The 288,358-nt window shown below is 40.5% G+C and overlaps 4 protein-coding genes and 1 long non-coding RNA gene across 8 annotated transcripts; 3 read left to right on the top strand and 2 right to left on the bottom strand.

Moving 5' to 3' along the window:
• The first annotated feature begins 20,566 nt into the window (after positions 1 to 20,566).
• On the top strand, positions 20,567 to 30,197 carry LOC117391432 (class I histocompatibility antigen, F10 alpha chain-like). The gene is made up of 6 exons (XM_055231502.1): positions 20,567 to 20,887; positions 21,287 to 21,542; positions 21,850 to 22,149; positions 22,872 to 22,992; positions 25,352 to 25,460; positions 30,150 to 30,197. The coding sequence occupies exons 1-6, from the start codon at positions 20,567 to 20,569 to the stop codon at positions 30,195 to 30,197; spliced, it is 1,155 nt and encodes a 384-aa protein (XP_055087477.1).
• LOC117391431 (regulator of G-protein signaling 9-binding protein-like) lies at positions 25,392 to 47,488 on the top strand. 2 transcript variants are annotated; one of them, XM_055231804.1, is made up of 8 exons: positions 25,392 to 25,494; positions 25,574 to 25,591; positions 25,921 to 25,963; positions 40,432 to 40,531; positions 42,885 to 43,246; positions 45,975 to 46,244; positions 46,408 to 46,550; positions 47,073 to 47,488. In XM_055231804.1, the coding sequence occupies exons 5-8, from the start codon at positions 43,039 to 43,041 to the stop codon at positions 47,226 to 47,228; spliced, it is 777 nt and encodes a 258-aa protein (XP_055087779.1). In that variant the 5' UTR covers positions 25,392 to 25,494; positions 25,574 to 25,591; positions 25,921 to 25,963; positions 40,432 to 40,531; positions 42,885 to 43,038; the 3' UTR covers positions 47,229 to 47,488. The 2 variants fall into 2 exon arrangements, with proteins under 2 accessions (XP_055087779.1, XP_033845138.1); XM_033989247.2 differs by lacking the exon at positions 25,392 to 25,494 and adding an exon at positions 41,190 to 41,225 and having other exon boundaries at positions 25,576 to 25,591; positions 47,073 to 47,269.
• Positions 47,489 to 63,250: 15,762 nt separating this feature from the next.
• Positions 63,251 to 64,267, top strand: LOC117392189 (C-C motif chemokine 21-like). The gene is made up of 3 exons (XM_033990216.2): positions 63,251 to 63,578; positions 63,787 to 63,901; positions 64,041 to 64,267. The coding sequence occupies exons 1-3, from the start codon at positions 63,524 to 63,526 to the stop codon at positions 64,150 to 64,152; spliced, it is 282 nt and encodes a 93-aa protein (XP_033846107.1). The 5' UTR covers positions 63,251 to 63,523; the 3' UTR covers positions 64,153 to 64,267.
• Positions 64,268 to 93,061: 28,794 nt separating this feature from the next.
• On the bottom strand, positions 93,062 to 265,296 carry wnk1b (WNK lysine deficient protein kinase 1b). 3 transcript variants are annotated; one of them, XM_055231800.1, is made up of 35 exons: positions 264,790 to 265,296; positions 255,694 to 257,062; positions 192,065 to 192,237; positions 184,606 to 184,826; positions 181,008 to 181,165; positions 174,808 to 174,896; positions 172,464 to 172,603; positions 167,150 to 167,229; positions 166,131 to 166,325; positions 165,369 to 165,438; positions 164,169 to 164,341; positions 159,404 to 160,741; positions 151,889 to 151,951; positions 144,582 to 144,644; positions 143,104 to 143,162; positions 140,659 to 140,806; positions 138,394 to 138,510; positions 137,833 to 137,962; positions 137,588 to 137,722; positions 134,672 to 135,811; positions 133,016 to 133,077; positions 132,753 to 132,803; positions 127,073 to 127,156; positions 126,962 to 126,992; positions 126,790 to 126,881; positions 118,777 to 119,082; positions 117,340 to 117,632; positions 109,777 to 109,852; positions 109,558 to 109,687; positions 106,136 to 106,333; positions 104,306 to 104,398; positions 101,713 to 101,754; positions 99,032 to 99,195; positions 97,804 to 97,860; positions 93,062 to 96,983 (listed from the first exon to the last, which is right to left on the bottom strand). In XM_055231800.1, exons 2-35 carry the CDS (start codon positions 256,597 to 256,599, stop codon positions 96,552 to 96,554), a joined length of 7,509 nt encoding a protein of 2,502 aa, XP_055087775.1. In that variant the 5' UTR covers positions 256,600 to 257,062; positions 264,790 to 265,296; the 3' UTR covers positions 93,062 to 96,551. The 3 variants fall into 3 exon arrangements, with proteins under 3 accessions (XP_055087775.1, XP_055087776.1, XP_055087777.1); XM_055231801.1 differs by lacking the exon at positions 101,713 to 101,754 and having other exon boundaries at positions 104,327 to 104,398; XM_055231802.1 differs by lacking the exons at positions 101,713 to 101,754; positions 104,306 to 104,398.
• Positions 221,008 to 224,797, bottom strand: LOC129457384 (uncharacterized). Its single transcript, XR_008649219.1, has 3 exons — positions 224,656 to 224,797; positions 224,238 to 224,341; positions 221,008 to 224,071 (listed from the first exon to the last, which is right to left on the bottom strand). It is a non-coding gene; the product is annotated as an uncharacterized LOC129457384 (long non-coding RNA).
• Positions 265,297 to 288,358: the final 23,062 nt, after the last annotated feature.

Raw genomic sequence — 288,358 nt, 5'->3', positions numbered from 1 at the left:
TCTGACCCTACGATTCAAGTGACTTGTGTGGGTGCTCCTACTATAAAGCCCTATTCCATCTTGAAGACCCCGGTCCATCTTGAAGCCCCCCCTTGACCTGAGAAACTGTTTTGACCTAATTCTGACCCTACGATTCAAGTGACTTGTGTGGGTGCTCCTACTATAAAGCCCTATTCCATCTTGAAGACCCCGGTCCATCTTGAAGCCCCCCCTTCACCTGACCTGAGTGAGAACCTGCCTGACCCTGTTGCACTAATGTTACTGACTGATACTACTAGTTTTTCTCCTATTACTACCACTACCATTACAAATGCTACTGCTATTGGTACTATTATTCCTAGTCCTTCCCTTTAACCTGACAATTGAACCTCTCTCTCCCCACCTTTAACCCTACTATACAAGTGAGTCGTGATTGTGCGTGTACATGTTTAGACAGCTAGCAGACAAAAACAAAAACAAATCACACACTGTAAACATTGAAATATGGTTAATCATTATACGAGTTGAATTTTACCTCAAAGAAACAGAAGGTAGGCAGGGCTGTCTCCTCCATGTTCTTAGCTGTCGTCCATCTTAGACCCTTGTCCATCTTGATAGTTGATCTGTAAGCCTCTCTGACCCTACTTCATACCCTAAGAAAATACTACTCCTAATGCCATGGCTGCTTACTACTACTCCTACCAAACAACCCTAATCCATCTTGAAGACCCCGGTCCATCTTGTAGCCCCCCCTTCACCTGAACTGTGAAACTGTTTTGACCTACTTCTGACCCTACGATTCAAGTGACTTGTGTGGGTGCTCCTACTATAAAGCCCTATTCCATCTTGAAGACCCCGGTCCATCTTGAAGCCCCCCCTTGACCTGACCTGAAACTGTTTTGACCTAATTCTGACCCTACGATACAAGTGAGTTGTGTAGGTGCTCCTACTATAAAGCCCTAGTTCCATCTTGAAGACCCCGGTCCATCTTGAAGCCCCCCCTTCTACCTGACCTGAGTGAGAACCTGCCTGACCCTGTTGCACTAATGTTACTGACTGATACTACTAGTTCTTCTCCTATTACTACCACTACCATTACAAATGCTACTGCTATTGGTACTATTATTCCTAGTCCTTCCCTTTAACCTGACAATTGAACCTCTCTCTCCCCACCTTTAACCCTACTATACAAGTGAGTCGTGATTGTGCGTGTACATGTTTAGACAGCTAGCAGACAAAACAAAACAAATCACACACTGTAAACATTGAAATATGGTTAATCATTATACGAGTTGAATTTTACCTCAAATAGAAACAGAAGGTAGGCAGGGCTGTCTCCTCCATGTTCTTGGCTGTCGTCCATCTTAGACCCTTGTCCATCTTGATAGTTGATCTGTAAGCCTCTCTGACCCTACGTCATACCCTAAGAAAATACTACTCCTAATGCCATGGCTGCTACTACTACTCCTACCAAACAACCCTAATCCATCTTGAAGACCCCGGTCCATCTTGTAGCCCCCCCTTGACCTGAACTGTGAAACTGTTTTGACCTACTTCTGACCCTACGATTCAAGTGACTTGTGTGGGTGCTCCTACTATAAAGCCCTATTCCATCTTGAAGACCCCGGTCCATCTTGAAGCCCCCCCTTCACCTGACCTGAGTGAGAACCTGCCTGACCCTCTTGCACTAATGTTACTGACTGATACTACTAGTGTTTCTCCTATTACTACCACTACCATTACAAATGCTACTGCTATTGGTACTATTATTCCTAGTCCTTCCCTTTAACCTGACAATTGAACCTATCTCTCCCCACCTTTAACCCTACTATACAAGTGAGTCGTGATTGTGCGTGTACATGTTTAGACAGCTAGCAGACAAAAACAAAAACAAATCACACACTGTAAACATTGAAATATGGTTAATCACTATACGAGTTGAATTTTACCTCAAATAGAAACAGAAGGTAGGCAGGGCTGTCTCCTCCATGTTCTTGGCTGTCGTCCATCTTAGACCCTTGTCCATCTTGATAGTTGATCTGTAAGCCTCTCTGACCCGACGTCATACCCTAAGAAAAATACTACTCCTAATGCCATGGCTGCTACTATTACTCCTACCAAACAACCCTAATCCATCTTGAAGACCCCGGTCCATCTTGTAGCCCCCCCTTCACCTGAACTGTGAAACTGTTTTGACCTACTTCTGACCCTACGATTCAAGTGACTTGTGTGGGTGCTCCTACTATAAAGCCCTATTCCATCTTGAAGACCCCGGTCCATCTTGAAGCCCCCCCTTGACCTGAGAAACTGTTTTGACCTAATTCTGACCCTACGATTCAAGTGACTTGTGTGGGTGCTCCTACTATAAAGCCCTATTCCATCTTGAAGACCCCGGTCCATCTTGAAGCCCCCCCTTGACCTGACCTGAGTGAGAACCTGCCTGACCCTGTTGCACTAATGTTACTGACTGATACTACTACTTTTTCTCCTATTACTACCACTACCATTACAAATGCTACTGCTATTGGTACTATTATTCCTAGTCCTTCCCTTTAACCTGACAATTGAACCTATCTCTCCCCACCTTTAACCCTACTATACAAGTGAGTCGTGATTGTGCGTGTACATGTTTAGACAGCTAGCAGACAAAAACAAAAACAAATCACACACTGTAAACATTGAAATATGGTTAATCATTATACGAGTTGAATTTTACCTCAAACAGAAGGTAGGCAGAGATGTCTCCTCCATGTTCTTGGCTGTCGTCCATCTTAGACCCTTGTCCATCTTGATAGTTGATCTGTAAGCCTCTCTGACCCTACGTCATACCCTAAGAAAATACTACTCCTAATGCCATGGCTGCTACTACTACTCCTACCAAACAACCCTAATCCATCTTGAAGACCCCGGTCCATCTTGAAGCCCCCCCTTGACCTGAACTGTGAAACTGTTTTGACCTACTTCTGACCCTACGATTCAAGTGACTTGTGTGGGTGCTCCTACTATAAAGCCCTATTCCATCTTGAAGACCCCGGTCCATCTTGAAGCCCCCCCTTGACCTGAGAAACTGTTTTGACCTAATTCTGACCCTACGATACAAGTGAGTTGTGTAGGTGCTCATACTATAAAGCCCTGTTCCATCTTGAAGACCCCGGTCCATCTTGAAGCCCCCCCTTGACCTGACCTGAGTGAGAACCTGCCTGACCCTGTTGCACTAATGTTACTGACTGATACTACTAGTTTTTCTCCTATTATTACCACTACCATTACAAATGCTACTGCTATTGGTACTAGTATTCCTAGTCCTTCCCTTTAACCTGACAATTGAACCTCTCTCTCCCCACCTTTAACCCTACTATACAAGTGAGTCGTGATTGTGCGTGTACATGTTTAGACAGCTAGCAGACAAAAACAAAAACAAATCACACACTGTAAACATTGAAATATGGTTAATCACTATACGAGTTGAATTTTACCTCAAATAGAAACAGAAGGTAGGCAGGGCTGTCTCCTCCATGTTCTTGGCTGTCGTCCATCTTAGACCCTTGTCCATCTTGATAGTTGATCTGTAAGCCTCTCTGACCCTACGTCATACCCTAAGAAAATACTACTCCTAATGCCATGGCTGCTACTACTACTCCTACCAAACAACCCTAATCCATCTTGAAGACCCCGGTCCATCTTGAAGCCCCCCCTTCACCTGAACTGTGAAACTGTTTTGACCTAATTCTGACCCTACGATTCAAGTGACTTGTGTGGGTGCTCCTACTATAAAGCCCTATTCCATCTTGAAGACCCCGGTCCATCTTGAAGCCCCCCCTTGACCTGAGCTGTGAAACTGTTTTGACCTAATTCTGACCCTACGATACAAGTGAGTTGTGTAGGTGCTCCTACTATAAAGCCCTGTTCCATCTTGAAGACCCCGGTCCATCTTGAAGCCCCCCCTTCACCTGACCTGAGTGAGAACCTGCCTGACCCTGTTGCACTAATGTTACTGACTGATACTACTAGTTTTTCTCCTATTACTACCACTACCATTACAAATGCTACTGGTACTATTATTCCTAGTCTTTCCCTTTAACCTGACAATTGAACCTCTCTCTCCCCACCTTTAACCCTACTATACAAGTGAGTCGTGATTGTGCGTGTACATGTTTAGACAGCTAGCAGACAAAAACAAAAACAAATCACACACTGTAAACATTGAAATATGGTTAATCATTATACGAGTTGAATTTTACCTCAAATAGAAACAGAAGGTAGGAAGGGCTGTCTCCTCCATGTTCTTGGCTGTCGTCCATCTTAGACCCTTGTCCATCTTGATAGTTGATCTGTAAGCCTCTCTGACCCTACGTCATACCCTAAGAAAATACTACTCCTAATGCCATGGCTGCTTCTATTACTCCTACCAAACAACCCTAATCCATCTTGAAGACCCCGGTCCATCTTGTAGCCCCCCCTTCACCTGAACTGTGAAACTGTTTTGACCTACTTCTGACCCTACGATTCAAGTGACTTGTGTGGGTGCTCCTACTATAAAGCCCTATTCCATCTTGAAGACCCCGGTCCATCTTGAAGCCCCCCCTTGACCTGAGAAACTGTTTTGACCTAATTCTGACCCTACGATACAAGTGAGTTGTGTAGGTGCTCCTACTATAAAGCCCTGTTCCATCTTGAAGACCCCGGTCCATCTTGAAGCCCCCCCTTCTCCTGACCTGAGTGAGAACCTGCCTGACCCTGTTGCACTAATGTTACTGACTGATACTACTAGTTTTTCTCCTATTACTACCACTACCATTACAAATGCTACTGCTATTGGTACTATTATTCCTAGTCCTTCCCTTTAACCTGACAATTGAACCTATCTCTCCCCACCTTTAACCCTACTATACAAGTGAGTCGTGATTGTGCGTGTACATGTTTAGACAGCTAGCAGACAAAAACAAAAACAAATCACACACTGTAAACATTGAAATATGGTTAATCATTATACAAGTTGAATTTTACCTCAAACAGAAGGTAGGCAGAGATGTCTCCTCCATGTTCTTGGCTGTCGTCCATCTTAGACCCTTGTCCATCTTGATAGTTGATCTGTAAGCCTCTCTGACCCTACGTCATACCCTAAGAAAATACTACTCCTAAAGCCATGGCTGCTACTACTACTCCTATCAAACAACCCTAATCCATCTTGAAGACCCCGGTCCATCTTGTAGCCCCCCCCTTCACCTGAACTGTGAAACTGTTTTGACCTAATTCTGACCCTACGATTCAAGTGACTTGTGTGGGTGCTCCTACTATAAAGCCCTGTTCCATCTTGAAGACCCCGGTCCATCTTGAAGCCCCCCCTTGACCTGACCTGAGTGAGAACCTGCCTGACCCTGTTGCACTAAAGTTACTGACTGATACTACTAGTTCTTCTCCTATTACTACCACTACCATTACAAATGCTACTGCTATTGGTACTATTATTCCTAGTCCTTTCCTTTAACCTGACAATTGAACCTATCTCTCCCCACCTTTAACCCTACTATACAAGTGAGTCGTGATTGTGCGTGTACATGTTTAGACAGCTAGCAGACAAAAACAAAAACAAATCACACACTGTAAACATTGAAATATGGTTAATCATTATACGAGTTGAATTTTACCTCAAATAGAAACAGAAGGTAGGAAGGGCTGTATCCTCCATGTTCTTGGCTGTCGTCCATCTTAGACCCTTGTCCATCTTGATAGTTGATCTGTAAGCCTCTCTGACCCTACGTCATACCCTAAGAAAATACTACTCCTAATGCCATGGCTGCTACTACTACTCCTACCAAACAACCCTAATCCATCTTGAAGACCCCGGTCCATCTTGTAGCCCCCCCTTGACCTGAACTGTGAAACTGTTTTGACCTACTTCTGACCCTACGATTCAAGTGACTTGTGTGGGTGCTCCTACTATAAAGCCCTATTCCATCTTGAAGACCCCGGTCCATCTTGAAGCCCCCCCTTGACCTGAGAAACTGTTTTGACCTAATTCTGACCCTACGATACAAGTGAGTTGTGTAGGTGCTCCTACTATAAAGCCCTGTTCCATCTTGAAGACCCCGGTCCATCTTGAAGCCCCCCCTTCACCTGACCTGAGTGAGAACCTGCCTGACCCTGTTGCACTAATGTTACTGACTGATACTACTAGTTTTTCTCCTATTATTACCACTACCATTACAAATGCTACTGCTATTGGTACTAGTATTCCTAGTCCTTCCCTTTAACCTGACAATTGAACCCCTCTCTCCCCACCTTTAACCCTACTATACAAGTGAGTCGTGATTGTGCGTGTACATGTTTAGACAGCTAGCAGACAAAAACAAAAACAAATCACACACTGTAAACATTGAAATATGGTTAATCACTATACGAGTTGAATTTTACCTCAAATAGAAACAGAAGGTAGGCAGGGCTGTATCCTCCATGTTCTTGGCTGTCGTCCATCTTAGACCCTTGTCCATCTTGATAGTTGATCTGTAAGCCTCTCTGACCCTACGTCATACCCTAAGAAAATACTACTCCTAATGCCATGGCTGCTACTACTACTCCTACCAAACAACCCTAATCCATCTTGAAGACCCCGGTCCATCTTGTAGCCCCCCCTTGACCTGAACTGTGAAACTGTTTTGACCTACTTCTGACCCTACGATTCAAGTGACTTGTGTGGGTGCTCCTACTATAAAGCCCTATTCCATCTTGAAGACCCCGGTCCATCTTGAAGCCCCCCCTTGACCTGAGAAACTTTTTTGACCTAATTCTGACCCTACAATTCAAGTGAGTTGTGTAGGTGCTCCTACTATAAAGCCCTATTCCATCTTGAAGACCCCGGTCCATCTTGAAGCCCCCCCTTGACCTGAGCTGTGAAACTGTTTTGACCTAATTCTGACCCTACGATACAAGTGAGTTGTGTAGGTGCTCCTACTATAAAGCCCTGGTCCATCTTGAAGACCCCGGTCCATCTTGAAGCCCCCCCCCTTCACCTGACCTGAGTGAGAACCTGCCTGACCCTGTTGCACTAATGTTACTGACTGATACTACTAGTTTTTCTCCTATTACTACCACTACCATTACAAATGCTACTGCTATTGGTACTATTATTCCTAGTCCTTCCCTTTAACCTGACAATTGAACCTCTCTCTCCCCACCTTTAACCCTACTATACAAGTGAGTCGTGATTGTGCGTGTACATGTTTAGACAGCTAGCAGACAAAAACAAAAACAAATCACACACTGTAAACATTGAAGTATAGTTAATCATTATACGAGTTGAATTTTACCTCAAATAGAAACAGAAGGTAGGCAGGGCTGTCTCCTCCATGTTCTTGGCTGTCGTCCATCTTAGACCCTTGTCCATCTTGATAGTTGATCTGTAAACCTCTCTGACCCTACGTCATACCCTAAGAAAATACTACTCCTAATGCCATGGCTGCTAATACTACTCCTGTGTTTATGTTTAAGTGGAACAGGCTGGATAAAGATGAACCAGATGAGAGAGCGCTACCAGAGGAACCATCTGCACCAGGAGCAGGGTCACCCGCAGCCACAGGACACCAGCCCAGGGCCCAGAGAAGAGATGAGGTCAAGACCAAACCTCTAGGGCCCACAGCCAACCACAGCTCCCGGTGCAGTGGGCTCCTCAGAGGAAACACTGGCAAATCTAAAATGATTAAAAATAATAAAATAAGTCAAAACTAAACAAGTAAATAAAACATAAGTAAAACATAAACACACTAGCCAGCCTAAATAAGACTAAATAAATAGAGGAGTAAACTAAAATGATAAATACTAATCAAAAGCTATGCTAAAAAGATGGGTCTTGAGGTTGCTTTTAAAAACCTGAATGTTCTCTGCGGCCCTGAGGTCCTCCGGCAGGCTGTTCCATAGACGGGGGCCATAAAACTTGAAAGAGGCCTCTCCATGCGTGTGTGTCCTGACTTTGGGAATAACTAGGAGCCTGCTGCCGGAGGAGCGCAGGGGCCGCGAGGGTTCATAGGATAAAAGCAGTTCTGTAAGATAAGAAGGCCCAAGACCATTAAGACATTTAAAAACCAGTAAAAGAACTTTAAAACCGATCCTGAAACACACAGGGAGCCAATGCAGGGATTCTAAAACCGGTGTAATGTGGTCCCGCCCCCTGGTCTTAGTCAGGACACGTGCTGCTGAATTTTGTAATAATTGTAGACCTGAAATCGCCTTTTTGGGAAGACCAGAGAGCAGGGCATTACAGTAATCTATACGACTGGTGATAAAAGCATGCATCAGCGTCTCTGTGTTGGCCCGAGAGAGACCCTACCCTATTATTCCTACTCCTACCACATAACCCTAATACATCTTGAAGGCCTCCCTTTAACCTGACAATTGAACCTCTCTCTCCCCACCTTTTACCATATTATACAAGTGAGTCGTGATTGTGCATGTACAACATGTTTAACCATGTTTCAATGTTTACTGTGTGTGATTTGTTTTTGTCTGCTAGCTGTCTAATCATTATACAAGTTGAATTTTACCTCAAACAGGAACAGATGGTTGGCAGGGCTGTCTCACTGAAAAAGTACTGCGGGGATTTTCTGAGTCATTTATTCGATGCGTAAAAGAAAAAATACGGATGAAAGTGTAAAATAGAAGTAGATGTGTAAAAAAAATGCAGTAAATTCTGATACTTTCTTTAATATGATTTTTATGGCTAACAAAAATATAAAAGTCAAGGTGACCTATACTGGCCCATAGTGTGCTCAGTCAGGGTTAAGATTGGGGCAGTGTCCGTGTAGAACATGTTTAGACAGCTAGCAGACAAAAACACATCACAACCTGTAAACATTGAAACATGGTTAATCATTATACAAGTTGAATTTTACCTCAAACAGGAACAGATGGTTGGCAGGGCTGTCTCACTGAAAAAGTATAAGTCATTGTAAGTGTTGCATTTTTCCCCAAATACGAAGCAAAGGTCAGGTGAAGGCATCTTCAAAGCCATTGTCTATTTTGTTACCCAGCCAACCGATCCATTCTACCATGTCAGACCATAACAACCATAAGCCTACCAGATCAAAATTCCAAATCAACCAATCCAATGTTGCACCACAAACACCAAACCAATACACCAAAAACCACAACAATTCACTGACAAAATCAACAACAAATCACATGCAACAGCCACCACTACACAAACTTAACTAGTTACCAATCCACTGACGTCACCATAGATCCACAACAACACCACAACCATGTTACAAAAACAAACAGAACAACAGACTAAACAACGGGAAAGGTTGGCGGGTTTAACCTTAAGTGTCTCCGTAGATTGGGGCAGTGTCCGTGTTTACTCATAGCAGCAGAATTCGTATCACTAATACAATTGTTTGTTGCAGCCACGCTGGCAGCTCCCTGAAGAGGAGCTTCCCGCCAAATCGCAGGCAGGAAACACGTAGGCAGGAAACACGTGGGCAGGAAACACGTGGGCAGGAAATACGTAAGCAGGAAATACGTAAGCAGGAAATACGTAACGGATGTGACGTCCTCTACCCCGCCTCCCCCCATGTGATCTGACTGCACCGTAGTCCGCGTTGCTTCTAGTCCCTTTACGTTACAACTTTACAGCAATGTACGTGTATTTCTGCGTCACCTACACAAACAACCTACACATCAAATGAAAGCTACGGCATTCATCTTTCTGAATATGCAAACCGTTTACACCTCTAATCACCACAGTGCTGACAGGAAAGCCGTTTTAACAGAGAAGTCAGAAATGTGGATTTTGACTTCACTTACCATTGAGCGCTCTGGTTCTGTCAAACATCAACATATTCACACAAAGTTGGTCTCATTCGTTCCGTAAAGGTCCAGAGAATATAATCCAATCAAGAAATTATGTCGACAAAGGAAGTTAGAGCCTCCATGTCCAATCTGCTGCAGGAAAGTGAAATCTGTTCCGTCACTTCTCTGCATTTCTTTTGTCAGTTTCAGGCATAATAAACTTCTGACAGCGCCAACTTTGTTCCTCAGTGCAAAACAAACTTGTTAGCTTGTGATTGACACCAAAGTTGGCCAATAAGGTGGGGGCTGTGGGTTACTGGAGCCGCGGACAGTGAATGAGAGCTACAGATGACTGGAAGAGTACGCCCCACTCTCCCGCTTGTAGAATCAAGCTGTTACATTACACACGTTAAGTGATGTTTTCCTCTTAAAGCCCATGAACTGCGGAACACGCTGATGCGTGACATGCAGTGGTTTACTGCAAACAGACGGAGTTTGCTGCGTGCGTAACAAGCCGAGGCTGGATATAAAGATCCGCGCGTAAAATTTTAAACATGACGAAACGGACAAAACAAAGGAAGTGCGCGACCGAGGACACTGTGGATGTTTGTACAAGTTAAACTAGAGGCATCTCGGACCCGGAGCGGTTCGTGGAACCGAGTGAAGGTCTCATGGTGGAGTCAGGAGTAGAGGACCTTATGATTTGATGGACTGGATGCTGTTCCTGATCGGTAAGCGTGGTTTATTCTGCTATTGATTTAATTGTGGGTCAAATGTGTATCATGTGTAATCATTAGCATTAGCTAATGCCAATGCGCCCCCCGACCACCACCAATCATCACGCACACACTTAGGTGAAGTGTCTTGCCTAAGGACACAATGACAGAAATTGGTCGGAGTGGGACTCGATCCTCCAACCTTCGGGTTGAAGGACCAAAGCTCTAACCACTGAGCCACTGTTGCAGAATGACTGTCGCTGTACATGTACAATATAGTGTGTGGTTTGTAAATATATATTTATTTTGACCCATATCACTTGTTTTGACTGTATTTTATATACAAATATACATTTTATATTGTGTTTTGATATGATATATAAATGTACAGTAATAGAGCAGCTGGGTGTGCAGATACAGATTCCTCTCAGTGTGAGTTTTCAGTAGAGCCCTCACTGATGTCTGTGGGTTGAAACATTCAAAAGTTATTGCACTTTTTCCAAATGTTCTCCTAATGCAGTGGTTCTTAACCTTGTTGGCGGTACTGAACCCCACCGGTTTCATATGCACATTCACCGAACCCTTGTTTATTGAAAAAAAAATAAATAAAAAAAAAAAAATATATATATATATATATATATATATATATATATATATATATATATATATATATATATATATATATATATATATATATTTTTTTTTTTTTTTTTTTTTTTTTTTTTTTTATTCAAGACACATGTATGTTTTACTGGTGCACAAAATGAACCGTGCATTAACATCACTGTGCTCAAAGAATAAAACCAGTACAATGCATGAACTCACAACAAATTACACAAAGACATGACCTTTTTCAATACTACCACACTGAAATTATTACAATTTTTAACCTTATGCATTTCAATAATGAACTTATTGTATTTATTTATTATTTTTAACATTTTAACACACACCCATCACCTAATTTCCATCACGCTACAGGGGTCGGCCTTTAACACGCAAAGAGCCATTTGGACCCAGTTTTCACGGAAAATAAAACACTGGGAGCCGCAAATACTTTTTGACATCTAAAATGAAGATAACATAGTATATAATTATAATAATATTGTAACGGAATAATATAGATTTTATTTTCTACACGTGGCAGATAAATATGGCAAAAATAAGTTAAGTGCATAAAAAATACAACTCACCAAACCGCTGCATCAGTGGGAGCCCTGCACTTGTGTCTTTGCGATGAGGTGGACCCATCGAGGAGTGATGAGAGACAATGACACCTGCAGTGTGATTATGTCTAGTCTGCTCCACAGTTTCTTTCAAAAAACTCTAAAGGCGTATCTTTTAATCCCAGGTACTTAGTCTCCATGTGCCAAAGCAGTTTTGAAGGTTTCATTGCCTCATTTGCTTTTCCCGCATGTTATGCAGAGCGGACTCTGTGCGTGAGAGTCACCTGTGGCGACAAACCCATATTTAAGTAGGACTCCTGGTGTTATCTGTTAAATTTAGCTTCCTTTTTCTTGGAGGCTCCTCTTCTGGCTCCTCAGTTTTCCTTTTTTCCTTTGTTAAAAAGCTCTCCACAGACTTTTGTTTTGGCTCATTTTCACTCGCTTGTGACTCTACTTTTGTGCGTCGTGTCTGATGTGTTATACGTGATACGTCATCGCGGAGACAAGAGCAGATCTATCACAGATATAATAAACTCGTCACTACATCAAATAGATTTATGTGGCGATTTCCTCTCAGGATGTTCATTATACATCTACGGACGAGCTTATTAGCGCGTCAGGAGGGACGGGCGACAGTTACATCCTCCTGCTCCTGACCCCTGTGCGCACAGCATCTGAGCGGGGTTCTTTTTAACATTTTTCCGCGAGTGTGACGCTTATTTTTTGATCAACGAAAAATAAGAAAATATATTGTATTTTAATATTTCAAGATCACAATAATCTTCCAATTTAAACTACAATAAAAAAGAACTAACACAAATAAAATACACTTCAATTAAATACTTGAAATTTATTTTCCCATGCCACGCAGAGCCGCATGCGGCTCCAGAGCCGCGAGTTGCCGACCTCTGCGCTAATTAATATTTACTGCAAATCAGTGTGACTTCTGCTGTTGCCTTTGAGAGACCAGGTCAGAAACGCGTGGCTTCACCTTGGCAAGTGCCACTCTCATGTCATTTTCACAGCAAAGTCTGTTCCTTTTCTTCATTTTTATGTCGTTTTTTGTTTTTATGCCATTTAAATGGCTCGTTTAAGTTGGGCAGGTACTTCGATAGACACATCAAAGGGTGCATTTGTTGAATTGGGCCAACCTCTGAAGACGCTCGCAGTCCGCTATGAGTCGGGTGCGTGTCTTGACCTCCGCCGAACCCCTGAGACTGACTCACCGAACCCCGAGGGTTCGATCGAACCCAGGTTAAGAACCACTGTCCTAATGTCTTCATTCAGATATGTTTGGAGAGGCCTGGACTTACTCATGATAAAATGATTGTAAAACTCTCATTTTTATAGGTATTGACCTCAAATTTGAAATGTAAGTGGTCAACAATCTTGTCAGTTGAGGTATTGTGTATTTTTGGCCCCAGCTACCTACTGCAGCTTTCTACACCTTCATTTTCACATTTTTTTTTTGGCGAGGATGAGAATTTTTTTTTTTTTAATGTGTGTTCCAAAGTGTATAAATGCTCAGCAGACAAACTTACAGTGATTCTGATGCCTGTGGGTAAAACTATAGGGTGTTACCTTTACAAAGACCCCAAACTTGTGCATTTACTACTAAGGGTTCAATAATGGTGATTATTTTAATTTGGAGAGGTCAGAACAAAGGCAATTTCACCAAAATCACTCGGAATGCTAAGCCGTCAACACATTTTTTGGAGTTTTAATATTTGCCACAGCAGACAGCAGATGTATAAATGTAGTTTTAAACACTCAACAATAAAAGTATGTCGGTGTCGTTTCGCTTCTCTCTCGCTCAATAATGTGCGTCTGTCTGTCACAGCTTCAGACTCCACGTGTGTCTTAACCTTAACACAGGGGTCACCAACCCTGTGCCCGCGGGCGCCATGTCGCCCCCAAGCCCCACATGAGTTGCCCGCAGACCGGTTCTAAAAATAGCACAACTCACTAATGAGCTGCATCTAAAATTTAATTTGATTCTGTTGCTATTTTTTTTATCACCCTTGCATTTATATAGATATAAAGTGACAATATCTTAAACATATGTTTATTGTGCGCGTGACAAAACCAGTGCTCCGCTCGCGAGCGCTGTGAGGATGCGCTTAATGCAGTTTCTTACTCCAAAACATGGTAGAAAATTAAGAGATCACTTTCACTACGATTTAAGACTGTAAAAGAAACCTGCACGTATCTCATCTGCGGAGCGACTGTGGTGACGGCAAAGCGGCACAATGTGGAGGGACACGTCACTACGTCTCACAAAACTCCACACTAACTCCCCACGGGGACGCGCACTCCCCACAGGGACGCGCACTCCCCACGGGGGCGCACACTATGGGCAGAACAAGCCCAGAGCTAAACGCAGCTTTGGGTAAACAACAGGCTTTTTTCACGACACGGGTGAAAAAGTCACACAACGCAACCGAGATTTATTTAAAAATATGTAAGCTTATTTTTCTTTAACATTACATAATTGATAACTTTATGAAACATGGTGCAATGTGTATTATTTATGTTTTGTTAAAAAGGTTTGTCAATGGATAGTGAAACTGGGACACTTTTCCTATGAAATGTAGTGATGTAAGTGTCATCTGGAAATGTAACTATTACTAAGGTCAGTAAAGTTAAACTGCTAAATACTGATATCTGTTTCCCTCCTTGCTCATTGTTGATAATTATTTTGAGAAATCATTAATGTGATCAGTGTCTTGCAACATGATCAGTGTGTTCACATAGGTGATCATCATTTATCATTATTAATAATATATAACTAAAGGCAAACTGAGAAAATGTGTTATTTCAGAAGAGCGTCTCAAACTGGTAGCCCTTCGTATGACTCAGTGCCCATAAAGTAGCTCTCAGGTTAAAAAAGTTTGCTGACCCCTGCCTTAACAGCATATGCCGCCAAATCAAACACAGAAGGAACAGTTTAGAGTCCATAAAGATGTTCTACACAAGCTATTAGCCATGTTTTTATTTTTGGACAATCCGCCTCTTATTCAACAGCTGATGCAATAATATGTATGTAGATTAAATAGCGCAAGCATATGGTGGCGCATTTCTAGGAAAAAATCAGTTGAATTCTCATAAAAAACAACATAACATTTAAGTCTAGGAGCGTGGACAAAAGCGGACTGTGACTTTCATAACCGCGGGAAGCAGGGGTGCTGGGGGTGCAAGAGTAGCCTGTGCTAGATTCCCAGGGGACAAAACTATATCTATTCCTAACAGAGGTAAGATTACAATTAAACTAATACTCATTTAAGTGGTTTTCACACATGCTGGTGTGAAACCCTCACTCTGTGGAGCAACCCCAGTGCACACTAGATTTATTTTGGTTATTTTACTTTTTGATCGGCCTTATTAACTTGCACCCATCATTCATCCCTAACACGCAGCTTGAGCCAAGTTGAGCTGATCCCTGAACTTTTTTTTTTTTTTTTTTTATGACAAAGCGCTTCAAGCAGACGGAGCCTCGTGAATACAGGCGTACACGCTCGCTTCCTCTGCAGGAGGTTGTCTTTTCTTTCTCCTGTGGCTAAATACACCGTGGAGACTGTCCGCTCCAAAGTACGAGTGGAGCTGCTCTGAGACCTCTTCTTTTAGCGCTCTCGGACCGGCCTACAGTGCAACTGCTGGGCTCTTTTACGTCGACCCGTCTAATGACAGTGTGAAAAATTGAAATGAAAATTATAGCTTTTGAAAGAAACCTACCCTATTTTGTGCCATTTTACATGGGTGGTGGAGCGCTGTCCAATCTCCGATCTGCTGGTCAGGGCCAAAGACAAAGATGACCTTGGCAGAAGTGGTCAAAGTACTGCATTTCATTACTTGAGTTTTAGTATAGTTGCTCTGGTCAAATATTACTCCAATACAACAAAAGGACCTCAGTCAAATTACTACTTTAGTTAAAGTACTCAAGTATTATCCATAGAAATAATTTGAACATACAGACATTTTTGCAAATCATTTTAAATCAGTATTGTCTATAATGGCTTGACAAGATGCACATTTCAATTTGTCTAATTCTTATACAGTTCCAGAAAAAAAGATTAGAAAGAACTGACCCTAATGACCCTAAAATAGATTAAAACTTTGTCACCACAAATGTAATGGAGTCAAAAGTATATTAAGTACCCAAGTACAAGTCAATTAATATAGATACTGTGAAGTTAACTTAAACGCATGTTATGTCTTCACATTAAAGTCAGTGTGGCTACAAACTTAGCCACACTGGTTGTCTATTCCGTTTATTCCAAGCACTGCATGTAGGTTAACTAAAGTCACATCCTTCCTGTTTCACCCTCCAGCTTTTATATAATTTTTATATATTTGCCACCTGCTCTTGACTAACGCCAGAGGCCGTGTCCCAATTCGCCAAAATGCCCTTAAATGCACCCTTCGAAGTGTGCGTCGAAGGGCATTACGTAACTTCCGGCGCTGTCCCATTTCAGCTCACCCGACGAATGCGGACACAAATGTGCCCAGTGTTTCCATGGAGATCGACCATAACCGAAGACCATGTCCCATTTCGCCAAATACATACCCTTCGAAGTACCAAAAAGATATATTCCTCAGTGTAGCCGCCATCTTGCTTAAATGGGACAGGCCTACACCACGGACCGTACTTCCACTGCTGTCTTTGCGCGTATGTTACGCACGTTATTTTTAATTATTTATAATAATTTATTATTTAATAAAAAAAGAGTCAAGGTGTCATCCTTGCATCTGTTTATTTCTGTTTAGACTGAATGAACTAAGGAATTGATGTTTCCGTTTGAATATAAATAGGTAAATATAACATTCAAAGTTATTTTTTCCCAATTGTAGTTTCTACATAACGTTAACAAAATATACCTTGTTAAAACGTAATAACAGAGACAATATCATTTTTACATTCATAGTCTATAAACCAGAAAACACTGATTAGCAACGCAACGATTCAGTATTTGGGCAGGTTTAATTTGATCTATGGCTAAGCCACTTTTTACGCCATGAGATTAATATTTAATCAATAATATTAATAAGATTAATACGTTTGTGGAGCCAATCTCCAGCATAATGAGAAGGTTCTACACATGTCGATGATAAGTTTATGGGAGATTCACCGTTTTTGAAACAAATCTCCAGAGTTGCATAATAAATGGTTTAAGGCACAAGATGTTGCCATTCTGCTGCAAGGGTTGGCAGTGGACCATTGTTCCCCATCAACACAAAGCCCACTGAAGTTACTCCACACAGACATGCCACCTGATACAAGTGGGCAGGTAAATACCAAGCTCTGTGTCAGGGACAGAGCAGAGCTGAGTCCCATTCAGCCAAAACCACCTCAAACATCTCAGCCAGTTTTTATATTCCACTAATGCCACCTCAGACCACAGCACCAGGCAAAATGACGCCAATGTTCTCTTCATCTCCACACCACAATCTGAGAGCACTCCTACTGATCCTGCCCAAACACAAGACAAACCACAAAACCGCAAGCACACAAGGACAATCACCTCCCAACAGATGCACCAAGTGCGGAAAACTCCCCACCACATACAGCTATAGCCAGTTTAAAGGCAGAATTTACTACCCCAACTGGGAGACACTCAATAAGGAGCAGTGGAGCAGCGATTATTATTATTATTTTTATTATATTTGTATTATGCGGGCGCTTTGAGAATAAAATCGTAACATTTTAACATTAAAGTCATAGTTTTATGAGAATTAATTCACAATTTTATGAGAATAAAGTTGTAATTTTACAAGAATAAAGTCGCAGTCAGCGCAAAGATGTAATTTTATCGAGATTTAGGAGACGGCGTAATTCACCACCACGACCAGAATGCAAAAGAATGGCCTTTATTTGAGTTAAAAGATTACATTAAAACCTACGTACGATAGTAGATCTTTATATTGCTGGCCGTTTAAACATTAACAACTGTTGAATCATTTACCCAGACATGACACCCATGAGCCTCTGCGCATAGCTGAGCGCTCCTGGGCAGGACACCGACAGGTGTAGGAGTCTGTGCCTGAGGTGTACCTGGAACATCCACAGATACAGGGTGTGCGCAGTGCTCCAGACCCTGTACTGGGGAACGGAAAACAGTGTGCAATGTCGATCCCGCATAAAGAATTCGGGATCAGGGACTGAAACAAGCTGTCTATAAAATTTGTCTATAAAATAGCTCTAAGTACTAGATAACAACAAAACAAAAAGAAAGAAAAACATTATATAGATATAGATAATATAAATATAAATAAATATAGATACATTTACAACAAAACATTACTTTAATAACATTGTTTTTTAATCTGTAACAGAAATTATGTAAAATGCATCAGTTTCCCTGAAATTCATAAAAAAAATGTTGCTGCACGTAATCCAGCATGACAGAGACCATGCCTAATGCTGCAGGAAGTATCAACTCCTCTGCTATTGTGTTTCTTTTCGTTTCTTTTTTTTTCTTTTTTTCTTTTTTTCTTTTTGCACTGAGCAATTTGGTACATCACCTTATATGATGCTAACAGTGCTCGCCGGTTTACTGAAGTAACATTCACAAAGCGGGATTATTGTTGGCACGTTTTTGCTGAAAAAAATCAAGCGGTTTATAAACGTGATTTATATTTGTATTTACTGTATTTGAGAAGGACTGCACTAAACTGTGACCATCTGCACACAGAAACAGGACAGCACAGTGGACATAGAGATTGGGCTACTTCGGTGCGTAAAGCCGGGGCTGCCCAGTGCACACGGCTCCACAGGCCCGGAGGGACTGAAGTTATCTACAAGGAGCACATCTTTGAACGGTGAGTGTGCGCAAAGTGCCCATGTTTACAACAGTAGAGAAGCGAAGGTAAACGAAGCGGAGTATGGGACTGCACTGAGACTCCTCCACCTGTATAGTGAAGAGTGGGTTTGCGCTGAGACTCCTCCGCCTGTTAGTGAAGAGTGGGTTTGCGCTGAGACTCCTCCGCCTGTTAGTGAAGAGTGAGTTTGCGCTGAGACTCCTCCGCCTGTTAGTGAAGAGTGGGTTTGCGCTGAGACTCCTCCGCCTGTTAGTGAAGAGTGGGTCTGCGCTGAGACTCCTCCGCCTGTTTAGTGGAGTGTGGGTCTGCGCTGAGACTCCTCCGCCTGTTTAGTGGAGTGTGGGTCTGCGCTGAGACTCCTCCGCCTGTTTAGTGGAGTGTGGGTCTGCGCTGAGACTCCTCCGCCTGTTTAGTGGAGTGTGGGTCTGCGCTGGGACTCCTCCGCCTGTTTAGTGGAGTGTGGGTCTGCGCTGGGACTCCTCCGCCTGTTTAGTGGAGTGTGGGTCTGCGCTGGGACTCCTCCGCCTGTTTAGTGGAGTGTGGGTCTGCGCTGAGACTCCTCTGCCTGTTTAGTGGAGTGTAGGTCTGCGCTGAGACTCCTCCACCTGTCTGCGTCTCAGAGCACAGCCTGTGCTCTGTACAGTGAGCTCCAGGGGGCGCCAGTCTCTGCAGCTTTTTCCAGGAGAAGTCCAGTCACTCCACAGGGTCAAAATGTGGCCTACTTCATTCAACAGTTTGTGGCTGATTAAAGGCAGCGTACAGCAAAATTGGAAGCAGAGTCAAAAGCAGAGTCAAAAGCAGAGTCAAAAGCAGAGTCAAAAGCAGAGTCAAAAGCAGAGTCAAAAGCAGAGTCAAAAGCAGAGTCAAAAGCAGAGTCTAACGAAGAGTCTAACGAAGAGTCTAACGAAGAGTCTAACGAAGAGTCTAACGAAGAGTCTAACAAATTGAGATTACACCACTGTTTTAAATCCTCTCTTAGAGGGAGTCATGCACTCCTGTATGAAAGAGACCACAGAATAAATGCGGCCTTGGCCAAAGTGATAGAAAAGTAGCCGCTATATCTCAGTTTCCTGTGATTACAAGAATATACTGTTATACTGTTGCATGGGAAACAGAGCGTTTTGTACCTTTGTGAGAAAGCAAGTAATCAAGTAATTATATTTGTATATTGTTCATTAAATGTCAATGTTTTTCGCTACAGTTTTATCCTCATAAAATTCTGACTTTATTCTTATGAAATTATTAGTTTATTCTCACAAAATTATGACTTTTTCTGGCTTCGACTTTATTCTCATTACGACTTTAATGCCGTCGTAGTTTCGTAGTTAAAAATACTACCACTTTCCATTTTGAGACGCAAATGAAAATCAGTTTAAATTTAAGGGAAAATTAAATATATTTGTTTATTAAACATTAATTAAAACAAACTTGGTCATAAAAAGGATATTTACCTGTTAATCTTGTTCACACTTTAGTTACAGTTAAATGTTTTGGCCCCATCTTAATCCTGCACCAGTCACTTACTACACTAATATCAGATAGAACTGAATATCCCTAAGCTCATTCTTTAACGTAGTAGTGTTTTCATTTTTTATAATTTAAAGCTCAGCAATATGATAAAATCTATTATGATAAATATTTTTACTTTTATATTTTTGGATTCAGTTGTATTTTGTCGTATTAAAACAAATGAAAATGTCTTTCTTAATTTCATGAACATAAACAACATAGACTTTTAATCAGTTTCATTTCACACAAAAGCCATATTTCCTTCATCCAGAGTCTTGCGTCTGCTCCAAACCTGTTGTTTTTCCTGACAGAGGACTGGCTGTAGACTTCTCCGTTCAAAAGACCCAATCTGATTATTGACCACTAGAAATGACTGAATCTCTGTTTGATTCATTGCACAGCCCTTTTTGTAATGGCTGCTCCAGTTTGTTGTTGGAGTAAATGGCAGAAAATCACAGGGGGTGGATTTTCTATATTATTGGTAAACTGCTTTGTATATTCATCTCAAGACTTTGCAGCGTTCATTCAAATTAAAGTCATTCATAAAAATCACTAATAACACAAGAGCCTTAACTGTTATTTATACTGAGATCTGAAATGGTTCTTGTTGTTTCCACAGCAGTTCACACTTTGAGATATTTTTACACTTCATCATTTCAAGTTCCAAACTTCCCAAAGTATATTTCTGTTGGATATGTGAACGACTTTCAGATCATTCATTACGACAGTGACACAAAGAAATTGGTCCCCAAACAAGAGTGGATGAACAAACTCACAGAGGAGGACCCTAGGTACTGGGAGAGAAACACTCAGAGGTGTTTGGAGAATGAGCAGGCGGGAAAAGGAAACATAGAAACTGTGAAACACCGCCTTAATGTGACCGGAGGTTTGTGTTGTCTGCACTTTTCAGATTATCATGTATCAACTTTTTATAAATGAAACACATTTAGTCTGAAATATTTATGGACAGTTTCTTTTTTTAGTTTTTAGTGAAAGTAGGAAAAATGTAGTTTTGATGTAAATCTTTTTGTTTGTTTGCAGCACTGGAGTTTTGTTGGTCAGGGATCAGGGCTGTGGTACATTTACTTGTTTTTCATATTCTATTCAGTCAATTTTTGTATATAACCCAAAATCACATCAGCAGTTTCCTCACAGAGCTTCACAAAGTTGTAGATTTAACAGAAACAATAATGAAACATTGACCAACTGAAGCTGTAAAATGTGAGGAATTTAACCATTGCAAATGTAACTTGTGATTTATAAAAATGAAATAAATGTCCCTGAAGAAGTTTGAATCCTTTAAAGGATTATCTGAAGCTCTATGGCTGTGAATGGGACAATGAGACTAGTGAAATCAGAGGATATGAGCAACACTCTTTTGATGGAGAAGATTTTATTTCATTGGATTTTGACCCTGAAACTTTTGTTGCTCCAAAACAACAGGCTTTTATCACCAAACTGATATGGGAGAGGGATGGAGAGGCTGTCAGAGTGAAACACTACATCATTCATGAATGTGCTGAGTATCTGAAGAAATATGTGCACCACGGAGAGAGCGCTCTGAACAGGATAGGTAAGAGACATGTAGTTTTAAAACTCTATAACAGATAATGACAAAAACTGTCTTTATTATGTGTAGCCTATAATTCACGCTGGAGGGAAACAGACAATAATGACTATGGACTATAATGATTATCTGCTCCCATTTCAGCTAAACACTACAGGGGAGGGCATCTGACACACATGGGTACAGGAGGATGGAAGGGCACCTGACACACAGGGATACAGGAGGATGGGAGGGCATCTGACACATAGGAGGCTGGGAGGGCATCTGTAAACATGTCAGTAGTTGTGTAATGCACTGTTGTGGTGCTGTGTAGAGCTCCCCCTGGTGTCCCTGCTGCAGAAGTCCTCCTCAGCCCCAGTCACGTGTCACGCCACAGGCTTCTACCCCGACAGAGCCATGCTGTTCTGGACCAAAGACGGAGATGAGCTGCTGGAGGACGTGGAACTTGGAGAGATCCTGCCCGACAGAGATGGGACCTTCCAGACTAGTGTGTCCCTGGACCTGTCCTCTGTACCCCCTGAGGACTGGGACAGGTACCACTGTGCGTTCCAGTTGTCCGGGGACAAAAATAAGTATCTGACCAGACTGGACCGTTGCATGATCAGGAACAATGGTGAGTTTTTGATCAAAAGGATGTCACAATATCACATTCTAGTCTGACGATTATTGTGAGAAGAATTATCACGGCTTAAAGATTCTGTAGTTTTTGACCTCTGACCAAACAAGAGTTACATCCTTAATTGAGTTTGTTGTGGTTAATAGCAGACACTTGACCCACCCTGCCTAGTATGAATGTGGTGTGTGAGTGTTGGTGGTCAGAGGGGTTGATGGGGCAGATTGAGGGCAGAGTGAACGGATAATGCACCAAATTGTAAAGTGACTGAGCGTCTGGAAAAGTGCTGTATAAGATGATCATGCATTATTCCTTAGAGGATGCTTACACTCACCCAATCAGACCCAAGCATAGATAGCCCCTAAAGCGCGGTACGTTTGTCCAGTGTGAGTGGACTTTGGCCTGGTTGGAGGAAAGTTCATTTGAAAGTTCATTTGAACCCCCCGAACAGCCAACTTAACGTGATGGACGCGTTTGAGCAGCTGAATGATCCTGAGAGCTATGTTGTCGGGAGCTATGTCATCAGGAGCTTCATGCCCCTGGTAGGGTCACCCATGGCAAACAGGTCAAGGGGGATTGGGTCAGACTACAAGTGGTTCAGAAGCCCGTTATGACGAGTGAAAAAGCAAGGTCAGCTACGTTGCCCAGACCGCCGTCACTGGGGCCCCACCCTGGAGCCAGGCTTGGGGTGAGTGCCTGACAGCGAGCGCCTGGCCACGAAGACCACAAGGACCGGTTGGGCACAGCCCAAGGGAACGACGTGGGGCTGTCCTCCTGTGGACCCACTGCCTGCAGGTTGATCCACGAGAGGCTGGTGCAGAGAGATCTGGGCAGCAGGCGAAGGCATGGGGCTTGACAACCGGATCTCCGGACATGGAGACTGGTTCTGGGGACATGGACTGTCACCTCGCTGGGGGAAAAGAAGCCTGAGCTTGTTCGAGAGATTGAGCGTTACCAACTAGATATACTTGGCCTCACCTCCATGCACAGCTTGGGCTCTGGAACCCAACTTCTTGAGAGTGACAGACATTTCCATTTATTGGGCGTTGCCCCCAGGGAGAGACTGTGAGCTTGTGTGGGCTTGCTTATTCCCCACAGCTCACCTGCCTCGTGTTGGAGTTCACCTCAGTGAATGAGAGGGTTGCGTCCCTGCACCTTTGGGTTTAGGACAGGTCTCTGCATCGCTGTTTGGCCCGTAGGCCGACATGGTGAGAGTCCCTGGGAGGGGTACTAGACAGCGCACTGACCAAGGACTCTGTTGTTCTACGACTTCAACGCCCAGGTAACGACAGTGACACCTGGAGGGGGGTGATTGGGAAGAACGGCCTCCCTGATCTGAACCTGAGTGGGGTTCTGTTGTTGGACTTCTGTGCTAGTCACAATTTGTCCATAACAAACACCATGTTCGAGCACAAGATACCAGGACACCCTAGGTCGGCCTTGAAGAGATTCTGGTAAACTGTCCAGCGCCCCAAGAGGCAAAAGCAGTGCTCCACCAACACTGTTTACAATGCAGCCGGAGAGCTGCTGACCTTAACAGAGGAAGGAATACTTTGAGGATCTCCTCAATCCCACTGTCAAGTCTTCCGAGGAGGAAGCAGAGACTGGGTACCCGGAGGCGGACTCATCTATCTCCCTGGCTGAAGTCACTGAGATGGTTGGCAAGCTCCTCGGTGACAAGGCTCCAGGGGTGGATGAGATCCATCCTGAGTACATGTTTCAGGTGGTTTGCGATTGTATGTTTCAGGTGGTTTGCGGTTGTATATTTCAGGTGGTTTGCGGTTGTATGTTTCAGGTGGTTTGAGGTTGAAAGAGGAATTAATTAATGTACTGGTCTAATATATCATATTCTTCCCAGATTCTAGGAAGTTAACTCAAACGTATGTCATGTCTTCAATGCTCAATGTGTAGTCTGCTCTGTTCTGAGTGTGGGCTCTTCACAATAGTTGTGACCACTTGTAATGTCACACTAGCCTTATTAGCAGGAAAAAGCAAGAGAAAAATCTGGTAGCGTAAGGCGCTAACTAATGGTAACATCTCGCTTTCCGAAAAATGTGTTAAAGTTTGGCTACAAAAGTGTTATCTACGCAATTTACCTTGGTATATAACTTATTAAAAAGGTTAATAATGCACATCATAATATCAAATAAAGGTGACATACTAACCCCTCCACGCTCCCTGCTGTCTTCAGGTTCAAATCAGCCGTTGTGCTTACAAATAGTTTTGCGCAACAAATGTCTTGAAACTCTTGAAAAGCATAATTTTCAAATTGATACTTGTAACATAAAAAATGTGTAAGTCTAAAATAAGAATTGTAAGTGAAAAAGGAAATTTGTAATTGTAAAAAAAAAATTATATATATATATATATATATATATATATATATATATATATATATATATATATATATATATATATATATATATATCTTATTTATCAGTGTACAAATCAACATTTACACATTTAAACTTTTTGGCACAATTGTACCTTCATACCTGACTTCATACTGAGTGTGAGCCATAGAACTCTACACGATCGTGCTTGAGCACGGCACGGTTCAAAAGTCCTAGTGTGAGTTTGACCTACACACATTGTTCATTACATCACCATTGCTCTAGTCTGACCAAACAAACTTTCTGAAAGATAAAGTCAATTTAATGTGACATAAACACACATTAAAAATTCATTTTAGTTTATTTGTTTAGAGCAGGGGTGTCCAAACTATGTTCCGAGGGCCAAATTCGGCCAATTTTTATTGGTCCTCAGGTCTTCAGTTGAACTGGCCCAATTGATCATAATCAGTACTTTTTACAGCAAATTTGAGCAATCCTACCAGTATAACCTAAATAACATCACATTGCATTGTCATACAGACCTAATATTAATATTTCAAGCCTTATTTAAAGTATAGAGTCAAAACTATGTTAAACGCACCCATCTGAATTATCCACTGTATTGACCACTGGCCCTCCGTGTCGAATATTTTTCAAGATATGGCCCTCGTTGAATATTTTTCAAGATATGTGTCGAATATTTTTCAAGATATGGCCCTCGTTGAAAAGAGTTTGGGCACCCCTTATTTAGAGTATGAATTCACTTAAAGTAACTAAACTAGACATTTAGGATGCAGACAACGCACATCAGTACCTGTGTCTGTGATGTTAACGTGACTCACCTGTTGTACTTGTGTCTGTGGTGTTAGCGTGACTCACCTGTGCTGTCCCCTGTCTGTCTCAAAGAAGAACTGCACAGCTCTCATCTCTCCTGTGTTGGCTGCTCTCGCTGTTGTTCTCACTGCTGCTGTCCTTGCTGTGGTCACCTTCGTCTTGTACAGGAGATGTAAAGGTAACACAACATTTAGTCATGTGTTTCTCCTTTTGTCCAAACTTCAAACATTAAACTAACTTTTTTGTTTTTGTTTCAGCCAAACAGCCCACGCCTCGTAAGTAACACTTTTATTTACTATTTACTTTATTTTTACTTTTATTAATACTGCTACTATTACGGTACTGTGACGACAAGTTAGGAATGTGCAAATCGATTTTAAGTATCGATACTTTCGATACCAGCTGTTCTAATTTATTGTATCGATAAAGTTCTAGAAGAATCAATACTTGTATGAAATTTCATATAAGCCTTTGTGACTCATCATAACACAGTGTTAATGTGATTTCCAAAGTAGATTTGTGTTTTAAACTGTTGTTCAAAGAGTAATCTAGAGGCAGAAGCAGTGCTTCACTGTGTGTAATAAACTGTACTTTTGTGTTGTAGCTCCGAGTGAGCCAGAAGTGCAGGAGTTGAACCTTCAGCCACCGTGAGTCTAACACTTTACTCTGTGTTTATCATCTGCTCCAAACCTGCTCCTTTAAGGGTGAGCTCATACTCGCCCAATCCAACCGTGTCCAGTCAGAAGCCCCTAAGCCAGACAGGTCAGACTCAGGCCTGTGGGCCAAATTTGTCCCTTGATACAATTATATTTGACACTCGAGATCATATCAAATATGTATTAAAGCTGGCCCGCCGGCCGCCGCGTCAGTATTGCGCATGCACCTCTAATAATACGAATCCCAGAATGCTTTGCAAATGTATTGGCGCTGGCCCCCACCACTTTTGTTGACACTCAGTAGCATCTGCTACCTGTCGCTTCACTCAAATTTAATCCACCCCTTCTGAAAAACATGCAGATCTTGTTGAAATTTTTCAATAAATATTAAATTTGGCCCACGACTTAGTCGTGACATCCCTGTCCTAAGGGATTCACACCATTCTGAGGCTTCATGAGTTTTCACAGTTTAATATTAAATTCAAACTTTCTCTTGCTTGAATCTTATCAAATATGACATTATTGTGTGGCAGAGTAGTTAGCAGCGCTCTTGGCTCATATCTAGAATGTGTTTGTGACTCCAGATCAGGATCCTGGCTCAGACCTGGTCCACTGCTCTCAACGGCTTTAACCCAGAGACACTGAAGGAGAGGGCAGTGCAGAGGACACATTTCTTTGATTTTTACTGGAGCGGTTGTTTAAAGCCGTCATTCTGTTTGAAATCTAAACCTGGGTTATAGGGCGCAGCCGTGTCGGTCATGATAAATCTGTTGCTCTGGGGGTGATAGGAAATTTGGAATAGATTTGGAAAATAGAATTTGATTGCATCAAACTTCTTCCACTTAGGCCCAGAGCATCTTATACACTGACTGTGGAAGATCTTACTGTATATCTATAACATAAAGAGCGTAAGACAAGTTTCACAGTTAAAGGTGCCGTACCTGATTTTTACTGTTTTAAAAATGTAAAAAACAGAACTAGTTCATTTTAAATGTTTGCAGTGGTCCAAAGTTATTCCTCACTTACCTTATGCATTCAGAGCATCCTAATTATTCACCATGATGAGTTTATAAGCACAACTCTCACCGACCAGAGTGGAGTTTTGTCATTGTAATTATCTGGACCATACAGACTCTAAAACACATATGAAAAGACCTTTTTATACCAAAGACAGAGGTCTTATTAAATCAAAATGTCCAAAAAGAACATTATCCTCACATATTTTGTATTTAGAAGCTTTCAATCTCCATATTTCAGCCTTTATTTGGCTCATAATATGTTTAAAGTCTCCAATAGAAATGTTTGACTAGTTGACTGCTAAACTAATCGTTAGCTGCAGTCATAGTTTATACCGTTAATGTAAATCTTCTCTTTAATATTGTCATCAAATTGTAGTCCCTGCTCTACTGGAGCACCTGTAGGAGACCAAGGACAGATTTATGATTTAACTTTGTTTTTTAAGGCACTAAAGACGTTTATTGATACTTTGCAACTGATGTTATCAACATTCCCTGGGTGTGTGATGCTAACTGTTGGCACTGCTCTGTCTGAAGATCTGTTATTCAAGTTAGACTTAAATCTGAGCTTTGTTTTAACACAATCTGACCAAAAAGAGCTGACTTATTAGAACTGCAACAGGCGAGGTGATGTGTGCTGTTAAACAACTCCCTTTAAATTTATATTACAAGGTAGATAGCCTTAGCCAACAGTTTTTTAGTTAGTCTCTCACCTTTTTGTTGAAAATCAAACTCCTAAACAGGACCATGAACGCTCCTGAAAAGGTGTTTAAAGTTTAAATCCATTTTGTATTTTTCTTGAGTTTTCAGACCATTTAAAAACTTACTTTGCAGTGTTTGCTAACTGTTTACTGAACATTCTTCCATAGACATACATGCAGTACACTTCCAGCGTGATGTCACTGTATCTATTGTCAATGCTGTTTTTTTCCGTTGTGAAAAAGTATTGATTTTGTTTGTTTATTTAAATATCTGCTGGATCAGTTTATTCTATTTCATTATGGTTTATTATTGTGTGATTTGTATAAACTTTTGTGAAGGCTCAGTTTCTTATTAACTGTAGATGCACAGTTTGAACTCATCTGCACATTTTTGCTTTTCAATAAAATCTAATTGGATGAAAAATATTGTTTCCAAATATCCGTGATAAACTTTGGACAGAACGAGACAGGAGCGCCGACTAGTGGTATACATGTCACTTTATAGTATAGGGCAGGGGTGCTCAGACTTTTTCAGTATGTGAGCTACTTTTGAAATGATCGTGTCTGTAAGATCTACCACCTAATACAAAAATGTTAAACATATATTTATTTGTAAATGTATTATGAATTCTTACATGTACAGTGCATTTTCATGTACCTTGCACAACGTCATGAGATAATACTGCACAACACAACTGAACTTCCTACATGTTCATAATTACTTGAATGATGATTACTGCTCTGATGACTTGCACTGAATAAAATCAGTGAGGGATGCATAGTTCGGGCAGTAGCTTCTGACAGCCAGGAGTAAAATTGCATTTTTTGTTTGAAATCGATAACAGAGCTAATCATGTTGATTACGGTTTTGTCTTTTTTTTATAGCCATAAAAATCACGTTAAACGAAGTATCAGAATTTACTGCATTTTTTAACACAACTACTTCTATTTTACACATCCATCCGCATTTTTTCTTTTACACATTGAATAAATGAGTGTGAAAATTCCCGCAGCACCCGCACTCTCATTCGTCACCTTCGAGGGACAACAGAGGCAGATTACTGTAATGATGGTAAAATATTTAGATAGCCCCATGTCTCCGCTTTGAGACGCCGTTTGAATTTACATGAGAGCACGACTGGGCACGGAGTTACGCTGCTGGAAAGTCCGCAAACGCACTCTATCGGCGACGATAGGATCCGACGCTATAGGGTTAAACTAACTCGCACTTGTTTATCAGATCGGCATGGCGGTTTGGCTTGTGCTTGTTTTCTGCATATGTTGTGTATTCTGCCCAACAAACACTAAAGGGGGGTGTTTTTAAATCGCATTTCTATAGCATAGTAGCCCCCTGAAAGAGAGCACCTAGTAGCTGACTGAAAGAGAGCACCTGGTCCTTGTCCAGGTGGTCTGAAAATATGTTTTCGGACACCTTCTATCATCTGTTGCCTCTGGGTGTCACCACTTATGCGTGTGCAGCGCCCATGATGTGACCTAGGGTCAGGTGTAATCTGACTGTTGTCCTGTATATTAGTCATGTGACTGGATGGATGACGGGACGTGATCTACCCAAAATGCCTTCGTGATCGATGTAATGAACACCCCTGGTATAGGGATTTATGCACATACTCGCCCAGTGTTATCAACTATTTTTCATGTTTCATAGTACAGCATTTACCGTTTACTGGGCTCAGTTGGTAGAGTTTGTTCACTGATCCGAACGTTGGTGGTTTGAATCCCGCTCTCGAAATAAACCATCATTGGTCATCATTGGTCAAACATCAAATCATTGATTCACCGGTCAGATCCACTGAGCCACAGGTTGGCAGTGTGATTCCAGCTCCCACAGATAAATGCTGTTGTTGTGTCCTTGGGCAAGACACTTTACCCACCTCATCCCCAGTATCTGGTGTATGAATGTGTGTGAATGTCTGTGTGATGGGTGAGTGGTTCCTTGATGTAAAGTATCGAAACTAGATACTCACTGAGGCAAAAATATCACATAACTGAATCAGACTGGACCTTTCCTGAACAGGTTCACTTTTATCAGAACTAGTGTCAGACACATGGTAGAATATACAAATACTATTATTTTGTGTTAAAAATGACAATATTGTCTAAAAAAGAGCTTTTAAAATGATCATTTGGGGATCAAGATTGGCATCGACTCTATTCTGTAGTTTTGAAATCAAGTTTGAAGTGTGGAGAGGCGAGTCCACTCACAATGTGAATATGGTTTTCAAGATTATTTTGAGCCATAAAAACCTCTGTAATTAATGACATCCTATATAGATTAATTTAATGCCTGACCCTGGAATATTCTAGGCAAAGTATTTTTACTCTATGGAGGCAAGCAGAAAAGTTCCATAGTGCTTAACCCTCATGTGTTCTTCCCAGTAGAGTTACATTGAAGTTGTACTGGGGTCAATTTGATGCCAGTTTGTTCCTCTTATTACTCAGGCATTGTACTGGCGTCGTAGAACCCCGTTTCTACTATCCAGGAGTTAAACACCTCCACACAATAAGTCACTGACGCCAGGATGGGTGTAGACTGTCTTTATATGGCAGGTGTGAAACTGTAACAGCATAATACACAGTACATTAGCGACTTAACACGGGAAACGGCAAATAGCAACATGCTAATACACCAAATTCAGGCCAGCAACGCAACATAAATAGCATGTAAATTAGCCTGTGAATTGTTCTTTTTTTGTACCTTTTTAATTACTTAAACAAATTTTATTATGAATATCTTTAACTTTTAGACTTGTATACTTACAGGAAATGCCTTCATGAACTACAGCGTGACTAACACATGTCAGCCGAACAAGACCTTTCTCTTACACTTATGTCTGTTACACACGCATTACCGCACGTGGCCTGTAGGGACAACGTCCTGATTTTCTTAAAGGGCCAGCGCACTTGGCCAAACTAACACAGAAAATAGTCAAAATAGACAGGTCAGAACACTCCCCGCCTGGTATCTTAGGGATACCACAACTATGAACTTAAACATCACTAGATAATAAGAAAACCATCTCAGAAAGGGGTCTATAATAAGTTTTAACAGTCCCTTGGGAACTAACTCTAACTTCAGCCTTTCTTATGATACCATCTTCACTCGGAACTGTCTTTATGATCACACCCATTGGCCACTCGTTTCTTCTTGTTTGTTTATCCTTAAGGAGCACAACATCCCCTTGCTTGACGTCGATTTTCTTATGAAGCCACTTTTGACGAAGTTGAAGGCTATTGAGATACTCCTTGCGCCATCTGCTCCAGAAATTGTCCGCAAGGAACTGGACTCGCTTCCAGTGGCTTTTGAGCATATCTCTGGGGTTCACATTCTCACAGATGGAGGACATAACATGTGTTTTTTGCGTTAGCAACATAGCAGGTGAGAGAATGTGAGGATGCTCAGAGTCTGATGATACAGGTAACAATGGGCGTGCATTTATTATAGCCACGACTTCTGCAAGGAATGTGGTTAAGATTTCGTGGGTGAGTTGAACACGACCAGCTTGCAGCATCATGTTATCAAGAATCCGGCGTGCCAATCCAATCATTCGTTCCCATACTCCCCCCATATGAGAAGAATGGGGTGGGTTGAAGATCCAGGTACACTTCTGATCCAGCAAAAAGTGTTGTATTTTGTCCTTTTCTGGTGTGTTTGCAATCATTTCCTTGTGGGCACCAATGAAGTTAGTGCCACAATCTGAGCGCAGTTGTTTTGCAGGACCTCGCAAGGCAAAGAAACGCCTCAGCGCATTAATAAAACTTGACGAGCTCATCTCCTCCACTACTTCAATGTGGACAGCTCTTGTGCATAAACATGTGAATAGTACTGCCCACCGCTTACTGTTGGCCTGTCCCCCTCTTGTTCGCCTTGTGGTTACCTCCCATGGGCCAAACATGTCCATACCCACGTAAGAAAACGGGGGCTCTATTTGAAGTCTGTCTACAGGCAAGTCGCTCATCAATTGCTCCTCAAATTTCCCTCTCAGTTTTTTACACGTCACACATTTGCTTATGACCTTTCCAATGCATCTCTTTGCTCCTACAATCCACAGGCCACTCTCTCGGACAGCACCCTCGGTAAAATGCCTGCCTTGATGATTAACTTTTTCATGGTGGTGGCGCACAAGGAGGGTAGTGATGTGGTGGCTGCCTGGTAAGATTATAGGGTTAGTTTCTTTCACACCCAGCCCAGAGCGGCTAATACGGCCACCGACTCTCAACAACTTGTCCTCTCCAATGAAGGGGCTGAGCTTTATGATTGAGCTGTTTCTAGGAAGGTTCTGCTTTTCTGTGATGCATTTTATTTCTTCTGTATATGTTTCAGACTGCACCTCTCTAATGATTAATGTCTCTGCTTGCTCTAACAGTTCAGGAGTGATGGCTGCTTTACAGATGTGCCATCCTGTGCAGTTCAGGTCAGTTTTAGTTTGAGAGAAGCATTGTGCAATGTGCATCAAGTTTGACATAGTCCTGTTTAATGAGCGCCATGTGGAGAAACGCTCCCAACGTCCTGAGCCCATAATGCCTTTTGAGATGTCAATGCAAAATGTCTTTACCTCTGGGTGTACCTCTGGGCGTACCTCTGCATCGTTGTCTGGGTCCAGCAGCTCAAATCCAGGTGGCACTGGCTGGATGTCTGAAGAGCGCTGAAGGAAGGCTGGACCTGTAAACCACATTGTGTTCTGCAACTCGGCAGCTGGAACAGATCGTGAGCCGTGGTCAGCAGGGTTCTGATCCGTAGTAACAAAATGCCACTGCTCTGGAGTAGTTGACTCTCTAATACGACACACACGATTGTTTACATACACATAAAAGCGCCTGGACTGGTTGTGGATATAACCTAGAACCACCTTGCTATCAGTGTAGAAACTAGTTTTGTTTATGGGGTGGTCAATCTCTTCACTTATGACCTCTGCCATTTCGACTGCCATTACTGCGGCACAGAGTTCGAGCCTAGGAACTGTAAGCTCTGGCTGTGGAGCAAGACGTGCCTTACCTAGGACGAACCCAACCTCTGTTGTGCCATCATGAGCAGTGACCTTGAGGTATGAGACTGCACATATCGCCTTCATAGATGCGTCTGAAAAGATACAAAGTTCTACACATTTAGACTGAGACAATGACATTTTAGTGTATGTGCGGGGAACATGGACTTCGCTGAGGCATTGAAGAGACAGTTTCCATTCTATCCACCGTCCTTTTAGGTCCTCTGGAAGAGGTGAGTCCCACTCTGTTGTCTGTAATGATAGTTCTCTGAGGAGCAGTCGTCCTTGAATAACGACTGGGGACAGAAACCCTAGCGGGTCAAACACACTGTTCACAATTGAAAGGACTCCCCTTCGGGTGTAAGGCCTTTCAGTGTGAGGAATGTAAAAAGTGAAATAGTCCTTCATTATATTCCACTTTACTCCGAGGCTGCGCTGATCTGGGAGGTCGTCTTTGAACAGGTCCAGATCCTGGAGGTCTTTGGCTCGGTCCTGAACTGGGAATGCGTCCATCACCTCAACTTCGTTTGATGCTATTTTGAGGAGGCGGAGGTTTGAGTTTGCCAGCATCTCTTGTGTGCGTTTCAGAAGGTCGATGGCGTCGTGCTTGGTGGGGACAGACTTTAAGGCGTCATCCACGTAAAAGTCACGTTTGATGAAGTGGCGCACATCTTTGCCGTATTTGGCCTCTCCTTGCTGTGCTGCTCTCCTCAGCCCATATGTGGCTACAGCAGGTGAGGGGCTGTTGCCAAACACGTGTACACGCATCCTATAGTCAATAAGCTCTTTCTGTGGGTCGTTGTCCTTGTGCCAGACAAACCTGAGTACATCTCTGCAGTCCTCACGCACCAGGAAGCAATAGAACATCTGTTGGATGTCTGCGGTGACTGCGACTGCATGTTTCCTGAACCTGACAAGCACACCTAATAAACTATTGTTTAAATTAGGTCCTGAGAGCAGAGCAGCGTTGAGTGATGTACCTTCGAACTGCGCGCTGGAATCAAATACCACTCGTATCTGTGATGGCTTTTGTGGGTGGTATACTCCAAAATAGGGCAAGTACCAGTACTCTTTGCCTTCTTGTACTGGGGGTGCAAGCTCTGCATGCCTATTGTCTAACATTTTCTGCATAAAGTCTATCAGGTGAGCCTTCATTTCAGGGTTTTTGTTTAGAGTTCGTTCAAGTGACTTGAGGCGGCTAATCGCATACTGGCGATTGTTTGGCAGCAGTGCCCTTGGCTGACGAAATGGTAGCGGAGCTACCCAGCTTTGCGACTCGTCCTGGAAACACTCATTGTCCATCATTTTGAGGAACAGCAGATCTTCCATTGAAGGCGCAAGCTTGTTGTCATCTTTGGTCTGGCAGAACACATTATTTCCCATACTATCATTTTGTGTGTTGCCTTTAATGCTTGAGTCGCTGAGCCTTATTTGTCTGTTTGAGAGACTGGTGTGTGGCTTGACAGTGAAGTGATTTTCACATGGGGGAAAATGGGTGGGCCTCCCATTTGTCAGAATGTGAGTCTTAAGAGTGGTGACATGTGAAGGCTTATGAGTGCTGCCTAAGCATACATCTCCAACTATCACCCAGCCTAAGTCTAGTCTCTGTGCATATGGTGCGTCATGCGGGCCATTGATCTGACTGCGCACTTTATGGACTCTCAGAATGTCCCTTCCAAGCAATAGCAAAATGTCAGCACCATTGTCCAAAGGTGGTATTTTGTGTGCTATGCTCTCAAGGTGGCGATGTGCCTGAGCGGCAGATGGAGTAGGAATTTCCTCTCTTTTATTGGGAATCATGTTGCACTCGATCAACATGGGCAGGGGTATAACAAGAGAGCTGTCTATAGCCTCTATCACGTAACCATAGGCTCTTCTACCAGAAGTGAGGCCTATACCACTGCATGTCTGGAGGGTGTATGGCGCTGCATTACCATTGACTTTGAACATATCAAAAAACTCAGAGCGTGCCAGCGATACATTACTCTGGTCATCCAGCATGGCGTACATCCTCTGGCGCTTGCTGGAGTCATCGGCAGGGTAGACATTAACTAGACATATTTTTGAACATGACTTCCCAGAGAAACCCTCCCCACAGACCTCAGTGCAACTCGAAATGACTGCTGCCTCCTGTTGTTCTTGTCTCTCCCCGCCGTGCTCAGCTGGAGGTTGGGGGGATTTGGAGAAGCGAGGAGCATCTTGATGCATGGCTGTTGGGTGCTTATCACTGTCACATTCAGAACATTGAACGTTTGCTTCACAGTCACGAGCCACATGCTTGTTAGATGCACAACACTTGAAGCAGATTTTGTGTTGCTTTAATATTGTCTTTCGTTCCTGTAATGTTTTTCCTCTGAAGCCTCTGCATTGTTGTAAGGCATGTGGTTTGTTATGCACAGGACATTGTTTATCTGGTCCTTCAGTGGGTGGTGCTGTGACATTAGTTTTGTGAACTGAAACAGTTCTGCGATTATTGTTGTTGCTCTCTCCATACCTGTCCTTTTTGACTCCTGAGGTGGATGGTGTCAGCAGATTGAAGCTCGGGTCATTACGTGCCTTTGCTTGTGTCTGTATGAACTGTAGAAAAAAGGTGAATGGAGGAAAGGTCACATGATATCGCTGCTTGTAGTGGGAGCCTTCCATCATCCACTTGTCCTGTAGCCCAAATGGCAGCTTGTCCACAATAGGAGCGATCCCCCTTGCAGTATCGAGATAAGAGAGTCCTTGCAGGTACCCTTCTTGTTTTGCCGCGTCAATCTCCTGTAGTAAATCACTGAGTTCTCTTAACTTTTGATTGTCTCTGGGCCCTAATTTAGGGAATTGATCCAGTTTGGCAAAAAGAGCGCCCTCTATGGCTTCTGGTGACCCATATATCTCCTCTAGTCTCTCCCAGATAAGCTCTAATGCTGCACCTGGTTTGTTTATATTTACAGCTTTTATGCGATGTGCATGTTTGGTGGACTGTGGACCAAGTGATTTTATCAGGAGGTCAATTTCTTCTGCTGGCCTAAGTTCAAGTGTCTCGATAGCACTGATGAAGGATGATTTCCAAGATAGATAGTTTTCGGGCATGTCATCAAATCTGGTGAGCTCTGATGTTAACAACTGACTCTTCACTAAATATTTGGCAAGCTCATTAGTGTCACTGGAATGGTTTGGCGTAGGAGAGTAATACCGAAAACGCCCAGCAGAGGGAGGCATATACCTAGGAGACTCATGGCCTTTGTATAGCTGATCGTTTACAGGGTGTGGCTGTTCTTTCTGTCTTTCAGGTGAACAATGTCTTTGATCTGGGGGTCTAGGTGACTTGTAGTCTTTTGCTGTGAGCAGCTCATTTTGTGATTTCTGTATCGCATTCATATTTTTTTCAATTTGAATGTCCTTTGAATGACCAGAATCACTGTGTGCCTGGTGCCTCTTTACATATTCTGCAGTTCGCTTGAAGGAACTTTCTGCCTGTTGTGGCAACATCAGGTGTTCATCACTTGTGTCCAAACCCGCAGCAGCAGACTCCAAAACTGCTGCTTCAGCGGCTGCAGCTTCAGCTTCACTTTCTTTTGCTAAAACATCAAGTTTTGCATCTAATTTAGCTTTTTCCACTTTAATTTCAACTTCTTTCTTAGCATATTCCGCTCTCTTTTGGGCAGCCTGTGCTTTGGCCCGTGCAGCAGCAGCTGCTAAAATAACACTTGCGGCAGAGGAGTGGCTTGATTTCTTTGACACTGAAGATCTAGCTTCATACTGGTCTCTTTCCATCTTTGTGCTCATGTGAAGTGCCTTTACGCTGTCTTGGTGGCACTGCGTCCGGTCGTGCTAGCGTGGATGTAGCGTGTAACGGTGCAGCGGGTCAGGAGTTCGTTGTAGGGTGTTCCTTTTCACTGTACTGGCGTCGTAGAACCCCGTTTCTACTATCCAGGAGTTAAACACCTCCACACAATAAGTCACTGACGCCAGGATGGGTGTAGACTGTCTTTATATGGCAGGTGTGAAACTGTAACAGCATAATACACAGTACATTAGCGACTTAACACGGGAAACGGCAAATAGCAACATGCTAATACACCAAATTCAGGCCAGCAACGCAACATAAATAGCATGTAAATTAGCCTGTGAATTGTTCTTTTTTTGTACCTTTTTAATTACTTAAACAAATTTTATTATGAATATCTTTAACTTTTAGACTTGTATACTTACAGGAAATGCCTTCATGAACTACAGCGTGACTAACACATGTCAGCCGAACAAGACCTTTCTCTTACACTTATGTCTGTTACACACGCATTACCGCACGTGGCCTGTAGGGACAACGTCCTGATTTTCTTAAAGGGCCAGCGCACTTGGCCAAACTAACACAGAAAATAGTCAAAATAGACAGGTCAGAACAGGCATAAATTAACTTTTTTTTTTTTTTTTAAATACATTTTGGCTCTATTTTTAGCCTGACTTCAGACAAATCCACTGATAGCACATTTGCCTTACATTTATATATTTAGAGCCAGTAGGCCTTGATTATGTGAAAAGAGTGCATTTTCGACATTTTAAATTCCTATAACTCTGAATTTACATGACTGCACTTGGCAAAGTTTTTGAAAAATGTCAGATTTTTGAATGAACAATGTAAGTCTATGGACAGTGGAACTATTCAATTCATTTTCAATTCATTTTATTTTTGTAACGCCCAAAATCACAACAACAGTTGTCTCGAAGGGCGTTCATGTTTTGGTTGATGGGGGAAACCAGAGTACCCGGAGGAAACCCATCCAGACACAGGGAGAAACATGAAAAACTCCGCACAGAAAGGCCTGGGCGACCCGGGGATCCAACCAAACCTTCTTGCTGTGAGGCATGAGTGTTGCCACTCAGCCACCGTGCTGCCTAAACACAAAAACAAAACAACAGGAAAAATCAGACAAAACAAAAAAAATCGGCCAGGCGAGTAGGAGGGAGGGGTCGGAGGAGGGCCAGGCGAGGAAGAGGAAGACGAGGCGAGGAGGAGGAGAGCCGGGCGAGGAGGATGAGAGCCAGGTGAGGAGGAGGGCCAGGCGGGGAGGAGGAGAGGGTCCAGCTGTCATCGGGGCATCTGAAAGAGTTACACTCCACAGGGGGAGTGGGACAGGGGACAACATGTGAATAGCATTGCTGATGAGAAAATAGGACAAAGCAGAGGATAGTGCTCAGGTTGCCATACTTCCCCCAGCTACTTATCTCCTACTGCAGCCTATCTTATCCCGGGTTTTAATGTCCCTAACTCCCTCACTATGTAACCTGGTCATACGCTATACCGAAGAGGAAGGTTTTAAGCCTGGTCTTAAATACAGAGACTGTGGGGGCCTGTTTAACATCAGCAGGGAGTTGGTTCCATAGCACAGGAGCTTGGCAACTGAATGCTCTCCCTCCCACTGTACTTTTGGACACTCTAGGAACCACTAATAGTCCTGCATTCTGAGAGCGGAGTGCTCTGTTTGGCTGGTATGGGACAATAGCATCTTGCAGATAGGATGGGGCCATACCGTTTAGGGTTTTGTATGTCAGGAGGAGGACTTTGAATTTGATTCTAAGCTCAACAGGAAGCCAGTGCAGATATTTTAGTACAGGACTGATGTGGTCTCTTCTAGGCTAGGCTTAACTAGGCCTTGTCTAAAGCAGGATGAGGTCGACCACTACAGTATCACTCTAAATATGTGACTGGAACTTTAAAACAACTAAAAACACAATTCAAAGAGAGTCAGAGCCTCCTACATAAGACATGTCCTACAGAGAACTGCACCTCCATAAGACCTGTCCTACAGAGACCTGTCCCTCCATAAAACATCTCCTCTGATAGACAGAGCCCAGGATCTATGCTGCTGAGTGAAGAACGCTGACATCTGTGCAGCCAGTGACCCCCAAAAATGCTTAAGGGGGCATTTTCTTTATGTAATAAGAAATAAAATATAAATATATAATATGAAAATGAACATTTCTACAATTGACTCCTCAGGTTGAAAACAAAAGGCCCAAGTTACACTAATAATGGACTGTCATTCTCACTCACTAAAGTCTAGTCAAATGCGAAACTGTTTTGAAAAGGCTGTTTTTTATATAAATCTTTCAATAATTCTTCAAAACAGATTTTAGCATCAGAATTTATCTTGAAATGAAATGACTGACTGTTCAGAGCCATTTGACTCTGCAGGTAACAGCAGCTCGTGTTTGGGGCCATGTAAGTCTGTGGACAGTGAAACTAGGCTTTGTTGGAGCTGTCAGCCAGAGGAAGCTCTCTGTCCATGGGTTTGAATTGAGTGTTTTACTTATTGTAAAGATCCAGTCACAGATTTACAGATGAGATTAGATTACTGTGTTAGTCCTGATCCTGTTTTAGACTAAGCCTAGTTCCACTGTCCTTACATGGACTAGACCAGGAATAGACCAGAGCTAGACCAGGATTAGACTAGGACTAGACCAGAACTAGACCAGGACTAGACCAGGCCTTGTTCTGTGCTTCTGCACTTTCACTCTTTAGGTCAAACTGGTTGAATCTGCAGAAACCAGCAACTGCAGCGTGAAGGGCAGAGGCCAACTGCTTTCACACCTGCAGCTCAGAGTCATCTAGGTTTAATGCTGGATTTCAGATGACATCACACCATTCTATAGGCCAGTCACAGTTAATATAGATGGGACAGCAGTTAAAACTGATACTGTTCATTTAGAACATTTTTGTTCTAATTCAGTCAGTTTTTTTAATCTAGTCAACAGTGTTGTCACGATATTTCAAACTCGATTTTGATATTAAGGAATAGACTTGATACTAGATACAGATTCTGATACCACTATAATAATAAAAGCCCTTTTTCTTTAGACAATAGAATGTGATTTTCCACAGTAAATGATGGTACTTTCTTTTCTATTCCCATGTGTCCTTATATCTGTGTAATTCCTCAGTGGTCCAAGTAGTTTCCATAGTGGTCCATGTGGTGTGGTGTATACTAGGCTATGTGTCTTATATTTGTTCTGGTACAGCTCAAGATCATTCTAAAGATGTTCAGGAAAGGTTTATTTCTGTCCTGTGAAGGGGACTTTTTTAGTATCAATACCTGCTAAAATGAGTATCTAATTTTGATACTAGTTTTAGCATCGATTAATATTTGATTTGGATACTTTTGACGACCTGACTCCAACTTTGATCCCCAGTTATTTTAATATCTTATCTTTACATGTTAAAACATGTGGCAAAGGAGCTGTGGCAGCAAATGATGGCAGAATGTGAGGCAGAGGGGCTGCCTCACATCTTGAACAAAATGTGTTTGTCATAAATCATTGAAATTTGGTACACATTCTACACATCATAATGAACAAGAAAGCAAATGAAGACATGCCTGTATCTCCAACCCTGCAGGTGGGACGTTGTTAGAAAATGTCTCATTGGAACGAATGGAGTAGTAACATATAAAAACTGATTTTGGTGGGAGGGGTGATGTAAGTGGGAAAAAGAGGCAACATCTTCATGGTGATGTATACCCTGTGGTTGCATGGAGTGGCAAAGGCCTTTATCACCCCGTGCAGCTTTATCATCATTGTAACAGATATGGTGTTTAGGGCATTTTGAGAGACCCCACCTTATGTTTAAATCGGAGATACATTGTCTTCCTCTCAGACGCCTTGTCCCTGTTATAACCCTGTGTGTGGCCTCAGGCGTGTCTCTAATGAGCTCTGGGACCTGTCCTAACTTTTTTTTTTTTTTTATTATGGCCCAATCCCAGAGGAGAAAGAAAGAGAGAGACAGCAAGAGAGAGAGTCCACAAAGCTCCTGTCGTCTCACCTGTCTTTTTTGCTCCTGGACGCAGCATCTCAATAAAACAGGTATGATTCATAGATTTACACTTACAGTTTGACAAGATTTGTCAGGGATTAAATGTTGTTGTTGTTGTTGCTGTTAATATTGTAACAAATATAATACATGTGTAACATGTACATGTTCTATCTATGTGTTTAGTTTGATTTAACTCACAGGGACAATACAAATAAAAACATGCAGCTAACTAGAAGAGGGGTTATACTGAAGTCCTTTGATAGGCTGATATAAATATTATCGATAGAGTACTTACTTGTTTGGTTAATGGACAGACATGATACAATATGAATGTAAACACACCAGATTATAGCCAAAGGTTCATGTCCATCTGTTGCCCAAAGAGCTGGGGTCACAAAGGGCTGGGCACACAAAAGGGTCAAACAATAAAATAAATACATTTCATATATACAAGAACATGCACAATTCACTCTTCTTTTTTCTATAATTTCACAGTCAATTTGGCCACACATTCAATGACATCTACATCGTGTACCCACCCCCTTCATATTCAGCCCATGCATGCAAATATGTCTCCAAAGAAAATCTATTAAAATCACAGTGCCACTATAAATGGGTGCATGTTTGGTTTGACCATAAACAGTTTTTCATTTAAGTGTACATAAGACATCTTCTCAGTGTTAACTATCATAACTATCTATTCCATAGATTCCACCTTGGACAGATACTACCTTCCGACCTAAGGTCTGTGGGGTATACACAGGGTATACACAGGTCACCTCTGGTGGGGTGTTGCATGGTCCTTTCTGAATTGTCTTTATATTTAATGCACTCCTTTAATGGTGGTGCAAGGGAGTAAAGACCTTGTAAATCAGACATGCTCTTTTACCATGTTGTTAAATCCAGTAGTTTACAAGTAAATTAATCCAATCACTTGTCCACTCCCCCATCCACATACAATTATCGTGCTATTGTCATACTATTATCACACATTTGCATATGTTTGACACATATTTACACGCATTTACATATAATTTACATATATTCACAAACAGGTGTTGCATTCATACAGGGCGGTTTAATGTGTCAATGATATTGTATGTAATACAACGAGTTCTTGGTCTTGTCACTAATAAAAATGATCAGGTTCAGCATTTTTGAATTTACCTTTTGGGTATTTCATTGTCAAGTGCAATGTAAACAATAGGAAAATGTGACCCCATCTGGGAATATGACATCATCATATTCTAGGACCTGACACAGCCAATGAGAGAATCAGATCAGATATGGTCTAATAAATCAATAGTAGGAACTGACCATGATGATATGATTTTTATTGAGTAGAAAGTTGAACTTAATATAAAAATAGAAATATAAAATATAAATATGAATAGCCAAAAAAAAAAAAAAAAAAGAGTCTTGTCACTGTCTGACCATTAAGAACTGACTTAGCTGGAATTACAACAGGTGAGCTGATTTGGGTTGTTAAACAAGTCCTTCTCAAATAACATTAGCCAACAGTTTTTTTCAGTCACTCTCATCTTTTGGTTGAAAATCAAACTCCTAAACAGGACCATGAACACTCAGATTGGTCACAAGCTCCTAAAAATGTGTTCTTTAAATCAATTTTGTATTTTTTACTGAGTTTTCAGAAAAAAAAAAAAAAAATCTAAAAACTTATTTCACAGTGTCACCATGGTAACATTCATCTATAGAGATGTGTGTGAGACAGGATTGTATGTGAGGGTTAGGGTTGTGCATGAAAATTTGGGTTGAATGTGAAAGTCAGGGTTGTGTGTCTGTAAGTTAGGGTTGTGTGAGGGTTAGGGTTGTGTATGTGAGTTAGGGTTGTGTGTGTGGGTTAGGGTTGGGTGTGTGGGTTAGGGATGTGAGTGTGAGTTAGGGTTGTGTGTGAGAGTTGGGGTTGGGTATGAGGGCTAAGGTTGGGTGAGAGGTTTAGGGTTGTATGGGTTTGGGTTGGGTGTGAGGGCTAGAGTTGGATGTGTGGGTTAGGGTTGTGTGTGAAGGTTAGGGTTGGGTGTGTGGGTTAGTGTTGTGTGTGAGGGTTAGGGTTGGGTGTGAGGCTAGGGTTGTGTGGGTTAGGGTTGGGTGTGTGGGTTTGGGGTCGGTGTGTGGGCTAGGATTGTGTATGGGTGTGGGTTGGGGCTGGGTGGGTTGGGTGTGTGAGTTTGGGTTGTGTGTGAAGGTTTGGGTTGGGTGTGTGGGTTGGGGTTGGGTGTGTGGATTAGGGTTGTGTGAGGGCTAGGGTTGTGTATGTGAGTAAGGGTTCTCTGGAGGATGTTAAACCGCAATAAACAGCTGTAATCCTGCTTTTACACCGCTAGGGTTATTTATTAATTCATTTGAAAATAATTTCATTTAAATCCTTCTGTTGTCCCTTAGGTCTTCTCATCATTTAGTTTCCTGCCTTCTCTTTCCTCTCCCTCCTTTTTTTCTTGTCTCCTTTCTCCTCATCTCCTACTTACTCTTCTCCACTCTCCTTGTCTCTTCCCTCCTCATCTTGTCTCCTCGTCTTCTCCTACCTTCTTTCCTTATCATGGCGGTGTCTTTGTGGCGGCGCTCACTGGAGGAAGTGTCTCTACAGCGACGGCAGCAGGCAGAGTGTGAGCGTGCTCAGGAAGCACTGTCCCGTGTTACTTCCTGTTTCCAGCAGCTGGCCTCGTCATTGGGGAGCTCAGCTGATGACAGCTTCCTGCGAGAAGAGCTGCACAAGACGCGCTCTCTCGCCCACCGCATCAGCCAAGGTCCAAACCCTCACTGCATCAGTCAACACTACCCCTAAACCCTAACAGCATGAACCCTAAACAATAAATGCTAAATCCTAACACACACCTAACCCTAAATACTAGCACCCTAAAACACTAAAATCATGAACCCTAAACCAGGGTTCTCAGACTCGCAGCCCGTGGGCCAAATGCGGCCCTCAAAGTGCCGTTCGAAGTACCCAACTGACGAAGGGGACTCTTCCGTGTAGCCGCCCTTGTGCTGAAATGGGCGATAGTGGCTCAATGGTTAGAGTGTTTGTGGTCGGAGGGGCCGATGGTGCAGATTGGCAGCCTCGCTTCCGTCAGTCTACCCCAGGGCAGCTGTGGCTACAATAGTAGCTTACCATCATCAAGTGTGGAAATGAATGAATGATGACTATAGTGTAGTGCTTTGAGAGGCTTTGACAAGCCTGTAAAGTGCATTACAAGTGTAAGCCATTATTGTTATTATGGGACAACACTTGTCGTGCCAGCAGTTACGCAAGCCTTCAAATGCACCGTACGAACAGCACTTTGAACGGTTCATTTTTTCTAACAAAGCTTTTCTTGTGGAAAACCTAATGTGGCCCAGCCTCACCCATACTCTGCCTCCAGCGGCCGCCAGGTAAACTGAGTTTACCTGGGAGACCCCTGCCCTAAACCCTGAATCCTAACACCCTTAACCCTAACCGTGAACTCTAAACACTGACTCACTAACACCCTAAACTGTAACACCTTAAACCCTAACATCCTAAACCCTAAGCATTGAACCCTAAACCCTACAACTTAATACACAGATGATAGACAATGTTTGAGGCCCCTATTCCTGTTCAAGGAAGGATTATCTTTCCAAACAAAAATTGCTTCTTTAACTCCCCTCTCAAACCATTTATTTTCTCTGGCTAAGATCTGTACCTTTCTATCTTCAAAGGAGAGCCTTGAGATGGAGATGTACGGTGGACTATGTTGGTACATTCTCTTATGGAGTAGCTGTTTAGTTTCTCCAGTGTAACCTCACTGGACTCTTCACTACACTGAATGGAGTAGACCATATTTCTTCTTTATGGTTTTGTCCATTGGGTGAACCAATTTCTATCTTAAAATTTGTAGGTTTGAAACAGACCGTAATTTCATACTGTGAAAATTCTCTGAAGCTTTTCAGACACACCACCTCTGTACGGAATAGTTACACTCCTTCTAGGTTCAGATTCCCTGTTGTCCTGTTTTTTTGGCAGATCTATTGAAAGCCCACTTTGTTTATCAACAAGTCAAGAGGCCTTTCTCCACGTGTTGTTCCTACTTCACTTTCCCTCTGTGTTTGTGGCTACCACTTAAGCTCTGTGTTGTAGAGTACAGATAACTCTGAGTTTGTGCTGCAGTGGATGGTGTGAATCAAACAGCAGGTATTGACCAGTGTGTGTGGGCTTCCTGAAAATTTCTACGTGGAGACACCAGACCTCTCCTATAGTTACTAAACAATCTAAGAAGGCCAGTTTGTTCTCCTTTGCCTCTTCCGATGTGAACTTGATGTTTGAATCCACAGCATGAATATGTGCCATAAAGGGTTCCAGATCTTGATTTTAATCCAGTTGTCATCCATGCATCAATACCAATGCGTGGGTGGAATGCCTGGAAATGAGGCCAGTGCAACCTGTTCAAATTGTTCCATATATAAGTTAGCCATACTGGGAGAGACCAGTGAGCCCATGGCACAGCTGTCGATTTGCCTATAGCAGTTTCCTCTAAATTGGAAATATGTAGTATTTAAACAAATTTCCAGCAGTTTGCAGATTTGGTCAGGTGACAGTTTAGTTCTCTCTTTTATCTTAATATCCTGCAGTAGCCTCCTCTTTGCTGCCTCTACCACTACTGATATGGGGATACAAGTGAAAAGAGAGGTCACATCAAATGAAACCATTGTCTCATCTGAATCAAACTGGAGATGCTTGACTTTGTTCATAAATTATGCTGTGTTCTCAATATGGTGCTCCGTGTTGCCAACTAGAGGAAACAGGATGGTCTTCAGATGGTCAGATTGTATGTGATGAGTCTGTGAACAGGAATGGGGGCCTTAGACATTATCCCCCATCTATAACTCCATCATCAGACCCAAAGCAAACAAACATAACAAAGAGAACAACAGAGCAAGCCATTAGGGCCATTATAGGTTGAATGTGGGCCATTAAGGCTGAAACTGTAAACAATAGCTGTTTATATATTAACTCTAAACACTAAACCCCAAACCGTAAACCCTAAACCCCAAACACTAAACCCTCTAACCTAAAACTCCTAAACCTTCTAATGTTAAACCCTAAACCCCTAAATCTTCTAACCCTAAACACTAAACCCTAAACCTTCTAACCCTAAGCCACAAATCACCCCTAAAACCCTAAAACCCTCTAACCTTAAACCTCTAAACCCCTGAACCCTTTAACCTTAAATACCTAAACACTAAACCCTCTAACCCTAAACACTAAACCCCAAACCTTTCTAACCCTAAACCTCTAAAACCCTCTAACTTAAACACCTATACCCTCTAACGTCAAACCCCAAACCTCTATACACTAAACACTAATCCCTCAAACCCTCTAATCTTAAACCCCTAATGAAAACACTAAGACCTTAACCTTTCAAAATATTTACACTCAGGACCAGGCCTGAGCAGGACCAGGCCTGAGCAGGACCAGCCAAAGTTCCAGCTCTGACCCTAAAATCTCCTCTGTTGCAGGTTTGGCTCGTCGCCTGATTCGTCTGTTGTCTGCCTCTGACTCCGCCCCTCTGCATGACCCTGTGACCTCCAATGACCCCACCCGTTCCTCTGACCCCGCGCCCTCCAGTGAGCCCGCCCCCTCCTCTGACGGACAGGTGAGCGAGCGGCTGTGGGTGAACTTCCTGTCTGCAATGGAGTGCTTCCTGTCTGACCTTCGGAAAGTGAGCGATCTGATTGACCAGTTCCCTCTGACACAGCGCTCGGACCGCTGCTCTCTGATTAACAGCGGTAACTGCAGCCTTTGTCCTCACAGTTTGTGGCCTTGTTTCTTGTGGTTATTTATCTATTAAAGTCAAACTTTTGATATAAAGTGCTTTTCATACAAATGTAACACAAAGTACTTTACAGTCATTAAAAAAATCCCGAATGTTAATTGTTTGTTTGTTCACAGGGTGTATGGATGGCGTACTGGGGCTAGCAGCTGGTGTGGCAGCGGTTCAGGCTCCTTGGATCAGTTTGGACGAAGATCCTACTCCAGACCTTCAGAACCACATCCGCACTTTAGACCATGATCTCCAACATCTGCAACAGCGGGTGAGACCGTGGAGGAGCGGGGGGAGAGAGGTGCAGGAGGGGTTAGGGGGCTGAGGGGGTGAAGGAAGATTTAGAGGGGGTGAAGCCTTCACTTCAAAACATGAGTATAAGTTGTTAAGTTGTTCAGTGACAGGGCGTGAGCAGTGTCTGGAGCTTTGTGCTTGCAGCTGGTTTGTTGCCTCAGCCCTCTCCAGACAGTGGCAGCGTTGTTAGCAGAGAACTTTTGCTCGAGCCGCTTAACATATTGTTCTGAAGAATGGTTTCAACTTTCTATATCCATGAAATCACGTAGGTGATGTGCCACGGTGAGAAAACTACATACTGTACCTTTGATTTATACTTCAAAAATTAAATAAATGAAATACAGTTTAATGAGGATTGGCTTCATCATTCATTTGTATGTAAGAAAATTTACATCGCACTGAAGCAGAGAGGTGTCTCTGTTGCTTCACTTAAACAGTGAACTCATCTGACCCATAGTTAGTCACACCTGACACCTGTTCTGACCCTGCTTTGTTCCAGGTGCCTGTGGCCTTCTGGGGCGTGGAGCCCTCTAAGCCGCTCTGGTTCCAGTTGGATTTGTCTCGGGCTGAGGTGGATTCAGAGCAGAGTCTGGAGGAGCTGATGACGGTCAACACTAACAACGATGCCACAATCTGCTGCCACTGCTGTGTTTGAAAGAGAGAGAAGGGGCAAAAGAGGGGGCGGAGTGAGAGAGGAGGGGCACAAGATGGGGTAGGGAGAGAGGAGGGGCAATGGGAGGGGCAATAGGAGGGGCGTGCATTAGTCGCCTGTTACATTTGTTACTGTATGCTTTTTAACTATTACTAAAGATTTGTGTTTATTATTTAGTAGTGTCTAGTTTCATAGCTTCATTGCAATGTCAACCCTTTAAAATGTTTTGGTGCTGTCATATTATAAATAAAAAATGTCTGACTGAAAGAATACGATGATGACTGCTGCTTTAGGGTAATGAGGCTATCGAGCAATAAAACATGTGCAATAAACACAATAAGAGTAGTTTATCCGTAATCACATGAGCAGCAGCCAAGGGGATGACATCATCATCAAGAGGGGGTAAAAAAAGAGAGGAGGGGCAAAATAGGGGACAGAGAGAGAGAGGAGGGGCAAAAGAGGGGACAGAGATAGAGGAGGGGCAAAAGAAGGGACAGAGAGAGAGAGGAAGGGCAAAAGGGGACAGAGAGAGAGGAGGGGCAAAAGAGGAGACAGAGAAAGAGGAGGGGCAAAAGAGAGGACAGAGATATAGGAGAGGCAAAAAAGGGGACAGAGAGAGAGGAGGGGCAAAAGAGGGAGCAGAGAGAAAGCAAAGGGGCAGAAAGAGAGGGGGGCAGAGGGAGGGGCATGCTCATATTCACTGCAACGGGTCTGTCAGTACTGCAGGGGGCGCAACGGAGAGCAGGGTCAGGGTCACAGTGTGTCTCATGTCTGATGACAAAAATGACTCTTTGAGGCAAACACATTCATGGCTCTTGTTGGGGACCTGGCAGCGGGCAGGGAGTTGTAAAATGGTCTAATTCTCAACAATAATCATACCTTGCAAACTCACATCTAACTTGCTTTTTAAGGCACGGACAACAATAATGGCAAATGTCAATAAAAAAGGGTCAACACACATTACAGCAAAACGTACACAGAAAAGGAAACTCTCATGGAACCAAAGGCTAACAAATTGTGACCGTGCAAGTTAATAATATTTTGTTACTACAAAACATCCCCAATTGGAGGAGCCCCGTTGCCACTTCCAACCCCCCAGGGTTCAGCCTATAAATGTGTCTGCATGACTGCTCCCTAGGTCGGGTCCTAGCCTTTTTTTTGTCAGTTAAAAAGACTAAGGTGACTAAAGATTGAGGTAACCAAGGTGGTTTTTGCTATCTGCCTCTCTTTATACACCATCCCTGTTGTCGATAACAGTGTTATTTGTTCGTTGTGTACTTCTGCTTTACGTGTGTATAGTCTGTGTCCTCTGTTTGTCCTCTGTTTTTGACAGTTCCTCCTGTGGCATTAAATCTTTGCATGATAAGCCAATAAATTCATAACACCTATTTTATTTAACAGCAGCACAGGTGCCCATGTGATTGCTCCCTGTAAAAATTTTTAGCCCTAACATGATTTATCTGTGTCCCAACAAAGTGCAGTGTGTGTCCTCACTAGTAAAACCACAGACTCTATGGACATAGCTAACTAATCTATGGACATAGCTAACGCACTAGCCGACATGTTCCAAATAGGACGTAAGCATGGGCATGATTTGGCTCCCTAGGAGTAGTACCTTCAACAGCCTTGCTCCTGATTGGCTCTTTGGTTGCTATGATACTTGTGGTCGGAATTCCAAATATGGAATTCTGCTCCATATTTGCCCCTTTAACTACTAGCCACGATGAGCTTCATTTGGAGCTGAATGCTGTGGGTAATATCACACTCCCTCATTCCACTTCTCCCTGTACACCAACTGCTGCACCTCCAGCCATCACTCCATCAAACTGGTTAAGTTTGCGGATGACACCACCCTCATTGGGCTCATCTCAGATGGCAATGAGTCTGCCTACTGGAGGGAGGTGGACTGGTGTCCTGGTGAAGCAGCAACAACCTGGAGTTTAACACCCAGAAGACAGTGGAGATGATTGTGGACTTCAGGAAAGTCACAAGTTCACTGTGGACTCTTTCTGCTTCCTGGGCACCTGCATCACTGAGGACCTCAAGTGGGAGCCAACCATCAGCTCCCTCAAGCCAAGCTGCCGGTCCAGATGATGGTGCAGTTCTACACGGCCATCGAGTCCATCCTCACCTTCTCTATCATTGTGTGGTTCGCTGGGGCCACTGCCAGGGACAGACAGAGACTGCAGCGCATTGTGCCTCTGCTGAGAAGGTGATTGGCTGCAGCCTTCCATGTCTCCAGGACCTGTACATCTCCAGGACTCAGGGGCGAGCAGGCCATATAGCAGCTGACACTTCTCACCCTGGACATGGACTATTTGAGCCACTTCCCTCTGGCAGGAGGTTACGGTCCTACAGTTTCTTCCCCTCTGCCGTTTGTCTCATGAACACGTTATAATATCTGCACTAAACTGGACACTTTATAATACTGGTCACTTTAACAAGCCATGTTTGCACTGTTGTTCTGATGCTTCTATTGTTCTACCTCTATGTATTTTATATTTAAGCATATCTTTTAATTTAACTTTTAACTTTGTGCATGCCCTTATTTGCATTTATTCAGTGTGCTTTTATGTTCCACTTTATCACTGCAGTAAGTTCCTAGTTTATGAGCTATGTTCACTGACGATGGCAATAAAAGTCTTCTGATTATGACTCTGATCCACAGCCGTTCCACAGCACCGCCTCTGATATAAAGTGGTTTCTTCTGTTTTTTTTGTGTTTTTTATTCCTGAACACAAGCATCGCCACTGTAGGTCATAACCCACGCCAAAACAAGAGCAAAACAACAGCAGTCTCAATTCACCAGAGCCAGTCTCCAAAAAGAGACCAGTACCTGACAAATAAAAAATTCCCATCAACGTGTCGGCATAGCAACCAAGTGTCACATACAAATGCAGTTATGTAAACAACAACAACAACAACAACAAAAGAGGTCAACTCTGAACTAAACACAAAATATCTGATGATTACAATAATATCTGAAATAACTGAATCATATTTTCAGATGGTAAGCAGACTGTTTGTCGGTCTGTAACCTGACTAGCTGAGTGGTGAATGGAGGAAATGTTTTTGGGTTTTTTTTTTTTCAGAATGATTCGAGGAATGCCTGCTGTGGAGCTGACTGTTTTTTTTTATTGGAGCCTGAGGTGTAAATAAAACAAAAAAGACCAGCATTACAATTTTAAACCAGTAATGTAGTGATCCATCCATCCATCCATTTTCTTCCGCTTATCCGGGGCCGGGTCGCGGGGGCAGCAGTCTAAGCAGGGACTCCCAGACTTCCCTCACACCGGACACGTCCTCCAGCTCCTCCGGTGGGACCCCAAGGCGTTCCCAGGCCAGCCGAGAGACATAGTCCCTCCAGCGTGTCCTGGGTCTTCCCCGGGGCCTCCTCCCGGTGGGACATGCCCAGAACACCTCCCTAGGGAGGCGTCCAGGAGGCATCCTGAGCAGATGCCCGAGCCACCTCAGCTGGTTCCTCTCAACGTGTAGGAGCAGCGGCTCTACTCCGAGCTCCTCCCGTGTGACCGAGCTCCTCACCCTATCCCTAAGGGTGCGCCCGGCCACTCTGCGGAGGAAGCCCATTTCAGCCGCTTGTATCCGCGATCTTGTCCTTTCGGTCATTACCCAAAGCTCATGACCATAGGTGAGGGTAGGAACGTAGATTGACCTTCTTTACCACAACGGACTGATACAGCGACCGCATCACTGCAGACGCTGCACCGATCCGCCTGTCAATCTCCCGCTCCATCCTTCCCTCACTCGTGAACAAGACCCCGAGATACTTGAACTCCTCCACTTGGGGCAGAGACTCACCACCCACCCGGAGAGAGCAAACCACCTTTTTCCGGTCAAGAACCATGGCCTCGGATTTGGAGGAGCTGATTCTCATCCCAGCCGCTTCACACTCGGCTGCAAACCGCCCCAGTGCCTGCTGCAGGTCCTGGCTCGAAGAAGCCATCAGGACAACATCATCTGCAAACAGCAGAGATGAAATCCTGTGGTTCCCAAACCAGGCCCCCTCCGGCCCCTTGGTGCGCCTAGAAATTCTGTCCATAAATATAATGAACAGAACCGGTGACAAAGGGCAGCCCTGGCGGAGTCCAACATGCACCGGGAACAGGTCTGACTTACTGCCGGCAATGCGAACACAGCTCCTGCTCCGGTCATACAGGGACCGGACAGCCCTTAGCAAAGAGCCCTGGACCCCATACTCCCAGAGCACCCCCCAAAGGACCCCACGAGGGACACGGTCGAATGCCTTCTCCAGATCCACAAAACACATGTGGACTGGTTGGGCATACTCCCATGAGCCCTCGAGGACCCGATGGAGAGTATAGAGCTGGTCCAGTGTTCCACGACCAGGACGAAAACCACACTGCTCCTCCTGAATCCGAGGTTCGACTATCGGTCGGATTCTCCTCTCCAGTACCCTGGAATAGACCTTACCGGGAAGGCTGAGGAGTGTGATTCCCCTGTAATTGGAACACACCCTCCGGTCCCCCTTCTTATACAGAGGGACCACCACCCCGGTCTGCCATTCCACAGGTACTGTCCCCGACCGCCACGCGATGTTGCAGAGACGTGTCAGCCAAGACAGTCCCACAACATCCAGAGACTTGAGGTACTCAGGACGGATCTCGTCCACCCCCGGAGCCTTGCCACCGAGGAGCTTGCCAACCACCTCAGTGACTTCAGCCAGGGTGATGGACGAATTCGCCTCTGGGTCCCCAGTTTCTGCTTCCTCCTCGGAAGACGTGACAGTGGGATTGAGGAGATCCTCAAAGTATTCCTTCCACCGCCCGACAACATCCCCAGTCGAAGTCAGCAGCTCTCCACCCACACTGTAAACAGTGTTGGTGAAGCACTGCTTTCCCCTCCTGAGGCGTCGGACGGTTTGCCAGAATCTCTTTGAGGCCGTCCGATAGTCCTCCTCCATGGCCTCCCCGAACTCCTCCCAACCCCGAGTTTTTGCCTCTGTGACTGCCCGAGCCGCGGCACGCTTGGCCCGCCGGTACTCATCAGCTGCCTCAGGAGTCCCACGAGCCAACAAGGCTCGATAGGACTCCTTCTTCAGCTTGACGGCATCCCTTACTTCCGGTGTCCACCACCGGGTTCGGGGATTGCCGCCACGACAAGCACCACAGACCTTACGACCACAGCTACGAGCAGCCGCATCGACAATAGAGGTGGAGAACATGGCCCACTCGGAGTCCATGTCTCCAACCTCCCCCGGGATCAGGGAGAAGCTCTCCCGGAGGTGGGAGTTGAAGACCCCCCTGACAGAGGGCTCCGCCAGACGTTCCCAGCAGACCCTCACAATGCGCTTGGGCCTGCCAGGTCTGTCCGGCTTCCTCCTCCGCCAGCGGATCCAACTCACCACCAGATGGTGATCAGTTGACAGCTCAGCCCCTCTCTTCACCCGAGTGTCCAAGACACGCGGTCGGAGGTCAGATGACACGACAACAAAGTCGATCATCGACCTCCGACCTAGAGTGTCCTGGTGCCACGTGCACCGATGGACACCCTTGTGCTCGAACATGGTGTTTGTTATGGACAAACTGTGACTAGAACAGAAGTCCAATAACAAAACACCGCTCGGGTTCAGATCGGGGAGGCCGTTCCTCCCAATCACGCCCCTCCAAGTGTCACTGTCGTTACCCACATGGGCGTTGAAGTCCCCCAGGAGAACAACGGAGTCCCCGGTTGGTGCACTGTCTAGTACCCCTCCCAGGGACTCCAAGAAGGCCGGGTACTCTGCACTGCTGTTTGGCCCGTAGGCCGACACAACAGTGAGAGACCTGTCCCCGACCCGAAGGCGCAGGGACGTGACCCTCTCGTTCACCGGAGTGAACCCCAACACGCAGCGGCTGAGCTGTGGGGCAATGAGCAAGCCCACACCAGCTCGCCGCCGCTCCCCGCGGGCAACGCCAGAGAAATGGAGAGTCCAACCCCTCTCAAGAAGTTGGGTTCCAGAGCCCAAGCTGTGCGTGGAGGTGAGGCCGACTATATCTAGCCGGTAACGCTCAACCTCCCGCACAAGCTCAGGCTCCTTCCCCCCCAGCGAGGTGACATTCCATGTCCCCAGAGCTAGTCTCCATGTCCGGAGATCCGGTCGTCGAGGTCCCCGCCTTCGACTGCTGCCCGGATCTCTCCGCACCCGCCCCTCATGGCTCCTCCCGCAGGTGGTGGGTCCACGGGAGAACGGCCCCACGTCGTTTCTTCGGGCTGGGCCCGACTGGGCCCCGTGGGGAAAGGCCCGGCCACCAGGCGCTCGCTGCCGAGCACCCACCCCAGGCCTGGCTCCAGGGTGGGGCCCCGGTAACGCCAGTCCGGGCGACGTAACTAATGTAATGTAGTGATATTAAATTAAAACAAAAATAAACAAGAGAAACAGTAATAGACAGTGAGAAGTGTCTGTATTGTTGGTAGATGCAAAAGTTCATGTTCCCCAAGTTCAGTTCTTAGTAGCAAAAGCTCTTGGATGAAATTGCAGTTGTCCAAGTTTAAATCCAAGGTTCAAAAAAAAAAATATATATATATATATATATATATAAAATATATATATATATATATATATATATATATATATATATATATATATATATATATATATATATATATATATATATATATATATATATATATATATTACTCATCCTCCTTCAACAATAAACATGGCACTTTTAAATGTCCGCTCTCTGCTGAACAAAGCTTTTATTGTCAATGACTTAATTTTAGACCACAAACTTGACTGTCTCTTTTTAACGGAAACTTGGTTGGGTGGAGATGGACCGGTTGTTCTCAATGAGGCCTCCCCCTCTGATTTTAACTATGCCTTTTCAATTAGGGGTAGTAAAAGGGAAGGTGGCACTGCTTCTATATGTTCAAGTACTCTGGCCACCAAACCTATTTTATTTAATCATTTTACAAGTTTAGAATACCACGCAGTTGTTTTTAATAACCCACAAATTTTAGCAGTAACAATTTACAGCCCACCAAAAAAGTGCAGTATTTTTATCAATTAATTTTCCGAATTCTTATCAATTTTGCATAATTCTTACAATATGATTATTTTAACCGGTGATTTTAATTTACATGTCGATATTTTAGACCCTGTTGCAAGGGAATTTTTAAATGTTCTTAATTACATGGATTTTACCCAGCATGTGACACAGCCAACTCACAACAGAGGACACACTCTGGACCTGGTCATCACTCATGGCCTGTCTGTGAGTGTGTCCTCTGTTGTTGACCTGGCTGTGTCAGATCATTTCTGTGTGTTTTTTAATATCACTGGTTTTATTCAGCGGGAGACCTCTGTGAGAACTGTGAGGAAGCGTCATCTTACCCCTGAAGTGGCTCCAAATTTTATTCAAATTTTAGAGAACACTCCTCCAATTGTTTTACCTGTCTCCTGTGATTTTATTGTTGATGATTTTAACAGCAAACTTAAATCAACTTTAGATACAGTTGCTCCTCTTAAATTAAGCAAGGCCCCCTCCAAACCTGTGGCACCATGGAAAACTGAATCAATAAAACAACTTAAACGAAATTGCAGAAGGGCAGAAAGAAAATGGAGGAAAAACAAAATCACAATTAACTTTCAAATGTATAACCAACATCTAAAAACATATAATAACGCCATCAGAAACAATAGAAACTCATATTTCTCCAAACTAATCACAAACAATAAAAACAACCCCAAAATTCTTTTCTCCACTATCGACCATCTTACTAACACTAATTTTAACAATTCCAAACTCCCTCCCCCTGACTCCCTTTGTGAGCAGTTTGCAGATCACTTCATGGGAAAGATAAACAAAATCAGATGTGACATTTTATCTAACCAAACCACTGTTTTTAACACATCTGATTGTTTGTCTTTACCAGAGGAAACACTGGACAGTTTTGTCCTGGTTAATGCTGAGAGGCTTGATGAAGTTTTCTCCTCAGTGAGACCCACCACATGTCTTTTTGACCCCATTCCAACACGGTTCTTCAAGTCATTTTATGAATCTTTTAGAGAAGAGCTTTTAAACATGATGAACTACTCTCTTCAGACAGGGGTCTTTCCCACTGCTTTTAAAGCTGCAGTGGTGAGGCCCCTGCTGAAGAAGAGCAATTTAGATTTTAATGATTTTAACAATTACAGACCAGTGTCTAACTTACCATTTTTAAGCAAAATTTTAGAATAACTTGTTTTTACACAGCTTAATTATTTTTTAAACACACAGAACATTCTTCAAGAATGTCAGTCTGGTTTTAGAATAAACCACAGTACAGAGACAGCCTTGACAAAGATTTTAAATTATTTTAGACAAAATTATGATTCTAAACAGGTGACAGTGTTGGTTCTATTGGATCTAAGCGCTGCCTTTGATACAGTAGACCACACTATTCTTTTAAACAGACTCAAACACCTGGTCGGCCTCTCTGGTACTGTACACAAATGGTTTACTTCCTACCTCACAGACAGAACATTTATGGTAAGTTTAGACACCTACTCCTCTCAGGTTCATAAAATCACATGTGGAGTTCCATTTTAGGTCCTATACTTTTTAACCTGTACATGCTCCCTCTTGGTGATGTCATCAGGAGACACAGAAATCAGCTTCCACAGCTATGCAGATGATACACAGCTTTACATCTCCATGTCTCCTGATGACACCAGCCCAATGGATGCTCTTTTTAACTGTATTTTAGACATCACATCCTGGATGGTAGAAAACGTCCTCCAGCTTAACCAGGACAAAACTGAGGTTTTAATCATCGGTCCTGAGGCCCAGAGAGAGAAACTTTTACCCAAATTACAGTCACAGTCTTTTAGTCCATCATCACAAGTAAGAAACCTGGGCGTCATTTTTGACTCTGAGCTGACTTTTATTCCACACATTAAAAACATCACAAAAATTGTTTTTTACCATTTGAAAAACATAGCCAGAGTCCATCCCATTCTCTCTCGGGCCAACACAGACGCTGATGCATGCTTTTATCACCAGTCGTATAGACTACTGTAATGCCCTGCTCTCTGGTCTTCCCAAAAAGGCGATTTCAGGTCTACAATTATTACAAAATGCAGCAGCACGTGTCCTGACTAAGACCAGGGGGCGGGACCACATTACACTGGTTTTAGAATCCCTGCATTGGCTCCCTGTGTGTTTCAGGATCGATTTTAAAGTTCTTTTACTGGTTTTTAAATGTCTTAATGGTCTTGGGCCTTCTTATCTTACAGAACTGCTTTTATTCTCTGGGCCCTGGGCTGGTGTCCTGTGGCTGCGGGTGACCCTGCTCCTGGTGCAGATCGTTCCTCTGGTGGCACTCTCTCATCTGGTTCATCTTTATCCAGCCTATGGCATTTAAACTTATTTTAATGAAACCAAAGGTATTTTAACATGTGTTGGGGTGGGGGGTAGGAGTGTGCGTTGGGGTGGGGGGTTCTCTGGTTGTGTTTATTAATGTGTTGAGGTTGGGTTGTTTGGCTGTGGGGTGGTTGGGTGGGGTTGGTGGGTGGGACTGATTTTAATGCACTGTAAAGCACTTTGTGTTACATTTTTCTTGTATGAAAAGCGCTTTATAAATAAAGTTTGTTGTTGTTGTTATTATTTATCTTTATTTATACAGGGGAGCCCAATGAGAGCTTTTGGGCTCTCTTTTTCATGGGTACCCTGTTTAAAATACAATATAAGTCCATATAAAACATTAAAGACAGGAGCAGGCGTGTCTATAAAAGTTTGTCATCAGATTATTAAAAAGCGATTGTGTCACCAACGTATCCAGTTTTGCTTTTCATTGGAGTGTATTCCATTTTTGTGAAGCAAAACAGCTAAAAGCCTCTTTCCCACCTCAGTTCTGGTGCAGTTAGTCCTTATACAGTCATGTGATCTGGTATTAAATGTTCAGGTATCAATGATTAACAAGCAGGTGAGGTATTCTGGGAGTTTTTGAAGTCATCCCTTACAGATACATTTCATACTGTGCTGCTCTCTTCTAACACAGTAATGGACAACCCACTTTTTCATAGAGAATACAGTGATGGGTTTCAAATCCATTCCCTGTAATAAAACAAAGGGCAGAGTGAAAGAGTGGACCTAGTGATTTCAAAGTAGAGGTTGAAGTCTGCATATACACCACATCCCCATAATCCAGGACAAACGTCTGCACGTACACCACATTCCCATAATCCAGTACAGAAGTTTGCACGTACACCACATCCCTATAATCCAGGACAAAAGACTGCACATACACCACATCCCCATAATCCAGGACAAAAGTCTGCACATACACCACATCCCCATAATCCAGTACAGAAGTTTGCACGTACACCACATCCCCATAATCCAGGACAAAAGTCTGCACGTACACCACATCCCCATAATCTAGTATGGAGAGGAAGGTTGCTTGCACTATTCTTTTTATATGTAATTTATTGGGATACAATATTTGTTTCTGTAATAAAATGATCATTTAAATTTTAAACTGTTACATACTTCTGAGCTGTTTTTTAAAGGATACGTTTTCATCAAGCCAAAATCCAAGATATTTATAAGTGTCGATCCTTTTAATGGCTCTACCATTTAGCATATAAAGATTTGTAGCATGCATGTTACATAAATGTTTTTTTTAGAAAAAAATCATATACTTAGTTTTATTTTCATTGAAGGACAGTTTAAGATTTATGAAGGAATTTTGGATTTCATGAAAATCTTGTTGCAGTTTTAAAAGTGCCTGATCAACATAGGGAGCATTTGCATACAAAACAGCATCATCTGCACATAACTGTATTTGGCTTTCTTTTAAATTATAACCAATAGAATTAATAGTAAAAAGTAGGGGGGTACTGCTTTACTTAAAGTTAGAAAATCTTATATAAAACCATTGGCAACTACAGCCTGGGTTCTGTTTGAAAGATAATTTTGGAACCACTTACATGTAGCATAGTCAAATCTGCTTTAGACGCTTCAGGAGGACTCCATGATCCACTGAATCAAAAGCTTTAGTTAAATCAATAAACAGAGGTACACAGTCTTGTCTGTCATCACCACTCTACCTGTGACCCAGGAATTATGTGGGGAAGAGTCGTCAACGATGAGCACAATGTCTCCTATAGCAAAGTTGCGGATTGGACGAGTCCATTTCTTCTGCTTTTGGAGCAGGGGCAAATATTCTCCTATCCACTGTTTCCAGAATATGTCCGACATATACTAAATTTGTTTCCATCTTTTCCTGGCATAGAGATCCCGTCTATCAAACAGACCAGGAGAGAGGGAGAGCAAAAGGTGTAAGCACCTCAAGATCGTTTGAGTCACTGTACACCTTAGATATCGATCGACTATTGATAATGGCTTCTGCCTCACATAGCAGAGTGTACAGGCCTTCTTCGTCCAGTGTCTGCAGTTTCAGGGGTGCACTCAGGATTTTTTTTATGGACTTAATTAAGCTTTTCCAAACACCTCTGTGGTGAGACCTGGTGGCAGGAACAACCATTGAATGTTTTGTTGTTGAAGCCAATTATCAATCTCTTGAGCTCCCTTTCAGCACAGATGAAATTAGATGAAATTAGTTTCATTGTCCAAAGGATCTTTACTTGGCCTCTTCTAGCTATAAAGCGACAAAGAGCGTGGATGAATCTGTATCCAACTAGGACATCATCTCCAAGTGTACTGCATGAATGGTCAGGCAGGTGAATATAATGCTCCCGTGTTTGTAAATGGAGGATCATCTGGCAGCACTTTGTCTCTAGGAAGATCAGCCATTTTTTGTTGTCCTGCAACTCCTTGTGCACGTCTGCAGGCTATACACTTTGAGAGAATCTTTCTTTTTGCAGAGTTGGCACCAGGACTTAGTTCTCAACTTGGACAGTACGTGATTGCGACTGCAATGAGCTAGGTTCTCATGTATTTCTCTGATGATAAGTCTTGTGACATGGACGCTGCTGGACGTTCTGACTCTTCTTCACTTGAGATTGGACATGGACAAGAGAAGAGTGGGGGATCTTGTATAAGTGTTATCGCTTCACCACATTGCCATGGACCATGGACAACCCTACAAGTTACTGTGTGACAACAGTTTACCTTTGTTAGGGGCAACCGAAAGTTGCCAGAAATGCCAGAAATGGGGGAGTGAAACCAAAGAAATGGACATGGGCCAAATGGACCCACAGCTCCATCAAGCACTCTGGAGGTCTCTGGCACGGAGCCCATTGGCCAGAGGACCTGATGAATGTGTTGGGACTTCATCTGTGAAGGTCAACAATAAAACCTACACCAGACGCCCCTTTTTGTCAAGTTTCATTTTTACATCATTGTGTTAACTTCCGTTTTGGACATGGCAGTCTTGTGGTTCGGACACAGGAAGGTGTTCTCTAATTAAGAACTTGAATACCTTATTTACCGCCATTTTTTATGTGCATTAATGATCCCCAAACCACTCACTCACAGACTCACTAAATCTGTCAAACACCTAAATCATGCAGTTGTTCTTGTAATGGAGTCCAGTTGCCAATAAATGTCCTCAAACTATATCATCTCCAGAGCTGGATCTTTTCCGTAGTGTTGCTGCCTCTATCAGTTAAATTCTCGATAGTGGGCCACTTAAATATTGTGCCTCCACTTCAGTCATGTCACTTTGGATCTGCAGCACTGCATCTGCCAGCACCAGTCTTAATGCGGTGTGGCTGTTGCACCGCCCATTGTGTCTGCCTCGCCAGGAGCTCCACTCCTCTGCCCGGGGCTTTTCAGCTTGTAAAAGTGGCTGCCACTAAATAAATAAATTCAGTTTATATTCACTTGCTTTGTCCATATATAAGAGTTCAGAAAGTGAGATCAGGGCGGGATCAAATGTGGCCCTGATCTCACTTTGCATGGAGGCAGTTTGCATGGAGTACATCTTTAGTGACCAATATGAGTATGCACTTGCTCAGCAAAATTATGCAAGTCTATCAATGAAGCCTCTGGTATATTTGATAATCAGACTTCTTTTGTGCATGTAAATGCAAAAATCTGATTCTATTAGTGATTTCTGAGTGGTCTATTTTACTGAAGAAAAACTCCCGCACACTGTCTCACTCTTAATGCAATTTTATTCCATACAACGTTTCGGTCGCTCTGACCTTCTTCAGGTATGAGGACAGCCCCTTCCGCTCCCCTTATATAAATCAAGGGACCGCCCCCTATAGTTTAATCAACCAATGGTCGTAAGACATATATATTCACAATCAGAACCCAAAAAAACACCCGCAAGATTGTGCATAATTGCCTTTACAAACGTTTTTTGTGAATTAAAATACATGGATAATAACCAGAAAAATATAATGATTATTACCAATCAGAAAAAATAGCAGATATATACTATATACTTTGGATTTTCGTAAAAAACAGCATAATTGACATAAATGACATAACTGACCCCCCCAAAAGGTTCCATTACATCTCCCTCATAACTCAGAGAGGGGGCAAAAAACAGTTCTACATATCCACATCACAACATTACATTAAGCAACAGTTCATCATTTAAGCCCTTGGGACTAAGAGTTTGTAAAGTAAAGTTTACACAGAACGGAGTTTACACAGAAACGAGGACTGTATTCTTTCACTCCAGCACCCTGAGCACTCTCTACTAAACTACAATGAGCTGCGGAGTTTACACAGAAACGTGGTCTATTTTACTGGCCATGTAAATAAATAACTGTTTGGGTTCAACCAAATTCCAAGATAGGCTACTTCAACCAAACTGTGAAACTAGTTCAGAATGTAATGGATTTTCCAAAGGGAAGAGCAACAAATGAGATTTACAATAAGACTATAACATCCTCCCCACCTGTTGTTTGTGGCTCTTATTTCTTTACTAGAATTCTGTGCCTCTTCCATATTCCACTGACAGCAGAGACATTCCCACTGCAGTGTGGAGATGTAGACCTGTGGAGCTACTGCCAAGGTCCTCAAACTAAACTACCCAAAACAGGCCACAGCAGAGAAAGTGAAAGTGTGCTGTATCTATGCTGGGAAGAGCAGGAGTGCCAGGCTGCGTGCCAGCTGCAACTACCACACAAAAGAGGCATATTTCTTTGATTCTATAATCTACCAATAAACAGAGCGTGAGAGGACATCAGGAGTGGTTAGGGCTTGTGGGTCTTTCCATCCCTTTAACTGTAACTTAAGAAAAAAGAAAGAAATATCATGTTTTACTAGCCACAAGTTGCGCTTAAGGCAAGGTGTTCACTTTACAATTTTGGGCCTAGCCCTTCAGAGTAGTCTGGCCTCTCATAATCTAGCCCCTTACAGCCTGACTCTTCATCCTCATCTTCTTCAAATCTATGTTCCTGATCCTCCATAGCATCTTCAGAATTCAAACAAAATAAAATACAGCATGGTGATGGTCGATGATGCACTGCATTGGTCATTGCTGGAGGTATTTAAGGTGACTGGATTTGATCACTCCAAACCCATATAAGATGATGATATAGGCAAAATGGACTTTTCTGTTGAAGCACCTCTGACAAGCTGTTAAAGGGGAAGGTTGAATTTCCTGTTAAGCAAGTGTTTGGTAGGAAGAGGGCCTGGAGATCCTGTTCCATGTTTTGTGCTATTTGAGAATCAATCAATATCATTTTATTTGTCTCCGAGGGACAATTTAAGAACATTGAGCAGTAAAATACAATAGAAAAGCTCAATCAAATGTCTCAGTGGAGTTGACCCTTCCCATCACAGGCCACAGAGCGCCATCAGTGTATAATTCCCAAGAAGCCCAAAACCTTGGAAAGCTCATACTATGTCAAAGAGCTGTAAACATCAAGTGAACACTTCCCGAAGCCTTTTCAAAATAAAACCATCTGCAGTGACAAACTACAGAAAGGGCCTTAGTGTGTTGTCATTAAAAAACCTTTCACAATAACTGCGCAAAACACCAAAAGCTGTCGGCTGATTTTTGGCATAAATGATGCACTGAATTAAGCATTTAACTTGAAATAAATGATTGTACATAACATAGGTAAATTGTTTGATGTGTAATTTTATGAAGATGAGATCTCACCAATTTATTGTAGCCTAATCCATTATTATTGACAAAAATAATAACTAAAATCCAGCAGAATAGTATTTATGTGATATTTTCACCAAATTCTCTAGAAGACCCCTATACAGCCCTACACATGGAGTGATTTTTTTTTTCCTTTTTACAACTATGCTAAAAAAGGGTTGGCGGACAGGGCTGGTGATGGGCCACTGGGTAGATTTCAGAGCCCCAGTCTGCCCCTGAATGTAATAATAATAATAATAATAATAATAATAATAATAATAATAATAATAATAATAATAATAATAATAACAATACACTAACCATACAAACGTGAACAGCACATTAACAAACACTCCCGACCCTGTTGCATCTGCATCATTGCTGCTGACTATACTGCAGTCTGAGGGATGAGCCCTGGGTTACTGTGAGCAGGCTTGCGTCTCCACAAACATAGCTTACATGGCCTGGAAGAGAGCCACCTCCTGCTTGGTTCCATGGAAATGTTGTTCCTTTAGCTATAATATTCCACAGTATGGCATAAAACATATCCATCTCCATGGAGAGTGTTCCAAAATATCTCCATGGAATTCTGCACTTGACTTTCTGCCTCCAGAAAGTTACATACTACCACTTCACTTAAGTTTAAGGGTGATATTCCTGTGATACTGTAGAGTTTGTTTTCTTTTCGCTGTAGCCAATAAGAATAGTTACAATGCATTTTGTTATCTAGTGCTCTCTGTCCAACATAATTACATTACAGAAAACAAAAACGTTCCAGAGTTTCTTTTTCTGGTAAGCGTTGCCTGTTGCTCCTGATTGTGTTGATGGGAAAACCCTCCCCCTCAGTGATCAGGCAAGTCCAGACAAGTCCATCACTTTTACTCCAGAACACTGCAGCACAGAGCTGAGAGAGTTGATGCAATCAACACAACTGCTCCAGGCCACAGACTGCTGCCCTACCCTGAATCGCTCCAGGGTCCGGGCAGGTATGGCACGGTTAACCCTCTCTTGGGTGAGTGCCAGTTGCTCCTATTTCCAGTCAGTGAGCTACACTTTCACTTTCTCTTCACCTGTATAAAAGAAGTCGGCATCAGCCCAGAGGTTCAGAGACACTTCACCACAGCAAACTCTACCACCTTAATCTGCATACCACCAGCCTGCCACACCAGCCCAAGACACCAGCCTGCCAACTACGTTCACCAGCCTACAACAGCCAGCCTCCCACCACCACTGCCAGTCAACTTTAACCATCTCCAGCCCACACCCTCCAGAGCAGACAGATGGATCCAAAAGTGTGTGTGCTGCTCCTGCTGCTGTGTGCTGCTCTCTGCTCAGGTGAGACCCTGCATTTATGACTCTCTGAAAGACCCTTTACCATTTACTCTACAGTCAATTATTGACCCACCAAAAAGATTATTGCTGGTTTACATCGTACCTATGTGCATTAGCTGCATATGTTAATTGGCAAGACTGTGTTGATGTTACTTTGTGGTTAGTGCATGTTGGAGGTTTGGCGTCATTCTAAAATGTTTGTTGTTTGCAGCGGAGGTCGCTCAGGACTGTTGCCTCAGGGTGGCTCAGCAGCGTCTGCCTGCGAGACGTATCCAGAGCTACAAGGTGCAGGAAGCTGGGAGAGGCTGTGACATCAGCGCCACTGTGTAAGTGTCTGTTTATGTGTATGTGCTCTCAGGGGCCAGTCTAACTGTGTGTTCTCTCAGGGGTCTGTCTAAATGAGTGTGGGCATGTGTGTGTGTGGAAGGTCTCAGAGGTCAGTCTAACTGTATGTGCTCTGTGCAGGGTCCAGATGAAAGGAGGCAAACACCTGTGCCTGCCCCACCCGGAGGGACACCTATGGGTGCAGAGAGTCATGAAAATGGTGGATCAGAGAGAGGAGAATCAGCAGCAGTAGACTCACTTGTGTGAGCTCTGTGCTCTGTTGTAAATGTATACTACCTCTACTACCTAGATACTGTGTATTTTGAGTCTGAAACTGGCCTGCCTAACTTTTTTTTATTAAATAAACTTTGTAACTTGTGTATGTGTTGTGAACTTGTAGTCTGCCATAAGAGTGTAAAATGACTTTCTGACAGGCGTAGTTTTGAAAATCAAGTTAAAATTAAAACTGTAAGCAATGATAAAGGGACCTCGCAACCCTTGTGACCACGGAAGGGAGAGCTGCATATCAACCTAAGCTTGACATCTGATTCAATATTTCCAGTGTTTAATGTTTACAGCCCATTGTAACTTAGCAGGGGGGTACTGGAGAGACATTTTCAAAGATAAAATTTTAATCCACACATCATTTTATCCAGCTCATCAAAACACACTACATAGGGTTTGTCTGAATCCGACGGTATTTGCAAAAGTTTCAGGAATTTTTATGCTTTCAAAATGTCTGCTTCGTTAAGAGCTCATTATGACAACACCACAAGACTGATATTAATTCTTTTAACAACTTTTGACCCCAGGCATGTCCTGATGATGCTGTCTCAGTTTTGGAGTCTGTCAGAAAGTGCGAGTGAGTACTAGACTTTGGACATTTTGATAATTAGATTCAAAGTGGTTGCATACACTTTGGAGATAGGATGTGTCAGATTCACATAAAGAGTGTGCATTCCAAATTTCATTAGCCTATGACAAACTAAAAGTTTCTGCTCCATTACAACTGTGCAGGTGGCGCTGCAGAGCTATTTTCAAAGATAGAAGTTTAAGTTGCATATCATTATGTCCAGGTCATTAAAATGCACAAACATCAAAATGGGAGTTTGAATATGAAAAAGCTTGCAAAGTTTCAAGGGATTTTGATTCAAAATGGCTGCATTTACTTTGGAAATAGGGTATGATCCCCATAAACTTTTTTGCTCAGGGTCAGATAAACAACGTGTGTACTAAATTTTTTGAGGTGTGGATATACACAGGTAGATGTAGATAGGGCATGGTCTTCATGGCCTTTTTTGTTCAAAGTGACATAAAGGCTCTGTGTATCAAATTTGTCTATGACAATCCCATTTTAACTTGGCAGGGGGCACTGGAGAGCCAGTTTTCAATATACAAGTTTAATTCTTGTAAGATAAAGTAGCATTTGTGTGTTTTCATGATCTGAACATAGAGTTAATCCAGATCTGAACATTTTTGTAACTGTTACAGAGATTTTTATACTTTTAAAAATGGCCACTTCATTAAGAGCTCATTATGACCACACCCTGGGACTTCTGTAAATTCTTTTAACAACTTTCGATCCCAGATATGTCCTGATGATACTTTAACAAACTTGTCCTAGGGTTTTTATCTGCCAGATTTCACATTGGTAAAGTGTGAGGCTAGATTTTGGACATCTTTATATTTTGATGCAAAATGGCTGCCTTCACATTGGAGATAGATTTTTTTGCGCGCTGTCACATATGGAATGGGTGTACCAAATTTCATTGGATTTTGACCAACAACATTTTTACTTCTCATTGACTTTGGGCATGCAAATGTAAAAAAAACACAAGTTTAATTCACACATCATTATGTCACCAAAATACACAAATGCTCCATTGGGTCCATCCAGATCTAATAATTTTTGCAAATTTTTTGAGTTACAGGGATTTGTAAGATTTCAAAATGGCCACTGCATTAAAAGCTCGACATGACCACACTCTGAGACTTATGTACATTATTTTAATAACTTTGACCCCAGATATGTCCTGATGATGCTGCCTCAGTTTGAGGTCCATCAGATCCAAACCCTAGGACAAGTTTGTTAAAATATGAGGTCCAGCTGCAGAAAAAAGAACAAATGAAGAAGATACTTCACTCAACAAAGACTGTGAAGTTGAAAATAAACCAACCAGATTACATGCTATTATGCGTTATATATATATATATATATATATATATATATATATATATATATATATATATATATACACCTTTATCAACCATTAGCATGTTACATTCATAAATCATTCTTTAAGTTACCTAGCCTACGAGATGCTTTCCAAACCCAAAGATAAAAGGGGATTGGAGTTTCCAGACTTCCAACTGTATTACTTGTCATGCCACATAAAAGCTGTGTTAGACTGGCTTTATACACAAAATGCTCCCCACTGGACACTCATCAAAAGAAAACTTTGCTCTCCTGTTTTATTGGCTGCGTTTCCATTTATTAATGATATGAAAATGTTACATCCCATACAAGTATTTATGTTGTGTATAACATTTTGTGCGCCTGGCAAGCGGTTAAAAAGCACAGTGATACTTCAACATCTTTATCAGTGTTAGCCCTGCTATCCTCAAACCCTGACCTCCCAAACTCAACCGTTGGTAAACTGGAGAAGACCTGGACTAACAAACTTTCATCAATTATTTAAAAATAATACTCTTAAACACTTAAAATTTAAAAGAAAAATTTTGATTACTAAAACAAGATTTTTATAAATTCTTACAAATCTGTCATTGTGTCACTATGTTGATTCATCAGAAGTGCTCAATAGTGCAATGGAGGTTTCAGAGTTAGAGAATATGTGATTACATTTGAAATAATTGAAGATGGTTATTTCTATATTCTATATTTTATTTCTCTAGTCTAGAAATTCCTGGGTAAACAAGAGGAGTCATCTCTCACTTCTGACTTGGGTGTCAAATTTAAAGACGAGCAGTGGAGTAACATTACGAATAGTGTCTTTTTAAAAATGTCAAGCAATAGAATATTAGAACAAAAATATAACTTGTACCTGACCGCACTATGAGTAAAATGTATTCCAGCTTGTCTTCTAAATGCAACAGATGTAAATCTCACATAGTTAACTACATTCCCAAAACATGTGAAAATAGGATCTTAAGAATTCTGAAATTTAATACATAACCTTAACGCAAAAAAATTGCAAAAAAAGGTCCCTTAAGATATCTCCTATAAGAAGCCTTTTTTGGCATAGAATATGATATAGAAATGAATCCAATATAACAGAAACAGCTGTGTATCATACCATATTTATACAAAAAATTGCATTTTATTTAATTGGAATAAAGAAAACCTTCCAACATTTGGCACGTTTAAACAACTTCTTTAATATTTCTCATTTAGAGTATCAAACTTATGTGTTAAAACATAGGATGGGCCTACAGTATATAACGATTTATGGGGATGCCTTTGAACCACGTCCACGGCTGTCCACGCCTCACCCAGACCTGCTCACTCACTCCAACAAGGTCAGTGTGGCAGGGCCCAGAGATCAGTGTTGCAAGGGATAGAGGTCAGAGAGGTCAAAGAGATTAAAATCTTTCTTGCAGTCAGTATACACGCCCAAGAGGACCCAAGAGCAGACTACAGTCAATGGTGCAAAAGTGTTGTCAGGAGTGGGCATGTGCTGGAGCACAGGGAGGACCATGTGTATGTACCGCTGAAAGATTGATCACCATCTCCGCCTCAAATGGTCCTATGAACTTTGTAGGCAACTTCTTAGACTCCACCTTGAGTCAGGTCCTTATTAGAAAGCCATATCCTTTGTCCTGGTGAGCAAGTAGGAGTCAAAATGCCGCAACGGTTGGCTCGTATATCAGACCTAGCTGAGTAGGCCCTTCATCAGGTTTGGTGATAACGGCAGAGATGATGCTGAACTGAAGGAACTGCCAGCTCCCTCTCCTGGTCTGCAAACATGGGTGTTTGGGTATATCTCCATTTGAATGTTGCTATGGTTACCAGAGAGTACTTCCCTGGGCGTATTCTATCCAGGGAAAATGAGCACTCCAGCTGGACGGATTGACACCAGTGAAGCGCTACCTCCATCTGCTGTGTAGTTTGCTCTGTCCATTGCTCTGCGGTGATATCCAGAAGAGAGACTGACATTAATATTCAAAGCAGAACAGAAGCCTTTTCATATCTGTGAGGTGAATTGAGGACCTCTGTCAGACAGTGTTGGAGGGGATTTCATACAGTCGGAATACATGGTTTGTCGACTTCGGCAACAAACTAACTCAGGATTAGAACCATTTCAAGGGCAGAGGTGTCCCTAAAGGCACAGCCAGCCTCTTGTGTCAATGTGAAGGTGAGAGAAGTGAAGGCAAGTGTCAGAGGGGCTGCAAGGAACCTGTAAATTTGTAAAAATTTGCAAATCATAAAAAGCATTGCAGCTCCTTGCTATTGGAGGAGGATGGCCATTCCTGGACGACGACAGAAAGCTAGAAAAGGCCAGAATGGGAGAAACTGAGGTGAACAGCAAGAGGTGAATAGCACTTTATATATCCAAATTAATTTGTTCAAGGTTAACATTGGTGTAACGTAGGCTGGCCGTTAGTGGTAGGAGGTGTGACAGAAGACAGCAGCACGGGTGTGGTCCACAATTTTTTTTATTTCTTTCTCCCATCAATTATTAAAGTGCCAGGTGCATTGTGCAAATGGAGGTCAGAGGAGCAGCATCATCTCCAGCAGCAGAACATGGTTTGATGGTTGCAGGCGCCTTTTATCCTGTTCCTCTAACTGGACTATACTACTATTACTAGGGGCATTTAAAAACTAGCCTTAGCTCTTTAAAACTCAAACCTCCATAAAACCCAATAAACCCATAACCCAAATCAACATTATACATAAACTTAAAATACATAAACCCTAAAACCAAACATCAAATATACTTAAAACCCATAAACCATTTAAAAATGCCCAACATGTCTCCCCTACACCTCCCCAGCCTTGGTCCTGCCCCAGAACCTTTTTAAGGGAGCTTGTTTCCCTGGGGATCTCTTTGACACCTGGACACAAGGACAAGGAGGTGGTAAGTTAAAACATTTTAAAACACTTTCACTAAAAACACTACAAATTACAGAACACTTCAAAACATTCTCAACAAACATTGCACTAATATTGCCCATATCCAATGTATTAATTAGCTGTTAATTTTGTCCTCTTTCCCCTCCAGGACACGCAGCTTCAATTAAAATGCCACTGTGCCACCAGATCTAAAACTGGGTAAAATCAGACAAATTAAATAAACATTTTTAAATCCTTTTGTGCAATTCTTTTTTTTACAGTGCAAATAATGCTTAAATTGCTGTGTGCTATTAAAGTGTATGTGCAATTTAAAGTGCATGTAGTGAAAGGTGCTATTAATCTAGTAACAAACTTGGCTGTTTGTTACATTTCCCCCCTCCTCTCAACAAGGTGAAACCTCAGTCTTCAGCCATTCTAGACAGTCCGCTACCACGTTGGTCTTCCCAGGTTGGTACTGTACTGTAAAGTTGTAGGGCTGAAGAGATAAATACCAGCCTGCGATACGGGTATTGGCATCCTTCATGCGGTTCAACCACTGGAGCGCTCGATGGTCAGTCTACAGGGTGAAATGACGTCCTAGCAGGTAGTACCTTAAGGAGTCGATGGCCCACTTCATCGCCAGACACTCCTTCTCCACTGTAGAGTATCGGGTTTCCCTGTCAAGCAGCTTATGACTAAGGAACACCACTGGTCTCCTCTCTCCATCCTTCTCTTGGAGGAGGACCGCCCCTAGTCCCACCCCCGAAGCGTCGGTTTGCAGGATGAAGGGTTTGTTAAAGTCAGGGCTATGCAGAACCGGACAAGTGCATATCGCCTCCTTCAGGTCTGTAAAATCTCGATCACTCTGCTGACCATCTCACCTTGTTGGGGGCAGAGTTCTTGGTGAGGTTGTTTAGGACAGCTGACCTCTCGGCAAACTGTGGAACAAACTTCCTGTACCACCCTACCAAGCCAAGAAATCCACGAACCTTCCTCTTGGTAGTGGGCACAGGGAATGAGCGTATGGCCTCCATCTTCTGTACCTGTGGCCTGATCCTCCCATAGCCAATGGTATAGCCCAGGTACTCCACTTCACGATGGGCCACCGCACACTTGCGAGGGTTGATTGTAAGTCCTGCAGCTTGGATTTTCTGCAGGACTTCCTGGAGGTGGTGGAGATGTTCCTCCCAGGACCTGCTGAAAATCACATCATCCAAGTAGGCAGCAGAAAACTCTGAGGCATCCTTCAGCACAAAGTCCATGAGCCTTTGGAAAGTGGCTGGTGCCCCTTGCAGACCAAATGGCATCACCCGAAACTGGTACAAACCAAATGGAGTCCGGAAGGCAGTCAGTTCTCGAGCTTCAGGTGCCAGAGCCAACTGCCAATAGCCCCTTGACAAATCCAGTGTTGTAATGTATGAAGCACCTCCCACACTCTCCAACAGGTCATCAATGCGTGGCATTGGGTAGGGGTCAAAGTTTGAGATTGCATTCAAGTGTCTAAAATCAATACAGAATCGAAGCGAACCATCCTTTTTTGGCACAAGAACAACCGGGCTACACCATTCACTGTTAGACACTTCAATAATGTTAAGCTCCAGCATCAGTTTAATTTCTTTTTGCAGCACTGGTACCAACCGTTCAGGTATCCTGTAACTCCTGCCTCACTGGAGCATCTTTTCTTAGTCTGATTTTATGCTGCACCAGTGATGTGAAGCCGGGGGTCTCCTGAAATAGAGTGGGATCGAGCAGGTGTTTGATTTCCTCCTGCTGCGAGGGAGAGAGGTGAGAGAGGTCAACAGCAGCTGGCTCTGTGGCAGAAGTAGGAAAGAAACAGTCAGTCACTTCCTCATCCTTCACAGCACGCACCAGAAGTTGCTGTGAAGGCTCTTGCCGAGTGAGGAATTCTTTCAAGAGATTTACATGGAAAACCTGGTGCTTTTTCCGCCTTTCAGGCATGTACAGTTCATAGTTAACTTTGCTAATTTGTCTTGTGATGTCGTAAGGTCCGTGCCATTTAGCTAGCAACTTGTTCTCACTAGTGGGTAATAGCAACAGTACCTTCTGACCAGGCGCGAAGACTCTGTCCTTTGCCTTACGATCGTACCAGGTCTTTTGTCGTTCCTGTGCTCCCTTTAAGTTCTCCTGAGCCAGGACTGCCATTGCCTCAAGTCTCTCTCTCATCTTCAGGACGTAGGCAACAATGTTGTCTCTTTCTGGCTCTGTACCCTCCCAATGGTCCTTTAGCAGGTCTAGTGGGCCCCTCACCTGACGTCCATATAACAGTTCAAAAGGTGAGAAGCCAGTTGATGCCTGCGGGACCTCCCTGTAGGCAAACAGGAGGTACGGTAGCCACTGGTCCCAATCTGCCCCTGTGGTAGAGACAAACTTCCGCAGCATGGTTTTCAGTGTTTGATTATACCTCTCCACCAATCCATCCGTTTGGGGGTGATAAGGAGTTGTCCTAATACCCTTGACCCCTAACAGCTGGTAGACTTGTTGGAGGAGTTTGGACAAAAAATTTGTACCACAATCTATGAGAATTTCTTTGGCAACCCCAACCCTAGAGAAAAGCTGCAGTAAACAATTGGCCACTTGTTTGGCTTTGATACACCTGAGGGGAAAGGCCTCAGGATAACGTGTAGCATAGTCACACAACACCAAAATGTATTTGTTTCCTGCAGAGCTTCTCTCCAGGGGGCCCACAATGTCCATGCCAATTCTTTCAAATGGGGTGCCAATAATTGGTAGTGGTTGCAGTTGGGCTTGTGTCACTCGTTTGCCTGAGGTTAACTGGCATGTTTTACAGGATGTACAAAACTTTGACAGCTCAGCATACATTCCTGGCCAAGCAAAACGGCTACCAATTCTTCTTAGAGTTTTCTGGAATGCCATGTGACCTGCCCAGGGAATGGAGTGTCCCAGTTCCATTACTCTCTCTGAACTGCTGTGGCAAGGCTAAGGCTTCAATCTTGTCCTTTCTCTGGTAAAGGAGACCATTTTTAATGATATAACCCACTTCATCCAGGTAGCTGACCTTCCCTATGCTGACCCCCTCCCGCTCTGTGACCTTTTCAAACCAGGGCTTTAGAGTGGGGTCTTCTTCCTGAAGGGCACCTATGTCTGAGGGAATACTGAACTCAACTGGACTGAGGGGTTTGGCAAGTTCATTTTCTTCTCTTTGTGAGCCAGCAAACTTATCCCTTCTCTTTTGGGACTTTGACTTTCTCGTCTTTCCTGGTTGCACCTCGAGCTCCTCATCACAGAAAGGCAGCTCTTCTAAGACTTCTCTAGCTGACTGGGCTCTGGTAAGAATATTACAATGATTAGCAGGACTGGATTCTGTCATTGGGCTTGGGTTGCACATACTCTCTGGCGATGAAACATTTGCACCCTGGCTACTGTCAGACTGAGCAATTAGATCAGGAAGGGTTGGAATGTCGTTCCCTAGAATAACCCCATAAGGCAGGTTTTTGGACAGGGCTACAGTGACCAGGTAAGTTTGTCCTCCAACTGTCAAAAACACCTCAGCTGTAGGGTACCAGTGCTCATCTCCATGTATGCAAATTAGAGGGGTCTTGTCTGGAGACTGACGTTCAACTGGAACCAAACTAGACAAAACTACTGTCTGAAAACAGCCCGAATCTAAAAGAGCTTCATGCTGGTGGCCATTAACAAGGACTGGTGTTAAACACCCCTTCCGCTCCCCTGCCTGCACTACTGCTAGTCTAGGTACAGAACATAGCAAAGATGGCTTGGCTCTAAGTGCCAGACAGAAGTGCTGTGTATGACCTAGCTCATTACAATTATAACACCTTATTTCCTGTGCTAATGTTTTGGAGAACGGCTTTTTAGCTGGACGGGACTGTTGGTTGAATGGAGATGGCCTACCACTGCTATTACCCGGACCAAACCTCTTATCACCCCCAAAGGACTTACTTGACTGGCCTTGGGGAGATTCTCGGCCAAAATGCATGGATCTGGTCCCTTTCCGAGCTGCTGTAAAGGCCTCAGCTAGACGAGCAGCTTCCTCAGCAGTGGTCGTATTGCGCTCCCGAATCCAAACCTCGAGCTCAGGATTAACCATCCGAAGGAACTGCTCCAGGATAAGTGTCTCTGCGATGGTTCGAATGTCTGACTTCTCCGGCTGTATCCATCTATAGAAAAGTTCCTTCAGCCGCACATACAGTTCTCGAGGTGTCTCATCTGGTTCAATCTTCAGAGATCTGAAACGGCGCCGGTAAGTCTCAGCCGTGATCTCATACTTTGCCAAGATGGCTTCTTTCACCTTGTGGTAGTCTTCAGTGTCCGCAAAGTCCATTAAAACATAGGCATTCCTGGCTTTGCCTGTGAGGAGAGGAACTAGACGGACGGCCCACTCCTCAGATGGCCAACGTGACACTCGGGCCATTCTCTCGAAGGTGATGAGGAAATGCTCAATGTCATCCTCTGCGGTCAGTGGCAACAGCTTTGGTTCCCGCTGAGGCCTATAAGTGTAATTGTCATCATCTGTTGGTGCCGCCGTTGGCTCTTCAATGTCATTTTGATGCTCAGATCACTCTGAATGCATCCTCAATACCTGCTGCTGGATCTTGCTTACTTCCTCCTGCATGGCCTCCCAGCGCTGCTCCTGTACCATGCGCTCTTTGTCCCCTTTTTTTGTCCCGTGCGACATGGGAGTCCATTAGCCATTTCACCATGCCTGCCAGTTTCTCCAAACTGTCTTTGGAGCCACTTGCCTGAGCTTCCTGGTGGTGAGTAGACTCCACTCTATTCTCGTCTTCCTCATTTCTTCTCCCCCGTGTTGGCATTTTCTTCGTCTCACAGCGGCGAGGACACACTTCCGACACCAAATGTAACGTAGGCTGGCCGTTAGCGGTAGGAGGTGTGACAGAAGACAGCAGCACGGGTGTGGTCCACAATTTTTTTTATTTCTTTCTCCCATCAATTATTAAAGTGCCAGGTGCATTGTGCAAATGGAGGTCAGAGGAGCAGCATCATCTCCAGCAGCAGAACATGGTTTGATGGTTGCAGGCGCCTTTTATCCTGTTCCTCTAACTGGACTATACTACTATTAATTACTAGGGGCATTTAAAAACTAGCCTTAGCTCTTTAAAACTCAAACCTCCATAAAACCCAATAAACCCATAACCCAAATCAACATTATACATATTAAAATACATAAACCCTAAAACCAAACACCAAATATACTTAAAACCCATAAACCATTTAAAAATGCCCAACGTGTCTCCCCTACACCTCCCCCGCCTTGGTCCTGCCCCGGAACCTTTTTAAGGGAGCTTGTTTCCCCGGGGATCTCTTTGACACCTGGACACAAGGACAAGGAGGTGGTAAGTTAAAACATTTTAAAACACTTTCACTAAAAACACTACAAATTACAGAACACACCAACACTTCAAAACATTCTCAACAAACATTGCACTAATATTGCCCATATCCAATGTATTAATTAGCTGTTAATTTTGTCCTCTTTCCCCTCCAGGACACGCAGCTTCAATTAAAATGCCACTGTGCCACCAGATCTAAAACTGGGTAAAATCAGACAAATTAAATAAACATTTTTAAATCCTTTTGTGCAATTCTTTTTTTTACAGTGCAAATAATGCTTAAAGTGCTGTGTGCTATTAAAGTGTATGTGCAATTTAAAGTGCATGTAGTGAAAGGTGCTATTAATCTAGTATTAAACTTGGCTGTTTGTTACAATTGGGGTCATTAGTTGCTCTAGTCAAATTGGCCTGACGCATACTGTATTGAAAGCATTAATTTTTTACATGGTTATTATCAGTGCACCAGCAACAAATTGCATCAATGAAAGATATTAACTGGATCAGTACAAATCTGGTCAGCAATTTGTTTAAAAGTAGCTATGATTTTGGGGACAGAAGAGGGGTAAGTGTCAGGAATGAGTCAGAGAGTATCCATCCAGCCATTTTCTTCCATTTATCCTGGGGCAAGTCACGGGGCAGCAGTCTAAGCAGGGACACTTCCCTCCTTCAGTGATACCCCAAGGCGTTCCCAAGCCAGCCGAGAGACATAGTTCCTCCAGCGTGTCCTGGGTCTTCCCTGGGGCCTCCTCCTGGTGGAACATGCACGGAGCAGGAGGGATGCCTGAGCCACCTCAGCTAACTCTTCTCCATATTTTTAGCGGCTGTTAAATAACGTTTGTATAGACCTAAGAATTAATGTTTAATCTATCTCGTAATTTTTTTACATCTCAAACAGATTTAATCAAAAACACTTCAAACTTGGCCAAAAAACAAAACCCATGTGCAATTAAAGGTTAGCACTTAACCTTTAAATAAAATGTTGGGCATGGTCATGGTGATTTTTTTGAAAGGACCCAATGAAGTGTGCATGCACATTTCTGAGCTGGATGTAATGACATGCAAATTAGGGCTCTTTTTGGAAAAATAATTTACAGAGAGGCTCTTCATAATGGGAAACAATGTGACAAAGATCCACCATCATTCCAACTTTTATCGTTTAGGTATTTTTTTAAAAAAAAGGAAGAAAAACAAAGATTATTATTATTCCTTTCAGTCAAGTAAATCGCTGCTGAGGAAAAGAAAAAAATGCTCAAAACTCTGGAAAATCAGCATTAAATTAGAAATTGACTCAAATTTAAGTTCCATAACAAAAATTTACGCATCAGGATGAAAAAAAATACATTACAAGATAGGAAGGGGTAGAGCCTATTTTTTTCATTGTGGGCACATAAAACTTGGCAGGTACATAGAGCATCTTGAGATATACTCTTTTGTCTATCATGTCCCCACCCTAAACCACACATGACGTCGGCCATATTGAGTCAAACTTGAGATGTCCAAAATCTAGACCTCATACTTTAATGAACTTTCATGTTGTTGTTTTTTTTTTTTTCCGACTCCAAACTGAGGCAGCATCATCAGGACATATGTGGGGTCAAAAGTTGTTAAAAAAATTGATATGAGTCCCAGGGTGTGGTCATAACAAGATCTTAACAAAGCAGACATTTTGAAAGCATAAAAAATATTGTAACTTGCAGACGTTTTTGGATTCAGACAAACCCAATGTAGTGTCTGTGTATTTTGATGAGCTGTGTATTTCAATGATATGTGAATAAAATTTCTACTTTGAAAATGGCTCTACAGCACCCGCTGCAGTTACAATGGGCTGTAAACTTTCATCTCCAATATGACACTGGAAATATTGGAAATACTGAATCATATGTCAAGGTAAGGTTGATCTGCATCTCTTCTACTGTGGTGTGCCCTTTCATGGACGCAAGGAGGGGCCTTTTAATTCAATGGCTCAAAACTTGTAATGTGCTTTACAGGCTTGTCAAAGCCTCTCAAAGCACTACACTATGGCCATTATTCATTCATTTCCACACTTGGTGATGGTAAGCTACTAGTGTAGCCACAGCTGCCCTGGGACAGACTGACGGAAGCGAGGCTGCCAATCTGCACCATCGGCCCCTCCGACCACCACCAGTCATTTGCGCACACAGTTTGAAACACCAACTTTAAACATATACAGGAATATTAACATGTCGCCTAATATGAAATATCATAGTCCATGAAGTAAACATATACAACAAACAATCTAAAGCATTTCAAAACCCAGGTTTTGTGCATAATGAGGCCAGATATTCTGTTTGTATTGTAAGTTATACTGCAGTTTTCATGATTTGTTATTTGTGGCCATTCTAAGTGCCATTTCAAATGAGTTGCATATAGAGTATGTTACAGCCCCAGTGCAACATCTTTGGAAGCAGCTACAGATTGATCCACAATGTAAGAAAATCAAGAAAAAAAATAAATAAAAATTGTAAGGCTAGTGTTATGAAAAAAAATAAATAATAATAATAGAAAAAACATACTAAAATGATAATACATAAGATACACAATACAAAACCCAAAACAAACAATAAAAAAAAAAAAAAAAAAAAAAAAAAGGTGCCATTCATGTGTGCCCAGGCAAACAGCCCAAATGCAACAGCAGAGACAGTTCAATAGGGCCTTAGGAGAGCAACAGATCCAGTGTTGAAGGTTTTGACTCAGTTCATTAATTTGTCATGTGGCCAGTGGAGGAGGAGCTGAGTCCACAGAGCAGTTTCAGACCCAGTAGGACTGGTTTTGGTTCAGTTCATGTTTCTCAATGATGCAGCAGCCATGTTTACACAATCTTTAAACAGAAACAGAGCCAGCTTCAATCCTGTGACCAATCAGTTCAGAGCTGGAGAGATGCACCCAGAGAGCCACTGCACTCAGACCACGCCCACCCAGGCACAACAGGCCAAAGACCCGTCTCAAATCCACTTCAGTCAAAACTAAAATTCATTTTAAAATATATTCAAAATTTGCATGGAGAAGTTGTTCATTCTCACCTTAATTGTATAAATAGTTTTGCATCAAAAATCAGTATTATATCTGTATTTAAAATATTCAAAATTCCTAAATCTCCTACAAATGAGGAAAAATGAAATGCATAAGATAAGGTTTGAATTGTTTAGATGATTGTATATTTAGTTAGATCATGCTGAAATTTAAATAAACTAGTATGTTTAAATGGTGCTAAAATAAAATCACTGTCAAATAAGTTCAATATTTATTTGTCTTTGTATTGAACAAAATATCAGACAGTGCCAATTTAAATATGAACACCAGAAATTTTAATCTTGCATGATTTTTATGGTTTAATTATATTGTTGGGAGAATTGGTAAATTGCTTTCAATTGAAATTGATCACACACTCACAAATATTGGAGAAAATAATTTATCTTTAATTTTTGTAAGAAAGTATGTTTGGCAAATTTGAATATGTGTTTAGATAATATATTATAACCATGGGTTGGGGAGGTGTAGCAGGCTAAATCCTTGGACTTATATCTGTTTTTGGTAAAATTATACAAAATATCTTGCCTCTCATCTGTAACTCTCTTCCCCACTTTAAAAACTCTCACACACTTTCCTACATCTTACAAAAGTAAACATCTCTTCTGTCATAGTAGTTCAGTTATGTTTTTACATTGTCTATTTTGCAGTGGTGGAGGAGCTAGAGTGAAGTGAGTGAAGAGAGAGTGTGAAAGGTGGGGTGATAAGACTGGCAATAATAGTAGTATTCAGTAGTATTGCGTCTCTGACTCCTCATTTGGAGCCTTTACTGCATAATGACCCCAAAAGCAGAAAAGGAGGTTCTGCCCCTGCCTGTTTAAATAAACTTTGCTCAACTGAGTGAGTTCTAAACCCGAGGCTCTAAACCTCCCTAATCATGGTCCAGCCTCCTTGGTCATAGGATATTTTCACACCCTCAGAGTCCAACTGAGGCTGACAATAGACCTGCAGTGACTACGTTCAATTGACACTCGTCAGCCCCTATTGCAAGTGGTAGTTTGATCAAGAAATAAACAAGACACCCTCAGGGTTTAACCCTAGCTGTGTAACAGACCCAGTCTGTTGACAGTCTGACCGGGCCTAGTGCCACCTGGTCCAGCCAGAATTTCTAATACTGGCTCACTGATCTGTCCCCATGTGTTTCATGCAACTTTACATGCGTAAAAACTCAAACTGGACTAGATAGGCCACCCTAATTATAAACTATTTTCTAAATTTCTGAGACATAATTACAGATTAATGTGATAGTGGCAACCCTAATCAAATCAAAACAAAATTATGCGGAAATTTTATTAAAAAGATTTTCAGCTTACCTTATTTTGTGGCTACCCTGGTCATCCCTGGTCATCAGACTCCAATTTGCTAAACTCAGACAAGACTGAGGTCATAGTCTTTGGCCCACAGAAACAAAGAGAAAGTATTAGCAGTCACCTCCAGTCTGTCTCTCTCTAAAATCTTCAAATTAGGATAGAAATCTAGGGATAATAATGGACTCAGACTTGAACTTTAACAGCCACGTTCAAATCAATAACATCTACAGCTTTTTACCAGCTAAAAAACATTGCAAAAATCAAAGGTATACTGTCAATACTAAACTTGGAGAGACGTATTCATGCATTTGTCTCCAGTAGGTTAGACTACTGTAACGGCCTGCTCACTGGCCTCTCCAAACGAGCATTAAGACAGCTGTAGTACATCCAGACTGCTGCTCGAGTCCCGATTAGAACTAGGAAGTACAAGCACGTAAGTCCTGTGCTCAGGTCTGTGCACTAGCTCCTGTGGCTCAGAGAATACACTTTAAAGCAGCTCTGCTTGTGTACAAGTCTCTCCATGGCCTTGTACCACACTACATCTCGACACGACGTTAGTGCCATATGAACTATCTCACACTCTGAGGACTTCAGGGACAGGCCTCCTGCTGGTGCCCAGAGTCAGGACTAAACATGGGGAAACAGTGTTTCAGTTTATTCAGCCAAAACCTGGAAGAGTCTTCCTGAAGATGTGAGCTCAGGCCTCTATTTTGACAATGTTTAAATCCGACAGTGTTTAAAAATGGTTCTGTTTATCTGTGCATATGGGCGGGGGGCGGGGGGGGGGGGGGGGGGGGGGGGGGGGGGGGTGTAGTGTGTGTGTGCACGCATGTGAATGTCTATTCAAAAAGCTTTACATGTCAAAGCATTGCCATAGACATAGAGGATCCATGGCTCTGAAGTTGGCTAGTTTTTCAATGTGTCTTTGAAGGCAACATGAGCTCTCATTGTTGGAGATGCTGGCATATATATGAGTGTTTTGGTTGAACATGGTGCAGTGGTATTGTAATGATGAACCCCCCTTGAGGAGTGTCTTGTGTTTTGTCCCATATCCCTTATATATGAGGTATTCATGCATCAAAATAGTGAGTTATAAACATGTAACAGAGATTAAATATATGATGGTTTAGCAATTGTGGAACATCGTAATTATAGTTTTCAGATAATTAGGGAATCAAAGAGAAAGTACATTTCCTTGGCAAAAGTCTTTCTTGTATAAATATAAATATTTATTGAAGAATAAAATACAGGCTGTTAGTATTTCAGTCAAGTCAAGTCAAAGGAAGTAGTGAGGTTAACAGTGAGTTTACAGGGCGGTGTGCACAAAGCCAATTGGATTCTAGGACCACTCTTTCCAAAACAAAACACAATACTTAAAAGTCTTTAAAGGGACCATATTACACTATCTGTTATATTGTTGTTTCCTCATCACAAACATATGTGGAGTGGTTTGGTTTCTTTCACACGTTTAACACATAAACCCTGCATATTTAGGCTGTGTTCTCTCAAACTGAAAACACTCTGCTCCACCTTGTAATGTCATCTGGTAATACAGGAAGTGCTCCACTGTGCTTTTAAACTCCATACACCTTCACTAGAATCATTAGGATTATTTCAGCCCTGGAATTCCCAATCTCTACTGAACTAAAGGTAAAAGGTAACTGTTAACTTGAAAACTACCGGTTGATGACATCACAGGGTGCAACAGAGCATTTTAAGCTTTGGCAATGTAGAAAGACTAATAATAAAGGGTTACTCAAGAATGTATGCATTACACAAAACGCAACTCCAGGTATGTTTTTGAGGAGGTAACAACATTCTAACATGGCTTAAAGCTCACAATAGTCAGTTTGGTGTAATATAGGACCTTTAAATGTTTCCATACATTTGCTATGTTAACAGAGGAGAGTGATGAGAAGAAGGGACATCACCAGACCCTTTCAACTGAGGCACATGTCCCAGTATAAATCAACTGTGCCCCAATGTAGAACAACCCAGCCTGTGCACTGCACAGGATAAGTGCACATAAAATAATGAGAAGTGCCAGTGTGCAGCTCTCGATGTAGACTCTACTGCACATTAGTTATAAATTGTAGTTTACAGTTCTGTTATAGGTGGGGCATTTTCCAAACGCTCATCCATTTAATGTGGCAATAGCATAAGCATTTTCTAAAGATAGAAGCCCTGTTTAATTCAATAAAATAAGGCTATTGACACTTGACTTTTACATCTGCGTGTGTTTAGCTCCACAAAGAGCGCAAAGCTGTCCCTTAAGTTCAACTGAATTGAGAGCTCCAAATGAAAACAGCGAGAGAAGAGAAAAGCACACGTTGTTCTGTGTGCATGGAGCAGCTACGTTATCACTGCACATCGTATAAAAGTATATATATACATAAGTATAAAAGTGATGGTCCAGTGGAAAACTCCTTCAGAGCACGTTCACGCTGCGTCAGGTAGGCTCCATGCGGGTTCCTTTAGAGCACGTTCATACTGCATCAGGTAGGCTCCATCGAGGCTCCTTTAGTTCCAAAGATTGTGCGCTGTTTTCTGTGACAGCGTTTGCCATTTCTAATGAGCCCTAAACCCGTGACCTGAGCAGCATTTCTATGTATGACCTATGGTACTGAGGAGGAGGAGAGGAGCTGGGGACAGTAGGGAGGTGACAGGGGAGAACTCTTTCTTATGCTGAATCCAGCCAATCTTTACTAGCACATGGTGAGAAATCAAAGGCTATGGGGAACATTTAGAGCCAATGAAGATGTTCACTTTTTACCTGCTCACCTCATATTCGCGCTGTTACAGACATAAACAATTAAGATATAAGCCTATGTATGACAACCCGTGACCCGCGGGACCCACCTGCACCCACAGTCAACCCGTGGTTTCGAGCGAGTCGGACAACTCATTGCGGAGAGCAAGTAACAGTCCGCACAATAAGGCTCACCTAGAGCATGTTCTGGAACTTTGATTAACAAACGAGGGCACAAGACTTCAGTATGTCATACCTACACGAAGATAACAACTTTATTCCTTAAGCAACTGACGTCAAATGAAAACAGTGAGAGAACAGAAAAAAGCACATGGTGTTCTGCACGGTACAGAAGCACTATCAACAGCAGTTTTGTATCTTCACATTGGAACTACACTAACAACGTGCAAGTGCACATCACGGATCATATAAGCCTATCACTGTGGGTAATCATCTGGATGGAGTCATCCTGAAGAAGTAAACACTGTGTCAGGTCGGCTCCTTGTTCCTCCATGATCAGGCTGCTTTAGTCCCAAACTCTCCTAAAAGCTGCATCCTGCAAATCCTGTGATTGCACAATTTTAAATGGGTCCTAAATAGTACATCTGAGTGTAAACAGCCAGCACTCACACAGCAGGAGATAAATACTGACAAACTGTACACTCTACACTTCCAGTGCAGTTTTCAGGCTCATTCTGTTGAAACTCTGAAATTTTCAAAGCATCATCAATATGTTGCCTATTAACAAAAGCTGAAACCCATGAATAGAATCACAATGCCTACAACCGACTAATTAAACTAATGATGATTTATTGGTCAACACCAGGAGTTGTGTGATTTCATGTTTGAAGTAATTCTGCATATTTAATCTGTAACATTCCCACTGTGTGTGCTGTCTTGTCTGGTGTGTGTTTAATGTCTGTAATCTTTACTGTACTGGAGTGTGTGAAAACAAATTTCCCCTTGGGGATAATAAAGGTCTATCTATCTATCTATTTAGTTGCCTCCCTCAAACTGAAAAAAATAGGAGGGTTTCCTCTGTACACCCTTTGGGATAGGGTGAGCATCTCGGTCACACGGGAGGAGCTTGGAGTGGAGCCGCTGCTCCTACACGTCGATAGGAACCAGTTGAGGTGGCTTGGGCATCTGCTCAGGATGCCTCCTGGACGCCTCCCTAGGGAGGTGTTTTGGGCATGTCCCACCGGGAGGAGGCCCAGGACACGCTGGAGGGACTATGTCTCTCGGCTGGCCTGGGAACGCCTTGGGGTCCCACCGGAGGAGCTGGAGGACGTGTCCGGGGTGAGGGAAGTCTGGGAGCCCCTGCTTAGACTGCTGCCTCCATGACCCGGTCCCAGATAAGCGGAAGAAAATTGATAATGGATGGACATCTTTAAGTGGTAATCAATGAAAATCTTCACTCTTTTTTCACCTTTATCAGACTGAAATGGCTTTCAATTATTTTTATTTCATATTCAAACCAAGCAGTTATTGTTTTAAGCCTAATTTAAGATGCTTGACTCTGTGTCACTGAGAGCAGTCCTTGTGCAGTCTTCCACCATCAGTGATATATTACTTTTACTTATTTCTGATCTAAAGAGGAACATATTAACCAAAAATCTCATTTTTTTTTCTCAAAGTTATGGCAATTCTTCAAAAATGGGCATGGGCAATAATGCATGAAAAGGCACAAAAAGCCAAAAACGCTCCAGTCAAATGAAGCTCATCAAGGCTAGCGAATTTGGAGCCGAGTTCTTTATTTGGAACTCCAGCTGTGTGTATCATAGCAACCAAATAGCCAATCAGGAGCGAGTCTATTGAAACACGTCTTTCCGCCCATTTAACAGGGAGCAGGCACATAGCAATGCTGTCAATCAAATCTGTTGTTACTTCTAGCAGGACTGAACTCGAGAAAAAAAGGCTGATTTGTCTGTTATTAATATTCATATCTTGATTTATGGACGAGATAGCAAAATAAAAATACCAGGATCATGTAGAGTGGATTAATATGAAAATTTTAAGACCAAAATGATGCAGAAATTACAGAGAAAGGGGCCACAGTTTTTCAATGTCAAAAGAATTGAAGCCAAAGTTGAAGCTGAAAGAGTGCCCACGAGCATTTCCTATTTGAAACATGGAGGTGTTAGCTATATCGATTTATATAAAAGACAAACGTAGCCTTATAAAAAAGTCCTCTTTTGCCAGTAACAATAGATTTGACGGAAACCAGTATTATGCTGGATAATGTATATTGACCATAGGTTTGGAAAGACTACACACTCCGAAAACACTTAAAATCCACATTCCTTTTTTTCCCCAACATATCAATGACTCTCTGATTAGCTGTAATCTATCACTGTTCGCACAAACTTAATGTACCCTACAATTACTTAATTAGCTGCTTACCCTAAACGGTATGGCCCAATCCTATCTGCAAGATGCTATTGTCCCATACCAGCCAAACAGAGCATTCCGCTATCAGAATGCAGGACTATTAGTGGTTCCTAGAGTGTCCAAAAGTACAGTGGGAGGGAGAGCATTCAGTTACCAAGCTCCTGTGCTATGGAATCAACTCCCTGCTGATGTTAAACAGGCCCCCACAGTCTCTGTATTTAAGACCAGGCTTAAAACCTTCCTCTTCGGTATAGCTTATGACCAGGTTACATAGTGAGGGAGTTAGGGACATTAAAACCCGGGATAAGATAGGCTGCAGTAGGAGATAACTAGGTTGGGGAAGTATGGCAACCTGAGCACTATCCTCTGCTTCCTCCTATTTTCTCATCAGCAATGCTATTCACATGTTGTCCCCTGTCCCACTCCCCCTGTGGAGTGTAACTCTTTCAGATGCCCCGATGACAGCTGGACCCTCTCCTCCTCCCCGCCTGGCCCTCCTCCACCCACCTCCCTCTCCTCCTCGCCCGGCTCTCCTCCTCCTCGCCCGGCTCTCCTCCTCCTCGCCTGGCTCTCCTCCTCCTCGCCTGGCTCTCATCCTCCTCGCCTGGCTCTCATCCTCCTCGCCCGGCTCTCCTCCTCCTCGCCTGGTCTTCCTCCTCCTCGCCTGGCCCTCCTCCACCCCCCTCCCTCCTCCTCGCCTGGCCAATTTTCTTGTTTTTTTCAGATTTTTCTGTTTGTTTTTGTGTGTAGGCAGCACGGTGGCTGAGTGGCAACACTCATGCCTCACAGCAAGAAGGTTTGGTTCGATCCCCAGGTCGCCCAGGCCTTTCTGTGTGGAGTTTTGCATGTTTCTCCCCGTGTCTGGATGGGTTTCCTCTGGGTACTTCGGTTTCCCCCATCAACCAAAACATGAACGCCCTTCGAGACAACTGTTGTTGTGATTTTGGGCATTACAAAAATAAAATGAATTGAATTGAACTCATATGTCTCATTAGAAGAATCCTGACCATTCGATCGGCCAAAAAAATGTCAACTACACCGCAACCTTCATTTTTCTGCAACCCAAATTGAATAATATTGACACTACTTTTATAGTAACCCAGCTCTCTAAATATGTCTATGTGGGACAGCTCAACAAAACTGCAATCAATACCTAAGCTTTAATTACACAATAGAACTACTCAGGATTACAGTAAGTTTAAAACAGGACTACAACTTGGACTAAACTTGGACTAAATCTGCACTAGATCATGACTTTTCTCTCTCTTTTCCCCTCTGAAGCCAATTTGTCTCCTTGTTTAGCTCTCATGTTGACCTGCATGTAGTTGCTGAAGACAGGGGTCAAACGTATTTATTTCACCCTAACCTTTGGGCGAGTTACAAAGTGCACCTTTACAAACAAAACCATATTTAAAATGTTGACCTGGGGCAAGAAATTGAGTTTGACATTTCAGAATTGTAACAACAAGATATGAGGTCCAGACTCATATCAGACTCATCATTTCAACATATATTCAAATGCTTAAAGCCACAGTGTTTAACTTCTTCGTCTTCTTCGTCTGTTTTGTTTTATTTTTTCATTTTGGCATAAAACATATCTATCTCCATGGACACCTCTGTGTGTTTTTAATTTTTACTTTATCTGGGAAAACGACGTGTTGGTATTGGTGCTTTAAAATGATACTGTGTTTTTTTTATCTCATATCAAGCATATCTTTAAGTTCTTCTCTGCCTCTTGTGGTTTATGTTATATTTTTGAGTCTTATCATGTGTAAGTTTTCCCATGACTTTTAAGTTTATGGGGAAATGCATTGAATGCAGTGAAGAATGCTACAGATATTAAAGTTATTATCATTTGTCCTTATACTACATTGTCCAGAAATCTTAAACATGTTTGTACCATTACTTACCTTGTTAACAATGTGGCCAAATCTGGTGCAAACAAAACCATGTGTGACTGAACAGGTTAATATTTAAGCACATTACCAGCATCAAACATTCTTTAAATGGAATGGCTTCAGCTTCATCCATACGGTATTTCGGGACATATTTCTACATATTTAAGCTATGCAATTTTTTAAAATTCTAGTAATTTTTGCACACTTAATCACTGTCCCTTGGAGCCCTTTCATTGTTTGGCACCCTCTGGTAGCGACAATAAACATTGTTAGTAAAACATGAAGCAGCATAGCGAATTTCAACATGGTGAAAAACAGACTTACTTGTTACAAGACTTGCTTGATGCTTGTTGTGAAGAAATGTTAAAAAGCAGAAGCAATCATAATTTTTATCTGTCTACCTTTTAAAAGATCAAAAAAATTGTAGCTGCATTCCTGATGTCATCTTGTGGTAATACAGCAAATCAACTTCATTATGCTATATTACCTTTGTGCTGATTCATGACATTTATGGAGTAAAGCCTTCCCCCTTTGTCCAGGAATAGTTCAATGTACTTATATTTTATATTGTACTATTGATACTTTGCGGCTAATCATCAATATTTCCAGGAGTGTGATGATAATTGTAGGCACTGTTCTGCCTGTGGCTTGTCAGATTTTAATTTAACACAGTCTGATCATAAAGAACGGACTACAACAGCTGAGTTGATTTGCTGTTTTTTTTTTTCAATTAGTCTCACCATTTTTGTTCAAAATCAAACACCTAAAAAAAAAAAAAAAAAAAAAAAAAAAAAAAGTGTGAAAAAGTGTTGCTCAGTTATCAATCAAATCAATTTCGTATTTCTCTGTCTTCAAATTTTTTTGGCTATGATGTTAATGTGGATGATGATATTTATTGACATGTTGCTATGGACTTTTATAATGACTTTGAGGGGTCCTGCGAAACAGTATCTTGTTTTTATGTGTGCATAAAAAACAACAATAAATTGAATCTTGAATCTTGATGTAGAAAGAGTTTCAGCTGTGGTTATCTGGACACAGCTTAATTCAAGACGTTTCGGCTCCCAACCAGAAGCATTTTCAATTTGATGTCACTAGTTTAAGACACTGGAGTTTATATCCTACACTTTCAAAAACAGTGTCCAGGTGACTGACCTTTAAATACAGCAGCTTATAATACATTGACAATCAGAATGTTCTACAACACTGTTACAGATTTCCTAGAGTTATTGGAAACATTTGTTCAATTACTATGCAGCACATTCTATCATTCCATTTATGTAGTTCATTATGTCTTTTTGAATATATTCTTCTTCTTCCTTCTTTGGTAAAGAAGGTAGTTTTGATGATGATCAAATGAATAATTCCCTCGTTTTTGTGAGCAACAGTATACTGAAAAACATGTATGTTTAGTTCTCCACTGTGATCTCAGATAAGCATCTTCAGGGCCATCAGTTAGCCTCTTCTGTACTTCTGCGCACAGAAGTACAGGCTTCTGCTCACAGAAGTACAGGCTGTGAATAAGACAGGAATGAAATAGGGAAATCCAGGTTAAGTCATTACTATCCACATATGTACAAATGTAAAGGTATTAAATTCACAGTAAGGGCAACTTTTATGTATTTCTAGGGTCCTTCTTATATTATCTGGGAGTATATCGCAGTGTTTTTGCCCTTACTTCCAAGCCGCCTGTGCGGAGAATTTGTCCCCTGTGAACAAGTGCGCATTCTTCCCCCTCAGATGGGTAAACTTCGTCGTCTGCTCCTTGCTCCCTAAAGACAAAAGAATATTCTTAAATAAGGATGAATATTAAACATTATGATTAATACACAAATATACAAGTGTAAGCGATAATTTGCTCATTGTTTGGACAGTTACACAGCGATTACTGTAAACTCAATTTAACAAGACATCACTAAGTTGAGTCGCCTCATACAGATGTGAATTCAAATTTTAACAGTTTCATGTAGCAACAGTTTCATGTCGCACTGTTGAACCAGTTGAGTCCACGTGAACCAGTACTTACATTTAAATGTGTACTGATTTACGGATATAGCAGTGCGTGAAGTCTGCATGGATGCACGCTTTGGTTACAGCCAACCTCCATGGAAACGCAGGGCACATTTTGTCTTACGCATTCGTCGAGTGCATTGAAATGGGACAGGCCTTGTTGCACCGTAAATTACCGTATTTTCCGCACTATAAGGCGCACCTAAAAGCCTTTAATTTTCTCAAAAACCCACAGTGCGCCTTATAATCCGGTGCGCCTTATATATGAATCAATATTGGTCAATTATGACACCCGTAGTCAGGAGGCGTCGCTGAAGTAATAGCGGTAATAACCCTTTAAGGACTGAGCACACTATGGGCAAGTATAGCTCACCTAGACCTAGACTTTTATTCTTTTTAGCCATAAAAATCATGTTAAACGAAGTATCAGAATTTGCTGCATTTTTTCACACAACTACTTCTATTTTACACATCCATCCGTATTTTTTCTTTTACGCGTCGAATAAATGACACTGAAGAGGAAGAATTCAACAGATTCGTAAATGAGGAATGAGCTGAAAAAGTGAGGCTTTACGTGTTTCTTTCACGTGTTTACAACTAAACAAGGCTGGGAGATATTGTGAATATGGACATTAACGTTTGAACAACGTTGAGTTATTGTTATTACTTTGCACTATTTCGAGAGTTACTATATTGTGAATGCATTAACTTGTTTTGTGAGTTTGACTGACTTATCTGACATTCCCTTCAGCGCAGCTCCATCTCGTGGATGCGTAACACAACCCCAGATACTACAGTAGTTTATATTCTATGCGCCTTATAATGCGGTGCGCCCTATATGGAATTTGTTTTAAAATAGGCCATTCATTGAAGGTGCGCCTTATATTCCGATGCGCCTTATAGTGCGGAAAATACGGTACGTAACTTTCCTTTGACGCACACCAATGGTGAATCTAAGGCCATTTTGGCGAATTGAGACATGGCCGTAGTCTCTGGAGGACCTGGCACACATGGTGCTGGTGTTCCTGTGGGGGCTTAGAAAAAAATCAGAATGTCATCCAAATACACAAACACAAAAGGATTGAGAAAGTCCCGTAGCACATCATTGATGAGAGCTTGGAAGAAGGCTGGAGAATTGGTTAATCTAAAAGGCATAACCAGGTATTCAAAGTGTCCCAGAGGAGTTTAAGGCAGTCTTCCATTTGTCTCCTTCTCTTATGCGCACCAGGTGATATGCGTTTGTAAGGTCAAGCTTAGTAAAGATAGTGGCCCCGTGGAGTGGTGTGAAAGCAAAATCAATAAGTGGCAATGGATATTTGTTATTAACGGTGATATTGTCGAGGCCCCTAAAGATGATGCATGGCTGTAATGTTTTATCCTTTTCGGTGACAAAGAAAAATCCAGCACCCAACGGTGAAGAGGATGGGCAGATAATACCAGCGGCAAGGGCATCCCGAATATATTGCTCCATAGTCTCCCGTTCCGGCTTGGAGAGATTATAGAGGCAACTGGAGGGAAAGGGGGCTGTACCGGTTGCGGAGAGCTGGGTCGGAGGTAGAGGAGCTGAGCGAGTCCAGGGAGCTGGATCTGACGAGGAGCAAAAAACATCCAGCTTAGAAAAAGGTAACAAATACAAAACATGAGATTGAGCTAAGCAGAGCTGTACCACAGTAGATACACGGACAATCTGGTGCTGAATGTCAGGTCCTGGGTCCCTTTGTCCTCCCCAGGTGCAGCTTGATTAATGAGATGGGTTGCAGGTGTGCATGGGAGGAGCCAGAATCTCTGCCCAGCTCCAGGGCACGGGAAAACAGCACAAAAAAGGCAGGACAGGCTGGGATCTTGACACTTTTATTTTAATTTTAACAAATAAAGTAACAAATGTCCTTGTGTTATAATTTTACTTTGAAACTTGAACACATACCATGGGTCGGTGCGCATGCGGCTCTTTCATCCTCATACTGCAGCTCTGCGTGGCTTGGGAAAATAAATTTTAAGTATTTAATTGAAGTGTATTTTATTGCAGTTTAAACTGGAAGATTATTTTGATCTTGAAATATTAAAATAAAATTATATTTTCTTATTTTTCATTGCTTAAAATAAGCGTCACACTCGCGGAACAAACCCCACTCACTCCTCACAGACACAGCTTACAATCCTGCATTAAGGCACAGCCCTGATTTTCAGACTCTGTGCAGAGGGTCAGGAGCAGGAAGATCTTCTCCGACGTAACTTTCGCCCATCCCACATGTCACACTAATAAGCTTGTCCATAGATATATAATGAAAATCCTGATAGGAAATCGCCACAGAAATCTATTTGATGTAGTGGCAAGTTTATTATATCTGTGATAGATCTGCTCTTGTCTCCATGATGACGTATCACGTATAACACATCAGACATGTCGCCTAAAAGTAGAGCCACAAGCGAGTGAAAATGAGCCAAAACAAAAGTCTTTGGAGAGCTTTTTAACAAAGGGGAAAAGGCCAACTGAGGAGCCAGAAGAGGAGACTATGACCTCCAAGAAAAAGAAAGCTAAATTTAACACACATCACCAGGAGTCCTACTTAAAATATGGGTTTGTCGCTACAGGTGACTCTCACGCGCAGAGTCCACTCTGCGTAATATGTGGGAAAAGCAAATGAGACAATGAAACCTTCAAAACTACTTTGGCACATGGAGACTAAGCACCTGGGATTAAAAGATAAAATTTAGAGTTTTTGGAAAGAAACTGTGGAGTAGACTAGACATAATCACACTGCGGGTGTCATTGTCTCTCATCACTCCTCGATGGGACCACCTCGTCGCAAAGAAACTGAAAGAAAGTGCAGGGCTCTCTCTGATGAAGCGGTATGGTGAGTTGTATTTTTATGCACTTAACTTATTTTTAACATATTTATCTACCACGTGTGGAAGGCCGGTCTGTGAAAATAAAACCTACATTATTCCGTTACATTAATATTATTATTATTATATACAGTGTTATCTTCATTTTAGATGTCAAAAAGTATTTGCTGCTCCCAGTGTTTTATTTTCCTTGGAAATTGGGTCCAAGTGGGCACAGTGCTAAAACTCACTCACACAGAAGAACACAAATGCTGTCGAAAAAGATCACAGAAATGACATACATTATAGGAAATCAAACATCTGGCAAAAACTAAGCTGAATAAATACTCTAGACACTGAGTCACCCCAAGGCACCCCAAGTCCATATTGCAATGTGTGTGTGTGTGTGTGTGTGCCTTTCTTTAGTGCCATTAAGTTATAATACTTACTTGGCAAATTACATAGTCCTGACGACGCCTAGCTCAAGGTTTAAAGAAGTTGCCCCAGCAGCATTGAAAGATGGGTCAAAAGGGACAAATTTCCCTACAGGGAAGTGTACCTTAACCTTGACATGTATTTTGTATGTATTTATTATGTATATAAATGTTTCATACTTTCATACCACACACTTCGTTTTATTACTTTTGACAATTACTCTATCCACTACTGTGATCTGTAGCAAAGTTAGCTGGACCTCACTGCAGATCCACAGACTTATACACACCCACATTTTCATTTACAAAGCTATATTAACAAAATTTCCACAGTATCTCACCATCCTGATTGAATTAAATTCTTATCATTACCATACCAGGTCTCAGGAGAGACTGACCTTATCTATCTTATACCACATATCTACACAGAGCAAGGAAAAAACTGCTTTTAGTGTCTATGCCCCTCATTTATGGAATACTATGGAATAAACTACAGTGCAATACCCTTAAGGAACACACTATATCTGTCATTTTTTCAGACCATAGTAATTGTTTTAACTGAAGTCTTGTTGACCACAGGTTCAACAAATATTTAAATGTACATTTTATTAATTCTAAATGTTTTATGTTTTTATGCAGGACACCCTTGAAAATAAGATGTCATCTCAATAGGACTTCCTGATAAAAATAAAATGAAATTGAAGTGAAGTAACTATGAAAACCCCTGTTCAAGACTATTGCTGGTTTATGGGCCTATAATATTTAATACAGATGAGGGACAGCTAAATGAATATTGTTAAACTTCCTCAGACGGGGGGGCCATCTGGGAGTATGACATCATATTCTACAATCTGAAATCAATAAATAGCATGCATTGATAGAACAATAGACAATTTTCCAGAAATATTGCAATGTTCAATGCAGTTACTTGTATGCAGTTATTTGTATGTTTTTATTATATTGTGTAGTGCTGCCTTTGCAAAAGCAACACTTCACGTGCATAGACAAGACCAAATGTTATCCAACAGGAATAGAGCAATGTTTCACTTTTAATAATAAGAACAGTAAGAACAATTTAATGCAAGTCTAACCTGCCGTGGAAATCATTTAGGTCTTGGGCTGTCGTGAAACTGGCTCCTACAAAATAAAAGCACTTGGAAGATTTCTGCATTAAAATTATGAGAACCAAAGCAAAGTGGCTCAAATGACTATTCACAGCTTCAACCAAAACTTAGCAGTAAAACATTGCATTTTTATGAGAAATTGAAAAACAAGAACAAAATTACAAGCAAAAACATTTTAGACAAATCTACAACATAATAAGGTCCCTTCCAACAAAATGTACAAATACCACATATTCCTAAAATTACACATGAGGATTCACAACCATTTAATTTCCATCATCAAAATTACAGCCACAAAATCCTACCAAATTCTACCACTATGTCTGAATAAGGCATTTCAATACAATTACTCAAAGGGACAGTGCTGCCTGTAATATGACCAAGATAACGTTGCTGTTTTAAATTGGTTGCACTTGCACAATGGTAGTTACAATGTAACGGGTAATTTCTGGAACAATTACAAGAATTATGCCTTAAAGGTCTTGGATTACTTAAATTCACTCTTGTGAGCTATAAGCCATGTTAGAATGTTGTTACATCAAAAAACATACAAGGAGAGTAATCCTTTAATATTAGCCTGTTTACATCCTCAAAGCTCAAAATGCTCTGTTCCACCTTATTATGTCATATAGTGGTATTTTTTAAGTTAAGAGCTACTTTTTACATTTAGTTCAGGAGAGACTGGCAATTTTAGAGCTGAAATCACTCAGTTATTCTAGTGAAGGTCTATGGAGTTTAAAAACACAGTCGCGCCTGATCCTGTATTACCACATAACATCACAAGGTGGTATTTTTCATTTGAGAGAAAAGCCTAGATATGCAGGGTTTACATGCTAAAAATGTGTGAATGAAACAAAACAAATCTCCAGGTATGTTTTTGATGAGGAAACAACATTATAACAGATCAGAAAATAACACAATATAGGATGTTTATGCATAAAAAATTATGGCACTTTGAACAGATTTTATTTTTTTTATCCATTTGAATTTCGGCTAAAACTGAAGACCTTATGGCTTTTAAAATACTATTTTTTGATCATTGATTGACATACACAAGCATGTAAACTTTCTATTAAAACACAACTTGGATTTAAATATTGCTTTCTATGCAAACTCCACATATATATTGCCTACTATGGCAATATCCTTTTATGGTACATATAGAATAGAGTAGTCCAAGCTTCAATTACAATCTCAAACAACCCTCTTCAGACAACTATTAAACATTATCCCTCATCTCAAGATAAAGCCCGAAATTTACAAAAAATTGATTTACAAAAATCTATTATATATTTAAATTTTCCTTTGGCCTGTTGATGGAAGGTACATGGGCAACTTTTTTTATTTTGGATTCATGACAATACATCACCTTCCATTTAAACCATTTATGATAATTAAGCATACATATTTTAAGTGGATTAAAGTGCCACTGTGTACCAATACAGACAATATAGACGTTAATGCTAATAAAGTACGGATTTTATCGTTAGTGGGCTAAGAGCACTAGTTTTGAAGGTCTTTTTGATCTATTTATTGGTTGAAATGTTACACAGGAGAGCTTTGACTTAAAATCCAAATTATTTGCTTTGCAAAATGAATAATTAAATGGAAAAGATGACATTATACAAAACATTGATTTTTTTTTTTTTTTATATTGGCAGCTTGGCCGTAAGTGTAACTGTGCAGCTAGTGATTTGAAATTGTTATCAATTTTTGGTATGGGGCTAATATATTGTTTGTATTAAGGTTAATTTAGTTTAACCATAAACTTGCAGCACTACAACATCAACATCAAACCTGTTTCCACAATCATAAAGGCCCTTAAACCAGGTAAGAAGCAACAAGAAGGAGGCAAGGCACTATAGACCCCAGTGAGCACCGAGAATCTACAAAATACACACAAATTGCAAAAATAACTCTTCAAGTACAATGAAAATGGGAAATGGATTTATACATTCACATTTATCTAAAGTTACCAGGGACAGAGGCAAAGGAGGGTTTAAAGTGTCGTTGTATAAGTTCTGTTAAAAGGAAAATACCTAGCAATACTTTAATATCTACATATCAACTTGTGTCAATTATTCACACAATTTTGAGGTCCAATTCAACTTTCAGTCAGATGCAGTGGGTTAGGTTTTGTTGATAAGGCATTTCATTGATGTGGGTTCACTGTAAGGTGGTATAGGGTGCATTCACATGATACCACAAAAACTAAAAAAAAAAAATCTAATCATCTGGAGGACAGTTAAGAATTCTGTAGTAAAATTTGCATTTTAGCTGATATAAAATGCTGCAAATGTTTTGACATGGGTTATGGTTAATATCTGTGTATTTACTAGGTCTATCTACATGAAGCAAATTAACTAGGGATAGTTTTACTATAACAAAGTGGTGGTGCAATTGTTAAAAGTTAAAACAAGTTAAGATACAAGATTAAACAAACCAAACCAAAACCAAAAACTTGCCCATAGAGTTATATAGGCCACTTTTCTGTATCTAAAGCTATGACTTTGTGAACACAACCTATTGTTGAAAATAAATCAGATTTCATATTATGGTGACTGAACGGAAAGTGAAAGGACTCCAAAACTAGTTTTTTTTCAAGGAAAGAATTCACCCCAAAAACTCAGCATAATCCCACAACATCTGCTCAAAAAATAAAGCACAAAATCACAGTGAACACACACACACTGACCAAGCTTGATGTGAGTAAAACATGTACAATGTTGAAACTAGCCCAAAAATGACTGACTTTATGACCCACTTTATAATACATACATGTTAATTTGCCTTAATAAAGCATGGGCAAAGACTTAATTCATAATGTTTAAGTTTATTAAGAGTGATTCAGGCTTAGTAACTACAGGGCCAGGAGTTAGGGTAATAAACGCTAATTAAAGCTACACTGTGTAACTTTTCAAGTGGAAGGCCTGTCACTCGGTTGTCTCCATACATACAGGTCCCGTGGAGAGGTGGCTCAACTCATAGTAAGAATGCATGTTTTATGAGTCATAAAAAACCCTGTAATTCATTAAATGCAAGATATACAAATTTAATATCATACTGTAGAACATTGAAATAACGTCTCCATGGAGACAAGCAGGTGGTGGACCCTTCACGAGGAAAGTTACACAGTGCACTTTTAAGTAATTACTAAGACTGAATCATTGTTAATAAACAATTTGTTCATTATGAATTAATTTCTTTCTTTATGCTTTATTAAGGCTAATTAAAGTGTTGTTACATAAAGTTTTATCAATGACCTTAAAACAAGAACATTACTTCTCAGTTTGTCTATTTACAATATCTGTGCTTTATGTATGGAGTTTAGGGCAGCAAGCAACACAAATAAACAACAGAAAAGGAATCATAAAGGAAATACAGATAAAATCCTAATGTTAATATATCAAAGGCCACTTGTTCACACTGAGCTCTCAAGACTGTAAAAGGGTTTTGCTCTTATTGCTTCAGATGATGATGGTGATGCGGAGGGATAGAGAGAGAGGAGAGGCAGAACTGTATACGTCTTTCGATTGCTTTTCTATTCCTCATAAATTGTTCATTTATTTTTTTTTGTCAACCTAGGTATGTATCTATCACTAATATTCCTATAATTGTTCAAATGAGTTGCCAGATAAGTCTAAAATTACATGTTTGGGTGCTTATTGGTGAAGCCTGTTATGCACTTCTAAATAACTCCATTTTGCCTTAAACTGCAAAATGGAGATATGGAACAAATCTTGACCAGTTTGACTTTTACTTACTATCATCCAATAAACTAGTGTATTGCATTGTTTTTGTTCTACAATTAGCCCCTTGTTTGCACACTTCAAATACAAGGATGTCTTTTTTTCCTCATGATCAAATTTCTGTCATGATGAAATAGCAATTCACCTCTTTACTAGTTAAGTGGACGTGAATAACCAACCAAATTCCAACTAATGTTAAGTCAAGCAATTTATGTATTAGTTTCAATGTACCTGTCTATACTGCATTCACATAGTATATGTGAAGATTTTTGTTCTAATGCATTGACTTCTTCGGTCTAATGAACATCATCACAAACAAGGTGACATCACATTGTAGAATCTGAAAACCACCAATACATTTGAGTGAGCGCAAATACAAGTAGTTTCCATCTTAAAATCTCCATTGGGTTATTTACTATTAATCTAACATGTTATGTTGAATCCTAATCTCTATATATCCTTACAGAGAAAACAAAATTATCTAAATTTTGAGTTTGACCTAGCAAGCCTTACAACAGTAATTTACACATCAGTGGGTTGTTTTGCATTGTTGGCCAATCTCTAATATCATCAATCAGTAGAAAAGTTCACATACAGTGATACAGAATTTCTCAGGCAGCTTCTGTCATGTTCCTCTCTCCACAGTTTGTCTTTAGATGTCTTTAGATGTTTTAAGCAGACTCGCCTCTTTGTTCTATGTGGTCCTTAGGTTAGGTTCTCCAGGATTGCTCACAGACTTGTGTAGAGCATTCTTTAAGTGTAAAGCTTGCAGAGAGGCCTGTCCCGGTAGTTGATTTTGCGTTGAGGAGTATGGACCTAGAGGCTGCGATGTGCTAACCAAAAGTCCACCAGGAGGGGGCGCTGGATGTGGTACTGACATAACATGAGTAGGCCCGCTCCACTGTGCACTGTACGCTGCCATAGGGTTGTAGTGGATGAATTGAGGGGGTTGTGGTTGAGATAGCGGAGGTGTGGAGGAGGCTGGATGGTGAGATAGGGAGGCTTTGCGGGCTGACAGAGGGGTAGTGGTGCTGGGGTTTGGGAGTTGGACTGAGCCTCCGATGCTACTGGGACATAGCTGACTGGGAGCAGAGAGCTTTCTGGTCAGACTGGCTGACTGGATGAGCTGCATAGACAAAAAGAAAGAAAATATATTATGCTTTATGCTGGTTATACCCAGACGTCTCTAACATTTTAAAGTGGGACTAAACACCTAAACTCTACCAACAACTACATTTCAAGTAGAGCTGCTGAACTGGGTGGCACCAGGAGGCCAAAAGAAGAGAATGAGAGAGGAGTAGGGACTGAGTCTAGACATTCTGTGGACCAATAATACTTAATGGATGCAAAAGGGCGACAGCTAAAATTAATAATGTTAAAATGCTAATTTCTGTTAAATGGATATAGTACAGTGAGTTCTTCGCTGTAGGCACTAATAGTAATGATAGGGTTCAACATTTGTAAATTTATCTTTGGGTATTTCTTGGCAACATACAATGTTATCAATGGGGAATGAATTTTAGCATTTTGATTAAATTATGATAATAACGTCTTGACTTATATAGTGCACTTCAATACACCCAAAGTATTTTACACTGCATTATTCATTTACTACATACTCAGTGAAGATAAGAAACTACTCTAACCAAGGCTGCACTGGGGTAGAATGAGGGAAGCAAATCTGCAGCATTGCATTATTGGTCCCTCTGACCACCACCAATCATTCACACACAACTCATTCAAACAGTACATTCATACTAGGCAAGGAGAGTGAAGTGTCTTGCTCAAAGACACAACACAACAGGATAAATTAGACTAGAACCACTGCACCACTTTGGCACATAGCATTCCCAGTGGTCTCCCGTCTAAGTACTAACCAGGACCAACCCTCCGAGACCAGACTAGATTGGGTAGAACATAAGAATACTTTTTTTTTTACACTTAACCTCATAGCTGTGTCCCGGTGGTAGAGTCTGCTGCAACTGTTTGGCACTCTTTTTACCCTATAAGAAAAGAAGCAATTGTTAGTTGAGGCCATTTATGGTTTCTGTAATACTAGTAAAACATTTAACAAATAGTAAACCTGTGAGTACAGATGACAAAATTAGTCACAGTTTATAACAGTGATTGCAAGTAGCCAATTTAATGCTCATGTATCCTCAATTACACAAGTTCCATACTTTGAGAAACTTGCTTTAGCCCATTTGACTTTTTATACATATATGATGCACTCATGTGATCCTCAAATTAGTCTGTTCCACTTTGTGATGTCATAGTGTTAGTTTTCAAGTCAACAGTTACTGTTTACATTTAGTTCAGTAGAGAGCTGAAGGTCTGAAATGATGCAAATTATTCTGGAACGTGGAAGGTGGAACAGAGTGTTTTCTGTTTGAGAGAACTCAGCCTAAATATACAGAGTTTGTGTTAAACATGTGAATGAATCAACACACAACTCCTGGTATGTTTTTGATGAGGAAACAACATTATAACTGTCATGATCCATGTTATTTCCTGCTCCGTGTTTTGCCTCCTGTCTTGCTCCTTCCCCTCCCTCACCTGCCTGAGCTGGAGCTGGGCGGAGCTCCTGGCTCCTCCCGCACGCACCTGGAACTCATCAGCGCAATCAACGCCACCTGCCGCGGGATAAGAGGAGCCAGACACTTGGTGCCAGATCGTCCGTGTGTCAACGTGATTATCTTGTTTGTCGTATTTTTGCTTGCTGTTACCTCACTTATTAGATTTTGTGCTACCCTACAGATCTTGCTCCCTGGACCGTCCCAGCTCCCTCGCTCCAGGCTCTGCTCCGACCCTGCTACCCAGCCCTGGTACAGTCTGTCTTGTCTTGCCTCTGCACTCCACGTCACTGGCACTCGCACCCTGCTCCTCGTTCTGGCTCTGCTCACCTTGTCTCTGTCCCTGCACTCCACGACCCCGGACCCTGGCTCGCACTCTGCTCCCTGCTCCTGTACTGGCCAAACCGTCGCCTCCTTCCCACTCCACGTTCCGCCCCGGGACCCTGGCCTGCACCTCGCCCACCGCTCATCGCCAGATCTACCTTCATTATTGTTCAATTTATCACTAATTTATCACCCAATCTGCCTGCATTACGACAATATAGATAAGAGAATAGAGTAATATGAGCCCTTTAAAATCCTACTGTTATGCCCTCTGTACCTGTGATAAGTTCATGGCGTCACGGGCCCAGTTGTCGACGAGTTTGTGCAGGTCGTCAGTGAAGGTGCCTTTCCTCTGGTGAGAAGTGGAGTTTGGGCCAAGACTCTGAGATCCACCCTGACTTGAGATCCCCGAACCCCCCACTGCGTTTGTACTGTTGGTCCCTGAAGAACACACAAAGAAAAATATACAAACATGTTAAAATGTGTTACAACAGGTTTTTTTTAATGGTAATTTAGACTTGGGCTTTAATTATGTCAATGAAATGGCAAGATTGTTTGATTGTACAAAGTATAGCTACAGTTGAAACCAGTTTACATACAAAGGCTTTTTCCTCACTGTCCTACATAAAATCTGATTTCCCTGCTATAGGTTAATTAGAATAAGCAATATTATTTTGCTAAATGCCAGAATAATGAGAGGATTTTTTTTCAAAAAAAATTACTGTTTCATTACTTTTTTCAAAGTCAGATGTTTGCACACATTTCATTAGTATTTGGTACCAGTGCCTTTAAACTGTATGACTTGGGTCAAACGTTTTGGATATCCTTGCACAAACTTCTCACAATAGTTTGTAGGAAGTGTGGCCCATTCCTCCAAACACAACTGGTGTAAGTGAGTCAAGTTTGTAGGCAGCCTTGCTTGCACATGCCTTTTCAGGTCTGCCCATACATTTTCAATAAGAGTGAGATCAGGGCTTTGTGATGCCCACTCTAAAATATTGACTCGTTATGCTTAAGCTACTTTGTAACAGTTTGGCAGTATACTTTGCGTCATTGTCCATTTGGAAAACCCATTTCCACCCAACCTTTAACTTCCTGGCTGATGTCTTGATGTTGTTTCAGTATTTTCACATAATGTTCTCTCCAAATGATGTCATCTAACTTTGAAGTGCACCAGTCCCTCATGCAGCAAAAGACCCCCACAACGTGATGCTGCCACCTCCGTATTTCACAACTGAGACCGTGTTCTCAGCCTAGCAAGCTTACCCATTTTTCTTCCAAACTTAACAATGCTCAATGTGGTCTAACAGTTCAATTTTAGTTTTGTCAGACCACGGGATGTCTCCAAAAATTAAGGTCTTTTTCACTGTATGCATTTACAAACTGTAATTACTCTTTTTGGAGTAATGGCTTCTTCCTGGTAGAGTGGCCTTTCAGCCAATGTCGGCACAGTACTCATTTCATTGTGGATAATACACTTAGCTTCAGCCAGCATCTTCATAAGGTCTTTTGCTTTTGTTCTTGGGTTGATATGCACATTTGGACCAAAGCACCCAGTTTATCTCTGGGACATTTCATTCCTTTCTGAGCAGTATGACGACTGGACATTCCCATGGTGTTTATACTTGAGTATAATGGTTTGAACAAATGAATGTGGCACCTTCAGGAATCTGGAAATTGCATCCAAGAATGAACCAGATTTGTTCAAGTCCACAATTCTCTTCCTGATATCTTGGCTGATTTATTTATTTTTTACTTTCCCAGGATGTTACAGAAAAAACAGTGTGTCTCTAACTCAAATATTGTCAATAAATCTATCCGAAGCTTCCAAAGACATGGCATCATCATATGGGTTTTCCCAAATTGTTTAAATGCATAGTAACCTGTATGTATGTAAACTTCTGACTTTGAAGAAAGAAAAAGGTAAAAAAATTGTCTTAAAAAATCATTTTCTCATTATTCTGGCATTTAGCAAACAGAAAATATTTTGGTAATCCTAACTGACCTAAAACAGGAAAAGTATGTCTGATTTCATGTCAGACAGTGAGAAAAAAGCATATGTGTCTTTTTATAAATCTCAAATTTCTGTATTCAACTGTATGTATCTCAAAGCCACTTGCTTTGGTAGTGTCAATGAAATGCAGGGCATTGTGTATTTAAAATTATTAAGTAAATCACTTTCTTGTGCACTGAATATTGAGATGAATGTATTAAATAAAACATATTTAAGTTAAAATAAGAGTGAGATGAGGCTGAGTCAGCAGTGGCTACAGAAGTGTGGGATTCTGGGTAATAGACATTACATGCCATGATTATAGAGGGGAGGAAGAAAGTTATATATGTAGTAGATTGCTGTAGCAGCCTAAAAGCTTAGTAGTATTTGTAGAATTGGGGCTTTAAATGGCATGCAAAAATCTATTCAATTCAATCATTTCAGAAAAAGCACTGAATGTTCCCTGCACATGTGAGATTCATAGAACCAAAGTTTCAATCATAACTTTTATTGTACATGGTTAGAGGCTTATGAAAAATGTATTGCCAAAGATTTGCACTATTCTCTGTCACAACGATGGCATAATTTTGACATATACAACATAGTTCTGCTGTGTTTAATTAAGATGAATGAAAGGCAATACAAAGTAATCCCAAGATAAATTTACATCTTCACCAATATAAATGATTAGAATATTCAATATTTTTCTTTTGGGCAAATACCAAATAATTTATAGTTGGAAAACTGCCTCATATTTCTACATGAGAAACAACAATTGTATTCTTTAAAAATGTTACCAAATTTAAATGCAATTGGCTAAAACATGAAATGATCTGAATTGAATTGTCAGCACATGCAGTAAGAAGTCTAAGTCTTTTTTCCCCAAGCCATTAACATAGAGGAGAAACAGATGCAGGGGACTAGCAGAACTAATGGAAGAGGAAGACCAAAAGAGAGATAGTTACTACAGAGCTGGTTGCAGGGGCAGACTTTTTTCACCATCTTCCCTGTGCAGCGAAGATAACAGTAGACAGGGAGAGAGTCAGAGTTAGGGTCTCCCACATCACCCAAAACACAGTATACAGCAGTATATTAGGGGCTAGGCTGACCAGTCAAACTACAAGATATTGGCAAAGGCACTTGGGTTGAAATTTCTGAAGACTAAGTCACATGTAGGAATATTCTTTGTTCTTTGATACCCAGATTAGTAAAACAACAATAAACTATCCCTTAAATAATTTAAAGGAAATGTATTTGGGTCAATAATAACAACACCAATGCCGTATTCTTGTATGCATTGTTTACAGGCTAGAAATAGCTTCTCAAAGCGCTACACGTTAGTCATTATTAAATCATTCCATACTTGGCGGTGGTGATAAGGCTGTAAATCTGTGCCGTCTACTCCTCTGACCATACCAATCACTTTTGTACATTACTAACTCTATCATTCTACCATAAGTTTTGTAAAGGGTTCTCGATCACAAAATATAAGATAATACAGTTTTTGCGTCCAGCAATCTTCAATTAAATGCACTGCACAGCTAAGGCCAAGGACAAAGTTAATGAAGTAAATCCTGCATCGTGCAATTTTGAAATAAATAATATATTTAGGTTTTGGACAGTGAAGACCCAGATCTGAGTCACCTCTACAGCTCACAGAACCACCCCAGAACTAGATCTACATGTGTGCATTTAAATTTGGATGAAATGTATTAAGCTAATTAGTTAATTAGACCCAGGTCTGCCTCTCTCCTCTGGGCTGAGGAGCAGGGGGAGCAGATGAGGGCAAGTGAACAAAGTGATAAAAGTAAAAAGAGGGAAAGAAAGAGGTGAGAAAGGTGGTCTGAGCTGCAGAAGGTCAGAAGGATCAAAAATATCAGTGATATTCAGGCAAAAATATCTAAAAACACTTAAACGTATTTATATAAAATGCAATGTTCTAATTCAATATGCAGTTTTGAAAACCAGTACCAATGTTTTATAGTCAGGGCATAAATGGTGTTAAAGAGGGCATTTTCAGACATTGATGCATGCTGTTTGTTGAAAGGAATTTAAGCCACAAGCTAAATATGACAAACGTGTGGACCAGATCCCCTAACAATAATCACTTAATTCAACATTTGTAGATGTTCTGTTTGGATATTTCTTTCAAAAACAGATAATTCCCCATACATACAATACAATATTACAATAATTCTAAAAAGTGAACCCTGTAGAAAAAATGCCCGTCTTATTTTATATTGAAAGGTGCACCATGGAAACTTTCAGAGGGAATCTCTGCCACTTGCTTATCACCATGGAAATGCCATTGCATTGCCCTAAAGTTGCACAATATGACATTTAACATATCTATCTCTATGGTGACAAGCCAGTGACAACATCAAGTACTGTTGTTCAATCTCTACATGCTGCCGTTAGGCCAGTTAATACTCAGCAATAATGTGTCCTACCACAACTCAGCAGATGACAATCAGATCTATGTCTCACTGGCAACACGTGAATATGGACCAGTGGATTCACTCACTGCATCAACAGATCAGTGTGTGGATGCAAAACAACTTTCTCCAACTAAACCCAGACAAGACTGAAGTCATCATCTTTGACCCACAGAAACATAGAGAAAGTGTCAGCAGTCACCTCCAGTCTCTTTCTCTAAAACCTTCAAATCAGGCTAGAAATCTAGGGGTAATAATGGACTCAGACTTGAACTTTAACAGCCACATCAGATCAGTAGCCAGACTTAGAGAGACTTATCCATGCATTTGTCTCCAGTAGGTTAGACTAGTGTAACGGCCTGCTCACTGGCCTCTCCATACGAGCCTTAACACAGCTGCAGTACATCCAGAACACTGCTGCTCAGGTCCTGACTAGAACCAGGAAGTACAAGCACATAAGTCCTGTGCTCAAGTCTCTGCACTGGCTTCCTGTAGCACAAAGAATAGACTTTAAAGCAGCACTGCTTGTGTATAAGTCTCTCCATGGCCTAGCACCAAAGTACATCTCTGACATGTTAGTGCCATATGAACCATCTCGCAGTTTGAGGACTTAAGGGACTGGCCTCCTGCTGGTGCCCAGAGTCAGGACTAAACATGGACTCAGGACTTCAGTCTTCCTGAAGATGTGAGACAGGCCTCTACTTTGACAATGTTTAAATCCAGGCTCAAAACAGTTCTGTTTAGCTGTGCATATGACTGAAAGGTTTTTATTCTGCACTGTTCTACTTTAATGTTAATTTTATTATGTTTTTATTTGTGTGATGTTAATGTCCTTCTTATTCTGTAAAGCACTTTGAATTACTTTGTGTATGAACTGTGCTATACAAATAAACTTGCCTTGCCTTGCCTATTTATTTTAACAATAAAGGGACCTGTAATTGAATAAGTGCTAGATAAAAGATAGATACAATTAATGCAATACTGTAGATAGAATGAGAACATTCAAGGAAAAGCCATAACACTTCTATGGAGACAAGCAGGTGGCCAAACCTCTACCACAAAGGTTACATCTTTAATATGGTTAAAACAAGACTAAGAGTAGAGCAAAGGAACCGGTACACACAAAGAGCCAAGCAGGGCGTACTGAGAAAACGGGTCCGGCGACCGCCTGGTTTGAAGGCAACGCGCTCCGAACCCCAGTGGAACTTTACACAGCCTGAAGAGGAAAGGGGAGAGAGGGAAAGGGGAGGGAAGGGAAGGACACAAAGAGAAAAAGGAGAGGGGAAGAAAGATGGAGAGATAGTAAGAATCGGGGAGGACAGGAGTGAGATAGTTGGACAGAGAAAGGAAGAAGGGAGAGACAGGAGGGAAGGGCAAAGGGAAAGAAAAGGAAAGGAGTGGACAGAAAGAGAGGAGGAGAGGGGAGAGGGAGAAGGAGAGAGAGGGTAGGAGAGAAAAAAAGAGGGACGCATGAAACGAGAGGATTAGATGATGGAGGATTGTGAGAGGGAGGGACAGGAGGGATGGGCAGAAGGAGAAGAGAGGGGAGAGAGAACCAGAGGAGGAAGGGGTAGACAAAACAAAAGAAGAGAGGGGAAGCAGGGATGGACAAGAGGGGAGAGGAGTGCTGGGCAGACGGAGGGAATAAGAGAAGGAGAGGGGGAAAGTCAGAGAGGGATTGATTGAACCAGGGATTGAGGGATTGAACCAGAGGGGGCAAGAGTGAGGATTTAGGGATGGACAGAAAGACAGAAGAGGGGAAAGGAGACAGGAGGAGAATGTTAGAGAGGAGAGAAGACAAGAGTTAGAGGCAGAGGCAGCAAGTAGGCAGTGATGAACAAGAGATGAGAGAGAAAAAGAGAGGAGAGAATTAATATATAATACAAAAATAAAGGCAAAGGTGAGTAAAGAGAAGATGATGATGTGAATTTGGGACAAGAGAACACATAGTCAGTTCAGATCTCATGCACAGAAAGACCTGAGGAGTGTTTCCGAGGTGACCACAACTGCATGCATTTACACAGGAGACGATAATAAGCAATTATAATGAAGATTTGTATATAATGCTTTTGACTATTTTATTTAGCGCTTGAATTTAGTTGACCAATAAGGTTGGGATGAAATGTAAAATATAAATAAAAAAATACAATACATATTTCATTCATTCATAATTAATTCACATTTTCATTAATTCATTCATTACACTAAATAGTTATAATTTCACAATGGCCTTTCTGAATAGCCTATTACAATACAATTAAGTAGTTGATTAACTTACTAAATGTTAAATAGGAATGTTTTAGAGCTGTTTTGCTATTATAAAGCTTTTGTTGCTTGGGAGTTAGATTTTCTTTGTGACAAAAGGTCAAATTTCAAGACTCTATTTTGCAATCAGAAACAATGCAGCAAAAGTGTAGCTTTTTACTGTCATGGATAACGGATATGTTAAAAGGTATTAAAAAATTCCATTATTCAAATTACTTTTACTTACATTTGTCATGAATAAATGCTTTAGAGGTTTGCACTAAAGCTTTTTGTTGCTCTGTAGTAATTGTGATTTGTTTCAAAATTAACAAAATTATATGATTTTGTTATATCTAATTTCCTTATATTAGGCATGCATATTATTATTATTATTATTATTATTATTATTATTATTATTATTAGCATAAATAAAGGTTTGGTGGCATTATAAATGCACATTCATTTGCATTCTTCACTGTACTGACCACCAGTCTATGACTCTTGATTGACAGAAGAAAAAAAATAATAATAATAGTACAGTGCAGTAAAGAAGTGGAGTATAGCTCCTCACTGCCCATTTCATCTTAAATGTTCTATATAACCTATCCTAAAGGCTATTTAAAATTTACAAACCATTTTTATTCATCCATCCAACCTTTTGTGAATGGAGGTAGTAGTTTGACAGAAGGGCCTGCAGATGTGTTCCTACCTGGAGTGGGGGCGCACAGACTGGGCACAGACAGTGTGGCATCGCTGGTGTAAGCGGAGCACAGGATGTCACTGGAGGGAGATGATTTCAGGGGCTGCAGCACAGACTGGAGCCCAGGATTGGATGACCCTCCTGGAGCTAAAAGAGGCAGCTGACCGGGGTACATGGACGGGGCGCTCTGGGTGGATAAAGTGCTTCCTACAAACGGTGCGATGCAAAAGGGAAGAAGAAGACAGAGAACAAGCAAAACCATGAGGCAAAAACACAAACACACAAACATGGAGCCACATTAGCATTGTCAAACGTATCGAAAATAAGATACAAAATCAATACTAAAACGAATATGAAAACTAGATAATCATTTTAGCAAGTATCAATAAGTCACATTAATGTAACTAAAATGAACGGCTTTCCTGAAAAGCTTTAGAATGATCTTGAGCAGTATCAGAACAAGTATGAGACCAAACAAAGTACTATACGGCCATAGACCACTATGGAATACACTTAGACGACAGAGGAATTGTGCATATAACAGATATAACACCACATGGTAATATAAAAGAAAGTACTATGAATTAATGTTGAAAATGACTGTCTACTGTCTAAGTATTGATTGAATTGAAAAGATTCATTTTTTATAGAAACATTTATGATTACACAGAGAGCGAAGACAATAGTTAGGTTGCTGACCCAATTTCCCTTTATCTGATTAACTGCCATTCTGCAGAGTTTTGAACATAATCAAAGTATGTGAACACAACCTGAAGCACTGAGCACACACCAATGCAAAAAAAAATAAAAAATACTGTTATTATTTTTGCATGAAAGGACCTGACAGGCTTAAAAGATGGATATCTCTCACCAAAGAAATGAGAATAGCACTTTATTTACTTCCATGTTCTACACTAGAGTTCTCCAGCTCTAACTACAAATCTATGAGAGGAATATTGTGCAATTCACCACACTGTTTAGGTACCCTATCATGCAAGTGCATTCTGAATAGTATAAATAGAATACATATATCTGACTTTAGAGGTGGGGGATATATAAAAAATAGATATCATAATGTTTTGAAGAAATACAAAATTAGATTAAAACTGCAAGCAATGATAAATGTTCCTTGCAATCCTTGTGGCCGTGGAAGGGCATGCTTCAATGGGAGGGCTGCCTATCAGGGCATGCCTATCTAGTGTCACATTGGAAATAAATGTTTCTGACCCATTTTAACAAGGGATGCTGGAGAGTCATTTTTTGAAATATTTTTAATCCACACATAATTTTATCCAGATCAAAATACACAAACTCTACATTGGGTTTGTCTGTATGTAATGGTGTTTGCAAAAGTTACAGGAACTTTTATATTTTCAAAATGCTTTGTTAAAACTTCATTATGACCACGCCCTGAAACTTATGTAAACTGTTTTTTTTGTTGTTGTTGTTGTTATTTTATACATTTAAGGCATTGCTATGCAAACATGGGGGCAGATAAGGCATGGTCTTCTACTGCTTTTTTGTTCAGAATTACATGAAGGATTTCTGTACCAAATTTCATTAGTCTACAACAAAGTCATAGTGGAGCGTCCCCTGTCTTGATGGGGCTGCCTCAGTTTCAGTCAAAAGTCCTTTGGATCAAAACCCCTAGAACAAGTTTGTTAAAGTACGAAGGCTATATTTTGACCATCTAAATACCTCTTCATATGATCCTAAGCAAAAAGTGTACACCTTCACACCAGAGACAGGGTGTGGGGTTCATTTTAGACTTTTTTGCTCAGGATCACATGAAGAATGTGTGTACCAAACTTGCTCATAGGATGTGTCTTCATTGGCTATTTTCTTTAGCATCAGATAAAGAGTGTGTGTACTAAACTGAATCTGTCTATGATAAAATAATTTTTTTAGAGCCATTTTTACTTTGTAGGTGGTGCTAGAAAGAAAAATAGAAGTTTATTATATCATTATATCCAGTTCATCAAAACACACTAACGAAATATTGGGTTTGACTGAATTCGACAATGTTTCCAAAAGTTACAAGGATTTTTATGCTCTCAAAATGGCTGCTTTGTTAAGCGACCACACCATGAAACTAATGTAAATTCTTTTAACAACTCAAACAACTTTTGATCCCAGATATGTCTTGATAATGCTGCCTCAGCTTGTCCAAGGGATAAAAATCCTATGTTTGTTAAAAGTACAAGGTCTGGATAACTGCATATTTTAATTAAAAATGACCACTTTCAGGACGTGTCTGGGGTTTCCCCTGTAATGCCACCATTTCCCCAAAAGATGGCGCACTTCAGCTACATCAACCTTGTTCACATGTATTACTTTTTTATTCTCTCATCAGCCCTTCTGCAAGAAAATGTTGCGGTTTTCAAAGAGTACAGTATCAGCCATCACCTTGCTATGAAGCATGCCAACTACGCTAGCAAGCAGTCAACGCAGGAACGAGCGACTATGGCTCAGAAGTTGGCAGCCAATTTACAGATTTAATTAATGCATTTGGAAAACAATTTATACAATGAGCCTTGCATATCCATGCTTTGCTACATGTTACAAGCCAAATCTCTAATGTAATATATACATATATATATATATCCTGGCTCGGACCCTCTGTCAAATTTTTTTAACCCATTATGGCCCGTGTGTCAAAAAGTTTGCCCACTCCTCATCTAGTGCAATGTGTCAAAAAAGGCTAAGTGATGGCTAAGTGATATTTCTTCATTTATGAACCATTCACATTTTGTGGCATACTTCAACCAAACAAGACATTTTAACACATTTTGTCTGAATATCATTATCAACTAATGTAACAAATTACAGATATTATATATACAGTTGTGGAAGTTGGAAACATTATGCTTTGGGGCTGTTTTTTTGCAAAGGGACCAGGACAACTGATCCATGTAAAGGAAAGAAGGAATGGGGCCAGGAGTGGCCTAGACAGTCCAGATCTCAATCCCATACAAAATCTTTGTAAGGTGTTGAAAATCCGTATTGCCCAGCAACAGCCCCAAAACATGACTGCTCTAGAGATCTGCATGGAGGAATGGGCCAAACTACCAGCAACAGTGTGTGAAAAACTTGTGGAGACTTACAGAAAACATTTGACCTCTGTCATTGCCAGCAAAGGGTATATAACAGGGCATTGAGATTAACTTTTGTTATTGACCAAATACTTATTTTCCAACATCATTTGCAAATAAATTCTTCAAAAATCAGACAATGTGATTTTCTGGATTTTTTTTTCCATTTTGTCTCATAGTTGAAGTGCACCTATGATGAAAATTATAGGTCTCTCTCATCTTTTTAAGTGGGAGAACTTACACTATTGGTGGCTGACTAAATACTTTTTTGCCCCGCTGTGTGGGGGTGTGTGTGTGTGCGTGTATGTGTGTGTGTGTGTGTGTGTGACAGTAGCATACCTTGTGGTAATGGACTCTTGCTGCCATGTGTGGAGTTTGTTCTTGATGATTTTGAGGATTTACTTTTTGTAGGTCGCCTCCTCCTGCCTGACAGTGGCATTACAGGAGGCAGAACTGTGGCTGGAGGAACCTAAAGATTGATTAAAGTTATGCTTCAGAGAGCCAAATGTGATTATTTGAGAGTTATCCAAAAAAATAAAAATAAAAAATGGGACATACCTTTCCTAGTCGGGCAAAAAGACCTTCAATTTCCTTTTTCTGTTGGGTGTGGAGGGCCTGAATCTCCACCATGTGCCTGGTAAAACATAGATTATTAGGTATATTCAAAATGTTACTTTCTACATTGTAAACACTGAAGACTTCAAATATATGGAGCAAAATGTATGAAAAGACAAAAGTTAAATAGCTCTAAATACATTTAATATAATATTTCAAAGTAGCCATCCTTTGCTTTGTTCATAGCACTGCAAGCCCTTGGCCTTCTCCGAATTAGTTTCACGATGAAGTCTTCTGAAATGGTTTTCACTTCACAGATATGCCTTGTCAAGGTCAGGGAAGGCCAACAAGTTGCAAAGTAGTGATTAAAGCAAATGGTGTTTATTTTGCACAATATAAATATAGCTGAAACCAGAAGTTTGCACCCACTATATAAAAAGGTATATATACACCTTTTTTCTCACTGTCTGACAAGAAATCAGACTAAACTTTTCCTGTTTTAGGTTAATTATGATTACCAAATTTATTTCCATTTGCTAAATGCCAGAATAATGACAGATTAAAAAAAAAAAAAAAAATGTTTTAGACAATTTTTCACCACTTTCTTCAGTCAGATATTTACATATATTTCTGAGGCCAAAATTCCTGCCAAGTTTGTAGGCCGCCTTGCTCGCACATGCCTTTTCAGGTCTGCCCATACATTTTCAATAGCATTGAGATCAGGCCTTTGTGATGGCCACACCAAAACATCGACTTTGTTATTCTTAAGCCACTTTGTAACCACTTTGGCGGTATGCTTCAGATCATTGTGTATTTGAAACACCCATTTGCGCCCAAGCTTTAACTTCCTGGCTAATGTCTTGAGATGTTCCTTTAGTTTTTTCAGCTGTGAAAATGGCAAAAATCAAGTAGTAAACATGACCCGACATGCCTGTAACTGGCAAATTGTCACCTGTCACCAAAGACCCAAAGAAAAAATTATGAAAGACGACGCAGTAGGTCACGTCAGGACATGTAAAAAAAAAGATATTATAGCCCCGACCGAAACCCTGCAGAAAGTCGGCCAAATTGGACCAAACCTGGAATCGTTGAAATCACTCATCATAATCTCTTGACATCTCCTCCAACAGTTTTCATCAAAAACACTTCAAATTTGGCCCAAACCCACTAAACACATGTGCAATTAAAGATTATGAATTACATTTTGAATATGACTTTGAGTGTGGTCATCGTGAATTAAAAGAAAAAAAATTGCAATTGCAATCAACGTAAAAATACGAAAACGAAACTCACATCAAATAGAACATGTCAGGCCAAGAAAAAAATTATATTATGGCCCTGCCCTAAAACATACAGGAAGTTGGCCATATTGGATCAAACCTGGGAACGTCAAAAATCCACACCCTCGCAAACACATTTTTTTTCATCCCAGTTAACCAAAAGCTATGTAATTCTATGAGAAATGTCGGACGTTTCCATGGCAACATCTTCGTAAATAGAGGTATGTTCTATTTGGATTTTTTGTTCCCTATGGCAATATGGGTGTCCATGCCGAATTTCAAATGATTTTGACAAAGTAATTTTTTTGGTCCTATTCAAAAGTTCAAGGGGGCGCTGTGGAGCAATATAATGTCTGACCTAAATAAATTGTCTATCATTGCATTAAGAACAAGATTTGGAACAAAATGTATATCAATGCCGGGAAATAGGAAACTGCATGTCTGAGTGGCAATTTAAAACTTCAAAAAATTGTTTTTTTCTTTGCAGGCTGGCCACACCCACATTTCATGACTTTGAAAAATTCAAGAGAGTTGCCTGTAATTCCACAGAAGTCTAGTTCATTTTGAGCAATTTTCAAGTTCCTTGAATTAACATCTATGGCGTAAAAAATTCAAACGTGAGAGTTTGAAAAAATAACCCACATTGAGTCTATAGCAGGTCTATCACAATTATTATGATTATGAATTATTTTTAACCAATTTGATACCTGTTAACAGTAAAGAGGGGACTATATTGTCATTTGTTTAGCTAAAAATACAGAAAACCATGCATATAATGAGCATAAGGCAAAAATACACCAGCAGAAGTCCCTGAGATTATATAGTGACCTACACGTGAGTAGAGAATTGACAATGTTTAGCGCTGTTTTCACAATGTAAATCCATAACAACAAACCTAAAATTAAATGAAAAGAAGCTAACCGCTGTCATGGTAACCAGATACATTCCATGGTTGCTAATAGTTGCATATATAAGCCCTTACATTCCGATTTTCTGCCATTTTCTCTCTGCACTCAGAGAGAGAAGCTAAGCTAAGCTAACTAGCTAATAACATCAAGCTAATCGGCTAATTCTTCGTTTGTTTTTCAGCAGAACTTGAACTCAACTGGACTCAAATTCAACCTCTTCAGCTCTGAGCATGTCCCAGGTCAGATGACTTTACTTTTTTACTATAGTTTACCTACATTTAGACATTTATTTTATGTACAAAATATTAAATATATTCTGTTTAACGCTAGTAGTTATTAGCTAACTGTGAGAGTCAAATGTTGCTCCCTTGATGTCTGTGCAATTTGGTTAGAGTTGGCCACAAATTCTATTAACAAATTTCTTGGGTTATTCTTAATCTTATTAAGTAGTAAAGAGTATTTATACTAATATGTATTTGGGGAAACTACTACTGAAGAGCAGTGCAAGAAACACAAATATTCAGATCATTTCATATTGTCAACATAAAGCTTTTGTCACTTGACTGTTACTTCAAACTAAATATTGAGTAGGAGTAAAGAGACAGTTGTTCAAAAAGTAAAATGTAACTGAGTACTACACATCTCTGCTTATAGACTTCCTCACAGTGGGAAAAGTCATAGGTTCAGGGCTGGTGAGGCTTGTATTTATTCAACATAAGTGACATCATAATAATTGTGATAGGTCTGTTTTAGACTCAGTGTGGGTTATGGGTCAGGTGTCTCTATTTTTAACCGATTTGATACCTGTTAACGATAAAGAAGGAAATATATTGTCATTTGTTTAGCTAAAATGACAGAAAACCATGCATAAAATGAGCATAAGGCAAAAATACACCAGCAGAAATCCCTGCTATTATATAGTGACCCACACGTGAGTAGAGAATTGACAATGGTTAGCGCTCTTTTCACAGTATAAAACCATAACAAAAAAACCTAAAATTAAATCAAAACAAGCTCACCGCTGTCATGGTAACCAGACACATTCCATGGTTGCTAATAGTTGCATATATAAGCCCTTACATTCTGATTTTCTGCACATTTTCTCTCTGCACTCAGAGAGAGAAGCTAAGCTAAGCTAACTAGCTAATAACATCAAGCTAATTGGCTAATTCTTCGTTTGTTTTTCAGCAGAACTTGAACTCAACCGGGCTCAAATTCAACTACTTCAGCTCTGAGCATGTCCCAGGTCAGATAACTTTACTTTTTTACTATACTTTACCTACATTTAGACATTTAATTTATGCACAAAATATTAAATATATTCTGTTTAACACTAGTAGTTATTAGCTAACTGTGAGAGTCAAATGTTGCTCCCTTGATGTCCGTGCAAATTGGGTAGAGTTGGCCACAAATTGTACTAATAAGATTAAGAGTAACCCAAGAAATTTGTCAAGTAGCCAAGAGTATTTATATGAAGTATTTGGGGAAACTACTACTGAAGAGCGGTTAAAGAAACACAAATGTTCAGATCATTTCATATTGTCAAAATAAGGCTTTTTGTCACTTGTTTACTGTTACTTCAAACTAAATATTACTTAAGTAGGAGTAAAGATACAATTGTTCAAAAAGTAAAATGTAACTGAGTACTACACATCTGTGCTTATAGACTTCCTCACATAGACTTCCTCACAGTAACCAAAACTGTATACTTCCAGTACTGTTACTTCAAACTTTAGATTGGCTAATAGAAGTTTGTTTTTCAGGGGTTGTGGTCGTTGATGGATGTTTGGTCACAGGACGGACTGTTTACATCCCAGAGGAGCCGTTGGAGGAGCCTCTAATCCCACATGGATCTAGTCCATTTTGTCCAATTTGCAAGTTTCTTGAATAAAAATTCACAGTGTAAAAAATTCAAATGTGAGAGTTACAATTTTGAAAAAATTGGGTTCTGCTCACAATGGCCGACATCCTGTAGGGTTTAGGGTGGGGTCATAATAAATTTTTTTACTTGTCTTGACATGTGCTATGTTTGTACCAAATTTTATTTGTCTACGATGAAAAAGGTCTCTCATTGCCGTAATGTATTTTGATTTTTGAGGTGGCGCTATTGAGTCATTTTGAAACATACATTTTTTTGCACATGAAAATACACATTTTTTTGCCAATCTTAAATTTTAGGCCAAAGATGAATTCGTGTAGAGCATCTATTTTCAACAAAGTCCAGTACTCTGAACCCCACGTATTTCAATGACACATTATTTATGTTACCACGGTAACATGGTTGCAGATAGAGGTATGTTCTTTGTTCAGTTTGTCAAGCCAGATGTCCATGGCGAATTTCAAATGATTTTGACAAAGTAATTTTTTGGTCCTATTCAAAAGTTCAAGGGGGCGCTGTGGAGCAATAGAATGTCTGACCTATGTAAATTGTATATCAATGCATTCAGAACAAGATTTTAAACAAAACATATATTAATGCCGGGAAATAGAAAACTGCATGTCTGAGTTACACACAATTTAAAACTTAAAAAAAGTCTTTTTTTTTCTTTGCAGGCTGGCCACACCCACATTTTACTACTTTGAAAAATTCAAGAGAGTCGACTATATTCCCACATTGGTCTAGTTCATTTTGTCCAATTTGCAAGTTTCTTGAATGAAAATCCACAGTGTAAAAAATTCAAAGTGAGAGTTAAAATTTTGAAAAAATTGGTTTCCGCCCACAATGGCCGACTTCTTGTACGGTTTAGGGTGGGGTCACATGTTCTATGTTTGTACCAAATTTCATTTGTCTATGATGAAAAAGGTCTCTCATTGCCGTAATGTATTTTGTTTTTTGAGGCGGTGCTATTGAGTCATTTTGAAAGATTTTTTGCACATGAAAATACAAAATTTTTCACCAACCTTGAATTTTAGCCCACAGTGGGATTAGTGTAGAGGATCTATTTACTCTACAACAAAGTCCAGTACTCTGAACCCTATTAATTTCAATGACACATTTATTACATTACCACGGTAACATGGTTGCAGATAGAGGTATGTTCTCATTGGCTTTTTTGATCAGTATGTCAAGGAGGATGTATGTGTTTAGGGTGGGGCCATAAATATTTTTTATTTTTTATTTTTTTTTTCGGGCCTAAAAATGGAAACGCATTTTCTACCCATTATTTTTCTCCTAAACCATAACAGCTACAGTCATCTGACTTTCTCACATTGTTCCCCATCACAAATAAGGCCTCTGTGAATTTTTTGACAAGTCCAAGACAAATCGATTGTCTCCTATGGATTTTTGAAAATTAAATTTAAAGAAGGCAGTACAGAGCCATTTTGTCAGAGACTGCCTTGATTTGCATATCATTTTGTTCAGAAATATTGTTTATGCTCACAAATGAGCATAAACAATGTATTGGCTTTTTCCCAACAAAAAATGTGTGAAAGAGAAATATTTTTTGGAAATATTCAAACTTTTTGATTTTGTTGAAAAATCACCATGACCACATCCAAAGTCATATTCAAAATGTAATGGATAATCTTTAATTACACATTGGTTTAGTGGGTTTTCTCAAAATTTGAAGTGTTTGTGATGAAAACTGTGCATAGAGATGTCCTAAATGCGAGGGTGTGCACTTTTGTCATTCCCAGGTTTGATCCAATATGGCCAACTGCCTGTGCATTTTACAACTAGAATTTTGCTATTTTCCGAGCTCCGGACGCAGTTTTAATGAGTCCCTCGCCAGGGCGTTGTCCCAGGCTCGGGCCTAAATATAATGTAATAATTTTTTTTTTCTTCCTTCTTCTTCCTGTTCACGCCTAAATGATAAAAGTTAGAATGATGAGACTTTGTTACGAAGATTGTCCCTGTAAATTCTTTCACAAGTCCATGACAAATAAATGGGCCCTATTTTTTTTTATTTTTTTTTATGAAATTTGAAGGGGGTGCTACAAGTCCAATTTAAAAGAGAGAGACCTTATCTGTCATTACGTCCAGCTTTCTAGTTTTTGAAAAATATGCTTTTTTTTTTTTTTTTAATCACTAATCAACATGCCCAACATTTTATTTTAAATGTAATTGATATCTTGTTATTGCACATGGGTTTTGGGTCTTTTGGCCAAGTTTAAAGTGTTTTTGATGAAAACTCTTGGAGGAGAAGATTACGATGGGTTAGGCCAATTACAATAGGGCTCTGACACTAGTGTGAGTCGGATGAGCCGCTAACTGTCCCTCCTTGCACATTCATGTTTGGGCCCTAATAAAATGTTGGGCATGGTCATGGTGACTTTTCCACAAAATTTAAATTTTTGGAAAAAAATTTAATATTCTGTATTTGATAAATATTGTCAGATTTGAATGGATCCAATGAAGCACACGAGCATGTTTCTGAGCTAAACATAATGACATGCCAATTAGGGCTCTATATTTTAAGAAGGCTTTATAGAGCCCTCTTCAAATTTCATTAAAAACATAAAAATAAAAAGCCAATCTATTTGTCATGGACTTGTGAAATAATTTTTAGAGGCTCTTCATAATGGGGAACAATGTTGCAAAGTCCCATTATTCTAACTTCTATAATTTAGGTATAAAAAATAGAAAAAAAGTATTCCTGTCCACCAACTAAATTGCTCCAGAGAAAAAAATGCCCAAAAACTCTTAAAATTCGAGAAATTAGAGATCAACTCAAGTTTAAGTTACATAATGCCGCCAAGAATCTATATTGCAGGATGGCTCAATAGTGCCCCCTATAAAATTAAAATACATTACAAGAAAGTTGGGAGCGGAACCTATTTTTTTCATTGTGGGCAAATAAAATTGGGCAGGGACATAGAGCATCTCAAGACAAAAACTGCAGCCTCTTGAGGACATATCTGTCAGTGGCGTGCCCTTCCGTGGTCTGGCCAAGTTTGAAGTGTTTTTGATGAAAACTGTTGGAGAAGATCAATAGAATATGATGAGGGATTTTGTCAGTCTTGGGTTTACTTCAGTATGGCCGACTTCCTGCAGGGTTTAGGGTGGGGCCATAATATAATTTTATGTCCTGACATGCCCTATTTTTGATGCTAAGTTCAATTTGTCTACGATGACATTTTTCCGGGTTTCCTTTGATGCAAAGTAAATTGATTTTTGAGGAGGCACTACGGAGCTGTCTTTCAACATTTTTTTCTTGGGGTCTTCACTTAAAATTAGAGCTCACCAAACTCTAATTTTCAATATCTCTTATTTGTTACATTATTGTTTACTGCTTGTATTTTTGCAATTTTCCTCAAAAAAGTACAAATACAATATGGCTCTCATACGAGTGTGAGGCGGACGAGTCACTGACTCGCCCTCCTCGCATATTTGTGCTCAGGCCCTAAATAAACCATAGATAAAAGCAGGCCATTACTTTTCTCGGAGGCGGTTGACTTCACGTTGGAAATCTTCGTCCTCAAACTCCGAGTCATTGTCGCTGCTTAGATAGGAGTTGTTGAAGGAGTTATTGAAAGAGTTGTTGAGATTGGGCAGAGAGACCTTATAGGGGGACCCTTGACTGAGGATCTGGACTGGGCTAGTGGGTCCATTGGTGGCCTGCATGTAGGGGGACTGCAGTGGAGGGTGGTTCTTCACAGCTTCAGTGCTCTGAACTGGGGCACGGCTGACTGAAAAGCGGCCAATGCGAGCTTCTGTGCTGATGGTGACCTGGAAAATACATTATATAATTAGGAACAGTAGTATGATTATACCTATTTTATAATAAGTTCAAGAGCTGATCCTCCAGCATTTTTAACAGAATAGAAGAACAATATAGCATTTAAGAGTAGATTAATGTTTACATCCCTCATAAGTAATTTGACCACAAATCATGATTAAATAATACCATAAGAGGGTAATCATTTTATTTTTGTAACGCCCAAAATCACAACAACAGTTGTCTCGAAAGGTGTTCATGTTTTGGTTGATGGGGGAAACCGGAGTACCCGGAGGAAACCCATCCAGACACAGGGAGAAACATGCAAAACTCCACACAGAAAGGCTAGGGTGACCCGGGGATCGAACCAAACCTTCTTGCTGTGAAGCATGAGTGTTGCCACTCAGCCACCGTGCTGCCTACACACAAAAAAATCTACAATATCTACAATTTGAAAATCCACAATATGTAAGGGTGATATATGCTTCTATAATAATGAATGTATGTCAGTGTGACCCTTCATTAATCCAGTAGTGGTCCATTTAATTTCATACATTTTTATTTGAGCAATTTGTTACACAGTGTAACACAATGAAAAATCTTTTTTAAAATAAAATATTTAAAAAATAACACTCAAAGCAAGCAAAGTTTTATTAGAGCGTATCCCCTTTTACAAATAACATTATGGAAAACAGTGGTGTTACATCCAATACCACCCAGAAAAGAAAACATTCAATTCTCAAGTTTGGTTACAGCTAGTGGAAAAAATAATCAGAGGCAAAAACACTTCTCCATATGTATATTCTTTTGTAGTGCATTTATTATTTCCATGTGTCACCTATAACCAGGCCCATACTCACATGGTGTACGTGCACCTGTTTGTGAGTGAATGTGTGAATACACATTTTTTTCCACAGTAGAAAAGGTTTCAGAGAAAGTTATATGGACGTTTTTGAAATTGAGACATGCTTTCAGACAATGGCTTCCAGATGATAGCCAAAACATCCCTTGAAAGCATTTCTAGCCCTGCATATTTTTAATTAATATAAACATTATAACTTATTTAAAGTTTGATATTTGAGAAAAGGTATAATATGTATAGTACGTAACTGGTATCGCACCATAGATTTAAGACAAAATTTAAAATAACAGTACCTGAAAGCGGCCAATGGTGGTAGTCGGTTTGGGGGAAGGACACGGTGAGGGACAGGGGGAGGGACAGGGCGAGGTGAAGGGTGATGCTTGTCCAGATCCTCCTCCCAGAATCCTTTGGGGTGGTCCGTCCCAGGTATCTCCTGATTGGACAATGGAAGGTTTGAGCGGGGACAGAGTGGCCTTGCGCAGTGTGTTCTCAGGGCTGGAGAGATTTGAAGAAGAGGAGGAGGAGGAGGAGGGAGAGGTGGAGGAAGAGGACTCTATGCAAACTGGAGAAGGAACAGCAGGCTCAGATGCAAGAGAAACCTAAGAAACAGACACAAAGAGTCTGTAAAATGGTAAAATGTATTCAAATCTGCATTGTAAACATAAATTACATAGCTTGAAAGCATGAAAAATTACAGCAGTTCAAACTTGGATAGTTCAGTAAGGACAAGGACAACCTTGCAGTTGAAATGGCCAAAATTCAATATAAGCAGTTCTTTTTACATGTATGTATGTGTGTGTATATATATATATATATATATATATATATATATATATATATATATATATATATATATATATATACACACACATTATTATACATTATTAGGTTTAAATCAAATCAAATCAAACTTTATTTATAAAGCGCTTTTCATACAAAAAACATGTAACACAAAGTGCTTTACAAAGCATTAAAATCAGTCCCACCCACCAAACCCACTCAACCACCCCACAGCCAAACAACCCAATCCCAACACATCAATAAACACAACCAAACAACCCCCCACCCCAACGCACACTCCCACCCCCCACCCCAACACATGTTAAACATGTTTAGTCCTGCTTCTGAAGAGTGCAGACGCAAACCTTGCTTGGTCCAGCTGCTTTCTTCTTTACTTTGCTTTTTAATCATTTTACCTCTTCCAGTGCTGGGAGATTTGTTTAGTTATGATTTTCTTTTAAGTAAACTAAGACTTTTAAACCATTTTTTACATTTTTTAACAAAATTGTTGACAAGCCAGCGATATGTCCGTGGGAAGAAACAATGGGAATTCTTTCTGCGAACGCTGTCGTAACTATCAATAACAAATTAATGAGCTACAAGCACGGATATTTGTTCTAGAATCTGAAAAAGGACTTCATCAGACGCTCCCTGTGACTTTCAGTGGTAAGCAGCGTACAGTTACTTTCAGAGAAGAGAGTGAAAAAACTGCTACTTTCAACTTAAACCTGAGTAATACTGTGTCTTTTCCAAAACTTTGTTAAGACAAGAATGCCAAGCCAACGCAACAAGTGATAAAAGACAATGCTAATATAGTTACATCAGCCAAAATACATCTTACAAACAGATTTTTACCACTGTCACAGAGTGATGTTGATGTTAATATATAAACGGAAAATGGATTTTTGTCACAAAAGAGCAATGAAGTTGGCAAAAGAGCGGCGGCAGACAGGCGGTCTGTGTCAAATGTCAAGGTCAGAGATACGCTGTTCCTCGGAGACGGTGCTATCAGAGATGTGAGCAACAGAGGAATCCAAACTTGCTCGTATCCCAGTCATACTGTTTCTGAGATTACAAAGCTCCTTCCAAAAGTTTTGTCAACATACCAAGGAGCTAAACAGCTGATTGTGCACGTGGGTGCAGTTGACACCCCTCGTCTCTCACCCAAACTTTCCCCTGCTCCGCCTCCTCGGCCCTCATCTGGTCCCTCACCCAAACTCCCCCCTGCTCCACCTCCTCGGCCCTCATCTGGTCCCTCACCCAAACTCCCCCCTGCTCCGCCTCCTCGGCCCTCATCTGGTCCCTCACCCAAACTGTGCCTCCTCGGCCCTCACCTGGTCCCTCACCAAAACTCCCCCCTGCTTCACCTCCTCGGTCCTCACCTGGTCCCTCACACAAACTCCCCCCTGCTGCGCCCGCTCGGCCCTCAACTGGTCCCTCACCCAAACTCCCCGCTGCTCCACCTCCTCGGCCCTCACCTGGTCCCTCACCCAAACTCCCCCCTGCTCACCTTTCCCTGCCTTCCCCCAGAGCTAGGGCACACAGGGCCTCTGCTGTCTCAGGACATACAGTCATGATAAAAATAATATCATGTTGAGGCCCTGTCATAGAGCTATATCTACAGTTACACCATGTAGACAGAAGGACAATTGACAGGGCTGTCCAATCAGAGAAATTTAGTTCACATTCCCTGTAAGAAGATAACATCCAGACCTACTGAGACTAATTTGAAACTTGCTGTGCTCAATGTCAGATCTTTATGTAACAAGTCATTTTGAATTAATGATTTTATTTCTTCTTTTAATCTTGACTTATTGTTTTTAACCAAAACATGGCTTGACAAAATCACAGGTAATGCAATTCTAGCCGAATCAACTCCACCCAACTTCAAATTTGAATCTGAAACACGAGCAAACAGAAAGGGTGGAGGTGTGTGTATGTTTTTTAGAGATAATTTAGTTACTCACAGGTTGTCATTTGGGTTTTTTCATCTTTTGAGTATGTTTCCTTTAAAATGGAGCAAAAACAATCACCCTCCATAGTCTACTTAGATATACAAACATCCCCAGCACTGTGTAAGTTTTATTGATGATTTTACTGAGATGCTTTCAGTCGTATGCACAGACTGGTTAGTCATTACAAGTGATTTTAATGTACATGTGGATAATGAAGAAACGTTACAGAGCTCAGTTCTGTCTTTGAAACCTTTGGTGTGACTCAGCATGTCAGTGAGTCCACCCACAACAGAGGGCACACTCTGGACCTGCTCATCACAAAAGGAGTAAATATTTCAAATGTCAGTGTGGTGGCTGTTGCTCTGTCTGATCATCATCTGATCATCTTTGTCTTCTTTGGCCTGTCTGTTATTCCCAAACCAGCGGCTGGTCCTGCAGTTGTTCAAAGGAGACACATAAATGATAAAACAGGTGCACTGTTCATGGAAATTATGCACTTTGAAAATGCCTTATGTTCTAATGTCGATGATTTGTTGAACTCTGTAACTTTGAGTGTTTTGAATGTTCTGGACACCATTTCCCCGATGAAGGTTAAAATGGTTAAAGATAAGCAGAAAGCGCCATGGAGGAATGGTGACTCAGTCAGGGCACAGAAAAGGGAGTGCCGGAGGGTCGAGCAGGAATAATGCAAGTCAAAGCTCCAGGTTCATTATGAGATTTACAGAGAAAAGATGCACATGGACAACCACAGTTTATGTAGAACAAGGCAAAGGTATTTTTCTGACATTATTGGAAGTTGCAGTAACAACTCTCGTGTCCTGTTTGCAACAGTAAACAGATTAACAAACCCTCCAGCTCCGCTGTCATTAGAACTTATTTCCACATTTAAGTGCAATGAGTTTGCAATATTCTTTCATGACAAGATTCAGGGCATTAAAAATGCCATGAATTCCACGATGCAAATAACACCCCTGCAGCCACCTAGACACTTAGAGCTGACTCACTTTGCACCTGTAACTGACAAAACTGTCCAAGAAATTGTCACCAGTCTGAGTTCATCTACATACTGCCTTGATGTGTTACCCACTAAACTTCTACAGTCTGTGCTCAACAGTTTACTATCACCACTCACTTGCTTAGTTAATATGTCACTTCAGTCTGGAACATTCCCAAGAGCTTTGAAAAATGTGGTTATCAAGCCTCTCCTAAAGAAGAGCAGTCTTGATGCCACAATATTGAACAATTACCGACCAATCTCAAATCTGCCATTTTTAGTCCTCGAAAAAGTTGTTTACCAACAGCTTATTGACTTCCTCCAAATTAACAACTTCTTTGATGTTTTCCAGTCAGGTTTTAGACCCCATCACAGCACTGAGACTGCTCTTATCAAGGTGACAAATGACATCTGCCTGAACACTGATGCAGGCAAAGTCTCAGTCTTGATCCTGTTAGATCTGAGTGCTACCTTTGACACTGTTGATCATGGGTTCCTACAGAGACTAGAGGACTGGGTGGGCATCAGTGGTATGGCACTAAACTGGTTCAAGTCCTATCTAGAAAACAGGGAGTACTTTGTTGAAATTGGAAAATGTGTCTTGGATAAAATGTCCCTGAGCTGTGGGGTTCCCCAGGAGTCAGTCCTGGGACCCCTGTTGTTCAATCTCTACATGCTGCTGTAAGGCCAATTCATATGCAGCAAAAAGGTGTCCTACCACCACTATGCAGATGACACTCAGATCTATGTCTCACTGGCAGCAGGTGAATATGGACCAGTGGATTCACTCTGCCACTGCATTCAACAGATCAGTATGTGGATGCAAAACAACTTTCTTCAGCTAAACTCAGACAAGACTAAAGTCATAGTCTTTGGCCCACAGAAACATAGAGAAACAGTCAGCAGTCACCTCCAGTTTCTCTCTCTCTAAAACCTTCAAATCAGACTAGAAATCTAGGGGCAATAATGGACTCAGACTTGAACTTTAACAGCTACATCAAATCAATAACATCTGCAGATTTTTACCATCTAAAAAACATTGCAAATATCAAAGGTATACTGTCAAAGCCAGGTTTAGAGAGACTTATTCATGCATTTGTCTCCAATAGGTTAGACTTTAAAGCAGCTCTGCTTGTGTATAAGTCTCTCCATGGTCTAAGTCCAAATTACATCTCTGACATGTTGGTGCCATATGAACCATCTCGCACTCTAAGGACTTCAGGGACCGGCCTCCTGCTGGTGCCCAGAGTCAGGACTAAACATGGGGAAATCAGCATTTCAGTTTTATGCAGCTAAAACCTGGAACAGTCTTCCTGAAGATGTGAGACAGGCCTCTACTTTGACAATGTTTAAATCCAGGCTCAGAACAGTTCTGTTTAGCTGAGCATAAGACTGAAAGGTTTTTATTCTGCACTCTTCTGTTTCTTCTGTTTTAATGGTAATTATTATGATGATTATTCGTGATTATTTATGTTTTGATTTGTGTGATTTTAATGTCTTTCTTATTCTGTAAAGCACTTTGAATTACCTTGTGTACGAATTGTGCTATACAAATAAACTTGCCTTGCCATTATATGTTATACATTATATATACATTTTTGGCAGTTTTTGCTAATGTATGCATTGTGTCACCATGATAACTGCTCAACATTCCCCCACTGTAAGATTAACCCCTTAACATTTCGACGGCCAACCCTCGCCTTTACATTACAACCTTACAGCAATGTACGCATATTTCTGCGTCACCCACACAAGCAATCTACACATCAAAAGAAAGCTACGGCACTCATCTTTCTGAATATGTAAACAATTTACACCTGTAGTCACCACAATGCTGACAGGAAAGCCGTTTTTACAGAGATGTCAGAAATGTGGATTTGGACTTCACTTAACTTTGAGCGCTCTAGTTCTGTCAAACATCAACGTATTCACACAAAGTTGGTCTCATTCGTTCCGTACAGGTCCAGAGAATACAATCCAGTCAAGAAATTATGTCCACAAAAGAAGTTAGAGCCTCCATGTCCAATCTGCTGCAGGAAAGTGAAATCTGCTCCGTCACTTTTTTGCATTTCTTTTGTCGATTTCAAGCATAATAAACTTCTGACAGCACCAACTTTGTTCCTCAGTGCAAAACAAACTTGTTAGCTTGTGACTGACACCAACGTTGGCCAATAAGGTGGGGGTTGTGGGTTACTGGAGCCCCGGACAGTGAATAAGTGCTACAGATGACTGAAAGAGTACGCCCCACTCTAGAATCAAGCATTTACATTACACACGTTTAGTGATGTTTTCCCCTTAAAGCCAATGAGCAGCGGAACACGATGATGCATGACATGCAATGGTTTCCCGTAAACAGATGGAGTTTGCTGCACGCGTAAAACGAGGAGACTGGATGCAAATATCCGTGTGTAAAATTATCGTAATTGCGTAATTTTACGTACTGTTTTGCAGCAGTTTTGCTTTTTAAACATGACGAAACGGACAAAACAAAGGAAGTACGCGACCGAGGACACTGTGGATGTTTGTACAAGTTAAACTAGAGGCATCTTGGATGTGGAGCGGTTCATGGAACCAAGTGTCCATGTGATTGGATGCTGTTCCTGATCGGTAAGCGTGGTTTATTCTGCTGTTGACTTAATTGTGGGTCAAATATACCATGTGTAATCATTAGCATTAGCTAATGCCAATCTGCGCCCCCCACGACCACCACCACTCATTCACGCACACACCAGTTGGGCGAATGACAGAATACAATGACAGAACTAAGGATACAATGACAGAAGTTGGTCAGCAGGACTCGATCCTCCAACCTTCGGGTTGGGGGACCAAAGCTCTAACCACTGAGCCACTGTCGCATAATGACTGTCACACTGTACAATCATGTACAGTGTGTTTTTAGTTTCCAGTGTGTGTTTGTTTACATTTTGAAGTGTGTATGTGTTTGTTCACTGTTTGCAGTGTGTGATTTGTAAATATATATTTATTTTGACCCATACCAGTTGTTTTAACTATATTTTATATACAAATATACAGTTTAAATTGTGTTTTGATATGATATATAAATTTCCAGTAATAGAGCAGCTGGGTGTGCAGATACAGATTCCTCTCAGTGTGAGTTTTCAGTAGAGCCCTTGTTGATGTATGTGGGATGAAACATTCAAAAGTTATTGCAGTTTTTCCAAACATGCTCCAAATTCTCCATTTGGATAGGTTTGGAGAGGCCTGGACTTACTGATGATAAAATGAGTGTAAAACTCATTTTTATAGGGATTGACCTCAAATTTGAAATGTCAGTGATCAACAAGATTTTCAGTTCAAAATTTTTCGATGTAGTTCCTGATCTTGGTTTTTCTCTCCAACCTGGGGGTTAAACTTGATGAGTATTTGCAGTTTGATAAACATATTGACGGTGTAGTTAAAGCCAGTTTTTTTTCAGCTTCATCTCCTGGCAAAAGTCAAACCATTTCTTTGTCAAGCTGACATGGAAAAGGTCATGCATGCTTTTATTAGTTCCAGGATTGACTACTGTAATGCTCTTTATGTTGGAGTAAATCAATACACTCTCCAACGCTTGCAATTAGTTCAAAACGCTGCAGCCGGACTTCTGACAAATACTCGCAAACATAGTCACATTACCCCGGGTCTGTACTCCCTCCACTGGCTCCCAGTACGTTTTTGATTAAAACTTTTAATGTTTGTTTTTAAAGCTCTGCATGGTCTTGCACCTTTATATCTTTGCGAGCTGTTAATGGCTCATACACCAAACAGAGCTCGGCGGTCTGCCACCTGCTGGAGGTCCCCAGAACCAAAAGGAAACAGAAGGGTGACCATTTCTGTGGTTGGTCCCAGACTTTGGAACTCTTTGCCCCTGGAGTTACGCTCAGTCACTACTTTGTCTCTGTTTAAAGCCAAGCTAAAGACTCATTTGTTCACAATTGCCTTCAGCTAATGACTGTTTTTATTGTTTGTTGTTTTGTATATAGAGTTTTTGTTGTTAGGGTTAGGGTTGTTTTTACATTTTAATGCACTTGAAAAGCACTTTGGTTCAGTTGTTGCTGTTGTAAAGTGCTATACAAATAAAGTTTGATTGATTGATCAGTTGAGATATGGTGTATTTTTGTCCCCAGCTACCTACTGCAGCTTTCTACACCTTCATTTTAACAAATAAATTTAGGCGAGGATGAGAAAATCTTTTTTTTATGTGTGTTCCAAAGTGTATAAATGCTCAGCAGATAAACTTACAGTGATTCTGAAACCTGTGGGTAAAACTATAGGGTGTTACCTTTAAAAAGACCCCAAACTTGTGTATTTACTGAGGGTTCAATAATGGTGATCATTTTAATTTGGAGAGGTCAGAATAAAGGCAATTTTACCAAAATGAGGGGGTTAATGAATTTGTACATGGGCCCCAAATAAAGAAAGAATGAAAGAAATAGGCATACATGTAGAACTCCTTCAATGTGATTTCAATGCAAAGTATCAATGGTAGTTTACAATAGCCAAATTTAAAATAGGGATATACTTATATTTAGAACAGGGTTAAAAATCAATTTATAATATGTTTCATTTAACATTACCTTGAATCGTCCAAGTCTAATCTCTCCAGTGGGCACAGGAGCAGGAGATGGGGAGGGACAAGCTCGAAATTCATCTTCCAAAGAAAAGGGAACTACAAACACGATGAATGAAGATCTCAGAACAAACATGAACGAATATTTTAAAGGAAAAAAATTAAATAAATAAACATACTGGGCTGTTCAATTCCAGTGTTTGGTGGCAACTAGAGAAAAACAAAAATATGTCAGATCATGAATATTATTTAGCTTTAGTTCATTGAATGTCTTGGTCATAAGTGCTCACTTGTGCATGTGTGCTGATGGGTACCATCTCTGGGCTTAAGGCTCTTCTTAACTGGGCATCAAGGTCTTCCAAAGGCTGCTGTGACTGGGCAAGGGCAAGTAGACAATGTAAAAAATGTGGCAAAGGAGTATATATATATATATTTTTTTTTTTTACAAAATCAAAAGACATAGAAAATTAAAGACAGTGATGTCGAGGTCCGCCATTGATCTACCACTGACTTTCATTCATCCATTCATTATAGCAGTGACAAATATGGCCCATGCCTACAGCAATGGGTGCTTAGATAGGGCTCGATGCTAGGAGTGTGTTTGGGGACATTTGCGCTTCGCGCTGCTTTTGTCAACATTGTGTCAATGATGACGCTGACATGCTAGCAAGAATAAATATGCATATCACATGCTGACGGCATGGGTTGCTAGGATACAGGAGTCTGTGCAGGAAGTGTCGCGCCCGTCATTCGCCATGACGTTGGGGTCTGCCATTGACTTCCCATTAACTTCCATTCATTTTAGCAGTAATAAATATGGCCCATGCCTGCGGCAGGGGGGCTTGGATAGGGCTCAATGCCCTATCCTAATGCCAGTGTGTTTTATTTATTTATTTCAGGGACAATGCACATTAATAAACATTTGCATGTAAATATGCCAGAATTAGCCCGAGGGCTATTTTTCATCCGTAGTCCCGGGACAGGTGTAAAATGTCAACCTGTAGGAAATAAAATACAATAGAATAAAAACAAGGTTATTATTTACACTCTAAAATCATTCTTACATACAGCCGCATACAACTCCATTCCTATAGTCATAAAACCACATTCAGCCACATACATTCATTTTCAGCCACAAACACAACATACCGTTGTCTACATACACACACAGACACAAACAGACATACAACAAAACTCAAACAGGCAGGATGGAGACAGGAGCATCGAGAGGTGGATGTTAGTGGTGACAAGACTGATTTTCAATTAACCATTTCTTTAACTGTAATTTAAATGAGGTGTAAGTGGGGAGACTTCTAATTGTGGTGGGGGTGGTTTGGGGACATGAGCGCTTCACGCTGCCTTTGAAGCGCGCAACTTCGTGAAAACAGACTGCAACAATGAGTGCATGGGCTTCTTCCATTCCCTCATTGTTGCGGAAGCAATAGGCACTACGCCCTGTATGGGCTCAGGCCTAATAAATAAATAATTAACAACAATAATAATAATTTAAACAATATATCTGATAACATTAGAATGACATATTATATGTTTTTTGAAAGCTCTCGACTTTCCCCACGTCATCGTGGGCTGAATGATGAATGCCTGCGGCATGGGTGCTTGGATAGTGCTGGATGCCAGGAGTGTGTTTTGGGGACATGAGCTTCGCACTGCCTTTGTCAACTATGAGTCAATGGGCGAGTCTGTGGAAGGGGCGAAGGGGCGACGGGGCAAACAGACTTCGCCCATGCACTCATCGCTGCAGAAGTAATAGGCCCTATGCCCTGTAGGGGTTCGGGCCTAATAATATTTTTAGCAAAAACAATATATACGATAACATTACAATGACATATTATATGTTTTTGAAAGCTTTTGACCTCCCCCATGTCACTGTGGGGACAATGGTGATTGATGCTCATTGACTCAATGTTGATGCTTACATGTTAGCAGGAACAAATAGGCATATCCCATGCCTCCGGCATGGGTTGCTAGGATACTGGAGTCAGGGTAGGGGGCACAAAGTTGCACACGAAGACAGACTGCAACATGCCCTCATCGTTGTGGAAGCAATAGGCCCTACGCCCTGTAGGGGCTCTGGACTAATAATAATATTTTTAGCAAAAACAATATATCTGATAACATTACAATGACATATTATACATTTTTTGAAAGCTCTTGACTTTCCCCACGTCACCGTGGGAGTCAATGGCGAATGACGGGCGCATTGACCTCCCATTGACTTCCATTCATGTTAATAGTAATAAATATGGCCCATGCCTGCGGCATAGGTGTTGAATAGGGCTCGATGCCAGGAGTGTGATTGGGGACATGAGCGCTTCGTGAAGCCCATTCACTCATTGTTGTGGAAGCAATAGGTCCTACGCCCTGTCCTGTAGGACAATCTTGTTTTTTTTTTCTTTCTTCTCAATTTTTTATGCCTAAACAAGAGTTAGAATAATGGGACATTGTGACATTGTTCCTTATTATGAAGAGCATCTGCAAATTTTGCCCGAGCCACCTCAGCTGGTTCCTCTTGACATGTGGGAGCAGCGGCTCTACTCCGAGCTCCTCCTGTGTGACCGAGCTCCTCACCCGAGCCCTAAGGGTGTGCCCGGCCACCCTACGGAGGAAACCTATTTCGGCCACTTGTATTTGTGATTTTGTCCTTTCGGTCATTACCCAGAGCTCATGACCATAGGCGAGGGTAGGAATGTAGATTTTATCAAGAGTTTTGCCTTTCGTCTCAGCTCCTTCTTTACCACAACAAACCAAAACAGTGACCGCATCACTGCAGACGCTGGACGGATTCACTTGTCAATCTCACGCTACATCCTTCCCTCACTCGTGAACAAGACCCTGAGATACTTGAACTCCTCCACTTGAGGCAAAAGCTCTCTACCCACCTGAAGAGGGCAAGCCACCCTTTTCCGGTCGAGAACCATGGCCTCAGATTTGGAGGATTGATTCTCATCCCAGCTGCTTTACACTCAGCTGCAAACGGCCCCAGTGCCTGCTGCAGGTCCTAGCTTGATGAAGCCATCAGGGTATCATCATCTGCAAACAGCTGAAATGAGATCCTGTGGTCCCCGAACCGGACCCCCTCCGACTCCTGGTTGCAACTAGAAATTCTGTCCATAAATATAATGAACCGAACCAGTGACAAAGGGCAGCCCTGGCGGAGTCCAACATGCGCCAGGAACAGGTCTGACTTACTGTCTGCAATGTAAACACAGCTCCTACTCTGGTCATACAGGGACCGGACAGCCCTTAGCAAAGGGCCCCGGACCTCATACTCCCAGAGCACCCCCCAACGGACACCATGAGGGACAAGGTCGGATGCCTTCTCCAAATCCACAAAACATATGTGGACTGGTTGTGCAAACTCCCATGAACCCTCAAGGACCCGATGGAGTGTATAGAACTAGTCCACTGTTCCACAACCGAGACGAAAACCACACTGCTCCTCCTGAAACCGAGGTTCGACTATCGGTCGGATTCTCCTCTCCAGTACCGCGGAATAGACCTTACCGGGAAGGCTGAGGAGTGTCATTCACCTATAATTGGAACACAAACTCTGGTCCCCCTTCTTATACAGAGGGACCACCACCCCAGGGAAGTCACTGAGGTGCTTGGCAAGCTCCATGGCGGCAAGGCTTCAGAGGTGGATGAGATTCGTCCTGGGTACCTCAAGTCTCTGGATGTTGTGGGGCTGTCTTGGCTGACTTGTCTCTGCAACATCGCGTGGCAATTGGGGACAGTACTGCTGCAGACCGGGGTGGTGGTCCCTTTGTATAAGAAGGGGAGCCGGAGGGTGTGTTCCAACCAGAGGGGAATCACACTCCTCAGCCTTCCCAGTAAGGTCTATTTCAGGCCACTGGAAAAGGGAATCTGACCGATAGTCGAACCTCTGAATCAGCAGGAACAGTGCAGTTTCCGCTCCAGTTGCAGAACACTGGACCAGCTCTATACTCTCCATCGGGTCCTCGAAGGTTCATGGGAGTTTGTTCAACCAGTCCACATGAGTTTTGTGGATCTGGAGAAGGCAATCAATCAATCAATGTCCTCGTGGTACCCTTTGGGGGGTAATCCGGGAGTATGGGGTCCGGGGCTATGTGCTAAGGGCTGTCCCCAGCCTGTATGACCAGAGCAGGAGCTGTGTTCGCATTGTCAGCAATAAGTAAGGCCTGTTTCCAGTGCGTGTTTGACTCCGCCAGGGCTGCATCTTGTCTCCAGTTCTGTTCATTGTATTTATGAACAGAAGTTTTAGGCGCAGTCAGGGGCTGGAGGGGGTCTGGTTCGGGGACCACAGGATCTCATTGCTGCTGTTTGCAGATGACGTTGTCCTGATGGCTTCATAGAGCCAGGACCTACAGCAGGCACTGGGGCAGTTTGCAGCCAAATGTGAAGTGGCTGGGATGAGAATCAGCTCCTCCAAAACCGGTTCTCGCCCTCTTCACTCTTCATCTGTGTGGAGAGTCTCTGCCTCAAATGGAGCAGTTCAAGTATCTCGGGGTCTTGTTCATGAGAGAGGGGAGGATGGAGTGCGAGACTGGCAGTTGGATCGATGCAGTGTCTGCAGTGATGCGGTTGCTGTATCAGTCCGTTGTGGTAAAGAAGGAGTCAAAAGGCAAAGCTGTTGGAGGAGAGGTGAAAAGATTACAATGAGTGATTTGGTTGATTCACGGTTTGACTTCCAAGGGTAGGGTTTAGGGTGGGCCATAATATAATTTTTTGAGAATGCCGTTTTTCTGGGCCAGGAGGTGGCACTACTAGGCAATTTTTCAATATTTTTTCTTGGGGTCTTCACTCAAAGGCAGAGGTCACTGAACTCTAATTTTCAATACCACTTACATTATTGTTTGCTGCTTGATTTTTGCCATTTTCCTCAAAATTGTACAATTACAATAGGGCTATCGCACATTTGTTCCCCGGCCCTAATAATAATAATGTTTTTTGGTTTTTTTTCCATGTTTTATGCCTAAACTGTAAGAGTTACAATCATGGAACTTTGAGATATTGTTCCTCCTTATAAGAGCCTCTCTAAATTTTTTCATTTTTGTTGAAAAATCACCATGACCACGTCCAACATTTTAAAACGTTTTATTGCACATGGGTTTTGTGTCTTTTGGCAAAGTTTAATATGTTTTTGATTAAAACTATTGGAGGAGATCAAAAGATTATGAGTGATTTTGTCAACCCCGGGTTTGATCCAATATGGCTGACTTTCTGTAGGGTACCACAAGATTATTTTGTACATGTTCTGACGTGACCTATTGTCGATGCTAAGTTTAATTTGTCTACAATGATATTTTTCTGGACCGGGCTCCCTTTGGTGCAATGTAAATTGATTTTTGAGGTGGCGTTACTGAGCCATCTTTCAATATTTTTTTCTTGGCGTCTTCACTCAAAATTAGAGCTCATCGAACTTTAATTTTCAATACCACTTGCTTGTCTACACATTATTGTTTAAAGCTTGATTTTTGCAATTCTCCCCAAAATTGTACAAATACAATAGGGCTCTCGCATGAGTGTGAGACAGATGAGTCGCTGAGTCGCCCTCCTCGTGCATTTGTGGCCGAGCCCTAATAAAACAACATTTACAAAGCGGTGAGAAGATTTAATGTAGGCCTATATGGAAGACATTAGGGAACATAAGAAGTCTATAGTGAATTTATATTGAGCTTATGAGTGGGCTACAACCCAATACTGCTGCTTCATATTTGTAATTGCTTTATATGTATTATATGGTCCACTTTAATCACATTTAGGCCTATAAACTAAAATAAACAAATAAAAAACATTTACACACACACACACACACACACACAAAAAAGAAATCAGGTTCATTTTAAATGTACTATGGTTTTTACTTTATCAGCTATTGATGATTGATGATCTGTGTCAGTTGAAAATTCCATTATCGTGCAACTAATTTGACATATTTTGATACTACCAAAAACTATAAATAAACACCTGATTGAGTCCAGAGAAGGGTGGCAGCAGTTCTGAAGGAGGAGAGCTGGCCTAGTCCCATAGAAAGATGGAGTGGTAAAGGAGGAGAGAGAGAGTGCACAGTTAGAAGAAGAACAGCACCCAGTGGAAAATGTTACCAGAAATTCACATGCTTGTCAGTCACAAAAAAAAAAAAAAAAAAAAAAAAACACAAAAAAAAACAACAATACAAGTCCAACAAATTAAAAGACAAGTGAATGCACTTTGAAAACAAAATAACTCACCGGCATTCGGGATACTGGAGTTTTAGATGGAGTGGTTTGGCCAAAAGTGAAGGCAGAGTTTACTGTAAAACAAAGTTGAATAGTAAGACATTAGTTGAAAGCTGACCAAAATATGCAAATGAGCTACATTTTTTCAGCAGATATCTTAGATATCTCTCAATGGAGTCTTAGTATGTTAAAAAAAAAAAAAAAAAAAAAAAAAAAAAAAAAATATATATATATATATATATATATATATATATATATATATATATATATATATATATATATATATATATATATATATATATATATGGGGCAAAAAATATTTCGTCAGACAGTAATTTTCATCATAGTTGCATTTCAGCTATGAGAGACAAAAATGAGAAAAAAAAATCCTGAAAATCACATTGTTTGATTTTTAAAGCATTTATTTGCTAATGTTTTCATTAAGTCTCCACAAGGTTTTCACACACTGTTGCTGGTAGTTTGGCCCATTCCTCTATGCAGATCTCTAGAGCAGTCATGTTTTGGGGCTGTCTGTGGGCAATACAGACTTTCAACTCCCTCCAAAGATTTTCTATGGGGTTGAGATCTGGAGATTGTCTATGCCACTCCAGAACCTTGAAATGCTTCTTATGAAGCCACTCCTGCGTTGCCCCGTTTTTGAGATCATTGTCATGCTGAAAGACCCAGCCATGGTTTATCTTCAATACCCTTGCTGATGTAAGGAGGTTTTCACTCAAATTCTCACGATACATGGCCCCATTCATTCTCTCCTTTCCAGATTGTCCTGGTCCCAAACCATGAAGTTTCCATCCCCATGCTTCACAGTAGGTATGGTGTTCATTTTTTGTTTCGTCTGACCATATGACATTCTCCCAATCCTCTTCTGGATCATCCAAATGGTCTCTAGCAAACTTCAGACAGGCCTGGACATGTACTCACCATTCTTGTGATCTTTTTGACCCCACAGAGTGAGATCTTGCATGGAGCCCAAGATCGATGGAGATTATCAGTGGTCTTGTATGTCTTCCATTTTCTAATAATTGCTTCCACAGTTGATTTCTTCACACCAAGCTGCTTACCTATTGCAGGTTCAGTCTTCACAGCCTGGTGCAGGTCTACAATTTTGTTTCTGGTGTCCTTTGACAGCTCTTTGGTCTTGCCCATAGTGGAGTTTGGAGTCTGACTGTTTGAGGTGGTGGCCAGGTGTCTTTTATACTGATAACGAGTTCAAACATTCATTAATACAGGTAACGAGTGTAGGACAGAGGAGCCTCTTAAAGAAGAAGTTACAGATCTGGGTGACCAAATACTTATTTTACCAAGGAATTAACCAATTAATTCATTAAAAATCCTACAATGTGATTTTCTGGATTCTTTACCCCCATTCTGTCTCTCATAGTTGACGTGTACCTATGATGAAAATTAGAGTCCTCTCTCATCTTAAGTTGGAGAACTTGCACAATTGGTAGCTGACTAAATATCAATGTGGTTGTTCCGAAATACATGTTATTCCTGTACTAATTTAGCTAGTAATATTCTCAACATTATCAAATGTTAATGCTTCAGAAAATGAATTATTGCAAAGAAAGGAACATTTCTTGGTCCAAATTGTTCATCTTGATAAGACATTAAATAGACATATAAACCACCAAACCAGCATGTAGGTACCGGGTAGAGCTGGTGTACTGCTGATGGGTGTGCTGGGACCCCCCTGGCTCGGCATCGTCGCCCCCATCTGCCCCAAAGTCAGACTGGACAGAGACTGGGGGGGGTTGGTCACCTGCCCTGAGCTGTGTATAGTGATGGGTAGGGTGGACATTAAGCCTGGTCCAAGAGGAGTGGAGGTCCCTGGTGTAGATGGACTGAAAACAGAATCGGACCCAACCAAATCACCCTGTGGAGAAACCACCCCTCCTCCAAGATCCATGAAAAGAGATCGCAGCTTCTTTTCAAGAGCTTGTATGTCATCTGGTTTGCTTTGTGCATCATTTGGGATATCATTTCTAGTTTCACACTCCCCGCAGTGTGCATGGGTTTGTCCTGGAAGTGCCACTGTTTGCGGTTGGGAGTGAACCAGGGTGGGTTGGACTAAAGGGGCAACACTGGAGGTTACTGGCACTATAGAAGAGGTGGGTATTGGGGAAGCTGTAGTAACCAGAAGTGGGGTGAGTGTACCAGGTTTTAGGGCTACTGTTGACAATGATGCAGGAACAGTTTCAGAGGTAGTGTCTAAACCTAGGTCATTAGGTACTGTAGAAGGTGTAGGGGAAGTTTGAACAATAGGAGGAGATGTTACCTTGACAGGTGGTAAGGTAGTAACAGGAATTGATACTACTGATGCACTGTTAGATGCAGTTTGCACACACATTTGAGAGGGCATCTGGGGTAAATTTTGGACTTCTGACTGAGTTAGTGGTGGGGGAATTGGTTGGCTTAGTAAAGTGATAGCTGAAGAAGAGGTGCAAGGCGGGCTTAGGCAAATTCCAGGTACAGAAGGTAGAGGAATATTTGGGATAAGTATTTCTAGCTCCTGTTTAACAGGGGAAATCAAGCCAGTAGCAGGGCTAGGACAGGAGTCATTGCTTGTGGGTATTGGGGCAGGTGTGGTTGAGGTAGTGGTGGAAGTTAGGGGTTGGAAAGGGGGTACAGGAGAGTGGATGGAAGCAGGAGTGGTGCTAGGTCCAGTGTCCAAAAGAGTGGCCTGTCTGAGTTCACTGATGGCCTGTTGTAGACTGAAAGCACCGGCTGACTGGGACAGGCCCAAAGCTGGAGCAGAGGCCTGAGAGTGGGCCACTGATGCTGAAGGAACTGTGGAAAAAAACAACATTACATACTTATTATTAAAGAAATGTTTGCATATGAATCAATGTATCAGCAACAGCTTCAACATAAATATATCAATTTCTAAATTTAATCTGTTATCCTAAGGCAGGTAAATACAAAAAACAGACACAATGGCCCTCATTTACTACAATTCCACACGGCAAAAGCTGCAGGTCTGGAGGAGGTGTACCGCATACACCCATTTCAAACAAATGCCAAACTGCACAGGAAAACAGTGTGAACAATGTTAATATGTTTAGTTTTTTTAGAATCAGCTGAGGCAAAAATGCCATTTAGTTTTTTGAAGTTTGGCAATCATGAGCTGTTTGTTAGTTAACTATTGTTGCGGCTACACTTTTTAAACTAAACTCATCTCAAGTTATCACCATGAGGTCATTCCTTTAATGGAGAGCAGAAGCATTAATTTTGGGTAACAGCAGCAGTCAACAGTGGTAAAGATACGGATGCACTCACGACAGCATGCTGTCTCCTCAGTTAAACTCAGCATTTAGCATTTCATTCAAATGAGGTTGGTTTTCTGCCGCCGCATTTATTGACTGCTCGTGTGTATGGCAGAATGGGGACTCTGTGCTCAATTTGATAAATACCACACACCCTCTGCTGTATGGTAAATTATACACCAAAATATACACCCTTTTCACTGCAGCGTTAGTAAATGAGGGCTATTGTTTATTTTTGATTGATTTAACTTAAACATGCACTATGTAACTTTTTCTAGTGGGGGTTCACCTGCTTGCCTCTGTGGTGAGATAATTGCTTTGGTTGGAATGTTCCACAATATGGCATTAGGCTTATCTATCTCCATGGGAAAAAGCACAAGACAAAACCAGACAAGTTACAGACCATATCAGTGGAGAAATGAGGTATTAATTAAGCCCCTTTAAAACAAGTTGAATAAAAGCAAAACATACATGCCATATTGTGAAACATTCAAAGCAAAGCACTAAAATCTCCATGGTGTTACATGCACTATGTAACATCAGAAAAGTTACATAGTGCACAGGGCCGGGTCATAGGGGCAGCAGTCTAAGCAGGGACTCCCTCATTTCCCTCAGTATTTTTATATAATCGTAAGTTATTACTATTATTTTTTTGAGGATGCTAAATAATCAAACCAAGTAGGATTTTAGAACCTAACTTAAGCAATTTGAGTACAAAATCTATATATAACCATTTCCAATTAAATTTTATCTCACAACAAAATATGTTTGATGTAAAGCAAGTCACATAGTATAGGTAAGATAGTCAAATATTGTATAAAAGTAAACTATTTCTGTTAAAATGAAAAGGCCCCGTATACGATTTTTCCCCATGTATTTGAGCAAAATATGTCTTGCCCCAGTATGGATAAATTGTATAAGCAGCTCTTGAGGTCAAAATATGTCCGCTGCGTGCTGTCTGTATCTATTTAGAAAGTGTTTTATTGTCTGATTATCAGGAAGTGCACTGTTTAGCATGCAAGTAGTTGTTGGCTTTACTGTCACGGAAAATTTCCTCTGGTCTCATAGAGTTGTAAAACGCACTTTTAAACTCATCACTGATTAGGATTGATTAGGATGCTTGCAATGCACAGGGTAAGTGAGGAATAACTTTGGGCCATTGCAAATCGTTTAAAATAAACTAGCTCATTTTTTTCTTTTTTAATGTCACAACCATAAAAGCACAATACATTTTCTCATAATAAACATGTGACATCTCTAACAGTTCTCCACCATGTTATTGCAGTTACTGTAGTCTTACATATTTCAGCATGTGTGGTAGGTGCTGGAGAGGAAGGAGTGGACAGGGGCTCCTTCAATCTAGCCTCAGGGACAGGACTGACGATGAACTTCCTCCCTGCTGAGTGGACCACTTGAGTACTGGCACTTGGGCTGTCTGAGGAAAAACAAGTACAGATATTATACTTTAAGAATAAATTACTACTAGAACAAGCTGCGTTCACTATATTGATTAGACACTGGACAAGATTAATGATGGACAGTTACCTTGTAATGGTTCAGATACTGCTGGAACCTGTTGCTCCATCAATCCTTTTTTGTCGGCGTTCTGGATCACATCTCTGATCTGCTCTATAAATGAATCTCTCTCAGTCTCTAGGATAAACTCACTTTCCACCTGCAACACATCAACAAAAAAGTTTATGCCAGTCAAAAAGGAGGAGACCAAATGGGATCAAAGTAAAGAAATTATGAAGGAACAGCATTATTAAGTTTGAAATTACCAAATTGAGCACTAAAAACTCATGTACTTCTACACTTAAAGTACTATGGTTATTATGCTATATAATGTTATACTACTATGTCATAAATAGTATTATAATATCAATCCAAGATGAACATTATCAATTGTATTTATTCATGTCCACATTCGGTATTGTACATAAACACTGGAATTTGCACACGGTGGGACAAATTAAGGTTCTCTTATCTTATCTATTTGCACGAGTACATTTGAAAAGCGAATGTGGCAGTGCAATTCAAATGTGATTCAGTTATTTTTTTATCGATAGTTTTACTTAGGTTAGATAAATGAAAGCCCACATGTACCATGATCTGTGCAATCTCCTCTGGATTGTCGCCGTCCAGGTCAAATCTGAACGTGACCATCTTCCTGTTGTGAGTCTCCAGCTGACACTCTGCTACTCTGTCCCCACGGTTAGATATCTAAACAGACAAAACACACATAATAATAATAATAATAATAATAATAATAATAATAATAATAATAATAATAATAATAATAATAAAAACTGCAAGCAGTGATAAAGGCCCTCGCCACTCCTTGCGACCGCAGGGTACATGCCACCACGGAGTTCCTGCCTCTCATTCCTGCTTACATCGCCCCTCCCCCTAAAATCAGTAAAACTACTCCAAAACTACTCAGAGAGTAGCCTATAATCCCACATGGGTCTAGTTCATTTTGACCAATTTGCAAGTTTCTTGAATGAACATCCATAGTGTAAAAAATTCAAATGTGAGAGTTAAAATTTCGAAAAAAAAAAAAGGGTTCTGCCCACAATGGCCGACTTCCTGTAGGGTTTAAGGTGGGATCATAATATATTGTTTTACTTGCCTTGACATGTTCTATGTTTGAATCAAATTTCATTTGTCCACAATGAAAAATGTCTCTCAGTGCTGGAATGTATTTTGATTTTTGACGTGGTACTATTGAGTCATTTTGAAACATTAATCTTTTTGCACATGGAAATACAAGTTTTTTTTGCCAACCTTGAAATTTAGGCCATAGTTGAATTAGTGTAGAGCATCTATTTAGTCTACAACAAAGTCCAGTACACGGAACCCCATGTATTTCAAAGACACATTTATTATGTTACCACGATAACATGGTTGCTCATTGGCTTTTTTGTTCAGTTTGTCAAGCCAGATGTCCATGCCGAATTTAAAATGATTTTGACAAAGTAATTTTTTTGGTCCTATTCAAAAGTTCAAGGGGGCGCTGTAGAGCAACAGAATGTCTGAACTATGAAAATTTATATCATAAAATTAAGAAGAACAAAATGTATATTAATGCCAGGAAATAGGATAGGGTCATTTAAAACTTCAAAAAACGTCTCTTTTCATTGCAGGCTGGCCACACCCACATTTTATGACTTAAAAAAATTCAGGAGAGTAGCCTATAATCCCACAAGGATCTAGTTCAGTTTGACCAATTTGCAAGTTTCTTGAATGAAAATCCGAGGCACACAAAATTCAAATGTGAGAGGAAAAATTTTGAAAAAATTAGGTTCCGCCCACAATGGCTGACTTCCTGTAGGGTTTAGGGGGGGGGGGGGGGGGGTCATAATATAATTTTTTAATGGTTGTATCAAATTTCATTTGTCTACGATGAAAAAGGTCTCTCATTACCGTAATTTATTTTGATTTTTGAGGTGCCGCTATTGAGTCATTTTGATACGTTACATTTTCACCAACCTTGAATTTTGGGTCCAATAAAATTGACTTTTCGTTAACGTTCAGGGGGTCAAAAGTGGCTTCAATCCGACAAGAATAATAATAATAATAATAATTAAAACTGCAAGCAGTGATAAAGGCCCTCGCCACCCCTTGCGACCGAGGGCTAAATGCCCCCATGAAGATCCTGTGTTTCATTCTCGCTTATATCACCCCTCCCCCAAAATCAGTGTCTCAGTAATGCTACTCCATTCATTCCAAAGAGACCATTTATGACATTGTCACGCCTGCACAGTTAGAAATAGAGGTATGTCTTCATTGGCTTTTTTGTTCAGTATGATGAAAGGAATATGTGTACCAAATTTCAATGGTATATGACAAAGTAATTATTTTTCATCCTAGTTAACCAAAACCCATGTATTTCAATGAGAAGACGTTAGCCATGGCAACATCTTTGAAAATAGAGTTATGTTGTCATTGGCTTTTTTGTTTGGTATGTTTTGTCATGTCCTGACATGTTCTATTTTTTGATGTGAGCTTCAGATTTTTATGTTGACTTTTTTCTGTCGGGCTCCCATTGCCCCATGAAAATCAAAGTTTGAGGTGGCGCTACCGCGTCGTCTTTCGTAATTTTTTCTCGGGGTCTTTTGTGACAATTAAAGCTTGAGTTCAAATTTTTAACACCACTCACTACCATGTCGGGGCGTGTTTACTACTTGATTTTTTGGCATTAATGAGTCCCTTGCCAGGACGTTGTCCCAGGCTCGGGCCTAATAATAATAATAATAATAATAATAATAATAATAATAATGTTTTTTTTTTCATCACTCTTGATGCAGGACCAGTGTAATAATAATAATAACAGAATTATGATCAGAATGAATGTGAAAATGCATTTACATTGAGGACGTTGAGTTTGGCTTTGGAGAACTTCTCATGTCGGGATCTGCTGCGCACAGAGCGCCTCTGGTGGCGTTTGGTGGTACGACCTTCATGATGACCTCCTCCATCATTACCATCACTGAGCCCAGATGCCTCCGAGTGACCACTGCAGAGAAACAAGGAGAGAACTACTACAGCAACTACTGCTGCTGCTACTACCACTGCTACTGCTACTGCTGCTACTACTGTGCTATTCATATCTATTATTTTTAAGTGAGTAAACCAAATCTGATCATCATCTGACTTGTGACGTTATCATATAATTTAAATGTCATGTAAACTTTGACATTCAATATGAGTAGTCGGATTTCTTTCTGATTGTTCATACTGGGTTTTAACAATATTTCTCCTTTAATCATAATTATACTATCATTGCCAAACTGAGTGCTAACTGCTCATGTACTACTACAAATAAATCTATTATGTTAAGACACGATGTGCAAATTTATTGTATTTATTCATGTCCATATTCTGTATACTGGAATTTTCTCATTGTGGAACAAATAAAGGTTCTCTTTTGATATGATTATATTTGCACGAGCAGATTTGATAGTTCTGTTTGTTCACACCTGTTCATGTTATGCAAAAAGTGCAAATTAATGTGGACTAGGGATGTGACAATATACGATGATGTCGCAATAAAAAAAGTCAGCAATTAATCGTTATAATTGTGATCATCGCGATCATTGCACATGATTATAATCAACTTTACGGCACCAGACTGCCTCAGGTTTGCAGTTTCAATACAATGTTTAGATGTTAGTTCTGGTGTTTGCTCACAAGGGGGGCCTCTGTCATAGCAATGACACTTGTTAGCATCTGTGCCTATTCTGGTGGCTAAGCCTGCTGAAAAAAAGTTGTGGCTCCGAGGCCAAACACGAGCAACTTACACTCGCATTTACGAAACATCCATCCTGCATTGTTTGCCAAACTTGATCCGAAAATATCCATCGTAAGTAACATACCATGTGAAATAAACTACTGAATGTAGATTGTGTTAGTTTGGATTTGTATTAATAATGGTACATGTTTGTGTGAACTTTGCTATCGCTAGGTTAGCGCTAGATAACAGCATTTTACAGACACAAACAATATATTTCCAGCATCCGATCCATCCAAAAATAAGGTCTTGTACTCCTCTACTGAAACCACAGCCATCTTCACTCTTTGCCATGAACCGCTCCAAGTGAAAGATGCACTGTGTCCTCGATAGTGTGCTTTCTTTGTTTTGTCCTTTTCGTCATGTTTAGAACGCAAAACAACAGTGGGTATAATGTGAGCGTATTACACACGGATCCACTCAGCTTCGTTTACACACTCGTCATGCTCCATCTGTTTACGGAAAACCATGGCATGCCATACAGCGTCGTGTCCCACTGTTCATTGGCTGTAAGCGGAAAATATCACTAAATGTGTGTAATGTAATTGGTTAATACTACAAGGGGGAGAGAGGGGTGTAAACTTTCAGTCATCTGTAGCACTGATTCGCTGTCTGGGGCTCCAGTAACCCACAACCCCCACCCTAATGGCCAACAGTGATGTCAATCAGAAGCTAATGCATGTGTTGGAAGAAAGGTGGCACTGTCAGAAGTTTATTATGCCTGAAACTGACAATAGAAATGCAAAAAAAGTGATGGAGTAGATTTCACGTTTGGAATACTTTACTGCAGCAGATTGGACATGGAGGAACTAAATTATTTTGTGGACATAATTTCTTCACTGGATTATATTCTCTGGACCTGTACGGAACGAATGAGACCAACATTTTGGGATATATGTTGATATTTGACAGAACCGGAGCTCTCAAAGTTAAGTGAAGTCCAAATTCAAATTTTTGGCTTTTCTGTAAAAACGGCTTTCCTGTCAGCACTGTGGTGATTTCAGGTGAAAATGGTTTGCATATTCAGAAAAACGAGCAACATAGCTTTCATTTGATGTGTAGACTGTTTGCGTGGTGACATAGAAGTATATGTACATTGCTGTAGATTTGTAATGTAGGCCCGGATCATCAAAAGATTAACGGGTTAATAATTATTGTGTTAATATTGTTAATCGCGATAATTTTGGTCACAATAATGGTGAGTCTAAATTTTAATATCGTCCCATCCCTAATGTGAACATGTTACAGATAGAAAGTTATTTTAAAATTCATTATAATTCTTATATAATTCTATTTTTCTAAATACAACAGTTACTCTCAATGTCCATGGACATATTTCACCAGTTTTTGATGATCAGACTGCTCAAACAGATGTAGTTATTGGGTTACTTGATTATTCTAGTTATCTGACACACTGCATGCTAACTTGTATATGGCAAATCAGAATCAGATGATCTGCTCCTACAGCTACATTATTCATTCACTTCTCAGACACACTCTACAATTTAGAATAATTTGATTACCTTTCTAGAGATGCCTGGATATGTGGTGGCAGAAGTTGTGACTGGGACAACTCCAAAAGCTAAGGGAAGAAAAAAAGAGTTCACGGGTTACATATGGTCTATTATATGTAGAGAAAGGTAAGAATGTAACAACATTTCTATGAATCTTGGATGCCTGTGTTAAAAGCACTGAATGATTCATTGAGCATGTGCGAAGGAAACATTCACTGGGGTCAGGAGTGATGTAATAGAGCCCCATTTGAGCCTGAATTGTACAATTTATTTGTACAATTTTATTACTACAGTATTTTTTAAAATGAATTATAGACATGTGATCTTATAGTAATAAAGCTCCAATTTGGTACTTTTTCAATATACAGTATTTGAATACCTGAGGCACAGGTTCCACAGGGTTATCAGGAGGGGCAGTCACTACACTGATGATTGGTACCACAGAGGGCAGAGGCGCAGGTACATGGGCAGGAGAAGCAGGAGCAGAGGGAAGAAAAGGAGGGGAGAGGAGAGCCCCGTTCAGGTGAGGAGAGAGGGAGGAAGATGCCAAGACAACAGTTGGCACCAAAATAGAGAGGGGAGACAGTGCAGATGTGGGAGGAGGTACACAAGGCTGAAACCAAAGACAAGAAAGAAAAGGAAAGATTTGTAAAGAAAATATTATCAGAACAGAAAGGAAGAGGAGGGATAGACTAGAGGCAATATGGTGCAAAAGTTGTATAGGTTTGTCTTGTAAAGGCATTTTTGTTTGGGTTGCATTATTAATAGACAGGCTTTCTGTGTTAGATGACATATTGCTGGGTTTTGAATGACATTATAAAATTTTACAGGCCAATAATATTTAAAGGGCCATATTAAGCTATTTTCTGAACTAGGAGTTGTATGATTTTGTGTTTTGTTTCAACCACACATATTTAACATGGTTAAATTTTGAAGTCGTGATGATACTGAAAGTACTCTACTGTGTTTTTAACGTACAGCTTCTCTAGGATCATATCATATGGATCATTTCAGCCCCGGAATTTTCAGTCTCTACTGAACAAAAGCTATAAGGTAGCTGTTAACTTGAAAACAATTGCTTCATGACATCATAAGGTGGGACAGAGCATTTTGAGCTTTGGAGATATAGCCAGGTTTACTCAAATATATATATATATATATATAGAGAGAGAGAGAGAGAGAGAGAGAGAGAGAGAGAGAGAGAGAGAGAGAGAGAGAGAGAGAGAGAGAGAGAGAGAGAGAGAGAGAGAGAGAGAGAGAGAGAGAGAGAGAGAGAGAGAGAGAGAGAGAGAGAGATATGCACACTATGCACTTATGCAGTAGTGTACCTGGGGAAGTATACAGGCAGCAAGCAAAAAGGAAGAAAATTATGAAACGTATTTGACACCAAATTTGTTTGCAATATAAGAAATAAAAGCTTAAAGGATCAGGAACTTCAAGAGGTGACGTAGTAATTAGTATAAAAATGCAGTGCTGTAGTCGTGTACCTGGGACTGGGGTATGTGGGTGGGACTTTGAATCGATGCATTGCTCGACTGTGTGGATGTAACCTAGGAGAGAAAAATTAATTTGAGGAAAAATATAATAAAAAAATCAAATACTTATATCAGAAAAAAATAAACTTGAATGAGGTAAGGCTGTTTTTTACGATGTTTGTCCTAACATAGGCATGGCTTTAGCCCAGTATAGTTGAGATATAGAGTTGGTTTAGTCTTGTCCTGGTTTAGTCTAGATTTAGCCCCAATTTTGATGTGATGTCCTTCAGTGCTACTTTATAAATCTGTCAGGGACACCAGGCAATAGGCAGGAGGACCTCACAGAAGGAATGTAAATAGAGTACTTAAAGGAAACTTACTTACACACGTGGACAAAATTGTTGGTACCCCTCAGTTAACGAAAGAAAAACTCACAATGGTCACAGAAATAACTTGAGTCTGACAAAAGTAATAATAAATAAAAGTTCTATGAAATTTAACTGATGAAAGTCAGGCATTGCATTTCAACTATGCTTCAACAGAATTATTAAAAAATAAATAAACTCATGAAACAGTCCTGGACAAAAATGATGGTACCCTTAACTTTATATTTTGTTGCACAACCTTTTGAGGCAATCTCTGCAATCAAACAATTCCCGTAACTGTCAGTGAGACTTCTGCACCTCTCAGCAGGTATTTTGGCCCACTTCTCATGAGCAAACTGCTCCAGTTGTCTCAGGTTTGAAGGGTGCCTTTTCCAGACAGCATGTTTCAGCTCCTTCCAAAGATGCTCAATAGGATTTAGGTCAAGGCTCATAGAAGGCCACTTTAGAATAGTCCAATGTTTTCCTCTTAGCCATTCTTAGGTGTTTTTAGCTGTGTGTTTTGGGTTATTGTCCTTTTGCAATACCAATGACCTGTGACTGAGACCAAGCTTTCTGACTCTGGCCAGTACATTTCTCTCTAGAATCCCTTGAGATTTCATTGTACCCTGCACAGATTCAAGACACTCTGGGCCAGATGCCTCAAAACAGCCCCAGAACATAACAGAGTTCCATGTTTCACAGTAGGGACAGTGGTCTTTTCTTGATATGCTTCATTTTTCTCTATTTTTGCTCTATTGTCTCTGACAATAGAGCTAATGTGCTTTGGCAAAAAGTTCCATTTTTGTCTCATCTGTCCACAGGACATTCCCCCAGAAGCTTTGTGGCTTGTCAACATGTAGTTTGGCAAATTCCAATCTGGCTTTTTTATGATTTTGTCATGATACCTGCATTATCTGTCTCCCTGTGTGCTCTCCCCCTCCCCTACCTGCCTGAATCCGGAGCTGGGCAGAGTTCCTACGCCTCCTGTGTGCACCTGGAGCGCATCAGCATAATTACCACCACCTGCTGCCGAGTATATGAGGGCTCGGCAGAAGACACCAGATTGTCCGCGTGTCCAACATGCCTGCTCTCGCTCGTTCCTGCTCCTGACTCTGCGCTCCAGCTCCGGTACAGTCCACCCCTTGTCTTCGCTTCCTGTCCTGTCTTGGTCTCCGGCTTGCTTCCCGTCTCCTGCCTTGGCTCCCGCTCTTTGGATTACCCCTGCTCAGTCCTCCCTGGTCTTGTTCCTGGTCCTGTCTTGCTCCAGTCCTGGTTTTCCCCGTTCCCACTCTACACAACGTCTGCCTGGTTCGCCTCCTGCTCCCCGCTCCCGGCATGTGTTAAATGAACTATTGAAAACAGATTTTTGCACAAACTGTAAATAAACACTGTAAATCTGCCCCGAGTCTGCACTCCTTGGTCATTGGACAGCATGATCAGTCTATCCGGACCCTGCTGGATTTTAATCAGACTCTGACTCAACAAGCTCAGCTTATGAATCAGGTTGCCGTGCTGCTCGCTGCCCCACCTGCAGTGTCCGGGGTCGCCGTGGCCGCCACCGGGACCGGGGTGCCGCCGCATCCTCCGGAGTCGAGAGGCACGGACCCGGAGCCGTACTCAGGTCAGCCCAGCCTCTGTCGGGGGTTCTTGTTCCAGTGCATGTTCCTGTTTCAGCAGTGCCCCACTCATTTTAATTCTGAGGCCGCAAAGATACGTTGCATTTTGGATTACTCCGGGAAAGGGCTCTCCAGTGGGCTGAGGCACGATTAGCGAACACACCTGTGGACAATTTGGATTTTAATGAGGACTGTAGTGGACTACACCATTGAGTTTTGGACGCATGCCGCTGAAATGGATTGGACAGATAGTGCGCTACGTGCCACCTTCTTACGCGGGCTTAACGGGCACCTTAAGGACGAGTTGGTTTCTCGTGATGAACCCTCTGATTTACGCGCTCTCATCACCCTGACCAACCGGATTGACAATCGGCTGCGGGCGCGCCGGAGAGAGAGAAGCCGATCGCCGGTTCGACCGGAGCCACGCGCTGCCCCACTGACCCCAGAGGAGCCCATGCAGATCGACCAGACACTCATTTCGGCCGAGGAGCGTCGACGGAGGCATTGCTTGGCTGGAGCGTGCCTCTATTGCGGCAAACACGGGCATTATGTGGCCACCTGCTCAGCTCGGCCAAAAGGGGGCACCCACCAGTAGCACTGGGAGTACTGGTGGGTGAGTCCTGCATCCCAGAAAGGAATAATAGACTTCGGCTAGATGCCAACCTGTGTGTACGTTCGGAGACTTTACCTGTTTTAGCTCTCGTCGATTCTGGGGCAGAGAAGGATTTTATTGACGCCCAATTAGCGGAGCAACTCGGCGTCAAGCTGGAGTCCCTGGAACACCCTCTTAATGCCCAGGCGCTCAATGGGCGTTTCCTGACCCGCGTGACGCACATCACAGAACCCGTCACCGTGGTTTTGTCCGGCAACCACCGTGAGACCCGGCGTTTCCATGTTCTTTCCTCCTCTGCCTCCGCTACGGACACATAACCCCGTCTTTGATTGGGCCCGGGGTAGAGTTTCAGGGTGGAGCCCCAAGTACCAAGCCCAGTGTCTATAGTCCGCCTTATCTCCCGCGGGGGAGGCCGGCTCCACTCCCGGTTCATCCCCGGACGTCCCGAACCTGTCTTCAGTTCCGGTATCACGACCTCGGGGAGGTCTTTAGCAAGAGCACCCCCGCACCGCCCGTATGACTGTGCTATAGACCTCCTGCTGGGCGCCCCCTTACCCTCTAGTCGGCTGTATAACCTGTCTAAGCCCGAACGAGAGTCCATGGAGGAATATATCCGTGATTCCCTGGCTGCCGGAATCATCCGTCCGTCTTCTTCCCCAGTGGGTGCGGGGTTCTTCTTTGTGGCCAAAAAGGACAAGTCCCTGCGGTCCTGCATTAACTACCGGGGCCTGTACAACATTACGGTAAAGAACAAATACCCGTTACCTTTACTTGATTCCTTCCTTCACTCCTCTCCATGGAGCCACCATATTTTCAAAGCTTGACCTACGGAACGCATACCACTTGGTGCGCATAAGGGAGGGAGACGAGTGAAAGACGGCTTTTAAGACTCCCCTTGGCCACTTTGAGTACCTGGTCAGGCCCTTTGGCCTTACCAATGCCCCGGCAGTATTCCAGGCACTTATTAATGATGTGCTCCGGGACTTTTTAAACCGCTTTGTCTTTGTCTATCTGGATGACATTTTGATATTTTCCCGGTCTCCGCAGGAGCATCATCATCATGTGCGCCATGTCTTACAGCGCCTCCTGGAGAACAGACTGTTTGTGAAAGCAGAAAAGTGCGAGTTCCACGCGGAGGAGATTTGATCCCCATAATCGCCTCTGCCCCTGCTCCTTCTTCTCCCGTCGGCTATCCCCGGCCGAGGCCAACTACGATGTGGGGGACCGGGAGCTCCTTGCCATGAAACTCGCCTTGGAGGAGTGGTGCCACTGGCTAGAGGGGGCGGAACAACTGTTTGCGGACCACAAGAACCTGGAATACATACAGTCCACCAAGCGTCTCAACTCCTGTCAGGCACGCTGGTCCCTGTTCTTTAGTCGTTTCAATTTTACCCTCACCTACCGTCCCGGATCATGGAATGTCAAACCTGATGCCCTTTCCCGCCAATTCACGCTGGAGGACAGCCTCGCCTCCGCTGAAACCATTATTCCGCCTTCCTGTGTTATTGCGGCGGTTCACTGGGAGATTGAGGACACAATCCGGGAGGCCCAGAACAACGATCCTGACCCAGGTAATAGTCCGCCTGGTAAACTTTTTGTTCCTGACTCTGTCCGTTCACAGGTGCTTGAGTGGGTCCACAGCTCTAAATTTGCCTGCCATCCCGGTGTGAGTCGTTCCCTCTCCCTGCTGAAGTGACACTTCTGGTGGCCCACTATGGACAGGGACACCCGGGCCTATGTGTCGGCCTGCCAGGTATGTGCGCGGGCTAAGGCCTCCCACTCACCACCCTCTGGTCTCTTGTTTCCCCTCGCAGTCCCTAGGCGGCCTTGGTCCCATATAGCGGTGGACTTCGTTACCAGACTCCCTCCCTCTCAGAGGAACAAGGTAATCCTCACCGTGGTGGACCGTTTCTCCAAGGCTGCCCACTTTATAGCCCTGCCTAAGCTCCCGGCTGCCACGGAGAACGCTGACCAGCTCACCAACCATGTCTTCCGCTTACATGGCATCCCGGTGGACATTGTGTCTGATAGAGGCACCCAGTTCACGTCGCAGGTTTGGCGCGCCTTCTGCGAGGGTTTAGGGCAACGGTCAGCCTCACGTCCAGCTTTCACCCGCAGTCCAATCAGGACCTTGAATGAGCCCTTCGGTGTCTTGTCTCCATGAATCCCGCAGCCAGGGGCTCCCACCTGTCTTGGATTGAGTACGCCCATAATTCTCTAGTGAGCTGTCCCCCCGTTTCCTGGGGCCATTCAAAATTACCAAAGTCATAAACCCGTCCGCTGTACAACTTCATTTGCCCCCGTCTCTCTGGATCCACCCAACATTCCACGTCTCCCAGGTTAAGCCCGTCCGGAGCAGCGACCTGTTCATGTCCATGTTGACTGTGGTACACACCATGTCACCAAACAGCACAGTGACTCCCTGTAGCCCTATATATAGGCTCACTGACGGATTACAAGATTGTAGACACCTGTGATGCCAATTAGTGGACACATCTTGGATTAACATGTCCCTTTGGTCACATTATTTTCAGTCTTTTCTAGGGGTACCATCATTTTCGTCCAGGCCTGTTTCATAAGTTTATTTGTTTTAATAATTCTGTTGAAGCATGTTTGAAAAGCAATGTCTGACTTTCATTGGTTAAATTTCATGGAATTGTATTATTACTTTTGACAGATTCAAGTTATTTCTGTGACCATTGTGAGTTTTTCTTTCATTAACCGAAGGGTACCAACAATTTTGTGCACATGTGTACAAACAACAAATTGTATTTTGTTTATAAAGCAGAGATGACCAGAACAGACTCAATGTGCTAATATATATATATATATATATATATATATATATATATATATATATATATATATATATATATATATATATATATATATATATATATATATATATATATATATATATATATATATATATATATATAATAAAACTGTATAAAACTGTATATAATTGGTCAGCAAAGTTAGCAAAATTCTTGGTACAGCAAGCAGTCTGAGGTTGGAAGATCTTAGTTCTCTCATGGGGTTCTATTTCGTGAGCATGTTAGACAAACAAAAAGTCCAACAATGTTTGGAAAATTTTAAATGTGTTATAAATTCCAAATTAGAAAGATATACCAAGTAACCTTTCTGGTAGAGCAATAGCATGTTCATGCTATTGCTTTGCCAAGCATGTTCCACAGTATGGCATTAAACAGATCTATCTGAATGGAGACAAAAAGATCGGATCTGTGGGGAGTTCACAATAAGAATGAATGTTTTTTTAAAGTAATTTTTCTACAATAAAATTCTCTGTAATTAAATGAAAGACCATAATGTGAAACATTCCAAGCAAAGCAATAACATTTCAATGGAGACAAGCATGGTGGACCAATGACCAGAAAAGTTACATAGTCCAACTTTAAGATACTTGCCTGGCAAATACAGAATGAAATCTCTGAGTATTTTTGTACAGACTGTTATCAGTCTGGTCTCCATGCCCTCTGTTGTGTCTCAAGCCAGTTCAAATGTGATAATTTAATTGGATCTTTTTTTTTCAGTGACAGATGTGAAATGCTCAATGGTCACCTATGATTTACAAATAAAATCAAATTTACCTCAGATTAACAGAGTTAAGAGCTTCACTCACCAATCCTGCAGAAATCTGCAATGCCCAGCCCCTGTGATAATTTTTTCTTTTCTTTTTTCCAATACGGAGGACCATGCGTGTCCCCGTATCCATCTGTGCACACATGGTCAAATGGGAGTGATGAACCTGTCAATCACTCCCATTTGAGAACAGGGAGATTCACTGGTGACCAGACTTACATCTTGTTAAGTATTGAAGAAGTGTGTATTTTGGATCCCAGGTAATTAAAATACTCCAACTATCTGCCATATTGACTGTTACTGTTTTTATTTAATATCTGCTTGTAGTTATTCGGATCAGTCCAGAGGGCAAATATAAAAAGGAAATTACAAGCTGCAAATAAAAAATAGGTATAACAGTATTTATTTAGGATTAAGAACAAATGAATGCTTGCATGTTTTTGTGGCTATGTAGATAAATAAAGTAAAAAGGTTAGACTCTTAAAAAATCTGGGCTGGCAAATACGACAAAATAATTTATCACAATTTTCCTCATATTGATCAATCCTGTTTTTCAATTATATTTTCTATTCAAATAATAAAAATAAAAATAATTCCTAAACAAAAAAACAGACAGACATGTAATCATTTCAACAACTGGCATGCTAGTTTGCTAGCTTTATTGCCGCAGCAAAACTCCGCTGTGGAGTTGCAAAACACGATTATAAACTGAATAAGTAGGTGGCTAGGAATGTCTGTGTAATCCCTCAGTCATTCAGGTATGATCCACAATAAAAGGAAAATTCACTTATGTCAACTGGACAAAATGTTAAGTAGTGTAGTGTAGCTCATTAGACCTAGCCTACGAATAGAAATTGTAAGTGTGTTAGTTTCAATTTCAGCTCCTCCCTTCAGTCAGATATAAGGGAGTGTCCACCAGTAATCTGACCAGAACTGGAGAAGCGGATGGGTGGATGAGCACTATTACAACTATTACAACTTTTGTCATGTTGACAGAATAGATTTTTTTCTTTTACAATGCTCAGAATGCAGATGGTAAGTGAAGAATAACTTTAGACCGTTGCAAACCATTTAAAATGAACTAAATCAGTAGGTACAGCACCTTTAACTGCACAACCTTACCTGTTGGAATGTCCCTGTTGGGGGTCCTGAAGTCTGCTGTGGAGTTGGGGTCTGAACCTGCTGCTTAAGGCACAAAGAAGAGACAGTGATGTGCAAAGAGAGACAGAGAGAGAAAGAACAATGCAGTTAGTTTATGCTGGATTTGATAACACTTTACAATAATGTATTAATTACAATAAATAATTAATTTGCCATGATAATTAAGGTGTAGTTATTACAAAGCACAGTCCCTCGGGATCAATGAAGTAACTATAGTTGAAACCAGAAGTTTACATACACTTTTTTTTTTCTCCTCACAGTCTGACAAGAAATCAGACTAAACTTTTCCTGTTTTAGGTCAGAATTTGCCAGAATAAGAGAAGAGAGAGAAGCATTTTTTAGACAATTTTTCATTACTTTCAGACTAAGTCAGAGGTTTACATACATTCCATTAGTATTTGGTACCGTTGCCTTTAAACTGTATGACTTGGGTCTACCATTTTGGGTATGCTTCCACAAGCTTCTTACAATAGTTGGCAGAAATTTGGCCCATTCCTCCTGCAGAACTGGTGTTACTGAGCCAAGTTGCTCGCACATACATTTTGAAGTCTGCCCATAACTTTCAATAAGACTGAGATCAGGGCTTTGTGATGAACACTCCAAAACACTGACTTTGTTATCCTTAAGCCATTTTGTAACCAATTTTAAGTATGCTTTGTCCATTTGGAAGACCTGTTTAGCAAGGCAAGTTTACTTGTAAAGCACAATTCTTACACAAAGTAATTCAAAGTGATTTACAAAAAAAGAAAGACATTAATTCACAATACAAACAAATCAACACAGAAATAATCATCATGAAATTAACATTAAAGGAGAAAAGTGCAGAATAAAAACCTTTCAGTCATATGCACAGCTAAAGGTTTTGAGCCTAGATTAGCCTTAATGTACTGGAGACAAATGCATTGATAAGCCTCTCCAAGTTTGCTTTTAACAGTATACCTTTGATTTTTGTGTTTAGATGATAAAAAGCTGCAGATGTTATTGATTTGATGTGGCTGTTAAAGTTCACGTCTGAGTCCATTATTATCCCAAGATTTCTATTACCCCTGATTAGTAGGTTTAAGAGAGAGAGGCTGGAGGTGACTGCTAACACTTTCTCTGTGTTTCTGTGGGCCAAAGACTATGGCTTCTTTCTTGTCTGAGTTTAGTTGGAGAAAGTAGTTTTGCATCCACACACTGATCTGTTGGATGCAGTGTCAGAGTGAATCCACTGGTCCATATTCACCTGCTGCCAGTGAGACATGTATCTAAGTGTCATCTGCATAGTTGTGGAAGGACACATATTGCATTATTGCTTTTCTGTGTCATCATTCCTCCATAAAACTTTCTGCTCATCTTTAACCATTTTAACCTTCATCAGGGCATAAATACTTGAAGTCACAGAGTTGAACAAATCATCAACATTAGAACATGAGGCATTTTCAAAGTGCATCATTTCCATGAACAGTGCACCTGTTTTATCATTTACGCATCTCCTTCGAACAACTGCAGGACCAGCCGCTGGTTTGGGAATAATGGGCAGGTCAAAGAAGAAACAGAAATGATCAGACAGAGCAACATCCACCATATTGACATTTGAAATATTTACTCCTTTAATGTAATGAGCAGATCCAGAGCATGCCCTCTGTTGTGGGCGGGCTCGCTGACATGCTGAGTCAGACCAAAGGTTTCAAGGACAGAACTGAGCTCTGTAGCATTTTTGTCAAAAACATTATCCACATGTACATTAAAATCACCTGTAATAACTAAACCATCAAAGTCTGTGCATACGACTGAAAACATCTCAGTAAAATAATCAGTAAAACTTAGATAGTGCTGGGGAGTGACTACGTGAGTGAGGGTGATTGCTTTAACTCCATTTTAAAGGAAACATAATCAAACTATGAAAGTACCCTAAATGACAACCTGTAAGTACCTAAATTATCTCGAAAACCACACACCTCCACCCTTTTTGTCTGCTCGTGTTTCAGATTCAAATTTGGAGTTGGGTGGAGTTGATTCCACTATAATTTTATTTCTTCTTTTAGTCAAGATTAAAAGAAGAAATGTGTCCGAGCTCTTGGTGATAACACCTCTGGGGGAAGGCAGGGAAGGGCAAGGAGAGGAGAGTTTGGGTGAGGGACCAGGTGAGATCAATGGGCACGGGGAAAAGTTCAGCATGGCTGATGCCAGAACTCTTGATCATTCTATATTAAGTATGAGGGGAGCCATCTTAATTCCTCATCTGATGAGGCTTTCTAGATGGTTGGGAAGGGCCATGGGTGAAGATGGGGTGGAAAAGGAGAGTGAAGAGTTGATGTAGCAAAGGGGACCCAGGGCTTGCCTGTGGGGGATGTGATGGGGGTGCTGCTGGGACTGAAACCTCTGTTGAGGCTATCACAGACAGGTTTAAGGCCTGTGATGAGGGCCCTGGGGGAAGTGAAGCTGGAAATGAAGGCAGTGTGCTGCTGACATGTTCTCTGGGGGAGGTAGTGGTGCTCCTTTGCTGGGGGAGGTAATTGTGGTAGTAGTTATGCTGCTGGTGGTGCTGACACATTGGCTCGGTTTCTGGCTGGCACAACAGCAATGCTTCTCTCACTCCTCTTTCCTCTCACTGGCTTAACAGGACCCTGTCCAGGCTGGTGTCTCAGAGCGTGGAGGAGGTTATCCATCAGCACTCTCACTTCACCTCTGCTCTAGTGAGGCCATTTCCCTTGAACAGGTCCTCTCGTTTCCAGAATAGATCAAAGTTCTCAATTTAGTGCAATCCTCTGGGCTCACACACGTTGAACAGCCATGTGTTCAGCTGAAACAGATCGGTTAATTTGTTCATCTTCCTTCTGTCTATGCTAGGAAGAGGTCCACTGATGAATGTCTTTACCTCCACTTCATCAAGATCCTTGAATAATTTTGTGAAATCCCTTTGCAAGATTTCAGTCTGTTCCCGCTTGCACAATCAGCGGTTTAAATCCTTGGTGTGTTGACAAAACCTTTGGCAGGAATTTTCTAATTTCAAAATCCGTGTAACTGGAACAGAAGCATGTTTGTATTCCTCTGTGGCTCACATCTCTGATAGCACCGTCTCCTAACAGCAGCTTATCTCTGATTTTGACACCGATCGCCTACCTGCCTGTACTCTTTTGCCATCTCTTGTATTGTGATAAAAATCAATTTTCTGTTTGTATGTTAACATCAGTCTGTGATAGTGGTAAATATCTATTTGTAAGGTGATGTAACTATATTAGCATTGTCTTTTATCACTTGTTGCGTTTGGCTTGGCATTCTTGTCACCAAGCTTAAATTGAAAGTAGCAGTTTTTTCACTCTCTTCTGTGGCCTGCTTACCACTGGAAGGTACAGGGAATGTCCGGTGAAGTCTTTTTGCAGATTCTAAAACAAATATCCGTGTTTTTTGCTCATTAATGTGTTGTTGATAGTTCCAACAGGATTCACATGAAGAATTCCTTTGGTTTCTAACATGTCACTGGCTTGTCAGAAATTTTGTAGAAAAAAAAAATTAAAAATGGTTTAAAATTCTTGGTTGGCAAAGTAATAAAGAAAGCAACAACAGTAAATAAGGGTTGCGTCTGCACTGTTCAGAAGCTTTAGCCCAAGCTTTAACTTCCTGGCTGATGTCTTGAGATTTTACTTCAGTATTTCCACATAATGTTCTTTCCTTATGATGCTGTCTATTTTGTGAAGTGCACCAGTCCCTCCTGCAGCAAAACAACCCCACAACATGATGCTGCCACCCCCGTATTTTACAGCTAAGATGTCGTTCTCTGTCTTGCAAGCTTGCAAATCTAACAATGCTTATTACGGCTAAACAGTTTCATCAACTCAAAGGATATGTCTCCAAAAATTTTGCAAACTGTAATCTGGCCTTTTTATGTTTCTTTAGGAGCAATGGCTTCTTCCTGGCAGAGTAGCCTTTCACATTTCAGACCAAGCACCTTCATCTCTGGGACATTGAACCCAACTCCTTCCTAAGTGGTATGATGGCTGGGCATTCCCATGGTGTTTACACTTGCATATAATTGTTTGAACAGATGAACATGGCACCTTCAGGCATCTGGAAATAGCACTCAATACCCTGATATCTTGGCTGATTTCTTTTGACTTTCCCATGATGCTAGACAAGACAAAGAAGCAATGTGTTTCAGGTGTGCCTTCAAATACATCCACAGGTGTCTCTAATTAACTGAAATGTTGTCAATAAACCCACCTAGAAGCTTCCAAAGACATGACATCATCATTTGGATTGCATAAATGCATTATAATCTTAATGTATGTGAACTTCTGACTTTGAAGAAAGTAATGAAAAATTGTAGACAGAAATAATTTTGGTCATCCTAATTGACCTAAAACAGGAAAGGTTTAATCTGATTTCATGCCAGACCGTGAGAGAAAAAAAAAAAAAAAGTATGATGTGTCTTTTTTTTTATAAACTTCTGGTTTGAAATTGTATCTGTCTAAAACATGAAGAAAGACCTCTTTCATAAGTAGTTTAATAAGAATGATTCAGGCTTAGTAATACTTAATTAATACCCTATATTAAAATCCCAAATCTATGCCCTTAATTAAGTAATTAAGCCTGAACCATTCTTAACAAACAATTTGTTCATTACGCATTAAGTATTTCTTCATACGATTTTAAGTCGTTATAGGGTGTTAAATATATATATATATATATATATATATATATATATATATATATATATATATATATATATATATATATATATATATATATATATATATATATATATATATATATATATACACACACACACATACAGACTGCATATGCAACAGTGCACATATGCACTTGACTAGTACAGGGATTAGGCACAGGGTCAGTGCTGGGGCTTTCATGCAAGTCAAAGTCGTTTGGGATTTTTAAATAAAGCACATAAAGAAAGAAAAAGCATTTTTTTTAAACATTATTTAAATAATAAATTGCAACTAGCAAAGTAAAAAGGCAATTGCTAAATTAAAGCTGCAAGTGGCATCGAACAGCCCTTGCGGGTCGTGCTCCGCACTCAGCCGACCTGGCACTCCCTACGTGCCAGTTGTGTCAATGTTATGGAGCCTTTGGGTTAAACTTGTCACTAAACAAGTCAAAAGACAAAATAATATGGGTTTTTGAGGCATTGTCATGGCAACACCATGCAAAATACAAACTTAGTGCCTCAAAGTTTTTTGACGAGGAAGACTTGAAGAATTACTGTGGCAAATTTCACCTTCTTCATTGAAGGTGATAAGTCATTATAAGACTTGGAAATATACAAAAATATGGAAATTTTGATTAAAATGTGACCCCGGCAAAAATGCTGAATTGCATTTCAGAATTTTCAATCCAAGATGGCCAACTTCCAGTTTGTCTGGGGGCGTGGCCAGAATAATATTTTTTGTTTGGCGTCACATGAAGAATGTGTGTACCGAATTTCGTGTGTCAATGGCAAAGTTGTCATAGTGACACACATAAAAAATACATTTTTCGGCAGACCTGAATTTTGGGCAAAACTTGGTGAGGTTTTGAATATGTCCATGGGGTCAAATTCCTGCTCAAAGAGCAGAAGGAATAAGAAATAAAAAAGATATAATAATAATAATAATAATAATAATAATAATAATAATAATAATAATAATAATAATAATAATAATATTTTTAGCAAAAACAATTTATCTGATAACTTTAGAATGACATTTTTTTTAAAGATCTCGACTTTCCCCACATCACTGTGGGGTCACCAGGGCGTCGGGGTCACCCATTGACCTCCCATTGATTTCCATTCATTTTAGCAGTAATAAATATGGCCCGGGTGCTTGGATAGGACTCGATGTCAGAAGTGGGTTTGGGGACATGAGCGCTTCGCCCTGCCTTTGTCAATATTGAGTCAATGTCAGTTGAGTCAATTGACATTGACATGCTAGCAAGAACAAATGCATATCCCATGCCTATGGCATGGGTTGCTTGGATACTGGAATCAGGGCAGAGGGCAATGGGGCTTTGCCCATGCACTTATCGTTGAGGAAGCAATAGGCCCTACGCCCTGTACGGGATCGGGCCCATTGACTCAATGTTGACGCTGACATGCTAATAGGAACAAATATGCATACCCCAAGCCTACGACATGGGTTGCTAGGATACTGGAGTCAGGCAGGGGGCAACGGGGCACACGAAGTTGCGCGCTTTGCAGACAGACTGCAGACTTGCGGAAGCAATAGGCCCTTCGCCCTGTAGGGGCTTGGGCTGAAATAATAATAATTACAGCAAAAACAATAGATGTGATGACATTAGAATAACATATTCTATGTTTTTTGAAAGCTCTCGACTTTCCCCACGTCACTGTGGGGTCAATGTTGAATGGCGGGCGCTGACGCACCCGTCATTCGCCATAACGTCAGGGTCACCCATTGACTCCCATTCATTTCCATTCATTTTAGCAGTAATAAATATGGCCCATGCCTGTGGCATGGGTGCTTGGATAGGGCTCAATGCCAGGAGTGTGTTTGGGGGACATGAGCGCTTCGCGCTGCTTTTGTCAACATGACATGTTAGCATGAACAAATATGCACATTCCATGCCTACAGCATGGGTTGCTAGGATACTGGAGTCAGGGTAGGGGGCGACAGGGCACAGACAGACTGCAACGATGAGTGCAAGGAAGCAATAGGCCCTACGCCCTGTAGGGGCTCGGGCCTGATAAGGAATTAATCTCAAATAAAACCTTACAAAATAGCACAGAAATACAATATTAAATCAACATCAGCTTAGTTACATGATGAAAATTGTCCAAATCCCCTTTACTTTTGTTGCATGTTTTTGTGTTTGGCCATTCAAATCAGCAAAATCTCATTTTATTCCAATACATTTTGGAATATTTTCCTTGGCAAAAAATTACATCTTTAAAATATTTTGTTTGTCTTATACTGTGACCGCAGAGATTTTGGATTTGAAGGAGTCATAGGTCCGCTATACTGTGCATACAGCATAACTGCAAAAACACATGTCATATACTGAGCTGTATATGAACATACAGACAAAACTTTATTTACAGCAAAAAGTTAAGAACTAGGTCGGGGCTTAGGACAGTTTGTTTACAATTAATGTAAACACTTAAAGAGAATGTTTGGGATTTGTGTTGTACCATAAAGAATGTTACTGAGCAAAGCAGTCACTGAAACCTACACTGTTAAACAATAAGGTTTGGGAGGGTTAAAAAAAATCACAAGAAGCTGCTGGGGTCCTGGGTTGGTGGAGCACATTGGAGTACATACTACAGTAAATACTAGTATCACTCCGGGTCAGAAAATATCCTAGTGACAAGTTACTTATATCTTTTATAGAATAGTTTTCAAGGATGTCAACTTAAACATTCTGACAATACCAGAAATATTGTCAGAAACTGTTGGACATTTTGATTATATGATGATAATGTTAACTCGTATCTGACCCAGGGTGGTTGTGAGACTGGAGGATCTATACCAGTACCATGGGGGTATTAGCGGTCCGCATGGCCAGCACAGATTCATGGTAGCTCATATCGGGCGGGGCAGGGACCACTCCTCCGTGTCGGGGCCAGGCGGTCTGCATCAGGGACTCCAGCTGAGAGCAGGAGGCACCCCTCGGGCGAGCCTCTGGTGGGACAGGGGTGGGAGGGACAAAGCTCTTCATGGAGGGGGTGTGTGCCTGGGGGTCAATGGGCATTATAGGAGCTGTGTCGTATGAGGCCAAGGAGGAGTAAGGGATGGACTGAGCAGATGAAGGGTCAAACACAGGAAACGTCTGGGGAGGGGGAGACTGGAACTCGCCCGGGTCAGAGGACGGGAGAGAGTCACTGGACAGGTCAGGGCTATGGTCCTTCACTGTTATCCCTGTGTGATGTAGGAGCAAGCTGCCCGGGGGCAGAGGGAGCTCAGGGCTCAAATAAGAATACAGCTCCTCTGTGACCGGCTGCAGGCGGCAGTATGACCCTGAGCCCCCAGAGCCTGCGCTGTCGCCCTCTATAGGCAGGTCCATGGAGCTGCGCCGGCCTCGGTACAAACGAGACACTAACAAAGCCGGTTCTCCTGCTACTGCTGCGACCGCTGTGGCACCGTGAAAGTCAAAGACAGAGGAGGAGGGGGCATCTGCTGTGGGCACAGGGGCAGGAGGATAACAGACCTCTGAGGAGGAGGGCACAGCACCACCTGTGGACCCTCCCATAGAGGACATCTGAGGAGGGATGGGGCTGTGTGCACTCATTCTTTGCATGAGGTGAGCGTGTAAGAAGCCCGGTGGTGGAGGCACAGGGTCATAGCCCAGACTGGAAGGAGCAGCAGCAGAAACTTGTCTCTGCTGGTGAAAGCTCAGGCTGAGCTGAGTGTTCAGGGGGTATCCTGCAAACGCTAAGGCCTCGTAGTGGTCCAGTAACGCAGCCCGGTTCAGACTCAGCTTCCTCACGGCCTCCTCGTGCTCTGCTGTCATGTCTCTCATCCCATACAGACCCTCAGACTGTCCTGGGAGGTCACCCATACCCAGTCTCTGAGCAGCACCTGCAAAACTGGGGCTGACCATGTAGAGTGGGGGAGCTTCCACCCCCTCCATCCCAGAGAAGGGGTGCAGACTACTGCCGTAGCGTGGGTATGTGGGCTGGAAGTGCCTGGTATGGGCCTCCAGGATGGACGTGCTCTTGCGGCGCTGGTTGTTGTATCCTTTGGGTGGGCCGGTGGGAGGGGGGGAGAAGGAGACTGGGCGCTCAGGGATGGGGGGGAAGAACATGGTGGGGGGGTCAGGCAGCCCCACATTGCCTCCTGCTGGTCCTCCGCTGTATGGGTGAGGCATAGTGTGCTGCTGCGATGACAGACAGTTTAAGAATCAGACAGAAACAGGTCCAGAGCGAAGGCCGTATCAGAGGGAGAAAGAGCAAAGCCAAAGTAAACAACATATTCTACTTGAAGTGGTGAAACACATTTGATTATCAAGCAAAGTATATTTAGAACAGAAAGGTGGATAAATAAAAGTACAGAATTACAAACAAGATCAATAAGCATGAGACACACATTAGGAAGAGTAAGGGTAAGTCAGATATAGGCAAAAGTATCTTAAAACTCCACTGTTCAGCCTTAACTTAATTATCAGTAGGCAATAAGCGACAAATAAGTAGTGTATCTTGGTACATACAACATATTTGTCTTGTGCTGGTCACTAAATTCATAAAAGCAGAGTTTTATTTTGATTGGCACAGAAAAATCACAAGTTTCAATGTCTAAAGCAAATCTGATTGCTTTGAGGTGTTTATGTGAAGATCAAAAGTGCTTGCAAACCTCACTTTTGCAAAAGAGACTTAAAATGAGTATGCTTTTGTTAATCTGCTAGTAATTACTACAAAACATAAAAAACCCAATTATATCTATGCAGATAGGTTGTGATGTAATAACTGATAATTGTTATCAGAAATGGAACATGTCACACTGATCAGGAGAGGTGTCACCTGATCAACAAAGGCAGGAGTCCCACTGGTGAAAAATATCTGGTAAATAAGCTTTTTGAATTACTTCTCTTATTAGATAATAGATTTTTGTCTTTATTAAGTTTCTAAATATACACATATTCCAGTATAAGAGTTCTATTTTTAATAAGACTACACTGTTTAATCAAAATGGAGTGGAGGAAGACTATTTGGAAAAATTATTTGTGTTTTAGAATGTTATACTTCAAAGCGGAGTTGAAATGAGATAACTCCCTGAGTACTTTAGTGGCAGCATACTTTAACTCTTACTAAATATTTTAATTGAAGTAACAGTAGTTGTTGACAATATTAATTTATTTACATTTATGTTTCTTGCACCACTCCTTCAGATATGATTTGTTTTTTGTTATATTTGTGTCTGTCCTTACAAAATATCAGATTCTTTAAGCTATTCAGTGTTCTTACACTTACATTAATGTCAAATCATAAATTAGATGTCCCAACACTGGACCACTATTTTGTACTTCTACTTGAGTATTATTATTTTGAAGTAACGCTACCTTTTTCTTGAGTAAAATTTATAGCTACTCTACCCATCTCTGCTCATTGGTCACTTAAATATAACAACTGCAATCCCAGCTGTAAGTATTTTGGAAAAATCAAAGAGATACATTAATGTGAGGTGGTAAGGCACTGTTGAGCTCCACTTTAAACTTGTGACTATCATTTTTCACACTTTTGCTTTAGATCCACATGTTTGGACATACAGGGGTGGAGAAGAGGGCAGGTAGACTGGCTCTTCTCTGCCTTGCTCTGGGTTGAGGGGAGGCAAACTGCATGGGCAGTAACTCCTCTAGGGCTTTGGAGAGGCGCCCCACGAAACTGTCCCGCTCGGCTGAGAGGGGCATGCGTGAGGGGGCAGAGGAGAAGTCTGAGGAGGGGGAGCGGTCTGGAGGAGTGGTGGAGGGCTTCTGAGGAGGGGGAATGGCTAGAGCAGAGGACGGAGAGTGGGAGAGAGAGTAGGACAAAGGGGGGATACAGACAGACATGCTACGGCACCTACGGCAACGCAACACAGCAGACTGGGAGGGAGAGAAGTCATAAACATGAAGTCATGAATTCATTTGCACAACATAAAACTGAACAACAATATAAGCTAGGGCTGCACAATTCATCGTCATCAAATCAAAATCATAATTTGAGTTGATGCAATTTCCTCTGCAAAGAAATTTTTCTTTCTTTCTTTTTGTTGTGTCTGTAGTTCAAACCTCTACAGATATGTTCTGAAATGTATGGGATTCTTGTATTAGTTTATCTTCTCACAAATGTTATTACTTCTGTAGTTGTTTATAATGTGCACTCTTTTTAATCATATATTGCAAATGTAATTGCCGTCGTAATCAGAATTTTTTTCAAAATCGTGCAGTCCTAATATAAAGAACAAAATAGGCTAAAATAATGTTCCAAAAGGGTCAAATGACTAATACATAAGTAGGAGGATATTGTACAGGATAACATGTACACAAAGGAAATAAGGCCTAAACATATATCACAAGGCATGTAGCATTTAAAATGAAAAATAAAGTTCAAAATAAAATTTCTAAGTTAACTGCAAAAAGTGAATATCTACATTAGGTTAAATTATTTTCAAATATTTAACTTGGTGCACGATGTAACTTATCTGATAGAGGGTCTGCCACCTCCTTGGCTCCATGGACAGTAACTATAACTTTGGAAAGTATGTCATTAAACTTCCATCTTGCATTTATTCAATTATATTTCTCAAAAATACCTTCAAAAACATCTCCATAGAGACAAACAGTTCACAAACTCTCCACCAGAAAAGTGACATAGTGCACCTTTAGATTGAGTATGTTTGGTTAGATACACAAATTGTTTCAAAACATTGCTTCATAATTTTAAACATATCAGTCATGGAATAAAATAGAATAGAATCACATCGTTATTTCAAACTAAATAATTTGGAAACCTGTCAGAAAAGTAATGACACAAGTAAAACATATTTGGAAATCAATCTAAAGTAGCCAAAACAAAATTAATCTTAATCGGAAGTCATTTTAAATTATTTAGATATTCAATTTTTGTAGTGTTTTAAGAAATTAAGTGCAACTAAAAAAGAAAATATATAAAATAATTACTCAAATTATAACACACAAAGAAAATAAAGAATTTATAAACAAGAAAATACAAGTGTAAAAATAAACAAAAGCAAAATGTAAAAAATCTATCTTCACACTCTCCACTAGCTTCACTCTCCGTTAATAAGTACAGTACAAAAAGGCTAATGCTACTTATAAGGAGTACTCTAAATTTCAAAATTATTCAAATTATCTGTTATTGTTACTGTCGTCTGAAAGTTAGTGGCAACCACATCCATGGATTTCAACTGTATCTGTTTATGTCTACACTTGTGGACACTGCAAACTGCCCATTATACTTACAAGGACAACAATAAATGCCAAAAAATACTAATTTATATACAGTATATGGTACAAAAAGTAATACCTGTTACATTGTCTTCTGAAAGTTGGCGGCAATCATATCCAGTATTCAATATCATGCATATCTACTGTCGCTTTATATCTACACACTGCAAACTGCTCACTGCACTGCCTCACTGCAGACAGGAGGCAGGGCTAACTTCAAAAAAGAAATTTCAAACACATCTGTGACAATCTCAACTTCTCAAAGTCCAAAAACACACCACAAGGCAGTGTAAATTTAACAGAGGCATGCATAATGTCACACAGATACGACACAGGGGGCCGTTGTGGCAGTACTCACCATTGGCTGAGAGGGCTGGGGGTATTCTGGGTGCTGTTGGGGGCTAGTAGAAGGGGTGGAGGAGTAGGGTGGTTGGGCAGAGGGGGGGCGGTTGTAGGACATGGTCAGCAGCCCGGCGTGAGGAGAGTCAGAGAAGACAGAAGAGCCCTGTCCACTATCCCCTCCGATCTCAGCTGTGGGTGTAAAGCGAGACATAAAAAATACAGATAGATAGATAATACTTTATTGTCAGATCAGAGATCTGAAATTTGTCTTGCACATAAAAACAGTGGCTCCGTTGCTGCACATTAACATCACAACACATGCGACACAGACACTATACAAACATTAATTCAAGTGACACACATTTACTCACTTTCTAGCACTTTGATAGCTATGGATTAAGCTCCTTGTTTATTTTAAGGATTGACTGATAAACAAAAGAATGCTTCAGCCTAACCTTATTAAATCGTGGAACACTGAACCGTCACCCAGATGGAAGCATTGCATATTCACAGTTCAAAACATGGTTAGAGTCAGAAATGATGTTTCTTGCCATCTGTATTGTGTTATTGTGATAGGCAGCCTCATACTGACCACTACAATTAAGTTAAAGGATAGCCCATCTGCTTGTCTTAATGGAAAAGTAATTCCTTTTCCAGGAATGTTTCACAGTATGGCATTAAGCTGATATTGCATTTATTTACAAGTGTATTTATGACTAAATAAAAATGCATTCTTACTGTGAGCAGGGTTGGTTCTTCACAGATTTGACCAGTAACTTAGTTGGCAACATCACCTGTTTTTAGGCTAAATGCCATACTGTGGAACATTCCATGCAAAGCAATAACATCTCCATGGAGGTAAACAGGTAGCAGATCCTCCACTAAGAGTTAACTAGTGCTACTTTAAAGACAAATTTCAATTGCTGAAGAAACTTGCTTGGGAGACTGTCACTATTTGCTTTTGTGTTCAGAGATTATACCATTATAATTATTTGCCATAAAAGCATCTCATCCTCTAAATCTTTAGAACAGACAGACCATATGACTCCTTGTGTCTACTTTTAATACATAATATGGTGAGTTTGTGTTTATCTAATACATAACATGCATGGGGTATTTAAACTTTCTCCTAACTATTATTCTAGAACAGAAAAAGGTTTTAAATATAATGTGGTGAATGCATGTATTTGTTCAAGTTTGTATGAGCAGGTCTTACTTGTGTGCAAGATGCTTGACTGCTGATAATAAATCTGCTGCTGCTCCACTTCTGTGTCCTCTGTGTCGGGCTGTGGACAAACAAGCAACTTACTGTCTGTCAAGTCAGTTTTAAATTTTAGTATTGACAATAGGGCTTTTAAAGCTATATGTTAATTTGACTTTTTTTTACCAGTAGATGGGAGATGTGAAACCTTTTCCCCCCTCCCCTCACCCGGCCCCACATTATCGGACAACAGGAACGTAGATTGCATCTACAGGTGATACGTCAGAGAAAAATGACATAGTTGTGCGCTGCACAAAGTATTTTTATAGCTGGCGAACCAGGGAGTAAAGTTGGTGCACAGTTAGCATGCTAGTTATTTGCATTACTGTGACTCCACTCAAGTGCTTATAAACTCATTTTGGTGAATAATTATGACGCTGGGAATTTGTGCAGAAGTAGATCATAAAATTGTCAATTTTCACATTTATATAGCACACTTTTTTCAAGGCACTCAAAGCACTTTTCTTTTTTCAAAGAACCACTCATCCATTCACTAAGATATCGATGCCAGTGTTTGCAGAAACTCTTCTCCAAGGACACAACAATACAATCGCAAAGGCCAACCTGTGAGCCAATGGATCTGACCACTCAAGTACCCAAGTGAGGAATAAGTTTGGAGTGCTGCAAGTTTAAAATTAACTAGTTTCTTCACATTTTTAAGACAGTAAAAATCAGGTAGAGCGCCTTTAAATTATAATGTAAATCTTTGGCTCGGACCTGGTTGTAAGCAGACTTGGAGGTCTCTGGGGTGGGAGTCTGTGGTTGATGTTGCTCTGCCTGGAGTTTCCTCTTCTCCTGCTCCTCTCTCACCAGCTGTCTCTGTTCCCTTTTCCTCAGAATCAGGGACACACGGTCTTTGATCGCTTTGGCCATTGTTTTATGGTCACCCTCAGCCACGTATCCAGACTCAACCTAAATAATACATAGTGTTATATATAATTATATAACAAGATGAATATTGCGTGAATAGAATTATTAATAAAATAATCAATAAACATGATGTAATAAGATTTCCGGGGTAAAAATTATGTTTCAAAATGTAGTGTACCAGTGGATAAAATCTAGTCATTAGACTTTTAAATATTCAGTGGCTGCAATTTGTGTTGCGATGTAAATTTAAGTATATTTATGTTATAAAGAAAATATTCTTATCATATGTCTTAAAATGCATTTGATCTGTGCCAGTCTGTAAGACCCAGACCAGACATTAACATGTGTGAAGCCATCCCACAGGAAACTCTATGTTCTACCTGTGTAAAAGTTCATTATCTCACGGGTATGAAACAAAAGTCACGCTGCTTTGAAATGTATGTAGCTTTGGCATTCTGGTATACTCAGAACTCAGATGCTCTAGGGGAGGTCTAAAGGGCACTGGGGACCAGAGGGAGAAATGCTCTAGGGAAGAGATTCAGGATGCTGAAGGGCTACCAGTCTGTGGCCAGGGGAGGTCTGGACCCTGTCCTGTCTGTATATGCTGTAACAAAGAATAAACCTTTTTTGTATTTCAAAACTCACCGGGCTTCAGAAAATGGATTACTTTTCATCTAGAATTGTAATTTTTCCACAACAGTATCATGTTCTGGTTTATTATCAAGGGAAGCAAGCAAGATGTCCACTATGTTGTCAGTGTGTACATGACAATACATTTCTTTGAATCACCAGATTTACTATAAATAAACTTGCACTTATTGTAGTCACTTATTATTTAAGATACAAAAACAGAACAGTCTGCATACCATTTCTTGGGCCACATCTTCTGCGACATCTTTGCTGAGATCAAACAAAAACTCAATGGCTTCATTATCTTTGTATTTTCCTGTAATCAACACAAATATATGATATTGGAGGTTAATACACTGCAAATGAGACTACTACTACTATCTACTTGAAGAAGATAATGTGCCTTGACTTAAGAATGTTTGTTGCTTTACATAGTTGATTGCGTCAAGACATTTTTTACTGTAAGTCTAAACTATTTGCTTGTTTAAAACACTTTTTCATATGCAATATTACCTACTTACAGTTGAAACCAGAAGACACTATATAAAGACACATGCCTTTTTTTCCCTCACTGTGACATGAAATCAGACTAAACCTTTCCTTGATTAAGGTCAACTAGAATTACCAAAATTATTTCTATTTGCTAAAATACTTTCTTCAAAGTCATAAGTTTACATTCAGTAAGATTACTATGCATTTAAACAATTTTGTTATATTTTGAGTTAATTATAGACACACCTGTGATTAAGTATAAACACCAATAATCAAAGGAAGGAGGAGGTGGGTTCTGTGTCCCAGAGATGGACGTGCTTTGGTCCGAAATGTGCATATCAACTCAAGAACAAAAGCAAAAACCTTGTGAAAATGCTGGCTGTCCACAGTGAAATGAGAACTGTACCAACATGGGCTGAAAGGCCACTCTGCCAGGAAAAAGCCATTATTCCAAAAGAAATACAAAAAAGCCAGATTTGTAAATGCACACAGGGACAAAGACTTTAATATCTGGAGACATGACCTGTGACACTAAAACTGAACTGACTGGCCATAATAAGAATTGTTACGTTTGGAGGAAAAAGGGAGAAGCTTGCAAGCCTGAGAACACCATCCCAACTGTGAAATACAGGGGTGGCCGCATCTTCCAATTGGACAATGACCCAAAGCATCCTGCCAAACCGGTTACAAAGCAGTTTAAGGATAATAAAGTCAGTGTATTGGAGTGGCCATCATAAAGCCCTGTCCTCAATCCTATCGGGGAGCCCTACAAGGCGGCCCACAATCTTGGCTCAATTACAACAATTCTGTTAGGGGGAATGGGACAACTATAGTGAGAAGCTTGTGGAAGGATATCCAAATTGTTTAACCCATGAAATCATTTTGGTAATCCTAACTGACCTAAAACAATTAGGATTACTAAAGACAGGAGGTCAAGGTTTAGTCAGGTTTCATGTCAAACAGTGACAAAAATGTGTCTGTGCCTTTTTATATATAGTATGTAAACTTCTAGGTTCAACTGTAAAGTGGCTGTACCCATTTTTTTACTGCACTGTACTGTACTGAGGCAAGGCAAATATTGCTGGAATACAGATACATTGTAAAAGCAGCTCTTTATGCAAAAATAAGACCACTGTGTGCTGTCAGCATCTAATCACAAAACATTTTAATGTCCAATAATCAGGAAGTGTGCTGCTAATAAGTAGCATGTCAGTTGCTGAAAGTTATGAAAAGATATATATATAGATAGATAGATAGATAGATAGATAGATAGATAGATAGATAGATAGATAGATAGATAGATAGATAGATAGATAGATAGATAGATAGATAGACAGACAGACAGATAGATAGATAATACTTTATTGTCAGATCAGAGATCTGAAATTTGTCTTGTACATGGCTCCGTTGCTACACATTAACATCACAACACATGCGACACAGACACTATACAAACATTAATTCAAGTGACATACATTTACTCACTTTCTAGCACTTTGATAGCTATAGATTAAGCTCCTTGTTTATTTTAAGGATTGACTGATAAACAAAAGAATGCTTCAGCCTAACCTTATTAAATCGTGGAACACTGAACCATCGCCCAGATGGAAGCAATGCATATTCACAGTTCAAAACATGGTTAGAGTCAGAAATGATGTTTCTTGCCCTCTGTATTGTGTTATTGTGATAGGCAGCCTCATACTGACCTTCTAATGGCTGACCCACAGTCTTGGAACAGATTTTGATCAGGTATTTAAGTCCAGACTTTACTGATGTGGACAAGTACCACACAGCATTACAGTACTGCAGCACACTGAGGATAACAGCAGTATAGAACAGTAGGAGGATCTGACGAGTGGCTCCAAAAGATCGGAGGTGACGGAGAATAGATCGGAGGCGACGGAGAAAAGCAAAAATAAAAGCTTATTGTGGAAGAAGCTGTTTATGACAAGTGGACAATCAAGGCTAGTTATGTCGCCTGGAGCAGCGGTACTGGGGCCCCACCCTGGAGCTAGGCCTGAGGTGGGTGCTCGAGAGCGAACGCATGATGGCCAGGTCTTTCCCCATGGGGCCCGGCTGGGCGAAGCGCGAAGGAGCGACATTTCTCTGGTATTGCCTGCGGGGACCGGCGGCGAGCTGGTGTGGGCTTGCTTATTGCCCCACAGCTCAGCAACCATGTGTTGGAGTTCACCCCGGTGCGCAGAGTGTGCCTTCGGGTCGGGGACAGGTCTCTCACTGTTGTGTCAGCCTGCGGGCCGAACAGCAGTGCAGAGTACCCGGCTTTCTTGGAGTCCCTGGGAGGGGTACTAAACCGTGCACCGACCAGGAACTCCACTGTTCTCCTGAGGGACTTCAATGCCCATGTGGGTAATGACAGTGACAGCCGAAGGGACGTGATTGGGAAGAACAGCCTCCCTGATCTGAACCCGAGCAGTGTCTTGTTATTGGACTTCTTCTAGTTACAGTTTGTCCATAATGAACACCATGTTCAAGTAAGAGGGTGTCCATCGGAGGTTGATGATCAACTTTGTTGTCATGTCATCTGACCTCCGGCTGCGTGTCTTGGACACGCGGGTGAAGACAAGGGCAGTCAACCGATCACCACCTGGTAGTGAATTGGATCCGCTGGTGGAGGAGGAAGCCGGACAGAACTGGCAGGCCCAAGTGTATCATGAGGGTCTGTTAGGAACGTCTAGTGGAGCCCTCTGTCAAGGGGCCTTTCACCTCCGGGAAAGCTTCTCCACCTCTATTGCCAATGTGGCTGCTGGTAGCTGTGGTCGTAAGGCCTGAGATGTTTGTCGCAGCGGCAACCCCTGAACCCGGTGGTGCACACAGAAAGTAAGGGACGCCATCAGACCGAAGAAGGAGTTGAGTACCAGCGGGCCAAGCGTGGCTTATGAGGTCACAGAGGCAAAAACTCGGGCTTGAGAAGAGTTAGGGGAAGCCATGGAGGAGGACTAGTGGATGGCTTCAAAGAAATTCTGACAAACCCTCCGACGCCGAGGAGGGGGGAAGAAGTGCTTCGACCAACACTGTTTACATGTTCTGCTGACCTCGACTGGGGACGTTGTTGAATGGTGGAAGAAATTATTTGAGGATCTCCTCAATCCCACCGTTACGTCTTCTGAGGAGGAAGCAAAGACTGGGGACCTGGAGGCGGCTTCGTCCATCACTCTGGCTGAAGTCACTGAGGTGAGGCAAGCTCCTCGGTGGCAAGGCTCCGGGGGGTGGAGGAGATCCATCCGGAGTACCTCACGTCTCTGGATTTTGTGGGGCTGTCTTGGCTGACACAACTCTGCAACAGCGCTTGGCGTTTGGGGACAGTACCTCTGGACTGGCAGACCGGGGTGGTGGTCCCACTCTAGAAGAGGGGGGACTGGAAGGTGTGTTCCAATTACAGGGAAATCACACTCCTCAGCCTTCCCGGTAAGGTCTATTCCAGGATACTGGAGAGGAGAGTCCGACCAATAGTCGAACCTTGGATTCAGGAGGAGCAGTTTTTGTCCCGGTCGCAAAACACTGGACCAGCTTTATACTCTCCATTGGGTCCTCAAGAGTTCATGGGAGATGGCTCAACCAGTCCACCTGGAGAAGGCATTCGACCGTGTCCCTCGTAGTTCCCTTTCAGAGGTACTCTTGGAGTATGAGATCCAGAGCTCTTTGCTTAGGGCTGTATGACCAGCCCTCTGTATGGCCGGCCTCTGTATGACCAGAGCAGGATCTGTGTTCACATTGTCCAGCAGTTAGTCAGACCTGTTCCCAGTAAGAATTAGGCTGCCTTCTGTCACCGGTTCTGTTCATTATATTTATTGACAGAATTTCTAGGTGCAGCAGGCACCGAAGGGGGTCTGGTTTGGGAACCACAGGATCTCGTTCCTGCTGTTGTCCTGATGATGTTGTCCTGATGGCTTCATCGAGCCGCGACCTGCAGCAGGCACTGTGGCAGTTTGAAGCCAAGTGTGAAGCGGCTGGGATAAGAATCATCTCCTCCAAATCCGAGGCCATGGTTCTTGACCGGAAAAAGATGGCTTGCCCTCTGCGGGTGGGTGGAGAGTCCTTGCCTCAAGTGGAGGAGTTCTCGGGGTCTTGTTCACGAGTGAGGGAAGGATGGAGTGGGGAATTGACAGGCGGATCGGTTCACCGTCTGCAGTGATGCAGTCGCTGGGTCAATCTGCTGTAGTAAAGAAGGAGCTGAGCCAAAAGGTAAAGCTCTCGATTTACCGCTCAATCTACGTTCCTACCCTCACTTATGATCATGAGCGTTGGGTAATGACCAAGGACAAGATTGTAGATACAAGTGGCAGAAATGGGTTTACAAGGGTGACCTGCTCCTGCACGTCGAGAGGAGCGGAGCATGTTTTCCCGAGAGGAGGCGCTGGGGAAGGCTCAGAACACACTGGAGGGACTATGTCTCTCGGCTGGCCTAGGAACACCTTGGGATGGTAAATGGTCACATTTTTATATAGCTTTTCCACCGTCAAGGCACTCAAAGCGCTTTATAACAAGGAACTCACCCATTCACACACCAGTGTACACAGACACTGAGGGCGAGGTGGGTCAACTGTCTTGCCCAAGGACACAATGACAGCATTCATCTGTGTGAGCTAGAATCGCACCGCCAACCTGTGGATCAGTGGATCTGACCGCTCAGCCAATGATGGGTTTTTTGTTGTTTTTTTTTTATGTCGAGAGCGGGATTTGAACCACCAGGGATTTGAACCACAAGTGGATCAGTGGACAAACACTCTACAAACTGAGCTACTGTCTCCCCACCAGAAGAGCTGGAGGACATGTCTGAGGTGGGAAAAGTCAGAGAGTCCCTGCTTAGACTGCCAGATAAACACAAGAAAATGGATGGAGGATACATAAGGTACGTAAGGAATAACTTTGTAGTGTTTAAAATTACTAGTTAAGTTTTTCACCTTTTCAAGAATCAGGTACAGTGCCTGAGGTTTTTTTTTTTTAATGGAAATAAAAACACATTGAAATAATAGTTGAATTAAACTGATTTTGTAGTTTTGACTAATGCAGAGTAGATCTAACGTTTTTTTTTTTTACCTTTAAGCTTTTTAGCGTCCTCTATTCTCAGCCAAAGTTTTATTGCAGTCATTTCCCCATCGTCCTCCTCAGCTAATTCAACCCTAACTCCGGTTTCCTCCTGGAAAAATGCATGGTTCAGCAGAATCTTTATGGCATACCTGGAAAAAAAGAAAAAACAAAAAAAACCTCACTTAAAAGGCAGTAGTGTTGTTACAATACTAAAATTTGAATACTAAGGAATAGGCCAGTCATGATAAAAAATTTTGATGTCCGATATGCTGATGAAGAAAATCTAGACTATAAATGCTAATACTGAAGCTAATTTATCTCTGTGACACCATTACCCTAAATAATAAATTAATAAAATAATTATAAAAAAAAAAAAGTGCTGCAATAAATAAAGAGCAGAATTAAACATTTTAGTAATCCATAATAAGATACAGATGTTATTTATTCAACTTTATGTCTTAAATCATATTGTATAGTCAAAAAATAACATAACATTTCCCAGTAGTGCTAAGAAAAAGTACACACGATAAATATTGACCTTAAAAATATATTGTTCCAATTTTCATATATTGAAGGATAAGTCAATATAGTAATTATTTTGAAAGGCCTCCTAAGGAATAAACTAGATATTCCAGATTATTTCGAGACCATGATGATGATAAAAAACATTCTTTCTTTAGAAAATAGAATGTGATTTTCAACTTTAAATCATAGTACTCTTTTATATTACTATGCAGCCTTTTATCTGTATAATCCCTTAGTCGTCCAGGTATGTTCCACAGCGGTCCATAAGCATATGCTTGTCTATGAGATCTTACACTTGTTCTGATACAGATAAAGATCATTCTTACTATTCAGAAAAGGTTCATTTCTGTTCTGTGAATGTGACTTTTAGTATTGATATTTGCTCAAATGAGTATCTAGTTTCGATAATAGTTTACTATTGATTAGTATCTGATTTTACTTTGTACAACTGTAGAAGGTGGAGAAAAAGTTGTGGGCACAGCATCTTTCAGTTTGCTCATTAAAAGAAACCATGGGTTGCTGTCCTGAAATGATCTCACAGCTAATAAGTGAGAGATGGAGGCATATGGTATGTCCCTCATCTGCAAATGTTGACGTCAAGTTAGACATTTCAGATATTACATAAGCTAATTCAGTTATGTAAAAATTACATTACAATTTTAACAAAGGCAGAGTCACTGTAAATAATGTTTGGATGATTTGTATTCTTATTGTACGAGTACAGGAGACATTGGTTGGCAGGTCAACCCCTGCTACCAGGAACATACTGCTCTTGTGTCCTTTGGCATGACACATTTGGCAAGACACCTTAAATACTATTAAAGCAAACTCTCACTCCTCATCTTTGATTTTGATTACATGCACTCTTTATTTCTGCTATATGCACAAAACCCATGTTCATTTCAATTAATATTCTATCTTATCTGTTTGAGTTTATCTGTTTGATTCTGGTGGCGGGAGCTGCAAAATCTCAGTCTCGTTTTCATCAGTCTGTCTCAACAAAAGCTAGCTAGCAAAAAGTAAACTGAACAGTGTATCTTAGACTTCTACTAAAGCATCTGAGTGTCCTAAAAAGCATTATAATACATATAGCTAAGTTAGGATGCAACAAAATGCAATGCTTCACACAATGTGCAATAAGAATGGATATTATGTAAGTCTAATGGTGCGTTGACACCAGGGTGTCAAGAATGAGTTGGACGCCTTTGCATGGCTCCGACACAGGTCATGGACACCCTGGATGCCAGAGCATCTGTTGCGATCTGCTAGTGCCTTTGGATGTTTTGTTTTCCCTGTGTCTTTGTGAATGCTGCAGATCAGGTTGAGAGAGTGGCTTTAGTGTATTTATTACATAAAACCCATCAATGGAGGTGATCGGCTCTGCGGCATGTCTGGGTCCGTGACTAGCCTTATGCTAGCTGGTGCACCCAGCATAATTAAGTTGCCGCTAGTTTGTGGCTGATGTCTTTCTACTATTTCCAGAAAATGAGGTCGCTTTGTCACTGGAGCGTAGTCTTCTGATTGGTTGATGCTGCAAAACTCAGGGCAGGCTGGACGCCCGTCCACTATAGACTTTGCATGTAAACTCGACGCTCCTGACACCCCAGTGTGAATAAGGTTAACTTTTAGCTTTTTATCTTTAAGCAATATATAATAAAAAATATGAAGTTGATCTTCTGTCCAGATCCACAAGATCGGGCATTTAAAACTGAGATTTTCTATCTATATATATATATATATATATTTTTTTTTTTTAATTTAATATGTATTTACTTATTTAAGACGTATTCATATATGATTTGTTTTACCCCTCCGGGTATATATTTACCTCTCATCTTTGTTTGTCCTAATGCAGCCCTCAATGATTTCCTTCACTTCTGGGATGGCAACCTTGTCGAAACTGGCAGGCTTCACTCCCTGTTAAAAAGACAAGTTTTAGTGAATTTAACTTTTTCTTTTTTTATGTCTTTACTTATTAAGTCAAGCCGCACAAATCTAACAGATATTACACTTGTTGAGACTAAATCAGTGAGAATGAAGCAGGTTAGTGATGATGCCAAGTAAAATCAAAATTTGACAGTTTACTTCAAAACATCTGTAACATCAGTAATGCAGCATAAAACTAAAGAACCAATGCGTTAAAAGGGTGTAGATGCTATTTTGGAGCAAGGGAGAAGCAGATGCTGTCTGCATCTAATTAGATTAAAGATTTATTGTTTGCTAGTCAGCAATTGCGTGTAAGCATGGCAATTGTTAGCTTTACCATCACAGCAAATAATAATTGATTTCCTTCCACTTCATACAGGGCTGGATCGCAGATAATACACTCAACACAGTAAATATTTAAGATGCTTATAAGGCTTAATATTATCAGAAAAACAAAACAAAAAAAGCTAATCTTGACAGATTTTTTAAATTTATTAAAGCTACAGTATGTAACTTTCTGGTGGTGGCGGCACATCACCTGCATGATAAAACCATACTTCGGAACATTGACATGAATTTTATGCCATACTGTGGAACATTATAGATAAAGGAACAACATTTCCATGGCAAGAGTCAGGTTTGTGGATATGTTTTTATAAGTTTTTCATTGTAATAAAAACAAATTTATTTTAGTCTATTTTGGGGCCCTCTCTCTTTCTCTTGTCCCAAGTTGTGCTGATCTGAAGTGCTACCTCCAGTCCCTGAGTTACATAAGGGTCCTTTGAGTGTCCTGGTCGATCTCTCTCACAGCTGAACACATTCCCGAGTCAAATGAAGTTAAGGCTGACAGACAGACTAATGATATTAAACCTGACAGTGGAAGGACAAAAACATCATATGGGCATGAGTGGACACAACAGGGAATTAAATGAAAGAGGGTGAGTGTTGTCACAAAAACATTTCCATCTTTTAGTACCTTCATGGCAAATGAGATAAGTAAGTCCACATATATCTTCAGCCAAACATTAATGGAATTGTGTAGTAATATCTGGAGGGATGCTTTCAGTGTACTCAAGTATTTTTGTCATTTCACACCAGGTTTAGTCTTGGTTATGTTCTACAGTTTCTTTTATTAAGTTCAGACTAATTTTAACCCATAGCTTAACTTTAAATCAAGTTCATCTAATAATAATGGATTTATTTAATAAGGTCCCCATGATGTGAGTGTGTGTACAGATTTTAGTCCCCACAATGTGTTAAATACCTGCCCACCACATCAAAATTGGGACTAAACCCAAAACTAAACCTGGAATAGAACAGCTACAGCTACATCAGGACCAAACCAGGATCAAAGCAGGACCAGCAGGACTTTTCTGAAAGAATTTGTTATTAGATTGGAAATTTATTTACACATCCTGGAGCATTAAGATTAGGAAAAGCTTAACTTATACAAGAATCCCATGCATTTCAGAAAATGTTTGTAGTGGTTTTAACTACAAAGCAACATTTTCCCCCAAAAGATTGAATGATATACTTTCTCAAAATTTCTGAAACAATCAGAGGGCAAACAAGATGGTTTTATCCTTGCCAATATCATGCTGAATTTTAGACTGGTGCAAACTAGATATGGGTAACACCAATCTGATACTAAATAATTCCAAGGCAAGTATCACAATATTAATATAATACCGATATCAATGAGTTTTCTATTAAAAGGTACTGAAACTCCTCTACAATAAAGAACTTCACCTTGGTGTATGAGTACCATTATGTTTGATCTAATAGTGTAAAGGCCAATAATATTTAATACAGATGGGCATCAGATAAAATTAATTAATTAATTAACTAATATGAAGATATGCGTTGTCATACAGTGAGTCATTGCGTCAAGTCAATAATAGAAATTATCAGGCTAATCATTTGTGCATTACATATTTCATGGCAAAATACAATGTCATCAATGAGGGAAACTGATCCACATCTAGGAGTATGACATTATCACATTCTAGAATCTGAAAACCATCAATATGAGTGTGTAAACTGAAACTAATCTAAACCATGGAGTTAAAAAATGTAGGAGTTTGTAAAAAAAAAAAAAGCATTTTCATATTTTAAATTTATGTTTTGAGATTTTTGTTAATTGTTATCCTAATACAAAATTTAAGAAGTTGTACATACTGGATAATGAACATTATAGGTTGTTTTTGTCCTTGTTTAACACGTCAACAATTTTTTAGCTGTTGGAACACTGTGAAGTTAAAAAGTATATTTAGGTCTATATTTATGTTGCTATGGTATAGTGAAAAAAGTCTTCTAAATTGTTCTAAACTCTATGTACTTCATGTGAATCTATAGTAGCTTGCTATAGGTACAGTTTAGCTCAATAATGCCATCAGCTGGTGACAATGTACCTATAATGTCACTTTTTGTAACTAAAAAAAAAATGCAGAAAAGTACAAAAAAGGAGAGAACAGAAAGAGAAGAGAGAAAGAGTGAGAGAGAGAGAGAGAGAGAGAGTAGAAAAACAAAGTCATATGACAAGGTCTCCTGCTGCTTGTTAATACAGTCAGTAAAGAAGAACCAGCAGTGGAAGAAGAGAGGAGGAGGAAGAACTCTAAAACGGAACTGGACTAAACTGAGACTAAATCTAGAACTAAGCCTGGACCAGACCATGACAAAGGCAGGGCTACAACAGGATCAAACCAAGTATACATCGGGATAGTAAAAGCTAAAAGTTAAATCTGTCAACCGGAGAAAAAGTTGTAGGAGTGAAAACGTTTTGCTAGTGGACACTGCCTTATATATATAGGTGAAGGGAAGAGCTAACTAAACTGAAACTGTAAACAGCTATTGTTTACAGTTTCTGTATGTAGGCTAAGTCTATTGAGCTACAATAAGTGTGCACTGTGCCTGATACCTACTGTGCATAATCATTCAGCTCTTAATGAGCGCTAACACAGCTATTGGTATCCTGGCTAGCTCTGTTGTTCTGTTTGTTTCCTTTGTTTGCTTTAGGTCAGAGGATCGAGTTATCGATGGAGGAACGATTATGTCTATTTTGTGTTCAAGGAAGGATTGTCATTTCCTAACTAAAATTGCAAACCATTTCTTTTCTCTGGCTAAGATCTGTACCTCACTATCTTCACAGAAGCAGTTAGTGGCTTTGAGATGGAGATGCATGGCGGACTGGGGCCCAGAGGAGCTCTCCCGACAGTGTTGATACATTCTCTTATGAAGTGGCTGTTTAGTTTCTGTAATATAACTAACTCACTGCACTCTTCACTACACTGAATAGAGTAGACCACATTGCTTTGTTTATGGCTCGGGGTTTTACCTTACCTTAATGTGTTTGTAGGTTTGAAATAGACCAGAATTTCATACTGTCTGAAAATTGTCTCAAGTTTTTCAGAATAGTTACACCTTTCCTTCTAGGTTCAGATTCCCGATTGTCCTGTTTTTTTTAGCTCTCTTAGATCTACCAAAGGCCAATTTTGGATATCCACAAGCCAAGAGGGCTTTCTCCATGTGTTGTTCCTCCTTCACTTTCCCTCTGTGCTTGTAGGAACCACCTGAACCTTGCGCCTAACTCAGAAATGTGCTGCAGTGGATGGTGTGAATCAAACAGCAGGTATTGGTCAGTGTGCGTGGGTTTCCTGAAGACTTCTACCTGTAGTTGCTAGTCCCTGAAGAAGGTCAGTTTGTTCTCCTTGACCTCTTCCCGTGTGAACTTGATGTTTGGATCCACATCATTAACTTGTGCAGTAAAAAGATTGAGATCTTTTGATTTTAGTCCAGTATTCATCCATGTATCCATAACAATGAGTGGGTGGAGTGCCTGGAAATGACACCAATAAGGTTCCATAGTTAGCCATAATAGGAGAGGACCGGTGAGCCCATGGCACAGCAGTGGATTTGCCTGTAGAAGTTTCCTCTAAACTAGAAATATGTGCTATTTAAACAAATTTCCATCAGTTTGCAGATTTGGTCAGGTGACAGTTTAATTCTCTCTTTTAGCTTAGTATCCTGCAGTAGCCTCCTCTTTGCTGCCTCCACCACTACTGATGTGGGGATACAAGTGAAAAGAGAGGTCACATTAAATGAAACCATGGTTTCATCTGAATCCAATTGGAGATGCTTGACTTTGCTTACAAATTCTGCTGTGTTTTCAATATGGTGATTGTATTGCTAACCAGAGGAGCCAGGATGGTCTTCAGATGTTTGGCCACATTATATGTGATGGAGTCTGTGCTACATATAATGGGTCTAAGGCAAGGGTGTCCAAACTTTTTTTACCGAGGGCCATTTACTGAAACATATTTGAAGTGGAGGGCCACAAACCACTGCCGATACAGGGAGTGAAATGATGCATTTAACACAAATTTGACAGAGACATTGTACCATTAAGACTTGGAAGATTATTTTTCGGTCTGTGTCACAATGCAATGTGATGTTATTCAGGTTATAAAGGTAGAATTTCTTCAGTTTAGAGTAAAAAATACTTCCTGATCAATTGGGCCAGTTTAGGACTAGGCATAAGGGCCAACAAAAATTGGTCTGAGGGCCGCATTTGGCCCCTGGGCCGTAGTTTGGACAGCCCTGGTCTAAGGGGTACTCGTTCTTTGTGGATTTTTGGGAGGCCATTAATGGAAGGAATGGAGTCACCAGGAGTCTGTAATACAGCTGTCTATCACTGACGTCTTCCTTCTCCAGCTTCTGTAAGCAGTCTGTGATTTTCTTGCACTTACGAGTAGGGTCTCATTTCAGTAATTCATTGGCGGTGGTGTCACTGAGGAGGCTGTTCACCTTAGCCTTGTAATCAGCTGAGTTCAGGATCACAGTGCATCTTCCTTTGTCAGCTGGCAAAATGTTGATGCTGTGGTCCTTTTCTAGACCAGTAATAGCCTTCCTTACATCACCTGTACATCAGTTACTTTCAGTCTAAGGTCTCCAGCTTCTGTGTCTGTAAACTTATTGTTTCTAATGGCAGTTTCTGTAGTAGTCCACTGTGGGGATCTGGTTAGATGTTACAGAGAAGACCAGTACCTCTTTTCTCTGTCTGGGTGAGTTCATGGTCAGGCAGGTTTTTCATCCAGTATTCCCTGTTCACAGGATGGCCAAGTTCATCCCCTTTGCTCCTGTCTCTCTGATCCCTGTGGTTAGGTTGTTTGTGGAGTTGCAAAAACGTCCTTATGTACATCAGGATCAAACCAAGGAAAAGCTCTTCTGATTCTGGCCTCACAGCTAGGGTTCTGGGTTCGACTTCTGGGCTTTTCTGTATGGAGTTTGCATGTTTGACTCTGTGTCTAGGTGGGTTTCCTGCAGGGTGGACACGATTGGGTGGACATTTTGATTTCATCATGATAAACTTGGTATTTTTATATTGCCTTTAAGATGGTCTTCCTCGGTCTTCCTCCTCCTCGCCTGGCCCTCCTCCACCCCCCTACCTCCTCCTCGCCTGGCCGATTTTTCTTGTTTTGTCTGATTTTTCCTGTTGTTTGATTTTCCTGTTTGTTTTTGTGTGTAGGCAGCACAGTGGCTGAGTGGCAACACTCATGCCTCACAGCAAGAAGGTTTGGTTCGATCCCCGGGTCGCCCAGGCCTTTCTGTGTGTAGTTTTGCATGTTTCTCCCCGCGTCTGGATGGGTTTCCTCCGGGTACTCCGGTTTCCCCCATCAACCAAAACATGAATGCCCTTCAAGGCAACTGTTGTTGTGATTTTGGGCATTACAAAAATAAAATGAATTGAATTGAAAATGAAGATGTATGTATGTATGTAAAGTCATCTGTTTCTTCTGAAAGTTCAAACTTCATTGCAATTGGCCGAATCCTGTTGTTACTCACTCAGAGAATTGCTGAGGCTGACAAACAGGAGGTGTAGATGGAAAAAAGTGTCTGTTTGTGCGTAGGGCTGCATTCAAGAGAAATTTTGTAAATCACGATATTGATTTTTACCAAAATAGCATACAGTCATAGTAATGATAAGTATCAATTTTTTCACCAGTCCTATCTCAGACAATACAGGCTAGAATTCCAGAAGACTGTCCCAGTATGCAACCCACATTTTGAGAACCTCTGCTTTGCTGGAATAGAGAGGACACTTACACTGGTGACGCGTTTGTAGATCTGTGCTGCGTTCTGGCATTCGGAGTAGGGATATTCCGAAGTGGCCATCTCCAACATGCACATCCCAAATGCGTACACATCCACAGACTCATCATACTTCTCCTCGTACATCTCTGGAGCCATGAACTCTGGAGTGCCTGAGGGGAAAAAAAAGATATAAATTATATATATATATATATATATATATATATATATATATATATATATATATATATATATATAGGCAAATAAGTATTTGAACACCCTGTGATTTTGCAAGTTCTCCCACATAGAAATCATGGAGGGGTCTGAAATTTTCATCTTAGGTGCATGTCCACTGTGATAGACATAATTTTAAAACAGTCTGGAAGTCACATTGTATGATTTGTATGTTACTGCTGCAAATAAGTATTTGAACACCTGTCTATCAGTTAGAATTCTTAACCTCAAAGACCTGTTAGTCCACCTTTAAAAAGTCCACCTCCACTCCACTTATTATCCTAAATTAGAAGCTCCTGTTTGAGGTCGTTAGCTGCATAAAGACACCTGTCCACCCCATACAATCAGTAAGACTCCAACTGCTAACATGGCCAAGACCAAAGAACTGTCAAAATGCACAAGAGACAAAATTGTAGACCTCCACAAGGCTGGAAAAGGCTACGGGACAATTGCCAACATCATGGTTTAAAATCATACATGGCACAGAAGGTCCATCCATCCATTTTCTTCCGCTTATCCGGGGCCGGGTCGCGGGGGCAGCAGTCTAAGCAGGGACTCCCAGACTTCCCTCACCCCGGACACGTCCTCCAGCTCCTCCGGTGGGACCCCAAGGCGTTCCCAGGCCAGCCGAGAGACATAGTCCCTCCAGCGTGTCCTGGGTCTTCCCCGGGGCCTCCTCCCGGTGGGATATGCCCAGAACACCTCCCTAGGGAGGCGTCCAGGAGGCATCCTGAGCAGATGCCCGAGCCACCTCAGCTGGTTCCTCTCAACGTGTAGGAGCAGCGGCTCTACTCCGAGCTCCTCCCGTGTGACCGAGCTCCTCACCCTATCCCTAAGGGTGCGCCCGGCCACTCTGCGGAGGAAGCCCATTTCAGCCGCTTGTATCCGCGATCTTGTCCTTTCGGTCATTACCCAAAGCTCATGACCATAGGTGAGGGTAGGAACGTAGATTGACCGGTAAATCGAGAGCTTCGCCTTCCGGCTCAGCTCCTTCTTTACCACAACGGACCGATACAGCGACCGCATCACTGCAGACGCTGCACCGATCCGCCTGTCAATCTCACGCTCCATCCTTCCCTCACTCGTGAACAAGACCCCGAGATACTTGAACTCCTCCACTTGGGGCAGAGACTCACCACCCACCCGGAGAGAGCAAACCACCTTTTTCCGGTCGAGAACCATGGCCTCGGATTTGGAGGAGCTGATTCTCATCCCAGCCGCTTCACACTCGGCTGCAAACCGCCCCAGTGCCTGCTGCAGGTCCTGGCTCGAAGAAGCCATCAGGACAACATCATCTGCAAACAGCAGAGATGAAATCCTGTGGGTCCCAAACCAGGCCCCCTCCGGCCCCTGGCTGCGCCTAGAAATTCTGTCCATAAATATAATGAACAGAACCGGTGACAAAGGGCAGCCCTGGCGGAGTCCAACATGCACTGGGAACAGGTCTGACTTACTGCCGGCAATGCGGACACAGCTCCTGCTCCGGTCATACAGGGACCGGACAGCCCTTAGCAAAGAGCCCCGGACCCCATACTCCCAGAGCACCCCCCAAAGGACACCACGAGGGACACGGTCGAATGCCTTCTCCAGATCCACAAAACACATGTGGACTGGTTGGGCATACTCCCATGAACCCTCGAGGACCCGATGGAGAGTATAGAGCTGGTCCAGTGTTCCACGACCAGGACGAAAACCACACTGCTCCTCCTGAATCCGAGGTTCGACTATCGGTCGGATTCTCCTCTCCAGCACCCTGGAATAGACCTTACCGGGAAGGCTGAGGAGTGTGATTCCCCTGTAATTGGAACACACCCTCCGGTCCCCCTTCTTATACAGAGGGACCACCACCCCGGTCTGCCATTCCACAGGTACTGTCCCCGACCGCCACGCGATGTTGCAGAGACGTGTCAGCCAAGACAGTCCCACAACATCCAGAGACTTGAGGTACTCAGGACGGATCTCATCCACCCCCGGAGGCACAGAAGGTTCCCCGCTTAAACCAGCACATGTCCAGGCCCGTCTTAAGTTTGCCAGTGACCATTTGAATGATCCAGAGGAGTCATGGGACAAAGTCATGTGGTCAGACAAAATAGAACTTTTTGGTCTTAAATCCACTCGCCGTGTTTGGAGGAAGAAGAATAATGAGTACCATCCAAAGAACACCATTCCTACTGTGAAGCATGGGGGTGGAAACATCATGCCTTGGGGGTGTTTTTCTGCACATGGGACAGGACGACTGTACTGTATTAAGGAGAGGATGACCAGGACCATGCATTATGAGATTTTGGGGAACAACCTCCTGCCCTCAGTTAGAGCATTGAAGATGGGTCGTGGCTGGGTCTTCCAACATGACAATGACCCAAAGCACACAGCCAGGATAACCAAGGAGTGGCTCCGTAAGAAGCATATCAAGGTTCTGGAGTGGCCTAGCCAGTCTCCAGACTTAAACCCAATAGAAAATCTTTGGAGGGAGCTGAAACTCTGTGTTTCTCAGCGACAGCCCCGAAACCTGACTGATCTAGAGAAAATCTGTGTAGAGGAGTGGGCCTCTTGCAATGTCTGCAAACCTGGTGAAAAACTACAGGAAACGTTTGAGCTCTGTAATTGCAAACAAAGGCTACTGTATCAAATATTAACATTGATTTTCTCAGGTGTTCAAATACTTATTTGCAGCAGTAACATACAAATAAATTATTTAAAAAATCATACAATGTGATTTCCAGATATTTTTTTAGATTATGTCTCTCACAGTGGACATGAACCTAAGAGGAACATTTCAGACCCCTCCATGATTTCTAAGTGGGAGAACTTGCAAAATCACAGGGTGTTCAAATACTTATTTGCCTCACACTCTATATATACATATATATATATATATATATATATATATATATATATATATATATATATATATATATATATATATATACCGTACTTAATGACAAAAATCAGACCACTGTGCACTGTCTGGATCCAAGTCTAAAACATTTTACCCATTGCAGATCTGGAGGAAAGAGTGTTGCAGCATTGGTTTAGTGTTGGTATTAGATTATGTGAATTCTGTGCAAAAAATGTGATCTTGCAGATCTTCATTGGGAATATTCTAATGATATTTTTAGTAGCCATTGAAAAGAATTCATCATAAATTCATTTTATGCATATGGATATTAATGGTCTGCTACATGGTTTGTTAGAGCCAAGGACAGATTTAAAGACAGACTTCCTCCTTCTGCGATGTGTGTGGGGAATGAGGGGGTATTGACATTGAAAAGAACTAAATGATAGGCTATATAAAATGAAAATCTATCTGTAAACAATTAGTTTTCACTTTGATCCTCATCACTCCATACTAAACAATTAAAATCCCATATAATGATACCTATGACACTCTTGGCAAAGGAAGCCCTCTTGAGTGTGGCCAGACCCAAATCCCCAATCTTGACCGATCCAGTGGGGCCGGTGATGAAGATGTTGTCACACTTTAAGTCTCGATGGATGATGGGCGGAGCTCTGGTATGGAGGAAATGCAGCCCTTTGAGGATCTGTCTGCACCACGAGCGAAGCACTTTGATTTTCATCACTTTAAAACGCTTCAGGTACCTACAACACAAACAAGAGGAACTGTTAGGCATACAAAGGCTGTTAGCAAAGAAAGCTGAATAAATTCTTCAAGTACCTATGACTCAAGCAGCTGGTTCAAATCATCTAAGCTAGTTACTCATGTTTTCCTAATAGCCACGGATGGGCAATATATCAGTGCTAATATCAATGAAACTTCCAGAATATATTTTCTGGTGTAAAATAACTACACTTTATTTAACCTTAATAAACCAAGAACAAGTATTTGAACAAGATTAGTAAGATGGTGATCAAGTCAAAATTGCAATTAACAAATCGAAAAGGCTGCAATTTTTTAATTACCATAACTTTCTCCATAACAACATATACTGTCTTAATCAGCAAAAAAAAAAAGGCTATCCCTGTAGATTAGATCAGTACCAGCATGTTCTGAAATGTGATTCTTGTATTAGTTTGTCAGTTCGTATTTCAGTCTTTTTGTAAATTCTCCTGGATGGTTTTAAAATGTGAACTTGGAACAGAATCTTATTATTAAAACATAAATTGCAAATCCAATCCCAAGCACAATGCTTGTCAAAAAAACTCAGTTAAATATGTTCTCCAAATCATGCAGCCATATCCTAACCCTCATTTTTAAGCCTTTTGACCCCAGGTTTGTTTTGTTTTTTTTAACTGGCAGAACTGATGTTGCTTAAAGATGCACTATGTAACTGCACTTTTCTGCTTGTCTATATGGAGATGTCTTGCTTTGTCTAGAATGTTCCACAGTATAGCCTTAAAAGTTACCTCCGAGGACAAAGTGGCGCTACTACAGTTAAATAACTGGCTATATCTATGGAGAGGGAACACCACTCACAGTAAGTTTGCTTTTTTTCCAAGGTACTTAAGTATTCAAAATGTATTCATGATATATTATTTCAAGGTTGTTTCATTATTAAACATTTTAAATTGTTGTCACCTTTCCATTTCACAACTTTCCATTACACAGATCCACCCTGTCTTCTCTGTCCTTCTCTGAGTGTTTTGAAGTTAGATCAGTGCTGACAATTTAAATCCTCTGGTCTGACGGCATGTACAGTGGCGTAACAGTACTCTTACAGCAAAAGTTTTGGTTACTCTTTCCACTGTAAGTTTATTATTGACAAAGTTCTATGTTGACAATATAAAACAATTTGAACATTTGTGATTCTTACAATGCTCTTTCTTATATGATTTCATTTTTGTCTTTTTGTGTATCCTTGGCAAATACTAGCTTTCCCCAAAGACACTTACCTGAGTAAGTTTTACTTTGTAAAACTACTTTGTAGTTCAACTTGAATACAATTATTTTGAAGTAAAACTCCTACTTAAATGCAATTTTTGGCTACCACATCTGTCCATCATAGAATTCTTTGCCATCCTTCCTTCCATCATTGCTCCCACTCGTTTAATAATAGGAGAGAAGATAAGGAGAGTATCCTTATCTTCTCTCCTATTATTAAACTGGAAAACTGCCAAAAAGCTGCTGTTTCATGCTATAGGAGTGTGCACTTACCTGTGCCAAATAATGTGTGCCTTAATTAAACCCTCCAGGCCTCTGCACTATCAGCTCTGTGAGCGTGTAAGCAGCATATGAGTGTTTAATAGTTTCTTTGGTTTAAGCTAACTACCACCTATGCTAGCTGAGGTATGTCCCTTGACTTCTTACAGAGAAAGTATCTCTGAAAACAGTATCAATTCAGTGTTTTGAATACGGTTGTCAAAAGTATCAGAAATCAGATACTAATCAAAACTAAAAAAATATTAAAACTAGATACTCATTTGAGCAAGTATCAATACTAAATTAAAACCACAAGCGGCATCAAATGGCCCTCGCGGGCCGTGCTTCACACTTGGCCAACCCGGCACTCCCTGAGAGTGGTGCTCAAAAAGATGAGTTTTTGAGGCATCACCATGGCAATATAAATTTACAAATTACAAAATACAAATTTGGCCCCTCTGGCTTTTTGGATAGGAATGACCTGAACTGTGCCAAATTACGTTTTTCATTGAAGGTAATAAGTCGTCATAAGACTTTGAAATGTACGAAAATTAGGAAACTGACTGACTATTGATTGGGATGGCCCAGTGGAATTTTGTGCCAAATTTGGTAACATTTGGGAAAACAAAATTTTCGGTCATCCATACAAATATATTTGTTATTCTGTAGGGGGCGCAATTGTGACAATGAGTAGGTTTAGGTACGAAAATGTTTCAATTGCTTCAAATTTGAGGCCTATCAGACTTAGTATGCGCGAATGGGGAGCAAATTATAAAATAGGAAAATTGCTAAAATTCCTTTTGATGCCACACTTGTCCAGTTGATGTACAGTGATTTTCAGCCCTGCCGGTGAAGCTCCCTCAGAGGAGTTAATTAAAATGTGATGTCAGCAAAAGTGCAGACTTTGCATTTGGGAATTTTCAATCCAAGATAGGGGGCTCTGTTGTGCCATTTTTTATACCTAATTATGCAACATCTTAAAAAATTTTTTTGGCAGACTTGAATTTTAGAAAAATTGGGTGAGTTTTTGAATATGTTCAGGGGATCAAATTCCTGCCCGAAAGGCAGAAGAAGAAATAAAATATAAATAAAAATCCTCGCCACCCCTTGCAACCGCGGGATTCACGCCACCGCAAAGCTCGCACCTCTCGTGCACGCTTACATCGCCCCTCCCCCCAAAATCAGAGTTTATTTAATAATACTCCATTCATTCCAAAGAGACCATTTATAACATTGTCACGCCTTACACGGCTGGAAATAGGGATATGTCTTGGTTGACTTTTTTGTTCAGTATTGCAATAGGGATGTCCATGCCAAATTTCAAATGTTCGTGACAAAGTCATTTTTTTTGTGTCCCATTCAAAATTTCAAGAGTCGCGATGTAATATCTGACCTATGTAAATTGTATATCACTTCATTAAAAACAAGATTTTGAACAAAATGTATATTAATGCCGGGAAAAAGGACACTGCATGTCTGAGTTACGCGCAATTTAAAACTTTAAAAAATAGCTTTTTTATTTGCAGGCTGGCCACATCCACATTTCATGACTTTGAAAAATTCAAGAGAGTTGACTATAATCCCACATAGATCTAGTTCATTTGGAGCAATTTTCAAGATTCTTGAATGAAAATCCAGTGTAAAAACCTTAAATGTGAGAGGTAAAATATTGAAAAAAATGGGTTCCACCTACAATGGGCGACTTCCTGTAGGGTTCAGGGTGGGGCCATACTAAAACTTTTTACTTGACTTGACATTTGCTATGGTTCTATCAAATTTCATTTGTCTACGATGAAGAAGGTCTCTTATTGCTGTAATGTATTTTGATTTTTGAGGTGGCACTATTGAGTCATTTTGAAACGTAATTTTTTTGAATCTTGAATTTTAGGTCATATTTGGATTAGTGTAGAGCATCTATTTAGTCTACAACAAAGTCCAGTACACTCAACCCCATGGATTTCAATGACAGATTTATTATGTTACCACAGTAACATAATTGCAGAATTGGCTTTTTTTGGAGCAATATTATGTCTGACCTATGTAAATTGTATATCTATACATTCAGATCAAGATTTTGGACAAAATGTATATTCTAAAAGAGTTGTGACAGGTACAATTTTGAAAAAATTGGGATACACCAACAATAGATTATGACCCCACCCTAAACCCTTTCTGAAGGGTTTAGGGTGGCGCTATTGATTCGTTTTGAAGCATACATTTTTATCACATGAAAATTCAAAATTTTTCACCATTCTTGAATATTAAGTCGTAGCTGGATTAGTGTAAAGCATCTATTTACAACAAAGACCAGCACTCCGAACGGTAACATGGTTGCAAATAGAGGTATGTTCTATTGAACTTTTTTGTTCAGTCTGGCAGTAGAGATGTTCATGCCAAATTTCAAATGCTTTTAACAAAATAATTTTTTTGGGTCTCATTCAAAAGTTCAAGAGGGCACTGTGGAGCAATAGAATGTCTGACGTATTTAAATTGTATATCATTATGTTCAGATCAACATTTTTAACAAAATGTACATTAATGCCGGGAAATAGGACACGAGTTTGAGTTACGCGCAATTTAAAACTTCAAAAAATTGCTTTTTTATTTACAGGCTCTACACATCCACATTTTTTGATTTTGAAGTTTCTTGAATGAAAAAATCGTTCCCGCTTACATCGCGGGATGAGTGGAATATGTGTACCAAATTTCAATGGTCTATGACAAAGTAATTATTTTTCATCACAGTGAACCAAAACCCATGTATTTCAATGAGAAATGACAACATGGCAACACCTTTGAAAATAGAGGTATGTTCTTACTGTCTTTTTTGTTCAGTTTGTCAAGCCAGATGTCCATTCCAAATTTCAAATGATTTGGACAAAGTAATTTTTTTGGTCCTATTCAAAAGTTCAAGGGGGCGCTGTGGAGCAATGTAATGTTTGACATATCTAAATTACATATCTATGCATTTAAATCAAGATTTTGAACAAAATGTTTATCAATGCCGGGAAATAGAAAATTGCATGTTTGAGTTACAGGCCATTTAAAACTTCAAAAATGTCCTTTTTTTTGCAGGTTGGCCACACCCACATTTTATGACTTAAAAAAATTCAGGAGAGTAGCCTATAATCCCACATGGATCTAGTTCATTTTGACCAAATTTCTTGAATGAAAATCTGAGGCGCAAAAAATTCAAATGTGAGAGGTAAAATTTTGAAAAAATGGGGTTCCACTCACAATGGCCGACTTCCTGTAGGGTTTAGGGTGGGGTCATAATATAATTTTTTACTTGTCTTCACATGTTCTATGTTTGTACCAAATTTAGTTTGTCTACAATGAAAAAGGTCTCTCATTGCCGTAATGTATTTTGATTTTTGAGGTGGCGCTATTGAGTCATTTTGATACGTAAATGTTTTTGAACATCAAAATAATACATTTTTCACCAACCTTGAATTTTGGGTCCAAAAAAATTGACTTTTCGTTAACGTTCAGGGGGTCAAAAATGACCAACAAAATAATAAAGAATCAAAACTGCAAGCAGTGATAAAGGCCCTCGCCACCCCTTGCGACCACGGGGTACATTCTACCTCGAAGATCCTGATAACTTGTATAAACAAGTTATACTAAAGTACATCCACAGTGACCTCCATTGCGTACTTTCTTTGTTTTTTTCCGTTTTGTCATGTTTAGAACGCAAAACTGCTGCAAAAAACCAGTGCATAAAATTACGCACCCAGTACACACAGATTTTTTACATCCACCCGGCTTCTGTTACGCAGGCATCAAGCTCCGTCTGTTTACGGAAAACCATGGCATGCCATACATCGTCGTGTTGTGCTGCTCATTGGCTGTAAGGGGAAAACATCACTAAATGTGTGTAATGTAATTGGTTGATTCTACAAAGGGGAGAGTGGAGCGTAAACTTTCAGTCATCTGTAGCACTGATTCGCTGTCTGGGGCTCCAGTAACCCACATCCCCACCTTATTGGCCAACATTGGTATCAATCACTAACACGTTTGTTTAGCACTGAGGAACAAAGTTGGTGCTGTCAGAAATTAATTATACCTGAAATCGACAAAAGAAATGCAAAAAAGTGACCAAGCAGATTTCACGTTAGGAATACTTTCCTGCAGCAGATTGGGCATGGAGGATCTAACTTATTTTGTGGACATAATTTCTTCCCTGGATTATATTCTCTGGACCTGTACGGGATGAATGAGACCAACTTTGTGGGAATATGTTAATGTTTGACAGAACCAGAGCCCTCAAAGTGACGTCAAAATCCACATTTTTTACTATTCTGTAAAAACGTCTTGTCTGTCAGCACAGTGGAGATTGCAGGTGAAAATGCATATTTGCATGTTCAGAAAGAGGAGAGCCGTAGCTTTCATTTGATGTGTGGATTGTTTGTATGGGTCATGCAGAAATATATGTGCATTGCTAATGTGCATTGTAAAGTCACATGGCGATGGCCCAGGGGCGGGCCTCGAAACGGTAACAGGTTAACTCTCTTCTCAAACCTTTTCTTTTCTCTGACTAACAGCTGTACCTCACTATCTTCAAAGCAATGTTTAGTGGCTTTAAGATGGAAATGTACGTTGGACAAATAAGGCCCCTGTGAATTTTTTCACAAGTCCACAACAAATAGATGAATTTTTGAAAATAAAATTTTGAGAGGTCGCTAGAGCATCATTTTGTGAGATAGTGCCATGATTTGCATATTACTGTGTTCAGCTTACAAATTTGATTAAATGCTGTATCGGCTTTTTGGGGGAAAAAAAGTGTGAAAGAGAATTTTTTTTTTTTTATTTAAAAAAAAAAAAGCGATTTTGTTAAATTCACCATGACCACACCCAAAGTCATATCCAAAACGTTTTTGATCATCTCTAATTGCACATTGGTTAAGTGTGTTATGACCAAATTTGTGTGGAGATGTCCTAAATGCAAGGATGTGTGCTTTTGTCATTGCCAGGTTTGATCCAATATGGCCTGTACGGTTAAGGCAGGGGCCATAATATAATTTTTTGTCATGTCCTGATATTGGCCCCATGAAAATCAATGTTTGAGGTGGTGCTACCAAGTCGTCTTTCATTATTTTTTCTTGGGGTCTTCGGTCAAAATTAGAGGTCATTGAGTTAAAATTTTTGATACTGGTCACTGGTATGTCAGTAGAGCTAGACCGATATAACGGTTGACCGATATATATTGGGCCGATATTTAGCCATTTTAGCTTATCGGGTCTCAGCCTTAAATCTCCACCATAGGGCGATATTTGGACGTTTGCTCATGCTGCTGAGGAGTGAAAATAACTTAATGCATAATAATGCAGTTCATAGCATGTCTGACAATGTAGTATAAATTATTACTTATCTAAAGTGTTGTTATATGTATGATAGTTCTTTCTATTAGTAATTATAGCTGTAAGACAGGGGGAAGGGCAGTCTTGTGTGATGTCACATAGTACTTGAAATTGGAGTGACCACTGGAGGCAGCACACACTCAGCTGACTGTTTTTGAACAGAAAGATGCACAAAATGTACCTAGTTTCCTTCCCTTATCTCAAATATACAAGCCAATAGGATGTTATTGGTTTGTAGTGTGACATAATGAAATATCTCTAGAAACATATACTGCACATTTTTCTCTCTGTGAATCATGTTTGAGGTTTGAACATAAACAAAACCTAAAACTCCCCAAAATCCAATTAATTTCCACATGAAGCAGAACAGAGTTACTCACGTTTTGAGGGTCCCTGATGTCATGAGCTCCGTCACAAGAACAATGCATTTCTTCCCCTTGCAGGGGCCCTCCCAGGAGTCGTAGAATCGCACAATGTTAGGATGCTGCAGCCCCTTCAACATGCCTGCCTCCTCTTTGAAGCGCTGACGCTCGGACTTTGACAGCTTACGGTCCTAAAAACAATACAAAAAAAGGAAGGAAGTTATGATAGAAGTTCTTACAATACTAGCAGAATGGACACAAGTGAAATATCTCTAGAAACCTACACTATAGACTATAGATCTTTTTGGAACAATAAGAGGCAGGAATTACTAAGTGGCATCAATCAATAACAAAGAAGTTCAAGTTAATAAGGTAAAACAAACTCATTTCATTTCTGAAATGAGTTGATTTAATCATAAATAATTTTGAGTGAAGACCTTGCGAAAAACTATTGAAAGACAGCTCAGTAGCCCAGCCTCAATGGAGCACAATCTGAGAAAGTCACATGACTTTAGCTTCAATGGTTTAGGAGAAAAATAATGGGCGGAAAAAAAAATGTATTATTAGGCCCGAGCCCATACAGGGCGTAGGGCCTATTGCTTCCGCAACGTCGCAGAATGTCTTCACGAAGTTGTGTGCTTCACGCACAACTTCGTGCCCCCCTTCGCCCCCTGCCCTGACTCCTGTATCCTAGCAACATATGCATATGCATATTTGTTCCTGCTAGCATGTCAGCATCAACATTGAGTCAATGGGCGACGGGGGGCCCATGCACTCATCGTTGCAGAAGCAGGTGCAGGTGTTTATATAAAGGTTTGTTTTAAGCATAAAAAGCATAGTACATTATAATAGTCTTATGAGCCACCTCAAACTGTTCAGGACTCTCCAGGCAATGACGTGATGTTGTGCTTGTGTAATGCTGGGCCTCATCTATATCATATGACACAGAGAAACAGGTCTAAGAAGGACAAGTCTCTACTGCTCTGAACACATCTGCTGTCACATATTGTATAATTGCCAATAGTGTTTTGTTTTACTTTTTTTTTTTTGCAAATTTGGTTCTCAGTGCAAATTTCTATTTTCATGTCCATATGAACTACTAAACTAATACACAAATCCCATTTGCAATGTTTTGTAATGGTTTAAACTTCAGGGAAACCTATTTTTACCCCCCAATTAGACAGAATATTTTGTTGTTTATAGTGCACATTCTAATTGCGAAAAGGTGATTGCAATTTGATGAAGATATATTGGGCAGCCTTACTTATAATTACTTGAATTAGATTTTTGTAAAGCCTAGTAATTTACTAGCTCCATAGATTTAGTTGCATAGTGCATTGCAGTATTGATTACAGTTTTCTCATGGAAAGTCCAACACTTGCTTGTATCTGTAAACTTATATCTTCCATTTATTTTTAGATGAGTTTTATTCTCTATACTCTAGATTTTTTGCAACTGTAACAACAACCCCATACATTTCAGAACATACTAGTAGAGATCTCAACTACAGAGTTAGCGGGTTTTATTATTAGACAGGCACATTATAGCTCTATTGTCTACTATCACCCATAACCCTCTCCCTCTCACCCATCTCTTTATAATCAAATGACCAAAGTCACCTGACCAGAGCTGGCAGGCATGTGACTGAAAGCTGGTATTAAATTTCCCAGCAGCACTTAGCCATGGCCTTGTTCACTACACTCTGGTCTAACATCTCATTTAGTGCATCTGTATCTTTACAATGGTCAATGAAGCAGTGAGGAGTCAGCTGGTCTATGGGGTCTTCCAAATGAATTATTAAAATCGCTTTGTCAGTTATGTATGCATTTCCACTTCATGTCCAAACCAATGCTGAGCAGGACTATATGAGGCTGCAAAGTTAATCTTAGTCAAATTGAAATTACAATTTGAATGGATGCAATTAGCATCCATTCAAATTGTAATTTATATTACATATATTTCCAGTACACTAATAATAATAATAATAACAATAACAATAAATCATATTATTAAACCATAGGTTGCATGTCAATCGCAATACTTGATATTCTTCCCAAATGGTCGAGACCTAGTGTTATAGCTGAGCAATGATTAGATTTCAATGACCTAAAATGGCACAGAGGAGCTCTTGTTTGGACTGATATATTTCTTTCTCCTGTTCCATTTCTTGCGTTCTCCAAAATATCATGAGACTCCAGTTTTGAGACAAAAAAATCCCCCTCTTCAGGCACATTTTGACAAGCCACACTGAGGAGCTCAATATAGATGAGAAGAAGTAAATACAGATTAAAACTACAAGCGGCATCGAACGGCCCTCACGGGCCATGCTTCGTACTCGCCCGACCCAGCACTCCCTACAGGAAGTGCTAACATGCCAGTTTTGTCCGTGTTATTGCAGCTTTGGGCTGTACTTTTCACTAAACAAAGTCTACACAGAGTGGAAGGATTGATACACATAATGCAAAAACATGGGTTTTTCCAGGCATCGCCATGGCGACACCGTGCAAAATACAAACTTGGCCCCCTGGACCTTTTTTGATGGGAACAACCTGAAGAATCACTGTGCCAAATTTTATGTTGGTCATTGAAGGTAATAAGTCGTTAAGACTTTGAAATGTACGAAAATTAGGACATTTTCCCATTAGGATAACTTTGTCTGTTTTGTGCATTGCCATGTCAACCCAGTGAAAAATATGATATGTTTACAATTGGCTTTTTTGATCAGGATGACATGAAGAGTCATTGTGCCAATTCACTATTCCATAAAACTAATATTTTTCTGATGAATGGGAAAATGTGGGAGCATTCCCATTAGGATAACATTGGCAGCTTGGCAAAAAAACACATAGGTCTGATTGACTTTCTTGATTAGGTTGACCCAATGGAATGTTGTGTCAAATTTGGTAACATTTCGGAAAACTAAATTTTTGGTCCTCCATACAAATATATTAGATATTATGTAGGGGGCACTATTGTGCCAATGTAGTTTCTTTCATTATGAGTAGGTTTAGGCCAGAAATGTGGCAATGGGTGCTTGGATAGGGCTCGATGCCAGGAGTGTGTTTGGACACATGAGCACTTCACGCTGCCTTTGTCAACATTGAGTCAATGGGCTTTGCCCATGCACTCATCGTTGCGGAAGCAATAGGCCCTACGCCCTGTCGGGGATCGGACCTAACAACAGTGGAGGGCAAAAATATTCTTCAAGTAAAAAGGCAGTTATTTAAAGGTGCACTGTGTAACTTTTCTGGTACAGGGTCAGCCAAATGCTTGTCTCCAGGGACACGTTATCAATTTGCCTGAATGATCCACAGTAATGTTGACATAATAATAAAAGTTAAATTTTCAAAGGAATAAACTCAATACCCAATAGAGATTCCGATACCACAATGATGATTAAAAACACTCGCAGACAATAGAATGTGATTTTGTCATCCAGGTATTTTCCATGTGGTCCGTGGGTGTATACTTAACTATGTGGTCTTATACTTGTTCTGATACATCTCAACATCTAGCTATTCAGGAAAGGTTTATTTCTGTCCTGTAAATGTGACTTTTTTAATATTGATACGATACCTGCTCAAATGAGTATCTAGTTCTGATACTTTTTGTTTCAATTGGTGTCTAATTTCTGATATTTTTGACAACCCTAATCTACAGTATGACAATAAACTGACCAGCGGCAGGGTGGCTGAATTGCTAACACTCACACCACACAACAAGAAGGTTCCGGGTTTGATTTACACAGGCCTTTCTGTGTAGATTTTGCATTATTCTTCCTATGTCTGGGTAGTCTTGACCACGACTACCTCAAGATCTGTAGACTGCTCCTGACAGGTTACCCTGGCAGCGCTGAAGGATGGGTCAAGTGTAGAGGACAAAATTCCCTGCGGGGACAATAAAGACACACCACCAAGCAAAGTTACAGGTCAGATCTGTGGAGAGGAAACTGCATGATCACCTCAGTATTGTTATCGTTCATCAAAGCAAAAAAAACAAGTCATTAAATTTTTATCAATATTGTACACTCCCACTGTGGAGATAATTAGTCATTAATACTTTATAAAACCAAAATAGTTGCAGCTTTACTGAGTCAGTTCAATTCCAATTTTTCATTTTACATTTGCATTGTCAAACTGTTCGACACTTGCCTATAGTTAAAATGACCTAATTTAAGCCCCCTCTTATGAACTCTTTACAAAGATTTGAAGGAATCTCAGCGAATTACTTCAAAAAACAAAAGTGAAGGGAGAGAGATGGAGAGGGGTCGCTTTAAGAGGGTCGAGTTAGGAAGAGAGAGACAGACAGAAAGAGGAAAATGAGAAACCAGGTCCAAATTAAGACAAATAAGTTCCAGTAACAAAGTAGGGGGCTAAGGCAGTAATTTGAAAATTATTCACAACAATCACCACCCCAGACATAAGTGAGGTTTAAATAAATGACATAGACTGTGCAGTAAATGTGAAACTGTGGTTACATGTTAATGAGCTACACTGCCTGGCCAAAAAAAAAAAGTCACCACCAAAAAAAAAAAAAGGTTACACACTCTAATATTTCATTGGACCGCCTTTAGCTTTGATTATGGAAGCATTTGCTGTGGCATTGTTTCGATAAACTTCTACAATGTCACAAGATTTATTTCAATCTGATGTTGTATGATTTTTACACCAAGATCTTGCATTGATGATGGTAGAGTCTGACCACTGTGCAAAGCCTTCACATTCCAAAGATTCTCACTGGGGTTAAGGTCTGGATGATAAAAATGATGTCTCATGCTCCCTGAACCACTCTTTCACAATTTGAGCCCAATGAATCCTGGCATTGTCATCTTGGAATATGCCCGTGTCATCAGGGAAGAAAAAATCCATCAATGGTATAACTTGGTCATTCAGTATATTCAGGTAGTCAGTGACCTCATTCTTTGAGCACATACTGTTGCTGAACCTAGACCTGACCAACTGCAGCAACTGTACCAATTTGCTTAGTAAAATGCAGGTGGCAACTTTTTTTTTTGGCCAGGCAGTGTATATAGGCAAATAAGGACAAGAACCGCAAGAGCTGATAGTTCGTACAATAAAGTAGAAAGGGTTCAACTTAACCAAGACTATAATGAGATTTAACAAATTACTGTAAAAGTACCATGCGTGATCTGTCTTAAAATCGCCAAAAAATAAATAAATAAATAAACATTGTTAATGGTTTGCAGTGGTCCAAAGTTATTCCTCACTTACCTTATGCGTTCTGAGCATTATTCACAGCAATGACACATCATAATTTTCAGAGACCAGAGCAGAGTTTTGGGCTCACGTTCAAGCTAAAAACAATTAGCATGCTAACAGCACCCTTCCTGATAATCAGATGCTTTATTATTAGATGCAGACAGCATGCAGTAGGTATATTTAAAAGTCAAGAGCTGCTTAGACAATATATCTGTACAAAATGTGTTTTTATACCTCTAGTTCAGATTTTGACAAAACATGTTCTGAAATGCATGTCTTCTCTCAAATGTCAATGCTCCTGGAGTCATTTACAACTGAAGAGAATACTACTTTTTACTACTTTGTAAAATCCAATTGCATTTTTTTTTTTTACAAAATTGTCAAAATTTGCCATCAACTGTGCAAGTTCTACCACTTAAAAAGACGAGGGAGGCCTGTCATTTTCATCATAGGTACACTTTAACTATAAGAGACTCCAGGAATCCAGGAAATCACATAGTACATTTTTTTATGAAGTAATTGGTAAATTCTTTGGTAAAATAAGTATTTGGTCACGTACAAACAAGCAAGATTTCTGGCTCACAGACCTGTAACTCCACTTCTTACTTGTATAATGGCACCAGCAATTAGAAAATGAAAGACATACAAGATCACTGATAACCTCCCGCAATCTGGGGCTCCCCACAAAATCTCACCCTGTGGGGTCAAAATGACCACAATAATGGTGAGCAAAAATCCCAGAACAACACAGGGGTACCTAGTGAATGACCTGCAGAGAGCTGGGACCAAAGTAACAAAGGCTACCATCAGTAACACACTACGCCACCAGGGACTCAAATCCTGTAGTGCCAGCTGTGTCCCCCTGATTAAGCTAGTACATGTCGAGGCCCATCTGAAGTTTTAGAGAGCATTTGGATGATCCAGAAGAGGATACGGAGAATGTCATATGATCAGATGAAACCAAAATAGAACTTTTTTGGTAAAAACGCAACTTGTCGTGTTTAGAGGAGAGAGACTGCTGAGTTGCATCCAAAGAACACCATATCTACTATGAAGCATGGGGGTGGAAACATCAAGCTTTAGGGCTGTTTTTCTGCAAAGGGACCATGACGATTGATGAATGTAAAGGAAAGAATGAATGGGGCCATCTATCGTGAGATTTTGAGTGAAAACCTCCTTCCATCAGCAAGGGCATTGAAGATGAAACATGGCTGGGTCTGCCAGCATGACAATGGTCCCAAACACACTGCCCGGGAAACGAAGGAGTGGCTTCGTTAGAAGCATTTCAAGGTCCTGGAGTGGCCTAGCCAGTGTGTAGATCTCGACCCCATAGAAAATCTTTGGAGGAAGTTGAAAGTCCGTGTTGCCCAGCGACAGTTCCAAAACATCACTGATCGGCAGCGAGCACCTGGTGGCCAGGCCTTTCCCCATGGGGCTCGGTCTGGCCCATCATGAAGGAGTGACACGGACCCGCCCTCCCGTGGAACCGCCCTCCCGTGGACCCGCCACCTGGCCCCATGAAAATCAAAGTTTGAGGGAGCGCTACCGAGTCGTGTTTATTATTTTTCCTCAGGGTCTTTGGTGACAATCAGAGCTCAACAAGTTCTAATTTTTGATTCCGGTTACTAGTATGTGTTTACTACTTGATTTTTGCCATTTTACACGCCTCAAATGCAGTTTTAATTAGGCCCAAGCCTGGGACAACATCCCAGCAACTGCCGGGTACACGCCCCACCAAAGATCCTACCTTTTCTACTTACATTGCCCTTCCCAACTTAAAAGATACAACCCTAATGTGCATGCCATTATGTCCAGCTCGGAAATGTGCATGAGCGCTTCATTGAGTCTATTCAAACACAACAATGTTTGGGAAACAAATCTCTTCTTTTTTTTTTTTCCAAAAATTGACATTTTGTTGAAAAATCACCATGACTCTGCTCAACATTTTATTTCAAAGATAACTGATATGCTTTTATTGCACACATGTTTTGTGCCTTTTGGCCAAGTTTGAAGTGTTTTTGATGAAAAGGAGATGAAAAGGAGATTGGAGGAGTTGTTAAAAGATTACGATGTGTGATTTAGTCAATTCTGGGTTTGGCCGACTTCCTGTAGGGTTTAGAAAGAGGCTATAATATCATTTTTTATATGTCCTGATGTGACCTACTATGGATGCTCAGTTTCATTTGTCTATGATGACATTTTTCTGGGCCAAGCTCCCATTGGTGCAATGTAAATCAATTTTTGAGGTTGTGCTACTGAGCCATCTATTATTCCTTGGGGTCTTCAATCAAAATTCAAGCTCAATGAACTCTAATTTTCAATACCACTTACTTGTCTATACATTATTGTTTACTACATGATTTATGCCATTTTCCTCAAAATTGCACATTTATAATAGGGCTCTCGCACTAAACCCGATGACTTACCCTCCTTGCACATTCTTGGTCTGCCCCTGATTAACTAAAGTGGTTATGATTTGTCAAATCATAGCTATTGTGTAAATTAGAGAAGCTTTGGCCAATAATTAACAACATAGAGTAGATTAAGTGGCCAGAAACAGGTTTGTTGATTTAAATCTCACCTGAGTGTGTCCCTGGACAAGATATTTTATGTTACATAGCTTCATTCATTTAAAATGTATGGTTGTTTGAATCATCATAGGGCATCTGGAGTGAAAAATGCTGTTACTGTTTTTAATTTTCACATAAAAACATGATCAAGGCAAGAGAAGAAAAATGTAAAACATGTATTGTGGATTATAATCTGCATGTCTTTGTGAGTAATCTGTTTTTGTAAACATGGCTTATCATTTCAATAGCATTTATACTTCAGAATATATTTTGACGTTTTTAATCCGTAGTCCCGGAACATATTCAGATACTTCCTGACATGTGTTCTAATCCTTCTGAGAGTTGGCAGCCAAGCAGAACAAACAGAAAAAGTGTGAGTGATATTAAAAATTCATGACACAGAGAGACAAATAAAAATTGTCCATGCACAGTAACTGAAGATGTGGAAAATTTCTGTATGCAAACTATCATAAGTCCTGTGCTCAGGTCTCTGCACTAGCTTCCTGTAGCTCAAAGAAGAGACTTTAAAGCAGCTCTGCTTGTGTACAAGTCTCTCCATGGCCTAGGTCCAAAGTATATCTCTGACATGTTAGTGCCATATGAACCATCTCGTACTCTGAGGACTTCAGGGACCGGCCACTTGCTGAGGATGTGCATCCCCTTCCTGAAGATGTGAGAAAGGCCTCTACTTTGACAATGTTTAAATCCAGGCACAAAACAGTTCTGTTTAGTTGTGCATATGGCTGAAAGGGTTTTACTCTTCACTCTTATTTGTAACTATTTATGTTTAGATTTTTGTGCAACATAAAATATAAACATAAAATATATAAATAAATAATATAAATATACGGTATTTAAATGTTTGTTTTGGAAATATGCAACACATGGCTGGGCAATATGACAAAATATTTTGTGTCATAATTTATTCAATTTTATTTTGTCTCATTAAAAACAAATAATAATGGCTAAATATACATTTCTTAACATAAATGCAGACTAATTGCCAATTCATGAAATTCAGCCAATAAATGGCAAGTCAGTACCACGTGCCCAAGTTAGAATGGAGAATTTTCACCCACTATTGTCCAGTTCTACACCTTTCTGGAATGTAGAAGGGACTGGCTGGTGAGGCAAGTAAATGGATGGATTGCCCAAATATAATTTGAATATTATCATTGGGATAAAAAAACAAAAACAAATCATGACCATAAATCATATACTGATTTATGTCAATATCATCACCCTAATCTAATAATTCTTTCTAATAATTTTAATATATTTCTTTACCTATATTAGATTACAAGCTCTTTATAACATGCATGTCTGATTCTCAACATAAAAGCTCAATTGTTTGAGTTCTGATCCTCCATGTACCACAGCATAGCAGTCATATGTTCTCATTTGTCATACAAACCTATGCATTCAGTCTGCACAGGAGGAGGGTTGTTTCTGAGGACCGTATAGAGCTAAACAATAGGAGCCATCTCGCCCTGTCACTGAGACAGGCCTATTGTTTTGAAAGGGAGTTCAACTGATGCAGAGACCACATGTACCAATGCTGTCGTACCAACGCACCACATTATTACTCATGCTGAACATCCTTATTGATAATGTCATCATGTTTACTGCTAATTTCAAACAGCTTTATTTGAAATAAGCCTATAACTATTTTGAAACATTCTCAGGCTTTGAAAGTGAGAACAATTAGAGAACTTGCGCGCACACACACAAGATATTAAAAATTAATATCCTAATATCAAGCCAGATAATGGCAATCCTACAAATGTGCTAAAACGTGTCTTGAAATGTATTCTTTTTTTAAGTTTAAAGCCACTGTACCTGATTCTTACCGTTTTCAAAATGTGAAAAACAGAACTAGTTAATTTTAAACAGTTTGCAGTAGGCCTATCACGATAATTACCATATCAACCTACTGTTACTGTGCAGCTCATATCTGTACTGGGGCAAGTCACATTTTGCTCAAATACATGGGGGGAAAAATTAGGTACAGGTCCATTAAGACTACACAATACAAAATTACCTACAAAAGTGCAAATATGTCATTTTTTATGCCTTTGTTTGGAAGTTTACAAAAAATTTTTTTTTTTTCCTTTTTTAATTTTTAACCATCTTTTTGAAGCATAAACGATAAACAATTTTTTTGCATGTTGTATCCTCATAACAGCTTTCACAATACTGATGATATTTTGATTATCTGACCACCTCTACACACACATCACAACTGGAACTAAATTAAGACTACACCACAGCTAGAACAGGACTAAACTGAGCTTGAACCAGGATCAAACCAACTCAAGTGTGAATGCCACATCTCAAGACTCAAGATGACTTTAACCTCCTGAGACCCGAGCTCTTGCATGACATGCTTTATTAATTTATCTTTGTTATTTGGGCTGACTGGGACCTGATCAGTGTAAATACAAAGAATTATCTTTTTACATTAAGTAGTTTTTGAGAAAAATTATGTAAATCATACGTGGACATTTTAATCATTTTGATAAAACATTTGAATAATGATTTACAAAAACTATTTATTAAGACCCTGAACACAGCAACATTTGTCCTGAATGTAAAAACAAAATGAGAAACAACAATTGTGCCTCTTCGAACAATGTGTCTCATGTGAAGAGCTGCTGACAGGAGCAGGAAGAAAAATAAAAATAAATAAAAATATTCTAAACATATATAATACATTTGCATTGTTGCTGTTCTTGTATGCTGTTATTCTTCTTCTAAAAATGTATATTGTGGCCTACACAACCCAAAATGTGTTGTCCACATATGAGGACACCAGGTCTCAGGCGGATAAACCAGGACAAATTATGGACTAAATAAGTGATTACAGGCAATCAGACCACCCCAGAACAACAAGGCTATAATAATTCAGCTTGTACAGTTTTATTGGGAACCATGTTGTTGGTCATAGTAAGTTAGTTTCAATGTACTAGATGAAGTAGTAAAGAAAAAATTTTGTCTTCCAAAACTGACAACCAAAATTGCATTGGGCTGGCTAATGTGAAACCCAGCCCTGCTCTTGAGTAGAGAAAGTCAAAAGTTCTCAATCTGAGAATAGTTTAAAAAAGCAGGAAATATGTGATAATCCTTTTTGATTTACTCCTTAATCCTTATGAGAAAAAGCAGCCACACAGAACAAAGTATAAAAGTGGGTAATACTGTATACCAATGACACAGAGACAAGATGAAAAACAGGTTTAAACTGGCCATGCATGATATAACTGAAAATGTTATCTGGAAAATATCTGTATGCAAAGTTTCAAACATTATGTGACATGCAACATTTGAATTTTGAAAAGTATGGAAGGAGCATATAGAAACAGATTGTGTGAATACTATCTTTTTTTTTCAAAACCAGTCAGTGATTTAAAGGGTTATTGGAGTATTGAAGGATCTCACTTTTACTGGTTAGCAAGTATACTAGTTTAGCACATAATCAAAATATAACACATATATTTGCTTTTGTTGATGTTCTACACAGAATCTTTGTGAATGCTAAATAATGCTAGGCTATATATTATAGGAAACAACTGCTAGAGATAACCAATCAGAGCCTGAGCAATGTGGAAACAAGAGATGTTGGATACATTTCAATAGTGTCTTTTTCTTGTGAAAATTATATTATAGAAAACTCTCATGACCTTCAGAATATTAAACAAATCCTAATCTAATAATAGCCCAATCTGAGATCAGGTGAACAGAGGTGCAGTCTGATTAGAGATTAGCCCTGAACAATACTCTGCTTTGTCTGTGATAGAGCAATGAAAATCCACAAGGAGCACAGATTCACTAAATAAATCAGATACCAAAAACTGTATATAAGTGTATTTTACTTTGATTGACATATAAATGGGAGTGTTAAAGGTACAGTATGTAATTTTCTGAATGTGTCACAACATATGTATGATTTAATGGAAATAGAAAGTTAAAACTATACTTTGAAACATTCTCTACTGAGATACATATGTGTTATGTGTCTCAGTAGAGAATGTTTCATACTGGAGAAGATTATAACCAAAAGAACATTTATTTTTTGTACAAAAAAGTTACACAATGATAATTCTCTAAAACTACTGGACTTTTATCAATGGAGACAAGCAGGTGGCATCACCAGGCCAAGTTACATATCAAATCTATGCAATAAAAAACAACATGTAATTAAATATGCAAAATAGATCAGTTTAATGCCATACAGTGGAATATTTCAACCATAGCAGTAACATCTTCATGGAAACAAGGAGATAGCAGACCCTCTGCCAGAAAAGTTGCAGCTTTAATTACAGATTTCGAGACTCGATTCACTCTTCCAGTTGAGATGTAAGAGGCATGTAATAAAGTCCTGATATTTGTAGTTCAGAATTTAAGATAACTCTTTTTAATATTTTATCAAAGTAACATATGGATGCTCGTTTAACATTACAACAGTTAAACTAATCAACTAAACCTGCTCAGAATTAGTGCTATAGGGGGTCATATGTGTTGGATTAGACACTAAAAACCTGTCTGAGTCAAGACAAATTTGAAACATGAGACATTTCCCATAATGGCTATCATAAATCAACAACTGCTCAGAGGGACCAGAGACTCTTTGGATCTTTTAGATTTGACCATTTAGCAAAGGTGTGTTTGAGACAGAGCAAAAATGTGAGAAAGAAAAGTAAAGCAAAGTTTAAATCTGTCAACTGGACAAATTGTAAGAGTGAAGAGTGAAGTGCTCATCCAAGCCGCTTCTTCAGTTCTGGTCAGAATGCTGGTGGAAAAGTAAATTGTGCATGAGTGTAACATATATCTCAGGTATTGCAATATTGCAGTACATTGTGATATTATGCTACATTTTGATACTTAAGAAGTGCAATATGTAACTTTTCTTGTATTCATGGTTGTCGCTTTGTTCCACATTTTGGTATTATACTTGTCTATTCACAAGAAAAAGAAATAGCATCATGAGGCCAAGAAAGAACAATACAAAAAGATGTGAATTGTTTAAATGCATTGACTGGTAATAGGTAAGTCTCTCAAAGGCCACTCTTTAAAAATGATTATACAATTTACTGCATAATAATGCATGATTGAACTTGTCCATCTCTATGGAGACAAGACTAGATCAGGTCAGGTTACAGGTCAGGTCTGTGAAAAAAATGATGAATGTTGTTTTAGAGTAATAGAAACAACTGTAATGCAATAAATGCTAGATAGATATGTGCTTTCTGCTTCTGAAGAGTGCAGAGGCAAACCTTGCTCGCTCCTGCTGCTTCCTTCTTTACTTTTTTTTTACTTTTACATTTTACCTCTTCTAGTGCTGGAAAATTTGTTTAGTTATGATTTTCTTTTATGTAAACCAAGACTTTTAAGATTTTGTAACTAAATTTCTGACGAGCCAGTGACATGTCTGGGAGAAGAAACCAAAGGAATTCTTTCTGTGAATGCCGTCAGAACTATTAACAACAAATTAATGAGCTATGAGCAAGCATATTTTTTTAGAATCTGAAAAAGGACTTCAACGGATAGTCCCTGTAACTTCCAGTGATAAGCAGCCCACAGCAGCCCAATAGACAAAACTGCTACTTTCAACTTAAACCTGAGTGATATGGTGTCTTTTCCAAAACTTTGTAAAGACAAGAATGCCAAGCCAACGCAACAAGTGATAACAGACAATACTAATATAGTTACATCAGCCAAAATACAGCTTGCAAACAGATTTTGTCACAAAAGAGGAGCAATGAATGGCAAAAAAGCGCAGACAGGCCAAACATCAAGGTCAGAGATACGCTGCTGTTAGGAGACGGTGCTCTCGTAGATGTAAGCCACAAAGGAATGCAAACATGCTCCTATCCTAATCACTGTTTCTGAGATTACAAAACTCCTGCCAAAGGTTTTGTCAACACACCAAGGAGTTAAACAGCTGATTGTGCACGTGGGTGCAGATGACAACAGAATGGAACAGATTGAAATCTAGAAAAGAGATTTCATTAAATTATTCAAGGAGCTTGATAAAGTGGAGGTTAAGACATTCATCAGATGAAGATGAACAAATTTACCCGGCTGTTTCAGCTGAACACATGGCTGTTCAACACGTGTGCTGTCAGAGGACTGCACTACATTGAGAACTTTGATCTATTCTAGAAATGAGAGGACCTGTTCAAGGGAAATGGCCCGCACCTGAGCAGAGGTTGAGTGAGCGTGCTGAAGGATAACCTCCTCCACGCTCTGAGGCACCGACCTGGACAGCCAGTGAGAGAAAAGAGGAATGAGAGAAGCATTCCTGCGGTGCTAGCCTGTGCAGGCCAGTGCAGTGCTCAGAGACCTGAGCATAGGCTCAGCACTTGTCTCCAGACTACTGTAACGGCCTGCTCACTGGCCTCTCCAAACGAGTGTTAAGACAGCTGCAGTACATCCAGAACGCCGCTGCTTGGGTCCTGACTAGAACCAGAAAGTACGAGCACATAAGTCCTGTGTTCAGGTCTCTGCACTGGCTCCCTGTGACTCAGAGAATAGACTTTAAAGCAGCTCTGCTCGTGTACAAGTCTCTCAATGGCCTAGCACCAATGTACATCCCCGACATGTTAGTGCCATATGAACCATCTCGCACTCTGAGGACTTCAGGGACCGGCCTCCTGCTGGTGCCCAGAGTCAGGACTAAGCAGGGGAATCAGTGTTTCAGTTTTATGCAGCTAAAACCTGGAACATTCTTCCTGAAAATGAGAGACAGGCCTCTACTTTGACAATGCTTAAATCCAGGCTCAAAATAGTTCTTTTTATTTGCACATATGACTGAAAGGTGTCTTTTTTAACCCGTTACTACCTAAGCCTATTTTGAAGACAAATTTTCCAAAAATGTATATCCATTTATAAACTGGTCTATTTCAGCAACCCCAAGGTGGATTTCAATGATTTTTGTGCCATTGTAAAGGGATCATTGGGCAGAATAATTTGATGTATCCATGTGTGTGTTACTGATAAAGAGAAAATTAGGATGAAACACAGCAAAAATTTAGATTTTTTTAGCCTCGCCTACAAAAACAAAACATGTTTTATGATGAATAACTCTTTGGAATGTTGCTAACATAGCCTTTTTATTTCATAAAATAGAAACTAAACATGTGAACATTATCTCTGCAAAGGTTGAAACTGATTAGATGAAGCAGATCAAAAAAAGAGAGATTTTAATACAGGTATGTCAGGCGAGGTTTCCATTTTGGCACCATTTGGCACCATTTGGCACACATAGTGCCATTTGCATTTCTGTCATGTAAAAGTTATATATTTCATTTTTATATCACTAATGGTGTTCAGTAGACCTAAAGAAAACATTTTTTTATTTTTTTTGTATTAAATTAATAATTATTAATTAATAATTATAATAAATATATGTGTATATAAATGTTTCCCCTACAAATAAAATGGCCGCATAAAGCATTTGAATGATTTTTTAGAGATGAATTTAGTGAAAAAAGCAAATCTAAGTTTGTCCGGTGCGCTCTGTGTCCTGCGCGTAAAGGCGCTGTTGCGCACACAAGCGTGCTTACTGTACGCACAGACTTTACTCCCCAGCGGATTGGTCAATATGCATGAGTGACACCTCTCTGGAATCGTGAAAGCCAATAGAATAAGGCTATGACTTGCAATACAAGATTGACAACACAGCCAGCCAACCAGAAGGGGAAAAAGACAGCCACGTGAAAGTGCCATGCTCCTCCATTGGTTTACTGTAAGCGCTCGGTATGACCTATATATCACTATTGTACCGCTCAGACTGGCGGAAGTGACGGACAACAGCTGGGGCTAACAGGAAATAGCTTTTATTTACAAATGGAATAAACTTTTCACGGCAAGACGACAAAGGTAAGACAATTTTTACTAATGTGGTTTTGAAAAGCAATGTTTTGTGATCTGATGCGCTGGCTTATATCTCCGCGATGCTTTGGTGTACAGTGCTGTGGCTTACATCTTTGGAAATGGTAGAGTCTCTGCTTTCTTTTGAGCGGTGCTTTGTGTGGCTAGCGTGAAGTACGGCTGTTGTTGAGCCGTAAATGCAGCGAGTGGTTTGGCCAAACTAAGATTGGAGGATTTGGTTTTGAGGTGTTCTCTTGGGTGTCATCTGAGTTGTGTTTGTGGACGGTGAAAATAGTTTACATAGCCTTGTAGCGCTAGCGGTGCTGTTTAATTTGTTAATGTGTTGGCTCATGGCTAAACAAAAATACATTTCCCAAAGTCCCCCATTTGGGGGACCCTCGGTAGTAACGGGTTAATTCAGTAAAGCACTTGTATAGCACAATTACGAATGTACAATGTACGAATTGTGCTATACAAATAAACTTGCCTTGCCTTACCTATGTGTAAAGCCTTACTTACCTTTGCCCTAAAAGAACAGTTCAGATATCATCAATATATCTCCCACCCCACCAGTCATGTGCTGTGCCATATATTCCTTTCAATTATAAATCTGACATTGGGAGCTTTATTAGAGTGTACAAGCACATGTAGTGGGAGTGTGGTCATTTGAAAGGTTGAAGTCTGAAATAGCCCTCTCCTCCTTCTTCGATGTTAGCACGTCATAAACAAACAGCTCAGTGAGACACCTAATACCAGGCTATAGTTCTATAACTGAAGTCAGTAGGTCACAGGAGGCACAAACAGGCAGCAATAGGGCGATTGGTATTCAAGCAGAACTCCATGATTTTTCTACGGTGGTTCTGGCTGGCATAGCACTTTAATTTGTCATTTTAAAAAAAAATCTAAACAAAATAATACTTTTGCAACATTCATCTCGTCTTCAAGTTATAACAGTTAGCTTCTTATGAGCAGCTGATATGTGACAGATGGCTCACAAGTAGCAGACGAAACATGTCAAGGTAAATACAGTTGAAACCAGAAGTGTACATACACTACACATGGACAAAATTGTTGGTACCCGTCGGTTAATGAAAGAAAAACTCACAATGGTCACAGAAATAACTTGAATCTGTCAAAAGTAATAATACATAAAAATTCCATGAAATTTAACCAATGAAAGTCACACATTGCTTTTCATCCATGCTTTAACAGAATTACTTTAAAAAATAAACTCATGAAACAGACCTGGACAAAAATGATGATACCCCTAGAAAAGACTGAAAATAATTTGACCAAAGGGACATGTTAATCCAATGTGTGTCCACTAATTAGCATCACAGGTGTCTACAATCTTGTAGTCAGTCAGTGGGCCTATATATAGGGCTACAGGTCATCACTGTGCTGTTTGGTGACATGGTGTGTACCACACTCAACATGGACCAGAGGAAGCAAAGGAAAGAGTTGTCTCAGGAGATGTTAAAGGTAAAGGCTATAAGACCATCTCCAAGCAGCTTGATGTTCATGTGACTACAGTTGCACATGTTATTCAGAAATTCAAGATCCATGGGACTGTAGCAGGAGGAAAATTGATGACAAATCAAAGAGACGGATAATACGAATCTTTAAAAAGATTAAAGGTGAACTTCAAGCTCAAGGAACATCAGTGTCAGATCGTACCATTCACTGTTGTTTGAGCCAAAGTGGACTTAATGGGAGACAACCAAGGAGGACACCATTGTTGAAAACAAATCTGGAATTTGCCAAACTACATGTTGACAAGCCACAAAGTGTCTGGGAGAATGTCTTATGGACAGATGAGACAAAAATTGAACTTTTTTGCCAAGGCACATCAGCTCTATGTTCACAGACAGAAAAATGAAGCATATCAAGAAAAGAACACTGTCCCTACTGTGAAACATGGAGGAGGCTCTGTTATGTTGATTTATTTTATTATTATTTTTTTTTTTGGTACTTCCTGCTTCTGAAGAGTGCAGACGCAAACCTTGCTTGCTCCTGCTGCTTCCTCCTTACTTTGCTTTTTTAATCATTTTACCTCTTCCATTGCTGGGAGATCTGTTTAGTTATGACTTTTAAAGACTTTTAAACCATTTTTACATTTTTTAACACATTTTTTGACGATCCACAAACATGTCCGGTGGAAGAAACAAAAGGAATTCTTTCTGGAATGCTGTCGGAACTATCAACAACAAATGAATGAGCTACAAGCACGGATATTTGTTTTAGAATCTGAAAAAGGACTTCACCGAACGCTCCCTGTGACTTCCAGTGGCAAGCAGCCTACAGTTACTTTCAGAGAAGAGAGTGAAAAAACTGCTACTTTCAACTTAAACCTGAGTGATACAGTGTCTTTTCCAAAACTTTCTAAAGACAAGAATTTCAAGCAAACACGACAAGTGATAAGAGGCAATGCTAATATAGTTACATCACCCAAAATACACCTTACAAACAGATTTTTACCACTTTCACAGACTGATGTTGATGTTAATATACAAACAGAAAATGGATTTTTGTCGCAAAACAAGAGCAATGAAGTTGGCAAAAGAGTGGCGGCAGACAGGCGGTCTATGCCAAACGTCAAGGTCAGAGATACGCTGCTGCTAGGAGACGGTGCTATCAAAGATGTGACTCACAGAGGAATCCAAACTTGCTCGTATCCCAGTCACACTGTCTCTGAGATTACAAAACTCCTCCCAAAAGTTTTGTCAACATACCAAGGAGCTAGGAGGAACAGCTGATTGTGCACGTGGGTGCAGTTGACACCAGAATGAATGAGACTGAAATCTTGAAAAAGCATTTCATTGAATTATTTGAGGAGCTTGATAAAGTGGAGGTTAAGACTTTCATCAGTGGACCTCTTCCTAGCATAGACAGAAGGAAGATGAACAAATTTACCCGGCTGCTTCAGCTGAACACATGGCTGTTCAACACGTGTGTGGTCAGAGGATTGCACTACATTGAGAAATTTGATCTGTTCTGGAAAAGAGAGGACCTGTTCAAGGGAAATGGCCCGCACCTGAGCAGAGGTGGAGTAAGAGTGTTGACGGATAACCTCCTCCACGCTCTGAGGTACTGGCCTGGACAGGGTCCTGGGCCAGTGAGAGAAAAGAGGAATGAGCGTTCCTCTTTTCTACTTCGACAATGTTTAAATCCAGGCTCAAAACAGTTCTGTTTAGCTGTGCATACGACTGAACATTTTTTATTCTGCACTCTTCTCTTTTAATGGTAATTCTATGATGATTATGTGTGATTATTTATGTTTTGATTGTGCTATACAAATAAACTTGCCTTACCTTATGTTCTGGGGCTGCTTTGCTGCATCTGGCACAGGGTGTCTTGAATCTGTGCAGGGTACAATGAAATCTCAAGACTATCAAGGGATTCTAGAGAAATGTGCTGGCCAGTGTCAGAAAGCTTGGTCTCCATCGCAGGTCATGGGTCTTGCAACAGGACAATAACCCAAAACACACAGCTAAAACACCTAAGAATGGCTAAGAGGAAAATATTGGACTATTCTAAAGTGGCCCTCTGTGAGCCCTGACCTAAATCCTATTGAGCATCTTTGGAAGGAGCTGAAACATGCCGTCTGGAAAAGGCACCCTTCAAACCTGAGACAACTGGAGCAGTTTGCTCATGAGGAGTGGGCCAAAATACCTGCTAAGAGGTGCAGAAGTCTAATTGACAGATAAAGGAATTGTTTGATTGCAGAGATTGCCTCAAAAGGTTGTGCAACAAAATATAAAGTTAAGGGTACCATCATTTTTGTCCAGGACTGTTTCATGAGTTTATTTTTTTTAATAATTCTGTTGAAGCATGGTCGAAAAGCAATGCCTGACTTTCATTGGTTAAATTTTATTGATTTTTTAATTTATTATTACTTTTGTCAGATTCAAGTTATTTCTGTGACCATTGTAAGTTTTTCTTTCATTAACCGACAGGTACCAACAACTTTGCCCAAGTGTGTATATAAACACACATATGCTTTTTTCTCACTGTCTGACATGAAATCTGACTAAACTTTTATGTTTAAGGTCAATTAGGATTACCAAAATTATGTCTATTTGCTTACATGCCAGAATAATGAGAGAAGGATTTTTTTAGACAATTTTTCATAATTTTCTTCAAAGTCAGACGTTTACATACAGTAAGATTACTATGCCTTTAAACAATTTGGGAAAACTTAGATGATGATCATGTCTTTGGATGCCACGCCTTTGGGAAGCTTCTGATAGTTTTATTGACAACATTTGAGTTAATTAGAGACACACCTGTGGATGCACTTGAAGGCACACCTGAAACACACTGCTTCTTTGTGTAACATTATGGGAAAGTAAAAAAGAAAAATTAGCCAAGATATCGGGAAGAGAATTGCACGAGTCTGGTTCATCCTTGGATGTAATTTCCAGATTCCTGAACGAGCCCCGTTTATCTGTTCAAACTATTATATGCAAGTATAAACTCCATGGGAATGTTCAGCCACCATACTGCTCAAGGAGAAGGGTTCTGTGTCCCAGAGATGAATGTGCTTTGGCCTGAAATGTGCATATCAACCCAAGAACAAAAGCAAAAGACCTTGTGAAGATGCTGGCTGAAGCTGATAAGAGTGTGTCATTATCCATAGCGAAACGAGTACTGTACTGACATATGCTGAAAAGCCACTCTTCCAGGAAGAGGTCATTACTCCAAAAGAAACATAAAAAAGACAGATTATAGTTTGCAAATGCACAAAGGTGTGCATGTTGTGTGGTCTGACTAAAATTGAACTTTTGGCCATAATGAGCACTGTTACGTTTGGAGAAAAAAAGAGGGAGGCTTGCAAGCCTAAGAGCACCATCCCAACTGTGAAATACAGCGGCAGCATCATGTTCTGGGGTTGTTTTGCTGCAGGAAGGACTGGAGCATTTCACAAAATAGATGTCATGATGTGGAAAGAACACTGTGTGGAAATACTGAAGCAATATCTCAAGACATCAGTTATAAAGTTAAAGCTAGGTTTTCCAAATGGACAACGGTCCAAAGCATACTGCCAAACTGGTTACAAAGTGGCTGAAGGATAACAAAGTCAATGTTTTAGAGTGACCATCATAAATCCCTGATCTCAATCCTATTGCAAATGTTTGGGCAGACCTGAAAATTCATGTGCTCATTCAAGAGCAAGGTAAATGAGCCACACCAGTTCTGTCAGGAGGAATGGGCTAAAATTTCTGCTAGCTATTGTGAGAAGCTTGTGGGAGGATATCCAAAACATTTGACCCAAGTCAAGTTTAAAGGCAATGTTACCAAATACTAATGAAATGTATGTAAACTTCTGACTTTGGAGAAAGTAATGAAAAATTGTCTAAAGAATAATTCTCTCAATATTCTGGTATTTAGCAAATAGAAAATCCTAATTGACCTAAAAAAGGAAATGGTTAGTCTGATTTCATGTTAGACAGTGAGAAAAAAATGCAAATGTGTCTTTTTATATATGGAGCATGTAAACTTCTGGTTTCAACTGTATGTTTTTGAGTATAACATGGCAAAAAGCTCACAAGAATCAATTTTGTGTAATATAGGACATTTAAGTTTCTTGGAGCCAGATCACTTTATGAGTTTATCATGATACATGCAGTAAAAAAGAAAGAAAAACACTGAATCAAAATATGACATCACCAACAAAAACATAGCTATATCATTGAATCACCCAGCCCTTTTTTGATCTCATAAAGCCCAACTTTGTCACCACATGAAAGTAAATTATTACTACTAATCCTGATCTAAGATGTAATGTATATTCACTATGATTAGCAGCCTTTTCCCCAATAGCCATAAATAACTTCTCCATGGAAAACAACATTATTTTATTTTAGTCAGTTTTTTTGGCAAAATAGTTACACATTGGCACACAGAAATACTGGCTTCACCTGCCCATCAGACAGAGACATAACCAACCACACCAATTTCAAAATAAATAGGTTTTAGGTATTCTGTTATATCATACATCTTGGCTTACGTATCCAAAACTAAGATAATAGACTAATAATAAGAACATTCACCACACAGAGGGCTACAAGTGTTATGGTTTGGACAGTGCAGGTTTATGGACCACATGTGCTCTGTTGTGTGTCTGGTTTGTGTGGTGGTCTTCGTGGCTCCCACCGGAGATTTGACACCACCAAAGTGTCTTATGTGGAGATCTAAAAAAGGTTCTGACCAGTTTAAAGACAGAGAGGGAGAGAGGAGAGAGGGGGGCAGAGGAGAGGGAGAGAAAGAGAGAGAGAAGAGGGAGAGACAGAGAGAGTGGGGCAGAGGAGAGAGAAGAGGGAGACAGAGGAGGCAGAAGAGACAGATAAAGGGAGGAGAGACAGGGAGAAGAAAGCGAGGGGGGAGAGACAGAGGGCTGTCCCAGTTAAAACCATTACATAATCGGAAAAGGAAGATCCCTTTTCACTCCATTAAATCTGCCCTGCTCAGTAAACGTCTCCACTTCTCCTGTTTTAGTTCAGACCATCAGCATCCCATGGTCACAACTTATAGTGTCATAGTCATACAATATCGCAGTGCAGTTATCAAATCGCAAAGGTAATTATTTCGATAGAATATCCTCTGCAATGAACAAAAAAAATGTTGTAGCTGTAGTTTAGGCCTCTACAAACATGTTGAATCAAAATTGCAGTTTGAAATGTCATAATTATACAATCATTTACAATTATTTAAGTAACATTTACGTCATTTTATCATGGAAAAAATGCTTACCCTGTAGTTTAGACCTCCACAAACATTACTAAAATGTATGGGTGTCTTGTATTATTTAGTAGTTAAAATATGTACTGTGAACAGGATCTTGTTTTGAAATATCAAATTGCATATCTAATCAAAATCATATTTATATACTTTTCATTCTAATTTTTCTCCAAAACCATGCAGCCCTATATAGAGGCTTTAGACATTGTATCTGTTTTGACTTGATTCTATGCTTTTTTCTTAACATTGGACAGATAAGATCAACAGGAAATTTGAGGAGACAGAGAAGGGGTGTGAAGTGCCAGAGGGGCCCCTTACTAAAAACAAAACTCATTTGATGCTATGTGCACCATATAGCTTTAAGTGGACAGGCCTATTTTACACAGGCAGCTGCTGATTAGCAAATCTCACTTACAAAGGCTGTGAGCCACTCGGGGTAAAAGCAACACAAAATACATTATACACAAGTGGAATACTGTAATAAGAGAAATAATAATATGTAGAGTATGGTTGAATAATATGACAATGAGCAACTTTTCACACCATCTTAGGTCTATATTGACAAACTAAGACTGAAGTCTAGGACTGAAGACTAAACATGGCCTAAATGGAACTGTAACAGTTCTTCTTGAACCACAGTTTGAGAAGCAATACTTTTGGAATGTAGTTAGTTCAATTGAATGAGTTAAAAGGCAAGCACAATCCCAAATTAAAGCCGCAAGTGGCATTGAACAACCCTCGCGAGCCGTGCTCCACATTCGGGCGACCCGGCACTCCCTAATGGTGGCACCAACGCGCCACTTGCCTCTGTTTTATTGTGGCTTTTGGGCTGCACTTGTCATCAAACAAAGTCAAAAGACATTGGAAGCACTGATGCACAAAATACAAAAGCATGGGGTTTTGAGGCATCGCCAAAATACAAAGTTGGCCCCCCAGATGTTTTTTGACAGTGACGACCTGAAGAATCATTGTGCCAAATTTCACGTTCTTCATTAAAGGTAATAAGTTGTTATAAGACTTTGAAATGTACGAGAATTTGGGAATTTTCCCATTAGGATAACAAGGGCTCTTTCGCACTTCACCATGGCAACGCAGTTAAAGCTAGGACATGGGTGCAATTTACTTTTTTGATCGAGATCACATGAAGAGTCATTGTGCCAAATTTCACATTATTCTATGATACGAGATGGGTCTGATTGAATTTATTGATTGGGATAACCCAATGGAATTTTGTGTCCAATTTGGTACCATTTCGCACGTCGGGATCACTCACTGACTCATTTTAGCAGTAATAAATATGGCCCATGCCTGTGAACATTACGTGGTGAACCCCAACACCAGAAAGGTTACTACATTCTTAGAAAATTCCCATATATCCCTATATATAAATATAAACAGTCAAATATATAAATATCTCTACCAAGCACTGGAACAGCTAAATTGGAACAGCTCTTGCTGAAAGTAATCGGGAAAACGTGGAAAGTCATGACTAATATTGGAATGGAACAAGCCGACAAATCAAACTTGAGTTAAATCCAGTTGAGAGAAAAGCACAGATATCTGCAAATGCACAAAGCACTTCTCTGCATGTTTTTCACAAAGAAAATAGTCTGGATTTTCACTAAAATAGGCTGAAATATGTCTGTCAGTGATGCCATGTTTGTTTGGGTTTGACTTCGACTTTGCCTTCACCACAAAACTCCATGCTGCTCTGTCAATGGTTTATCCGCCCAATTGACCTTACAGTGTGAGTCTCTGAAGATCTTTGTAAACTCACAAATATAACTCCAGAATCCACCTTGCTGTGCAAGGTTGCTTAAACATATTAACAAACAAAAAGTCTTTTAAGAAATATAAACACTCATTAGCCCAAAGCCTCTCTGTATACAAAGTAACCACAGGTCTACAGTTATGTGCATTTAACAAGCACAGCTCTCCACTATCCCCCTGTACGCTATAAACACCAAAAGTGGATTACTCAGTGGTTGCAGAACAGAGGCCAAACATCTCTCTCATGGCCGATTTTCTTAGCGTGTGGTTATAAAAATAAATAAAGGGCTTTTGGATTTTAAGTTCTGACATAGAAACCTAAGAAGTTGTAGTGATAGTGAGCAGTGATATGGTCATGCTTTGGTTTAGCAGCTGAAACATAGAGCCATAAACAGACACTGGCCACGATCCAAGCACTGATTTGTGTGGGGGATGAGGGGTTGTGTTACATACAGGCTTTGGGGTTAATTTGTTCCAGATGAAGCTCTATTATTGCTTAGAAAGACATGTCTTGTTACAACAAGACATTAGCCCAGTTTCAGCATGCAGTTTTGTTTTATTCATCCATAGACATCTGCAGGAAAAAAATGTTTTCAGCAGTGGGTGACAACAAGACACATTTCTGATTATCTGGTATGATCTGGTAGTTTAATTATTGTTTGGTAAGTTACTTTTAATTTACATAAAAATATAATCAATTATTTAAAGGTGCTCTTTGTAACATTTCTGATTGAGTGTTGTCCATGGAGATGTCTTTTTCTGTAATGTTCCACAGTATGGTTTTAAAATTGTCTATCTCCATGGACATAAGAAGGTGACCCCACTAAGCCAAGTAACAGGTCAGCTGTCAAAGACGGTATATTAGTAATAAAAACACTTAAATGTAAATGAATAAAGGCAAGAATTATAAGTTTAATGCCATATTGTAGAATGTTTCAAGCAGATGGTGGACCGTTGACCAGAAAGGTTACATGAAAAAAAAAAAAAAAAAAAAAACACTTAAAAACTTAATCTGAAGACCACTTCGCCTCTCACAATAATTATTTCAATTCATCACTTTTGAAACAATATATCACTTTTTATTTTATTTTTTATCATGACTGGCCTATCACCCACTGTTTATGACAGGTTACCACAATGATAATGGGAGAATAATAACAAAGGGCATGTATGTAAGGATACAGGAAGGGGTCCTCTACATAATTCTCCAAGAAGCTTCCTGAATGACTCACAATAAAACATACAATATAGCCGTGTCCCAATTCAATGGCTGCAGCCTTCAAACAACCCCCACGGAGCCGCTCCCATCACCCAGAAACAGAGACATGCTACTAATGCTAACATTAATGCTAACAACACATACTACGCATATTACACACATTGATCGATTAAAAAGATTATGCTCTAGTAATCAAATAGTCGGACCATGAGCCCAAGATATTATAATAAACCTCTTATGACTAAAAACACAAAAATTAAAGCTTGTGTAACTTCTATAAATATGACCAATTTTACAATGTTCTTGTAATAAAATATCCTAAATTACCTTAAAGTTTCAACTAAATAATTTAAATTCTCAAAAAAGGATTTTGATATTGACAAAGGAATACATAAATGTAAAGGTTTATAATTAGTTTTTGTCATTAGGTCAGTTTATAAAGAAAGATTTTGTTATGACCCGGGTGGATCAAACATACACATGGGGACAAAATAGTTGGTACCCTTAGATTAATGAAAGAAAAACTCACAATGGTCACAGAAATAACTTGAATCTGACAAAATAAATTCTATGAAATTTAACCAATGAAACTCAGACATTGCTTTTCAACCATGCTTCAACAGAATTACTTAAAAAATAAATTCATGAAACAGGCCTGGACAAAAATGACAGTAGCCCTAGAAAAGACTGAAAATAATGTGACCAAAGAGACATGTTAATCCAAGGTCCACTAATTAGCATCACAGGTGTCTACAATCGTGTAGGAAAACTGATGACAAGTCAAAGAGACGGATAATACGAATGGTAACAAAAGAGCCCAGAAAAACTTCTAAAGAGATGAAAGGTGAATTTCAAGCTCAAGGAACATAAATGTCAGATCATACCATCCATTGTTGTTTGAGCCAAAGTGGACTTAATGGGAGAGGACCAAGGAGGATATCATTGTTGAAAACAAAATTAAAGCCGCAAGCGGCGATGATGGCCCTCACCCCCCAAGTGACTGCCACTGCCCCCACGCGTGGCAATCGCATTATAATGGCGGTCCACACCATTGAACCGGCAAACTCATACATAATACAGGTATGGTGAAATTTACTTTTTGGTATGCTTCGAGGCCTACAATTATCTCCCCAGGTTTCGTGCCAACCACACAAAGTTGTGTCTTTTACGTGTGCCATAGGGGGCACTATAGAGGCCACTGGCCACATGCTCAATACTGTTCTCTATTCAAAGTCTTATTTTGCATCAGTGGTTACAATTTGAGCTCTTTAGGCTCATCCATGTGTCCGTGAGTGGGAATCAAAGAAACAGGAAATTAAGTCATAGTTTGAAGGTGTGCTATGCATAAACCGTGAAGAATATCCTCGAAATGTGGATGATTATTGACAATCTACATCTGTACATGGAGTATGTGGTGTTTGAGCTCATTTGGATGAAAAACCAAGGACTAGATAGATTTAATTTGTACATTTGTGAAAGTGGTGTGGGAATTTCAATCCAATATGGCTGACATCCTGTCCATCATAGGGCAGTGCTTCAATTCCTTTTTATGTTTGTCCCCCCATGCTCTATCACTGTTTCGATTTTTGTGCATGTATGCAGTGATGGCGAGGGGCATTGTTCTTCCCAATAAGAAAAAAATGAAACCGAGGAAAAACGATGCCCCTTACAATCACTTCGTGAGTGGCAAGGGCCGATAAGAATAAGAAACCGAGGAAGAACAATGCCCCTCACCAAAAAGCCAGATTGGAATTTGCCAAACTACTATGTTGACAAGCCACAAAGCTTCTGGGAGAATGTCATATGGACAGAGGAGACAAAATGGAACTTTTTGCCAAGGCACATCAGCACTATCTTCACAGATGGAAAAATGAAGCATATCAAGAAAAGAACACTCTTCCTACTGTGAAACATGGAGGAGACTCTGTTATGTTCTTGGGCTGCTTTGCTGCATCTGGCACAGGGTGTCTTGAATGAAATCTCAAGACTATCAAGGGATTCTAGAGAGAAATGTGCTGGCCAGTGTCAGAAAGCTTGGTCTCAGTCACAGGTCATGGGTCTTACAACAGGACAATGACCCAAAACACACAGATAAAAACACTCAAGAATGGCTAAAAGGAAAACATTGGAATATTCTAAAGTGGCCTCCTATGAGCCCTGACCTAATTCCTATTGAGCATCTTTGGAAGGAGCTGAAACATGCCGCCTGGAAAAGGCACCCTTCAAACCTGAGACTACTGGAGCAGTTTGCTCATGAGGAGTGGGCCAAAATATCGGCTGAGAGGTGCAGAAGTCTCATTGACAGCTACAGGAATCATTTGATTTCAGAGACTGCCTCAAAAGGTTTTGAGTTAAGGATACCATTATTTTTGTCAGGGCCTGTTTCATGAGCTTTTTTTATATATATATAATTCTGTTGAAGCATGGTTGAAAAGCACTGTTTGACTTTAATTTGTTAAATTTCATATAGTTTTTATTTATTATTACGTTTGTCAGATTCAAGTTATTTCTGTGACCATTGTGAGCTTTTCTTTCATTAACCGAAGGGTACCAAAATTTTTGATCACGTGTGTATATACAGCAGCATTCAAACCTAAACAGTAGCTGGATACATTTACTAACACAACGCTGCCTGTGCAGTCGCTTCTAAATTGCAATAAGAGTAAACACTGTAAAACACTTCATAGGGTCTTATTGTGTATATATTATGTAAGATGTAGTTTGGACTTTTACCATGTTCTGAAGTGCACATGAGTTTGGTCCTATTTTAGCATTGTCTAAATTGCAATGTTAAAACAGTTAAAGGTGCACTGGGTAAATTTTCTGGAGGATTTGCCATTTGTCATCTATGGAGATGTTATTTACTACTATGTTCCAAGAATTTTCCACAGTATGGCATTTAACGTAACTATCTCCATATTCAATGAAGCAGGTGACACCACCAGGCCATGTTGAAAGTCAGATCTGTGGAGATGCAAGCTTGGTCACAGTAAGAAAGTATGTTTAGCAATAACATCTCCATGGAGACCAGAAGAAATGTTATAGTGCACTAAACTAACACTTTTGAAAGCAAAGTAATTTCGCAAATCCAATTATAAGTTAGCAGCTTGAAGTTATTGCAATAGTCAGAAGACTTGCTAGCCACAACCATTATCCAAAAAGCAACCCAAAATTGGAACGGTGACAGTGAGGGGGCAGAAATGGCTGGTTTGGACAACTCAATGATGCAATACACAAAACACACACACTGATACACACTAAGTATAGAGTTACTGAGGAGGTGCCTGTCTGTCTTAGCCATGAATAACAGAAAGAGAGGAGCCAGTGTCACCAGGGCAAAAACTAAAGCCACATCAACACTAGTTTTGTCATAGTCTATTTTAATGCACTGAGATGCAGGGGTTAAAACTGGTACAAACACAGGTTTATAGGGAGGGTAGAGGAGAAGGGGGCTGGGAGACCTAAAGGAAAATACGATCATTATAAGAGATTAGAAAATCAATAGAAAATGAGGATCTGGTGTTTACCATGACCAACTAACCACAAATGGTTGGATTTTTTTTTTTTTTTTATGCTTCATGACATCTAGTCTAACTTGTCAGCTCAAACCTTTGACTCTTTAGAATGACTGCTTAGTGGAAGAAAATAGAAATCCATTAACATAACCGGTGAAAGGTTGTTAACAGCTAAGAGCTATGTATACTGTTTTTGTGTCCTTGAGCAAAAACACTGCACCCACTAATTATGTGTTAGTGTTAAAGGTACGATAATAATAATTTGGATTGGTAATAGGATTTGGGTTGGTAATAATAGTGTTCCCTCATCACTGGTTTGCTCAAACTTGTACTTTGAATGATTAATGCATGTTTGAGTAATGCTGTATTCAGTTCTGCATTCAAGGAGAATGTGCTCATTCCACTTCCATGTATCACCTATCCACGCCAGCAGCTCTGTACAGAACTGTGTTTCTAATTTACCTTATTCTGAAAGTTGCTGTGGGTGCTGCATCACTAGGTTATGTTATTTTGCACGGGGCTGCCAATTATATTTTTGGGGCAAAACTTTTTCCCAAACCCCACAAAAAATTTTCTGAATGGGATTCCCAGTTAAAGTGGCCCCTGCATGATTTAGAAGCATTTACAGCAAAAGTGGGCAGCGTCAAATAGAGTCAATAAAAATTCAAACTCCAAGCCATGCACAAATTGACAACATTCACTGTTTGTTCCTGTGAAATGCCACTAGTTAGAATAAAATAAAATCTATTATATTCTATTGGTGGTTAACTAGTACCAAGTTGTAGTACGTATATGTGATTATTATAAACACGAGCAAGAAACTATAGTATGTATTTTTGAAATTCCACTAATACAAAAATAATTGCTTGACACTGTACTCACCATGTTAAAAATCTATTCATGATGGAATGTAGAACTTTATAATGAGTTTAATAATTAGCTATGTAAGAGATGCACCCACACACCTGTTAACTAATGCACGACAAAGTTATAAAAGGTTTATTCAGAAGGTGACAAGCTAAAATGGCTGCTCAAACTTCTGCCATCTTTTTTTTTTAAAAAAAGGACACAATTTTAGCTTTTAATTGGTCATAATTGCAGTTACCTGGTAGGGTTGTCACGACACTACAATTTCAAACTTGTTTCTTTAGACAATAGAATGTCTTTTACATTCTCTTGTAGCTTTATACCCATGTAATATCTCAGTCGTCCAGGTTCCATTGTAATCCATAGCCATATACTACCTATATGTGGTTTTGTAAGTGTTCTGATGCAGCTTAAGATCATTCTAAAGCTATTCAGGAAAGGTTATTTTCCTGTCCTGTGAATGTGGTATTGTTTGTATCAATACCAGCCCAAAAGTATCTAGATTTGATACTAGTTTTAGTATCAAAAAGTATCTCAATTTTGACAACCCTAGCACCTGGTTGAAATCTGTGTACAAACTCTATGGGCTAATTTCTTTGTAAAATTCAAATCAATTTATTTTTGTAAAGCCCCAAATCACAACAGCAGTTGCCTCTTATGGTGCATTCAAAACTGGGGCATCAAGGACATGCTGGACACCTCTATTTGGACGCCTGTACATTTGAGGGCAGACGCCTACGAGAAGCATCTTGGACACTCTCCAGATGACACGCATCGAGAGCGTCTGCGAATGTTTTTCCGGTCTTTTTGTGTACAATGGCAGACCAAGTTGAGAGAGTGTCTTTGGTGTATTTATTGCACAGAAGTCATCAACGGAGGCAATCGGCTCGGTGGTGGCGTGTCTGGGTCCATGATATAATTTATTTTAACTGATGAAACTCCCCAAACTCTGAACGTCTAGTTTGGCGGGTTTCATCAGTTGCTCTAGGAGCTCCGTCTGGATGACCACGGCTTCCAGCGGTACTTTTGTCTATCCCAGGCCCAGTTCGATGACCTGCTGTCTTGCATTGGTGCGCGGATAACATCCCAGGACATCAACTACAGGCGCTTGATTCCAGCTGCGGAGCACCTGTTCATCTGTCTTCGGTTAGCGAAGACAGATGAACAGGTTCTAAGTGCAATAATAATAACTTATTTTGTATTCAGGTATTAGCAATTAAAAGTAGCTTAGAAATGTGTTAATCATTTTGAGTTATCTATTCTTGCTACTGCAAATAAGTCTACTGTTGTTGTATTTGTGTGAAACCAGTGTTATAGAATATACACATAAATAATAATAATAATAATAATAATAATAATAAGAGCCACCCACTTAACTATAAAGACCTTAACATTGTCTATGGTTATGATTCATTATATTTATTTACTTAGCAAATATTAAGCTACCAAATTTTAAGATTGTATATTCTTGTGCGGTTTCTTGTTTGCAGGTACTAGCTGCAAACAGGTACAGGACTGTGCTGCTGACTGTGGCTTCAGGTTCATCACAATATTTCCATTCAAGACTGACCCTAATTACCAGGTTACACAGGAAAATTAATAAAACATACAGATTTACTTAACTCTTGTCTGTGCTTTTTTGATGTTTTATTTATGGTCTTCAATTGGTAAATGAGGTAAGCTTTTAGATATATAAATATGGTATACATTTTGTTGACAATTACTGATTAACAACAAAAATTACCTTACAAACTACATAGTAGTAGACAAATGGTGCATGATGTATAAAAAACAAACATTTTATAATCAAATTTATATATTTTATTTTACAAAATTACAAAATCAAAATTTATAAAACAAATATTAACAAAAAAAAAGTAACTATTTACATATTTTTGTTTATTATGAAAGGACCTTGTCTGGAGGAGGGGCGGGGGAAGTGAGGAAACATATGAAGTAGAGGAGAAAGGAGAGTCTGTTTCCTCCCCTGTAGAAGGTACCACTCTCAATCAACACAGTAGGCTCCAAATGTAAAGAAACTGCAGCGTTTTTATATAATCTAAATTTTCTTAGTCCTTACAATGAGGTGGCACCTTCTGCAGGAGAGGAAGCAGAGACAACAAAAAGTGCTCATTCTCCGACTGAGCAGGAGGAGGAGAAGGAGGTCAGTCCCAGTGCTACCAGTAGCTCTCTCTTGAAGCTGGAGGGCGATGACTCCATGGACCTCTTCTTTGGTCTCCTCCGTGGTGGGAGGCCTGCAAAACAGAAAGTGTTATGAGAATGACATTTAAACATTAGTTAAAAACAACCAGAACATATGCACATTTAATGGAAAATTTAAGACTGAAGTTGCACATTGAAATTCACAACAACCTCATACAGTGTTATAAAGCCTGACTACAACTTAATGCCTTTACACACCAGTGGGTGCAGCAGAAGGGCCACTCTGCCCTGAAGAAGCAGCAGCAGCAGACAGATCTAGGAGGTGGGAGTCCACTTGCAGGTTATTTCCAACTGGTTCTGTCCTGATAATAAAGAAATATTACACAGCAGTTATATTTTTGCTTTGTATATGTTATTGTACACTGAATTATCATTATTATTATTACTCAATTCCTACTCTTATTATTACAACATAGCATACTGAACGAAACAGACAGGTTGTGTGTACAGTTGTATGTACATAATTTTCCAGTGTCTTTGACTGTACTCAACTCCACTGCATAAATACATAAACTCATCAGCTACAAACAAGCGACAACAGCAACTTAATGATGCTAGCGTGGGCTAGCCTAAAGGCAGGCAAATATTTTACCACTCCAAAGTTATGATGACTTACCAGACACACCAAGCTCCACCAAGATCCTCCAGGCAAGGTCCTTTTTGTCCCGTTCTCTATAATATGCCAATGTCACATTATAAACTAGTGGGCACTGGCAAACGGCAACAACAAGTCTGTCCTCCATTCTCCGTGTTTGTGGCTCCTGGTCTTCCGAATAATGACCTCTCGATGTGACTGGAGCGTGGTCTCTGATTGGTTGACGCTGCGTGTCGAATGCCAAAAAGTTCAGCTTTTTCAACTTTTGGATGTGTGTCCAGAGCGTCTGACACCTGGACGCGCCACAAAAATGCAGGACGCCCTAGACGCGCGTCCACCATACACTTTGAATGTAAACTGGACGCCCCTGACGCCCCGGTGTGAACGCACCATTAGAGCTGAAAATCTAAATTGATTTAATCAACAGAAAGTTAGAAAATCAACAATGAAACAGAAACAACAAGCAAATTAATCAACAGAAAACAAGCAAATGATAACTATACCAGAACATCCTTAGATCCTTCTTCTCGACAAGCTCCTTTATACTGTAAGGAGCGGACTTACAAAAACTTAGTTATTAAAACACAAGTTATGTTTGCCATTTCAGCTGCATGGGGTTCAGAAATGGTTGGCAGACATTTTAAGTAAATATTGTACAGCATGTCAGCCCTGACTAAAAGCAATTAATCAAAGCACATGTGGGCACAATTACCCTTACAAATTGGGTGTAATGGCTGAATGACTTAATAAACCACAATAAACTTTATGCGGATGACGCAGTTTTTTATGCACCCGCCAAGACACCAGAGCAGGCTGCGGATGTTTTGTCCGCATGCATGGCTGAGGTTAGTCAGTGGCTAACTCAAAATAAGCTGACTCTAAATTTTGCAAAAACTGCTTCTATGTGTTTTTCTATTAAAAAAATAAATGTAGACCAAAGATTTCAAATAAATTTGCAAAATGATAAAATACAAGTAGCTAACGATTTTAAATATCTTGGGTTGGTCCTAGACCCCCAACTAAAATTAGATAAGCATGTTAAAAGTATAGCCAAAACAATACAAAGAAATCTAAATTGTTTTAAATTGATAAGGCAATATATTCCAAATCAGGCAGCCCTGCTGTACATGCATGGTATGATTTTTTCTCATATATCCTACTGCATGACAGCATGGGCCCAGGCAGCTCCCTCAGCCACAAAGCGCATTGGTTCTTTGTACAACGAAGCAATCAAAATTATGGATCGAAAGCCAATCCGTTTTCATCATTGTCACATCCTTAAAAAATATAATCTATTAAGTTTTGAAAGTTTTACTAGTTTATGTTTTCTTAAATTATGTTTTAAGTGTATTCATAATTTGGCCCCAGAACCACTCAGTACATTTATACAAAGACTAAACAGCACCAGAGTGACAAGAGGCACGATAAACAAGAACTGTAAAATCCCACAACGTAGAACCTCTTTTGGACAGTCTGCCTTTTCATATCAGAGCTGCAAACTGTGGAACTCACTGCCCACTGAAATAAAAAACATTTCTGAGTTGAAAATGTTCACCTCTAGGGTTAAGAACTGGCTGAAAATGAGTCAAAACTGTACCCACTTGTAAATAGGTAGTATGACAGTTGGTGAGTGAGAGAACGTGTGAGTGTTGAATGTATTTTTGGGCACTGATGTAACTATTTTAAGGGGCAGGTGTTTTAATATACTTTACATATTGGTGAATTGTGGAGAAGCCCAACCAGGGACGGGAGTTGAGAATTAGCTCTTGCTATAAACCAGTGCTTCTCAATTATTTTCTCAGCGTGACTGAGGTGTAATGAGGTGGCGCCTTAACTTATTTGGCTTCATACTGTCCGCTGCCAACATTTTCAGACACAGCAGACACCGGTCTGTCCTCGTGTCCCACCGGAGTCACGGTGAAGCCAAGTGCTAAATACGCTTCATCAGACTTCCTCGTCTTATTTTTCGGGTGACTTTACCTCCGTCTATATCCGCCTTTTTTTTCATCCCTGTTACAATGTTTTCCATAGTGTCTCTTTAGCAAAAGTGTTTCTTGTTCACTGCCCTGTGTCACGATCTGTTCGCTCTCTCCTGCTCTTTGCTGTGTGCGCGCTGCGTAGACGGTGCAGTACAGTACAGTACTACAGTGTCATACGCGGAGTCATCCGCGAAGTCATCCGCGGAGTCTATATATATATATATATATATATATATATATATATATATATATATATATATATATATATATATATATATATATATATATATATATATATATATATAATTATTATTTTTATTATTATTATTTATTATTATTATTATTATTATTATTTTCCTTCTGTTCTTTAACTGTGCGGTGCAATACTGTAATTTCCCCACTGTGGGACTAATAAAGGAATATCTTATCTTATCCCACAGGTTTGGCAGTGTTTAACACGTGATAGAGAGATTTGATTTGTACATTTGTAGAGGTCAAAACATTTTGGTTAATAAAAAAAAAACAAAAACTAAGATAAGATACTCCATGCTAGGATTGTTAAAAGTATCAAAACTCTAGACACTAGTCAATTTAAAAAAAATTAAAAACTAATGCAGAAATAGGACAAAACTACTAACATTAAAAAACTATTTATGCAGAAAATTGTAGCAAAAAATGACACTAGCTCAGTTGGTAGGGAGTTTGTCCAATGATCCAAAGGTTGGCAGTTTGAATCCCGTTAGTGTCTGTGTACACTGGTGTATGCGTGTGTGTGAATGGGTGAGTGGTTCCTTGATATAAAGTGCTTTGAGTGCCTTAAAGGTGGAAAAATGCTATTAAAACGAAAACAAAATAAAGACTAAATTAGGCTTTCTACATATAAATACGAAAAAATATCAAATCTTCAGCTAACTCACTCACTTCTCCTTTCCGCTGTTGTCCCATATCAATCCTTGTCTAAATAAAAGGACTACAGCCCTGTTACATACAATCTTTAATACCAGTTTCAATATATTTCTTTGAAAAGAATTAATTAATTAATTTGAATCTAGATTGCAATTTGCAACAGCAATGAGCAAATCACAAGACTGGAATTACTAAAGTAAGATCATTTTCACTGCAAAAAAAAAAAAAAAAAAAAAAAAAGATTATGTACAAAAACTGCTAACCCACTAGTTCAGACCTCTCCAAATATTTTTCAAAATGTACAGCGAGGCAAATAAGTATTTGAGCACCCTGTGATTTTGCAAGGTCTCCCACTTAGAAATCATGGAGTGGTCTGAAATTTTCATCTTAGGTGCATGTCCACTGTGAGAGACATAATAAAATAAAATTAAAATTAAAAAAATAAAAAGTAATAAAAAAAATCTGGAAATCACATCATATGATTTTTAAAATACTTTATTTGTATGTTACTGCTGCAAATAAGTATTTGAACACCTGTCTATCAGCTAGAATTCTGACCCTCAAAGGCCTGTTAGTCCATCTTTAAAAAGTCCACCTCCACTCCACTTATTATCCTAAATTAGAAGCTCCTGTTTGAGGTCGTTAGCTGCATAAAGACACCTGTCCACCCCATACAACCAGTAAGACTCCAACTGCTAACATGGCCAAGACCAAAGAACTGTCAAAATGCACGAGAGACAAAATTGTAGACCTCCACAAGGCTGGAAAGGGTTATGGGGCAATTGCCAAGCAGCTTGGTGAAAAAGATCCACTGTTGGAACAATTATTAGAAAATGGAAGAAGCTAAACATGACTGTCAATCTCCCTCGGACTAGGGCTCCATGCAAGATCTCACCTCATGGGGTCTCAATGATCCTAAGAAAGGTGAGGAATCAACCTAGAACTACATGGGAGGAGCTGGTCAATGACCTGAAAAGAGCTGGGACCACCGTTTCCAAGGTTACTGTTTGTAATACATTAAGACGTCATGGTTTAAAATCATGCATGGCACGGAAGGTTCCCCTGATTAAACCAGCACATGTCCAGGCCCGTCCTAAGTTTGCCAGTGACCATTTGGATGATCCAGAGGAGTCATGGGAGAAAGTCATGTGGTCAGATGAGACCAAAATAGAACTTTTTGGTCTTAATTCCACTTGCTGTGTTTGGAGGAAGAAAAATGATGGGTACCATCCAAAGAACACCATCCATACTGTGAAGCATGGGGGTGTTAGGATCGTGCTTTGGGGGTGTTTTTCTGCACATGGGACAGGACGACTGTACTGTATTAAGGAGAGGATGACCAGGACCATGTATTATGAGATTTTGGGGAACAACCTCCTGCCCTCAGTTAGAGCATTGAAGATGGGTCGTGTCTGGGTCTTCCAACATGACAATGAAACAAAGCACACAGCCAGGATAACCAAGGAGTGGCTCCGTAAGAAGCATATCAAGGTTCTGGAGTGGCCTAGCCAGTCTCCAGACCTAAACTCAATAGAAAATCTTTGGAGGGAGCTCAAACTCTGTGTTTCTAAGCGACAGCCGAGAAACCTGACTGATCTAGAGAAGATCTGTGTGGAGGAGTGGGCCAAAATCCCTCCTGCAGTGTGTGCAAACCTGGTGAAAAACTACAGGAAACGTTTGACCTCTGTAATTGCAAACAAAGGCTACTGTACCAAATATTAACATTGATTTTCTCAGGTGTTCAAATACTTATTTGCAGCCGTAACATACAAATAAATTGTTTTAAAAAATCATACAATGTGATTTCCAGATTTTTTTTAGATTATGTCTCTCACAGTGGACATGAACCTAAGATGAAAATTTCAGACCCCTCCATGATTTCTAAGTGGGAGAACTTCAAAAAATCACAGTGTTCAAATACTTATTTGCCTCACTGTACATTATTCTTGTATTAGTTTATCAGTTTATCTTTAAAATGTGAAATGTAGGGCCTAAATACTTTGACAGTTACAGCCTAGCAGCAGTATGACATGTTCCTTTATGAATAACAGCAGATTAATCTCCACTACAAAAAAGAATGAGTGACACATGTAGTATTCACTGATATGTCATGGATACAGAAGAAGCAGCAGTTAGAGCCTGAGGGACCAAAGACGTCAACAGTTCAGATTTCTGGATCTTGACATGGGTCTTCTGAATATTTGTGCCACCCCCAAGCTACTACTATTGCATCAGAAGAGCAATATAACAAGTTACGTTACGTGTAGGTCACCACTCCCTATAGCCTAAGGGTTAAATATTATGCAAGAGTAAAGTGAAGGTATGACTGTATGGAGGGAGGGGAAGAGATAATGTCATGCTGTACATCTGCCAGTGGAGTGTCTTAAGAGGAATAGATATACAGAGTACAGAATGGTAAGCTATTACTAGGCTTCAGATAATATTTGATACAAATAGGGGAAAATAAAATAAAATACAAATAAGTGTTGTCATGAAATTTGTTGTAGGGTTTAGTTACTAATAGAATTAACATTGATTTTCTCAGGTGTTCAAATACATATTTGCAGCAGTAGCATACAAATAAATTATTTAAAAATCATACAATGTGATTTCCAGATTTTTTTTTTAGATTATGTCTCTCACAGTGGACAAGCATTTAAGATGAAAATTTCAGACCCCTCCATGATTTCTCAGTGGGAGAACTTGCAAAATCAAAGGGTGTTCAAATACTTATTTGCCTCACTGTATATTGTGTGTAATCATTAGCATGGCTTCTGTGCACAGTTGTGGTTTTCCTTAGGCACATGGGTGGCATTGACCTATCAGATGCACTCATCAGCAATTACGATGCTTCACACAAAACAAAGAAATGGTTCCATTTTGTGTACATTGCCATTGTGAATGCATTCAGTCTCTATAAAGGACACTGCAGATCAAAGGGTAAAATCCCTATGCACCAAAAGGCCTGAAGAGAAACTCTTGTCTTGGGGTTGGCAGAGGCAGGAGCCATCAGAACACAGCAGGAAGAAGAAAGAAGAAAGCACGGAGAAGTCTTGGGTACATCAACTTGGGCAGTGACAAGACACACAGGGCAGGTTGAAGTGCAAGAAGTGACATGCCAAAACAGTGAAATGTTTAACCCACAATATATTCCCCTGTGCTTCAGCAACAAAGAGGCTGCTGTAATGAATTGCACACCAGCCATAATCATGTACAGTGTGTTTTCAGTTTGCAGTGTGTTTGTTTACATTTTGAAGTGTGTGTTTGTTCACTGTTTGCAGTGTGTGGTTTGTAAATATATATTTATTTTGACCCATACCACTTGTTTTGACTATATTTTACATATACAAATTTAAATTTTATATTGTGTTTTGATATGCTATATAAATTTACATCAGCAATAGAGCAGCTAGGTGTGCAGATAATGATTCAGCTAAGTGTAAGCTTTCAGTAGAGCCCTCACTGATGTCTGTGGGTTGAAGCATTCAAAAGTTATTGCATTTTTCCAAACATTCTCCAAATGTCTCCATTTGGATAGGTTTGGAGAGGTTTAGATCAATTTGGATACATGAAATGCCTGAATTTACTAATGATAAAATGTCATTTTTATAGATATTGTCCTCAAATTTGAAATGCGAGTGGTCAACAATATTTTTAGTTGAGATATAGCGTATTTTTGTCCCCAGCGACCTACTGCAGCTTTCTACACCTTCATTTTAACAAAAATATTTAGGCGAGGATGAGAAAAAATATTTTTTATGTGTGTTCCTAAGTGTATAAATGCTCAGCAGACAAACTTAGTGATTCTGACACCTGTGGGTAACACTATAGGGTGTTACCTTTACAACGGCCCCAAACTTGTGTATATACTATCATTTTAATTTGGAGAGGTCAGAACAAAGGCAATTTCACCAAAATGACCCAGAATTCTAAGGGATTAAACTTCATATAGCCTTTGGAGGTCATCAGCTGGGCGAATTTCAACCCAGGAGAGTGTGTTGTACATATTTGATATTTGCTGACTGCATCTAATTAGAAAACATTTTATTGTCCAATAATCAGGAAGTGCAAGTTAGCATGCTAGTTGTTCTTAGCTTTCCTGTGATGACAAAACACCGATCTGGTCCCTAAAAGTTGTGAAAAGTGCTTATAAACTCATTGCAGTGAATAATTACAATGACCAGAATGCATAAGGCAAGTGAGGAATAACTTTGGACCAATGCAAATCATTTCAAATGAACTAGTTCTGCCTTTCACATTTCAAACACAATAAAAATCACAGGTAGAGTGCCTTTAGGGGGGGGAAAAAAATCACTTGCAAATTTAACTATGAAGCCATAAAAATATTTCTTCGCCTTACTTCCTATAATGCAATGCTGGATTGTTGTACTAATTCCTGCACATGCCAACACTTTGTGAATGTATCCAAACTTAAGTCTTGTTGAAAAATTAAAAAAATTTGCCCCTTTTCTAGTCAAATCCTTCACATGTATTGTACACATGTTTCAAGCTAACAATGTGTTAGCTTACCGCAAACATGCAGCAAACTGAGGTCCATAAATATGTCAGAAAGAACCTGTTAAAGACTCTACATATTCAACTTGATTTTGATACTACGGGAATTCACTCAATACCAATTATGATACCACAATGAAGATATTTTCTTTAGGTCTTATATTCGTCCAACTGAACTGGACAGAAATGAGAGGAGGTGGAGGAGAGGAACATAAATAACTGACACCTCCTCTGTTCTGGGCAGGTTTGACAGTTGTAAAGACTTTGCACTGATTTGAACTCACAAAGGGAATGTCCTATAGTTTTTGCGTCTCCCTCCCACCCTACCTCTCTCCTTTATTTTTCCCTCCTTCCTTCTTGCCATCCCTCTCTTCATCTCTCGCTCTTTCTTTCTTCATCCCCACCCCCTCACTATTTTCACTATTCTCCATTCTCTTACCTCCTTTCACCATCGCTCTACTCTCCCTCTCTCCCTGCCTCTTTCTCTTACCCTCTCTCTGTCTTTCCCTTCTGGTCTGTCTCTTCTCTCCCTCATTCTCCCTCTCCCCCTTCCACTATCTCCTTTCTCTTTCCCTCTCGCTATCTTCCTTTCCCCTTCTTTCTCCTTTACTTCCCCCACCCTCTATTCATCTCTCCCTCTCTTTCTAAATCCCTATCCCTTATACGCATGTCCTCCCTCACTTTCTCTCCATTCTCTTTCCCCCTCCTTCCCTCCCTCCTTCCTTCCCTCCTTTTCTCCCTCCCCCTTTCTCTCCCTCCTCTCTGCTCTCTTCCTGCTCAATCAGTACAGGACATTAGATATGATGCATTGGACAGGACCTTTTGTTGAGGGTTTTTTCCTCCTCGTTTTGCAGTCCACTGTGTGTCATCATCGTTTAGCCAGGCACCTCTAGCAGAGCCCATAAATGGAACAGTCTGACCTGAAATCTGACCCACCAAACCAGGCTTAGACCACAAGACATCGCCGCCTCCATCTCTCCTCAAATTCATTCATATAGATATAGTTAGAGGTTGCTGAAAAACTCCATATGCAATCCATAGGTGATTTAGGAAAAAAAGGTGAAATTCAACTAGCACTTGAACAGAAAATGTACTTAGGACAATTTAAAGAGGATGTATAACACTTCTGTGGTGTATTAATTGTTAAAGGGTAGGGAAAGGTAACATATCAAGATCACGTTATTCTTTATTGTTTTGAAAATGCTATATTTGCCAAAAACAATGTTTGTAAATGTTTCATTAGTTTTAGAAGGTCGTTCTTCCCTTTGCTCCCAGTGCTAAGCCACTCAACCTTCAGAGCACTATCACAACACAACTGGCATGCATTTTGTATAACACCTCCTCTTTTAAATTTGGTTTTAGACATTGAAAAGAAAGTGTGACAGTGACAGTAACTTATGAACCAGGTATCTGAAAAAAGAAGGCCAATAAATAAAAGCTGAAATTATGAATCATGCCCAACTGAAACTATTGCAGTTTACACATCCTCGTTTCTGTGTAAACTCCGCACACCTGACTGGGCGACAGGTGCGTAGGAGGTAAAGCACAGCAAAACTAAAGAAAAACTCCCGCACACTGTCTCGCTCTTAATGCAATTTTATTCCATACAACGTTTCGGTCGCTCTGACCTTCTTCAGGTATGAGGACAGCCCCTTCCGCTCCCCTTATATAAATCAAGGGACCGCCCCCTATAGTTTAATCAACCAATAGTTGTAAGACACATGTATTCACAATCATACCTTTTGGGTTCCATACCTTTTGGGGGTGTCAGTTATGTCATTTATGTCAATTATGCTGTTTTTTACAAAAATTATAGTATACAGTATATATCTGCTATTTTTTTCTGATTGGTAATAATCATTATATTTTTCTGGTTATTATCCATGTATTTTAAATCACAAAAAACATTTGTAAAGGAAATTATGCACAATTTTGCAGGTGTTTTTTGGGGTCTGATTGTGAATACATGTGTCTTACGACTATTGGTTGATTAAACTATAGGGGGCGGGGTCAGAGCGACCGAAACGTTGTATGTAATAAAATTGCATTAAGAGTGAGACAGTGTGCGGGAGTTTTTCTTTAGTTTTTAGACAAGTTTACACATCCTCCCCACAAGCCCAGATGATTATGGACTGAGAGATAGAGAGGGAGAGTGAGAGGTGGACAGAGCAGAGAGAGAAGAGGCAGAAAGTTTTAAAAGAACAAAAATATAGAAACAAAAATCTAATCACATGGGAAAAGATCTTCATGACTTGAATTCATTTAGTTAGTTGAAAAGATAAGTGGTGATTTTAGTTGTTTGCTAAAGGTTTAATTTGTAGTTGCTACTTTTTTTCTGTATATTTTTTACATAAAAAAAATACTGAAGTCAATCAGAAAAAGATGAAACTAGTAAACTAGTTTAGGAACAACAGGTTAATTTATGTATTTTTTCCAATAAAAATGTGTTTCAATATTAATTTACTGAAGACACTTTTAATAATTTAACTTAAAAAATGAAGAAAAAGGAAATTCACTTCCTCCAAAGTCCAAACTCTGCTTCAAACCACATGCTTTTACTGATAGAGGATTGGCTCTCAATTAAAAGAAACTCAAGCTGACTGACAATTAGAAATTACTCAATCCGGGTTCAGTTTTGATTAATTACACAATTCTTTCATTTTAAACAAAAAAAGCCCAACAGACATATATTTTAATAGTGAAGACTCACCAAAATTACTATAAATTTTACATATCCATTTCCTTTTAAATAGAATTACAAGTTTAAGAGCCACAGAGATCATATTAAAGGGTCTTATGAAAGACTTGCAAGTATGAGTGTCACCAACCCGGAAGGGTTTGGTTTAATTTCATTTATAGCCAAGGCTAAAAGTAATTTAGCTATTTTCTTGTCTCCATGGAGATGTTATTGTTTTGCAAGGAATGTTCCACAGTATGATACTGAAGCTTATCATCTGCATGAAAACAAGCAGTAGATGCCACCAGGCAAGTTACTGGAAAGATCTGTACAATAAAAATACCTCTAATGGAATAGATGCAAGATAGATGTATTTAATGCTATATTGTGGAATATTCCAGGCAAAGTAATAACATCTCCAGATCCCCCACCAGAAAGGTTACATGGTGCACTTTTAGATAACAGCAAAACCACCTTTCCCGAAACATATCACTGCTCATCCAAGCCTCTTCTTCAGTTCTGAAGTAGTGAAAAGTCTTGAATTCTACAACTTTTTGTCCAGTTGATATATATATATATATATATATATATATATATATATATATATATATATATAAACACAACAGCTATGTTTATTAAATCAATGTTGAACTGCCAGAAAAATGCCTTCCACCACAGGCACTATATTCTACCAAACCAAGTAGGCTAGTAATTAGAAAAAATATGAATCTGTCAAATGCAAGTATTTTTTATTATTATTATTATTATTTTTAGAATTAGCCTATATAAAGATAATAATCTGCTTTTGCATAAAAACAAGAAAGGTCTCTTGCTTTAATCTCTCTCTCCATCTGTGTTTAGCTCAGTCACTACTACTCCCTGGACACCCCCCTCTCCTTCTGTATGTCTCTCTCTCTCTCTCAACCTTTCTCTCCCCCTCTTTTTCTCATGCATTCTCTAGTACAGGGGTCACCAACACAGTGAATAGCACAAAATAGCACAACTCAGTAAAGAACTGAATCTAAAATTGAATTTAATTATGTTGCTCTTTTTTTTAGAATCACGCTTGCATTTATATAGATTTAAAAATGACAATATCTTAAAAATATGTTCATTATACGTGAAGTTTAGATAAGTTAAGGTGAACTCTGACCTACTCAGTTCAAAGGTTAGTATTGTGTGAGTGACAAAACTGGTGCTCAATTCGGGAGTGCTGTGAAGATGCGCTGAATGCAGTTTCTTACCCCAAAAAGAGGGCAAAAAAATTATCACTTTTACAACAAATGACTGTAAAAAGAAACCTATATGTGCATCATCTGCGGAGCGACTGTAGCGATGACAAAAGCCGCACAATGTGGAGGGACACTTCACTATGTGTTTAGGTAAACAACAAGCTTTTTTTCACAAGACCGGCAAAAAAGTCACAAAAAACAACTGAGATGTATTTAAAATATGTAAGTTGATTATATATAATACATATATATATATATATATACACACACTCACCTAAAGGATTATTAGGAACACCTGTTCAATCTCTCCTTAATGCAATTATCTAATCAACCAGTCACATGGCAGTTGCTTCAATGCATTTAGGGGTGAGGTCCTGGTCAAGACTCCTGGTCTCCTGAACTCCAAACTGAATGTCAGAATGGGAAAGAAAGGTGATTTAAGCAATTTTGAGCGTGGCATGGTTGTTGGTGCCAGACGGGCCAGTCTGAGTATTTCACAATCTGCTCAGTTAAAAGGATTTTGCCGCACAACCATTTCTAGGGTCTACAAAGAATGGTGTGAAAAGGGAAAACATCCAATATGCGGCAGTCCTGTGGGCGAAAATGCCTTGTTGATGCTAGAGGTCAGAGGAGAATGGGCCGAGTGATTCAAGCTGATAGAAGAGCAACGTTGACTGAAATAACCACTCGTTACAACTGAGGAATGCAGCAAAGCATTTGTGAAGCCACAACACGCACAGCCTTCAGGCGGATGGGCTACAACAGCAGAAGACCCCATCGGGTACCACTCATCTCCACTACAAATAGGAAAAAGAGGCTACAATTTTCACGAGCTCACCAAAATTGGACAGTTGAAGACTGGAAAAATGCTGCCCGGTCTGATGAGTCTCGATTTCTGTTGAGACATTCAAATGGTAGAGTCAGAATTTGGCGTAAACAGAATACGAACATGGATCCATCATGCCTTGTTACCACTGTGCAGGCTGGTGGTGGTGGTGTAATGGTGTGGGGGATGTTTTTTTGGCACACTTTAGGTCCCTTAGTGCCAATTGGGCATTGTTTAAATGCCACGGGCTACCTGAGCATTGTTTCTGACCATGTCCATCCCTTCATGACCACCATGTACCCATCCTCTGATGGCTACTTCCAGCAGGATAATGCACCATGTCATAAAGCTCGAATCATTTCAAATTGGTTTCTTGAACATGACAATGAGTTCACTGTACTACAATGGCCCCCACACTCACCAGATCTCAACCCGAACCCGAGCATCTTTGAGATGTGGTGGAACGGGAGCTTTGTGCCCTGGATGTGCATCCCACAAATCTCCATCAACTGCAAGATGCTATCCTATCAATATGGGTAAACATTTCTAAAATGCTTTCAGCACCTTGTTGAATCAATGCCATGTAGAATTAAGGCAGTTCTGAAGGGGAAAGGGGGTCAAACACCGTATTAGTATGGTGTTCCTAATAATCCTTCAGGTGAGTGTATACATATATACACACGTGGATAAAATTGTTAGTACCCTTCAGTTAATGAAAGAAAACCTCACAATGGTCACAGAAATAACTTGAATTTGACAATAATAATAATAATAATAATAATAATAATAATAATAATAATAATAATAATAATAATAATAATAATAATAATAATAATAATAAATACAAATTTTTATAAAATTTAACCAATGAAAGTCAGACATTGCTTTTTAAACATTCTTCAATAGAATTACTTAAAAAAATAAACTCATGAAACAAGCCTGGACAAAAATGATGGTATCCTTAGAAAAGACTGAAAATAATGAGACCAAAGGGACATGTTAATCCAAGGTGTGTCCACTATGTGTGTGTAGACACATCACATGTGTCTACAATCTTGTGATCAGTGAGCCTATATATAGGGCTACAGGTCGTCACTGTGCTGTTTGGTGACATGGTATGTACCACACTCAACATTGACTAGAGGAAGCAAAGGAAAGAGTTGTCTCAGGATATTAGAAAGAAAATTATAGACAAGCATGTTAAAGGTAAAGGCTATAAAACCATCTCCAAGCAGCTTGATGTTTCTGTGACTACAGTTATTACTACAGTACCTATTATTCAGAAATTTAAGATCCATAGGACTGTAGCCACAGGACAAAAATTGATGACAACTCAAAGAGCTAATACGAACGGTAATGAAAGAGCCCAGAAAAACTTCAAAAGAGATTAAATGTGAATTTGAGCTCAAGGAACATCAGGGTCAGATCGCACAATCCATCTTTGTTTGAGCCAAAGTGGACTTAATGGGAGATGACCAAGGAGGACACCACTGTTGAAAATAAATCATAAATTAAAGCTGCAAGTTGCATCTTTTATGTGTACAGTAGGCGGCGCTATAGAGGCCACTGACCATGTGCTCATTATGGTTCTCTATTCACAGTTTTATTCTGCATCAGTGGTTACAATTTGAGCTCTGTAGGCTCATACACGTGTCCGTGAGCGGGAATCAAAGAACTAGGAAATTAAATCGCTACACATAAACACGGTTTATTGCTACACATAAACCGTAAAGAATATCCCCAAAAAGTTGATGATTATTCACAAACCACATCTGTAGATTTGGCATGTGGAGTTTGAGGTAATTTGGATGAAATGTCAAGGACTAGATAAGTTTCATTTGCATGTATGTTAAAGTGGCGTGGGAATTTCAATCGAATATGGCTGACTTCCAGTCCATCATAGGGCAGTTGTTCAATTCATTTTTATGCCTATCTCACTGTGCTCTATCACTGTTCCGATTTTTGTATGTGTATTACAAAATTAACCAGCCTCCTCTCCCACAGGGGTGAAATTCTAGGTGTCGCTGTCGAGACGGTGGGCACGGGACATTATCGTGATGCCAATTTTATGAAATTTTTCAATCCTATACCCCAATGTGAGACTTTTTCGTGCATGTTCAGGGGATGAAAAATGCGATTGTTTGGGCAGAAAAAAAAGAAAGGAAGAGCAAGAAAGGAGGAGCAAAGTTCATTTAAAGCCGCAAGTGATGGCCCTCGCCCCCCACGCTGTCGCGCCATTTTTTTATTTCACATATTTAAAAAAATAAAAAATTTCGCCAGACCAGAATTTTGGGCAAAGTTTTTGAATATGTTTAGGGGGTTAAATTCCGCTCAAAGAGCAGAAGAAAAAGAAATTAAAGCCGCAAGCGGCATCGAACGGCCCTCACGGGCCGTGCTTCGCACTCGGCCGACCTAGCACTCCCTGTGGGTGGCACTGACTTGCCTCTGTTTTATTGCGGCTTTGGGCTGCATTTGGCACCAAACAAGTCAAAAGACATTGGAAGTGCTGATGCAGAAAATGCATAAACATGGCTTTTTCCAGGCATCGCCGTGGCAACACCGGGCAAAATACAAACTTGGCCTTCAGACTTTTTTGATGGGGACGACCTGAAGAATCACTGTGCCAAATTTTATGTTCGCCATTGAAGGTAATAAGTCGTTATAAGACTTGAAATGTACGAAAATTAGGATAACAAGGGCTGTTTTGCGCATCACCATGGCAATCCAGTGAAAAATATGACATGGTTCCAATGGACTTTTTTGATCAGAATGAAATGAAGAGTCATTGAAACTACTATTTTTCTGATGAATGGGAAAATTCTTTTGATGTCCCACTTGTCTAGATGATGTACAGTGATTTTCAGCCCTGCTGGTGTAACCCTTTCTGAGGAGTTTTTTGGCATCACTTGATGAATGCGTGAACCAAATTTTGTGGCTCTACGACAAAGTTGACGGTTGTCGGGACATCACCCATTTACATAATGTATTTTGACCTTTGCAGCGGGCGCTGTCACGCCATTTTTTTATGCCCAATCATACAAGATAAAAAAAACAAATTTTTCAGCAGACTTGAATTACATAAATACATTACATATATATATACATATATATATATATATATATATATACACACATTACATATATATATATATATATATATATATGTATCTGTAACAATTTTTTTTTTTTATGTGTGGCACAAAGTGAAAGATGGAAATTTTTAAAAACATAAAAAATAAACACGGCTGCCACATCCATCCAGTCATTCTGCTCCAATTATGGCTGAGTAGATAACACGGCTCCAAAGCTATTTATAGATCTGAGAGAAAAAAAACATTTTGGAAAAATACAGTCTCCACTCTCTCCTGTCTCTCTCTCTCCATCCGTCTCTATCTGTTTCATCATCTCTCTCTCTTCTGCTTCCCTCTCGTCCAACCCATCCTCCTCCCTCTCACTCCTCTCTTCCCTTCCCTCAAAATTCTCTCCCTCTCTCCCCCCTCTTCCTTGCTTTCTATATCTCTCCCTCTTCCTTGATTTGTTTGATTGGCTGAACTTTTTGAGGTCATGGACCCATAATCTATCTGAAAAAGTTCCAAGGACCCCCTTCTTGTTGTTCAGCATGATATCACAACAAAATTCATATATTTAAACCATGTATAAAACATGATTAAATTAGATTAACGAGGTTGCACCTATAAAAAAAAAAAATAAATAAAAAAACTTTAAATGCGTTTGTATTGTATATCATGAGAAATTATATTACATAATGCTCTGTGTTTTCAAAGTTTCACAGGGCCCGCAACACATAGCCCAGAGACTGTCATGGGAGCCCAGACTAGGCCTGACACGATAATTACTATCCACTTATCGTTCAATATATTAAAGCTGGAACAATATTTTTTTGGGCCTCAATATTTATCACAAGTACTTTTTCTTTGGAAAAGTGGGGAGATTTGGGGTATTTCTGTTGTAATAGGATAAGATTTCAGCTGTGGAGGGGTGAATTAGTCCCTTTTATGGCTAATTATTGGTACATTCTGCTATTTATTTGTTGCATATTTTAATGAAAAAGGCATGAGCTTACTGGCATTGTCATGCATATTTAAATCTTAAATAATGGCATAAAGTAGTTTCAATACTACTGTTCATAGCAATATTTCTCTGTAGGAATATATCATGTTTCAAAATTTGTTATTGTGATAATGCTTCCCCTGACTCCAGTTTGAGAATAGTGGTCGTGGGGTATAGGCCAATAAGTTGCCTTTCTTTATCATGTATGATGTATCAATGTCATATATACATGCAGCAGAATTGACACTGTATTTCATGACAGTCCTGATTTGACTGAGTGAAGGCATGCTATCTGTAGAATGTGGAGAGAACTTCTCAGTAGTTATTAATTCAACCTTTCACGGTTTAAATCTTACCATATATCCAAAAAGTAACAAAAAATTTCCCAGTAGTGCAAAGAAAAGATTCACACGATAAATACTGACCACCAAAAAATATTGTTCCATCTATCATATATTGAATGATAAATCGATAGAGTAATTATTGCGACAGGCCTAGAGGAAACAAGTGCAAACTACATCAGGACAGGCTCAGACCACAACAGGGGCACTAATCCATTTTATAATATATTATAAATGTACATGTAGTTGTTAATGCAGTTGTGTAGTTGCATTTTAGAAGTAGAATGCTGGTTAAAAATACATTAACTTTATTTTTGTTTTGCTTTTTGGAGGAACCACTACCTACTTGTCACCATGCAAGGTTATTAAACCTGTATATCTCCATGAAGACAAGCAGGTGAGGCCAGTAGTCCTAGTTACAGGTCAGGTCTGTGGAAACAAACACATGCAAATAACAATAAGCACATGCAAAAAATGGTGGAGACCATGGAGACCATGAAGATTAGCTATACTGCACCCTTAACATAATGTCACTTTTGGACATAGCCAAGTGACATTATGTTTTATGTTGTGTAATCCCTCAATCATCCAGGTCTGATTGATAGTAAGAGACAAAGTTACATCTGTCAGCTGGACAAAAAAGCTATAAGATTGAAGACTTTTCGCTGCTCACCCAAGCCATTCCTTCAGTTGTGGTCAGATTGTTGGTGGACACTGCCTTTTATCTCTCTGAAGGTAGGAGCTAACTATATTGAAACTGTAAACAGCCTTTGTTTACAGTTTCAGCCTAATAGGTCTGCATCCAGCCTTAATAGCCTTAATACAATAAATCTGGCTAGGTCTATTGTTTTTTTTTTTTTTTTTTTTATGAGTGTGTAAAAAAAGTCTACATGCACACCATAATCTGATTATAATCTGATTTCTGGACCTCTAAGATTATTTAAAATGACATGCAAACCACTAAATCTGTTACGAGTAATCTGAGAGACCATGATCAAAAAGATTATTTTGCATGTCATTTTAACATTTGTCTCACTGAGAAAATTTAGTAATAGTCAGATTTGAAGTGTGCTTGTAACCACAGCCAGTATGTACAGTGTTTAAATATGTGATACCTAAAATTTTGTGACATACTGAACAGTCTATAGTGTCCAGAGGGAATAGCTCAATTCACTTTACGCTGACATGCACAGCCTCAGAACTATTTTAGACGACTGTCACATGTCCACTCCCAGTGTCATGTACCCCCCATGTACAACACCTCAATCACCTGCTGCTAAGTCTAATGACATCACTGGAAGTATGTATGTCACTAACTCTCAATAAAAATGAAGTGCAATAAAAGCAAATTTACTTTGCACTATGTAACTTGGAGGGATGCAAGGATTTCATACTGGCATTGGATATCGGTGTCAATCCATAAAAACTAGCTGGATCTGCTTCCAAATATGGGTTCAACAGATATCCTAGATGAACATAAATTAATAAATAAAAAACTGTTTATCTTCATTTATACAGGTGGACCAAATGAGAGCACTTGGGCTCTCTTTTTCATGGGTGATTGGTTTAAAATACAATACAAACAGAAAAAACAACAAACACAAACAATATGCAAGTCCATATAAAATATTAAAAACAGGAGCAGGTGTGTGTATAAAAGTTTGTTACCAGATTATTACATTGTGATTTTGTCACCAATGTATCCAGTTTTGCTTTTCCTTGGAGTGCATTCCATTTTGAAGCAAAAACAGTTAAAAGCCCTCTGTCCCATTTCAGTGTTGGTGTGGCTAGTTCTTAGCCTTATGCAGTCATGTGATCTGGTATTAAATGTTCCAGTATCAATGATTAACAAGTAGGTGAGGTATTGTGGCAGTTTTTGAAGTCGTCTCTTAAAGATGAATTACATACAGTGCTGTTCTCTAACAGACAGAGATGGCCCACTCACTTTTTTCGTAGAGAATACAGTGATGGGCTTCAAACCCATCACCTGTAATAAAACACAGGGTAGAGTGAAATAGTGGATCCAACAGTTTCAAAGCAGAGGCCAAAGTCTGCATGTGTATCACATCCCCATAATCCAGTACAGTGAGGAAGGTTGCTTGCACTACTTCTTTTCTGTAATTTATTGGGATACAATATTTGTTTCTGTAATAAAATAATTTTGATTTTAAACTGTTACATTATTCCGAGATATGTTTTTTAAAGGATAAGTTTTCATCAAGCCAAAATCCAAGATATTTTTAAGTGTTGACTCTTTCAATCAATGTACCAATTAGCATATAAAGATGTGTAGCTTGCAGGTTACTTAATTTTTTTGAAAAAAAAATCATATACTTAGTTTTATTTGCATTCAAAGACAGATTAGGATTTATGAGGGATTTCATAAAGGGATGCATAAAAAACAGCATCACCTGCATATAAATGTATGTGGCTTTCTTTTAAATTGTAACCAGCAGACTTAATAAAAAGTAAAAAGTAGGGGGCCTTGGAGCACTCCTTTACTTAAACTTCAAAAATCTGATTTAAACCCACTGACTACTACTGCCTGGGTTCTGTCTGAAAGATAATTTCGGAACCAATCACATGCTGCATTGTCAAATCCAATCTGATTCAGATGCTTCAGAGGACTCCATGATCCACTGCACCAAAACCTGTAGTTAAACCAGTAAACAAAGTTACAGATTCTGTCATCAAGGGCTGAAAATGTCATTTGTACTTTTATGGTTGCAGTGACAGTACTATGCCCTTTTCTGAAACTTAATTGATAAGACTTCAAAATGGAGCATTTATTGAAATAAATTGTAACTTGGTTTGCAACTATTATAACAAAAACTTTTGCAAGGCAAGGTAATTTAGATATTTGCCAGCAAAAAATTACACTTTTGGTTGTCCCACCTTTACATAAAGGCAAAACATGAGTTGTTTTCCATAATTCTAGTATAAATGCCATTTGAATTGATAAATTAAAAATATGTTAAATAGTTTGAATTAAATATGGAACAGCTAGTAATAGAAATTTTGGATCAAGGCCATTAGCTCTTGTAGACTTCTTTGGATCTGTGCAGCAGAGTGCATTTAAGACCACCATGTAATTGAAAGAAAAAATGTGACTCATCTGCCCGAGGTTCAGATTTAACATAATCAAGATCAGAAGGATTATCATTATGATCCAAAATGCCACATGCAGAGATAAAATGCCTTTAAAAGCATCACATATTTCCCCTTTAGAATTTACAATAGCTGAATCTAATAAAATATCAGTTTGTAATTAATTAGGTTCTGAGAGGGATCTTAGGTTCTGAGAGGGATCTTACTGATCTTAGGTTCTGAGAGGGATCTTACTGTCCTCCAGAACTTTGCTGGTTTTCTGTGACCCTCTATCAGCGCAGACATGAGGTAAGATGCTTTTGCCTTTCTAACTGCTAATAAACATTTCTCTTTTTGCAAAAAAATGCCCAATCTATATCTGTCCTAGTTGTGTGTGCACTTTTCCAGGCAGCATTTCTTTCTCTGATTAAACTTGAAACCAAGAATTCTTAGAGTTTTTTTTTATTATAATTTTTCTTTTAGGTGCATGTCTGTCTACAATTTGATTAATTGTATTCATAAAAAAGTGTAAAGCCATATTAGGGTCAGGGAATACTTATTTTAGTCTGATATCACTGTAATACAGGTCAGAGATGAGGGCCTGCTCACTGAAATATTTATATGATTTTCTCACCTTTACACATGTATGTCACATGTAGAATGTGTCTTTTTCACTTTTGTATTCGAATACATCCAGTTGGTCTCTAAAATCAAGTGGAAAAACACCATTGCCTTAGAATTATTGGGTTTGTTTGTTAAGTTTATATAAATGAGTGTGCCTTTAATTAAATTTCTAGGGTCAGGCCTAGTCAATCGTTTGATTGCAGTGTTTGCCTCAAAAGGTTGTGCAACAAAATATTAAGTTAAGGGTACCATCATTTTTGTCCAGGCCTGTTTCATGAGTTTATTTTTTTAATAATTCTGTTGAAGCATGGTGGAAAGCAATGTCTGACTTTCATTGGTTAAATTTCATAGAAATTGTATTTATTATTACTTGTCAGATTCAAATTATTTCTGTGAGCATTGTGAGTTTTTCTTTCATTAATCGACGGGTACCAACAATTTTGTCCACGTGTGTACTTCTGATACAGCTCAAGATCATTCTAAAGCTATTCAGGAAAGGTTCAGACTTTTTAGTATCGATATCTGCTCATATTAGTATCTGATTTACGATGCCTTTGACAACCCTACATCTGACACAGTTTCATTATAAAGTACAACTCATGTGATACCACAGAGTCTATTAGGTGGACAATCAAACATTGTAGTCGTGTTACATTACCTCAAAACTATATTATTAGACGAAAGTAGTGGTCCAAGAAATTACTCAAGTAAGAGTAAAAAAGTATATGGGGAAAAAAGTGATTGTAAGTTAATTTAACTGTAAGAAATCTGGTGCTTTAAAAGGACAACCTGAAAAAAACAAAATCATACAGTGGGTACAGAAAGACCCCCCTTAAATTTTCCACTCTTTTTTATATTGCAGCCATTTGCTAAAATCATTTAAGTTCATTTTTCCTCATTAATGTACACACAGCACGCCACATTGACAGAGAAACATGAAATTGTTGAAATTTTAGCAGATTTATTAAAAAAGAAAACCTGAAATATCACACAGCCATAAGTATTCAGACCCTTTGCTGTGACCCTCATATATTTAACTCGGGTGCTGTCCTTTTCTTCTGATCATCCTTGAGATGGTTCTACACCTTCAATGGAGTCCAGCTGTGTTTAATTATACTGATTGGACCTGATTAGGAAGGCCACAGACCTGTCTATATAAGACCTTACAGCTCACAGTGCATGTCAGAGCAAATGAGAATCATGAGATCAAGGGAACTTCTTGAAGAGACATAATTGTGGCAAGGCACAGATTTGGGCAAGGTTAAAAAAAAAAATCTGCTGCACTTAAGGTTCCTAAGAGCACAGTGGACTCTATAATCCTTCAATGGAAGACATTTGGGATGACTAGAACCCTCCCTAGAGCTGTCTGGCCAAACTAAGCAATCAGGGGAGAAGAGCCTTGGTGAGAGACATAAAGAAGAACCCAAAGATCATGTGGCTGAGCTCCGGAGATGCAGTCGGGAGATGGGAGAAAGTTCTAGAAAGTCAGCCATCACTGAAGCCCCCCATCAGTCGGGGGCTTTATGGCAGACTGACCCGACCGAAGCCTCTCTTCAGTGCAAGACACATGAAAACATGCATGGAGTTTGCTAAAAACTGAAGGACTCCAAGATGGTGACCAATAAGATTCTCTGGTCTGATGAGACCAAGATAGAACTTTCTGGTCTTAATTCTAAGCTGTATGTGTGGAGAAAACCAGGCAGTGCTCTTCACCTGTCTAATACAGTCCCAACAGTGAAGCATGGTGGTGGCAGCATCATGCTGTGGGGGTGTTTTTCAGCTGCAGGGACCTTCCTTGCAATCAAAGGAAAAATGAATGCAGTCAAGTACAGGGATATCCTGGACAAAAATCTTCTCTAGAGCGCTCAGGACCTCAGACTGGGCCAAAGGTTCACCTTCCAACAAGACGATGACCCTAAGCACACATCTAAAATAACGGAGTGGCTTCACAACAACTCTGTGACTGTTCTTGAATGGCCAAGCCAAAGCCCTGACTTAAACCCAAATGAGCATCTCTGGAGAGACCTGACAATTCATCCAACCTGACAGAACTGGAGAGGATCTGCAAAGAGGAATGGCAGAGGATCCCCAAAACCAGGTGTGAAAAACTTGTTGCATCATTCACAAAAAGACTCATGGCAGTATTAGCTCAAAAGGGTGCTTCTACTAAATACTGAGCAAAGGGTCTGAATACTTATGGCCATGCAATATTTCAGGTTTTCTTTTTTAGTAGTTCTGCTAAAATTTCAACAATTTTGTGTTTCTCTGTTAATATTGGGTGCTGTGTGTACATTAATGAGGAAAAAAATTAACTTGAATGATTTTAGCAAATGGCAGCAATATAACAGAGTGAAAAATTTAAGGGGGTCTGAATACTTTCCATACACTCTGTATCTGAAGGAGCAGCGCCATAAAGACAGATGTTCAAATCATTTCATATTGTCAACACAATATGAGTACTGTACTTCCAACAAAAGATTACTCAAGTAGGAGAAAAATTTGCAATCTGAAGACTAGAGTAAAACAGAGTACTACTCAGGCAATATTTGAGTTAAACGTTTGTGTAACGGAGTTTGTTCAGTCCTGTCTCTGTTCACTAAGATTTTCATGTAATTTGTTTTGAAAAATAATTAATAACAATGCAGCTTACTGTCAAGCCTACTGGCTCTAGGCCACAAATAAAGTACAATAATGTATTCTCCTTGCCCAGGGCCAGAATGAACCACTCCATTCCACCAATCTCCATATCTACGTGATATTTATTTGTTTTATTCTCATCAAATATTTGGCTTTCCAGGCATGGGTCAGAACAAAAAAAAGTCTAAAGAAATCTAAAAAAACAACTGTAAATACTAATACTGTTCCCAGGTTGCCAGGGCCTTTCTTTCTGTTTCTCCTCATTCCTGAGTCGTTCCCCCATCAACCCAAGACACACACCATAGGTAAAATTCTCCAGCTAAGTCCTGACCAAGGCTAGCTCAAGATCTGGACATGGGTCCCCAGGTGCTATACGGCATTAGCTCACCTCTTCCTCACAGGTTTCACCAGCAACGCTGGTTGATGGATGGGTCAAATGAAAAGAATGAATTTTCCTCACAAGGGATCAATAAACTATACCTTAACATTAGCCTTACACAAGGTTGTAGCATACACCACCATATTGTAGTATTTAGAATCACATTAAAAGTGCACTAAATAACATTCCTGGTGATTTCCTTTGTCTTGAATGTTCCACAGTGTGGCACTAAACTCATCCGTCTCCATGGAGAAGTTGGTACAGATCTGTGGAGATGCAAGCTCTTTTTTTTTTTTTTTTTTCCCTTAGATGAAAACACCTGTAATTGAATAAGTGTAAGGTATCAATGTTTAGTGCTATCCTCTATGGTACATTTTAGGTAAAGCGATGACATGTCACAGAATGCACCTTTAACTTCCATGAACAGTGGCTTAGTTGTTTATAAATGCCACTTAACTGATACGGGCACACTAATAACACAGTAATAACAAAACCTGGGCCATGAGACTGTGGAACATTGGGCTGAAATCTACACCAGAGATATTGTGAAGGGCAGTGTGACCTTAATCTGACACTGTCACACATGTTACTGAGCTCAGAGGGAACAGAAGGAAATGCACCTAAAGCTTTAGACTCAAGTGTTAAATGTGTTTGCAAAAGGTAAACAGTACGGTGAGAGATATGGAAAGTAAATAATAGCTTAATTGGTTTTGGAGATAATCCATCCATCCATTTTCTTCTACTTATCCGGGGCCGGGTCGCAAGGGGAGCAGTCTAAGCAGGGACTCCCAGACTTCCCTCACCGCGGACGCGTCCTCCAGCTCCTCCGGTGGGACCCCAAGGTGTTCCCAGGCCAGCCGAGAGACATAGTCCCTCCAGCGTGTCCTGGGTCTTCCTCGGGGTCTCTTCCTGGTTGGACATACCCGGAACACCTCCCTAGGGAGGCGTCCAGGAGGCAACCTGAGCAGATGCCTGAGCCACCTCAACGTGTAGGAGCAGCGGCTCTACTCCAAGCTCCTCCTGTGTGACCGAAACTCCTCACCCTATCCCTAAGGGTGCGCCTGGCCACCCTACGGAGGAAACCCATTTCGGCTGCTTGTATCCGTGATCTCATCCTTTCGGTCATTACCCAGAGCAGGTGAGGGTAGGAACGTAGATTGACCGGTAAATCAAGAGCTTTGCCTTGCCTCAGCTCCTTCTTCACCACAACGAACCGACACAGCGACTGCATCACTGCAGATGCTTCACCGATCCGCCTGTCAATCTCACGCTCCATCCTTCCCTCACTCGCGAACAAGACCCCGAGATACTTGAACTCCTCCACTTGAGGCAGAGACTCACCACCCACCCGGAGAGGGCAAGCCACCTTTTTCCGGTCGAAAACCATGGCCTCGGATTTGGAGCTGATTCTCACCGCCCCAGTGCCTGCTGCAGGTCCTGGCTTGATGAAGCCATCAGGACGACATCATCTGCAAGAAGCAGAGATGAGATCCTTTGGTTCCCAAAGAAAGACCGCCTCTGGCCCCTGGCTGCGCCTAGAAATTCTGTCCATAAATATAATGAACCGAACCGGTGACAAAGGACAGCCCTGGCGGAATCCAACATGCACCGGGGACAGGTCTGACTGACTGCCAATTTAAAAATGATTTGATGACTATTTCAATGAAAACAAATCAGCCAATACCAGGACAGTAAAAACATGTGGTGTGAGAGTTCAGATTTAACCAAGCTCTATGATATTACATTGAATTGATTAACAATTTTTCCGCCCCCATAAATTCCTACAAAAACGTTTTGTTTGTTTTTTTTAAAGGGAGCGAAATTTAAACCAGCTCAGAGTATGTATTCTTTCACCAAAATAATTTATTATTATTATTATCATCATCATTACTACAGAGCGTACGGCCTATTGCTTCCATAACAATGATTGCATGGGCGAAACTCCGTCGCCCCCTACACGGACTCCAGTATGGGTTGCTAGGATAGCGCTCATGTCCCCAAACACACTCCTGGCATCGAGCCCTATCCAAGCACTCATGCCACAGGCATGGGTCATATTTATTACTGCTAAAATGAATCGAAATCAATGGGAGGTCAATGGGCGACCCCGACGGCATGGTAAATGCCAGGCACTAACGCACCCTTTATTTGCCATTGACCCCATGTGGGGAAAGTTGAGATCTTTCAAAAAACGTATGTCATTCTAATATTGTTGGATATAGTGGTTTTGCTAAAAAAATAAAAATAAAAATAAATATATATATATATATATATATATTATTGCTTTTTCAATCCACTCATTGTTGCTGTCTGTTTTCATGAAGTTGTACAAAACTTTGTGTGCCTCGTTGCCCCCTGCCCTGAATCCACTCTCCTCGCAACCCATGCCATAGGCATGGGATATGCATATTTGTTCTTGCTAACATGTCATCGTCAACAAGTCAGCCCGAAGCGCTCATGTCCCCAAACATACTCCTCACATCAAGCCCTATCCAAGCACCCATGCCGCAGGCATGGGCCATATTTATTACTGCTAAAATTAATGGAAGTCAAAGGGAGGTCAATGGGCGACCCTGACGCCATGGTGAACACGCTTGTCATTCACTATTGACTCCATGGTGACATGGGGAAAGTCGAGAGCTTTCAAGAAACGTGTCATATATCATTCTAATATTATCGGATATATTGTTTTTGCCAAAAATATTATTAGGCCCAAGCCTGGGACAACGTCCTGGCGAGGGACTCATTAAAACGGCATTCGGAGACCGGAAAATGGCAAAAATCAAGTAGTAAACAATGCCCCGACAAGGAGTGGTATCAAAAATTAGAACTCGACGAGCTCTAAAGACCCTGAGAAAAAATAACAAAAGACAACTCAGTAGTGCCCCCCCAAACTTTGATTTTCATGGAGCCCGACCCGGAAAAAAGTCAACATAAAAATCTGAAACTTGCATCAAATAATAGTACATGTCAGCACATGACAAAAATGATATTATGCCCTAAAATGTACAGGATGTCGGACATATTAGATCAAACCCGGGAATGACAAAAGCGCACACCCTCACATTTAGCACATCTCCTCGCACAGCTTTCATCGTGAACACTTCAAATTTGGCCAAATCCCACTAAACTCATGTGTGATTAAAGATTATCAATAACATTTTGAATATGACTTTGGATGTGGTCATGGTGAATTTTCAATTTTTTGAATATTTCAATAAAATATTTCTCTTTCACACATTTTTTATTGGGAAAATGCTAACACAGCATTTATGCACATTTGTGAGCTGAACGCAATGATATGCAAATCATGGCTCTATCTCACTAAATGACTCTCTAGCGCCCTCTTCAAATTTCATTTTCAAAAATGCATAGAAGGCAATCGATTTGTCATGGACTTGTGAAAATGTTCACAGGGGCCTTATTTGTGATGGGGCACAATGTGAGAAAGTCGCATGACTGTAGCTGTTATGGTTTAAGAGAAAAATAATGGGTGCAAAATGTGTTTCCATTATTGTTAGGCCCAAGCCTGGGACAACGTCCCAACGAGGGACTCCTTAAAACCGCGTCTCTCGCTCGGAAAATGGCAAAAATCAAGTAGAAAACACACTTCGACATGGCAGCAGCTCAGTGAGGAGATTCTGAAAAGCCAATGAAGACCATGCCTTGTCTATATCCACATTTGCTCGGCTATGCCTCTAAAAAGTCGATGAGAAGTGGAAAAAAAATTGTTTGTCGTAATACAATAAAATTTGGTACACTCTGACCTTGAGCAAAAAATTCAATGGGAACCGCATCCTATCTCCAACGTGAAGGTGGCCATTTTGAATTAAAATGCAGATGTCCAAAATCTAGACCTCATACTTAAAGAAACTTGTCCTACAGTTTTGTTTTGTTTTGTTTTTTCCAGTGGACTCCAAACTGGTGTAGTATTTTCAGGATATATTTGAGATCAAAAGATGTTAAAATAATTTACATAAGTCCCAGGGTGTGGTCATAACAAGCTCTTAATAAAGCAATCATTTTGAGAAATTCCTCTAACTTTTGTAAACATCGATGGATTCAGACAAACCCAATGTAGGGTCTGTGTTTTTTGATGAGCTGGACAAAATGACGAGTGGATAAAAATTCTATCTTTAAGTGCCCCCTGCAAAGTTACAATGGGCCGTAAACATTTATGCAGCTCTCCCACTGTGGTGTGCCCTTCCGCGGTTGCAAGGGCCCATTATCACTACTTGCAGTTTTGATTTAGGCTTAAATTTGAATCAGTCAATTGTTAGGTTTTGTTTGTACAAAAACTCTGCTTTGCAAGTAGTAAAAAGTCTGTAGTAAACCTGTTTCATAATTATCTTCAGTTTCACAATTTAGCAATTTTTCAAAATCTTGATTATTAAAAACCCAAATGAATCAAATACATTTCATTAATTGCCAACCCCAACCAATAATGATATGGGCCAGTCCTAACTAAGCGGTTATTATAACATCTAAATAAATAATGCCTTTGTGATTGGATAATTACAACCATTCAAATTTCAATCCCATATCACGTCACGTGCAGGGGCGAAACTCTCTAGGGGGGAACAATAAATCGATGGAAATTAGAACTATACTTCGAGGTCGTTGTAACAATAACCAATCATAAATTCAATAACTACGTTATTATGATGAGGCTATTATTAGCCTACCAGTAAATATTTGCAATTTAGTTATAAATAAGCTATGTGTGCAACTGTACAAAATACTGAACAATGTGAAAATATGGAAACAAATTCAACACTTAATTGTTCAAACAACTCCATGTAAGCCTTTCTATTTTATTTTTTTAGATTTAGAAAAAACAAATCCCAATGTCAAAATGATAAATTTTAAACACACTTTAACAGAGCACAAAATGCAGTGTTTCCCATTAATAGAGATTAGGCCCCCCATAATCAAAATTTCTCCGCTACAGATATTAGCCTAAAAACAAGCTGAACAGTAGATGTCTGTTTAACATTCACAATAGCGTAACATATAACATAACACATACCATAAAAGTATTATTAAAAAGAACCATTTAAAGATTAGATCACTACATCTCATTTATACACATACATTTAAAAAAAAAGTAAATTAATGGCAAATATTAAGCAAAAATATAATTCAAACTTTTAATCACGTTATGACTATAATTCCTTCATTAAAAATACGTAGACTATGTGATGCCTGTTTATTTATAACTCAAAACTAGCACACAACCAAATGAAACTCACATGGACGTGCTTAAGTTTCACTTTTGTTTTCTCAGCTTATGGCGATTAATAACAAAGGCAGCACTGGAGAGCACGTGCTTTTTGTTTCAATAACTTAACAGTTTTACTATGCGGTTACCTGAGCGGAGGATGACTATGGCGTTTTGCACGGACTCATTTGGCTGCATCTTTACACACGCGCTCCACATGGATATACTTACTATACCACATTTACCTGGGAATTGCGCTTTTACCAGAACCAAGGATGAGTTTTTTTATGGAGTTTGGTTCATATTATGTGTTAGGTTTCAACTTTATGCGCAGACGCTGCAGACTGTGACTGAATGTGGACATTATTAAGCACAACACTTTGACTTTGAGACACTGTAAAAGTCCCTCACTGGAGACATGGGTTTCTTCAACTCTTCTGTTATCAGCAAGAAAATACACTGCACTTTTGGCAATTGGCCCAGATGTTAAAACCCAATGGCTAAACGTGAGTGGTGCCTGTTGTGAGCTCCTGCACTGCTGTTCATTCAGTTGGCAGCAGACTATGACCTAAAGTCAGCTCCTTTTTGCCATGTTTGGACATTACTGTGAACACGTAACGCGTTTTACATAAAGTAAAGGAGCAGAATAAGAAAAACTGAATTTCTGAAAGACAGAATGAGGCTTTATTGGTATTAGCTAAATATTTTTGCCGGGTTTCTGTCTCTTTGGCATGAAAAATAACAGCAAATTTATAGCCCTGACAGTCCTGTGCATGTCACTGGAGTAACGGACTAAACCAATGTGGTAACAACAGGAAGGGGTGGATCGGTTTTTCATTTTCAGACTTATTTAATGACTGTGTGAATACTGTAAAAATTCTAAAAATAAATAGATTTTACCATAATTCACTAATTGTTATAAAGCATTAACACAAGGAGTGGGGGGGATTTCCACCTATAGTCACGTGTATTTTCCTCTCTTGTCTGAAACCATGCCAACAGAGTGCAGTTCTGACTCTGACTCCACCTTCTGTGACCTTTGACTCTGTGTTTACATCACTGTCTCCTTCATGGGTTTCATCAAAGTTGTGGTGCAGAAAAGCATCCTGTGCTGAGGCTCACATTTCTACAGCTGTTTCTACATCAACAATGCACTACTACAGTCACTCTCTCTATCACCTCTATCACACTATTGTACCAAAGAGTGACTCAGTAATAACCACCATCTGAGGCAGACTTGTGAAGAATTTTTGTAAAGACAAATCTAATATTCTCTCAACATCCAAAATAATCTTTAAGTGTAATGATCAGTATTTGCTCTCACTAATAACAATTTTGTAGTTTGAAAGATGCCCCTTGTCGCCTACTTGTCTTGATAATGTGGCAACAATAGCTTTAGGTCATCTACAACACAAAGGTCTTTGGTTTGATTCCTTTAGATAAGATACTTCACCCGTTCTGATTAGCATGAATGTGGTGTGGTCACAAGGGCCAATGGTGCAGATTGGTGGCCTCGCTTGCGTCAGTCTGTCCCAAGGATGCTGTGGCTTCAATAGTAGCTTACCGCCACAGAGTATGGAGTGAATGAATATTGACTACAAAGTACCACTATGAGAGGCTTCGACAGGCCTGTAAATAAGTAACAGAACTGAAAAGACACAAACCAGGGGCACGACTTAGGTATTATATTTTACATTTGAATATATATTTGCTTTAATGTGTCTTCAGCTTTTCTACTTCTTCAAATTTCAAAATCAAACTTTTCTACCAAAAAATACCACCATAGCCAGCTTACAAGTACCACCAGTTAAATGAAGCCTAAACATAAACTAGGAGCTATAACAAAGTATAAGATTATAAGACTTGAGCTATGTCAAGTCTAAACCAGATCGAAAGCAGGACCAGTTCTAAACCAAGACAAAATCAAAGATCTTAGGGCTGAAGATTCTTATCAAAAAATCACAACATTATGGCAGAACTATGAAAAAGTTCAACTCTAATAATGAAACAACAAAAAAGCAGCAACTGGAAAAGCAAAAGACACCTATAATCGAACCTTAAGAAATCTGCACAGTGGCTTAATTTTTTTTTTAATATTGCAGTATCAGTCTTGCAGTAATTAACAGCCATGCTTGCAGCCCTCATTCACTTTTCCTGGCAGTACTGAATAGTAGACACAAGAGGACAAGAACTCGTGCCTCAAAATCTTGCGACAAAATTGCCACAAACTCTTGCGAGATAAAATTGCCACAAGACCGCAAACATGAGAAAGATTTGTGCGTTTACATTTGGTTTGGACAAAAAAATGTTTATACTGGTGATTTGCATCTCTTGAGCCATAATTCCAAAAAGCAGTACTACAATGTCAGAAAAAATATAAAATAAAATAAATCTAAAAATTGTAAGGCAAAAATTGTGTACTGAACCGCACAATTTCTTTATTATAAATTAAGTGCCTTGTCTTGAAATTGTGCCTTGCCGCATTCATACTGAATAGCTTGAATCTTAGCAGGACATTTTTCCAAGCCAAACTTTCAAAGCGATACAAACAAGTGTCTTTTTACCTGTAACTCACACCAGGCAACCTCCACCGTTGTCTCCGTATCCAGCCCCTTGTACACCGTCTTAAAGGACCCTCGCCCAATCTCGATATCGAATTTCAAGAATCGTCCATCCGGTGATGTACCCACAGCTTTGGTCTCTGCCTCCTCGACATCATCTTGGACCCGCTTTATCGCCTCCCTTTGCTCCGCCCTCTCCTTTGTTTCCCTCTCTTTCTCTTCTGCGAGGCTACACATGCTACATTCATTTGACCGATCTGCCACTTTTGCATCTTCTTCTACTAACTCGCTTTTCTCAGACCCAATAGCAAATTCAGGTTGTACACTTGCTTGCTTTGCTTTGTCCGAAACGTCCAATACTGTCGGGATTGACTCTACTACAATATCTGCATTACTTTCACTTGTAATTTGAGAATCGACTTGTGTTTTAACACTTGTATCTAAATCTGCCTCTGTACTTTGATTGGTTTCCTCCACCAACACTTCACCAAGACACGGCTCTAGACTGGAAGCTAGACTAGACTGTAAGTATGGAGCTCTTGCGTTGCAATCTCGTAAACCTGCTACCATTCCTGGGGTGTGAAGGGGGAAGAAAGTGGGTACTCCTCCGCAGTCTGGAGGTGAAGTAATGATTACAGCGGCTTTACTGGGCAGGTCTAGTGCAGTGGCATTGGAATCACAAATGACACTGCGCCTAAAAAAACGATGTTCAGCAGTCCTTGAATCGCGATCCATCGTGTGCCGTCTTCGCTGGACCTCCAGGTGTGCACTACCACCCCAAGGCAAATCAGACCCAGGTGATCCGTTCACGTTTTTGGGAAGGCTTTGCGATGAGGAGCATGGGGAGGAAGAAGGGGTCAGGAGGGCTGAGGGGCTTGGCTTCACAGGTTTTTTGTTGCTTTCAGACATTTTTCCAATGATAAATAATAAAATATCAACAGTAGTGAAAAAAAGGAATGGCAATCAAAATATATAAGCTTCAAATAGTGATCCTCCTAATGCTGCAGTCGGTTTGTAAGCGGCTTCAGTAAGAAATCAGAATTTCTCTAAATGCTTTTAGAAAAGGGCAGAGGGGAGCCCCAGTGGACGGGAAGGGACTGTGTTTTGGAGGCAAGGAGAGGATGAGACGATGAAATATTCCCAAAGGAGACGAGGTGCAAGCGCTGCAATGTGGTGACAATAGTCAAATCAGCACCCAAGCCATCACCCCCCATCCTGCTACCAACATCGAGAACAACCACCACAACATAGAAAGACCAAAGCTGAGTAGACCCAATATGGTAATCCAAGTGTTCTCAGTGATGGGCTATGCAGAGGGCTTGGTGCTAGGCCCAGCCGGGCCCAGCCACGGGCAGCTCAGGAAGTGCAGTCTCTGAAAGGAAAAAGAGAAAGATTTAGTTGGTAGTTGGATTCTCAAAGGTACCAAAATCAGATATTAATTTATAGTAACATACTATCAAAACTTGATACTCATTCATAACGATACAACAAAAATCGCATTAACAAAACATAATTTGACTTTTACTGAACAGTTTTAGAATGACCTTGAGCTTGTATATGACCCTATGGTACAGAAAGGTGTTAAAGTATTAAGTATTATATTGTTTTGAATTTAAGTCTGTTGTCTAAAAGAAGTGTTTTTGTTTTTTTTTTTCTTTTTGTTATGTTTATCAGTGTGGCAATCAGCGAAATTGTCCTCAAATATATTAAAAGCCAGTTTTTCAAATTTTTGTGTCCTAACAGCATTAGTTTTGCAGTTAGTCCTTAAAAACCATTAATTTTATCTTGTTTTGTGCTGCATTATACATGATGCATCTAAAATGCAATGTGAAATCTGGACAATTTTTCAACAAGTCTTAAATTTGTTTTTCTTTTGCTATGGATCAGACCTGGGTGACTGAGGGATTACACAAAATGACAAAGTTTCAATCTGTCAACTGGACAAATTGTTGTAGGAGTCAAGGAATCTCGTACTGTCTGAAAATTCGTATGAAATTCCTGTCTTTTCTAAACTACACACAAGACAAAAACTAGTCCACCCAAAGGACAAAACCCTGAGCCACAAACAAAGTACCGTAGTCTACGCCATTCAGTGTAGTAAAGAGTGCAGTGAGCGTCACATAGGAGAAACTAAGCAGACACTTCATTAGAGAATGTACCAACACCAGGGCGAAAGCTCCTCTGGACTCGAGCCCACCATACATCTCCATCTCAAAGCCATTAACCGCTCCTTTGAAGATACTGAGGTTCAGATTTTAGCTAGAGAAAAGAAATGGTTTGAGAGGGGAGTTAAAGAAGCAATTTTTGTTAGGAAAGGCAATGCTTCCTTAAACAGAAATGGGGGCCTGAGACATCATCCATCCCCCATGTATAACTCCATCCTCAGAGCCATACCAAGAGAACAATAGCAGGGTTGTTAAAGGCTGAATAGGGCAGTTTAAGCTGAAACTGGAGACAATAGATGTTTACAGTTTCAGTGTAGTTAGCCCCTCCCTTCAGACAGATATAGGGCTGTGTCCACCAGCATTCTGACCAGAACTGAAGAAGCGGATTGGATGAGCAGCAAAACATCTTCACTCCTAGAACAATTTGTCCAGTTGACAGATTTAAACTTCATCTTTTGCTATGTCATTTTGACAATATAGTGCTACACTTTGTACAGAAATAGGTTTTGAAATAGAATTTGTAACTTTGGTTCTTTACAATAAGGTAGAATATGCAGTTATCTTGTGTACCTTGTAGGGATGGGATGATATACGATAATATCATTAATCACTATAAAAAAGGTCCGCAATTAATCGTTTGTAGCAATTTTTTAATAATCATGATCATCACACACGATTATAATTGCCTTTATGGCACCAGACTGCCTTTCCGGTTTCAATACAATGTTTAGATCTTCTGGTGTTTACCCACAAGGGGATCCTCTGTCATAGCAATGAAATTTATTAGCTTCTGTGCCTATTCTGAATTGGGAATGATTCTTCATCACTGTCATTCTTTGTCATGACTAGTGGGCAGGCAGTGGATCTGGATCCCAGTAATGGCGCACATTTATATCCTCCATTCAAGAAGGTGAAGTCTCATGCGTGGAATTATAATGTATTTAAAACACACGACCAACAAGATGAGCCACCAATCTGCAGAGCCTGCCGAAAAATAGCTCCTGGCTCCTGGGGCAAACTCCAGCAACTTACATGCACATTTACGAGACAACCATCCTGCACTGTTTGACAAACTGAAGCCGAAAATATCCATCATAAGGAACATATCATGTGAAATAAACTAACTAAACAGCTGATTGCACAGCTTGCAGTAATGCATGGTTTTACAACAATCAGGAATTAATCTGAATACATGTACAGTGAGGCAAATAAGTATTTGAACACCCTGTGATTTTGCAAGTTCTCCCACTGAGAAATCATGGAGGGGTCTGAAATTTTCATCCCAGGTGCATGTCCACTGTGAGACATAATCTTAAAAAAATGGAAATCACATTGTATGATTTAAATAATTATTTGTATGTTACTGCTGCAAATAAGTATTTGAACACTTGTCTATCAGCTAGAATTTTGACCCTCAAAGACCTGTAAGTCCACCTTTAAAAAGTCCACCTCCACTCCACTTATTATCCTAAATTAGAAGCACCTGTTTGAGGCCGTTAGCTGCATGAAGACACCTGTCCACGCCATACAATCTGTAAGACTCCTACACGGGAGGAGCTGGTCAATGACCTGAAAAGAGCTGGGACCACCGTTTCCAAGGTTACTGTTTGTAATACACTAAGACGTCATGGTTTAAAATCATGCATGGCACGGAAGGTTCCCCTGCTTAAACCAGCACATGTCCAGGCCCGTCCTAAGTTTGCCAGTGACCATTTGGATGATCCAGAGGAGTCATGGGAGAAAGTCATGTGGTCAGATGAGACCAAAATAGAACTTTTTGGTCTTAATTCCACTTGCCGTGTTTAGAGGAAGAAGAATGATGAGTACCATTCAAAGACCACCATCCCTACTGTGAAGCATGGGGGTGGGAACATCATGCTTTGGGGGTGTTTTTCTGCACATGGGACAGGACAACTGCACTGTAGTAAGGAGAGGATGACCGGGGCCATGTATTGTGATATTTTGGGGAACAACCTCTTGCCCTCAGTTAGAGCATTGAAGATGGGTCGTGGCTGGGTCTTCCAACATGACAATGACCCGAAGCACACAGCCAGGATAACCAAGGAGTGGCTCCATAAGAAGCATATCAAGGTTCTGAAGTGGCCTAGCCAGTCTCCAGACCTAAACCCAATAGAAAATCTTTGGAGGGAGCTCAAACTCTGTGTTTCTCAGTGACAGCCCAGAAATCTGACTGATCTAGAGAAGATCTGTGTGGAGGAGTGGGCCAAAATCCCTCCTGCAGTGTGTGCAAACCTGGTGAAAAACTACAGGACACATTTGACCTCTGTAATTGCAAACAAAGGCTACTGTACCAAATATTAACACTGATTTTTCTCAGGTGTTCAAATACTTATTTGAAGCAGTAACATACAAATAAATTATTTTTAAAAATCATACAATGTGATTTCCAGATTTTTTTTTAGATTATGTCTCTCACAGTGGACATGCACCTAAGATGAAAATTTCAAACCCCTCCATGATTTCTAAGTGGGAGAACTTGCAAAATCACAGGGTGTTCAAATACTTATTTGCCTCACTGTAACCTCCAAGGATCTAGCATCCACATACGCATTTTGCGTTGTCTAGGCCACAATACAATGTTTTTCTCTACAAAGTCCAGATGTCCACATATGAGGACATTATTCTGCCTTGGTTTAATAATTATCGTGATAATATTGTCAAACACGATTATTTTGGTCATAATAATTGTGAGTCTAAATTTTAATACCGTCCCATCCCTAGTGCCCTGTTTGTTTGTTAAAGATCCTATATTACACAATATTGTGAGCTTTAAGCCATGTCATAATGTTTGTCTGTGTAATACCTCAGTCATCCAGGTAATATCCATATAGGCATGCAAAATGGTTGTATGAATGAGGACATTTAGCTGCTCATCCAAACTGATTCTTCAATTCTGGTCAGATCCCTGGTGGACACTGTCTTACATCTATCAAATTATGACTCAGGCACAGTTCACACTTAGTGTAGCTCATTGTACCCAGCCTACAAACAGAAATTGTTAACAATAGGTGTGTTAGTTTCAGTGTAAGTAGACAAATATAAGGCAGTGTCCACCAGTGATCTGATCAGAAATCATGGATGAGCAGCAAAAAGTCTTCACTCCTACAACCTTTTTGACTAGTTGACAGATTTGGAAGAGTTGTGTTTTGTTTCATTAACACATATTTGAATAACAATTTATTATTAGTCTTTTTAAGTTAACAGCTACCTTTTATTTTTTGTTCAGTAGAGATTGGCAATTCCACAGCTGAAATTGCCAAAGTGGTTCTAATGAAGAACTATGGAGTTTAAAAACACAGTGGAGCACTTCCTGTATTACCACATGACATCACAAGATGGAACAGAGTGATTAGTTTGAGAGAAGAACTCTACCTAAATGTGCAAGGTGTGTGTGCTAAACGTGTGAATGAAACAAAACAGAACTCCTGGTATGTTTTTGATGAGACATTAAAGCAACAATTATAACATAGATCAGAAAATATCATAAAATGGGTGCTTTAAATGTATCAGTTCTGAAGATGGCTCACAGCCGAAATGTCAAAACAAGGTAACATCTCATAACTTACTGTTTTTAAAAGGAACCAAAGCTCCCTTTGAGTTTGCATTGAAATAAGGTCGTGGATAAGTTTGTTGCCATTTCAAATAAAAAAAATTTGGGTAGAAATTATTTATATCGGCCCAAACATATCAACAGAGCTTATTGGCCATTGGTTGCACTGGATTCTAAAGAATTCTAAACAATTGGCCTATTCCTTTCAGAAATTTTAGTATTGTGACAACACTTAATCATGGATTTTGACTGATTTTACTTTATTTATTTATTCATTTATTTGATTGGGACAGTGCATGTTAATGGACAGACATGATACAACATGGATTTAAACACACCGGATTATAGCCAAAGGCAAATTTCCTTATCTTACTAGCTAACACATAAAAATGTCTTTTAATTAATTTCCTGAATATGAACAGATTTGAATTTTTTGTGCTACATGGCACTACCACTAACCCTGTCATGATAACAAATTTTGAAGTACAATATATTGCTACAGGAATATATCATGATACACGATAATATAGAAACTACTGTATACCACTGAAACTATTTTAGACCGCTGATACAATACCCTTAAAACAGGATTATACCGGTAAACCATAAAAATGTGGCCAGCAATAAATAAATAGCACAATTAAACATATAGGTAAGTAGTTAGTTAATTATTCAAATGACTACAGCTCAGCTTCAACTTCAAATTTCTTCCTGCCAAGTCTGAACTCTGCTCCTACCCATATGCTTTTAAAGACAGAGGATTGGCTGTAGACCTCTCAATTCAAAACCTCATAACTGTGTTAAAAATTACTGAATCTCAATTTCTATTAATATTCATTGCACAGCCCTTACTATATGTCAGAAAATTACATTTTTCAGACTATAAGTCACTCCGGAGTATAGGTCGCACCAGCCAAAAAATGCATAATAAAGAAAAAAATGTCGCATTTTTTGGGAAAATTTATTTTACAAAATTCCAGACCAAGAACAGACATGTTATCATTAAAGGCAAGTTATAATAATAACAGGCTGAGTAGCAATACAGAATGCTAATGTACCACATTTATATTTATTCAGCTACGTGAAGCATGGTTAGCGAACTGAATACATGTCTGGTATGTTAATGTAAGATATTAACAGTTAATCAGATAACTAAAGCATAAAAAACAAGCTAACAACTTTACTCTCAAACTCACTCCAAATCACTAACTCCATTGAATTCATCCTCAGTGTCGCGTCTGAACAACTCCGCTAACTCTGGAGGTAGATGAAGTGCCGCTTCCTCTTCTGTGTGGCTGTCAGACTCAGCAGAATACGATTTTCTTTTGGGGGGCATTTTTGTTCAGTCTTTCTCAGATGTCTTTTAAGTTACCGTAATGTTGAAACGAAGATGTGAAATTATGTATTTGAATAATTTTACATATAAGTTGTATCTGAGTATAATGCGCACCGCTGGCCAAACTATGAAAAAAAGAGCCACTTATAGTCTGGAAAATATGGTAACCACCTTTCCAAAACAGTACATGCAGAGTACTGATTTAAAGAGTAGTTCTAATTGTTCCGTGGTCCAAATTTAGCCCGAAGTCCCCACAGCACTGACCTCTCAGCTGGGTTAGTCTCTGGCCATTCAGCAGCTTAGCATCAGTGACAAGGCGGAAAGGAGAGGGAGAGGGGAGATGGGAGGGAGAAGGGAAGGGGGGGGGGGGACCACTTAACGACAGAGATGGCACCAGACAATATTGGCACTCTAGACTGCTGCAGCTGAACGAGAGGAGGCAGCTGGAGGCAGCTGTGTTCTTGTGTAACAATTAAAACTGGCAGAGTTTCTTACATAATCTCTGCCATTAGAGAGATTAAAAGTGTAAATTCAAAAATAAATAAATATAAGTCATGTTATATACTTTTTGAAATGTCAATCACATGTAATGTAAAAAAACAAACAAACAAAAAAATAAAGTATGTCAGACCAAATGCAAAGTAAAGTTTTAAAGGTGTCACAATGTAACTTTTCTGGTGACATGCCATCAGCTTGTCTCCATGGAGATAGTTCTGTCTGGAATGTTCCACAATAAATTCCATTAAATGTATTTATATTGCATTTATTTCCTTGCTCATATTTATTGCTAAAAGCAAACAAAGAAAAACACGCATGGTTGTTATGGGCCGGGTCGCCTCTCCACAGATCTAAGCTGTAATTTGATCTGTCGGTATCACCTACTTGTCTCCATAGAAGTTGATATGTTTCAGCCATACTGTAGTGTGGATTATGCCAGGCAAAGCAATACCATCTCTATGGAGAGTATCTTTAAATTAGATGCTGAATAAAATATTTTTATAAACAACTTTATTTTCATTTTGGGCTCTGTAAGTGTAAATATGTAAAGCTAATAGAAGATTAAGATTACTTGAAAGCATTTTTGTTTTATTTCGTTTTATCCGTTTTAATCTGAAGTGAAGAATTCCGCCAAACTCAGTCCTGAATTTCCAGGTATGGTCAGAGGAGGATCAACAGAGTAACAACTATAGCAAGCAACTTAGACAATAGGTTGACACAAATTAAACAATACAGATTGGTGACTCAACATGACACATACCTCTGCACTGACTGCTGTTTGTGTTGCATTGGGTGTTATGCAACTAGTAAAATGCAGTGTATCATCAATGCTGGCTATTTTGCAAGCTTGCCTATGTTCTGTTCCATGTCATCCTATGGTAGACTGCGTGTGTATAGCAATCCATAGTACCATAGTTTAATATCTTGAAGTCCATCCACTTTAAATGTCTTAAACTGTCGTAAACTTCTTTGACATTTGCTTTTGGCATTACCAGCAACACTTTGAAACCAGTGATTAATTAATTCAAATGAAAATGCAATATCATGCAAATATACTGGTTTGCAGTAAAGCTAGCATAAATGGAAGCAATTCAGAAATGTCTGTAGGTTTTCAGGAAGGAGTTCTTCATATTTACAGAGTTACACAAAGTACCTAATGCGTTGATCTATAGGGCATAAAGTAAACACTGGGATATATGCAGCCACTTACACAGGCCCCCGTTGTACTGAGGTCAAGTATAGTTCAGTCAAAGTAGATATATTAATTAGTTAGGCCATAACATTTGACCCCAGTAATTTATGATTTGAAATACTGCACTGTGCGGTACATGGATGCAACTGTGCAGTTCTGTAACGCAATTACAGTGTGGCACAATTTTAAGTCTGCAGCCAACTGTATTCAAACAAACATCTGTGTACACAAATATCCATCCAACTTTATCCACAAGCAACACAATTAGCCACGATCAGCAGGCTAATTAGTGTAGCATTAGCATTACAGCATTAGTAAAATACGAGCTGGTGTGTACCTTTCACATTTGCGTTAGCTCCACTGTTACTGAAGACAAACTGGAGATGAAACGTGTTTAAATCTTCTTTCGTTCCTCTGCAGAGGTCCGTTTCGTAAAGCAGCGCAGACGTCGGTATAGTGCGTCACATTGAAGCCACAGTTGGTTTTCCAAAAGCTCAAAATCTATTTACATAAAGGAGAAAGTTACCCACAATCTTATCCAAAAGCGGGCAGGAGCTGCGCCGCAGTGTGCGCTGCGAACACACCGGAGAACAGACACCTCCCACAGGGTAAACAGCCAACTTCACTCGTTGGTGCAGAGACTCTGGTAGTTATTTCTGTCTGTCACTGTTGTCTGTGCAGCTCTGCAGACGAGACCAGAAACTGCGATCTCACTTTAAATATTATATCCACAAACGCACGGCTCGTGATTCGTGTCTGTTCGCGGTGCATGTCCCGTGTTCTTCTGTTATTCCCCGTGCTCACAGCGTCTGCTCTTGCTTCTCTCAGATCACTCTTCTGTGATGACTCGACAGCAACTGTGCTCAACATGCAGCAGCAAGCACCCGTGCGTAACCACACTGGCGCGGAAGTGACACACGTGCGCCTTCAAACAAAACGTCCAATCAAAATAGAATTGACAGAACATTTAAAATAAATCCGTGTAATCCTGCACAGGTAATGTATTACGTTAAGTCTACAGCCTACCCATTCCAAATGATCGCCCCATGGCTGACCAGATCCCTTAGATAATTCAAACGAATGTGATATGTTCATAGTATGTTTTGGTTCCAACTAGTGGCGATCACCTCAAATGTAAACTAACTAAAGAATATAGATAGTTGTGGCGTCTATGCGTATAATACTATTTACATTTTGCACTGCATTATTTTTTTTTTATATGGCACTGCCTTACACTATTACATTGGAACTAGCCCACGTTTGATAAGACGTGTTTTGTTTTATTTTTGCAGCTAAAAGCGGAAATACTTTTATTTTCTCATGTATTTGACTATTATGCCAGAGGCAAACTCCAGCTGAAACGCGAGACATTCGTGTAATTGATCACGCTCTAATGCACTCCGTGTATTTTATTATGCGTCGTTTGAGCTCTCTCACTCTGTTAGTCCGCTCTTCTTTTGATGTTTACATCACATCACCACTGCCATGAGATGAATTCTACAGAGACAAACATCAGGGTAGGGATTGGCATCCATTTTCATCAGTATGGAAGTACTGCCTTCACTTAGCTCAACTAAAAGTTCCATCCATCCATTCATTTTCTTCCGCTTATCCGGGGCCGGGTCGCGGGGCCAGCAGTCTAGGCCAGGACTCCCAGACTTCCCTCACCCTACACACGTCCTCCAGCTCTGGTGGGACCCCAAGGCGTTCCCAGACCAGCCGAGAGACATAGTCCGTCCAGTGTGTCCAGGGTCTTCCCCGGGGCCTCCTCCCAGTGGGACATGCCCAGAACATCTCCCTAGGAAGGCGTCCAGGAGGCAGAACAGAACAGATGCCCAAACCACCTCAGCTGGCTCCTTTCAATGTGAAGGAGCAGCAGCTTTACTCCGAGCCCCTCCCATGTGGTCAAGCTCCCCACCCTATCTCCAAGGGAGTGCCCAGCCACCCTGTGAAGGAAACCCCTTTCAGCCGTTTGTATCTGCAATGTTGTCCTTTCAGTCATTATCCAGAGCTCATGACCATAGGTGAGGGTAGGAACGTAGATTGACTGGTAAATCGAGAGCTTTGCCTTTCAGCTCAGTTTTAGCCCACCACCCACCCAAAGAGGGCAAGCCACCTTTTCCAGTCTGAAAACTGCTGCAGCATCTGCTGCAGGTCCTGGCTCATCAGCCATCAGGACAACATGATCTGCAAACAGCAGCGTTGAGATCCTGTGGGTCCCAAACCGGACCTCCTTCCGGCCCTTGGCTGTGCCTAACAACTTTTAACTTTTTTTCCAACCTGTATAGTGCTTATTTAAATCATGTGAAACCACCAACCTCAGATACTACTTCTTTTATTATACCACCTCTTATCTTATCACTGTCAAAAACACAAACCATATCTGTTTATTGCATTCAATTACTGCAATTGCAATTTCAGTAAGTATGAAAATTAAAGTGTTCTTATCCATTACTCAAAAAACTATAAAATATGTAACTCATAGACTTTACAGGTTCTGTTTCTAGAAAGTCTTATAGACATGATTGACAGGCATATTAACACTCCCCTCCCTTTGCTCTCCATGCTTAATCACTCTCCCTTCTGAGTGCTTTCAGAACACAATCATTGTGCATCCCGCTAATGAAACTGCTTTACACTTGACAAAACTGTACACAGGTTTATCAAGTAGCTGTGTACAGTTTTGGATCATGCTTTTGTTTATTTAAAATTGTCATGTGGGAGCATGGGCCATGTAGTCCTGTGGGCTGAGCATTGAACGGAATCTTCCTTAGATGAGGGAATAACTTTATAACATGGGAAAAGTAACAGCTGTTGATCCACAGATGTTGAACCTTATTCATTATTTGTATTCTTCAGTATTGTGATAGCAAATTAACACAACATATTGTAAGCCCCTTCAGCAACTGTGCATGACAAAATTGTATAGTTTCTCTTCACAGGATTGTATAAAATTGAGTCACAAATCTATGTTGCTTTTTTGTCCATCTGTCTTAAATGGCCTGTGCTGATATTTTTCCCATATGTTTGAGCAAAAGTCGTCTAGTTCCAGTGCACACGTACTTTATATTAAGCAGCTCTTGAGGCCAAAATATTTTTTTAAACATTTTTTTTTTTTTTTTTAATATGTTTAAAAATATATATTTTGTCTTCTTTTTATAACGTGTTTTCTTTTAATGAGCTTAATTGTTTATGATGATTTGACAGATCTGGCAGATGTATCAAACTGACCATTCCAGGGAATAACAGCTTATAAGAGACAGCACTCCACCTCTGACAAAGAGGGAAGTTCCACCATTGAAACATGTCAGGTAAATAGTCCATTTAACTTTTTACGGTATTTGTCTTATTAGAAAAAAGCACAAAGTTTGTTTTTATAAGTCCACTGCATGCTGACTACATCTAATTATAAAGGATATTATTGTCCAGTAATCAGGAAGTGTGTGTTAGCATGCTAGTGTTTTACATGATAGAAAACTCCTCTCTAGTCTCTGAGCTCTGATTGTGAAAAGTACTTAATAATTAGGCTGCTTGAAATGCATAAGGTAAGTGAAGAATAACTTTGGGCTACTGCAAACCATTTAAAATGAACTAGTTCTGTTTTTCACACTTTATAGGCTTTAAAAAAATTAGGTATGGTGCCTTTAACAGTGCATTGTCCCTTGTACACACCAAATCAAAATTGGGACTAAATTGGCACTAAACAGGGATTAGAACAGGACCAAACCAAGCCTACAACTTAACTAGACTCAAACTAGGACCAAACCAGAACCAGAAGTATGAACTTCCCACCAAATTTATTCAAATTTTTGTACTGACTTTTAAAATTTTATGAACATAGATAAACATTACATAAAAACGCAAAACATCAGCATGCACTAGCAAATTAAAAAAGAGGAAGCAAAAATATAAAACAAAAATAATTAGGCAGGAATTGGTTAGTCTAGAAAGCAGTGCACATTCCCTTCACATTAAATCCTGACACGCATTTCTAACCTGTTCCTTCAAGTTTTCTTAAATGAATTGAATGCAAGTCAAGTCCATGACAAAGAGCTGCTGTCATTCAATACAATTGGTGAAGCTACATAACCTAGAGTCACTGTCAGTGCAAAGATTAACCAGTTCACTGCAGAAGAAAGGTGAAAAGGCAGATGGGAAGAAGTCAAGCTTTCCTAGACTGTGCAGTTAAGTGCATATAACAGGTTAGACCAGGGGTGGGGAAACTTTTTGACACACGGGCCACAAAGGCTTTAAAAAATTTGACAGAGGGGCCGGGCCAGGATATATATATATATATATATATATATATATATATATATATATATATATATATATATATATATATATATATATATATATATATATATATATATATATATATATATATCCTGGCTCGGGTTCTTGGGTTATTGTGTCAGTGGCATAAATTAGTTCCAATATTATCATTTATCTTCTGTGTTTACTTCAGCAATATGTGAAGCCTTGTGGCCTTGTTAGATAGTGCAGTAACAATAGGAGGGCTTCAGGTAAAACTCTTCAAGAAATCTACACACACTGACCAACACATGCTGTTTCATTCACACCATCCACTGAAGCACAAACTCTGAGTTATCCGTACGCTACAACACAGAGCTCAAGTGGTGCCCACAAACACAGAGGGAAACGTGAAGGAGGAACAATATGTGGAGAAGGCCCTTTGTGGCTACCCAAAATGGGCCTGGAAAAGAGTATAAATTGTTCTCAGTGCTTAAAAATTATCTAAATGTTAAGGTCTTGGATTTCACATTGTGGAGCTCAACTCTGAAGCCAGTGGAGCCACTGTACTGCGACCACAGTTCTCTTGATGATGATATACATCTGTGTATAAGGCCACATGGTGGTATAAAAAAGTACTATGTGATTTAATGTTAATAATCACATTCTATTGTATAAATAAAGAGTGTTATTTTTTTTTTTATCATCGTGGTATCAGAATTGGCACTGAATATTCTTAAGTATTGAAATTGAGATTGAAATCTTGTTATCCTGACAACAATGCAAAATGTATTTGCTATATATACTAGCTATACAGAGCGTGTTCTTGTCATTAGCTAACAAGATAAAATAACTCAACTGGAAGAAAAAAGTGCATGTGAATAGGACTACCTGTTTGGTATTCAAAGACAACCAAAAAACATGCATTCAAACATGTTGGACGACATGCTGCACGTTATTACTGGAGTGGCTCACATCACTTTCATATCTTTTCAAATCTCTATTTTTTACATATAAGTCCTAACTGACATGTATTCTTGAGCAGAACCAAAAATGTAAATTAAAAAATGACAGACACAAATCAGATTCTCTTTCAGGTTACAGGGGGCAGGTGTGTTGTGACATAAGATTGTACATATGCAAATACTGTACCTACCAAATCAGCCCGTATGTTCATTGAGATGGAATATACTTTGTACATCTTCTTCCGCTTATCCGGGGCCGGGTCGTGGGGGCAGCAGTCTAAAAAGGGACTCCCAGACTTCCCTCACCCCGGACATGTCCTCCAGCTCCTCCAGTGGGATCCCAAGGCGTTCCCAGGCCAACCGAAAGACATAGTCCCTCCAGCGTGTCCTTGGTCTTCCCTGGGCCTCCTCCCAGTGGGACATGCCTAGCGAGGCGTCCGTGTGACCGAGCTCCCCACCCTATCCCTAAGGGTGCACCCGGCCACCCTACGGCGGAAATCCATTTCGGCCGCTTGTATCTTGATCTTGTTCGGTCATTACCCAGAGCTCATGACCATAGGTGAGGGTAGGAGCGTAGATTGACCGGTAAATCGAGAGCTTTGCCTTTTGACTCAGCTCCTTCTTTACCACAACGGACTGATAGAGCGACCACATCACTGCAGACGCTACACCGATCCGCCTGTCCATCTCACACTCCATCCTTCCCTCACTCGCGAACAAGACCCCGAGATACTTGAACTCCTCCACTTTAGGCAGAGACTCACCACCTACCCGGAGAGGGCAAACCACCTTTTTCCGGTCAAGAACCATGGCGCCGGATTTGGAGGAGCTGATTCTCATCCCAGCTGCTTCACACTCAACAGCAACCTGCTCCAGTGCCTGTTGCAGGTCCTGGCTCGATGAAGCCATCAGGACAACATCATCTGCAAACAGCAGAGATGAAATCCTATGGTTCCCAAACCAGACCCCCTCCGGCCCCTGGCTGCGCCTAGAAATTCTGTCCATAAATATAATGAACAGAACCAGTGACAAAGGGCATCCCTGGCGGAGTCCAACATGCACAGAGAACAGGTCTGACTTACTGCCGGCAATGCGAACACAGCTCCTGCTCCGGTCATACAGGGACTGGACAGGCCTTAGCAAAGAGCCCCGGACCCCATACTCCTGGAGCACTCCCCAAAGGACACCACGAGGGACACGGTCGAATGCCGTCTCCAGATCCACAAAACACATGTGAACTGGTTGGGCAACTTCAGCCAGGGTGATGGACGAGTCCGCCTCTGGGTCCCCAGTGTCTGCTTCTTTTTCGGAAGACTTGACGGTGGGATTGAGGAAATCCTCAAAGTATTCCTTCCACCACCCGACAACATCCCCAATCGAGGTCAGCAGCTCTCCACTCGCAATGTAAACAGTGTTGATGAAGCACTGCTTCCCCCTCCTAAGTCGTCGGACAGTTTGCCAGCCTCTCTTTGAGGCTGTCCAATAGTCCTCCTCCATGGCCTCCCCAAACTCCTCCCAACCGCGAGATTTTGCCCCTGTGACCGCATGAGCCGCAGCACACTTGGCCGGTACTCATCAGCTGCCTCAGGAGTCCCACGAGCCAACAAAGCTCAGTAGGACTCCTTCAGCCTGACAGCATCCCTTACTTCTGGTGCCCAACACCGGGTTCAGGGATTGCCACCACGACAAGCACCACAGACCTTACGACCACAGCTACAAGCAGCCACATCGACAATAGAGGTGGAGAACATGGCCCACTCGGAGTCCATGTCCCCAGCCTCTCCCGGGCTCAGGGAGAAGTTCTCCCGGAGGTATGAGTTGAAGACCCCTCTGACAGAGGGCTCCGCCAGACGTTCCCAGCAGACCATCATGATGCGCTTGGGCCTGCCTGGTCCTGGGCTTCGTCCTCCGCCAACAGATCCAACTCACCACCAGGTGGTGATCGGTTGACAGCTCAGCCCCTCTCTTCACCTGAGTGTCCAAGACAAGCGGTCGGAGATCAGATGACACGACAACAAAGTCGATCATCGACCTCTGACCTAGGGTGTCCTGGTGCCATGTGCACTGATGGACACCCTTGCGCTCGAACATGGTGTTTGTTATGGACAAACTGTGACAAGCACAGAAGTCCAATACCAAAACACCACTCGGGTTCAGATCAGGGAGGCCATTCCTCCCGATCATGCCCCTCCAAGTGTCACTGTCATTCCCCACATGGGCATTGAAGTCCCCCAGGAGAACAATGGACTCCCCGGTTGGTGCACTGTCTAGTATCCCTCCCAGGCCAAGAAGGCCGAGTACTCTGCACTGCTGTTTGGCCCGTAGGCCGACACAACAGTGAGAGATCTATCCCCCGACCCGAAGGCTTACGCGCCCATCATTCGTCATTGTCCCCACGGTGACGTTGGGAAAGTCGAGAGCTTTCAAAAAAATGTATAATATGTCTTTCTAATGTTATCGGATATATTGTTTTAGCTAAAAATATTATTATTATTTTTTTTTTCTTTTAGGCCCGAGCCCATATATTGGGTCTATTGCTTTGGGAATTTTTTGAATTTTCACATGTCAAAATTTGCTCCCGTTTGTGCATATGAAGTCCGATTTTGCTCAAATTCGAATCACTTATAAAACTTTTTGGCCTAAAGCTACTCATTATGAAAGAAACTAGATTGACACTATAGCGCCCCCTAGAGAATATCTAATATATTTGTATGGAGGGCCGAAAATTTAGTTTTCTGAAATGTTACCAAATTTGACACAAAACTTCATTGGGTCATCCCAATTAATAAAGTCAATGAGACCTATGTCGTTTTATGCACCGTGTTGCCATGGTGATGCGCCAAACTGCCAATGTTATCCTAATGGGAAACCTCCCAATATTTCCCATTCATGAAAAATATATTAGTTTCATGGAATAATGTCAAATTTGGCACAATGACTCTTCATGTCATCATGATCAAAAAAGTCAATTGGACCCATGTCATATTTTTCACTGTGTTGCCATGGCAATGCGCAAAACAGCCCATTTTATCCTAATGGGAAAATTTCCAAATTTTCATACATTTCAAAGTCTTATAACGACTTATCACCTTCAATGAAGAACATAAAATTTGGCACAGTGACTCTTCAGGTCGTCCCCATCAAAACACAGGGAGTGCCGGGTTGGCCAAGTGTGAAGCACGGCCCGCGAGGGCCGTTCGATGCCACTTGCGGCTTTAATTGGCCCTTGGGGGCCATTGTTCTTCCTCGGGGTGCCCAAAATTTAGGTCTGCCGAAACTTTTTTTTTTTTTAAATGTTTTGCATCATTGGGCTTAAAAAAATGGTGCGACAGCGCCCTCTGCAAAAGTCAAAATACATTGCGTCAAAGGGAGACGTCCCGACGTCAACTTTGCCGTAGAGCTACGAAATTCAGTACATGCATTCTTCACATTATGCCAAACAAAAAATATTATTATGGCCATGGCCCCTGACAAACCGTAAGTCAGCCATCTTGGATTGAAAATTCCAAAATGCAAAGTCATCATTTTTGCTGACGTCGCATTTAAATCAACTTCTCTGAAGGGGCTTCAACTGCAGGGCTGAAAATCACTGTACATCATCTAGACAAGTGGGGCATCAAAAGTTATCCAATTTGTGATGATGCCTATCATGGTTTCCGTGCAGCGAAGCTGCAGAATTCCATGGGAATTTTAGCAATTTTCAATTTTCAAAATTTGCTCCCATTTGCGCATACAAAGTCCGATTTGGCTGAAATTCCAATCAGTTGTAAAACATTCCTGCCTAATTCTAGTGTTTGTGACATAAATACATTTGGCGCTACAGCACCCCCTACAGAATAACAAATAATAATAACAATTTGTATGGAAGGCTGAAAATTTAGTTTTCCAAAATGTAATCAAATTTGACATAAAATTCCCTTGGGTCATCCCAATCAATAAAGTCAATCAGACCCATGTGTTTTTTTGCACCATGTTGCCATGGCGATGCGCCAAACTGCCAATGTTATCCTAATGGGAAACCTCACAATTGTTCTCATTCATGGTAACAATATTAGTTTCATGGAATATTGTGAAATTTGGCACCATGACTCTTCATGTCATCCTGATCAAAAAAGTCAATCAAACCCATGTCGTATTTTTTACTGGGTTGCCTCGGCGATGCGCAAAACAGCCCATGTTATCTTAATGGGAAAATTTCAAAATTTTCGTACATTTCAGAGTTTTATAATGACTTATTACTGTCAATGATGAACATAAAATTTGGCACAGTGATTCTTCAGGTCGTCCCCGTCAAAAAAGTCTTTGGGGCCAAGTTTGTATTTTGCTCGCCGTTGCCATGGCGATGCTTGGAAAAACCTATGTTTTTGAATTTTGTGCATCAACACTTCCAATGTCTTTTAACTTGTTTGGTGCCAAATGTAGCACAAAGCCGCAATAAAACAGAGGGAAGTGGCACGTTAATGCCATCCACAGGGAGTGTTGGGTCGGTCGAATGTGAAGCACGACCCATGAGGGCCGTTCGATGCCGCTTGCGGCTTTTTTTTTTGTTTTGTTTTGTTTTTTTGAACATGCAGAAAACATAGGCATCAGATCAAATGAATGAAGACAATAATCTAATGCAATAATCGCAAATGGCACCTACACAAAACTACCTAATGTTTAGAATGTAATTCACATTTCAACATCTGCTTCACCTTTTTTTAGATCGAGCACTGGAAAAATCTTGCCCAATAGTTTGAGCCATGTTGTCTCTCCAGGCCAATATGTGTGCACATACAGGGAAAAAAAAGCCCTCATCTGATGCTGAGCTGAGGACCGTGTTTGTAGGTTATGATCACACTGCAAAAAAAACGAATGACTGCAACACTAACTTGCACGGCACATATTTTGTCTAAAATTTGGCTGTAACTTTATCATTTTATAAGTTATTTAATATCTTAATATTTTAAAGAAGAAGAAAGAAACAAGAATTTTGATTAATAGATTCAAGCCACTTTCAATTCCCACCCAAAAAAAAGAATAATTGTCTTCTACTGAATTACATATATAATAGTTTTCAATTGAATGGTTTCATATTAACAGAATACAACAATTGTGACATGGTTGTTTGCAGTCAACAATAAATTCAAATAGAAAAGATACTATTAATTTTAAACCAATATTGCATTTTGAGTTATGCAGATGTCCCATTCAAAATATGTAATATTTTCTTTTAAATTGTTAATTCTTATGGCAACAGTCAGTTTTTCCTCATTCTAAAACCCATGTATCCTTTTTTTTTTGCAGTGCACTTGTGTGAGAGAGTATGATAGCAGAGACAGCAGAGATGTGAGGGCAGTGCCTGGTACAGCTCAGCTCAAACCTCTCTTTGTAACAGGACTCCAGTCTGAGATCCACATCAACATGCATTTCATTGTTACTCACAAAGCAATGAGTCATGTGTATTTTGGAACATTACTTTCTCTCTAGTCTGTAACTCCATATTTCTTACCCATTTTTAAACAAGACATAATGTACATATTTTAATAACCTTTATCGTTCTACTTAGATACCATTGTTTTTGTATACATAGGTTTTGCTTAGCCATCAGAGTTTGGTGCAGCCCAAAAGATTGGTTAAATATAATAACTTAATTTGCCCAGCATCTGTTTTGAAGTACAACCCCAATTCCAATGAAGTTGGGCGCTGTGTAACACAGAATACAATGATTTGCAAATACTTTTCAACCTATATTGAATTGAATAAACTACAAAGACATGATATTTAATGTTCAAACTGATGAACTTTATTGTTTTTATGCAAATATTCATGCATTTTCAATTTGATGTCTGCAACACGTTCCAATAAAGCTGGGACGGGGCATGTTTACCACTGTGTTACATCACCTTTACTTTTAACAACAATCATTAAACGTTTGGGAGCTGAGGACACTAATTGTTGAAGTTTTGCAGGAGGAATCCTTTCCCATTCTTGCTGAATGTACATCTTCAGTTGCACAGCAGTCTCTGTGGTCTCCATTGTAGTATTTTGTGCTTCATAATGCCCCACACATTTTCTATGAGAGACAGGTCTGGACTGTAGGCAGGCCAGTCTAGTACTCGCACTCTTTTGCTACAAAGCCACACTGTTGTAACACGTGCAGAATGTGGCTTGGCATTGTCTTAATGAAATAAGCAGGGACGTCCCTGAGAAAGACGTTGCTTGGATTGCCATCCAAGCAACGTGTACCTTTCAGCATTAATGGTGCCTTCACAGATGTGCAAGTTACCCATGTCATGGGCACTAAAATACCCCTATACCATCACAAATGCTGGCTTTTCAGCGTTACACTGATGACGGTCCAGACGGTCCTTTTTTCCGCTTTGACCCGCAGGACATGACGTCTATGATTTCCAAAAATAATCTGAAATGTGGACTCGTCAGACTACAGCACACTTTTCAACTCTGTGTTAGTCCATCTCAGGTGAGCTTGGGCCCAGAAAAGCCAGCAGCATTTCTGGTTGTTGTTGATATATGGATTTCTCTTTGCATGGTACAGTTTTAACTTGGACTTGGAGATGTAGTGGTGAACTGTGTTGACTGACAATGGTGTCCTGAAGTGTTCCTGAGCCCATGTGGTAATATCCTTAAAACATTCATGTCTGTTTTTAATACAGTACCACCTGAAGGATCGAAAGTCACAGCCATTCAATGTTGGTTTTCGGCCTTGCTGCTTATGTGCAGAGATTTTTCAAGATTCTCTAATCTTTTGATGATATTATGGACTGTAGATGATAAAATCCCTAAATTCCTTGCAACTGTACATTGAGAAACGTTGTTCTTAGTTGGACTATTTGCTCACGCAGTTGTTCACAAAGTGGTGAACCTCGCCCCAACCTTGCTTGTGAATGACTCAGCCCTTCGGGGATGCTCCTTTTATACCCAATCATTCACCTGTTTCACTCACCTGTTTCTAATTAACCTGTTCACCTGTGGAATGTTCCAAACAGGTGTATTTTAAGCATTCCTCAACTTTCTCATTCTTTTATTGCCCCTGTCCCACGTTTATTGGAATGTGTTGCAGGCATCAAATTGAAAATGAGTGAATATTTGCATAAAAACGATAAAGTTTTCAAATCAATTTGAACATGAAATATCATGTCTTTGTAGTTTATTCTGTTCAATATCGGTTGAAAAGGATTTGCAAATCATTGTATTCTGTATTTTTTTTTAGGTTTTACACAGTGTCCCAACACAACTGCAGTTCCTTAAAGGTAAAACGATTTAGATCAATACATTATCACATTTCAACTTATATATATCTTCATAACACAAAGGCATAACACTACTTGACCAAGTTACAGGTCAGCTCTGTGGAGAGGCAGCCCCACTCAGAGTAAAAAAAACCCCAAAAAACATGTTATTTAGGTATGTTATTTAATTTATGCCAACTTTTGTTACACTCTTAATCAAATCTCAGCAAAGGCACACTTTGTATCCAATGTTCTCTCAGCATCTGTGAAATATAATGTGCTGTACGTATGGCTATTATTAAGTGTATTTGAGCAGTGAGGCTGGTGCAATAACTTGGACACTTTATGGCTGTGTAGTGGACAAAATGGACAAGTAATAATGGACTTTTTATTCATCTTCTTCTTTTTGATGCGCTCTGACTGTTATCTCTGGGTGAATGCAGTGTAACTGTGTTTTAAGATGCAGACAGTAAGCCCAATACAAATTTCCCCTTGGGGATAATAAAGTATATCTTAATATTAATTTTGTTAGCAATAAAAACACCTGTAACTGGATAAAATGCACTTTAAGGCAAGGCAATTTTTGTATTTTCTCAGTGTTTGTATAGCACAATTGGTACACAAAGTAATTCAAAGTGCTTTACCAAATAAGAAAGGCATTAAATCACAATACAAACCAATCATATATTAATACTCATCATAATATTAACATTAAAAGTGCAGAGTCCAAAGCCTTTCAGTCATATGCACAGCTAAACAGAAATCTTTTGAGACTGCATTTAAACATTGTCAAAGTAGTGGCCTGATTCCCCATGTTTAGTCCTGACTCTGGGCACCAGCAGGAGGCCGGTCCCTGAAGTCCTCAGAGGGCGAGATGGTTCATAGGGCACTAACATGTGAGAAATGTGAGTACTTTGGTGCTAGGCCATGGAGAGACTTGTACACAGCGGCTTGTACGCAGGACTGCTTTAAAATCTATTCTCTGAAACATAGGAAGCCAGTGCAGAGACCTGCGCACAGGACTTATGTGCTCACATTTCCTGGTTCTAGTCAGGACCCGAGCAGCAGCATTCTGGATGTATTACAGCTGTTTTGCCACTTGTTTGGAGAGGCCAGTGACCAAGGTTTTATCTTTTATGTTATACTGTGGAACATTGCTGGCAAAACAATAACTTTCTATTTTGAATGCAATTTCTAGATTTTGATTGAAACAGTAGATGTATGCTTACAGAATATTATTATGTGTCTGATTGATGTGATAGTGGAGATATGAGCTCCATCGACAAACACCGACATTAGATCAGCTGTCATTTGGTATGAGTTATTATTAGTTACCTGCTTTCAATGTAACATGCCCTATTCACTACTATGCCTGTAGGCCAACCCATAGAGTTTGAAGTAGTGCCAATGCAAAGTCACACCAATACATAATTAGAGTTACTCATGTGCTGGGAAGATATTGATTGTGTAAATAAAACGTGTTGCTCAATGTTCCGGAGCAACAAAGAAAAGATTTATGGTTTAAACTGAAGTTATGCAGTTAACTTAATTATGCATTCCGAGCACCCTAATTATTCACCACAATGAGTTTATAAGCACTTCACAACTCTTGGAGCAAAGAGCAGAGTTTGGCAGTCATGGTAACGCTAATAAGAAATAAGATGTGAACACACATTTCCTGATTATTATACCATAAAATGCTTTCTAATTAGATGTAGACAGCACACAGCAGACTTACTTTGACCCTAAGAGCTGCTTATACAATATATCATACTGGGGATAAGACAAATTTTGCTCAAATACATGGGGGGAAAATGGGTGCAGGGCCTATAAATCTAACCTATTGTGCAATTTGCCATTTAAAATGTCCAAAGTATAATAATAATTAAATATGCAAGCATTGATAAAGGGCCCTCGCAAGCCTGAAGACCATGAAAGGGCACGCTACAGCGAGAGAGCTGCATATCAACCTTAGCTTGACATGTGATTCAATATTTCTAGTGGCATGTTTGAGATAAATGTTTACGGCCCATTGTAAATTTGCAGGGGGTACTAGAGACCCATTTTTAAAGATAGAATTTTAATCCACACATCATTTTGTCCAGCTTATTAAAATACTCGCACTCCACATTGGGTTTGTCTAATTCCAATGATGTTTGCAAACGTTACAGGAATTTTTCAGCCCCATTTTAATTTTGCAGGCGGTGCTAGAGAGACATTATTAAAGATACAAGTTTAATTCACACATCATTATATCCATTTCATTAAAATACACAAACTCTAACTTGGACTTGTCCAGATCTGACAATTTTTGCAAGAATTCTATGGATTTTTAAGCTTTCAAAATTGCTGCCTCATTAAGAGCTTGTAATGATCATACCCTGAGTCGTATCTCAATTATTTTAACAGCTTTTGACCCCAGATATGTCCTGATGATTTGACAGTCTCAGTTTGGAGACCGTCGGACCAAAACCCTAGGACAATATTTGCATATCATTGTGTTGAGTTCAAAAGTGTGCATGAACGCTGTATTGGCAAAAACTGTGTGAAAGAATTTTTTAAATTGTTTTTATTTAAATAAAATTTGACATTCTGTTGAAAATTGACCCTGACCATGGCCAAAGACATATTTAAAATGTAATTGATCATCTTTAATTGCAGCCTAGACCCGGTTTAGGACAAAAGCAATGGGTGGAAAAAAAAAATTCCATTATTATTACTAGGCCCGAGCCTGGGACAAAGATCTGACAAGGGACTCATTAAAACCGCATCTAGAGCCGGAAAATGGAAAAAAAAAATCAAATAGTAAACACGCCCCGACATGCCAGTGAGTGGTATCAAAAATTAGAACTCGATGAGCTCTAATTGTCACTGAAGACCCTGAGAAAAGATAACAAAAGATGACTTAGTAGTGCCACCTCAAACTTTAATTTTCATTGGGCCAATGGGAGCACGGCTCGAAAAAAAGTCAACGTAAAAATCTGAAACTCACATAAAAAAATAGAACAAGTCAGGAAGTGACAAAAATAATATTATGGCCCCGCCTTAAAATGTACAGGAAGTTGGCCATATTGGATCAAACCCCGAAATTACAAAAGCTCACACCCTCACATTTAGGACAGTTTTCATCAAAATTACTTCAAATTTGGCCAAATCCCACTAAACCCATGTGTGATTAAAGATTATCAATTACATTTTGAATATGGCTTTGGGTGTGGTCATGGTTAATTTTCAACAAAATCGCAATTTTTGAAATATTTCAATAAAATATTTCTCTTTCACACATTTTTTTTTTGGGAAAACGCTAATACCACGTTTATGCACATTTGTGAGCTGAACGCAATAATATGCAAATTGTGGCACTATTTCACAAAATGGCTCTCTAGCGCCCTCTTCAAATTTCATTTTCAAAAATTCGTAGAAGACAATCTATTTGTTGTGGACTTATGAAAAAATTCACAGGGTTGTTATTTGTGATGGGGCACAATGTGAGAAAGTCACATGACTGTAGCTGTTATGGCTTAGGAGAAAAATAATGGGTGGAAAAAAAATGTCCATTATTAGGCCCGAGCCTGGGACAATGTCCCGGTGAGGGACTCATTAAAACCGCATCCGGAACATGGAAAATGGCAAAAATCAAGTAGTAAACACGCCCCGACATGGCAGTGAGTGGTGTCAAAAATTAGAACTCCGCGAGCTCCAACTGTCACAAAAGACCCCGAGAAAAAATAACAAAAGACGACTCGATAGTGCCACCTTAAACTTTGATTTTCATGGGGCCAATGGGAGCCTTACATGTAAAAAAGTCAACGTAAAAATGTGACACTCACATCAAAAAATAGAACATGTCAGGACATGACAAAAATTATATTATGGCCCCGCCCAAAAACGTACAGGAAGTCGGCCATATTGGATCAAACCTTGAAATGACAAAAATGCACACCCTCGCATTCAGGACATCTCCTCACACAGTTTTTATCACATCCATCCATCCATTTTCTTCCGCTTATCCGGGGCCGGGTCGCGGGGGCAGCAGTCTAAGCAGGGACTCTCAGACTTCCCTCACCCCGGACACATCCTTCAGCTCCTCCGGTGGGACCCCAAGGCGTTGCCAGGCCAGCCGAGAGATATAGTCCCTCCAGCGTGTCCTGGGTCTTCCCCGGGGCCTCCTCCCGGTGGAACATGCCCAGAACACCTCCCTAGGGAGGCGTCCAGGAGGCATCCTGAGCAGATGCCCGAGCCACCTCAACTGGTTCCTCTCAACGTGTAGGAGCAGCGGCTCTACTCCGAGCTCCTCCCGTGTGACCGAGCTCCTCACCCTATCCCTAAGGGTGCGCCCGGCCACTCTGCGGAGGAAACCCATTTCAGCCGCTTGTATCCGCGACCTTGTCCTTTCGGTCATTACCCAGAGCTCATGACATAGGTGAGGGTAAGAACGTAGATTGATCGGTAAATCGAGAGCTTCGCCTTTGGGCTCAGCTCCTTCTTCACCACAACGGACTGATACAGCGACCGCATCACTGCAGACGCTGCACCGATCTGCCTGTCAATCTCTCGCTCCATCCTTCCCTCACTCGTGAACAAGACCCCGAGATACTTGAACTCCTCCACTTGAGGCAGAGACTCACCACCCACCCGGAGAGGGCAAACCACCTTTTTCCGGTTGAGAAGCATGGCCTCGGATTTGGAGGAGCTGATTCTCATCCCAGCTGCTTCACACTCGGCTGCAAACCGCCCCAGTGCCTGTTGCAGGTCCTGGCTCGAAGAAGCCATCAGGACAACATCATCTGCAAACAGCAGAGATGAAATCCTGTGGAATAGACCTTACCAAGAAGGCTGAGGAGTGTGATTCCCCTGTAATTGGAACACACCCTCCGGTCCCCCTTCTTATACAGAGGGACTGCGACTGCCCGAGCCGCGGCACGCTTGGCCCGCCGGTACTCATCAGCTGCCTCAGGAGTCTCACGAGCCAACAAGGCTCGATAGGACTCCTTCTTCAGCTTGACGGCATCCCTTACTTCAGGTGTCCACCACTGGGTTCGGGGATTGCCGCCACGACAAGCACCACAGACCTTACGACCACAGCTACGAGCAGCCGCATCGACAATAGAGGTGGAGAACATGGCCCACTCGGAGTCCATGTCTCCAACCTCTCCCGGGATCAGGGAGAAGCTCTCCCGGAGGTGGGAGTTGAAGACCCCCCTGACAGAGGGCTCCGCCAGACGTTCCCAGCAGACCCTCACAATGCGCTTGGGCCTGCCAGGTCTGTCCGGCTTCCTCCTCCACCAGCGGATCCAACTCACCACCAGGTGGTGATCAGTTGACAGCTCAGCCCCTCTCTTCACCCGAGTGTCCAAGACACGCGGTCGGAGGTCAGATGACACGACAACAAAGTCGATCATCGACCTCGGACCTAGAGTGTCCTGGTGCCACGTGCACCGATGGACACCCTTGTGCTCGAACATGGTGTTTGTTATGGACAAACTGTGACTAGCACAGAAGTCCAATAACAAAACACCGCTCGGGTTCAGATCGGGGAGGCCGTTCCTCCCAATCACACCCCTCCAAGTGTCACTGTCGTTACCCACATGGGCGTTGAAGTCCCCCAGGAGAACAACGGAGTCCCCGGTTGGTGCACTGTCTAGTACCCCTCCCAGGGACTCCAAGAAGACCGGGTACTCTGCACTGCTGCTTGGCCCGTAGGCCGACACAACAGTGAGAGACCTGTCCCCGACCCGAAGGCGCAGGGACGCGACCCTCTCGTTCACCGGAGTAAACCCCAACATGCAGCGGCTGAGCTGCATGTTGGGGTTGCTGTGGGGCAATGAGCAAGCCCACACCAGCTCGCCGCCGCTCCCCGCGGGCAACGCTAGAGAAATGGAGAGTCCAACCCCTCTCAAGAAGTTGGGTTCCAGAGCCCAAGCTGTGCGTGGAGGTGAGGCCGACTATATCTAGCTGGTAACGCTCAACCTCCTGCACAAGCTCAGGCTCCTTCCCCCCCAGCGAGGTGACATTCCATGTCCCCAGAGCCAGTCTCCATGTCCGGAGATCCGGTCGTCGAGGTCCCCGCCTTCGACTGCCGCCCAGATCTCTCTGCACCCGCCCCGCATGGCTCCTCCCGCAGGTGGTGAGTCCACGGGAGGACGGCCCCACGTCGTTCCTTCGGGCTGGGCCCGACCGGGCCCCGTGGGGAAAGGCCCGGCCACCAGGCGCTCGCTGCCGAGCACCCACCCCAGGCCTGGCTCCAGGGTGGGGCCCCCGGTAACGCCAGTCCGGGCGACGTAACTGGCCTTGTTCTTTTCTTCTTCATGTAGGGCTTCTGAACCGCTCTTAGTCAGACTCGTCTCCCAGGACCTGTTTGCCATGGGTGACCCTACCAGGGGCATGAAGCCCCCGACAACATAGCTCATACGGTTCACAAACACTTCAAATTTTGCCAAAACCCACTAAACTCACGTGTGATTGAAGATTATCAATTACATTTTGAATATAACTTTGGGTGTGGGCATAGTGAATTTTCAACCAAATCACAATTTTTGGAATATTTCAATATTTTTTCTCTTTCAGACATTTTTTGTTTGGAAAAAGCTAATACAGCTTTTATGCAGATGTGGGAGCTGAACAAAATGTTTTGCAAATCAATGTGCTCTCTCAAAAAATGGCTCTCTATCGCCCTCTTCAATTTCCATTTTCAAAAATTCATAGAATACAATTGATTTGTTGTGGACTTGTGAAAAAATTCCCAGGGGCCTTATTTGTGATGGGGCACAATGTGAGAAAGTCACATGACTGTAGTTGTTATGGTTTAGGAGAAAAATAATGGGTGGATGCATTTTTTTTCCATTATTATTGTTATACGTGTCGGATTAAAGCCATTTCTGACCCCCTGAACATTAACAAAGAGTCAATTTTCAAAATTCAAGATTGTCAAAAAATTTATTTTTTTGACTGAAAAATATATAAAAATATATCTGAAAAATATTGATAAATAACTCGGTAGCGCCCCCTAACAACCCCAATTCATTTTTTTTTTTTTTTTTTACAAAGTTTCTCATAGACAATTGAAATTTGGCACATATATGCTGATTAAAAAAAAGCCAATGAGAACATACCTCTATTTGCAACCATGTTAGTGTGGTAACAGAATAAATGTGTCATTGAAATACATGGGGCTCAGAGTACTGGTCTTTATTGTAGACTAAATAGATGCTCTACACTAATCAAACTATGACCTAAAATTCAAGATTGGCAAAACATTTAGTATTTTCATGTGCAAAAAAATGTATGTTTCAAAATAAGGAACCCCATTTCTTCAAATTTTAACTCACATATTTGGATTTTTTACGCTGTGGATTTTCATTCAAGAAACTTGCAAGTTGGTCACAATTAACTAGACCCATGTTGGATTATAGGCTACTCTCTTGGATTTTTTTAAGTCATAAAATGTGGGTGTGGCCAATATGTAAACAAAAATGGCGTTTTTTTCAAGTGTTTACTTGCACTTAACTCAAAAAATGCAGTGTCCTGTAAAGTGGCATTAATATACATTTGGGTCACACTGATGATCTGAACTTAATGATATACAATTTACATAACTGAAACATTGCTCCACAGCGCCCCCTTGAAATTTTGAAGGGGATCCAAAAAATTTTACTTTGTGAAAAACATTTGAAATTTGGCATGGACATCTGTATTCTCCTACTGAACAAAAAAGCCAATGAGAACATACCGCTTTTTGAAACTGTGTTGCCATGGCAACGTCTGACATTTCTCTTTGAAATACATGGGATTTTGTTAACTGGGATGAAAAAAGTGACTTTGTCATAGAACATTGAAATTTGGTACACATACTCCCCACACCATACTGAACAAAAAAGCCAATGAAGACATACGTCTATTTCCAACTCTGCAGGAATGAATAGAGTAGTATTACTGAGACGGTGATTTTGGGGGGAGGGGCGATGTAAGCGGGAATGAAAGGCAGGATCTTCACGATGGCATGCCTGCAAAGAAAAAAGCTGTTTTTTTAAGTATTAAATTGAGCGTAACTCACACATGCAGTTTTCTATTTCGGCATTAATATACGTTTTGTTCAAAATCTCGATCTGAGTGCATAGATATGCAATTTACATATGTCAAACATTACATTGCTCCACAGCGCCCCTTTTCAATTTTGAATGGGATCCAAAAAAATTTACTTTGTCAAAAACATTTGAAATTTGGCATGGACATCCGTATTCCCATACTGAACAAAAAGCCAATGGTTTTTTTGTTGACTGGGATGAAAAAAGTGACTTTGTCATAGAATATTGAAATTTGGTACACATACTCCCCACACCATACTGAACAAAAAAGCCAATAAAGACATACCTCTATTTCCAACCATGCAGGTGTGAAAATGTCATAAATGGTCTCAATGGAATGAATAGCGATGGCGCAGATTGGCAGCTCGCTTCCGTCAGGGCAACAATAGTACCATCGCCAAGTGTGGAAATGAATGAATAATGACAATAGTGTAGCGCTTTGAAAAAGCGCTACACTATTATTATTACTCAGTTGCTGGTTTTGGGGGCAGGGGTGATGTAAGCGGGAACGAGAGGCAGGATCTCCATGGTGGCATGTACCCCGCGGTCGCAAGGGGTGGCGAGGGCCTTTATCACTGCTTGCAGTTTTAATTAGGCCCGAGCCCATACAGGCCGTAGGGCCTGTTGCTGTCTTTAAGAAGTTGTGCACAACTTCGTGCCCCCGTCACCCTCTGCCCTGACTCCACTATCCAAGCAACCCATGCCGTAGACATGGGATATGCATATTTGTTCTTCCTAGCATGTCAGCATCAACATTGAGTCTACTTTGCCCATGCACTCATGGGTCTGTACAGCTACCCTAAGATTCAAATGGTTTCTACTGTCTAGTTTACCGTTAGCTCAATATTTTTTAAATTATGTTATCATGTGAATCTATTTTAAATCTAGTAAATAATTAAGAAGAAAACTTTGAATCATTAACATAACTTTTCTAATGGTGGGTTTGCCAACTGCTTGTCTCCATGGAGATATTGTTAAATTGCCTGGAATGCTACATAGTGCTGATTTAAACTTGATTTTATTCAATTACAGGTACGTAGAAAAACATGCATTCTCATTCTCAATGGAAAGACCTGCAGACCAAGTTACAGGTCAGCCTTCTTCTCACATAAAAATCTAATGCCATAATGTGGAACATTTCAGGAATAGTTCCACATTACATCTCCATGGGGACTAGCAGGTGACCCTCCAGAAAAGTTACATAGTGAATCTTTAACATATTTCCATATACAGTCAAATGCAGTGTAGTAAGGGTTAACTGAATTTTTGAACCTTTGCAGTCCAGATATAAATATAGAGATAAAAGCCATTCTTACCCTATTTTTTGACTTAAGATTCTTGGAGTGAGGTATGACACCAGCAAATGGTTAAGAAGGGGCATTTTACTTCTATGGGGTATTAACTCCTAAATAATATATACTTACCTTTTATTGTTTTGAAAATTGTGTATTCATAGAAAACAAAGTATTAACGTCCTTTATAAGTTTCACTTTTGTTTTTGTTGCTCTTAGTCTCTCCTCCCCATTCAGAGCACAACACATACAACCTCATTAATGAAACTACTGCACAACATATCAGGTTTGTCAAGTTGTAGTGTGTTGTTTTGTTTCATGCTTTTGTATATTGATGGAGAATTGCCTTGTGGGAGCATGAGTGATATAGGCTAACCATAATGAGGGTTTGAATATAACCTGGGAGAGATCAGTAAAATTCTCAAACTTGCACTGAATTTGTAGTGTTATATATTGGCCTCAAAGTGAGGAGACATCCTCACTTTGAGGATGTCTCCTCACTCCTCACTCACACCTCTGTGTGTACTGTCACCACCTGTAGTGGATGCGAATGGGTGGTACATGAAATCATTGTTCACTCACTCTAATGACATTCTTGCCATAGGGGATTATAGGCCTGTATTTTATCACATTGTTCAACTGTCAATAGTGGTGGCCATGAGTCTTTTGTGAGCTTGGGTGGGCCTTCGGGGAAGAGTCAAATTCTGTAAACCTCTGTTTAAAGTCAACAGCAGCAAATTCCTTCAGCTGCCCTCTGACAAAATCCCATTCATTCTTCTAATCTAATAAACCTGCTATTTTCAGTTTAACACTTAGTGCCTCTCATTTTGCACCACTTTTCGACAAAAGTGACAAACTGTACCTTCACTGCATCTGAAAAGGTTTGTATAACAGAAGTAAGACTGCCAATCTGCACCATCAGCCTCTCTAACGACCAATCACTTACACACACAATACCACCAAATGCACATGATAGGTGAAGTGCATTGCTAAAGGACACAATGACAGAAGCACTTTATCCTCCATGAACCAGGAAGTATGCTGTTAGCATGCTAATGTTTGTTAGCATTAGTCTACCATTGAGGCAAAAATCCACTCTGAAAGTTGGGAATAGCACCGATAAACTCATCATGATGAATATTTAAGATGCTACTAATGCACTAGCTAAGTGAGGAATAACTTTGCAAACCTTGTAAAATTGACTAGTTATGTTTATCATCTTTAAAGAATGTAAAAAGTAGGTACAGTGCCTTTAACTTTAAATTATAAACCATAATTATAGTTAGTTTAGCTTTAAGACTACTACTTCCACTTCTACAATTTATTTGCTGACAAAGCCAAATAAATAAAGCTGATTTTGGACATTGCCAGATATTTTGTTTTGGAGATTTGGTTTTGAGCATATCACCTCCAGGCTCCCGTATTACTTCTTCCTGCTTCTTACAGTGACTTTGGGGAAGACTACCGCAGTAAACCTGAAACAGTGGCCCCTCAGTGAGTAACAGCAACACATCTGACCTCAGTTAACTTCACACACATATGTACACATGTTGTGCTTCCGTGTGTTTTGGAGACATTACATTGACTTAGATTCATTTCATGGAGACTGATCCTAACATTAACCATAATTTGTATGGTTGCTACTAGGGTTGTCTAAAGTATGAAATATTAGATACTAACTGATACTAAAACTAGTATTGAAACTAGATACTAGTTTGAGCAGGTATCAGAAATGAACCTTTCCTGTATAGCTGTGTCAGAACAAGTATAAGACCACAAAGACTAGCATATGCCCATGGACCACTATGGACCATACCTGTGACTTGAGTGTGTTTACTTAGTCCCCACAATGTGATAAATACCTGTCCAAACACCCACTGTTTGTGATGGGCATAAACACATTGCTCAGTGTGTTTTGGATACTAGTGTTAGAGGAAGAAAGCTGGTTGAAGACAGTGGTTGAAGTACACTCCATGGCGTAGGCCTGTCCCATTTCGGCACGGCCTTTGCATCCAACGGAGGCTACATGGAGGAGTACCCGTCGCTGGCCAGGTACTTCGAAGTGTGCAGCAGTCGAAT

Source organism: Periophthalmus magnuspinnatus, chromosome 23 (genome assembly GCF_009829125.3).
Source record: "Periophthalmus magnuspinnatus isolate fPerMag1 chromosome 23, fPerMag1.2.pri, whole genome shotgun sequence".
Taxonomy (NCBI): Eukaryota; Metazoa; Chordata; class Actinopteri; order Gobiiformes; family Gobiidae; genus Periophthalmus; species Periophthalmus magnuspinnatus.
Note: the sequence above shows the minus strand (reverse complement) of the source record. Positions and strands in the feature narration are given on the sequence as shown.

Excerpts from the sequence above, each read along its gene's own strand:
- LOC117391432 (XM_055231502.1), top strand. The coding sequence starts at position 20,567 with ATGGTTCTTGTTGTTTCCACAGCAGTTCACACTTTGAGATATTTTTAC. Across the intron at positions 21,543-21,849 it reads GAGCGCTCTGAACAGGATAG|AGCTCCCCCTGGTGTCCCTG; the intron begins GTAAGAGACATG and ends GGTGCTGTGTAG. Across the intron at positions 22,993-25,351 it reads GATCTGGGCAGCAGGCGAAG|CGTGACTCACCTGTGCTGTC; the intron begins GCATGGGGCTTG and ends CTGTGGTGTTAG.
- LOC117391431 (XM_055231804.1), top strand. The coding sequence starts at position 43,039 with ATGGCGGTGTCTTTGTGGCGGCGCTCACTGGAGGAAGTGTCTCTACAG. Across the intron at positions 43,247-45,974 it reads CGCCCACCGCATCAGCCAAG|GTTTGGCTCGTCGCCTGATT; the intron begins GTCCAAACCCTC and ends CCTCTGTTGCAG. Across the intron at positions 46,245-46,407 it reads CTGCTCTCTGATTAACAGCG|GGTGTATGGATGGCGTACTG; the intron begins GTAACTGCAGCC and ends GTTTGTTCACAG.
- LOC117392189 (XM_033990216.2), top strand. The coding sequence starts at position 63,524 with ATGGATCCAAAAGTGTGTGTGCTGCTCCTGCTGCTGTGTGCTGCTCTC. Across the intron at positions 63,579-63,786 it reads GTGTGCTGCTCTCTGCTCAG|CGGAGGTCGCTCAGGACTGT; the intron begins GTGAGACCCTGC and ends TGTTGTTTGCAG. Across the intron at positions 63,902-64,040 it reads TGTGACATCAGCGCCACTGT|GGTCCAGATGAAAGGAGGCA; the intron begins GTAAGTGTCTGT and ends TGCTCTGTGCAG.
- wnk1b (XM_055231800.1), bottom strand. The coding sequence starts at position 256,599 with ATGTCTGAAAGCAACAAAAAACCTGTGAAGCCAAGCCCCTCAGCCCTC. Across the intron at positions 151,952-159,403 it reads GGACCGCTAATACCCCCATG|CAGCAGGTTCAGACCCCAAC; the intron begins GTACTGGTATAG and ends TTGTGCCTTAAG. Across the intron at positions 135,812-137,587 it reads TACCACACATGCTGAAATAT|TTCCTTCAGCATCAGTGGCC; the intron begins GTAAGACTACAG and ends TTTTTTCCACAG.